We start from the raw sequence: 235,775 nt of genomic DNA on the forward strand, positions 1-235,775 counted from the left end.
GTTAAAATTATAGTTATGTCAAAGTTAAGTTGGTCTAGCTAGACAAAAAATCATATGTACTTTATATATTCCCAGTTGACAACATAGAAACATCTGGTTTGGGATCCAGATGTAGAACATGTGAACTAACAGAGTTTTTAAATCCACCCCTTAACCCCAGTTTAAACTGAAATGATGCATCCTTGAACCATAGCATGGAACTTGATGCCATTGAAAAATGATAATAACTTCATTTGTATTGGACCTTTCATTCAAAGATGCAGTCCAAGTCCAAGATGTAGTTCAAGTGCTTTACAAAACAAGATCAAAAACAAAGTTAGGCCAAAAACTAAAATGAATTAAAAAAAAACAACAAACCCAATAACAATAGGTAAAAAAGTTTGATCACAATACAATAAAGCATGAAAAGTGATGCCAACAAAGTCAAAAAGTTACCCCAAAATAAAAGCCAAATCAAAAAGCTAGGTCTTTAATCTCTTTTTAAAATTTCCAAAGGAGGTTGCTGTTCTAAGATTCAAGGGGAGTGCCATAAAAACAGAAAGCAGCCTCACTATATGTCTTGTGGGACACCTTAGGAACTTCTAAAAGAAAGGCAGTAAAAGATCTGAGAGTCCTTGTTAGAGCATAAAATGAAAGGCAGTAGCTGATATGTGAATGTGCCATGTTATGTGAGGCTTTATAGTCAAGTAAAAGGACTTTAAAATCAGTTCTAAAAGTAGAATGTACAATGGTGTGTGACAGAGGTGTAGCTTCACTGTATTCTACTTATCTTATGTCCCATATAGCAATTAACATGCTTATTAATCAGCAATGTGGCAGTGAAGGACCAACAGCCAAAGTTTTGTCCATCTCCCCAATTTCATGCTGAAAAGAAGATAAACAACCATGTAATGAGAGCCTGAGTAATGTGCAAAAAGTCATATTTTGTTGAATTTCTATGAGAGAAGAAGTGTGGGCCTGAGGCTCTTGACATAATTTGTATATTTCCACACGGCAACACTGCTGTTGAATACACAAACCAGTAAACAGGGCCTGCAGTTAGCATTAGTCATTTTGAATGGTCTTTTAAAAGTATTTGGGGGGCATTATGCCTTTATTAAAAAATAATCTTAGCAGAGATGTGACAAGAAATGTGTTGGAGGGAGTTGTGTGACATGCAACAAATGTCTGCAACTAAGAATCAAACCGGTTACAATACTGTATACATGTATACATATAATGTTAAAATCTGTATATGTAAAAAAGTCCTAATTGGACTAGTGTCTAGAGTTTTGTTTCTCCAAGCTGAGGATTGAGTTCTTAGTGAGGTGCCATGGGAATTAAAATAATTTGAATACATCAGAACAGGGTTTTTCAAGGCCCCAAAAGGTTTATTAGAAATTAGAGGAGTTCACCACTTAGAAACCTTAGAAATCTGACAATGGGATCATCAAACAGGAACACGAAAGCGCTAAACAGAAGCTAAAATGGCATCGTGAGGTTTAGGAACCAAGCAGGGAAGGTAAAAGTTCAGGAATTTAATTTAAAGTTAAGGCATGACTTGACGGAGGTTCTCATAAGGATAGAAGTACAAGGATGTGTGTGTGTGAGTGTGTGTGTGTGTGTGTGTGTGTGTTTGCCTGTCTTTTCGTGTTTGTAGTGACCTCTCTTCTAAGGACCGGCCCCTTCAGCATTCGCTTTTTTGCATGAGCAAAATTGTCATCAAACCTAAAAAGCTTTTGGGGAGAAGCCCTGTGAGAGCCACATACATTTTGCAGCTTCAACACAGCTCATGTCCTCCTTTCTGCAGTGCCAGTTTAACCCCTGCTTCCCTGGAGTGAAGTGTGTGAACACGGCCCCAGGCTTCCGCTGTGAGGCCTGTCCTCTGGGCTACACCGGCCTGCCAGTGGAGGGTGTGGGTGTTTTGTTTGCCCAGAACAACAAACAGGTAAAAGAGTGGATAAAATATGGAGGACACAAAGACAAAATGAGAATAGAATAGAAACTGGATGCATGGTATTTACAACAAAGACAATTTTAATTACAAAGACATAAAACACAATTATAAAGAGTGCTACAAGAGATTAAACATATCGCAAGCTTTAGCTCTTGGGGTATTATAGCCTCTTCATTGTGCATTTTATGCAGTAATTATTGTAAAAATGACATCTGAAGACAAGGCAAGAAGGGATGTTGTCATAAAAACAAACTCTGGAGAATTTCACATCTAACATTAGACTCATATCAAAAAATTCAGGTCTGTGATGACATTGACGAATGCGAAGGACCCGACAACGGAGGCTGCACCGCAAACTCAGTTTGTCACAACTCTGTGGTAAGACTGCTGTAAAATGTTATCTGACCACTACACACATGGCTCATGTGGGACTATTTTTTCATTTGTGTGGCTTTCCAATTGCCGACACAAAGAAACCAGATGTCTTCATTCCTCCACAGGGCTCTTATAACTGTGGCAGCTGTAAGTCAGGCTTCACAGGAGATCAGGTGAAGGGATGTAAGCCAGAGATCAGCTGTACAAACAGCTTGACCAACCCCTGTGATATCAATGCCCAGTGCATTGTAGAGAGAGACGGATCAGTCTTTTGTCAGGTAGGATTTCACACTACTAACACCATGTCATATACTTTGTGCACACATACTGTATATAACTCCACATACATGCTGTCTGAGCTCCTGTGGACTTTAATTTGTCTTCTCAGTGTGGAATTGGCTGGGCTGGTAACGGATACCTGTGCGGGAAGGATACCGACATTGACGGATACCCAGATGAGAAGCTCAAGTGCAAGGATCTGAACTGTAGAAAGGTAACAAAGGCACAAATTGTCAACAACTGCAACTTTGCTGGGATAGACAGGTCTTTTTTAATTCTTTTACTCTAATATCCCTTCACAGGATAATTGCATGTTCGTTCCTAACTCCGGTCAAGAGGATGCCGACAAGGATGGCTATGGAGACGCCTGTGATGACGATGCAGATGGTGATGGTATTCCAAATGAGCAGGTTGGTGGAAAATGAATGCATGCAAGCATTTTGGGGTGCAATTAACGATTATTTTCATTCATTCATATGTTGATTTCTTTCTTGAATCCATCTTGAATCTCTTAGTTACTTTTTTTGTCTAGTCAGAGAACAGTGAAAAATGCCACCACAATTCCCCTTAAGCCCAAGGTGATATCTTCAAATTGTTTGTTTTGTCCAACCAACAGTCTAAAACCCAAAGACATTCAATTACAAGCATATAAGACAAAGAAAAGCATCACATCATCACAATGAAGAAGCTGTAACCAGAAAATGTTGTAGACATTCTTGCTTGACTAAGAGGAATAATTTGACATTTTTGGAAACTTGCTTCCTCTCTAAGAGTTCGATTAGAAGATTGATTCCATGTTTGTATGCTAAACATGAAGCTGGTTAGCTTAGCTTAGCATAAAGACTGAGGGAAACAGCTGGCCTATCCAAAGGTTAAAAATCTGTCTACCAGCACCTCTGAGGCTCATTAATTAACATGTTTTATCTAATTTGTTTAATCAGCACAAAAATCCAAGTGTACCAATGACAATTTGTAAAAGTCACTGCACCTCGGATAAGAAATAGTCCGGCACACAACACCCGTGAAACCACAACATGTTGTTTATACACTGGGGTTTTTGCATGCATCAAAAAAGATATAACATGTTAATTATGGAACTTTAGAATTGCTAGTAGACAGCTCTTGTTACTTTTAGACATACAGGCCCAGGCTAGCTGTTCCCCCGTTTCCAGTCTTTACATTAAGCTAAGCTAAGCTAACCATCTGCTGGCTTTAGTTTCATATTTAACGTTGAGACATGACAGTGGTATCAATGTTATCATCTAACTCTTGGCAAGAGAGCAAATAAGCATATTTCCCAAAATGTTGAACTATTACTTTAAACAGTTTTCAAAATAGTTTCCTGTTAGTAGACTAATGGAGTTATCAACTTATCATTTCAGCTCTAAAGCACACAGAGGCACACACTCCTAGTGCACAATCACCTACTAACATCCCACATGAAAGTTTTTGGCAAGACACACATTTTCATGGATAACCAAACACACACACACAAAAGCCTGTACACTGATAAAAATGTACATGCTGTGAATGAGACCTTTTTGCTCTCTGTGTGTCTCAGGACAACTGCTGGTTAAAGCCCAACGTGGACCAGAAGAACAGTGATAAGGACAGCCACGGCGATGCCTGTGATAACTGCCGCATGGTGGAGAACCCTGACCAGAGGGACACTGACAGCGACGGCAAAGGAGACGCCTGTGATGACGACATGGATGGAGATGGTATGGACAGGAATTACATCACTAACACTGATGCTCATGTTATATAACCAGCATCACTGAAGGCACTCACTGTTATGACTTATTACTCTGCTCTCTCCTTCACATTTCCTCCAGGATATTATGCAAGAATCATGCTCATGTAGTCAGGTTTTACAGTCTCTCTCTAAATCATGTTGTAGACATTGTTATGAGCCAGCTGAGGCATGAGAAACAGCATTGCCAACAAAAAGAGAAAAGCCAATTCCAAAAGCAGTCTGACTCCAGAGTGAACACAAGCTTTGATCATTCACCAGTATGATTACACCTCAAAAAATCCCCACTGGACAGAAGATAGTTTTTCCTCTATCGCTGCTGCTTGACCTTTATGTATTTATGATGCCTCCCTGTGATGAATAAAAAATAGCATCTGAACTCAAACTGGTGTTAACCCTCATAGCCAGTGCAACAGTGCATCCAAGTGGTGAAATTACAAACAACATGCTATGAAATGATTCAGTTGATCTTAAAATGGATGTAATATTGTTATACGTTGTTATACATTATATTATGTAATATATTGGCTTAATATGAAATGTAAATTTCAATAGAAATCACCTCTGGATACAAAATACACGACAATTATGTATATCCACTGTTGAAAAGGAGGCAGAAGTGGGTCTGATAGCTAAATAAAACACTACCTGTCTCCTCTGGGTGACTGGCGAACAGGCCTGAAGAACTTCCTGGACAACTGCCAGCGTGTCAAGAACAAAGACCAGCTGGACCGGGATGGAGACGGAGTGGGAGACGCCTGCGACAGCTGCCCCGACATCCCCAACCCAAACCAGGTCAGCCAGAGATAGATAGATAGATAGATAGATAGATAGATAGATAGATAGATAGATAGATAGATGTGTTGGAAGATGTTTTTTAGTGAACTCTGTGCTCTTGTTTCAGTCTGATGTTGATAATGACCTGGTCGGAGACTCCTGTGACACAAACCAAGACAGGTAATAATACTGATACAGTCTCTGTGTTGTGTTCTTGTAGATATCAGACATGAGGTTTCTACTACTTCTAGTCGCTTTTGTTTACGTCATGTGCTTCATGTTACTTCCCCTGTAGCGATGGCGACGGTCACCAGGATACCAAGGATAATTGCCCATTCGTAATCAATAGCTCCCAGCTGGACACTGACAAAGACGGGCAGGGTGACGAGTGTGATGATGACGATGACAATGATGGAATCCCAGATACAATGCCACCAGGACCAGATAACTGCCGGCTGGTACCAAACCCTGACCAGACTGATGACAACAGTGAGTATCAGTCCTAAATACACAGCACTTTCATACTTTCACAATGAAATCAGTTCACTGTGATGTACTGTAACTGACATGTATAGTTTAAAAAATATTGCTGATATCTTTGACTGAAAACCAGCCTCATGCTCAGAGATAAATGTCTATAATTTCATTTCAACATCCATATACACCCTGAACTGTCTCACTGACCTTTACGAGCAATTTTGGGCCCCAATTTCACGCCCACACAGATCAAGCAAAGCAACCTTAAGCAGATTAAGTGGCAATTGTTTGGCAGGTAAAAGCATAATTTTTTGTGCCTGCACCCATTTAGCAATTTTGTGACTCATGGTGACATTACTTGAGCGAAAATTGGCTCTGCAGTCAATGAGAGCAGAGTGTCAATTCAAATCGAGTGGGCCAGGGCAGTTTTAGTTGGCTGTCTGGGTGTTCAGTGATGTAGAGCACAGTGAGACCTTCAGGGTGTCCCAGAGATGTTTCTTAGAGTTATATGATCAACTGTGTCCTAAGAATGTACATCTCTACTTGTGCTTCTGGTACCATGATGAAGAAATTGTCATTTTCCCTGTACATGGTCAACAGGTTGGTCAAAAGGTTTGTTTACCTGTTTTAAAGCTTGCAAAGGAAAATCATCACGATGCCCACGTTGGGTGAGACATTAACACATTTGCCAAATTAAGCGAGTAGCACCAAATTAATGTGCAGTCAGTGGTAGTTGCTGTGCATCTACAGTCTATAATCTATTATGACACCAATATGGAAAGAAAACTCAGTCATTTATGTCCCTCCATTAAATAAACCTCGTCATCAGACAGATTTGGAACTTCACATGGCGTATTTCAAGATACACACTCAGTAGAGCGGCGTAAAACCACCTAATGTCCTGGAAAGACTATGGAAAATGCCTCATAACAGTTTTTAATTCTGAAAAAAAAAACACAGCAGGGTGCAGACCAGAGTGAGCGTAAATATAAGTCTGTCAAAATAATACAAAAGTAATATACAGTCTTGTTCTTTTGCTAAAGTGTGAATGGCCCTTTAATAAAGGACATTATTTACCATTCAGCAGCATATTTAGGATGTTTTATAATCATGCCCTGCAGCTCTGCAGTTTCTGGACAAGGACATCAGTTTATTTTAGAGGCAGGCCGTTTTAACATTTTTGAAGATAAAATCGCCTCATTATGGCAAAGCAGGAAACGCGCTGAATTTAAAAGGAGTGAAACGAGATAAACACTTAATCAAGTGTCTGCACTTGTACCTTGATCATGAAATAATGATCTATTGCCTTTTGTGCTTTAATCTAAACTGGCTTTAATCCCCCTCTCTTGTCCCTCAGATGATGGAGTTGGAGATGTGTGTGAGTCTGACTTTGATCAGGACAAAGTGATCGACAGGATTGACAACTGCCCCGAGAACGCTGAGGTTACCTTGACTGACTTCAGGGCCTATCAAACAGTTGTGCTGGACCCTGAGGGCGATGCTCAGATTGACCCCAACTGGGTTGTTTTGAACCAGGTGAGATTATTAAGTGCTGAAACAGCAACTTAAAGTTAATATATAGTTGAAAACTAAATGTACAGTGTAAGCAAAAGTCGTTTTATTAGAACCAAAACTATTAACTATTCTCTCTTTTGCACACAGGGAATGGAAATTGTTCAGACCATGAATAGTGACCCAGGACTTGCTGTTGGTAAGATGTACTGTATTTCCTCTCTGAGTTGAATATCAGTCACTAAATACACAATGTTCTCCAAAAAAAATCTAAACACAAATAATATATGCTTTCTGTTGGTCAGGTTACACGGCTTTCAGTGGTGTGGACTTTGAGGGGACGTTTCACGTGAATACAGTGACTGACGACGACTACGCCGGCTTCATCTTTGGCTACCAGGATTCATCCTCCTTCTATGTGGTGATGTGGAAGCAGACTGAACAGACCTACTGGCAGGCAACACCGTTCAGAGCTGTGGCTGAGCCCGGCATCCAGCTTAAGGTGAAAACATCAACAAGTCATGTCACAAATCCCCAGGAGCAGATTCATCCTATTTTTATCCCTAAACATATTTTCCACATTTCAGCCTTTCTCTTTTGCGCCTGCTTCCATATCCCTCCTCACTCCGCTGTGTCTCTCTGTCTCTGTTCGTCAGGCTGTGAAGTCAAGATCGGGCCCCGGGGAGCATTTGAGAAACTCATTGTGGCACACCGGAGACACCACCGACCAGGTGCGTCTGTTGTGGAAGGATCCAAGAAATGTTGGCTGGAAGGACAAGGTGTCCTACCGTTGGTACCTGCAGCACCGCCCACAGGTTGGATACATCAGGTACGACAAAACATGTTTTAGATATTTGTTTAGATATTTAAATCCAACTGAAATTAAATTGTGTATAACGTGGCCTTCGATCATAGGCAAAGCAGACAGTCACACTAAGCCTGATAGCATCCTTCTACACAACACAAGAGCAAAAGACTCTGACTAACAACTCACATTAGCTTTCCTGCTAAAGTCTCCTTCTAATTTAACTTACAAACATGAACACACATCTTGTCCTGCACCTTAGCTTGTTCAACGTGCTGCCAAACATTCACCGGGGAAAAGTGCACCACTAACGTCAGTTAGCAGGCTAGACAGATAATAAGCTGCTCAGCTGCAGTACATTAAACAGCATGTGAACATACCTGCAAATGTCAATTCAGACCATTAGATGCTGGTTTGGTCTTTGCACTTTAAAATCCCTATTAGCAACACAATGTCTGACTTGTAGCTACAGTGGTTTGTTTACTTCGTCTCCGTTCTGTACTGTGTTAGCCTGCCAGCTAATGTAAATCACACAAGCCTCTGACAAACCCCTCCAGCCAGCCCTCCATTTCTGATATTTATTCTTCATTCTAATACAAAACTATTAACAATAAATTTAAAAAACATTAATTTTGACTGCAAAGAGGGATGATTAAATGTGATTTCAGTTGAACCTTAGCACCATGCAAGCCTTGCAGTCCAAATCATCCCTTCATGCTGAATCTCCTTACTTGTTTCTCTTTTGTATTAAAAGATGTGTAAAGAGGGTAGTAAGCCCCCCAACAGAGATGCCAAAATCCCTTCTTGTGTTTTGTTTAGGGCTCGCTTTTATGAGGGAACTGAGCTGGTGGCCGACTCTGGTGTGACCATTGACACAACCATGAGGGGAGGACGACTTGGCGTGTTCTGCTTCTCTCAAGAAAATATCATCTGGTCTAATCTGAAATACCGTTGCAATGGTGAGGAAAGACTTATGTTTCTATGTTTCTTAGCAAGCTTGTTTTTTTATTGTTCTTATTTTTAATACATATCTTCCTTCATGACCTTTCTGACTTCTGGAAAGTGGGACACTATCACATTTCATCTCGATGCATAAACAAGACTACAACTGTAAATAAGATTAGTTTAGCCTCACTACGTTTAAGACAACTTTGAGCTTGTCTCACGATACCAAACGTTTCTCTTCCACAGACACCATCCCTGAGGATTTCCAGGAGTTCAGCACTCAGCATGGTGTCGACTCACTCTAAAGTCAAGACCAAAATATGACACCAGATCTCCAAAGAATGTATGACGGGGTGTGTGTATGTAAGTGTGCGTGAGTGTGGGAGAGTGTGGGATATGTGTCTATCTGTGTATTGATGTGTACAGTCTCTGTGCATATATGACCACAATCTTTGTACTGTATGTGCATAATATCATGTCTGACTTTCCTTTTCCCAGACATGTCCTCCTATTTAGTCAACTCATAAAGACTCCAGCTGAGCTTGTTGTGCTGAATATTGTAAGTTATAATGAATTTTACCAAATGTGACACAACACAATGTGGCATGAGGTGGCATAGGAGGACAAACATGTGACATAACACAATATAACATAACATATGGCTCATAATGGACATTTTACAGTGACTTGAGTTCCACCATTTCATATACTTTAAGCAAAGAAGGACCCAGTGGCTCCCAGTTTCCAATAGGTATATTTACATATTCATTTCTTTAAATGTTTATAATAAATCATGATAGAAACAGTACTTTGCTCCGATTCTGCAGTTGATAAGAAAGTTGTAGCTGATGTATAGTATTATAATCATGTCCAAAAACCTATTTTGTGATCATTAAGGGGTTGTATTGTGTCAACCGTTAAGCTTTTTGTTTAACTATCAGCATGATATTTTTTACTCCTTTTGTGGAGACGATGAACAGACCTGAACAGACCTGAACAGACAGAGTTTGACCAAGACCAAGATTGTGCCTTGCCTCTAGATGATTAACTTAAATCTTGGTGTAACCTTGTTTTCATCATGTTTTCTATCATTCGGTTTTCAAGATCTTGATCATTTCATTTCTATGTAGTCGTGAACTTGGTCAAAATAAAGGGCTTTAAAATATACTGAAATCCCTGTTGATGTTGATTTAAATTTAATATTTAACATTTTCCTCTAAAATGTTTACATGTTTTGATGTTTCGATGTGTTTCTAATGTGACCCAATGTTTGCTTGAATGCCAGAGGACAACCATACAGTACAAACTATACCTGCATACCACTAATTAACCATCTGAATGCATGAAAATTACCACTCAAAACAATCCTCTACTTAGTTACTGGTGCATTCTCCTTTTGCTCAGAGAGTGATACTTATGAAACAAAGGCGACTGTTTTGCTTGAGCAGGAAATACTTTCCTAATAAGAACATTCTTATCCCGGATTAACTGCTGAGAGAGACTTTGGTCTTTGATCCAGGAAGGAGTGCTGCGGAAAAGAGACAGGGATGAAGGTTTTTTAGGCTTTAATATAGTCAAAAAGAGGACACATAACATCATGCAGATTATTTTATGTCTACCTATTTCATCAAGTGTATATACCTTCATTAACTTAGCTGGTATCTGGTAAATAGCTATATGATACAGGATCTGTGACTCACAGAGGTAAGAAAGAATGCTTCTGTAATTTTTATTATGTAGAAAGTTACATGACATCACCATGTATAATGATGCAGTGTGGCTTCATTTTGCTAAAGGTGCTCTTGTCTTGATAAAAAAACAATAAAATGTAACTGGTAAATTCAATAACAACACAATGTTTTGCCCACTCTGTATTACTTGAATGTGTTGAGAATATTTAGAAATTAATAAATCAGACAATAAATCAAGAGGCAATAAATCCATATCGAGTAATATTTTTGCAGCTATGGATGAAAACCTGAGCAGATCTTTCAGGTCTTTCCTGAGCAGTGTTTTGCTTTTGGTCCAGAGGTAGAACTCTGTTAAGAATTGTATTTATTTATCTAATGATTGATTGATTTGTTAGTTGGTTGTTGGTATGAAGATCGATGCTCTCACTGTTATACTATGGTGTGACTTAATTTTATTTCAACTTAAATTAGCATAAAATGATTGGATTAGCACCGGCTATGCACCTCGAATCCAGAAATAAGAGTGTGGTCACAGTTTCTAACTCACGGCAGCAATTTGCAGCATTATAGGAAAAAAACAACTCCCAAGGACTCAAAACACTCAAACAAAGGAAATAACTCAAATTAAACTAAAATCAAGGAAGGAGCAAAGCAAAATAAAAGCAGATGCACTGAAGATAATATCATGGTCTGAAATACCTCCGGACACATTCTTGCATAGATTATGACAGAGATTATTGGTTGTTTTATTTTTCATCAGTTACTTTTATCAGATATGTTAGAGAAGAGTTAAGCTCTGTTGATACCTTATTTGTTGATTCTTGGGAGGTGTTGCTGCACAGAAGAAAAGAGGTTTAATATTGACAGAGCTGAAAGATCAAGAGGCTCACTGCTCACTGAACAACATAAACACACCTAGTCTTTCATGCAGAGAACTGAGAGTAAGGATTTTTACGGTAACAGTGGGAAGCTCTTCGGGAAGTTTACTTTGATCACGCCTTCAAAAAATGATAAAAATAAAAAGAACTGAAAAACATGTAGCTAACTGGCAGTGAGTTTTAGATTTAGCTCACACTCCCATTGATTTAGTTTCTGTGCACGTAGGCACCAACTTGTCTGTAATTTGTGAGTAGCAGGGGAAGGTGGATAACAATATCTGAATTATGGGTATAGCAGAAACACTATTAATGGACATGTGTGGACACAGGCTTGTATAATTACATATAGTGATGAGGGGCTTTGTTACTTAACTTTGCTGAACACCAAACAGAAAGCTATAAAAGGCATATTATTGGAAAAAGTTAAAAGTTAGTTACGTTAGTTGAGGAGTTTAGTTAGTTAATATCTGCGTGCTACCATGCTGATATTAAAGGTGCAGTGTATGGGATTTAGTGGCATCTAGTGGTGAGGTTGCAGATTGAAACCAAATGAAAACAACTCTCCTCCCGTTCCCCTTCCAAGCATGTAGGAGAACCTACGGTGGCCGTAAAACTCACAAATAAACTCTCTAGAGCAAGTGTTTGGTTTGTCCATTCTGGGCTACTGTAGAAAATACAACAATTCTTATTTTCAGGTGATTATACACTAATGAAAACATACGTATGAGTATTATATTTCATTTCTGCCATGTCTGTTTCATTATATGCTGCTAAATTCTACGCACCTTTTAACAATGCTAACATGCTGATGTTTAGAAGGTGTGATGTTTATCATGTCCACTGTCTTAATTTAGCCTGTTAGGATACAAACATTAGCTAAATAGCAGAAAACACAAGTAAAGCTGAGGCTAATGGGAATGTCATTACAGTTAAGTATTGGATCATAAACCAAAATATTGGACGAACTGAAATTTTGAGATGATGATGGCACCGGATCAACAGTTAAGGGGTCACTAAAGTGATGACAATGAATCCAAAGGGTGACATGAATGTCTGTGCCAAATTTCATGACAATCCATCCAGTAGCTGTTGAGACGTTTCACCTAAAACCACAAAGTCAACATCACTTGCTAGGGGAAAAGTTACCCACAGCCTGGGAACCATGAAAGTTATTGAGATATTTCACAGAATAAGTGAAATTTTTGACCTGCTGGTGGCGCTAGATTAAAAGTCAGGGGATCAAAAAGAAAAAAGTCTTTAGGATTAATCCTCTAGACACCATGCAAGTCTGTACAAAATTTCAGGGCAATCCATCCAATAGCTGTTTAGATTTCAGTCTGGACCAAAGCGGTGGATCATCAGCCAACAGACAGACCAACATTGCCATAGATCTATGATATGCTAGTGTGACCAAAATGCATTGGGAAAGGAAAATATACAGTAGAGTAATGGTCAATGAGAGTATCTGTATGCAATTAGGAAGTTTATAGTCTGCTGTACATAGTTGCCAAATATTTACTGAAAAACTATTTTGCATGATTTGCTACATCATATACCAAAAAGTGATATTGTGATCAACTCTAATAACAGCAAATATGGACAACAGCAACCAGCCTTCACATGAAGAAGCTCCAGCTCGCTCCTTTGTCCTCAGAGCTGTTGGGCTTTTCTCTGGGGACATGCGTCTGTGCGGAGAGTGGGTGAAAAGTAGGTGATAATTTGTCTAGTCTTGTCTAAGTCACATCTGTCTGCTATACGTGAATTAATGAAAATCTGTGTTAAATTTGAATGAAACTAACTTGAATTTTAAAGAATTTCATATTCAGATTTTCATATGTTTGAAATTTAAGCAGCCTGTCCACAAGAAAAAAACGACAGTGGCCTATAGGTCAAAAATTTGGGCCGGCAAAAATGACTTATAGTTACATTTGCTCCATCTAGCGGCCGTAGTTGTTATGACCCGGACACAGTTCAGATGACGTCAATATAAAGTGACAAATTTTCATATAGGAGGAGGCTGGCCGGGTGGATGGCTAGATAGATTGTTGGCAAAAAGTGGATTTAGCTATAACCATGAGTTGGGACGATTTTTTTTTAAAAAAGTAACTTCGATTGTCGTGGTGTTTACTGTTACCATGACGACGAAGGTTGCATAAATTTAGGGAAGTAACTTTAACCCACAACACATTTCAAGCGATCATTTTAACCCAAAAATGATCTTTCCCTAGCCCTGGTTTTAATGCCTAAACCTAACCTTAACCACATGATTGATTGATCAATGTAGATGATGACACTTGGTCAAAATGATGTCACTATCCATCCGCGACAGGACAGGCTGTGGTAATCCAGCTGCTGGACTGGATTTTTCGAGGGGTGGCTCAGGTCATGTTTGTCAACAACCCTCTCAGTGGGCTCCTCATCATGGCCGGCCTCTTCCTGCAGAACCCTTGGTGGGCTCTGAATGGTCTGCTGGGTACCCTTGTCTCCACTGTGTCTGCCATCATACTGGGACAAAACAGGTCAGAAGGTATACTGCTTATCCTTATCTAATCTAGAAAAAAGAAAATTCCTCCTACCATGAAGCCATTATTGCTTTCTTTCACTCATACTCCCTGGGGCTACACTTCCTTTAGTTTTCACACAGTGCTATTCTCACTTTTGTTTCTCATTTAACTGTGTTTTACATTCATGTCGACTACATCTGTCACATTCACCTCAGGGAAGCCATATCAGCGGGTTTATATGGCTACAATGGGACCTTGGTTGGCATACTCATGGCTGTTTTCTCTGCCAAAGGAAACTGGTACTGGTGGCTTTTACTGCCAAATGTGTTCATGTCCATGTTGTGGTAAGTGTTCTCCTCTAAAAAGTCATCTGAGTAATTTGATTGCACATGCTTGGTAACTGCATGCTGTAATTCATGAAAAACTGTGGAAGAGGCCTCTCAAACAGGTAAGCAATAACATAAAGTAAAAGGAGGGGAGTCATTACATGCAGAAAAGTCTGAAAAGGCGAAAGAGTGCCAATTTAGAAATGTCCGGAGTGGTTGCCAAAACAAACCTTTTTCGGTGGTCTTTATGCCATTAAAGGGGACATATTATGCACAATTCCAGGTCTATATTTATATTTTGGAATATTATTGCATGATTTACAGTACAAAGAACTCCTCATTTGTCTTATACTGGCTCTTTATGCAGCCCCTCAGTTCAGTCCCTGTCTGAAACAGGCTGTTTTAGCTCCTGCCTCTTTAAGGACCCCCTCCTGATGAGCCTACTCTGTTCTGATTGGTCAGATCCCGGAAGCTGCCCCTCAGCAGACTATATAAACAAACAGTAGTAGGATTTCATTTATTTTTCTTGTTCTTTAAATGAAATGGAAACTTCTCAAATACATCCATACATGTTAGAGCCAAAATCCAATCCAAAATATGTGAGTGGACAATGTAAACAACCCGTGGAACAAACTTAGCAACAAAGGCTACAGAACAGACAGTCGTTTGTGCACATGCGCAAACAATCTGACGTCATCACAAGGAGAAAGTAGAGGTAATGTTACAAACAAAGTGTTCAGAGCAGGGTGAAGCCCTGGCTTTTGGCTCTCAGGGAGCATTTTTACATATGTTCAGCTCAAGTTTTGGACCTTTGACCATTTTTGACATAGACATCTGAATCATAAAGGTATAAAAATAACAGAAAATAACAAAAAGCCTGATATGTCCCCTTTGTGCACAAAATTAGCATATTCGTTTTTCTCACTTTTCTGCATTCAGCTGCTCCCGTCCTCTTTTCTTTGAACTGCATACTGTAAACAGGAAAGAAACAAAGGCAACAGCATGCAGTGAAGGTCCTGAACCATATTCAAACTCACCCAAGGTAATTCATTCGTTATTTCAAAAGAATTATGAGTATAAAGATACACACATACAAAGTCTTAAATCCACCCTTAAGGTAAACATAAACAAACAAGCTGGGATTATACTGTCAGTGTATTATGGTTTACTTTTCTGCACAATCAGTAATCCATTTCCTGCCTATGTTCACAGCCCAGTGCTCCACAGTGCTTTGTCTTCAGTTGCCAGCAAATGGGACCTCCCAGTATTCACCCTGCCCTTTAACATTTTGGTATGTCTGCACGTTGCAGCTACAGGAACCAATCACCCTTATTTTCCAGAGGTACAGTTCAGCCTTGCGACACACAGAAGGACAGACATATTTAGTATTTTGATACAAATGAACATTTTTTTCTGCAATTTCAGGTGGATATCCAGCCAAATAACTATCTGCATCCTCCTAATGACTCCATCGAAAGCCTCAAAATCTCTCAGGTATGACAGGAATGATACTGAACCACTAGCTTTCTGAAAAAAACATCATAAATGTGGCTATTCTCAGTGTTCCCTTTGCATATGTGCATATTCAATTCACAAAAAGTAAATGGAGGCTTCATGTTTGCAGCTCCTGCTGTCTGTGCCAGTTGGTGTGAGCCAGGTGTACGGCTGCGACAGTCCTTGGAAAGGAGGTCTTATCCTTCTGGCCCTGCTGCTCTCATCACCAACTATCTGTTTTCATGCCATGTTGGGCTCTGCTGCTGGCATGCTGTCTGGTAAAAAGGTTCTCCCATTTGCATAGAAATATGCATAATATCTGCTGAGGCCACAGTGGGAGCTTTGGCTCGTCAAAGGGCACCTTGGCATTGTGGTGAATGAACTGTGGCATGTTTTCTCAAATAACGCTTTATAGCCTTTGCATGTTGACTCAGTTTTCAAATTAGACATTTTTGCAGTTGTTTGCTGTTTTTATAATATATTTAATTGAGAATATTGTGCTCTCCTCTTATGTGTGGTGCAGGACTTGCTCTGGCAGCTCCTCACAGGGACATTTACTCAGGGCTGTGGGGATATAACAGTGCTCTATCCTGCATTGCCATTGGAGGTGTCTTCTATGTTTTAACATGGCAAACACACCTACTGGCTCTAATATGTGGTAAGATCGACAAACAGTATGATCACTGTCAGCTGAAATGTTAATGCTGCACAGAGCAGCCATGTGGGTTTTTCATAAAAAATGACAAAATGTGTTTCTTTCCAGCACTTTTCTGTGCATACATGACTTCAGCGATCTCAAAATTGATGTCTGTGGTAAGCAAGAAAGTTTCTCCCTGAGTCAAATTCTATAAACGTGATCTGAACACCCAGATGTCTCTCGTGTCATGTGTCATGCTTCTCCTCTCCTACGACATCCCCTTTCAGTTTGCATTACCAGCCTGCACGTGGCCTTTCTGCTTGTCGACTCTCATCTTCCTCCTCATTTCCTCTGAGATCCCAGCCATCTGCAGACTGCCTCTGTCTGTGGTCTCCTACCCGGAGGAAAATCGGCGCTACCATAGACAATTAGAAGCCTTGGAGAAAGCTCAGCACAGTCAGCAGAGCGGTGGCCAAGAAGAGGCCCCGCTGAAGGAGAATTGAGGGCCAAATGTCCAGTTGGTACTGAAGGAGGGTTGCAGTGATGCTCTTTTGTCCTCATATTTCCCTCTATGTGTGTCTAATTGTATGAAATGTTGAAATGGCATGGTTGTATACAAGTGTGGTGTGTCATCTCTTACATAATGTTTGTTATATAAAAATGCCTGGCATTGTATTGCGAATTATTTTCTAAAGAGCAACTATTTTCTTCTGCACTGTGTCTCTTCTACACAGCAGAGGGCAGTGCTTTCCAAGAAAAGATAGAGCCACTGTTTTTGCATGAAAATCTCACAATACTGGGGAATAATACTAAGCAGATATGAATACTGGAGTACTATTTTTACCAATTTATTTGAGCAATACTATATATCTTATTACATTTTTCGCTCAGCAAGCAAAGCCTGTCATGCAGTGGTATTCATATGCCGTAGTCACAAAACAAAGATTAACAGTTAACACTCTTTCCTCTCAACAGCACAGTTTAGTGGTTGCTGGGAGATGATTTAAAATGCAGCAGTGCATTTCATCAGAGCAGACAGTGAGCTGTAGGGGAGATTTCATAAAATGCTCCCCCAGCAAAAACACCCTCTTCTCTGCCAGGCTTAATCCATCACTGCCTTCTGCACGCCAATCTGTCCTATTGTTTTCTCTTATCATTTCTCTGTACCTCTTTCCACTTTTGGTTTCTCACTCTCCCTTCATTAAACCTCTTTTTGCTTATCTCCCTTCTTATTCTCCTTTCCTCCGATTCTCCCTTCTGGAATTAACTGTCTTCATCTCTTTTGTGGATAACCGTTCTTCCTTTTCCTCACGAAAGATTTTGATCTCTGTGAAAAGAAGCTACCAAGATGTTAGATGATAATATCACAGCTGATAAAATGTACAGAGCTCTGTCTGGGTCTGTGTCTGGATTCATATTTACTTTTATATCTTAAAGTCTGCCTTTATTTGTGCCATCTGCCTGTCTGGCTGGTGTACCACGGCACATGGCTTTAGTCTAGCCAGTACAATACATAAGAGACAGTCACACTCCCAGACATGTGTGGGAGCGGTGGTGCAACGGGGGAGAAGGTGCGAGACGAGGGAAGGGGAAGGAGTCGAAAATGAGAACATCTAATTTTTTTGCCTGGTGATAAAATATGACTTGCGATGTTTTCTTTCTTGAATGTATAATGGGCATTTTTTTTTCTCTCTGCCCTTCTTTTGAACTCAATACCTACTAAAATCAAACATTTGAGAGTTCTTCTGCTTAATATTCTAAAGGCATTTCAGAGGGAAACTTTTCCTCAGTTATATTTTCTCTTATCCACTGTGGCCTGTAGATAAAAGTGACCTTAGTCGGTGGATTTTTCTGTGGCCTTTTACACAATGTTGATTCATCTAGCGACCTTTGAAGGACAGGATAAGTGTTGGCAGTGGGATGATGTGAGATGAGGTTGGTGTCACTTCCCCTGTGTCAGTGCTGTGTGCTCACAGCAGTGTGATTCACCTACCCGAGTCCCCTGCAGGCAACACCTACTGATCCAACAAAACATAACGGGGGAGAATGAGACTGGGCTGAACTTGTGTAGGATAAAATCTCACCACACAGTCACACACACACGATGAGAGAAAAGCATGTGTTGGTATCTCAGTGCCGGCTGTTTGTCTCCTCCAGTGTCTGTCTGTTAAGAATAGCACGTCTCATATAACAATATAGGCCAAAGTATTTTATAACTGTAGTTAAATACTGTTCAAACAATAACTACAGCATAAAGACACAAAAATGAGAAACAAATGCTTATTTTCTATACACAAATGATATTCTACAAGTGATGGACCAAAGGTGATATTTATATAATTTATGGAAAATTCCCTTTCTTCCAAATGTGCTGTTACTAAAAAGATTTGAAACTATGCCTATCACAAAAGTGACTGTGGTTAGCTGGTCTAAAAAGATGATCAAATGTAGACAGAAACCACCGCACACGTTATCCAAGCAGCAATAGCTGCTTTCATTTTTGGATATCGCATCTGTCAAAGGCTTTACAGCAACAAAAAATCCCAGTATAGAATTCTTTGATGCTGTATTAATGGGGGATCAAATAGGGTATGTATAATCACCTTTGCCAGGGCTGTACCATTGAGGGCACTGAGGTAATGTACATGTATTTATATTTTGTATCTGAGAATTTGTCGAGGTGGGTGTATCCAATTGGATTATTCCGGTAGTTTTAGATTCAGTATATTTAAATTTTAGGCCAACAAAAATAAATAAATGAATTAAAGGATATCTCTTCACAAGAAGTTTATTCTTGGCAGTGTCAAGAGAGCTTTGAAACACATTGGAAAATAACATATAATATAATATATAACTATATAATATAAAATAACTAAACAGTTAACTTAATAAATAACATATGAGCAAGACTTACAAGAGTCTACAGTAAAGCTGGTGGCTCAGTGAGGCTGTAGTGATGCTTTGAGCTAAATGCTAATGCTAGCATGGCAACATGCTCACAATGTCAATGCTAAAATGCTGATATTCAGCAGGTTGTGTATATCATGTTCACCATCTTATGCTAGCATGCTAACTAGCAGCAAACACAGAGTACAGTTGAGGCTGATGGGAATAGTTTTGCAGGTATTTGGTCATAAACCGAAATGTTGGACAAATTGACATTTCAACCTGATGATGGTGCTAGATGAGAAGTTAAGGAACCACCAAAAGTCTTCAGTCTGGTGGGGATATGAGTGTATGTAATCTATCGAATAGTTGTTGAGATATTTCTGTTTTCTGAGGGTCTGCTTGGGGGATTCATGACCACACTATTCCTAAAATTGTGGTTACAACCCTGCACTGCATCCCTGGCACTCTATTTCCTCTTTTTGTTCTTTAAACTTGCTTATAACACTGTTGTTTGAGTTTGACTGTTATCAATAAAGTTGGAAGAAAAAAAACCCTGTACTGCAATTCTGCTTTTTATTTATTTACCTTTTTTTCTATTTATTTTACTTTGAGTTGCCATGTATGCATGCATATATTTATACTGTATAATCACAGTCCCCTGCACAAGGTTTGAGAAAGCTGTTACAGGCCTGTATAAGTATAGTCTGTGCTGGCTACACTATTGCTGTGATTGATACTGTCCTAAAACAGACCAGAGGCAGTATTATAATTACCTATGTTTGTTTTATTTTAAGCTATAAAACAATACATACTTGCTATCAAAAAGAAGAAACCCATTATTATACTTTCTTAAAAACAAGTGTACCCTTCACTAAAAAACTAGAGCACAAACAAAAGCTGAGTGGCTGTTCTTTGCATCTACTACTAAGCATGTGAGAACTGCAAACAACACCATAGGAACACTGAGCTGCATGTGAGCTGTCCGCCTTCTGGCGGACTAACAATAACAGTGTCAGTACAGCTTGGTACTTTAATTAGCACTATATTCTCTGAGACTGACAGGCAACTTTGTATGTGTTTCTATGAGCGTGATAGCGTGAATGTGTGAAAAACAGGCCAAACACAGTCAGACCGTTCCCGTGGGCAGGAAGAATGAATGCTGTGAAAGAGGCTCAATTGATTCACTCCATCCTGCTCAATCTGTGAATACTATGTAAGAGAAGCTATCTGGAGCATGACGCTCCTGGCTCAACATGTTCAAACCAAATTTGTCAGTCGGTTCCTGTAAGACGAAAGGAGAATCCTCAGGAAACTCCAACCCCTATTGGATGTAAGAAGCATCATAGCAGAGGAAGCGTTTCCATGTATGTACGCTCCCTGTGACACTGATTTCCATATCCATGGCTACACTGTCAGCTGCATAGTGTCGTAATATTGTAGTAGGCTATGTGTAGTATGATTTCAAAATAGAAATAGTGACTCTTCCTCAATGTGAGTAAAAGAGGCATTCAAGCAGGTGACTAACTCCATTTCATCAAACGAGTGACCAAAAAGAGTGTGGTGATAATTTTAAGTCAATCAATCAAGTTTATTTGTCACATGCAATCATCAAGGCACAATCACAGTGAAATGCAATCACGTCATTTCCTTCAAACTGTGCAATAAAAATAGATTAAATAAGTAGTCATTGTTAATAATTTAAAAAAATAGTAATAATATATGTGTATGATTGGGGGGTGATGGGGAGCAGTCTTAGGCAGTGACCTCATTTGGGATACCTGGAATTTTCTCTGCCTTGCCTTTCTCACCACTGAGTCAGTATGTAGCCCCCAGGTCAGGCCCTCAGTGATGTGGACACCAAGGTACTTGAAGCTTGATGTTCTTCCCTGTTTCTGCCCAAAGTCAACTATCAGCTCTTTAGTCTTGCTGATGTTCAGGAGTAGGTTGTTGTCCTGACACCAGCAGGTCAGGTCCTCTGCTTCCTAGGTAGGCCTTTTCATTCTTATCTGTGATCAGGCCCAACACAGCTGTGTTGTCAGTAAACTTGATGCTGGTGTTGGAGTCAAACACAGCAGGGGGCTAAAAATGCAGCCCTGGGGTGCTCCAGTGTTAAGGATGAGGGCAGAAGAGGTGTGTCCGCCTACCTTCACTGCCTGGGGTCCACCCATCAGGAAGTCAAGGATTCACATGCACAGATCCTTGAGCTTTGTGATGAGCCTAGAGAGAACTATGGTGTTTGAACACTGAACTGTAGTCAATGAACAGTAATCTCACATAGCGCCCTTTCTTGTCTATGTGGGATAGGGTGGTGTGAGGGATGTGTGCTATGGTGTCTTTCATTGATTGGGACAATAGGCAAACCGTAGTGGGTCCAGTGTGCTGGGTAGTGAGGTAGTAATCCTTGACCAGCCATTCAAAGCATTTCATCACTACAGAGGTGAGTGCCACTGGGCATTAGTTGTTCAGGCAGGCTGGTCTTGTTTTCTTGGGCACAGGAATGATGGTGGACTTCTTGAAGCACATGGGTATAACAGACTGAGCCATGGACAGGTTGAATATCATTGTGAACACTGGTGCTAGTTGGTCAGCACATAGTTTGAGGACCCACCCACTGATACTGCTGCTTCAACTGGCTGGCTGCCGATGGACTCAAAGCGAGCATAAAAGATGTTTAGCTCACTCGCTAGAGACACATCAGCACTTCACAAGGAATGGGGGGGGGGCGGTCTTGTAATCTGTCTATAGTTCTTAGACCTGCCATGCTTCTGGGGTTGCTTTCTTCCTGTAGTTTCTTTTTGCCTCCCTTATTGCAGGATTATTATGTGGGTCTCTAATATCTAGAATTTTCACAGGAGGAAGATATGCAAATACTTACCAAACACCAGGATTTTAACACATTCAGTTACATAACTTGAAACTGCCTGTTCCAGCCACAGCTGTTTGCTGATAGCTGTTAAGTGTCTCATTTACATTGGTTTGCATTTTCTTACACAACTGTTATGCTGAACTACGGGGGTGGACACCATAACATATTCACCAGCACAATCTAATGGGTAAAAGAACCATTGAGTAAATACCTCTGTAAAGCACTGACCTTTTTCAGTGAGGCTCCATTTAGGGAACAGTCAAATTTATTTCAGCTACAGAAGATAAACCTGGACACATTTAGAGTGTTGGCCAATAATCATTTTTTAGGATTTCAATTTGTGGTGCTGCTGTTTTGGACATTTTAGATAACATGATAAGGGCCTTAAGTTGGGTCCAACATATCACCTTGCATGTCTTGAGGAAGGCTTATGTACCAAAATCTAGTTTCAAAACCTTTCTTCAGGGGCAACCTGGTTGTTTAAGAGCTTAAAGCACCAAACATAAACCAAAGCATCCCCAGTTTGAGTCTGACTTTTGTTGTATGTCATTCCCCATTTCTCTCTCCCCTCATTTCTTCTCATCTCTATACTGTTGACTCTATAATAAATGCATAAAATGGCCTATTAACAAAAATATTGTCTTATTTCATTCAGGCCAGACTAATTAAAAGAGGGGCTTAAAGGATATGACAATTTCTATAGGCAATTTTCTATATTTTTTCTTATTGTCAACAAATCCCATGTGCAGAGCCAAAGCAACAATGAATTGATCCTACTTACAAGTATTATGTGTGTTTGTCCAAAGCCTCATGTATCTTATTTCTCTGTTGTTGTCCAAAAACTATTAAAAACACATCAGTGAGCCACACTGTTGCACTGGGGGACATGTGCCTTCACCACAAAGAGTTTTTGTTTAGAAATGGCTCTAAAGACTAATAACAGCGATCACGTTTTCCTTGTACAGCAGACGCTACTGTGCATGTGCGGGCATTGTTGTGCTACATATCACAACCTCTTGACTTTGTACTGAAGTTCTTTGAGAAATTTACAATAGTACAATTTAGTGCAATGTGGAAATAAATAGAATAAGCACATAGATGGTCTTCCCAATTGATCTTGTAATGATCTTTATATGTTGCATATCCCCATATTATGCTTTTTTGTTTGGTTGGTTTTTTTTTTTTATCAAATTAACACACAGCAAATCTGTGGATTCAAGAAAAGAAAACTACACAGAAAAATGATGCCCAAGCAGATTAATATGGCCATTATTATTTCACAAAGGTATGTTGGATTGTCGACCCCATATGAATACTAATGCGTCATATGGGTAACCTGCCTGCTCTTTCATATCTTTGACTGTTTTAATTTGGTACATCATAGCAGAATCAAAAATCTAAATAACCCACTAAAGTAAGAAACAAGAATCTCAATTCCCTGCATTCTCTCATCCACTGCAAAGTTACAGAGCCTTAAAACTCGTGAGCTCACGTTCAGGTGTCAAATAAAAAGTCATTTGAGGACAGCCAGCTGAGCAGGTGACTGTCTGGAGTTTGTCTGGGCAGTCAGCAGCATTTATCTGCATGTCTGTATTTTCGGTTCTGTCTGAGAAAAAGGACTCTCTGTACCGTGTCGTGACTGTCTGTTCGGCTCTGCCTTCAAGAACTCCGGAAACAAGTCTCGAGATGGAAAAGGAGGCTGCAACATCCGCGTGATCATCAGCGAAGCTCCAATGGCTTTTCGACGAGCAAGCTGAGGACACCGGCATCCCCTGCCGCGCGTGAGGAAATGGGCGGATCCGGGGAAAGCTCGGTCACGCTGCGTGGGTGGGTGAGCGTATAGTAGGGAGCTGCCGCGGCAGTATTTATTGGAGAGCCGAGGAGAGCTCAGACAGGACGAACCGTAGCCCGACCAAAGCGGAGCGATTTCAGCACCAGCGCGCCTGGACAGCGACACGTAGCCACACAAACTTTTCAAACAGCCATCATGGTTCTCATCTGGACCCAGTTCGGAGTGAAGCACAAAAATGTCAATGTCAAGTGCAAAGTGCGAGTTATGCACAGAGGTGACAGCTCAGGATCATCATCATCAGCGGTAAGTTGGACTCATTTTTGTGAATGTTTTTTTTTTCAAGCTTTTCACCTGTTTAAGTCGTTTAATCATTAATTAAATCATCAGTTACTCACATTAGTGATTTTAAGACACTGACAGAGTATTTAAATGTTATACTTAGATACATATATAGGTAAATTGTGACTTGCTGGGATAAAAAAAAAAAAAACCTTTAATGTACCGGCATCTCTCTGATTTTAATGCCTCATTTCTGTTGCTGTGCATTCATTCAAATGCAAAACTTGCTGTTTCGCGTTCAGCCAATCGCTGCAGAGAATCTCGGTTGTTGGGGGAAGGCTTTTGCCCCTCACGATTCCACCTCACACGACATCCCCCTTCTCTCACGTTGTATTGTGCATCAGCTTATAAAATTCATAGCAGAGATATGCAGACATAAGCGTGTTTTCCCAGAGATTTTCTTTGCTGGAGGCTGCACATTAATACACATTCTGCACATTAATAGATACTGTACAGCAGTTTGAATTTGCATTATCATTAGTTATTCATCAGCAGCATTGTGGCTTTTTTTCAACACATAACACTTGAAATGTCAATGCATCATTGTCAATATTGTACAAGTTTTTATGAATGGAGATATGACAAGTAAATGGTCTAATGCATGATTGCACTTCTTTTCTGCAGGAAAGCACCAGGTCTGAGCAAGACACACCCTGCCTGTCCATCAAACCCACAGGCAAGGACTTCTACAAAGTCCTGGGCGTGTCACCTGACTCCAACGAAGACGAGATCAAGAAGGCCTACAGGAAGATGGCTCTGAAGTTCCACCCAGACAAGAACAGTGATGCTGATGCAGAGGACAAGTTCAAAGAGATCGCAGAAGCCTACGAGATCTTGACTGACCCCAAAAAGAGAAGCATATATGACCAGTTCGGTGAAGAAGGTGAGAGTGAAGGAATTTTGCAATTCAAAGAACAGAAATGGGAATTCATTTACATGTGTAAAATAGCTTAAGAAATAACTGCCATCTGGCTAATTACCGTGGCAGTGACTGGTGCATTAACTATTCATTCCATGATCGAGGCTAAATACTGATGTGCAGTGGAGGGATCAGAACTAAAACACTCCCACCCCTCGTGAAACCAGCTAACATGTGCAGCACAGACAGCTGGGAGGCTGATAAATTATTCAAGGAGCAATGAAAGAGTTTTCCTGATAACTCTTCTGATGTAAATGTAAACCTTCCAGAAGGAGAGGCAGAATATGCATGAAAGAAGTATCATTATCAGACTAAAAAAGAAGCATCAGATCAAAAAAGATACTCTGCAGGAAGTTAACTTATCTTTTTGTTTTCTGTGTTTTCAGGCCTTAAAACTGGAATGTCTATGGCGAGCCCAGGCAACGTTTTTCGCAATAATTTCCACAGTGATGCCCACGCCACCTTCTCCTCCTTCTTCCATGGCTCTGACCACTTCGACATTTTCTTTGGCAATGACTTTGACTGTGACGACGACCTCTTCAACCCCTTCAGGCGGTTCCCCTTTAGCCACGTGGGCGGATTCGCCAGCAGCGAAGGCGGGCTGCGAAGAGGCCAGAGGCGCCTGCAGGGCAAGGCAGTGGTGCACGACCTGCTGGTGACCTTAGAGGAGGTGTTGCACGGCTGCACCAAGCACGTGAAGATCACCCGTAGCCGCCTCAACCCTGACAGCCGCAGCCTGCGATCTGAAGACAAGGTGCTGAACGTGGTGGTGAAGAAAGGCTGGAAAGCGGGGACCAAGATCACCTTCCCAAGGGAGGGAGACGAGACACCCAACAACACCCCTGCAGACATCACCTTCATTCTCAGGGACAAGGAGCATAACCAGTACAAGAGAGACGGCTCCAACATTGTCTACACGGCCAAGATCACCCTCAAAGAGGTGAGTTGGATAAATGCATTCATATGAGGCTGAAAGGTCTATCAGGGTTAAAGATCCTGGCCTGTTGTGGCTCTCAAATCACAAATGAATGGCACATTATGAAACACATAAGTGATATAAGTGATAAGTAGATATACTATATCATTTTGCTACTCACACCTACTCAGAGAAAGGGTCAAATGCATCCACCACTTCTTATCTTTTACATAACTGTTCAATGATACCTTCTCTTAAATGCCAGAAAATCGATTACTGAAAGACATCAGTAAGACATAAGGCTCCAATCTCTGCCAAATGCAGGGAAGGTAATATCTTTGATTGTAGTTCTGAGGATAGAACACAATGTTCTGTTTGGGGACAACTGAGAATAGGCTGACAGACCCCCTGCTAACAGAGCAGCAGCAGCAGCCTGCCGACGCCTCCGTTACCTCATCAGCCCCTGCAGAGTGAGAGAGTGCATGAGCTAAATTTAGCCTTGGCGCTGACTGCCCCCACGAATCGCACCTCACTCACCCTCTCAACTACTATGTATGCTGCAGACTCCTCCGCCTCTACAAGGCAGAGAGAGAGGCAGCTTTCTTGGCTCGCTCTGTCACTGGCTCTCACTTCTACCAACCCACACACAGATTAGCAGCGTAGCAGTCACAGAGACCAGCATTTCAAAAGATCTCCTCCATCTTTCTATGGCTCCCTTCAGTCGCTAAAGCACTTGACTCCCACACACGGGCAGGAAATAGAGCTGAGATTATAACATCTGTAACACCGGTTTGTTGCGTAACACAAAAAATCATTGTGCTTTTAGAAAGACAGACGCTCCATATTTAGCTGTTATGTAACTTGACACTTTCAAAGATCAAGCGTTTAATTGATTTTTATGTTCCAAGTGCACTTCATTCCAGTCATAACGAGGCCACTCAGTACGCATACCTACTTGTACCTAAATATAACAGGTCTACAGAACTAACTTTATCTCCCTTTTTTGTCTTCCAGGCTCTGTGTGGCTGCACAGTTAACGTCCCCACACTTGACAACCGGATGATGCCTCTACCATGCAGTGATGTTATTAAACCCGGTGCTGTTCGGCGGCTAAGGGGCGAGGGTCTGCCGTTTCCCAAGAGCCCATCCCAGCGTGGCGACTTGGTGGTGGAGTTCCAGGTGCTCTTCCCCGACAGGATCCCACCCCAGTCTCGCGAGATCATTAAGCACAGCCTGGCCCAGTGCTAGTCTGCTTCAATAACCTGATTGACACAGCTTCACCATGCGTGTATGTTGTTATCAGTTTACAAACACAGCCTTGCCCGAGGTGCTAATATCACAACCAATCACAACCTCTTATTGTGTTTGGAAGATGGCAAGCAGCAATGAAGTGAGTTGTAGTTCAGATGGGACTTTCTGCAGATGTACGCACTTTAGGCATAATGCACAACAACTATGATGCCACATGAGCAGTGAGTTCAGAACTGATGAATGGGGTCTTTGGTATCTGAGGGCATCCATTGACTCAAAAGCCTTTTGTCTTGAATGAAAAGGTTATCTGTACTGTTATACTTGCATACATATAGCAGGATATCAGTGTGCTATTCAAGTCTGTATAGACTTCCTTAAACCTGAATGGTAGAAACATTAAAAAAAAACAAAAAACTTTATTATAGTTATATGGTGTTCATATGACTGACTTTTGCATTGATTTATTACAATAGCAAAATGTACTTGTGTACAAAGATCTACTTTGTGTGCAAAAGGCAAAAACATTGTCTCTAAGAGAGATTCATCTGTCAAATGTTCTATTGAATTATTTGAAATGTTTGTATATATTCTGCAATGAGCCAGCTGTTGATGTATTATTACCATATATATTTAGAAGCATGAAACATAAAGAAAAACATAGAATTTGAACTTGTGTTCTCCGCTCTTCTTTGTGATAAACATGTTTTTTGCAAGAGTGTGTATACACTTATAAGTGGACTGCAAAACTCCTCAAAAAAAACAAAAACTTTCAGACATTGCAGTCCATAACATCATAATTCAGAGCATGAAGATCTCCCAGGTATTTTAAGCTTTATACATACAAAAACTCAGACATATCAGCTTGAAATAAATTAAAATAAATTTTTTTAAAAAGAATAATATGCTACTGCAGCGACTTTATGTGATGCTTGGCAGTGCTTTTCCCATGTGCTTGGAGGTAACTGGTTTCAGTGTATCTTTGTAATAAGACAATTCAAACAAAAAAGATTTGGGTTAAATTTGGAAAATTTCAATTTATGTATGTGAACTTTGCATAATAATAGAACATATATCTTTTGGAAGGGAGGAATTACAATCAAAATAAGCAACAATGTCTATATTTCTTAGCTGTATAATATAAACTATAGTATATCCTCTAAATATTTCTCCAAATGTTTATAAAACTTCAGGGAAAATTCACATTATAGAATTAATGTATTAATGACTCTTCTGTCTTGCAAAAAGTACATCTAGGCTATGTTTATACAGAATTCAAATGCTTTTTTCCATACAGTACTCTCAATTTGAGCATAAGCCCCTTTAGAGTTAACCTTGTTTTTTTTAATCAGAAATATGATGTCTTTTTTTATCATTTTATTCCTTCAGTAGTTACTATGGGAACAAAACCCATATTCCCCATTCGGAGGACGTGACCTGAACGCGGCATTTTGGATGCAGTGATGCAGGCGTCACAGGGGCCAACTGCTGCCATCTGGCGGTGATTGGTTGCTACGACAACGCGAATCATCTTACAAAATAATAGGACACACCTGTTGATCTGAAATTTACCTGCCAACTGAGTGCGCCGCTGCACAGACGTCTCAGATCTTTGCTTTGATAACTCTGACAGTTTCAGTCTGCAATGATGAAGATAAAAGTGATAAAAGACAACGTTCACACTTGCAGACTGTGTATATTTGAGGTGCAGGCTGACACGTTGCTATTAGAAGAAAAAACACACTATCAAACACAAAGTAGTCCACATTGATTGACACATCAAACCACCTGTGCGTAAAGAGACAACGTGAAATCTCAACTGAGATCAGCAATTCTCTAAAATTCCCCCTTTATATCTTCTGGGATGAAATGTCGCAAGTAGGTCAGACCACGCCATCACATCTGACTGAAGGTTACCCTGTGACGAACCTGACTTTAGTGGTGCTTTTGCTCATACCCTGCGTGGTTATTCTGCTTCTGCTGAACTGCCTGTTTCTGGGTTACAAGTTACTGATCCTGTCAAAGAAGAACAGCAGACAGAAGCGAGAGGACACAGAGGAGATGCTTCTGCAGTCCACCCTGCAGAGAGTCAGAAGAGTGTCCGATGTGGCCTTCCCCCCGCTGCAGGACGGGAGGAGAGCTTACATGTCTCTGTCGGACCCCGTCCTGCCCCATCCTGTCACCTCTTCCAGGGCTTCATCCAGGGAGAGAGCCGGGATGGATCACAGGATCCGGCTCTTGAGGCCAGATGGTGCCACTGGCTCAGGGTCTCTGAGGGCGCCGAGCACCATCCGGGCCACTTCCTCCGCGGCTGGTTTCACCCCAAGACTCGACCTGCCCTCCGGGTCACGGAGATGCAGCATCAGCAGAGCGGACTGGTGTAAGAGCGCACCAGTCTTACCGCAGTCCAGTGACTCAGAGGCTGAAACCAGAGTGAACCTTGTTCCGCCCAACTCTCCCACGGTGAGTGGTCCTCTGCAGGGCTCATTAACTTATTCAGTAACTAAAATATCCAGAAAGGGGACAAATGAGTAAAGGGACATTTAGAAGTTTGTAGTAAAGTAAAGTAGTAAAGGCTTTAATTGGTGGGCAATAATTCAAAAACTTGTAGGAAACGGTCTAAAAAGACATGTAATGCTGCCCTATGGTCCAAAATATATACATACTTTGACAATGCTTAGGGTAGTGATGCAAATACAGAAAATGTACTCAGACTTCAGTGAACCTGATGTTTTGTGTTTAAAGATGTTTAAAATGATATTTTTACATACTGAAACAAGAATATACACTTTGATTCTCACTCACTGCTTGACCTGTATTTATATGTACAAATTTGTAGCCCTGCAATGATTTGTCGATTAATCAATTAATCAGTGGACATAAAATTAATCATTAGCAATTTTCTAAAGCAAAGACGCAAAAAAAAAAAATTGCTGGTTGCAGAGGATCTGTGTCAAACAAGACTGTAAACTGAATATTCAGATATTTGGACTGTTGATCGGATAAAACAAGACATGAAGACTCTAAGAAAGAATTTCATTATTTTCTGACATTTTATACACAAAACAATTAATCAAAAGTTAGTTACTATAAGTTTGTCAACACAATATAGAAATATTTCATCATATTGTTGTTTTACACGTCCCTTAATTCTATACAAATTTCCTGAAAATTGTATTTGAGTAATTGAATTGAGCAATTTGCTGGTATTTAATGGTCAATTTTTAGGACATTTTCCGGAAAGTGTGGTGCAATTTGGTACAAAGGAAAAAACAGAAAAAAAAAGTGTTAAGTTGGTTTACTTGGTGAGTACCCTTTCAATATATTCCAGACTCTTGACAATTCTTTAACTGTAACTATATATTTGCATATTAGGTTTTTTCAGTAATATCCTAAAAGTAGCTGCTGTGTAACTGTTTATTCTTAGGACATATCTTTAAAAGGGGTTATGTAGTTTGGTAGTACATAATATTACTAATATTTAGTTTGACACACAAAACTACACAATGAAAACGAAGTATTTCCTGCCAGTTAAATAATTCATAAAGGTCTAATTTATGAAGAATTTATTAAGAATGAATCAGCACTTACTAACTAAACATATTTCACACTTTTTTCTGTTTTTTCTTATATTTTGTACCAAATTGCAGCAGCCTCTCTGTAAAATGTCTGTTAAATACCTGCAAATTACTCAGGAAATTACTATAGAATGAAAGGATGTGTAAAATAAAGCGTTTTCTGATTTTGATTCAAGTCAGTTACACCTTGCTTGATGTGTAAAGGTCCCAATTAAGCATCATTTTCATATATTTGACACCCTGGCACAATATATTCATGTGACATTAATCTCTATAACCCTCTGATCTTTGGTGTAGAGGCTCTTCTTACTGTTTTCAGAGATTACATGTCAGTCAGTTTGTTTAATGAGCTTCTCTAATGTTGTGTTTCTTTAGGTGGTATCTGTTCTGGTGTGGTAGCTGCCAATGCTTATACTAATCACCTTGTATTCTTGTGTGGATTATATCCAAACAAAAGGGAAAAATAAAACCCACGTCCTGTACACTGCAGGATGTTTGCAGGAAACGCTAGAAAACACAGAGCAGCAAATGTAAAAGCTTTTATGACATGCCTGCTCTTGTCCCACCATTCAATATGATGTTATATTAATCAGTAATAAAGATTAGTGAGCAACAAAACTGTCAGACTGAAATCAACTTGTTTTTCATGTGAGGTCTGTATTTTATCCTTCACCCACAGCAGGAGACAGAACATGTGGGTCATATTCGTCGGAGCAGTACCTACCAGATGCTGACAGATGTGAACCCGGGCGCTGCGGTGCATGTGTTTGACAAAATAGACATGGCATGCGAGTACACCAACCCGCCTTCAGAGGTGTCCTGCCTGAACACATCTGCAGTAGGTCCTGGACTGGACAGCGACTTCGGTGCAAGTGCAGGTACGTTTCAGACTCCTTCGGCTGCGCTGTGATTAATATGACTGTCTTTATGAACTGATGTTGACTGTAAACGTCTATCACCCCAAACATCATTGTCTTGCTTGAAGAAATGCTTTAATTTTGAGAAAAAGGGTGACAGGAGAGAGTGTTTGTTTCACCTTGAATGCTCACACAGAATCTCACCACTGAGAAATATAAATTATCTTGATTTCTGGATTAAATCTTGCAGAAACAAGTTATAAGTATGCAAAGAAGTTATAAGAAATGCATTAGTTTGTGGAGGACAGGGTGAGAACTGATTGCAAATTTGGCTCAGTTATTTACAGACCCTTAATGCAATACATATATATCTAAATTATAGTTGCAACAATTAGTTGATTAATTGATAGTCAGAAAATTAAACTAAACTATAAACTAAAAATGTCAAACATTCTTTGGTTCCAACTTCTTAGATGTGAGGATTTGCTGTTTGTTGTGAGGATATAAAAGTAAAATCTTTAAGTTGTTCACACTCGGTCGGACCATTCAGAATTTTGTGACATTTATAGACAAAACGATTAACTGATAATGAAAATAATTGTCGGTTGCAGCTCTAATCTGAATGATTTTGGTGGTATATTTTTATGTTGAATGAGATCACTGTGAATCATTTCAATCTGCTTGTTTATAGGCAAATAAATATGCAAAAGTCTGCATGTTAAGACAGTATTGTGTGCTTTCAGTGTTATTATAGCCGGGAATAATGAAGAGAACATATCCAGTGGAGTACAGCAATGTAATATCTTTTTAAGTTTTTTCTAAGGAATTCAAAGTGATTTGTAAAAATGTCTTGTTTTGCATTACTATTATAATTACGAACCTTTTAAAGACTGGAAGCATGAGGCAACTCAATCATAAGCAGACTGAAGGATAGTGAGGGAGGTTTCAAATTTGTACCGGTTATTGCTTTATTTAAACACATTTTTTTTAAAATATACACGATTTATTTTCAGGTGTCTCCCTGCGGATTTTGTCAGCAGACAGTGACGGTTTGTCCAACGGTGTGCTGGCTTCTGCTTTGGAGTGGGATTATTATGACCCCTGCTACGTCAAACAGAATAATGTACCCAAACATAAACACCACAGACCTGTGATGCACACCAAACAGTACTGGGTGTAAAATGTCCCAGCTGTCAGCATTATTAGTAGTTTTAATATTTATTATTTTTATTATTTATATATTTATTTATTTCTATTTAAATAAAATGTTTTTTGTTTTTGGAAAGACACATTTGTTTTCTCTCACTAGTCATCACTATGATTTGACACTAATTTAAATTTACATGTTTTGATGATGAATGCACTCCGCCACAGAATTTGTTCATATTGAAGAATATTTACGATGCACTTTTCACTTAAAGTATTGTTAAATATTTACTGTGCACTCTTCACGTATGTTCATGTTAAATATAGTCATTACTTCATAACACCAGAGCTGTTGAGCCACTTCTGGATTTCATAAACATTCACACTGAGTTATTCACTGCTATTGTTTGAAACGTTTCAATTCACTCTGACCAATAAAGACTAATTTAGAATTTAATAAAGTTCTTGATTACTTGTATCTTTCCAGTGAAATCAATTAAGTTATTGTCACACAAGGTTAATTAGATTTTAAGACAGTTTACACTAAAAACCAGGATTCAGTCAGTACAGAGCATAAAGGCCTCACAGGACGGTGAAGATTGCAGCAACACATTTTGCAGGTTCAGGAAATATTTCTCTTTATAAAAAATGCCATGAAGGCCTGAATCAAACAGGTTTTTAAGGTTAAATACATCTAAATGACATTTTTAGATGATTTTTGTGAGTTACTCCCTGTCACTTATGGTTTGCATTGTAGTTTTAATCTGTACAAACAGAGAAGATACTGAGCCTATACTGTAAACTTGTATCCAAGCCACAATACAATACTGAGAAAGGAAACACTCTAGGGCTCCAGCTGGGTGTGTGATCGGCTAACTCCCCAGAGTCAAAGGAGATATCCTTTCATATATATCTTTTGTTCTACCCACTGTCCAAGATCCAACTATTAATAATCTTAACTATCATTTATGACAAATAAAAACATTAAATCATCACATTTGAGAAGCTAAAGTTTGGAAATTTTAAAAAGGACTTAATGATTTGATTGTTTGATAATCTGTCCATCGACACATCATTGCATATGATCAGCTGAATATGACAGAGGTTTGTCATCTTAACCCGAATGTATTATAGCCTTTACGTACATGTGAGATTTAATTTGTAAAGCCCAGATAAGTTTCTCACAAGTCTGTTAATTTCAACCATTTCTGGACAAGCACAAAATAATTAACTGATTTGCAAGTTGTTGTGAGGGTTCAAGAATGACCTCAGACAGTGAACGGGTCATGATTTACAAGTTTCTTAAAATAAATATGGTCCATTGCTCACGGTCAATGACCATGTGTATACAACTGAAAATAGTTTTTGGTTTTGATGAATTTGCTTCCATAAAAAGGGCACTAATGATACAGCAACTAAAACAGAAGCAAACCATCATCTGCTTCTCAATTTTAAGGGGCAGGATTTTAAGAAATCAAATAGTTCAGAGGTGTTTCTGTGTATTAGATATCAGCACTGGTTTAAATATAGTTCCTGTGCTTGATGATCAGTAGGAATAACAACTCGTGATGGGAGACTGTTACAGCTTAGTGTTGATGTGTAAATTGCCTAATATGTTCTGTTGATATGTTCTGTTGAAACAGATAATGAGCAAATGAACAAAAAGGCGACTAAGTCAACTAGCTGGAATATTTTATTCTCTGTTGAGAGATATCTGTACATTAAAGATCAAGTGCCACTTGAATTTTTTAAGTTCATAGAAAGTATAACCGACGATGCAAACATGGAAACAGACCGAAAACCATCACATTACTCAAAGCTGGAGAGGAAAGTCAACACAATTTGCTTGAGCTTAGCATCAGATGCCTCAGAGATTTTGCCGTCAGCCCTGCAATGAAGAAGAGATTGGTTACAAAACTTATACATACATAAATTGGTTTGCAAAAAAATCAAACATGTTTCCTAGAGGCTCTTTGACTTACTTAATAGCTGCCAGCAGGTCTTGGTGCTGGCTCAGAATGTGCTGCAGGAAGGCCTTCTCAAACTTGGTGATCTTGCTTGGTTCCATTTTGTCCAGGTGTCCCCTCACACCGGCATAAATGACTGTTACCTGTTCTTCAATAGCCATGGGAGCTGAAAGATGAAGAGCATACAATCACTGTAGGTAAGTCAACTGTAGAATGGATGCATTTACTGAAAGAGTGGTCAGCACAAATGAATACTTACAGTACTGTCCCTGTTTGAGGAGCTCAGTCAGACGAACACCACGGTTCAGCAGCTGCTGAGTGGCGGCGTCCAAGTCGGAACCAAACTGAGCAAAGGCAGCAACCTCACGGTACTGGGCCAGCTCCAACTTCATGGTACCAGCCACCTGAAGATTAACAGTAATGAAAATGTCAGAACTGATGACTCTCATCATATTTACAGCTGTGAGATGGTCCCACTGAAGCCTGACAAGCAGGACTAACCTGCTTCATGGCTCTGGTCTGGGCAGCAGATCCGACACGGGACACAGACAGACCGACGTTGATGGCTGGACGAATACCCTTGTAGAACAGCTCAGTCTCCAAGAAGATCTGAGAGAGAAAAAAAAAGCATTCAGTGTTCTAGTTCGGGATTTCTCTTAGAATGAAACAAGACAACCAGTCACACAATCACCTGTCCGTCTGTGATGGAGATGACATTGGTTGGAATGTAGGCTGACACGTCGCCAGCCTGTGTCTCGATGACGGGGAGGGCGGTGAGGGAGCCGCCGCCAAAGTTGTCGTTCATCTTGGCAGCTCTCTCCAGCAGACGGGAATGCAGGTAGAAGACGTCTCCTGGGTAGGCCTCACGACCGGGGGGACGACGGAGCAGCAGGGACATCTGACGGTAGGCAACAGCCTGCAGAAAGAGGGAGGTAGAGTTTATCTCCAGACTAAGACTACTTTCTTAAAACGTTTTATTCCTGTGTTGAAATCTCCTCCAACATCAGATTACATTTAAAAAAAAAATATATAACTCACCTGCTTGGACAGATCGTCATAAATGATCAGGGCATGCTTGCCGTTGTCTCTGAAGTACTCTCCCATGGAGCAGCCAGAGTAGGGAGCCAGGTACTGCAGTGGAGCAGCATCAGAGGCGGTGGCAGACACCACGATGGTGTACTTCATGGCATCTGCATCAGTCAGCCTCTTCACCAGCTGAGCTACTGTGGATCTCTTCTGACCGATAGCGACGTAGATGCAATACAGCTTCTTCTTCTCATCGGTTCCCTCGTTGAAGCGCTTCTGGTTGATGATTGTGTCAATGGCGATGGCGGTTTTGCTGCAAAGCAAAATTTAATGACTGAGTACAGAAGATACAGCAACAAACTGTTTCCATGTTGTACATAAGTGGTTCTAAATTGTATGTTGGGACCCAATATTCTGCTGAATGAATTATAAGACAACTGGGATGAAACATTATGCATCAAACCGCATGAGATATGATTCTTATCATCTAACATGCACTAATGCTTGTTCATGTGTCAGTACTCAAAAGTAAAAAAACAGCCAAGTGACAAAAGGCTGACTGTTATAACATATTTTAACAGGCTTTATATTGATATATTGCAATATTGATTATTTGTCGCTTATCAGCACTAGCACTTCAACTGATGTAACAGAATTTTAGTGGAAATAGAAATAGCATCAAATGCTGCAGTGTGTTCAAGTATTCACTTTGAGCAGAATCCTCTTACCCGGTCTGCCTGTCTCCGATGATGAGCTCACGCTGTCCACGACCGATGGGTACTAAACTGTCCACGGCTTTGATGCCAGTCTGCATGGGCTCCCTCACAGAGATACGAGGGATGATACCAGGGGCCTTCAGACCCACACGCCTGCGGGTGCTGGCGCCAAGGGGGCCCTGTGGGGGGAAAAAAAGTGGAAGACCAAAGAGATCAGGTGTGCTATCAATTTATTTCTCATATTAGGCAAAAAAACAAAAAAAAACTTCTTTAAGAAGGCCTGGATGACTCAGAACTTCTTACAGCTGAATCACGATAAAACTGAGATAAGTTACTCGAGCAAAAGAGACAGAAACTAAAGTCATTTGCACTGATCACCATAGAACAGCTCAAAAACCTCGGTGTCATCATTGACCCTGACCTAAACTTGATGTGTCACATTGGACTGTGGAACGTGACTACAGTGTCCTTTTATCATTTAAGAATTAAGGCTAGAGGCAGACCATTTCTCTCCCAGGCAGACACAGAAAGGTCAATACATGCTTTTCTCTCTATCAAGTGGGATTACAGTAATCTGTCTGGTGTGTCTAAGAAAGCTGTCGATGAGTTACAGCTCATACTGAACTGTGACAAAGACCGGACACGTTATTTTAACATCTTTGCCTAATCTATTTACCTGTCTGCAACAGAATCAATTTTAAGATTATTTTATTGCTTTTTAAATAATTGAACGGCTTTGCCCCATCTTATCCCTGGGTAATATGTGTCTACTAGATCCCTTAGATCCTCTGGCTCAAGCCTGTTGATTGTTCCTGAGGCTGAAACTAAAATGCACAGCTTTTGTTTGTTGTGCCTCTAAACCACTATCTGACTGAGGGATTACCTAAACACTTCAAAACAAAATCTTAAGACTCATCTTTTTAACATTGCTTTCTCCTTAAGTGGTTTTACCTAGCAATTATATTATCTAATCTTTTAAATTTTAACCTCATACCTTTTTGTTTTATTGTAAATGTCATGACTATTTGCTTTTATGTAAGGCACTTTGTGTTGCATTTTAAGCGTGGGTTGTGTTATTTAAATAAATGTTATTCTTATTCCTATCCTCATTATTATTTACCTTTCCATCGATGGCATTTCCCAGAGCATCGACAACGCGGCCCAGGAGCTCTTCGCCAACAGGCACATCTACAATGGCACCTGTTCTCTTGACAATGTCGCCCTCCTTGATCAGCTTGTCGTTACCGAACACCACGACACCGACATTGTCAGGCTCCAAGTTCAGAGACATACCCTGGAGAAAAGTAGAAACAACAGTTAGCACATCTTTTCCATCTAGTTTACAGTGTAATGTTACTGTGCTGTAATTCTAGATACATGTACCAAAAATTTGTAGAGTCCTCTGTTCTAGCAACACTTCTTTATACAGTGTATTCACACACAGGCACTACACAATAACACTTAATAATCCTTCTCTTAATATCCAAGCTGCAGCATCAATACATTGAGGAAAAGATCAGGATCTAAGTGTTATATCATCAGCCTCACCTTGAGACCAGAGGAGAACTCCACCATCTCCTCAGCCTGCACGTTCCTGAGACCGTACACTCTGGCAATACCATCACCGATGGACAGCACGCGACCAGTCTCTTCCAAGTCAGCACTGGTGTCAGCTCCCATGATCTTCTCCTCCAGAATGGAAGACACCTCGGCGGTGCCTTTAATGTATATAAAAAGGGTTTATTAAGTAATCTCCATTAATTAAAAAAAAAAAAACAACTTTGTGAATTTATTTCCTAAGTGGCCAATAAAAGTTTTCCAAAACACTGACCAGTTTTTTGCAGCCATGGACGGGTGGTGTGTAGGTTCTTGGCTGCTACACATGCTGCAGCAACATTCTTGGATACCTTCAAGACAATAAGGAGTAAAAAAATCAGTTTTATCCAGTACAAGTAAGAGTAGCCTTTTTGATTCAAACACTTAAACTCACTTAAAAAAAAAATCAGCTGAATCCAAAATATACTCAGTAGCTACAATTGTTAGGTGTTAAAATTAGTTAAAACTAATGCAATCTCTTACACAATAAATCCTGCCTTCATGAAGATTATGATGTTCAGTTTTTGTGGAAACTGTTTGAGAAAGGTGTTAATTCAACTTCATGGTCATTTTGAGGCTGTAGTTTGTGGTGCTGTTGAATGTTTCTACGTGTCTAACATCATGTCAACACTGATGATAGTGAAAATACTCCAAATACAGCGATTAGATGAAAATGTAACAAAATAAATATTTGTTATTGGCTTAACAGGTGACTGTCAAAGTACTTAAAAGGCGACGCCAATTACAGCCCCAGTTTGTGCCTCTCATGTATTTCCATTACACAGAGGTATCATCCACTTCTCTTAAAAATAAATACCCAGTGATGTTTGAAAAATTCAGAAAATCATTTGCTTCAGTTGATCTTCAGATATTTTTTTTACTTTTTTATAATACAGATTAAAATATATTGTTTGCTGCACAAGAGAAATATTTTTAGCCTGTTTCCCAAGCCATTACCTATTCAAAACAAAAATCCAGTAAAAATTAAGTAATGATATATGTCTTTACTTAATTTGTACAGCATGATAATTATTTTTCCTTCTGCAGCAGACAAAATATTTCTTCTTCCAGATTGTTATATGAGTTTTGTGGATTTTGTAAATACCTTCAGCACAGCAGCTTATGTTGTTAAATGACCTTCAGGGGTTTTCAGATATTGCTGTATCTTTTTTTTTTTCCTCAGAGAACCTGTTAACTTCTGAGACTTAAAATGTAATGGTGATACATGAGAGAGATAAAAACTGCAGCTAACCCAATAATAGAGTAGATATGAGCTTCCACTAGAGCTGCAAAGATTAGCATTTTAGATAATTGATTCTCTGGTTCGAGTTTCTAAAATGGTTTTCTGGTTTCATCAGTCTTCTATGGCAGTTAACTGAATATCTTTTGGTTGCGGACTACTGGACAGGACTGAAGAGGATATTTAAGGATTTCTTCTTAGGCTTTGGGAAACAGATCTACATTTTTCACAATTTTCTCACATTTTAAGAACCAAATAACTATTTGATTAATTGAGAAAACAATCAACTGATCAATCAATAATGAAAATAATCATTAGATGCAGCCCTAGTTTCCAGCACATGACATTAATAATAACCATTAGCCCCTGAAATCTGTATTAGGACATCCATATTTCTGCAACATGACTTGAGACTTCTTCCCAAATATGACAACATTTGGGAAAGGCCTCAGGTCATGCAGTCTGCAGAGTCACAGGACAGTCTCACCAATGACATTTACTAGAAAGAACAGTAACCTTATTTGAAAAAAGAAAAAAAAACCTAATTCCTCCCCATATGCATGAACAACTACGCCAAGTTTAGCCACACAAATGCAATTTCAGTGACAAGTCAGCATGCGGAGTGACACAAACATGACCTTCAATGCCAAATTACATTGGTCATTTCTGCATTTTAGCGTGTTCATATCCAATGACAGTGTTTTAACAACATAACACATACAGCTAATCGCTTAAATAGTGTACTGCGCAATCCTGAAGGTGGTTTGTTGCTGTCTGTCTGCTACAACAGAGGGAGAACTAGCTTAGTGAAGGGCCCGGTGTCCTCCGCTGCTAAAAGACGTGCGCATGCACAACTCCGCCGCGGTTTTTCAGGTCAATAAAAGACACATTTTCTGAGCAAAGTTATCAAAAAATCGAAAGTCTAACAAGTCAGCTTTGCTTACATATCCAGCCCGTCGAGGCAGAGTGCGGGCTAGGGCCGCTGCAACGCGTACTGACAGCATGTCGGTGTCCTACGGGGTCTGTCCTGCTCCCGGAGCGGAGAGAGAAGGATGGCGGAGGCAGCGGCAGAGCTGAAGAAAGGTCACACTGACCCGGAAGTGCTTCAACGGAGACAACTACGCCTTTTTTTCTTTTCTTTTATTCTATTTTCTAAATATTATGTTATGTTATGTCATTAAAATCTATGTTTTACTATTCATACGTTTATGCTCGTTCTATTTTCGTATTATTAATCTGTTATTCATGTTTTGTTCTCTGGTTATGTTGTTTTGTTATATGCGATTTCGTTAATAAAGTTTAGATAGAAAAAAAACATGATAAAACTATAATGTCTTTTATTTCAATATACACTGCAATAAATAACTAAATAAGTGATTAAATACATCAACAGATATTCAATAATGAAACATAAAAAACACATATAGATATAACTAAAATAAATACATATATTTTTCTTATTTTAAGACTTAATTCTAACTATTTTATACGTTTTAAGTAAATCAGGTAATTGTGAAATAATTATAATCCACTTGTTAAAATTATTAAACAATTATTTCTTATGTGTTTATTTCATGGTCTCCTTATTCATTAAATTTAAGGAGAGATATTTATACACTTTTTTTAAATTAATATTTGTATCCAACATATTGTTGTAAGACATTTCTTCGGACATTTTAAGCCTATAAACACCCACTCATCCAACCCTACATCTCCATAGCTAAATAAGTGACGCAAACAACTTGAATTTCATTAATTGCACGTTTTAAATTCAATATCAACAGACATGATAGGGGCCTTAGGGAGGGTTCTGCTTTATCACCTGAGGCCTTATCTTGAACAGGGACCCTGTGTCAAAATTTCAGCTCATACTGTGCTTATATGTTGTCTTTTGCTACATTAATGTTGAATTTAATAATTGCCACACATGTCTGACACTTAGTGAGAAGAAGGGGTTAATAGGGGCCCTGCTACTCAATTTTACCCCAGGCACTCCAGCAGGTTAATCTGACCATAACAGGGCTAGTAGCATACTTACTGTTACTTAAGTAAAATTAAGTAAAGCTAGTTTTACATTTAAAAAGTTTGACTCTTACTTTTACTCAGAAATGTGTTTTTCCCTCTTGTTCCTTCAGTTGGATGTTTGAGCTTCACCGTGCAGAATGATGTATGTTCAAAGTCTGATACTGAAAGGATGTTTTCACATTCATCTGCTGAAAGTGGAAAGTTTCTCTGTGCTTATTGAAAATCAGAGTGTGCGATGTGGAAACTTGAAGCCTGCAGTGCACGTACACAGAGAATAGACTTTACAGTGACGTAAGGGAACATTTTGTGTCTTTCAGTCTGAGATGAAATATATTTACATATTTATAGATTCTGGAATTTTTAATGAGGGAGAAGGAGTAGATGCCATTTTAAGGATTTTAAAGAGGTAATTACACTTTTTTTGTGGAAAAAACCACATCAGACACACATTATGGTTCCAAATAGAGTATATTTATGTCTTAATACATGTCTGGAGGGAACTTTAAGTAACAATAATGTAAAAATACACAGTGACAAGTAAAGGTCCTGCATTTGAAACTTAAGAGAACAGAAGTATGCACAGAAAAATATACTTTAAGTATCAACAGTAAAAGTGGCTATTATGTCAGAAAAATGTCTCCTGTCAATGTTATTGTATATTAGTGGAGTATTATTACTGATGTAATATTAAACAGTATTTACATGTTGTAACTGGTTGAGATTGAGCTCATTTGAACTATTTACACACTGTTGGGTACTTAATTCAGTGCATAACAATCCATTGTATTTTATATGCTCATTTGTGTTCAAGTGTTGTATCAGCTTTCAGATGTACGTCACTTTGGATAAAAGCGTCTGCTAAATGAAATTGTACATTGTGAAGTCCTAATCAACAGAATAGTAACCATAGTTTTCAAATAAATGTAGTGTTAGTGGAGCAAAAAATGTGATATTTCCCTCTGAAATAGGGAATAGTGAAGTGCAAGTACAGTATTATAAAACTTCACATAGTACTGTACTTGTTATAATTCAGGTTGTAGTGGCTGGTGGTGTACTGGAGGGCATTATATTGAATGGTGTTCCTAATATTTTGTTCAATCTATTAACATACATGAGGGGGACAAAATATTAGTATCACTTTTCAATATAATGCCCTCCAGTACACCGCCACTATCCACTACGACCTCAATAATAAACATAAAGTAGAATTATCACCTTTCTGACAACATCAACAAAAACTTAAAAAGTATATAAGTATATGTATATATATGTATAAGCTTCGTAAATGTACAATTTATGGTAAAACTACTGTACTGGATTGCATTGGGTTGCACAGGTGTACCTGATGAAGTGGCCGTTGAATGTGTAAACATCCCTGGTTGCCCTGCAGTATTTTCTCGTCCTGTAGTATTCATGACCGACCAGCAGGGGCGCTCGGTCATCAAAAAAGGCCGGAAGTGACGCACGTAGCTTTGTGACCGACGGACGGCTGATGGAGACATTTTAAAATAAACACACAGCTAACTGCTAAAGGCTAACAGAGCTCGCGAAGGTGCGAGCGCACTGCGCCAAAAACAAATTCTTCCAAGTTGTAAAGAAGTAAAGTATATTTAGCATTGCATTATTTATGCTGCATAAATTAGAGAGGTAACAAATTACCGAAGATGTTGAAAAGTCTGACACTGGGAAAAGAAGAATAAAACTAACGCCGCGGTAAGTTGCAACTAGCGCAGCCGATTTAAAATGCTAAGTTAGCTCATAGCTGCTGACATGATCCTGCCTGTTTCGCCTCTGGGTGGCTACATACTGCTTCCATTTTTAGGATCTTGCAAGGCAGCTGTCCTGCAATCTGAATATTTTTTTCCACGACCTGTTCTCGCCAAGTTTGTGTTGTGTGTGTATGTGTGTGAGGTTATGATCGAGGTTAGCTTCACTACGCAGCTAAAAGTAGTGTCTGGATGCCAAGCCTGTGTTAGCATCAGCTAGCCACAGACATAACTAACTAAAGTCATTCAGCCAGGCACAAATAAATGTCTCGTAATAGACACACGGAGTTTAATGTGACTGAAGAGGTTTAACATGCATTCACCAGTTCGCTCTCTTGCTGTAAGAGACGGAAAAGTGGGGGAAAAAGGCAGCAAAAAGTAAAAGTAACAGTCATTGCTCCTAAGATCCAGCCAACATTACGTTAGTTACTTGCCCACCAACAACACCGCTCTTTGGATATTATGGCTAAAATGGTGCATAAATTGCAATTATTTGTTGTTTTCGGTATGTGAAGTCAGTGGTCATGCAACATTTTAACCTAGTATAAAATGCACGATATTATTTCTTATGTGCTTGAAATGGTAAGAAAGGAGGAAATTGCTCTAATTTATATATGTAGTTGAATCAAAGATCTACAGGTTTGAAATAAATATTTTGGGGCCCGTGTGACTCCAATAATAATAATTCTGAATGACCACTATATTTGATATTCCCTTTGAGTATTAGATCTATTATACACGTTGTACTTTAATCTACAAATACTTGTAGAAAGCAGAAAACTAGAGTGGCAGTGCATTTTATGCTCAATGCTTACTGTACTGAAAGTGTGCCTTGTGAAAACATATAGATACTATGTCCCTTGCTCTCTGAGCACTCAGTGTGACACCCAGCATCTTGCACAGATGCAGACTGTGAATTGACTTTAGTGACATTATGTTTTCCTTCCTGCAGGTGAGCTCCTGTCCAGGCACATTGGTCCATGTTTGCTGGACCACTGGGCTCTGGGCTCAACTAGCATGAAGATGGCTGATTCAGAGAAGGCAGAGGAATTTGTGGATGCTGAGTGCCCCTCAGAGTGCCTTGATGAAGCACAATCAGCCACAACTTCTGTTCAGGGAGAGCAGGATGAGCACTTCAAAACAGAGACCACCACAAGTACCAGCTCACCACCAAGGGAAAAGGAAGAAGAGAGCCCCTTGCATACAGAGGGTGAGCAGAGTCTCCTCTCCATGCCATGCCTGATGAAGGAGCTCCGCAGAGACTCCCCAGAGTCCCAGCATGCCTCAACAGGAAGTGACAAACCTGTCTCACGTCATATCTATGAGAGTGACTCCTCAAACCCCTGCATGCTTTCCCCTTCATCCAGTGGCCACCTTGCTGACTCAGACACGCTCTCCTCAGGGGAAGAAGGCGCTGCTCCTGCCGCAGGAGAAGAGGAAGATGGCAATATGGAAGCTACAAATGATCCTGGCCAGGCAGCAGGAAAGCAAACATCTGCCACGGCAGCCGGGGGGAGGAAGTCTCGGCGTTCACGTTCGGAGAGCGAGATGCCTCCCAATGCAATGGCTGCAAAGAAAAACCGCTGCCAGCCCACCATGGTAGCAGCAGGAGGGCAGGAAAAACAAACCAATGGAAAACTGGCAAAAGTGAAAGGTCACCGGAGCCAGAAACACAAGGAGCGCATGCGTTTGCTGAGGCAAAAACGAGAGGCAGCGGCACGGAAGAAATATAACCTGCTGCAGGACAGCAGTACAAGTGACAGCGAGCTCACATGTGACTCCAGCACCAGCTCCTCTGAGGATGACGATGATGACACTTCGGGAGGCAGCAAGACAATCAAGACAGATATTCCAGGTAAAATCCATTGTTCACAACACATGCTTATGGCACAGTACTACTACCACAGTCCAGGGTATCAGCCACTTAGAAATCCCATGTAAAACACTCTATCACATAGTAATAGATGGACTCATAGGCCAACAGTGTACGACAATCAAGAGTCGAACACTTAACAATAAGAAGCCGGCTGCGTAAACTTTAAATTTTCAACCCAAATTAAATTGTACACTTGCTACATATAGTGAGAACATGTCATTCGGCCGTACAAAGCCTTTGTAACATCAGATCAATACAAACACTGCTTTGTTCGTTCTTCTCAGTCACATCATTTTTTTTTTAGTTATTTCCTCACTCATCATTTGTCTTCATTCATCCTGTCTTTAGATATTTAGATTCTCTGTTTAGAAGGGTCTACGCCCAGTCACTTGTAGTAATATATGTTTTGTACTTGGTACTTTGTCTCACCGTTTGCATGCTGTGGAAGTCTAGTGAACATTCTTCAACTCATGGAATGATATAAACAGAGTTGTGTTAATCTAACCTACATTGTGAGTTCTGCAATTCAACAAGTGAGCCATTTATATCCTCAGCCTTTGCTGTGAATAGACAATGGTGTATGATCTCACTGTGTTAGACTGCTGCAGCTACTCTTCAGTCTTGGGATGCTGATAGAAATATAGTCTTGTATAGTCTTAATGTGCCATTTTATTAGAATGCTTAAAAGTCAGTTTAATAGATCATCTTTTCAATTTAGGGGGGTTTAGTTAAAATGTCTTTCCGCTGAAGACTACTAGGTATTTCGTATATCCTGCTTTTCTGTCCTGCGGACAGAATATTCTTTAACCCTTGGTCTATCATACACTTCACTCTGCCTACACAAGAGGTAACAAAGCTTTGTAGAACTGCAAACAGGTGGTTCTCTTCTCTATAATTGGCTCTGTAGCACATTGACAGAGTTGGATAGCTCTTGTGTCATCTGACTAGAAAATATGAATGCATATCATGTCTGTGCTGTAAACTAAACTCAGGCACAGAAGTGTCTAATAATAAAAATAAACACTGACAGTATTGTCTGCTCGCACATCGACCCTATGTTTGTGCTCGAAGTTAACCTGATGTTTTCTGATGTTTGTAGAAATCTCTTGGGTGAGTTGAGTTTTGTTTAAGTAGCTACTATCAGGGTGGTATTTACAGGCCCACTGCTATTGGAAGAGAAGTCTCTTTGTTTACTTTAGGCTGATCTTTTCACTGTGATTACATTTCTTAGAATATAACCTGTTTGGTTGGTTCTGGTAGGTGTTTTTCTTTTCCAATAAATTCAGAACTTAGCTTGTGGTGTGTCAAGGCTTTTGTTTAATCAATTATTTTGTATGTCACTTTTTATTGTATTTCCAGAGTGGAACTAGTTTATCTAGTCTTGTTCAGGAGCACTGTAGAGGTATTATATAAGATGCCTATTTTGGCTCATACTAACCCTACCACATACTTATAAAGATAATTCAAATATTATCAGTTAAACATATCTGTCGCTCTTGCATCATAGGTTTGTACTTCATTTGCCTTAAATGGGTGTGTTTACTCCAAAGTCTCACCAGTTAACACATTATCCAAACCACAGCCACTAAATCAGTCGCCCAAGACATCCAGTTATCTTCTGTAGTACATGAAATGCTTTCAACCATCTTTTACATCCCGCACACAGATTTGAGTGCTTCAACTGCATGATGTAGTCCATCAGCATGAAAGAGTCGATCTGCACGTAACCAAAAACAAACTGTCATTTTCTCTTTTTAATACAAAAGTCCACCTCCGAAGCATGAAAGTGCTACTGTATTTTCTTATGGCTTGGCCTCAATGTCTTTAAAGCTGGCTTCAGACGTGCATCGGAGAGATCCAGAGTGGGCGCCCAGATTCATGGGCTGCTGGACACCAGTTCGTGGGACAGGAACGGCATCGGCAGCGTTCTGGAGGAGGCCATGACGCGTTTCGCTGTGATGCAGCGCCAGACTGAGGAGCGCTTCCGCATCTGGATGGAAAAGCTCGCACACCTCGACTCGGACAACGACTCGTCCAAACGCTCAAGTGATGCCCTAGAGGGGCAGCAGCAGGGGGCACGCCCATCCCCGCCCAGTTCCTTTTTGCCATCGTCAGAGTCTGCAGAGACTATGGCTGCCTACATGTTGGCACGAGAGAACAACAGTCTCACCCCTACCCCTATAAACAACAACATCCTACCTGAAGTGGTCACTCAGAATGGAAATCTAGGTGTTCCAGACCCTGGTCTCTTGAATGTTTAGATTTCACTTCTACTTCACTCCTCGCAGTTTCATACTTTGATCTTACCAAGTGTAGAACTAGTTGATGCAGAAAGCATGGCAGTGGGTATTTAATAGGTAAAACGATGCAAGGTCACTTAAACGGATAAACCATCAACAGCAGCTGGGCCTGAGCTGGTCAATTGGAACTTGACTCTGTGCGGACCCGAGGCCTAGTGCATCTGCTGGCACTGAATCACTGTGAGATTTGACATTCTGAATAATTCAACTCACCTGTTTGATTTCTGCAGCATCTGTGACACGGACATGGAGCATATCTCAATAGACTGTTGAGTCAGGGCTCTTATTGTATTGCTTATTGTATGGCTTGTTTGTTTTTTTTTGTTTTGTTTCACAGCTGTACACACACACATACACACAAGCATAACCAATAGCTGATTTTGTCATTCATACAGAATGTGCATTACAGTGGCTGGGCAGCCATCATTACAGTGCTAGGCGGGGTGCTGCTGCATAATAGCATGTGCCTTGTCATCCTGAATTCGTGCTGGGAATGATAGATAGAGCATCATAGTACTATTTCTTTAGGAATCAGGTTCAACACTATACACCGCCCTCCTTTCTCCTGAACTATGTTTGCACTTTGCTTGTAAGTGGTTCAGGACTTTTAAAACTCTTGTGACAACTTGATTTTGGTGGCATAGCTTTACTAACATCAAGACATATTAAAAAAAAAAATAGATTTACCTACAAATATAAACCCACTATACTAACCCACACAATCCCTTGCTTTTTAAAATCATATTACGCAATTAGATTAGATGTTTACATTTTTTAACGTTTGCCTGTCTGTTACATTTGCTGCTATCGCTGCCTTCGTGCAGTAACAAGAAACTAGTGAGGGAGAGATGAATCCTAATTTTTATTTTTAGTAGCCTGTGTATAGATTATGGACATCAGACAAGGCATGGGTTCCTTTTTGTTGTGGCTATTAGCTGCAGATCAAGAGCCTCAAATCTGTACTCATATAATATTCGCCTAGTTAATTTTTTATTTGCACTGGTCTGCCAGCTTGGCCTGTGTCTCTCCACAAGGCACTGCGTGTTTTCGCAGCTTGACTTTAAACTGAAAACCCAGGCATCATATAATAATAATTACACAGCAGCAATGCAGCTGCAGTACGGTGCATGGCAATGTTTACTGACTTCCTAAAAAGTGACTGATCTGGGTGATCAAGTGGCCTTCTCTGGTTCAGATCCTGTGGTCTTTTGAGGTGGAAACATTCCTCCTCAACCCCCGTCTCCTCAAACTATTTTTATGATGTAGATGACTATAGTGTCACGGTCCTTAACACTACTGACACTATCTAACCATCAAAGACATCGATGAAGGAATCTTTGGCCTAATCATATTTATAGTTAGGATGTTAAAAAAAGTGTGACATTTCCTTTATGTGTATATGTAGCCCTATGACTGTCAGTTTTACAAAACCTAAAGCTGAAAGCTTCGTCTCCCCACCTGTTTGCATGTGATTATATTAGTATATAGAATGTGCAAGGCCAAATAAGTTCTCATCAGCAGCATGAGTGCAAGGTATAGCTTTGCTTATGCTGATTAACGGTGACTGACAGAACATTTTATCTATTTAGTTGTTTCCTCTTGGCCTAATGTTTTTTTTTGTTTTGTTTCAAATGGTGTGAATATTGGTGTTTTTTTTAATTTCATGTTGCATAATTACGTTGCCATTTTGGGTTTAAATGGATCCAACGACTGCTGTCCTGTATTTGTTTAAAACTGAAATTACCTTTAAATCAACGGTTTTGTCAACACAGTAAAGGGAGCCTTGTGCATACAATCACAAACCGTGTGCATTAAAAACACCTAAGGACAGTCCATTGTTTACCAAAGAGACTATCCTGGTTTACATGAGTCCTTGTTTCTTTCTTTACTACATGGCCTTTACATTAGCAAGTGCTCGGTTTCTGTGGTAACCCTGGTACCTGCCCATTTCTGACCAATCAGCTATTCATAGGCAGTGTTCTCTCATAGTACATGCTGTCCAGACGAACCCCCTCACACACACCCCCACAGACATGTCTGGATAGCAGAGTGTGCGCGTCTCTGCTAGGGACTCCTCTTTACAAGGTAGAACTAAGATACACGTTCCCGCTCTTCCACAGAGTTCTTGTTGTGTTGTTTTGGCTTTTTATTATCCCACTGCATTTCATTCACCGAGTAAGATTATTTTGAAGTGTTTTTGTAATGACTGTATTCTAGTGTAGTTTTTATGTGAATGGCTGTTATTTTAAAAGCAATAAATGGAGAGAAAAAATGGCTTTTGCACACGGTTTATTAATACATTGCAAACACAACCACGCTTCAGAATATAAAAGCCTTTAAAAAGTGATAACTTTATTCACAGAAGGAGGGAGGTTCCTGTAATTGTTCATGGTCTACAGCAGGACTAGTATCATCAAATCGAATTAGCCAAAATGTTTTAAGCCTTTGCAACTGGGGAAAACAGGGTGTGTTTCCTTGTTTTTCTTGTAGACGCTGCAGCTAGCAGGACTGTGGATGCAGTGTCCAGTCTCTGTTCCAAACAGAGTCCCACTATTCTCAGGCATGATTTGAATAATGAAGTGTTTTCTTTGTTTTCTGCAGACGGGCCTCCAGTAGTGGGTCACTATGATATTTCAGACACTGATTCTAACCAGGAGAGTATGAGTGTGGAGACAGTCCGGCCCACGGTGATAAAGCATGAGCTAAAAACACACAGAGGCCAGGATATGGCAGCTCACTCTGGGTGTATAAGAGCTCTGAGCTCTATCTCAGGTCAGTTACAAACCCGGTATATCCAAAACTGATACTTTCCACTCCTCTTAGTGAAGACAGGACATTTAGAGGCATGGGTGTCATCAATAAGCAGCGTGCTATGTGGGGGAAACGGTTTTATTAATCTCAGCAAGAAGCCTTTGAAGTACTTCTGCCTTCATCCCACACTCCACTGGCTTGCATTTGGTGCTATAAAAAAGTCTCGCTGCCTTGCTTCAAGACAAAAGAATTGACCTTTTTCTATGAGGGACTAGCTGGCATTGTCAAAACATGAATATAAAGTCTTCAATTTCTGTTTTGTCCCAACGTGTCACTCCATGCTATCCAGTCAGCTTTTCAAACACAAGTGTCAGATTCATCATTGTTTTGTTCCTGTCTGTGTCAAAGCAGCTGCAGTCTTTATATGTCAGCAAGGCCTGAAGCTCACTAATGCTCCGGCCCTCCATACAATGTGTGACTGTGTTCCTCTTTTATTTGTTTCAGGCCACGTGGAGGCAGAGCTGTCGCACAAGGAGAGTTCTCAACACAAGGGCCAGATTAACATTGCTTCCTCAGACAGTGAGGTGGAAATAGTCGGAGTGCAAGAGAAAGCACGGTAAAGACAGTCGGGAAACTTTATCTGTAGAAGTTTTGATTATTTCAGATATTATGAATTGATTGTGCAAGTGAATTCAACTTTTTTTTTTTTCTAAATCCAGATGTGCCCATCCATGTGGAGGTGTGATAAAGAGTTTGTCCACCTGGAAGGAGAACTCAGTGGAGCAGTTAAACAGCACAAATCAGCCACAGCTCTGGACTACTGTTTCCCCTCAGCCCAACTGGGTGTCCCCTCCTGAAGTGGTGGACCTCACGCTGGACGAGGACACCGGACACAAATACCTACTTTAAACAACTTGTACACTGAAGAACTCCTCATTTTCTCCCTCTCACTCCTCCTCACCCCCTCTCGCCTCGCCTCGCCTCGCCTCCATGTTACGGCTGAAATCCTTCCTAGAGTTGCAGCCTCGCCTGTAACCGCTCGTGGACTCTTCCTGCTCCAGAGCACTGTTTGTTTTAAAACTTACTGTTGAACAATCATATGTATCAAAGCCATTCTACTGATGTGATTCCCTGATCTCGACTTGTCAGCTATGAATTTAGTTGTAATAAAATGGGACGGCACTTCAAGTGCAGGTGGAAATGTACGTAAGAGTGATCTGTTAATGATAGCAATATCCTCCCTTCATTTAATACCTCAGTTCCCCCCTCGATAACGGATGTAGGTAGTCATTTTGTCTTGTGTGCTTGCAAGCTGTATAGTGAAAAACTTAAAAAAGTTGCTGCTTGAGAGCAGGTCAGTATCACGACGTGGCTGTTGACCTGCTTCAGTACAGACTGGTGTATTTTCAGACTGGATTCGGCATTTTTACCTGCAGTCACCTGCAGTCAAGACAAAACGGCAGCTGGTACACTTTCTGTTGTACAGTAGACCTTAGATGGCTAGGTTCTCTTTGTACCTCCCTACGGTCAATTTTGTTTTCAAAAGTCTCACCACTGGTTTCACATTTAGTTCAGGCTGCATTGCTTTACTATACAGTGCCCAGGACTATTGAGTTTTTTGTTTATTCCCAAATTTACAGCTTTTTTTTTTTTTCGCTACTACCATATTACAAGCTTATTCTTTTCATGAAAGTAAAGAAAACCACTGGTTAAAATCAAGACTCTGAGGGCAAAAACACAAGCGCACACATCACAACACTAAAAAATTATGACTCATTTCCACCACAGCCAAACTATCTCCGGCATATTGGCAATATAAATGATGTACATTTCAGTTTTTTTTACATATTTTTTCTTAGAGTCTGAGAGTGTCCCAGGTGATTATCTGTGAATGTATGACCCTGCAGTGCTGACCGGGTGCACTTATGGTTTGCATGCTTGTCCTGAGTGAATGCAAACTCCTTTAAACCTCTGGGGACCCCTTTATAACAACTGAGGAAATGTATCTTCCATTGAATACTGCAAAGCAAGATGGCCTGACTGCCTTGAAATGTGCACTATTTTCTTTTAGAATCGTATAAAGCTTATTCTTTTACCTTACAAAGCAGTGGATTTTGCTATCTCGACAATAAATATTTTAATAATAGATGTGAATTTAGCACATGTATAAAAAAAGAGTAAAAGTGGTGTTGAGTTTGTGCCCACGTGTAGGGCATTTCTAGAAGAGACATTTACTGTATGAACTGTTCTTACCCTGATCCTCAGGGCCTGCTTGTTCTCTCTTTTTCCCTGTGGTCTTATTTTTGTCCTCATGCAGTACTGCTGGTAAATTTTTATCATTGATTCACCTTCATATACTGTTTAGCATGTTTTGGATAACATCTAGTTTCCTAAGTGATGCTTGGAATAGTAGTATCATACTATTTTACTTCTGCTGGTCACAGAAAGGGAAAATCCTGAATATAAGGAACTAAACCAAAGTCTAAATGGAATTTTTATGTTTTTGTTTTCTTTCCCTGTTTGAATTTTTTTTGCTTCTGGCTTATTCTTTTTTTAAAATTTGCTCCATAAGTCTAAAATATTTTAATTTGGAAGTCGGTGTATTTGTTGTGAAATGAGGTGACACGAATTCATGCTTCAAACTCAAGATACAGTTTCGTATAATGTGACGTGTTTTGTTTTTTTTGTTTGTTTTTCATTGGCCAGTTCTTTCCACTATATGCAGCTACCACTGTAACGAGAGTTCTTTTACCAGACCACTTCTGCTTGCAAAATCCATTCTTGCTATTGTTCCTTATGAAATGTAAGTAAGACATTGCTCATGTCTTTATTTTTTAGAGATAGAGGTTTGGTAGAAAATAGGGCAGCGATGCTCTCAATTACGGTTGCACATAGCATGTTTTGGTCACATCTTTAACCTCAAGTCTTGATATTATCCTCATTACCGGTAATTTAGCCTTGCTCTTCTGTTATATTTTTTTTTGTTTTGTTTTGTTTTATTTCGCTGTCAGTATTTTAAATTAACAAAAAAAAGGTGTTTATTTTGTTGCTTCTGCAAGTCCTTGACTTCCTTGAAATTATGTCTGTAGAACAAAAAGAAACTATTTTAAAACTAAATAAATATAGCATTATTTAATGACAGTCTTGTACAGTCATTTGTTTACTCCATCATTCATATCACATTCTGATGAATGAATATCTTCTTGCAAATCTGGCTGCTAATTTTGGCTCTAAAAAAAGTAACCTAATTGGGACTGAAGTTTATGGATTGTAGACAGTGACACTTGTTACATGGTTTTTATCCTTTCAAACATCCAAAAATACAATTTTAGAAAACTGTGTAACTTTAATTCAACTTCAAAAACTTCCTCATATTTAAATACTATAATATTAATTGATAAATGCGTCTGACGTCCTCAGTCTCGTCTATTAAGAAATGACTGTGCTTTATAGCAGTATGTTCTCTCTATCAGTGAGAAGAATCGCCATCATAGGTACAATGCTTAATGAGACATTGTTTTCTTTCATCCAGTGGCCAAACAGTCTAGACAACTGCCTCGCTGTGAACAATACAACCTCACCCTCACCCACAAAAGTAGCATGCCGGGTCAGAGGTCACACCGTGACACCTGCCACTAGGGGGACATATGGAGTTCACATGAAGAGGACAATGAGGGAGTGGAGCAATGCAGTCGGCGGGGCCCTTTTCCCTAAAACCAAAAGGCCTTTAGCCATCTCTTTTCACCCTTGGGGCAGAACATCAGCTGTATGCTAATTTTCTTATATGGCAGTGGTGGCCTCACAGAGCAGTGAATGTGCTTGCTCACTCTCAAAGCCTGAAACAAGTTTCCTTCCTTTTGCCGATATCTCTTTAGCCTGGATGATGCAGATGAAGATAGTTTGCTGTTCCAGGTTATATCCAGACAGCTCCAACCACCACCACCACCAACCAAAATAATGCATTTAACTACTTTTAATTACCAGTGAACACAACATAAAAGTTTACCTTCAGCCTCTGTTAAAGATGATTCAGATTCAGAGCCATTTTCCAACCATCTCCCGCTGGTTCTTAATTGTTTCAAGTTAGGACTATTGCGAAATATTTAGATCTGAGGTGATTAGTTGTTGACTAAAAAAATCTAAAGCTATTTTGACAATCATTTCAGCCATTGTTTAAGCAAAAATAGTTTAAAAACTAAATATTCTCTGGCTTAAGCTTCTGAAATGAGCGGATTTGCTGCCTTTCTTTGTTTTAAATCATTGTAAACTGAATATCTTTAGGTTGAAATGAAAACAAGACATCTGAAGACAAGACATCATTCATTAATTTCAAAAATAATTGGCAAATTAATCCATCATGAAAATAATCCTATATATACTGTATATAAATCATTTAAATGTTTGTTGACATGCTGCATTGAAATAGAGGGCAATGTGTCTCATAATCATGAGTAAAGAAATGAAATACAATGGCTACTGTTCTTATACTGATATGTATGTATATGACATGTATGCTAAATGTTACGTAGTATAAAGTAATAGTTTGACAGTACTAGAAGTCAAAGGCCTGTTACTTGTGAGTGAAAGGAAGTGATTGCCGTAGTTTGACCTGTACTGATGGTAAACCATTGTGAAAGGCTCTTTGTGTTGCACTGCAGGCTTAAAGCATTAGATGGTGGGAACTGGAAGACGAGGACATATGGGACTAAGAGTTTTGTGACCCCCTGAGCCTCCCCATGCCCATCTGTTCCTTTACCCTTCAGGCTTAACACTGAAGGCAAGGAGGTTTTCAGTACACAGTTCTTCTGCTGTACAGGGAAATGGTGCAACATATGTTTATATGAAAGGGTTGTTTTTTTAAAAAAAAAAAGAATTATGATGGGAATTAAATATTACTTAATGATCTGTAACAGATAATTAAGCAGCATTTTCTAATGTCTGTGTCTACTGGAGTCTTCTCACTGAGGGGACAAATGATCTGCTGGGTCCCAAAGTGAGGATGGATAAGATTAAACTATAATTTAATATGGTTTATGTGAAATTACATCAAATAGAGAATAACTCAGGACTCAGGTGTTTTATTGACCTTAAGAAATCCTGTTACAAGCTATGTAGTCTTTGCTCATGTGTTTCGACTGATTAAATGTCTAGTGTCAAGCTTAGGGAAGGAAAATTGAACTGGAGAGGACTTTTCTTATAAGTCTGACGAACGAACGGCTACTTGAAATGTCTCAATTTGGCTGTGAAAAGGAGTCTAATTGCAACTGGGGTCTATGAACCGAAAACACTGTCATTTGTTACATAGTGGTGGAAGAAATACTCACATCCTTAAGTAAGGGTAGAAATACCATTATGTAAAAGTACTCTGTTACAAGTAAAAGTCCTCAATACAGAATTCACATGACTTGTACTACTTCTATTGGTTCTACTAGTAGAATTAACTCACTATATCTAAAGTAAAAGTATTCATGAAGCAGAATGGCTCCTTTCAGAGTGTTAAATCTGTTATATTAGTGGACTGTTAATATCGGTGGCATTTTATTGGCATTTCAATGAACTTCTAAATGTTTAAATGTCGGGTGAAGCTCATTTGAACTCTTATAAACTGTTGAGTAGTTCAAAAACTTTGCAAGCCTGCGGTCGATCCCCACAGGTGTTTTCACTTATTTTATCTGATTAAAACTTTTCTCAGGGCTTTGAGGATGTGTGCACAGACTGGACGTGATTGGAGTTTGATGTGGAGCAACTTTGAACTTCATCATTATTATTAGTACCCAGAGTCTGGTGACCTTGGAGCTTCGCAAGACTCCAGCAGGTGTAATCAGCCACAATATGTGAAAACACCTGTGCGGGTATGCAGGGCCATGCATCACATGTCACATGTTTTGTATATAAAATCAAATTAACTGGTAATTTTGGCTGGTGAACAGATATAGTCAATCAATCATTTACTTTATGTGTGCAGCATAAAGTAAAAACACAAACAATATAGATATGAAGCATCAAATAAATACAAAAGAAAACAAATGTTAAAACTAACTACTATACTATAACTAAAAAGGAGCATAAATTATAAACACTCACAAAGTTGTACTTTCCACCACAGCATATTAAATTGTAGCTTAATCTTATTCTTCTTCGTTTTTGGATCCAATGGATCCTCTGTCCAAGCTAGGACCCCTCATCAGATAGAAGACACCAACACAGTCAATATGTTACAGATTATTGCTTAACATTTTTATTGTACTTCCCCTGAAAAGCAGCCTATTTCTGAGGTATACAGTGCTAAAATAAAACAGTATATGTAGTGTGCTGGGATTGAAACAGGTTTTGCTCACTGTAATCATTCCTCCTGTTCATACTGACCATGAAAAGATCCCTTCATAATGCACTTACAAGTGATTGCGGACAAAATCCACAAGCCTCCTTCTGTGTCAACATGTATTTAAAACTTTATCTGAAGGTAATATGAAGCTTCAGCCATTCAAATTAGTCCAATCAAGTAGATATCTTTCAACATTACAGTCTTTTTATTGCCAAAGTCCCTCTTTTTGTTACTATACTTCCACTGCAGCTCAGCAGGGAAACACTGTCCAAGGAAACATAAAGAGGGAATTTAATGCTAAATGTGGCAGATATCCACTTAATATGACAAACTCAGACTGCTGAAGCATCGTATAAGCTTCAGATAAACTTTTAAATGCATTTTTGCTCAAAATGAGGACTGTGGATTTTGGCCCCCATCACTTACGTTGAAAGCACATTTGAAGGGGATCTTTTTATAGCCAGAATGAACAGGAGGAATGATTACAGCTAGGAAAACCTCTTTCAGTGTTCATATGGGCACCTGACATTTTAAGACATTAAAAATTGTTTCAAGGATGTTAAAAAGACGGCCAATTAACAGATGACATCACATCACTCCAATCCCAGCTTCTGTCCATTGGCTCCCTGTTTGTTTTACAATTGATTTTAAAATTTTACTGATCACTTTTAAAGCTTGTCTGGGTCTGGCTCCAAGCCATATAACAGATATGTTGACCCCATATGCACCAGTTCACAGCCTCAGATCCTCAGGTTGGGCCCTTCTGGCTGCTCCAAAGTCGAGGCTTAAATCTAAAGGTGCTTTTGCCATCGGGGTCCCTTGGCTTTGGAACAACTTGCCTGAGGAGATGAGGCTCATAGAATCAGTGACTTCTTTCAAATCACTTCTTAAAATCCATTTTTATAGACTTGCTTTGATGTGATGTCATCTTGTTATCGTCTTTTTATCTTTTTTACCGTCTAGTGTCAAGCTTAGGGAAGGAAAATTGAACTGAAGAGGGGTTATTTTTGAAGTCTGATGAATGAACGTCTACGTGAAATGTCTGTCAAATATGGCTGTGAAAAGTAGTCTAATTGGCACTGGGGTCTATGAACTGAAGACACTGATATTTGTTACATATAAACAGTTGAAGTACTCAGATCCTTTAATTAAATAGAAATAGAAATACCATCATGTAAAAATACTCCTCCTAGTCCTTTGCTCTTCTCTCTACTGTGTTTTTGCGTCTTTTGTCTTGTCTTAAAGGAACAATGTCTAATATTTAGTGGCAGTGAGGTTGCAGATTGCAACCAACTGAATACCCCTCCCCCTCTCCCTTTAAGCATATAGGAGAGGCTATAGTGGCTGCAAAACTCACACAAAACGCGAAAGGCCCTCTCTAGAGCCAGTGTTTGGTTTGTCCGTTCTGGGCTACTGTAGAAACATGCAACATGAAGGGCTTTGTGGGAGAGGACCTGCTCCCTATGTAGATATAAAGGGCTCATTCTAAGGTAACAAAAACACAACAATTCTTATTTTCAGGTGATTATACACTAATTAAAATATACTTATGAATATTATACTCCATCTCTGCCAAGTCTGTTCCACTAGATGCCACTAAATTCTACACACTGCGCCTTTAATTTTATCTTAATTTTGTTTTTGCCTTACAGATGCTTTCTGTTATTATATTGCTTTCTGAGTATCCTGCTTTTGCTTTGTCTGTCAAAACACTTTGTAAACTCTATTTTTAAAGGTGTTATATAAATAAAGTTATTGTCTTTATTATTTAAATGCTTCAAAAGCAGGAGGAGATTTCTTATTTTTTAAAAATAACATTTGTGTAACTAATATTTTGCCAGCAGAATTATGCTGTTTACAGGATATTCAACCTTTTAGTCCTGCACAAAAATTTCCCAAAGCAATGTTACTATAAGTGAAGCTGCTAAGTACCTTATCTGGGCTGGTGGGTTGACACATGGAGGGGCGGGCTGTCCGAAACACAGACACCCCGCCCCGGCGATGATCGCATTGGTGGAGCCGGGTGCCAAAGCCGGAGGGTCCTGATCGGAGGGGTCTAGTGATTGGTTGTTGGGGTATGTGTGTGCAGGCAGCGCAGCCTTTCCGTTTGAATGTGCTGGGGACTGGAGGGGATCATTTCCATGGACCATCTGTCTCTCTGGCTGCCCACACAACAAAGAAGGACCCAGGATGGTGTTAGTACATGTTGGATATCTGGTTCTCCCCGTCTTCGGCTCAGTTAGAAATAGAGGTATGACTAGCTTTATTTATTTTTCTTAACCCTAACAATTTCTCGGCGTCTCGTCTTTTCTTTTTTTTTTTTAAATGTCCACAAATGATGTAAACAGAGCTGACACCTGCTAGCAAAAAACAAGCCAGCGTAATAACAGCGAGTCTAGCCTGGATAACGTATTAGCTTGTCTTGCTAGCTGTAGCGTCGCGTCAATTTAGCCGAAATAAAAACCGTTAAAACGCCGTTAGTATAACTGAAGATACTTAATCTTATAAATGCTGTTTTCAACATTAATAGTAGGATATTTCAGGGCCTGTTAACCGCTACCAAAATGACTGCAGCTGTCAAACGGCAGCCCCTGCTTTGATCCTCGGTGCTGTCTAGTTTGTCTGTGGCTGCGCGGTGTTTACGTGCGTTTGCAGCAAAATGTGGACAGTCACCGCTTCCTCTTGTTAACGTTACCGAATTAGCAGTCGCTTAAAACAGCCAAATGTTTCAGCACAGCTTTTATTATTATTTTTAGCTAATAATATCCAGAGCTCGGTGTGTATTTAGCCATTGATTTATCCCAGCTGTAACCGAGGCGAAGCTGACAACATGACAAGCGTTTGTTTGCCCCCTTTGTGTGCAACTGGCATCGAGTCTGTTGAATTCAAGCGTTCATTTTTGAACGATTCAATCAGTTAGTTTTAACAATTTCTCCCTTTTTTAAAGACAGGTAGTGCAATGGCCGTTACCTCAAGATTAAAGGATATGGCTGGCTAGTGTAAATGGGCTTTAAAACGCTGCCCTAACCTTTAAAAATACATATATATATATTTGTCGGATGGGAAGCATCAAACAAAACCTGCATATCAGTGGAAAATCTGAACAGCATGAAGGCGAATAAACACACTCGTTCAATCAGGCATAACAACAATAACATCACCCTCCATTGCAGTAGGCTTTCTGTGTTGATTATGTAATAATAATAGTAAAAAAAAAAAAAAAAAAAAGATGACGTGCATTGTTAAACTACATGCAGTAGCACCAATGATTTCATTGTGCTTTTATTTGTGTTCTTTTTTCCTGTTCCATAGTATCGAGGCTGGCTCCACATTCCGCATTTCTCAGACCTTTGTCCCCCTCCATTGTGTAGCTAACGATCATCTGCTGCTGTCTGCCGTAGCCTCTGCCTGTTCTCTGCATCTAGCTGTATTGTGAACCCCTTCTTCCTCATTTCCTCTTTCCATCTGAAGACGACATTGGCATTAAAAACCGAGTTCCCACTCATACCGTATCCTTCTGTGTAACAGACTAAAGAATAACACCTTCTGTAGAAAACAGTTTGTCTTTATTTAAACTGTCATGTTGCTCTTTAGTGAATAACCCATTGTAGCGTTTAGACTTTACTACAGACTTGTCATTGTGATTCTCCCATTCAGTGTGGATAGACTACATTCTGCTGTAAATTTCTGTAAAGTGGATACATTTTGATCCCCCCCTCCTTCCCCTACCCCCCGATTCGATTACAGCCAGACTTGATCGAACTCTTTGATTATTGTCTCCATCCCCTATTTGCAAAGGTGCATTGTACCAGCTTTTATCATCTATAAAGCAAAATGTATGATCACCTTCTCTAAATCATTTTTTGACCAATAATCCTCTTATCCTCACCAATTGGCCAATACCTGCAGCACTAAAATCACAATAATTTGTGTGATGTTATGCTCACTTTTGATGGTCCACTGCACCTGTTATAGTGGCGTATATAAACAGCTGGTCATAATCCTATCCATGTGTGAACGCCTTTGTTCCTGCTAGCTGAATTGATTCTTCATTCGGTCACCGTAAATTTGGCGAGACTCAGGTCTAATTCATCTTGCCATTTGAAAAATCCCCCCCCCCCCCCACCCCCTGTAATTTATCCACTGTCATGCACAGCCCCCCTTTTCAAGTCTCTCCTCCAGAATGCTATCCATTTTACAGGGATGTGTATATCCTGCACTGCTGTAGAACTCCTTTTTTAGAATCAAAATGTCTTTTTATTCTTTGGTTGTGGTTTTTCTACCTTATGTTCTTGTATTAGATCCTAATGCATGGTCATTTTTATACTTTTGTTTTTCCACATTGAACAGCAGATTCCAATGTAATCTTTGTGTAGAGATGTCCCTGCTGTACTGAAATGTGCTGTAAGCATACACATCTACTCATTGGATGCTGCTTCTGTTCTGTTAACCCTACAGAGAGCATGGTCGGGCCTTGCCTTTGGTCTTTATTTGCATGGTATTATTATGGTTATATAGGAGATATTACTCTTATTATTACTACTATCACACAGTGCCACACATACTAATATTTTCCAATAAAGACTGTAGTTTTCTTCCTAACCTTCAGTGTGCTTTTTGCTGATTTCCATGTGTTTCCCCCCTTCCTCCCTCCACAATGTGCTGTCACTGAGACGGTCCCCCCTCACTCTATATGTGCTCTCATTTTCTCAGCTGTCTTTGACAGAGTTTCTTCAAGTTGCTGCTCTGTTTACATTGGAGTAGGGGCAACCAAATTTTCTATCCATTCAAAAAAAAAAAAAAAGCAAAAAAAAAAAAAGCATGTTTATACTGAAACACACCGGCATTGATATTTAATGTTACATGCTGTCATTCCCTCCTAATCCATACACAGTTGTTTATAGGGCAAAACGTAGCCTCCCTGACATCCACTCATTGGTGTTCATTGGTGTTGAGTTAACTTTGGGTCAATTTTGGGTGATATGGATAAAATTCTCTATCATGGTATATATAAATTTGTATTGCATCTATATACACTCACTAAGCACTTTATTAGGAACACCTGTGTAATCTAATGTAATCCAATACAACAACTCTGCTATAGATTTTATTATTAATACATTTTCAGTTTTTGTTGACATTGTGAGAAAGGTGATAATTCTACTTCATGTTTATTACTGAGGTCATAGTGGGCGGTGATGGTGGTATAGTAGGGTTCATTATATTGAAAAGGGTTCGCCCCCCTTGGGGTGGACAAAAAAAATATTAGGAACATTTCAAATGGTGATGTAATCCATTTTCTGTAAAACCCATTGAGAAAATGTATGGATAAAATAACCTCACAGTCATTTTGCTAATCCAGCAAATTGAATCCTACCTGACAAATCAAAGCACTTTCATCCAAACAGGGTAATAAGACACGGTATCAATGGTATGGCAAATGAATCGTCTCATGGTACATATATCACCATTATTGTCCAACTCTTCTTCAAGGTATTGACCAATATTGACGAGTGTCTAAACCCCTAAATCCCTCTTCATTACAAACATTAAACACTGGACTAAACTCCTCTCTTGGCTGCGCATCTCTCTCCTATGTTCTTTTCAAATGTGTAGCATAAAGGAAAAAAATCGATTTTCAATCACCAAATGGCAACTATTATATCTGTAAAGTGTTTAATCTGTGTCTCTAACGATTTGACTTTTCCATCTTGTCTTTTTCCTGTTAATAAGCAGAACAGACCTTGACACTTTATACAAATAAACTCTTAAATTACAAAAAAAGCAGCACATTGCTGTTTAGTTTCATAATGTAAGAACAGATTCCTATAGTCATCCAGTCGCCTCTTTTGTAGCTTGTGACAACAGCATAATTAAACCTTATTTGGCTCACATTACATCACAAGTGCAGATAACGCTTTTGATTATTTATTGCAGGGAGTCAAACATTAAATGAAAGGCTTAGAGTTGACATTTTTGTAAGTAAATAACTAATATTCTACTTTATATTGTCTATGAAGTCGACACAATTACTGTATGTTTATATAAGTCCTACAGAATTACAGTATCTTGTTCCTAGGTTCTCATTTTTCTTTTAAATGTCTTTAAATTTAAAGCTTTTTAAAAGGTTTGCTCTCACTTAATGCATAAAAAGTCTTAAGATGGGGCAGTCAGTCACAACCTGCAGCAGAGGCTCTACTGTCATTCATTTCAAACATTTCACACCACATTTTAAATAGAAACTCAACTGTTTAAAGGATTTTAAAGTATGTGGGACTCCAACTGCTGTCCCATTCCTGTCACTTGAGCCTTACATCTGTCCTTAACGTCTTAAATAGAGTTATTTATGTGCAGACACAAGGTTTGACTTGAGACTCAGCAATTTTCTCCACACTTTTAAATAACACAACAGCTGTAATGCACATGTCCACAGTTGCTGTACTGCTGAAGCGTCACAGTTTTTTGCTTTCCACTCAGCGCTATCCTTATTTGACCGATGTACAGCATCAAGGTCAGTGAGCGAAGTGCCGCCATCTAGAGCCATTGGTATGCAGATTTTCAGTCCAGCTGTACTACATACAGTAGAGGCTGATTTCATTCATTAGTCCCCGTCCCCCCCACCCACCCACTCTGCTTGTGAGTGATGACAGTGATGTGCGGTGATCTCAGCTGGCGTGGTGATGGGCTGCAAAGAAAATCCTGCATACACACAGCTCAGAGTGTCACATGATGGAAGAGCACTGGACGAGGCAGGAGACAGGATTATGGATAGAGAGATATGGAAGTGTGATTGTAAAGCTGCAGTGATGGGAGCAGGAGAGATGAGGAGGAGGAGGAGGGGGGGAGGGAGACAGGTTCGATGTCAGACTGCTGCAGTCGTGGGTGGGCGGGGCTTCCGGGCTGTCACTCACACTGGGACATCATGCCGCAGCCAGACCATGGGGGAGGGGCTGCCTGTGCAGCAGCTCAGGGGTGAGGAGAGGTGGATGGGAGTGTGTGTGTGTGTGTGTGTGTGTGTATGTGCTGTATGTGTGGATGGGTGGGGGTCCGCTCTGCACCAATCAGGCGTTTTATGGCAGTAAGTCAAAGCCGAAGCAGAGACAAAACAATACCAACATCAGGGCTGCTACTGCTGGCAGCACTGCAATATGTCAAATATTAATGTCAGCAGTTCATGCTGTGGAAGAGCCCAGAGACAAATAATTTGATATTTACTCAGAGCCTCATGCTGAGCCCAGTCTTACCGGGTCACAGGCCTCATACAAAAGGGATGTACAGTCTTTTACCAATCCAAACCACAAATCTGCCATTTCTGCTCTACTTCCTCAGCCAAATGTTGTTTTTCAGTTTGCTCATGGCTCTCAAGGTTCACTGGCTTCCCATGTCCCAAGGCTATATGCAACGAAGCACAGCAACAACCAAGCAAATGTGTCATATTAGCAATAATTAAATGCACAAAATGAAGATGTAGATACACATGTATTAAAGGGATGTTTTGGGATTTTTGTGTTTACATATAAAAACAAATTGCTGCTAGAAAAATGTTACTGATATGAAAATTTGTAACGTAGATATCAACTCAGTGAACCATTTACTGTTAATTAAATCTGGCAGCAAATGCTAAATATATCACAAACCATTAGTTAATAGCCAAATCCTCATCATATTAGACTTAAAGTGTCACTCCATATTATAACAAGTCCCGTGAAAATGTTGACACCACAGTAGATAAAGACAATCATTTCCTCCAATATGCATAACTTAAAAGGACTGCACTTATTCCTTGATCATGGAAAAAACACAATACACACAGTGTCAATATACACAGTGCACATCTCATCTTCCAGACCCTGCAGTCTGCCTCCTGGTCCGCAAAGCTAGAAAGCTGTAATGGGAAGTCGAAGTAGCAACTGTTTGTCCCCGCCTAACCCTCCTTTCTCTAAGCTTGAAGTAATTCCTGCTGATTGTTTTGTGCAACTCGATACCGAAGTGATTCAGTGTGACTACCACACAATCTCATGTCTTGTCCACCTCTGATAGAAAGGGTGGGGGAAGGTAGATAGCTAGGTGGATAATCCCCAGTTCCTGTGGTGTCTGACTATTATCAGACAAGCAACAGAACCTAATGAGAACTCTACAGTTGAATGTTTGTTCCTTCAAACTACAGACATAGTATAGAGAGGCCAAATTCAATCCGTTCACTGGCGATGGACCGCAGACCCTCCTGGAAACACCCCAGGCTCTTAGTGAAGATCCACCCTTCCTGCTGGCCGCACTATGGCAAGTGGAGAGGCAGGCCATTGGGCACAATCTGTCTGTGGATTTAGGTGGTGCTCCACAGGGGTCTCAATGTCTGTGTCCTCCATCTGCTGTTTTGTCTGTCTCCTCTCTTCCTGTGTCAAGTCTCTCCTATCTTTATGTTCTGTCAGTGTGATTGGCAGTTGAATGTATTTTTTGTTTGTCGTATTTGTGTGTCCCTGTGTTGTTTTTGCAAATATGTAAGTATGTGTTCTTCACTGGTTTGTCTCTCTATGGTGTCTGTTTGAGTGAAAATAATCACAGGCTTATATGGCTCATTTCTGATCGCTTGCTTTTCTTTCTCCCAGGAGCACATTTCACCAGGCATCAACATAGCCATGCTACCTCCTGCCGACACTTTCACCTGGGTGCTCCTCAGGCGCCCATCTCAGCCGAGTTCCCTCTAGGACATGCCAGCCAGCCCCCTCAGAACGGCTTGGCCACCCACCTGCCTCCGGCACACCATCCGCCCCTCACTGCCCTGCCTGCAGCCCCTCAGTTCCAGGATGTGCCAGGGCCTCCATTCCTACCTCAGGCCTTACACCAGCAATACCTCATCCAGCAGCAGCTTCTTGAAGCGCAGCACCGCAGGATTCTCCCGCACTCCAGGTAGAAATACAACTGCATGCATATACGTACAGATAGACACAGAAAACCAAGCCAAACATGTTTATCTCATATTTATCTCATCCCTGTACACAGAAGAACCCAGGAGCGCATCCCCCTGAACCCTCACCGGCTGCGCTCAGGCTATGAGTACTCCCCTCCCCTCCATGTTCCCCAGCCAATGACACAGCAGCCACGGTACCTGGCTGAAGGCACCGACTGGTGAGTTGCCGTCGGAGATTAACGAGAGTCCTGTGGAGACGAGAAATGACCCCTTGCTTTCATTTCTGCTCCCATCTGTCCGTCTGTCACATTGCCTAGCGTGGGTGATGATGTTGATTTAGTCGCCTGTCTGTCCGCCCACAGGGATCTCAGCGTAGATGCCGGCCTCCCTCACCACCAGTACCAGCTCCAGCAGCTCCCGCAACACTATCAGCATTACCTGGCCTCCCCTCGAATGCACCACTTCCCCAGGAACACTTCCTCTGCACAAGTGGTACGTTTGTCACAGACTAATTTGGACCATGTTGGAAATAAGTGTCAAATTAAGTAAAGGATGCTATTATTCTCACAAAATTGTCTCTTTATGCACTTCTGCCTACTGTGGTCCAAGACTACAAATACAGACTACTCCAAATACATATGACAGTAAATTGAGTATCTTCTGGTTTTGGACTGTTGATTGGACAAAACAAGCAAATTGAAGACATTGCAACACTGAGAAATTGTAGATTGCCTTTTTTTAAACATTTTATAGATTAAAAGATAAATCAATTCATTGCAATTGCAAAAGCAATTTTGGTGTTACCCTATGGTATTCTCAAAAATGTGTTTTTGTTTCTAACAATGAATCGAGACAATGGAGAAAAACTATTTTACTACAAGTTTAACATTGCTGTAATATGATGACGACGTCTCTTTTGCAAGGTTGTGCATGAAATCAGAAACTACCCATACCCCCAACTGCACCTGTTGGCGCTGCAAAGTCTGAATCCTTCAAGGCACGCCACCGCCGTGCGAGAAAGTTATGAGGTAAATTTTAACCTCTTAATACATTTCATATTTAAACTTTCTGTCAATGTACCCGTCAGACCCAGGATCCTCTTGTTGCTAGGAAACAGTGCTAGCCCATCTGTATCTGCAATTAGTGTATTAGACAACTTGACCTTGAACTATTCTACTCTTTCTCTGTCTGTAGTTCCGCTTAGTAACTATTCTGGAGCTTTCAATCATATCGCATCATCGCCTTTAGTAGATGGAGTTTCAAATTGCCAGTTTTTGAGCACTTTCTTGTCTTTATTAGTTTCAAATCTGAGGTTCATTCTTGAAAGTGGAAACAGCAGTTGACAGAACAATCTCACCTTTAAGTCCTTTAAGTTGCCTTTCTATTATCAATATTTTATTTTAATCTACTCTACACTTTTCTCAACTATTTGTCCACTTTGTCACCAGGAGTTGTTGCAGCTGGAGGACCGGCTGGGTAGTGTCAGCAGAGGCGCTGTTCAGACAACCATAGAGAGATTCACCTTCCCTCACAAATACAAAAAGGTAAAGAACAGTTATTAGTGAATGTTAAAACAGTCAGGTGCCCCCTACAAACACTGAAACAGGTTTTGATTGCTGTAATCATTCTACTTGCTCCTCCAAATACACTTGCAATGTAAGTGGTGGGGGACAAAGTCCTCGTTTTGAAGCAAAAATGTATTTAAAAGTTTTTCTGAAGATAATATGAAGCATCAGCAATCTGAGTTAGTCAAATAACATGAATATCTTCCACAGTTACAGTTAAATTCATTCCCTCTTCGTGTCTCGACGGACGGTGTTTCCTGTTCAGCTGCAGTGGAAGGAATGAGACAGAAAGAGGGAATTTGGCACTAAAAGGACTGTAACTTTGAAATATATTGGCTGGATATGACTAATTTGGACAACTAAAGCCTCATATTAGCCTCAAATGAATTTTAGATACATATTTGCACAGAAAGAAGACTGTGGATTCTGTCCCCTATCACTTACATTGAAAGTGCATTATGAAGGGATCTGTTAATGGCCAGTGTGAACAGGAGGAATGATTACTGCAAGAAAAACATGTGTCAATGTGCATTTGGGCAGCTGAATATTGTTTTGGGGCAGACTTGAAAAATAGTGAACCTATCCTTTAATAACACATCTGCTTATTCACTTTGGGCTCTTATGGCTTTTTGACCTCACCCTTCGTCTCCCTGTAATCTCACCCGCTAACAGAGAAAGCCCCTGCAGCTGAAGATTGGGGAAGAGGAGGAAACAGATGTGGATGAGAAATGCACCATCTGTTTATCCATGCTGGAGGACGGAGAGGACGTCAGGTCAGGAATACTCTTTTACACTGTAACCCCAGAATCTAACGTTTACACTAAACATGGATTTACTTTAAGGGAGATTTCAAAAGCTTAAGCACTGTTAGAAACACATGAACATATGCTTAAAACCAAGTCGGGGGTGGGGGATAAAGAGGAAAGAGGGTCAGTTTACAGCACATGGAGTCTCAGCTGTCTGAGAGGCATGTAGGATTGATGACTCAACAGAAGTCGTCTCTGCATGCCTGGATGAACAAAATTATCTCCCTGTTGGTTTCAGAAGCTCTTTGCAGGCACATGAACTGTATGCACAATTCCCAATGTGAATCAGCATTGACCTTATGTCTCTCTGTCTCTCTGTCCTCCAGGAGATTGCCCTGCATGCACCTCTTCCACCAGGGCTGCGTGGACCAATGGCTGGCCACCAGCAGGAAGTGTCCAATCTGTCGAGTTGACATCGAAACACAGCTGAACCCTGACAGCTGATGAGATTTCACCTCCCCCCTTCCTTCTTGTCAATCACCCTCGTGTGGTTCCTGCTTTCTTCCACCCCGGCTTGCCGGCCCTCTTTCCCCTCATGTTGGGTGCTTTTGCCAAAATGTCTCCAGACTTCATGTGACATCATCACCCTTCTGACTCACGCTTTACTGAGCCAAGCCAGGATAACTAACTGCACGAGAGGCCGCAAGGGACTCTCTTTATATAGAAGCACATCCCTCTGGAAGCAAAAGACACGCAAATACACACACACACCACACAAACAAACACACACACACACACACACACACACACACTCATGTACACAGGGTTTACTTGTAGCTTGCTGGTCATAAATGGGGTGTTGTTACTGTTGTGGTGTTGTACTGTAGGTAGCCCTGGGCTGTGTAGCATGTCCTTAAAGCCATGACTTAATGTCCTGAGAGTGGAAAACACAACCCCACACTGAGCTGGCTACTTTCTCTCTTTTCTCTCTCTTTCTATATACATATATATATATATATGAATATATATATATTTCTCTCTTTTCAAACTCCTTCAATCAAAATGAATATTCTGCCACACAAGAAAGCTTAACAGAAACTAAACGCTCTGATGCCATGTTTACCTAAAGATCATTTGTGGTCGTAGTAGAGTAGCAGTAACCAACAAGTGATATCTGGTGCACTGTTGCCTTCTTATCGGTGGGCAAGCAAGCACCAGCTGAGTGTTTTAATTCTATCATGCAGCTTTGACATTTTGCAATACAGTTGTACATTTACCTTGGGTCGGTGTCCTGTGAGATGGTGTTACGTGAGTAGGTGTCTTTCACTGCCGCAGAAACCTGAACCCGGTGATGGAGTCGTCGTGTGTTCAAATTTAATATAGGTAGAAAGTGTTTTACCAAAATGCGTTTCATCATGGTGTCGCTTTGACCTGATGCGCAGGTTCACATGTGTGCTCCACCCTGCTGTGTGGACTTGCAGAATGTGTCTAACAAATGTGTGGATGTTCAAAAAGTGCAAAGGCGAGTGTGTTTCAAGGATTCGAGGCAACTCTTAAAGGATAATTGACTGTCTATATTTTTCTTATTGTCAACTAATCTCATGCAGAGCCAAACCAACAATTAACTGATCTACTTACAAGTATTGTGTGTGCAAAACCTGATATATCTTATTCCTCTAGTAGCGTAGACCTCTGTTGTTGTCCAAGGCCTATTAAAAATACGTCAGTGAGCCACACTGCTGCACTGGGTGACATGTTCCTTCACCATGAGGTGTTAGGGCACATTAGTTTGTTTAGAAACGGCTTCACAGCAATCATAGTTTCAGTCTTGTTTTCAGAGTAGTTCCATGTACGGCAGACGCCACTGTGCAAGGGTGATTCCATTTATAGAGCTTCGCTAGCTTGTTGTGCTACATATCATAACCTCTTGACTTTGTACTTTCTTCTCTGAGAAGTGTACAGTTCAGAAATGTACAGTCCAGGACAAAGTCAGGAGTTTGTGATATGTAGGACAACAAGCTAGCGGAGTTCTGTAAACGGAACTGTGTTCCTGCACATACACAGTGGTATCTGCCTTACACAGAACTACTCTCTGGAGACTAAAAATGTGATTGCTGTTATTAGTTTTTGGAGGCATTTCTAAACAAACTAACATCCCCAAAATCTTTGTGGCGAAGAAATGTGTCATCCAGTGAAATGGTGTGACTTATTGATGTGTTTTTAATAGTTTCTGGACAACAACGGAGGTCTACGGCACAGAGGAATAAGATATATCAGGCTTTGGATTCTCAAACAATACTTGAAAGTAGATTGAGTCATTGTTGGTGTGGCTCTGCTCATGAGATTTGTTGACAATAAGAAGAATATAGAAAATTGCCAGCCTTATCTTTTAACATAAACTTACTGTAGTTAGGTTACTAGCATGGCCACTGGAGTGCTTATACACCACAAAGCCAAAAAAAAAAAAGGAATGAAAAAAGGAAACTAACATGCACTGCAGAGTGAGGTGGGAGGAAGATTTAGCTGCCCTTGTACCTGTATCTTCATCTGGCGCTGGGCCAGTGGCAGAACAGTGTGTACTAAAAATGCATGTTTCATCGTCGACTTGGGCTGTTAGCTTTGGTAGCGTTTCTTCAATTTAAAAAGGTACAGAGACGGCTGTGCTTGACTTAGTTAATCTGAGCTGTGACTATCTTCTCAACACTAACAAACGAACAAAAAAAAAGAGCACGGTGTCAGTGGCTTTTCCCCCTGACTTGTAGCGTGTGTTCATCCTGTCCCCTTTGGTGGCAACGATGGGATCCTCTTATTGATGTTTACCTTATTGCCTAAAGAACAAGCACATGTGACAATAGTTATAGCAACAAAAGTTTTTCCTTGCATTTGCGTTGGTTTATATTTAGGTATAGATTCATGCAGTGTTTCAGCAGAGAGGTGCTTGCGTATTGATCTTGTGTATTTGTGTGACAGACCTCCCCTCGTGGTTGCTATGCTGGTTGCTATGCTGTATTGCTAGAACATGTAGAATGTGGTGCGACGGAGGCAGCCTCTCTCTCACAGTGCACACAGACATGAGACGACACAACAGCAGGAAGACATTCAGGCTGTTAAGACAAGTCGACTCCCTCACTTGCTACTTGGTCTCGCTACTAGTTTCTTTTTTGTTTGTTTGTCTGTTTAACCCTTTGTGTCAGCTTGTCATTTCAGTTCCCCAGGGCCGTGTGTTAATGGATGCCTTTAGGACCCTCACTGTCCTATGCACTGTGATAGTAAAAAGGATAGGACTTTCAGCCTTGTGGGCCAAGGATCAGTTAATCACGATTACTTCTCCCTGTCTTGTGCACTGCCAGTGTTGACACTGCCTCCTCCTGTAGTGGAGTCATCTGTGATGAAGTTTTCATAGTTTACACAGGGTGTTGTCAGTTGAGATGCCTTAAGTATTTAACAATCATAATTTATTACTAACTGTAGATATTGTGGGTATGTATTTAATTTTATATAGTTTTTTTGGGGGCGACTGAATCATAATTTATTTATTTAGAAATAACACAAAAATGCTATGAAAAAAACTATTACCTCATTTTTGCATTGTTTTAAATGGGAATGCTTTGCATGCAGTTGTACTTTTATGGAACACTAAAGTTAAAGAAAAAAAAATTAGCCCTGCTGTTTGATCTCCACAAGCTGGCTGTGCGATGTTTACTGTCCAAGGCTGAGCTACTGAGCCCGCTCTCTCTCTCTTTCTCTCTCTCTCTCTTTCTCTCTCTCTCTATGTCTCTCTCTTTCTCTCATGTGGTGCTGTGGATCTTGGTTACATTCCATTCAATGCAATTTCTCTGATCCCCCATGCTGTGATGTAGTGGACAAACTGCAATTAAGTGAATTGGTTTTAGTTTGTGATTTTCCTTCTTTTTTTTTTGTTTTGCACTCGCTGTTTAAATATGGGAACCCTCTCACTGGCAAAAAAAAGGTAGTTAAGATAATTTAATATTATCACTAAGAACTCTGGCTTTTCTGTTTTTATGCTCTGCTTCTCACAATGCACTATGGGTCTTAATAATGATCATCTGTGAAGCATGTTCCTTCGCTTTGTATCTGTCTTTCTATTCATCTCTCTTGGTGTTTCTCTTCAGTTCTTTTTCCAGACTAGTTTGTAGACTTAAGCATAACAAGTGCCTCGCTTTAGTGTTAGGAGATATTTCCATATGACTGAAACCATTAATAACAATCAATCCATGAAGCCACCATGCCTTATTGGTTGCATAATTAATTAAAAGAATGAAGGAGCTAAGACAACATTTGACACAGGTGTCTACAAAAGCCATTATCCTCAACAATTCAAGTCAAACTGTCCAAAATAGCTGCTGGTTTGTAGTTCTGAAGCATTATGTGTTGTGGAAATAGTTCAACAAAGAGGCATGTCTCACTGTGGGCTTTATAAATACTAAAGTTGTCTTTCTTTAGTTCACTTCTCTATTCGGTTCATCCTCTATCTCTCCATCCCCCTGTTCCCTCCTCTGTCCATTTTCTGTTTGATTTAACCGTCCGCCCCTCCTCTCAGAATCTCTACCCTCTGTTTCCTCTCACAGTCTAAGGAAGGCAAGGATTTTAAAGCACAACCTTTTCTAAAAATGCATGTTTTCTCAGGTTTCAATATAGTCTCAATGGTTTAATAGTATATGGTGAAAATATATACAAAGAATATAACAGAAAAAAAAGTATTAATTTTGTTGCTGCTTGAATCTGAAAAAACAAAACTGAAGAGAAAATATCCCAAAAAGTGCCAGTGAAAGGGCTGCCGCCATCCTTGTATGAAAATCTGCTGTTTAGTTGTGACTGCGCAATGTTTTTCAATAGGATATTTTATCTGAAAATAGAACTATTTATCATTAATATTAAAGCAATAGCGCATTAATGGTGATGAGTGTGTTGATGAAGAAATGGATGAGCATATTATGGGTAAATGTTAGATTCACATGTGGTGGAATTTTGTACTTTATTTATTATTACTAATAATAATAATGATAATGATTTCAAAAGTTGCATTGCTAAACCCAAACTGTTCTGTTTTTGTTTTTTTTTTATTTTAATTTTATTTCATGGCTTGTATATTATCCTTTTGTATGTGCTCTTTTTGTAATAAATTGGATAAAATGGATACGTTGAGTCTTTTTGGTCTTAATTTTAAAATAATACAATGTGAATATAATCAAACCTGTGGCAAGAGGCAGCTATCAGGTTAATTGAGAAAACTATAAAAATGCAACCATTCGTATGCTGTAGAAACATTCCAGACGTCTTGTACATCAATTCATACACATTTTTCTTAAATTTTGCCAGACATACTGTATTTCAAACTTTTGGAACGTTTGGTATCTCCATTAGACTTTAAAGCAGCTACAATACATTTCTGGGCAACTTTGGGGCAGCAGAAAAAGCTGTAAACACTGGTATATTATTACCTTTCACTATAAAGTTGTTAGACCTAATGTGTTAGCAAAAAGGTGCCTATTTACACATCTGGAAGATGCAGAGCAACATTAGCATTCATTTGTAGTCGTGTTTCTGGCCACCAGACAAATCAAATATTTTCTCTCTTTTTAGCTCTGTTTTGGTATCCACCAACTCCTGAGAAAAATAACTGTCTCTTTAGCCTCTAAATGCTCTAATATGTGCACCAGCTAGTTGATAACTCTGTCTGTTCGGTGCTGAACAGGTAGCGTACAGTCAGTTGATCACTGAAAACAGCTGCCTGCTGATAAGAGCAAGACAAGAGCGACAAGAGTGAACCGTAAAAGTAACAGTAGTGAGCTGTAAAACCAAAACAACAAGCTGAAAGACAGAAAATGCTCCATGGAGCTGAGATGAACTGCGGGGTTGGTTGATAAGTCTCTGTGGGGTCACCACTGTACAAGCGATTCCTTTTACATAGTCATTTGATCCGTTCTTATAAAAACACTGATTTGTGCAGCTTTTTATAAAGTGAGACAAACAGGCTGAAAACTGTGATTCTGAGTATTACAAGAGTTTAATCTTTTATAAAACCGCCATTATAACAAAGTAACTGACTGCAAACCATCCCTGACATATGAAATATAAAAAGAATGGCACATTCAGCTTCCTGACCAAAGTAGATATTGTCACAGTATTTCATTGCGGGCTATGTTCTCAGGTAGTATTAAATATCTAACCATAACATAATGTTTAAAAAAGCTATGAATGTAAAAATCTGTCACAGTTCCTGAGATATAAAACTTGCCAGTGCAGAAACCTTTTGGTCATTACTTTTAAACATGAGGGAAGAGATCTCTGCAATGGGAAATAATACTTTTTTAGTATTTCGGGTAAAGGACTCGGACAATCTGCCCATCAGCCCTTTTAGTGTCCAGCCACTTCCCACACAGGAAGATGGTGGTGACACCATTGGCTGTGTTGGTGACTTCCACACGATCCAGCAGCCAGCCAGGACTGAGACCCGAGTTGTCGTGCTCTATCCGAACTTTCTGCAGCTCTCCCATGTCCAGCATTTCCACCAGGAAACGGTCCGTCTGCTCTCGTTCAAAAAGGTTGCGAAACTTCTGCCGCAGCTGCCGGCGGCCTGAATCTCCATTGGAGCCATAGATAGTGATGAAAACGTTGGCATCTGTACCCGCTCCCTTCTCGTCGCCCGTGATGACGATGATCTCGTACTTGACGGGCACCAGGCTTCTAGCTTTACTGGCGAAGCTCTCGATGGACTTTGTGCACTCAAAGGTCAAGAAATCATCCCTTTTTGGAGAGAGAGGGATGAGGGCGTTGCAGCTGAAGATGTACCTGGAGCATAGAAGGAAGAATACAGTCTGATACCAACAAATAGTACGAGTATGGTTAAAAAAAAACAATGAATGACTTCTGCGTGGACGTAGATCTGGCTCAGTGAGCATGTAACCAAAGTCTTACTTGTTTCCCAGCTCTCTTTCAGTGACGACGACCTCCTCTACATGCCAGTAAACCTCCCCCTTCACTTTCTTTCCATCCTTGGGCGTGTGGCCCAGGCAGATACCAGCGATGTCGCCCAGGTTCTTGGACGAAAACTCAAACCTGTCCACATTTCCCCTGAGAAGACAGGCATGTTAGAATAAGTAGCTGTTCTCTTAAATTGGCTACGTACTTTAAATTCATGTCATTTCCAATGTATCCTGTGTCACAATTAATTTTCAACAGGATGGTGTAATATCATGATAGTGGATGGCAGCGTTTCACTGGGCTCAAGTACTCGGCGCTGGTGGGATTATCATAATAAGTGTAAAGGGGGAATTAGAGGGATTGAAAGCACATTTCTTTGAGCTTTTTCATGCAAACAAGTTCCAGCTCATCGAGTTAATCTTGCAGCAAGTACCTACCGCAAGAACCTCTTCTTCTTCGAAGAGTTCTCCATTACAAATTCTTTTGATCGGCCCTTCTTCCCCTCAAGTACAATCCAGCCATTTTCTTTGGTTTCAGCTTCAGCCGTGTCTCCAGTTGTGACACAAACTTCATACTCTTTCAGGGACAAAACATCAACGCAGTTACGGTAAATAGTCCCAAACACACATGTCCTGCTCACATCAATTCCACATAGAATATACAGCATACATGCTTTTTTATTGGATTATTTGTTTTAAATGAATTCTATATAAATTGTGTTGTGAGGTGCTGGCCCTTACTGGTCTTTTCATTGAGGTCTAAGTAGTCATTGTTGGCGCAGGCCAGTTCTCTCATTATCTGTCCATCATCGTCATTTTTGGCAAGCCAGCGGTCACAGGGGAACCGAAATGTTTTGTCCATGAACTCATCCTTCACATCGATGTACTCCAAGTGCCATCCAGGAGCAGGACCTGGGTGTAACGAGATCAGGAAAAAAAGACAGCAAGTAATAATGTTGTCAAGAATGATGAATGAGTGAGTGATGTAGGAATCTTTAAGGCCAGACAGTAAGAAGCTGTGTCACCTCTTCAGGTTTCCACAAAGCCAGACTACAGATGTAGCTGGAAATAGTAGCCAGATTTATATCAGGTTCTGTGATTGTAAATTTAGTTGTAACATGAAACTTTTGTGAGTAAACTTTTCAAAATGACAGTCCTGAAGTGCAGATATAATGACTTCACCATGCAGAGTGACTTTTTGCCCGAGCGCCTGACCTGTGTTGTCGTGCCAGACACGCACTTTGGAGAGCTCTCCCATGCTGAGGATATCCGAGAAGCGGAATGTGTCGCTCTGCTTGCGCTCAAACTTGTTGGACTTGTTGCACTCTTTCAATGCCAGTGTCCCTGTGTCTCCGTTCTCTCCGAAAATGATGAGCCACACATTGGCATCAGTGCCTGCCCCTGAGGAGACAAGAGAGAGTCAATCATTTTGAAAAAAAAAAATAAATTCTGCTTTCCTAGACAACCTTTAGAGTTCAGTTCAGTTTTGATTTTTTAAACAGAAAGACATACTGGACTAAACAAAGAACTGTGAGCTTTAGTTTAGGTTTAGGTTTATATACTTCCACCTTTACATTAGTATGATGATTACCAAAGGAATCACTATGTCATTTTAGTAAACTTTTCAGTTGTATTATTTATATTATTTTGACCGAACAGCATGAAACTCATGAAAATGGAAACTAAAAGGGTATACATTTACAAATGCTTATACTTTGTTGCATCCTTTTAAAATGCAATACATCTCAACTATTGCACAGATATGTTGAATTGCCAATAAACACTGAAGCTGCAAAGCCCTAAGGTAATAAATCAGCTAACAACCAACCATACTATGAGAGGAGCAAAATGAGGAGCAGAGAGAGCCGAGTTCTCTGACAGCACAGCTATAAGCTGTACTTCATTATTTTATTTCAGTGGTTTAGATACTAAATTAATGTGTATGAGACCATGGGGAGCACAAACCTCGCTCAGTCTGCAGCATGTTCTCAGTGTTTTAAACTTGTGTCTAGAAATCCTAGTGCTTCAATAAACAATAATAGTGTTAGCAACATTAGAAATGTTTGAATTTACTTTAAGAATCAAACTTTATGTTCCTGTTACCTTTAAATGCTCATTTTCTTTTCATACCTCCCAATACACTCATGTACACGCTTGCCTCCTCACAGTATACATGCAGATCACTCTAAAAAGATCCCAAAGGAGTCCATTACGTTATGCACTGCATCGCCTATGTAATGGTGTCTGCTTATGTATGCCTCTACTGTACGCATGTGTGTATGTATCAGCCTAGCTCATTATTCTTCCCAGAGCCTCTGTGGCGGTGCAGGGCTACATCTTAGCTTCCAGTAACTGCCAAGGGCGAGAGAGCAATCCTTTGAAGTCGGCTCAGACTTGCCACGCTATCGTATTGATCAGCAGCACTACTGAGCTATAGAAAACACTGCATGAAGAAAAGAGGGAGCAAAGCCATGTGAAGAGGATTTCTTTCATTACTGTGTCGCAGTCAAACATGAATTATTCCATCTTCACGCTTCCAGGAAAACACAAACTTCGGCTCAAGGACAGGTCAAATTAGGATCTTTGTAACATTCATCCGACACAGCCTTGAGCTTTTGATAGTGATCGAAAGAATGCGATTACAGACATAATTAACCCTAACTCATTTGGCGTTCAGAGAAGTTCACTGACTTGAGTGGTCCTCAATATCACGCCACTGTCCTCTCTGACGTTACGCATTTTATCACCTGCAGGATACCCTCAGGTGCATCCCTTTGAAAGTCTACAACTGAGAGGTGATGATGAGGTGAATTAAATCTCTCATCCGACCTTGGAGAGGTTCAGGATTCCCCAGAAGTAGCTGGAGGGTGTTTGCTGAGGAAAAGGATGTCTGCTTACTGTGAACGCCCCTGAGCCTGACCTGACACTGACCCAGAGATGAAAGGATGGATTGAGAATATTGATATGCCTACTAAGAGGGCATGAAATGAATTTGAAGCTTTCGGTTCCTTTGACTCACAACTTGTGAGGCAAATAATGGGGGAAAATCATCCAAATATAAAAGGTGTTCCCCAGGGACCAATTCTAGGTCCCCTGCTACTCTGGTGTAAATGTAGGTGATTAACAGAGACCCTTATGATAATATTGTTAATAATGTGAGTATAGAAATATATTTAGGATATCCCATACATGTTTGGAATAATTATATATATACTGTATATAAAACTTTTTTCACAGGGAAAGTGCAAAAGCTCATTTACTGACTGTAATCACTGCAGTTTGTTAACTCACTTGTTAGGATCAGTTGTGAAAACAGGTTTCCATTGGAACTTCCCAGTAACCTCAATAAAAACATTGTTATGAGCCCACTAATGGCAGCCTGCACGTGTTCAACACTTACCAGCAATATCACTGGTCTTGACCTGGATGATGTAGGTGGTGAGCTCCACCATCGTCTCCTCGTCTACCACAGCAGCCATCTCGCAGATCATGGTTCTTTTAGGTCCACGCATCCTGGACAGCCACTCCTCGTAGGTGAACACAGACACCTCCTCTGTGGTCAGGTTACGCATGATCACCTGGATGCACAGATTTAGTTCTTCAAACATCAAATTACACTTACTGTAAATGCCATTCACCATCATCACACTCGTTATTTTATCTGTAATAAAAAAAAATCACTTGAGAATTGAAGTGTAATAAAAAATGCACACTTTTTCTAACTTTAAACACTTTCAGACACCTTTAAAATGTGCATGTGCTATACAAAAACAAGATCATTCCTGAGTATATGAATGTGCTGTGTCATAAATTGTCATACATTATGAGCACTAATGTGTCACCAGTATGAACACAAGGTGTCTAATCACTACTCCTGGGAAGCGTTTCATTATTGGACAGAGACTCGGCTCAGGCAGCCACACTTGTAAAAGCGCTCCACTCTGCATATTTATTCAGGTAGATGCCGGATGCACCGTTGTGTCCATTTCAATGCACAGACCAAGCGATCCATAAAGGCAGCACATCTGCTTGTGATGCTGAACACACAAGGCTCTGTGCAGGGTCAAGTCAAGGAGATGTTCACAGTCGCTGAGTCCCAGGCACGGACGGACAGGGCTTGGTATTGTTCCTGACTGCTCTGCTGCTCTGCAGGCATGGTGCCTTTACCAGAGAAGACATTTGCATAGGAAATGTGTTCTGTTTCGTCAAAGCAGCTGGCCTGAGACATCACACTGAATTTGGAAGTGAGCGGTGATGTTGTCCTCACAGGGTCAGCGGAAGAGAGAAAGCACTTAACCATTTATTTTGGGAAACAAACAATGTATTCTAATGAAGGTGATTATCTTGCAGGACTGTGCGTTAATAAGAAGTGATATTTGCACCAACACACACCAATTCACACTAAAAGCAAATATGAAATGAAATGTTTTTTTAAGCAGAGCATAAAATGTTCTGCTTATCCCTCTACTGAATACAGAAACACACAGAGCTCATTACTGAGGCTGTTTGTGCATGTGTGTAGTGTACTGTATGTGTGTGTGTGTGTGTGTGTGTGTGTGTGTGTGTGTGTGTCAGCAACAGCATGGTAAAATGGGTCAATATGCTCACTCCAGGAACTCTGGGCCCTGCTGTGTATATGTGTGTGCGTGTGTGTGTGTGTCTTTGTGGGTGGGTGAATCATTGACCGTTCTCCTGCAGGCAGGGATAGATGTATGTTTGTGTCTGTGTCATATAATAGATTGAATGTTCCTGTGACCTACAGAATACAGCACTGGGGTAAAAACACAAACCTGTGACTGCTTCGTACTATTGATTTGGCAAGAAGCTAACAATAACTGTTCTGCTGCTTTTCATGCACCTGGTTTCATGTTTTATGGATGAGCTCTGCTGTTTCTTCTTCTCAACTAATTAGCCCTTGACAAAAATAAAGGAAACCAGTGTAAATGCATTATCAGCTGAGAGTTAAAAGCTCTCCTTTTCCTTTATTCTTTGCCAATTTTTCAGCAGGTAAACAGCTCCTGAACACACACTGTATGTCTGTCTTGGTGCTAGGTTAATTAAGGTGAGCTGACCTGATTGAGAAACCAGTCAGGTCGACTGCCAGAGCCATCAATGCGAAGCCTCATCTTCCTCAGCGGGGCAATGTCATCAATCTCCATGCTGAAAGTGTCCTCCTGACCACGCTCAAACCTGTTATCCACCATGCAAACAACACAGAGCTTATAACATGTAGCATTCATATTTTAATTGTCCAAACAGATACATTATGTGTGTGTGCATAAGGTCAACACATGCCAAGAAAACATGTTTGGGCTACCTGTCCTCATTCTTCTGCAGCAGCATCTCCTCTGTGCTGCCGTTGATCCCAAACACAGACATGTAAATCTGAGTGTCTGTTCCTGCGTTCTGAACGTCTCCCGTTACCACCGTCACCTCATAAATAACCTGGCATGAAAAGATGAGACGTTTTACTTTTTTTTTCTTACATAGCCGTCTCCCACAAGCAGTATGATCTCTAAAACATGAGTAGACAAGGATGTGACTTTTATTTTACAGCTAATGAACAATTACATACATCTAATATTTATTTATATAATATTTTTAGGTATGAGTGATTGCCTAAACATCTATAAAGCCGTAGTAAATGTTGTTTGAAATTTGATATGTTTCCTGTTAAAACAGGGCAGGATCATTCAAAAATCTATGAGATTATAAGTAGTAAATATCATATTGTTTCTCAATTTTATAGCTAATATTTCTATTACTAACAGAAATAGATATGGAGAAAGGAGACAACCCCGTCTGACACCCCTGGATAAGATGTATTATGATAGATACTCATTGTTTATTTATAAATATTTATTGAAGAGCCACCAAAGTTAAATAACTTCAACCATTTATAATGCAATCCCATTTTAAGGTGTCAAAACCAGCCACAAAGATTAATCCTTGAAAGTTTTAATTTCCATATCAATCAATAAATACCAATAAATCTAACCTGGGTATAGTCATTTTAGTCTATACACTGTAAAAAATGTTGTGAATAATACTTTAAATTCTATTGGCAATACATTTGGATAGTACGATAATGTTTAGGGTCTCCAATTCTTTTTAGATAAATCAGATCTTTATGCTGACTGTTAACATCTTGTCTTAAAACAGGGGAAATTAGTGTCAGAGAGCCTACCCATCTTAAAATCTATCTGAATATTTGCAACAGGCTGGGAGGCGTCCTTTAATGTACTTATAATGGATTCATTATCACTAGTCTGTTGCAGTAATTTGATCTAACTGCTGTGTACGTTTTGTGCCATATGGCTGTGCTTGCGTCCTTTAGTTCACATCTACATACCTTCTGGGAGATGGAAATGGCCTCTGCATCCAGCACATTGAAGACTCTAGCAGTCAACCCATCTCCACGATCTTTGGCCAGCCAGAACTTGCAAGCAAAGATGTATTTGACCCCTTTGGTTGGCACAGCAACAGACAGCTCATCAACCAGCCAGCAGCTCTCAGGAGTGGCCCCATCATGGCCAAGCTGCAGGGAGGGAGTGAAACAATCACTTCAAGCAACATGGGTGTATTTTTAATGCGTGTTTGTGTGTGTGTGCGCGCGCGGATGCGTGAGAGTGCACGATTCTGGCTAACAGCCTCCCCCTCCCTCACCTCGACCTTTTTGATCTCCCCCACATCTGAACCGCAGGGCTCAAAGCTCTCCAGAGAGCCGGCCTCAAAGCCCTTCCTCCCGTCCGGCAGGTCCAGCCACAACCTCTCTGTCTGGGTGTGATTGGCCCCGATAATGATCACATAAGCCCTGCTGGTGGTGCTCGCGTCTCGCTCTAGTCCAGTACAGATGGTGATGTGGTATGGTATGACTGCACAGGAAGGGCACAGTAGTTATTCATTCACGAGAGCGTGAGATTATGTAAAGATGGCTGTGCTGGAATATCAATGACAACCAGTCGCAGAGTAGAGGATAAATCAGGCATGCGGGGCTGAAAATTCTTGATTTCTGTCTGAGTTTTCTTACTCGGGAGCTCTATTTCTTCCTCCTTCTTCTTCTTGTTCTTCTTGTTCATGTTGCTGTCAACACTCTTCACTGTCAGGGCTGAGTTCTTCTTTTTACTGTTTAGGCTCTCTCTCACTCCCTCAAAACCCTGAAATAACACAGCACACACAGTGATGCAAACAAACGCATGCTACATACATAACACAAAGTCATATGTATTTATGTAATAAAGTCTAGTACATATGGGCATAGACATTCAGTGCAAAGATATTTATCACCATTCATTTCTATGGCAGAAATGTACGCAATAAAATATTATGTTCTCTAACAGCACTTATAGGGTCAGTTCATTCAAATTACAAAAAAAACATGCAGATGGATAAAACAAATAGCTGCCATTTCATTTTTTTCAGATTTTCATACATTTGCCTCTGAAAATCCAACACAATGGAGGGGAATAAAACCTTAATTAGCACTCCTCAGAGCATTGAAAAATGACACCTGAAGAACTAAGAATTAACTAGTCACAGTTAGTCAGGATGATTCACTGATCTCGCTGTCAACAGTTGTCATGGGGACTATTTTTCAGAGGAAAGGTGCTCCAGTGAACACTGAAAAAAACTGTGTTTAAAATGAGGAATCAGGACAGTATGTCTGAGAGATACAATGAGGGGTCAGTGGAAAAAATAGTGTTTTTGTAGTTTAGTGTGAACCTACTCTTGTTTTTTTCCTTTTCATTTTGAAGGTGCAGTACTCTTTCTAATAGCAACTTAATAGTAGCTGAGAATCTTGTTTTTGCAGACTTCCACTGATTCAGCTTCTAACCTTGGTGTAGTGATGTACAACATGATATCACTGCTTTCACCCAGGGGTGAAACAGGTTTAAACTTGTAATCAAAGAAGGAAGTGAAATACTGCTGTTCTGCATGATATTGACTTACACTTTAAATCTCCTTCCTACTGCTGTGCTTTAATAGCTCTTCTTACATATAACTGAAAGTCATCCTCTTTAGACCTTTCATGCTACCTTGACATAGAAGACTCTCTCAATGCGTTGGTCCTCCCTTTTCCTGGAGAGCCATCGTTCACATAAGAAGAGGAAGACCTCCTCTGTATCCACGTCAACCACCTCCACCTGGTCCAAGTACCAGTCTGCGCTTATCATACTGTTATCATGGCGGATTTTAATTTTAAAAACCTCTCCGAGGTCAACTGCCTCTATAGTGAACTTATCCACCTGTGAAGAGAAAACATAAGCATACCACTTCAACATAATGATTCAATTTACTTATGTACTTATGTTTGTACTTTTTGAACGATGATATTTTGCTGTTATTCTGCGTATTTTTTTCTTTCTTACAGATCCACGTTCAAACTTGTTGCTGTTTGTCTCCGACTTGCTGAGTTTCCTCTCTCCAGTGTCCCCCAGGTCTCCATAGATTGTGAGGAAGACATTGGCGTCTGTGCCGGCTCCATACACGTCACCTGTCATTACTGACACCTGGTATGTGTGAGCTGTAGTGGGAATGGTGATCACAGACAAGCACACAGGGAATCGGTTTGAGGCAATTGGCAGAAAATCGACCGAAAAGAAAGCAATTTTCCCTCACTGTTTGATGCCACTGTCATAACAGAGAGAGAGAGAGAGAGAGTGGACCTGAAGGGAAAATTGTCTCTAGTTTCTAAACTACTGCTCAGAAAGGTGGAGAAAAGACAGGACACAACAGAAAGACAAATTCTGCAGATATTTCTGTATTTTTGTGTGTATGAATGCAGTTGAATGTATCGTTTGTCTGCATATGCAAACATACTCTCCAGGGCATCTTCCACCTCGATTTCAGTGACTTTCAGGTTTCCATCTCGTGAAAGTTTCTCAGTGATGATGTCAGAGGGCACCAGCTCTCTCACGGTTTCTCCATCATCCTCTGACTTGGCAAGCCAGCACTCACATGGGAAGATGACTGTCTCCGAACCCTACAGAGAGAAAGAGAGAGAGAGAGAGAGAGGGAGAGAGAGCGGGAGTAGGGGAACACATGGATATAACACACCTGCAATTTAATGTGTTGTTTTAGGAGAATCAGTGAACACAGGTTTCTGTTTCTGTCTTTTTCGGAACTTTGGCTCAGCATGTGAGGACAAAAATGAATTCACAGCATCTAACTGTGAGGAGAACATCTCCACCTACTGACCAAAAGTAGTGCTTGCCTGACACCAAGAATGTGAGTTGTGAGATGCAGGCTCAGAGTCAGATCAAAATTAAACATTTGACATATTTAAGCACTAATTTACAAGCACTAATTTACAAGTACTGATATCAATATCAGAGTGCATCTCGTTAATGGGTCAAGTTTAATTGTTGTAATGATAATATAATATAATATAATTTAATATTGTGGTACCTTTCCCTTCCTGAGCAGACGTCTGATTTCCACTCTGTCCAAATGCCAGCCTGGGTTGACCCCGCGGTTGTCATGGCCGATACGGATCTTCTCAATTACATCCCCCACGTCTTCTAGCTTGAGAGAGCAGAAACATCAGTGAATTAATAAAGCATTATGTTGTATTGTATTTTTTGGGACAATGTACAGTTTTAAACAGAAATGTTAACATTTGATGTACTGCACCAGAGTTAGCTTTAAAGCTCATTTTCATCTGCAGTCCCTTACAAATAAAACATATAACAGTACAATAACAAACAGTACAAAGCAAAAAACACATTATACGAAATACAAAGCTACACACAATAGCACATCACATACACCCACAATGTCAACTAGTAATATTTAAGTAATATTATGATGAATGTGTATAAATTACAATAAAAGTAATAGAAGCAACAACATTTTAACATCTGTAATACTATAAATTGTTACAATCACTTTCAGGTTGTATTGATGCAGTGAGAACACACAGCACTTGTATTGTATAAACACTGTATTTGATGACCACTATCCTGGTCTCCAGAGCTTGATATTCTGTTTATCTATGACTGTTATTGTACCTCAACAATAAACATGTCCTCAGCTCCTCTCTCAAAGTACATCCTCCTCTCCCTCTTGTTGACACACAGAGACTTCTGCTGGCTGCACACCGCATCTCGCCCATACAGGACAATGAAGACATCTGCGTCCGTGCCAGCACCAAACACATCACTTGTGAAGATTTTAATCTCATACGGAACAACTACAAAATGAAAAAAAATTAAATTAAATATATATATATATATATATATATATATATATATATTTAATTTAATATATATATATATATATATATAAACACAATTGTTTATATATATATATATATATATATATAAACAATTGTGTGTGCGTCAAGTGATAAATATCTTGGATATTTGTAAGAGTGATGTGGAACTTATTACAGTGACCCAGTAGGATTTACATGGTGTGTAAAGCTCTGTCTGAAGAGGATTAGGGAAAAGGTCCCTGACGATGGCCCCGTCATCCTCCCCTTTATCCAACCAGCGGCCGCAGGGGAAGCGCAGTTTCTGTCCCAGAGAAGGAGCATCAATCTCCACCCAGTCAAGGAACCAGCCTGCCGATCCTCCTCCTGAGACATTGGCACAAATTAAGTTATTCACATGTGTACATTATTGTAAATAATTTGCATTATTCACTGTACAGGCAGGAAGTTTGTCCTACTGTACCACAGTTGTTGTGTCCGATACGCAGCTTCTTCAGTGGTCCGATGTCAACTGCTTCCACAGTGAACTCGTCAGTCATTCCCCGCTCAAACTTGTTCTTATGAGTCTTAGAAGCCTTCAGGTTAATTATTCCTGCAGATATGCACATCACAGAGTAACTGAATCATTTAAAAACACTTAGACAAAGATATAGATGCAGTATGATGGTCTGAAATATTACCTGTGTCATCCTTGGTACCGTACAGGATCATAAACACGTTAGCATCAGTTCCTGCATACTTTTTGTCACAAGTTTTTATCTTTATTGTGTATGTTGTTGACATGGCTGTAAAAACAAATCAAAGTTAATTCACATCTCTTCAGATGTTAGTACAGTATCAACACAGTTTCTTGCTTTCTCAGGGCAGCCATAATGTTCCTCTCACCCTTCTGTTCCAGACCGAGTGCAGCGTCAGAGTCTTCCTCATCATCATCCCCCTTCTTCATAAAGGCCTCGTCCACAGGAACCAGCTCCCTGGCCAACTGTCCATCATCCTCATCAATAGCCAGCCAGCGTTTGCAAGGGAAAAAATACCTAAAACACATTATATAACATATTTTATGCAGTGTACAGTATCAATAGTGACAATACCATGATCAGACTGTTAAAATGTTCCCTGTGTCCGAAAATACTTGTTAGCTGTGGTTTAAACAGCATATTTCACAGTACCATTTCAAACCACACAGTGGAGCTCTACAGACATGTAAGGTGCAAAGCTTCTGTCTGCTATGTAGGATGATAGCGTTGTTTCATGAAACCTGAAGCATGGATTTTGTGTCTAGTATGACTCAGCAAGGTGTAAAGGATTTCTTATCTATGAAATGAATGAATGACTATCTTTTCTTTAAATTAACATAGTCATTCATTCCTAGAGTTTGTGTGATGATGCTGTGTCGCATCTAATTAAAGCTCTGACACTCTCTTTTCTAACATCATCATGACTTACGTAGTGTCATCTTTGTTGTCTACAATCTCCACCCTTTCCAAAAACCAGCCGGCGCTGGCCTGTTTGTTGTCATGTCGGATCCTCAGCTTTTTCAGGATCCCCAGGTCGACGGCTGTGATGTTGAAAATGTCCTCCTGGGTCATACATGAACAAACAGGTGACAAAGGGTCAAGGGATGTCACAGGTTTTAAGTAAGCATTCCATGAGAACCTCATTACTTATTTATGTGATCTTAATTTAATCTGCAAGGCTCTTTAGATTCAACATTTGTTTGACAAGAGAGACTTAGCCAGAAAAAGAGTATCAATGATAACAATTGTGATAGATAAGACAAATACATCTACAATGCATTATGAACAGTGGAAGAGGGAAACCTATCTAAATAATGTGTCTTGTAATGTAATTATACCCTGTAGATTGTTCCATGCATAGGGTGCAGACTTCGGAGAAACATTAGAGAATTTGAGCTCAATAAATAAACAATAACAATAAATATCTATAATATCTGGTATGTTATAGGGCCCCTGTTCAGCTTTTGGCTCCCTGGCATCAATCAGTGTCACCCAAAAGAGTAAAATAAGTTTATTGAAACTGATGACAAGCCTGGGCATGTTAAGAGGCAACCATTGTGTGGACATAGTCTTAAGTTTAGCGGTCAAGGATGACAAATTTTTTGGGGGCAAATGCACTTTTTTTTTTTTTTTTAACTTTCTTGTCGAAATTTAGATAAGAACATCAATCTTCTCATCTAACTCTTGGCAAGAAAGCAAATAAACATATTTCCCAAAATATCAAACTATTCCCAAAGTATCAAACTATTCCTTGAATAGTTTCAATCAGATTATCACATAAAACAGCACATTCAGCACTGACAGAGACAAAACTCACCTGGCCTTTCTCAAATTTATTCAGGTTGTTTGACTTCCTGAGCCGTCGCTCCCCCGTGTCGCCAATCTCTCCATAGATGTTGATGTAAACGTTGGCATCAGTCCCAGCTCCCCACATAGTCCCAGTGAACACATGAACCTCATATGAGTTCACTGGAAGGAAAACACAGTGCTCATCATCAATGACATTTTCATTTTGCATGTTATGACATTTGCATTTTGCCCAGTGCAACATTAATTAAAAATGTTACAATTAAAACATTAGCATGTATCCTTTGGGTGCAAATAACAGTGGGTCAACAAAATACATTCATGCTCTACTAACCCTCCAGGTCTTCATTGTCTTCAGTCAGAAGCTCAACCACAATCTCCCCATCCTCCTCATCCCTGGCCAGCCAGCGGTTACAGGGGAAAGTGAATGTCTCCACCACTTCCTGCAGCTCCTCAACTATCTCCACCTCCTCCTCTTCCTCTTTCTTCTTCTTTTTCTTGTCCTTCTTCTTGTCTTTCTTGGTGTCCTCCTTCTTCACCTCAATTTGTACCATAGCCATCGTCAGCCGCTTGATGTCCACTGTCTCCAGGAACCAGCCGTCTCCGACACCCTTACCGTCATGGCAGATGCGTATCTTGTAGATCTTACCAACATCCTGAGCCTCAATCTGGGTTGTAGATATGAAACTGCGGTAAAACCAAGAACTTAAATCTCCAACAGACATTGACATAACACAAGACAGCCTTTATACAGACCTTGAAGATCTCAGTGGTGCCACGTTCAAAATTGTTGGAGCGATTCGCTAGAGTGAGAACTTCAGTTTTTCCTTCCTCCCCATAGATCTGACAGAAGACATTGGCATTGGTGCCAGCTGCACGCACATTCCCTGTGACCACTGTTACTTCATAGTTGATCACTGTTATAGAAGTTGATAAGACAACAGGGAGTTTATGCGGAGCAGAGCAATATACTTCAACTCATAATCACTGTTCACAATCACTGTACTTTTATGTTGTTGTTATTTACATTGTTCAATATCCAGGACCTCGCTGGGATAGATCTCCACCTCCACTTTCCCATCAGCCTCGTCTTTGCAGAGCCAGCGGTGGCTCGGGAACATGTACTGCATCCCATGAACTGGCACAGAGATCTGCACGCTGTCCAGAAACCATCCGGCTCGCAGGCCCTCGTTGGTGTGACCAATCAGGAGACGGCTGACCTGTAAGCACAGTGGACATGGATGAAACAGAATTAGAAAAAATAAAATATCTGCTCTCTGTGAAGTGCATATATTTCTAAAGAACTTGCCTTTCCGATGTCAAAGGTCTCAATGGTAAAGATGTCGGTGCGTCCTGTCTCAAAGTAGTTCCTGAGGTCATTGTCAGAGACCGCTAGAATAATCTTGTTGGTATCACCCTTCTCCCCATACAGTTTGACAAACACCTTGGAGTCAGAGCTGGCCCCGTTCACACTGCCCGTCTTGATTGCTATGTGGTAGCTGACATCTGAAATTAGGCACATTAATTTATATAAGCATTTAAAAGATATGTTGGAAAATGCAGATATTTCAAAATTATTTGTTTTTGTGCAGGTAATATACATTTTTGCACATAAAGGGTGTTCCAAGACAAATTTGACCCATATCTATTCAAAGGGATTTTAAAGTCACTAGAGAAGGTCAAAACAAGGAAAAGAGTGCTTCTAGTGAATCTTGAAACAGTGGAACTACAGATCGGCATGTGTGTGTATTCCTGCCAGGGTTCCCACCAGGCAGGCTCATGTAGACCTTTGAGGTGTTATGGGGGAATATTGAAACAGTGAAAGAGTAAAACTGTGCATAGACATCTGTCACGGGTTCACCGTCTTCACGACTATTTTTCATGTTTTTCACCTGCCTGATCTCTAACTCTCCTCTCATTGCAGATCCTGCCACACCCATCTGCCCTGCAATCACCTCATTCCCCTCACCTGAGTTTCCCCACCCATCTTCTCACCTGGATCCCATTAGGCTCATCAGTCACTCCTTATATATACTGGTCCACATTCACATGCTCCTTGCCTTGTTTGTCTAGTGTGATTGCCTAGCTTTCCAGCATTTCTACCTATTTGCTTGCCTGTTACCTGGTCTTGAGATTTGCCTAGTCCCTTGGAGTTGTCTGCCTGGTTTGTGACCCCTGCTTGATTTTGTTGACTGATTAAAGAATATTGGACTCTGCTCCTGTCTCTGAGGTGGTGCTTTTGGGTTCTGAGGTTCTGAATCGTTACAACATCATCATATATGGTGTACATACAGTAGGGACAAAGGGTCACACGGTGCCTTGACACTGTTGCAGCATCCGCACCTGCAAACAAGCCTATACAAAGTCACAAATCAAACCCATCAATTCCCAGGCATCCAACATAGTGGTTGCCCAATATAGTTCCCCCTATAGTGGAGGGCAGCTTTCATAGGACTATGAAAGGTACCTGAGCCCCTATTTTATTGATTTGGTGAAGTGATTTGGTGGATCTGTTATTCCAAGATTAAAAATGAGGAAGTGAGTTGCAGAGAACATATTAGAGGAGGACAACATGGAGGAAAGGCCCTTGTGACTTCTCTCATGCAAAGGCGCCAGCCCCACCAACCACAGCACCACAGTAGTCTGAATCTTGTTGTGATCAATCTGCAGTCCCACAGTTTATTGTCATAAGGTTTAAATTTGCAAACCAGTTTGTTGTTTTGTTTTATTACTATTAGAAAAGGAGGGCATGTGGTTTGTGAGCAATGTTGATTGATGGTTTTAATGGTTATAATGAAACCTACCATTCAAAAATGTTGTTGCATCCTTCACTTTTAATATAATTCATAGAAATAATTATGGCTGTTGTGTCCTCCTGTTTTAGATAACATGAGGTCATAATATAGTATGATTATTAAAGTATTTTCTCTAAAAACAAATGGTGTCAGACTTAAAGAAGTCATGTCTCTGCTCTCTGAAGCATTACTGAAGGATTAATCACCTGTTTATTAATGACTGATAACATATATATATATAGATGTAAAATACATTTGTGGTGCAAAATTTGGTATAGGGACTAATTATAAAGGGCCGGGTCAAAGATGACCCACTCCATACTATCAAAGGTCAGAATATGAACAGTATGTAAGGGTTGAAATGTTCTTTATGCACTCACTAAAGAGACGCAGGCCATCTCCAGCTGGAACTAACTCGCGGACAATCTGCCCATCGTCCTCATTACGGTCCAACCACCTAAAAGAAAACACACAGAAACACACTAATTTAATCCTAAATCAGTAAAAATAGGATCAGAACAACTCTCCCATCCCTTAAACCTCTCTAAAAATTTAAAGATAAAGACATATATAGAAATATATAGATTATTTAAATTTAAAAATAAAACGTTACTGTGCTGCCAGAACGGTGTCATGACACTGACAGAATCTCTTAAATTCAAGAAACCATTCTGGTAAAAAAAAAGAAGGCGACACATTTAGTTTACACAAGCTAATACACACAAAAAGAGAGCAAGGAATAGAGAAGAACAGGTGGGATAAAAAGATTAAAATACTGTACATTCAAGCGAGGTATGCATTATAACTGTTACATTTGTAATTTTCATCTAAAGCTGTACACAACACAAAACACTAAAACAAGAATGTAGCTGTATGTATGTTCTGTGTTGTTTTTGCAAAGGAAGCTAACGAACCTTTCCCTTTTAACAGGAAAGACAGACAGGAAGAGGCTTTTTTCCAAACGTAACTCTGCACCTCTGCCTTGTGGTTTGGCTCCAGTTACTGCAGAGAAAAGCTGGCTAACCACTGTGCATTTAGTGCCTATTTGTAATGGCAAACTCATCCATCACCTGCCTAACTACTTGAACACACGCCACTAGACAACTAGTAAATGTAGGCATGGCCAATTCACAGCACTCATGAGGCTTTTAGGACTGTTTGGACAATTTTGTCCAGATGGTTGGTGTTTTGATGGGTTTTAGACTAAAAGAATAAATAAGGAAATTCACTAAAAACACAAAAAATGAAGGCTATATAATTTTTATACATAAAACATTTCCTCAGTTAAAGGAGCAGATATTTTGGGAATTTGCTTTCCTGCTGATTGAGTTAGATGAGCAGATCAATGCTACTTTCATGTCTTTATGATAATTATGAAGCCAAAGCAAGCAGGTGGTCACCATGACGATGACTACAGGCTCTGCCCAACCAATAATCCCATGCAAAACCACAACTTCTTGTTTTTATGCTTCAGTTGTTGTACGGATGATGAAACAAAGCAAGATATAACATGTTATTTAGTGAGCTTTATGAGTGCTGGCAGGTGAATTCGTTTTTGTTTGGACAGAGCCAGGCTAGCTTTCCTTTCCCCTTGTTTCCAGTTTTTATGCTAAGCTAAGCTAACTGCTTCCTGACTTTATATTTACTGTGGTGTTGATATTATCATCTAACTCTCAGCAAGAAAGTGACAATGCTTATTTCCCAAGATGTCTAACTATTCTTTTAAGTCATGTGTTATGTATTATTGCCTTACCTATAACAGGGGAACTCAGTGGCTGAACTCTCTGGCTGGCCCTCCTCTCTGACCATCACCTTATCAAGAAACCAACCACAACCTCCACCGCGGCCATCATGACCTACACGCACTCTACGCACCTGGCCCAAGGACACGGACTCGATGAGAAACTCGTCATGCTAAGAGAAAAGAAAGAAAGAAAACTGGTTAAAGATGCTTGCGTTGCCTTTCCTAAACAATATTTATTTATTGTCTGTGTATTAATAACGCTCTTACATTGCCCTTTTCAAATTTGTTGACATTGTTTTTGCTCATGATCATGAGTCGCTCCCCTGTGTCACCCAGGTCACCAATAATATTAAGGAAGACACTGGCATCAGTGCCACTGCCACTGACGTTACCGGTGCAGATGGTGACACGATACTTTATCACTGAGGAAAAAAACAGTGACAGACACTCACATCATATGACAAAAAGTAATCATATTCTCTCACTCATATACTCTCATGATCATTTTCAAGGTTGCTGACTATATTGACTCTTGAAGGAATAATTCTGTGTGTTAAGTATGAAATTGGAGCCAGAAGACAATTAGCTAGCATAAAGACAGGAAACAGGGGAAACAACTAACCTGGGTCTCTCCAAAGTTCAAAAATGCAACTTCCAATACCTCTAAAGCTCACTAATGAACTCTTTATAATTCATTTGTTAAATCCATACAAAAACATGTAAAAATGTAATGTAATGTAAAAAAAATTGGATAAAGCCAGGCTATAGTAGTTTCACCCTTCCTCCAGTTTTTAAAGGACCAGTGTGTAGGCTTTAGGCCCATCTAGTGGTGAGGTTCCAGATTGCAACCAACTGAATACCTCCACTTCCAATTGTGTAGGAGAACATACAGACGCTGCAAAAACGCTAAAGGCCCTCTCTAGAGCCAGTGTTTGGTTTGTCAGTTCTGGGCTACTGTAGAAACATGGCGGTGCAACATGGCAGACTCCGTGGAAGAGTACCTGCTCTCTATGTAGATATAAAGAGCTCATTAAAGATAACAAAAACACAACAATTCTTATTTTCAGGTGATTATACACTGATTAAAACATACTTATGAATATTATATTCTATTTCAGCCAAGTCCGTTCCACTAGATGCCACTAAATTCTACAGACTGCACCTTTAAATGGTAAATGGCTGCATTTATATAGCACTTTTGTCCAAAGCTTTACAGTTTTTTTTGGCACTAATCATATGTGCTGATTTACCCATTCACACTCACACGTTGATGGCAGCAAGCTACCATGCATGGGGCAATTTTGGGTTCAGTATCTTGCCCAAGGACACTCCGATATGTGGCCAGGAGGGGGAGATCGAATGACCAACTGTTAGTGGACACCCCACTCTACCTCATGAGCCACAGCCAAGTCCCCAGGAAGTGCACCAATTTGACATAGTGCCCAAACTGTGCAATTACAACTTCCAGGTCTCATTTATTTTACATCCATGACCACAGCATATAACCTAGTTTATACTAACCTAGGTAATGTGCAACAATTTCTTAGCCGGGTGCAGTGACTTCTAAGCTAAGCTAATTGTCTCCCGGCTAGCTCTTACTTTATGTACAACATGAGGACGGTATCAATCTTCTCATCTCACACAGCAAGAAAGGAAATAAGTGTGAAACTATTTCATTAACATAGAGTCTGGGTATCTGCATTGACTGTTGGTTCACTTTATATCCTCTGTGTGTGTGTCTTACAGGGCAGCGGCTCATCAATGAGCGCTCCAGTCGCTGGCAGCTCTCTGGTGATCTCATTGTCATCTTCATTGATGTCCAGCCAACGACCGCATTCAAAAGAATATTTCTCCATCGTCAGGGTCTTCAGCAAAGTGACCTGCAAAAAGTCACACCCTCAAGTGTCATCATATATTATGTGTATACAAATCTTCATCTTCATCTCTAGTTCATATACTTTTCAAACAAGCAGCAGGGATATTAAAATGCATTTTACAAGACAATTAAACAAGACTTGGCATTCTCACAAAGGCCAGCATGCTGATGTTTAGCAGATGTAATGTTTACCATGCTTATTTATCATGTTAGCATGCTTAATTAGCACTAAATGCAGCTGTGTACAGCTGAGGCTGATGGGAATGTCATTAGTTTTGCAAGTATTTGGTCATAAACCAGAGCAATGGACAAATTCAAATTCAGACCTGAAGATGGCGCTGGATAAAAAGTTAAGGGATCATCAGCGTAATCACAAGTGGGATCCTGTGGGGAACATAAAGTTCTGCAACAAATTTCACAACAATCTATCCAATAATTAACATAACTTTTGTGTGTGAAACGATTTCCATTGGGTTAAATTTACACATTGTCCTTTTTCTCTGTTTCTGAGATAAGGTGCAAGATTAAACTCTAATTCAGTGTCTGACTCAGGGCTCTGAGGGGACACAATACAACAGACTTAACAGCTTACACTTACAGATCAAACAGACAGAGCAATGGGTCTCACCCTCGCTAAATGCCAGCCAGCGAATGGATGTCTCTTCTCATGCCAGATACGTACTTTTAGCAGTCTTCCGATGTCTGGCATTTCAACCTACAGTGCATTCAAAAAGTAAAAAACAAGAGAAACTTTGAAAAGGATTTCTCTGAATATTTACATATGTTTCTTTACATATATCAACATACTAAATTGTGGAAGAAGGAAAAGGTCTTACCGAAAATTTATCAAGCTGGCCTTGTTCGAAACTGTCTGAGTTGTTTTCCAGTTTGATCTCATCGGACTTGCCATTCTCTCCATAGATCTGCAGAAACACCTGGGCATCTGTTCCTGCCCCCTTAACATCTGAGGTCCAAATCCACAAGGACCATGGGTACTCTGGAGTGAAAGAAGAGTAGTTTGTAAGAATTTAAATTACTCTTAATCAGCAATCAACTTGTTTTCAGCATGGGATATAATTCAGTAAAATGTGACTTAATTGAATTATTTTTCTGTAAATAGAATATGTGTGATTTCCTTTTCTTTCACTAGGTAGAGATCTGTGGGGAGAATGAAGCCACCCACTCTTCTGTTTCCTCTGCCTGAGAGAGACCATCTCATACAGCTCCCTCTCAATCAGTCCATCCCCCTCATCTTCATCCAGCCACTTCCCGCACGGAAATGTCTGCTCAATGCCCGTGAATGGACAGTATATCACCACCTAGAAGGGAAATGGGTGCACGTTGGGTGAATGACACTTTGAGAATCACTCTGTTACCAGAAACAGATGTGAAGTACCTTTTCACAGTACCATCCGGCACCAACAGCTCCATTATCATGTCCAATGGTGACCCTGCTGAGCGGGCTGATCACTTCACAAATCTCCACATTGAAAATGTCGATGAGACCTCGCTCGAAAGCACCGCCCTCCAGGAAGACTTTGCCGCTGTTTTTTAAGCCCTTGGAGCCATGCATGACCATGTGGATCTTTGAGTTGGTGCCTGCACCCCTCACATTTCCAGTCATCACTTGTACATTGTATATAATCCCTATGTAGATGCAGAAGCAACATTTAGATGCAAAACACATAAAACCACTAATTTATCACTGATTCAGATGGAATGATATATGTTTTTTTTCCTTATGCAATATAAATTATTTTATCCATAGGGGCAATATGCTCACCCATTGGTTTTACTGATCCAACCAACACATCTCTCTGTATTTTGCCATCATCTTCATCCATAGCAAACCAGCGATAAACTGAAAACTCATACACTTCTTTATTCCCCATGTCATCAATTACCACCTGGACAGACACATAGAACGTACCAACATAAGTGTATGTACAGACAAGCGTCAATTTAAAGGAAAAATCTGGAGAAATTAGTGGAGAAATATGATAAATACAGATGTTTTCAAGTTTTTTTTTAAAGCCAAATAGGACTGAAGCTGTGTTGGCAGCAACTAAGACATGTTTCCTTTTGTGCATGAGCATGAAACATGCATATGAATGTGTAGGAAGTACATGCCTTATCTAAAAACCATCCAGCTGATGAACCTCTGTTGTTGTGGCCAATGGTGATTTTCTTCAGCCTTCCCAAGTTTGGAGCCTCTATCGTAAACTTGTCCTCTGAGCCGCGTTCAAAGTTGTCTTTGTCACTGTCCAGTCGTCTCTCTCCTGTCAAAATACAAAAAACAGCATTTTGGTATGGGAATGAAACACACTGAAATCATAGTGAGGATATAATATTAGCTAAAAACAGCTACGTGGTCGCAGTGTCAGTATCAATGTCACCTGTGTCGCCATTCTCTCCAAAGATATTCAGGAAGACATCGGCATCAGTTCCACTTCCCTTCATGTCAGCAGTGAACACACTCACTATGTATTTATTCGCTGCAAAACAAATTATAATGCGAAGGGTGATTGATGTATGTAAACAACATACCAAAACCAATTTACTGCCTGGACAAGTTACATAATTATCACCACTCATAATTACCGGATGGACTTTTCTATTGTCCTTATGCAGGTTCCTTGCTAATCCACACTGAGACGGTTTCCAGGTTAAATATTCATAACCGTGTGTGTGTGTTGTGTTTGTTACAGCCATATTGTTGTGACCACTCCCTCACAGCACAGCCTGTCTTTCTCTTAGCCTTGGCTTCACGACGCTCTGCTTGACTGACTTCAGGTATCGAGATGTTAGATCACATTGCAAATGAGGGCACATGGGCTAGTTTACCTGAGGATTACACTCGGATGGAATTCAATTACAACCTGAAACATTAGGAAGATCTGTGGGCTATCATGCGCCAGACAGACGGCACTGATAGCAGCAAGTTTGTAAAAAAAAAAAGTGTTTTGTCTGGTATTGATGGTGCCCAGATTTTAAAATACCTCTCTACATGGTTCCATTAATTCGATGAATACTAAGATAATTCATGGTGCAAAATTAAATTTGTAAAAAACAGTAGTTTATTAAAATTATAGTGTCAAATATGAGGTGAGGTGATAGGTGGAAATGTCTGCCTACACTTAAAGCCCATACTTATCATCTGTAATCAACAAAATGAAGAATATTGTCACTTAAGCTTGAGTACCAAATCATTTGCCAGCTTTTTGGACAATTTAAAATTCAGCTGAAATCACTTTTTTGCAGTCAAAAATCATGTCAAAGTCATTTTTAAAGTAGTTGTTAATATTTCTATGATTGAAATGAAGAAAAAAAAAAGGCTTTGCACGCATCAGTAATAATCCTTTTCACTCTGAATGGGGGTGTGGGATTGACAGAGAGGTCAACAGAAATGGAGAGATAAGGGCACCGGTATTTAAACTTGATCTTCATATTTGCAACAGGCAAGTTTTTAAGCTGTTCAATGTGCTGCGGCTGACTGGCTACTTAGTTATTTAGCCTGCAAACTTACATTAACAGTGCACTTTTACCCTTTGAATGTTTGTTTGGTTGCTCATTCAGCAAGTTACAATGCAGGAAAAGACATGTCCATGTTTGTAGTTCAGATGGAGACATTATCTAAAATCTAATGTGGGTTGTTGTTCAAAAACCGTGGCTCTTGTTTGGCAGGCTAATCTGGCCGTATAAGGTGATGTTACTGATTGCAAATATGGCTTAAAATTAAACAATGTGATTGGCTGTATGGAAAGAAGTTTTCTTCATCTTTTGGGTACTGTTTTTTTTTTCTCAAAGTCAAGCAAAGGACATGATTTACAGAGCAGATCTGTGTTCTGTTACAGAAAGACAAATAAGCATTATAATTTCAGTTGGACTATATTTATGTGGTTAAATTCCCGTAAAAGTGAAGGCGTTTGGAATTGTATTCCATTGTTATTTTGTTTTAACCTTGGTGAACCTTTGTTTCTGTTTTGTGTTATGAATTTGTCCTAGAGTGACCTACATTTTGGGACGTCCATGGGGTTCAAGCTGCCCAGCAGGTCCCTGACAAACAAGTTGTCACCCTCCTCTCGACTCAGCCAGTTGTTGCAGGCGAAATAGAAGCGCAGATGGGGCCGGTTCATGTCAGTCACCACCACCCTGTCCAAGAACCAGCTGGCATTCATCCCTGTGTTGTCATGCTCGATCCTGGGGAAATCAAAATAGTTTCATAATGTGACATGAATTCACCTTGCAGGTAATCAAAACATATCACATGTGCACATCCTTTTTTTTTTGAGTTTGTTTTAATTCTTGCATTGATAAATAACAAAACGTTAAGAAGAGATGCAGGTGCTATTTGTCCTCAAGCGTTGTGGTTCAGACACATCAGAAATATGACGACTGACTAAGAATAACATACATGAATAATGCACCCAATTTATGAATAACTGCCATATCAAATGTAGACGGTCGGTCAGCACATCTGGTTAATTCTGCTGCAGGATGATATAGCTGCAGTTTAACATGAGCTGAAAAGTCTCCACTCTCCAACATTACTAGCCTTAGTATCCCTCTGCTTGATATTATATCTGTTATTGCTATATTGGGGAATATTATTTAAGTAAAATAGGAATCTAAAACTATTTCTTATGGATTAACTTCTCTGTCAATGTCTAGTACAACAAAATTTTAAAGGCATAAAAGTTCATTCTCGACCTTGTAAAGAGCAGTTTGATAAAACAACCCCAAATCCAGATCCACTTACTGGCTTATTATGGAGATAACACCCATATCTCACAGTCTTCATCCACAGATGGATTGTGCACAGTTGTTTGTTTGTTTGTACAACAGATCCATCTCCATGACAGCTGAGCAAATTGTTCACTGATCAACATGGTGTGACACGTTTAGAAAATTTGAAACAAGAGGCTCTTGCGGTGGGATTGTTTTGTCAAATATTGTAGAACATACTGAGGAAAAAGAGCAACATAGTTCTACATTTTCTGAGCCATAGTGCAGCATGTCTACTTTCTGCAATCTGAGACTTTAAAATGCATCCTGCTGCCTCATGACACTGTTCACGTCTGGTGGCTGTGATGTAACTCCTCTGGAGTAAGACACTAACTCCCAACAACAGATGGGGCTTAACCTTCTGTCACTGGATGAAATCCTTTGATGGCCAGCACAGCTGGGAAAAAAGTGAGAAATATTCCTGTGTGATCCCTGTTTTAAGCTGCTGTTATCCTGTGTGAGGTATAACTATAAAGTATAAACTGTGAGCTGTCAGTGACCTGTAGCTGTGCATTATCAGTATCTCCTGCAGCAAAGCAAACGTCAAAGGCAAACGTCAAAGGGGCATTATAGTATATATATATATATATATATATATATATATATATATATATATATATATATATATATATATATATATATATATATATATATATAGGTTTTTACAGATCACAGTCAGCACAGTTTACCTCAGCTTCTTCAGAGGCCCCACATAGTGTGTTTTGATACGGAAAACATCAGTCTTGTTCTTCTCAAATGCAGTTCGGCTTCTGTGAATTGAGGAAATGTGGAAAATGAATTTGGGAGATATGTAGCGTGTATGTGTGTGTGTGTGTGTGTGTGTGTGTGTGTGTGTGTGAGAGAGAGAGAGAGAGAGAGAGAGAGAGAGAGAGAGAGAGAGAGAGAGAGAGACCTACAGATGCTCTATTTGATTGAGAGAGATTACAGGGGGTTGAAGAGACACAGTCGAGACAGACATGAATTGAACTCTTGAACAGTAAATTACATCTCCTGACTGATCCGGCTTAGGGTACACTGGTGGTCTCATGGCAGTCGTATAATCTGAAACCTCCTAAACCTTGGCCACTTCAATGCTCCCTCCTCCCCCTCCTCTTCCATGTACTTCCACCCCTTACTGAGACGAACCGGGCCTGTGCGCACAGCAGACCCCCTCTGCCAAGCACAGTGAATCGGAGACCCTCTTTTCCATTAACAGAGAATACCTGGCTTTGTCTCTGACCCACATCTGCATCTGTTCTCCTCTCTCTTCAATGCTCAACCCACGGACAAGGCCAAGGCTCACATAATTGAGGTGCACAGTGCCATATACTGTAAAAAAACTGCCAAGAATTAAATACTGTCTGGCACACATGAATACATGCCCTCATTCTCTGTTTCTGTCTAAAATCACCTGTGGGAAATGAGGAAAAGCAAACCAATGCAAACTTTGGAATTCATGCAATTTGGATGTTTTGTAATTACACTGAATTTCCAAAGAGTTGCATCTTTAATCTGCCTCGATTGTTCAATCGGGCAAATATGCTAGAATCCATAGCAACCCTCCCTCACCTGTATCATGTTGTTCGAATCGATCATTACACAATACAGGCAGGACCTGATATATATCGGAGTAAGGCGAAACTCCTTACTATGCGCTGTGTTTATTATATGTCAAAACTCATCAACGTCCATGTATGGTACTTCCTCAGCTGAGCAACCCGACAGTCACACAGCATGGAGATACTGAATACATGGCATGTTGATGCTGTCTAAAGTGGATGAATGAGACCAACACAAGGTGTGGGTGACATGGTCCAGTGTGGCTCACAATAAGTTGGTATATCCTATACGCTGCACAGGTAACCCTATCTGTCAATCAAAGCGTGCAGAGATAAAGGGAGCCTGCTGCTGATAAGATCCCCTGAGAGTCATTTGATCATCCACAGAAATGACATCGTGGTCTTCTTTCATTTGCCTCTGAATGGAAAAGAAGACCGGCCATGCCACATAGTTCCTCCTTACTCCAGATATTCTGTGTCCGACACTTTATACGACTGTATAGAAGAGAGATTCCTGCACCATAACCCGACCTCTGCTATAAACAGGATTTTAAATTTCATATCAGGTCAATATGGTTTTGACAAACAGGTTAATGAGATTCTTGGTGTGCAGATTGAGTCTACAGGCATCAGGTTAATGCTGAATGCTCTCACATACAGTGTTATATGCACAATACAACCCAACACAAGGACAGAATCATAACCATTCTTTATCAGGTTGAATATATTATACCTCTTTTCTGTGCTGAAAGATCAAAGGAATAGAAAACATTAACAGTTAATAACTGACACAGAAAAAGAATATTGTTCTTGCGTTTAAGTATCTAAACTTCTGATTATACGAAATGAAACAGGATGAAATCCAATTGACTCAAAGCTACAACATTACATTTAAAGCTTGATATAAAAAGTATTGAAAGAATCAGAGCAGAGAGATTTATTGAGGGTCTTAAAGAGTCTTCCTTATTAAAACTCACTTGCTTGCCAGGTGAACCTTGGGTGTGACGCCAAAGTCTCCAAAAAGAGTAACAAACACATTAGCATCAGTCCCGGCTCCCTTTACATCACCAGTGACAGTGACCACCTCATACACTGGAAGAAAGAGGAAAATAGAGAGTACAAAGAGAAGGAGAGATGAAAATGTGTGCCAACATCACAACAGAAATGCACAATCTCTTAATGTCAGGTTGGGAATCTAAAACATCTAATACTCAATCATTTCAAGAGTAAAAAGCTGAACAAAAGGACAAACCCAAAGTCACATTCTCAGACAGTGTCAAATAATCTATAAACATTAGGGAGCATTATGTTTCCTTCCATGCTCAGTTGCCAGGGAATTCAATGCGGCGAATCTGCAGCGAATCCATGTCTGGTGTAATGCACCAGTCAAGCCTCTCTCACATTTCACATATGTGTCTCTTCGTCTGACCAAGTCACCACGTTAATGGGAAGGTAAACTGGATGGCAACTTAAGAGTCTGTAAATTCTGCTTGAGTTTGTGTCGTCTTGGGTGTTTGTATATTGGGAATTTGCACTTTTAGTTTACAGAGGTAGTTCTTGCTTTTGGTCTGTAGCTATAGGCTGATCTTCGTATTTAGTCAGTAACTTTTCATTTAATTTTTATTACCATGAATTCCAGCAGCTGACAATGACTCACCAAATAGTTTGAGATCTCCATCATCTACACACAGAGTTAGCGTTTTGTTGGAGAGGCTTTTAAAAGTCACACCTGTGAAACTTCCTTTGTTTGAGTTACAGTAAGAACATTAAATCTTCAGCAGGAGCTTAGTCAGCTATTGGCTGTTGCCTGTGACTCAATAGCCTCGGCTTATACAATGGTAATTCTATAGTCCTGCTGCATTACTCTTCTCTCCTGTGGGGTTATGTAAGAACTGGAAGGTATGGGACACCCACACAAGCTATGGGACTTTACTTTGAACTTTATCTTTCTCTCTTTGTCACAGAAACAATGGAGGATAAAATGGTTTCCAGTCTGAGCAGAGGAGGACTGTTTTAATGGCATAAAGAGTGTTAGACTTGGTTGCCTGTAGGGAAAGCAATGTTTTGGGTTAATGATAAGAGAAGTGGTGAACTAAATGAGTTAATACATTGGAATATGTGTAGATCAATAAAAAAAACCCATCAAGGAAAGCACAAATGTATTATGATTATGATGTTGATTAATATTATTATCATATAGATATTATTGGTAATATAATAGTATAATAGTACGATGATGTTGGTTTTCATACAGACGATGATGATGATGATTATTTTTTGCTATTACATGTGTTAAAATGAGAAGATGATGATGATGGTATCCCCCCCACATTTTAAACCATTACTATTATTATAATGTGCTGATTATTATTATTTTTTCCCTTTTTTTCTATTTACTTATTTTATTTACTGACTGGTTTGAATATTTATTTATCTATCTTCTGTTATGTTTAATTTCTCTGCATGATGGGCTTATCTCATACCAGGCGCAGGTGGCTGAGGGTGTCTTGACTGGTTTGGACAGCTTGGTGTCTGAGGGCTTATTCCTTGTTTATCCCCCCTTAAAATAGAAAGATGCTCCTCAGACCCCTCCTGTAGGGGTGGGGGCTGTTCTAAAGGGTATCTGAACTGCAACAGGCCAGCAACCTCCTACAGGTCTGGGAGCGAACTAAAGCAGGAGAGAGCAATGAGAGCAAGGAAGGGGGAGGAGGAGAGAAAGGGGAATATGGACTGACAAGCAAACAAACTATAAAAAGAAGTGTTTGGATAGGAGTGGAGAGGACGAGAGAGAAAAAAATTCTGTCCTGACTCATCCTGGTTTCACCCTGGCGCCTCTTCGTCCCTGGGACCCAACCAGAGATCCCCCCAACAGCAGCTTTCGTTTTTCTCTTTCTTCTCTTTTGTCCCCTCTGCTCTCTCCCCTCTATATCCTTACACACATAACACACATAACACCCACACATAACATAACATAACACCTAACACTAACACACACATACACACCACACATGCATCTAGCATTAAGCCAACATTTTATTTATTTATTTTAATTTTTTATTATCTTGTTCATGTTGTTGTTTTCTTTGGGTTATTGTCTCTTTGCTTCTCCCGTTTGTACTGTCCCGTGTCATATGTGTTCTCATGTTTATCACTTATCTTGCACTATATAAAGGAAAAAAAGGAACAGGAAGTAGAGGATAAGTAAGATAAGAATGCTACAGAGAGACTGATTGCTTAAAAAACATCCAGGAGAGGAGAAAAGGAGAAGCAGAGGCCTGATAAAGAGTAATTTGACCAAAGGAACATAGAGATCTAATTAACAGTGAGCAGAGCCATTAAAAGCTGATTAAAGAGAAGGAGAGACACTTGATAAAAACAGATAGACACTGGCCTGGTAAGACTGAGACTTGATAAAGTCCTCGGAGAGACAGAGTCAGACGTAACAAAGACGTGAACACAGACATGTATCACTGACACTGATGCTAAACAAGACTAAGTCTAACCCCAGTATATGGCTGGACCGTGTATGGTCAGTGTGTGAAACTGTGGCCAGTTTGTTACAGGGATCATCAGTGGTAGTGTCTATAATGTGAATTCCTGGATATTAAGTGTTCATCTGCAATTTTCTGTAGCAGTCTCAGTAATATTTGCAGGTAAAGTGTACTGAAGTAACATGTCACATGACATGGTTAAGCTACGTTTAAGTCAAAAAAAAGGTTATTAAGAAAAGAGAACTTATTTTAATTCTAATTATAGCTATTCTAATTACCTATTTGTTAACTGCCCCTGCTCTTTTCATTTGTTTCTCTCTGCGGATGTCTCTCGTTTTTCACACAGTATTGAGTGTTTTGTCAGAGCGATGGTTATTTGGGGTGCTTTAACTGTGCACTCTCCCTCATGCGCCTTTTTTCTGCCTCTTTCCCGGTTCATGATCATGGAGGCTGCAGTTGAAATTGTAAATGAAAGTTCTGACAGCATTTTGGGTGCAAATTCAAGAGGCTTATCTCCATTACAGTTAAATCAAGTGCACCAGAGCAGCTGCCCCATACTAAACCGATATAATAGCCTACATGAGTCTCATGTTTTACCTGCAAGACTCATGTTTTAAATCTCGTGTTTTTCATCATTTGTGATGTGAAAATGTCAGAAATAAAAAGTTTGCATCCTGGTGTTAGTTCAGTTATAAAATCCTGTCTCTCCTGCCAGCTACTGACAGCAGGAAACACAGTCACTTTACGTTGCGCTGCTATCCTCCACTTCCATCATCTCGCGCCAATTCATTTTGAAAGAGCAACAGCCTCCAACACTTAGCCAGCTGATCAATGGTGTAACTTCATCACTCACTCAGGCACTCGGTCACTCACGGACAACCGCAGTTTTAGGGTTGGTCTGTGGCTGGTCCAGCCAACAATGATACTTACTACTCCTTTCATCATCTGCACTGCAGATGAGGAGCTAAAAGTACATTAAACTAAAGCAGTTCTTGTGTGGTAGAAGTGAAGATGGCGGAAAGACTGAAATGTCACATTTTTGGCACTTTTTCTGTCAACGTGATGGGGAAAAAAGATACAGTGCTCTTTTATGTGTGTTGCACAATTTCCTCATTCAAAACTCCTTTGAATTCAGCTGAGTGCTGTACTTTATCAATGCTCCTTTATGGCAACTTTGTCTCCTCTAAATTACATTTATATGCTACTAATTTGTTTCGCCAAATAAGTTCAGGAAGGAAGAACTTTGATACTGGAGACTGGAGTTTTAGGTTTAGACAACAAAGACACTTTAGTTAAGGTTAAGGAAAAATTGTGGTTTCAGTTTAGCTTTAAAGTAAATACTTCCTGTCTTTTGCTGAAAGTCTCTGTCAAATTTTTAAATATTTACACGAGACCAGAATCTTTCCAGAACCTTAACAAAGTGCTGAGTGTCTAAACACAGTAATAAAATCATGTTTTATTATCACAACATCATGTTTTAGTTGTTACAAGCGGATATTGCCCAGGAGAGTTGTCAGGAAAACAAATGAAATATGTTCTCAATTAACATTTTGTGACTTGGCAGATGTTTATTAAAAACTTTTCCATGTTGTGTTGATTAAAAAAAAAAAAAATAGTTGTTTGTGGGCATCAGCAGTAACTCATGTAAATTACTGAGTCAGTGCTAAATCACACAGTACAACTTTTGCGCATGTTACCAACCTCATCTTTAACATTTTAAATGATTTGAGCTTGGAGATTCATTTTTGACTCTGAGAGGAGTAATGTAGCTTTTTCTAGAGATTTCAACTGCAAATGTGTTTGAAAGCTCACAAAAAGGTAGTAAGTAGACCTTTGAGATAAGATTTTCCAAATGATGATACAAACATTATTGATGACTTTCATTGGATGGTGGTCTAACTCAGCTCCAACACAGCTGAGCTACACAGAACTAATGTTGCATTAAAGTAATTTTACACCTGTAATCAGTAATTAGAAATTTATATCTTTTCTGTTCTGTATTGTCAGAATTTCCGGAATTGCCAAAGCAACAATGAACTGATTCTTCTCACAAGTATTGTGTGTGTATCCAAAGCCTGATATATCTTATTCCTCTGTGCCGTAGACCTCCCTTGTCCAAAAACCATTAAAAACACATCAGTGAGCCATTCTGTTGCACTGGGTGACGTGTTCCTTGGCCCTGAAGCATATGGACATGTTTATTTGTTTCGAAACGGCTCCGAATAACAGTCATCATGTTTTCAGTCTTAGGAGAGTAGTTCTGTGTAAGACAGATGTCACTGAGTATGTGCAGGAACGTGGTTCGATTTACAGAGCTTTGCTAGCTTGTTGTGCTACATATCACAACCTCTTCACTTTGTTACTGAAGTTCAATGTCAAGAAGTTGTGATACGTAGCACCACAAGCTAACGAAGCACTGTAACCCAGAACTGTATCTGCCTTCCACGGGACTACTCTTTGGAGACTGAAAACATTATCGTTGTTATTAGTCTTTGAGCCGTTTCTAAACAAACTAACATGCTCATACTGTTCAGGAATGACACAAGTGCAACGGTGTGGCTCATTGACATGTTTTTTAGTAGTTTTTGAACAACAAAAGAGGTCTATGGCACAGAGGAATACACTAATTTGCAGCCTCCTGTCAGTTCTGGTCCCCCCCTGTTTGGGAACCTCTGATCTGCTTAAAGAAAATTCCTCTGGCTCACGGCCGTGCTCCTAGCCACTGCGACTGGGACAGCACCCAGCACCTGTCTACCCCCGAGCCTCTGTTTGGCTCCATTCATGTGGAACATAACTGAGCTTTCACCCAAGAACAATCACAGAGGGATTCCCCAGGGTGCTCTTGTTGAGAACTAAAGGGTACCAGAGGAAACCTGTATCCAAGATTTAATCGGGTGGTACACTTCAACAGGTAGGTGCATACTGTATGTAAGATAGCTGAGACTTACCTTACGTGCATCATCTGAGGCTTCTCTGTCTGCTCAACAATGACAAATCCTTACCTTTCTTTTTGTAGTAGTCATCCTCGTATCCATCAGATGAGTCTGTGTGGTAGTTCAGCAGCTCGTTCTGGTAGATCACAGCATAGTCCACCTGTTTATTTTTGGATTTTTTCCCCTTTTTCTTTTTATCTTCATCACTGTCAGCAGATCCCTTCTTTGCCTTCTTCTTTTTCTTTTTCTTTGAGTCCTCCTCCTCTTCCTGCTCCTCCATCAAGGGCTCCTCATCATCATCATTGTGAGACTTCTTCTTCTTCTTGCCGTCTTTAGACTTCTTGTCCTTGGACCCCATCTCCTCGTCCCCCTCTAGATTCTCTGTGGAGGATTTCTTCTTCTTTTTCTTCTTTTCCTCCTTTGTTCCCTCAGTCACTTCCTCTTTGACTTTCCCTGATTTTTCCTTTTTGGAATTGGTGATCGGGTCATTATTGTTCTGCTCGCCATCTCCATCTTCATTTTCAATCACAGCACCATCTTCAGCATCCTCATCTGGTTTCTTTTTCTTCTTTTTCTCTTTTACCTTTTCTCCCTCTTTCTTCTTCTCTCTCTTTTCTGAGGCCTCCTGATTCTCGGAGCTCTCTGCGCTCTTGTGTTTCTTCTGACCCTTCTCTCCTTTTGTGGTGTCCTCACAGGTCACATCGTTGCTCCTCTCCTTTAACTTTGGCTCCGTTTCCTCCACTTCGTCATCAACCTCTTCGGTTTCTTCTGAAGCTGTGGATTTTTTCTGTTTCGACGGCATCTTTTATTCATCCACTTCCCTGGCCTTTAGTTTCGTAAGTGCTGCCTTGAGTTTCTAATAGTGTAAGACAATTCATTTGACCCTTGGCTGCAGGGAGGTTCTGGGATCGTGGGGTTCAGAGCCGCCTGGGTGTGTGCGGCTGCAGGCACAGACTCAGGACAGGCAGAGGGAGTGATGGCTGCCTGGATGTGTCCTACCTGGGTAGTATGGCCATACAACCAACACACACTACTCATGAAAAATTACTGTCACCTCAGCACTCATGTGACCCACGGGAGAAAGCCCTGTGAAAAAGGAGCCTTGCACAGAGAACTTATCCTCTCTGCCACGGCACTCTCCATTATTCATGGTGTCAGGATCGCTTTACGGGCCGGGGGTGTCTCGCTTTTACCTTCACTCACATGCACAAAGACAGATAGACAGACACACACAAATAAACACACAAACACATACACAAACTCTCTCTTACAACTACTCCTCTTTGTCTATTCTGATATAACAAAGCATTGATGTGCGTATAAATCACATTCAAATCACATTTATGAATCCTGTAACCTTGACAAGTCCTGTCAAGAAACCAACTTGCAACATATTGGCTGTATCTTAAGATTTACAATAAATGAGTAAATATCCATGTAGCATTGATTTATTTCTTATATGGCAGATTTCATCCAATTTAAAGGAATAGGTCACCATTTGGGAAATGGGCTTATTTACTGTCTTGCTGAGAATTAGATGAGAAAATTGACACCTCTCTTATATGTGTAGAAAACTAAATATGAAGCTAGCAGCAGCAGGCAGTTATCTTAGCATAAACACTGGAAGCGGGGGGAAACAGCTAGCTCTTCTAAATTTGACTAATTAACATGTTAATCTGTACAAAAATCAAAGTGTAAACACAACAAGTTGTGGTTTTATATTTTTTGACAAATTAAACCATAATATATAATATGTTAATTAGTGAACTTTAGAGGTGCTGTTAGGCAGATTATTTTAAACTTTGGTTTAAAGTCTTCATGCTAAGCTAAGATAACAATCTCCCGGCTGTGGCTTCACATTTAACAGACAGATGAGAGAGGTATCGATCTAATTCTCAACAAGACAGCAAAAAAAGTAAATTTCACAAAATGCCAAATTATTATTAAATTATACATTAGAGCTAATTAGAGTGCAATAATGTCTGGAGGATTAACTGAATTTAAATTAAGTTGAGTATTTAGTAGTTCAAACTGATCACCATGGGACACAAAAGCCCTTTCCACTATTCTTATTTCATACAGCTATTTGAGCATGTAGCTTCTAACACTTATAATTAATAAGTATTCATTTTATGTATTGTGGATATTAATAACATTAATTAAATGTAAATGTGTTTGACACATTTTCATCTGCAGTCCCTTGTCTGAATAATAAAGTCTCACATATCACATATTGGTAGTGAATTTATGGTACTCATTTAAAACTGACAGATAAACTGATGTTTGTATTAACAGATAAAAGCAAGAAAATGAATGCCGTGTTCTACTGGTTTTAGAACTGCATAATAATAATCATAGTAATCAGGGAAAAATGGGCAAAGTAATCATCATGACCTCTAAGTTTCCCTCAAGGTTTGTTCAAATTTGAGCCCATTCTTCAGTACCACATAAAATTGCTTAAAACTACTCACTGAAATAAGTAATCAGTACAAATCACAGCTTACATGTCTTATGTAATGTCACATTTTCATTTATAATGTTGATTTCAGACAGCTCCTCCATCTCATCATATGTTCAGCAAACAATGTCTTGAAATTATAATAATAATAATTTAATAACGAGGTAATAATTATTAAGTAATAATAATTTGATAATGATAATGAAGTTGTGGCACTGTTATGATGTATATGGGAAAGAACTGTTGAAAAAAACAATATAAAGCTAAATTAAAATCATGAGAACAATGTTGAGTTGTTTAGCCTCTTTTGCCGAGCATAATTTTATTTATTACACTAACTCATTTAAATTTAATATCAACATGAAAAAGAAAGAAAGACAACAGAATATTTTTTTTGCATAACATGTAGGTTTGTGCTTCATAATAGCAGAAATTCTTCTCTTCATTTATGTTGCAGTTCTATCACACTGGCATGCACATCTGCACCTGACTATGAGCCAAATCATCCCATTAGCCTTATTGCCGCCACCTGACACCTGATAATGTGGGCATCAAGGGCAGCGTTTGGTCATATTGATCTTTCAACATCAGATTACCCAACCCACAGATGATAGCAGAGTCAAACCTCATTTGACCCAGGGAACGGAGGAATCATTAAGACTACAACTAAAATAAGACATTAAATCCTCCATGAAAGACTTTATAAATGTAATACAATCAGATGTTATAAAGTGACTTTGTAAATTATCTTGTTTCTGTCCATGTGATCCTCTCTTAATGTCCTGCAGAACTACCTAGTAGGCCAGTAGCATGTTTTTATACCTTTCCATGTTTTAAGACAAACTATAACTGCATGTTAATAATGTAAGTCATGAGACAAAACTTACCTGAACTTGCTTGTGGTTGCTTTTGTCCAGTTCAGAGAGTCTCGTATGTTCAGCTGTCAGTTAACAACATCATGTTATAAATCTGGTCATTTGAATTGATTTTGATTATATAAAAGTGGATATTATCATAATTTCAACCATTTTATTATTTTTAGCTAACTTACCTATTAGCTACAACCCTTCATAGCTACAACTGTTCAGCCATTACTTTAGCTAACTATTAGAACTCTTTATCTATTACATTTTACTCATCTATTTTAACTGCTTATTTACCATTGGTTTTAGCTATTTATTCCAACCTTTTTTAAGCACTTTTAGGTATTTGTATTGTTTATTAGTAGCTGTATATTTCAACCATTTGTCCATTACTATTAGCTAACTATTTCAACAATTTATGTCCAACTTTTTGCTAATTCTACAATTTAACTTTTAGTTCGACCGTTAACCATTACTCCATCGCTAGTTAAGTATTTCAAATTACTTTTAGCTATTCAACCATTTACCCTTACTTTTAGTGAGCATTATCTTTACTTCTAGCTAACTCTTTCTCAACCATTTATCTATACATTTTATCTATCTATTTCAACTATTTATCCATCAGTGTTGGATAACTATTTAACCATCCATTGTTTGCTATTTCTACAATTACTATTTACTATTACTATTTTAGCTATTACAATCATTTATCCATTTTAGCTAGTTAACTGTCCACTTATTTGCTCACTTGCTAGCAACTAGCTTCCACATGCTCTCAATCAACATCAGGTGTTATAGCCATGGATATTTTATAAGAGCTGGATAGGGCTCTGCTGCTCAGCCTTGCAGCCCATTTTTCCCAGTGGTCACTCACGGTATTGCAGAAAAAAATCCTCCTGCAACCCAAAAAGCATTTTCCCCATAGACCACCACTGTAAAAGAGACATCTGTAAAATGTGTTGCTAGGACACCTCAAACTGCAAACAAGGTCAGTTATGATTCTTTCTATTATGAATTTTTGATCCATGGAGGTTTTATATTTTTAAAACTTTACTCGAGCCAAGAAAAAGCGATTTAAAAATCAGTGGGAATAATTGTCTTAATTATTAAATTATTATTATTATAAATCTTCAATTGCAGTCTTGATGGTAATATTAATTTTGAGTGGATTCATTCACTTGCTTGTCAAACAGGGTTGAAAATTGAAGATCTCAACAGTTCCAACTCAGATATGATGGAGAAGCCCGAGCCGTCCTTCGCTGAGTCAGTCAGTGCGATGACACTGACACCGGCTGCTGCTTAATAATTTAAGTGTTGACAGTAGCTTTGCTTAAGGAGCTAATTGGACCAGACAAACTAGAGGTTAACTGGCCTGAAATGAGGCAGTTAATTTAGCACCTTGTGTCCTCTGTGGCCCTCAACAGGCAGAAGATGTGATAGTCAGAACATTGTGCACCAAAAAATCTGGAAATTAAGTAAGTATCTTATAAATTTATATGTTATATATATATTTATCCACACTCACACAGATAGACACACACAATAATAACTAATCCACAAACATACAAGTGAGAAAATCCAAACAAATTTATTTACAAACACCGTACCAGTATAAAGAATGATCCAGAGTCAGTTAAGAAGCACTGTGTTATATATTACCTCCATTCAGTACACAGACCAGTTTCATTCCTTTTCCAGTCTAGATTCAGTTGTGTCTGCACAACAATTTTTTGGTGTTCATATTTGCTGAACTCATATCTCTTTATAAATGATAATTATGTTTAAATCTTATTAACAATCAAATGTAAATGAAAAAAAATGGACAAGTGCGCAGTAGAGCATGAACAGAGGAATGACAAAATATTAAATTACAGTTGCGGTATTTCTCTCTTGAAACATTCAAACAAAACAAAACAAAACAAAACAAAACAAAAAGCATTTCTTTCCGGTGCTTAAATGTACGATGCTTAAATGCATGAGTGCAAACTGAATGTTCACAGTTCAAAGGGGAAGGTGAAATAATACAGTCGTAGTAAAAGTGTTATAGCACTTCACAAAGGGGCAGCAACCTTCATTCTTGTATCTAGAATCAATGCAAACTGCATTCACTATAATACAATTCTACTGGACGAATCCATTCACCTTTTTTGTGAAAAGGTTTGTGTAAATATCTCCAAAAGCACTGTGAGCTTAAGTAGAGGCTTAAGTGTAAACATATTTCAGTGATCATTGAAGCAGGCACACACAAAGCTAAGTATAGAGCAAAGTCATGCAGAGCATTACATGATTATGGAGTTTACGGGGAGTAAGACTTCACTAATCCAATAGAATATAAGCTGAAGACTGCACATGGACTTCTTTATCTTTTTGAGTCTTAAATGACCTTTGATTTGAGAGAGAAACCGATATTTTGTTTGGCGTTAATATATTTGTAGATGAGCAAAACACATGGGTGCATTGCATATCATATACAGTAGAGGGGTTCGATATCATAAGGCAGCATGGCTTAAGACATGAATGACAACAAGAGGCTGGGTCACTCAACAGTGATCTGTTTCTTTCCCAATTAGACAGCCTTGAACGTTTTGCTGAGGTGGTGTCACTGTAAAATATTTATCTGGCTTTTGTCCAAAACCATGAAAAGCCAAAAGAGAAAACAAACAAACAAAATGAAAACATCCTCACCTCTTCTCACACACCCTTTTTCACCAGAAATGTCAGAGGAAAATTTCAAATGGGAGAGAAAGGCCACTGAAAACAGGCCATTTCAATAGAGTTTAAAATATTCACCCAGTGAATGTGGTGAATAAGAAATAGATTACAAAAGTAGACAACTGGATGTTACTTTTTCATGTTTTTTCTTTTTTTTTTTCATATTTGCTTAATATCAAGGTTCAGGCTTTGTTTCACACAAACATTAAAAGCTGCCACACCCACAGAGTGTCTGAGATAAAGAGAGAAGAAGAAGAAGAAGAAGAAGGAGAAGAAGAAGAGGTGGTATGAGGGGTCACAAGACACCCACTGCGGCCCTGTTTCAGCATAAATATCTGTGCAACATTGGGTAGAAAACAACATCTCTGTACAGCAGAGCCACTAGAAAACCTCACAGAAACAACATCACTATGAAGACCACTTTTCACATTAAAAACAAGCATCCTATGGTCAGAGAGTCGGAGATAACCATAGTGATTTGATTGGCTGAGAAAACAACCTAAAGTACACATTGAAAAGAGAACTATGTTGGCAATTAGAAGAAAGCAACCTTCAACGTGTGGTTGAAGTAGTGACAGCGAGGAAGTGTACGCTCCAAAGGCCAACTCTCTTTTTAAATAGGGAAGAAATAGTGAACCGTGTCATTCACTGAAATAAAACACAACAGGTAAACCTGCTCTTAAAAAAAAGTAAAAGGTAAAATGGAAATGAGGGTGGAATGAGGGATCACGTGCACTGCCCTGTGTGTACATGAATGATCCCACGAGTATGCATGTGAATGAAGTTGAAAATTTCATGAGGCATTGCGTGGAAGCCAGGCCGTGGCTTGACGTTGTCGTAGTAATGGTGAGTGATGAAGATGCCGGAGGGGTTCATGGGAAACGCCCAGAAACCGTAGAGGTGGACTTCCTCACACATCTCTAACGCGGCGGTGACGAGCATCAGGCCGCTGCTGAGGCGCTTGGCCCGGACGCCCTGCACCGCCCAGAAACGCTGCACGTTGAGCAGGTACTGCGGGTGGAAGAAGAACACGCCCCTCTGGGAATCGAAGTCATCCAGCATATACTTGACTCTGAAAGATACGTCAGTGTTGCGGGTGTTGTAGAAGGCAGGAAGAACCACTGAGGAGTTCTCATAATTCTGGAGTACTTCGTAAAATGGTCTTCGCCATTTCTCCAGCTTCTGAAATCTGCAGTGCAGAGGAAGTGAAACATGAGATGAAAGACGCCAGAAGAGAAGAAAACTAAAGTGACCGAGAGAGTGAGTGATCTGATTTCTCACTGTAACTAATGTATACAGTACCTCTCAGTAATAATGCTTGGATTTATGGTCACCAGATCTGTTTTGGTGCCAACATCGGCTGAGTACTTCTCATTAATGGGTGGTATGTTGCATCTGCAAAAAAATTAGATAAAAGTCCACTGTTACTATTACAGAAATTCAAATGCATTTTATTTGACTTTTTAAACTAGACATGCTTGTGAGACATAATGTAGAGCTGCACAATGAATCATATGATAGTTGCAGTCAAGAGTTGGACTTCTACAATTAATTAAACTTCATTGACCATTACTAAACCCCTCTCCTGAGTGGCAGTTGTCCAATCATAGCTTAGCAACCGTAACTAAGCAATGTCAAAGTATTAGAATTCTTCACATTTTGAAGTGGTGTGCATGTTGGTTGTAATTAAAGTGATCCTCTGTATATAAAGAGTTTAGGGGATGGTGTGTCCACAACCCAAAGCACAAAGAAAAGTAAGTGTAGAGAATGGATTAAACTGTGTGTTTGTCTGCTCTAATGTAAGCTGCAAACATTAGTATGTATCACTAATTACAGCCCACAGTAGTACCCAGCGGTACTTCTATGGACAAGGAGCATTTCATACTGCATTATTTTGTGGTGTTAGCGACCAAGGCATTCAGAAGGTTTTGGCCTATTAGTAGCTTGTGCAGCCACAAGGCTTAGTGGTAATTAATTGCCCTAGATGTAACAACAAATCATTTTGCCAGTACTACCTGTGTGACTACTGCAGTATAAGAACAATGCTGTTCTTTTATTTCCATGTCTTATACATGGATCCTCAGTCTGGAACATGCAGTTATAGCTGCAGTCTTTTAGCGCGATATCATGCATAGCCATTATATACCTATTTAATAATCAATCACAGGCAAGAGCATTTTAAAGGGGACCTATTATGTTCATTTCCAGCTCTATATTTTTATTCTGGGACTCCACTACAGAAGCTTTGCATGATTCACCATTCAAAAAACTCCCTATTTATCTTCTACTGGCCCTTTATACAGCCCCTCAATTCAGCCTCTGTCTCTAACAGGCTGGCTCCGGTCTCTTTAAGGCCCCCCTCCTGATGAGGAGAAATAGACAAATTTGGAGCTATTTGCGAGTGAGCTCACAGCGTGCCAGCTCGGTTCAAGTCATGGCTCAGCGTGACTACCCCCAAAACAATGGAAAAATGCCATAATGTTAGTGTAGTGGAGCAGTGAACTCCTGCGCTGTGTGTGGAGCATATGATCATATAAAGAAATCCATCATGAGCCGAAATCAGCTCAGGCTGAAAGTAGCAAAAAACAAGTGTTCAGAGCAAGAGCTAAATCTCTTTTATGTGATTGAATGCTGTGTTTGGCATTATTACTCAGTCCAAGTTTTGTTTATAGATTTATAATCATAATGTGAAGATTTAAACTTTTTTTGGGACATTTTTTGATAAGTTTAATAGAACCAATCTGTTCCCAAAATGATTGTATAACATAATAATAAATATTCACAATCTTAATAGTGAGTAAAATAATTGATGATCACTGTGCAGCCCTCACACAACAAACAATGAAGGATATGATCCTGTATACCTGAACACAAAATCTGCTGAATCAATTTCCTTTCCACATTTGCTGTTCTTGATGATGCCGCCGTTTCCAATAACAGCACATTTCTTGTACTGTGATTTGGAATACGGCATATCCTGGATGAGACAGACACAGTTTGTTAATGTCAGACAGAATAGGAGGGCTTTTGAAATCAAATAGATCTTCTCATAGGCTTAGTGCCATCAGGCCATTGGTAGAATACAAAAGTCAGCAGGCTAGAACATGGCAAGCACTCAAAAGTAAACATTAAAGTTTGCAATGCTTATATATGCATGAATCACTAGCAGATGATGAACTCACATCTGGGAACATCTTGAAGACTTCGGTGGTGATGGGAAGGATGCCACTGGTGTCCACCTCGTATCTCAACTTGGTCCCTGCAGGGGTGTTCCTCTTGGTGGTGAACAAAAAGGAAGGAGCATTACAGCAGCGAGACAGAGACATCCTTTAAAAGGACACCAAAAAAAAAAAGGCGAGTGTTAGTTTGATCGTAGAAGATTTCCCATCAGCCTCAAGACCAACCTGTTATGTTTTGTTGACATTGGCTTGGGATCCCACAGAGCCTACTGGTGTAAATGTAAATATAATATTAAAATCAAAGCAAAATCAAGCAATTTGTTTATTTCTCTTTAGCAACAAACTGGAATTTTCTGTGGTGGACTCTGAAACATGTTATCAGTTAAAAATCATGTTTATTAGCAATTCTTATAAAATTAGGAAATGTCAAGGTGATACAACAATGTTAAATATGTTTTTTGAACTGTTTAAGACTCCAGGTTCAGGACATTTGGGTTAAAGAATTAAATGCACTTCAAGGGGGAAAAAACTACACTTGCAGTTTGCAACCTGAAGTCATGTGTTAGAGTCATGCTTACTTGAAGTTGCTGGTCTCCTCCTTGCTCTGCTCCCATCTACACACCTGCAGGTTTCGCCATCTCTCAAACAGCTCTGAGGTTTTCACCCTGGCAGACAGGCAGAGAGACTTGTGGAATGAGGAAGGATACCCACGGCCATGTTTTTTCTGATTAACCATGTCTCTACAAGGGTAGTAGATTGAAGAAACATCATAAAAACCACTCGAAAAACACACACAAGGGAACAAAAATGGAGCAGAAAATTGCAGTAGTTACTCTGTGATGGCTGCACTGATGAAAATTCGATCTTGACTCGTTAATGCAAAGAAAGTGGCTTAATCTAGCAGGTCTGTAAATAGCTGTCCTTGAACTGACATTTCCTTGGAGATGATTGGGAGATGTGATTTGCTCTGGGAGGCCGGGCGGCACCAATACTCTTTGACTGTCTGGCAGAGTGACAGCATCTGTTCTCTGCCACAGTCAGAGTGGCTCATGGCCTTTCGCCAAGCGCCTTGAATGCATTTAACTATAAAGTCTGACAAAAAGACTGAGGAATGTGCACAAAAGGCCACTGGACAATGTTCACATTCATATACCAGGAAGCAATGCTGCTCAAATGGCCGTTAGCACAAGTGGCTTATTGTTATTTATAATGTACGGTTAATTGTCAATAAAAGATGAAATTTCAGCAACAAAATGGATGCCATGTGGCATTTGCAAGATTAAAGCATTCTTTCCTTCAGTTCTACTTCATGATTTTAGTAAATTATGTTGTTTGCTGTTTGTTTTCTACATAATCACAGTCTCTGCCACTTGATCACTTAGTGCATTATAAAAAAAGAACAAAAACTGTCAGAATCACACTCATCCATGTATGGTCACACAATCAGTTGAGATGAATCTCTCCACAATGTAGCTCAACGTCATGTTTAATAAAGTAGTCTTTATTTATAACACATTACTGGTCAAAGTCATGGAAAATCTGAGTGCCGCCACCAACAATGGACATAATGCTGGGTAAGACTTAAACCTGTAGCGCGGAACTTTTGTCACCCCCTTCTGGCAGTGAGATTGCAGAAACACTGTCGACATTATCACCGGAGACCCCTGACGCTTTTTATGTGAGCCGGTTCCCACCCTGGTGACGCAACACAGTTGGGGCACACTGTGGACGGTCCACCCCGGTCAACAGTCACAAACCAATCATCACTGGTTGACGCAAAACGCATCACTACCAGTGTGCCAGTGCGTGAAAGTCGCCACAGACGCCAGATTTAAAAACTCCGGTATAGAGTGAAATACAGAGAGATTTAGTCAAATCAATCGCCACAATAAAACGTTGGCATTGTACATTTCTGCAAACCATAGATACATTGAATCTCTATGTTTCAATCTGTACGTTTCAATGTTGATCATATTTTAAGGTGTCATTTAACGCCGAATTAAATAGCCGTTATCAGCTGAATAATTAGGTTTTATGGTGTGATAAGGCTGTGGTTAAGGTCTGGTTAGATTTAGGCACAAAAACCACTTGGTTAGTTAGGAAACGATCATGGTTTGGGTTAAAATACCCGGTTCTGTCACCAGAAAAATGGCTGCAAATGTCCTGACATCTCACTAAAAATACCCAGTTTTGTAGCCAGAAAAACGACTGCAAATGTCCCCATATCTTGCCAAAAATACCCAGTATTGATGGTTGTAACGGGGAGCAGGCAGTGGTCTCTGCTGCTTTGATGCTTTTGCAACATTGTCCCATGCATCTAACTTTCAAGCCAACCACCCAATCCGCTTCCTCCTAATATAAAAGTCAGCTCATACAGATGTCACCTGAACTACTTCACTTTCCCTATGATACGTATTGTAGAAATGTTGATATGCTATGTATTAAACGTATTTAAATGTAGAGATTCAATAGAAGAAACGTACCGCGCCAACGTTTTATTCTGATTTACCTGGTTGTGGTAGACTTAATCAGCACTATGTGAAATCGTTTGGCAAGGGTTTGAATGTAACAGACGTTCATTTATATGCAAAGGTCCCGCACTCCAGCTTTAACAAACAGGCTCTAGATATGATATACAGTAAATTATGATTATGATACAAATGTTTGTTTGCACTATCATCAACACAAATATCAAATTGCAATATAAGTCAGCAATTACCATACTTTAACTGGAATTTAACTGCCATGCTTACTATGAGATTCTTAACTGAACGACTGGGCTTTAAAATAATACAAATTATGTAACCTTCCATGTTATATACTATTCTTTTGTTTCTTCTGTGAAAAATGTAACTTTTTGTGATGAATTTTAGCTAAGCTGGTGGCGATGTCGGTGGGTTGGTCCACCACTTTGGTCCAGACTGAAATAATAACTATTGAATGAGTTACCATCAAATTTTGTATGAACATTCAAGGTCCCCAGAGGGTGAAATAACTAAGGGATTGTCATGAAATTCAGTACAGACATTAGACAGGTAGGTAGACATTCTACCTACCTGACAGGTACTTGAGGATCACCTTTAGGAAAAAAAAGATCTCATTCTAAATAAGGGTGTCAACCACAAGTGTCATAAATGAACACTCACATTGTCAGGACTTTGACGTCCATAATCTCCTGTCTGAGCTCCCTGCATGCAGTGGAGTTGAAGTCAAAGGAGCCATCATAGTTTTCCAAATACCTGGAGGGATACACACAGTCATCCTCTGGCTAATCCATACAGGAAAAAACAACAGAATTAGCAACAAACTGTGGAACAAAAATGCAATATAGTGTGTTGAAAAGACACAATAAAGCAAAATATCTTATATTTACTACTAAATGTCCATGGCTTGACTTTATGAAACACTAGAATATAAGTATAGCATTGTGATGACAGAAATGATACAGCTGATATCACAAACAAGATATACTGTTACTGTATACTGTTTATTTGACACTTGCACCAGATTCTAATACATCTTAGTCTAAACCAATCTTAGCCTAACTTAAGGACATTAAAAACCTCTCATATTTTCACTTATTTAAGTGGTTATGATGAAAAATCACATTATTTAATACTGGTATTCTATTAAATATACATATATATGTACATATAGATGAGTGCTGTATATTAATTTAAATCAGAAACACAAAATAGTCATCTGTCTGAAATAGTCTGAAAGGGAAACAGGGTTGATTCCAGTGCATAGCTTGTTAAAATAGGGGATTAGATGGCTATAGTGGTGTCAAGTCTTGTGGATATGAATATGAGAGTGTCTGTGCTTTTGTATGAGGCAGTATAATTATTTATATACTATATTCATACATTTATAACTACATGAAAGTATTAATGTTTGTCAGTTGTGATCACTGCAATAAAGTAATGCATACAAGTAATCATAGGACATCAACCATTAACTTTTTTTGAATTTAATCATTTCAATTAAAGCTAATGAATCAGATACATTTATTTAAGATATACCGTATAAAACAATCACTATGCTGAAATGGCAACACATTAATCAAAAGCACACAACAGTAATGTCTTCAGTGGGGTGGTGTGACTGTGTGAAAGTGGAAAGGAGTCATAATTGTTGTAAAATTCATATCAAGGTGTCAATAAGTTGCCATTTTTTTGTGCACTGATGCCTCATTTCTTGCAGCATAACATTGTATTTACATGCAATCAAGAGTGCAGTCTGGATAAAATGTGTGTGTGAGTGTTGGTGTTTCAGGATGGAGTGGGAGTGGTTAGGATGGAGGTTGAAAGGGGAGAAGAAGGAAACCACCAGTGTAACGTTTGTATATTTGTTTATAAGGTGCTTTAATAATGTTTGACAGAAGAAAGAGACTTTTCATTAGGCCTCAAAAAATTGACAAAAAGCAGTGTTTTATATAATTTTCATAGCTGCACTTTTCTGATAGTACTTATACTTCACAGGAATGTGAAGTATAAGTTACTTGACGCATGGAGTGGTTCTGTTTGATCGCTGGTTTAGATGTTTGAGACATTCTGCTTTCCAGAGTGTTGTATGTTTTAGAAGATATAACACAGTCTTCCTTTTACAAATGACAAATTCATAAGCTAAAAAACAAACTCTTGCTCATGTCTGTGTCTACAGCCTTTCATGGTCTGGTATGACCAGCTACTGTTAGTGAACTTTAGATAGATGCTGTTTTACTGACATTAATGAATATGTTCGCCGACTTCATGACTCTGTTTCTAATTATGGTCCTTTTACACTACATCGTTACATGACATGATGTTGTCTTTAAATCATCTGACTCAAGAGAATCATGGGAAATGAAGGCAAATGCAGTGTACCGTTATCTTGTAATTACTCTTAGTGACCACAGTGGCCGCTGTTTAGCAAAAGTTATCTTTTGCTTGATGGATCCTATAAACCAAAAGGTTCATTGATTTTGTCTAAATTGTGAAAATAGATCAAATTGTTGCATTTATTTGCACCAATTTCTATTAGAGGGTTTACTTGGGGGGACACACATTATTACACATTACAAACTTATATTTAGACACATTGGTTCAGTTTGTTGGATGTTGTTTTTGTAATTCCATTTGGCTGATGACCAAAATAACAGCTTTGATACATAACTAGAAATGTTTTCAACTTACATGCAAATACAACATTGTTTCAATATACTGTCTACCTTTGCTACATCTGCATGAGGCAATAAAAAGGCACTAAAAGGTGAGAAATATACATCAGTTTTTACTTATCAGCCAAATGATTTTTGTCCAATTATAAATCATCGCACACCCAGAGAGTTGCTCTATTTAGCCCTGATCTATAATTTTCCTTTTAGGTTTGGGCGTAGCGCCAAACCATAGAGTCATCTCTCGCTGGCTGCATTTAAATAAACATGTTCTATTGATCCATTCTGACGCTAACTGATGCTAACTCTTCATTTTTGGATTACAATCAGCGATTTCTTATCATCATTTTTATACATACCCTTTCTGAGTTGCATCTGAATCTTAGAAAGCTCTTAATATCTTCTTTTTTTTTACATTTACATGTAAAACACTGTTGAATTGAGGAAAGGCGAGATTTAACGTCAAAATGGCATCAATCATAATGTGTGTCTAGAATGAATGTTTTTTGTATTTGTCAGGATGAAGTGTGGTGTTTTGGAGGATGGATATATTGTAACATATTACATGTGGCTGTGGAAGTAAATGAGATGAGTTTTTTTTAAAAAAAACAAAAAACAATGACAATAAAAGAACACAGCGAGCAATACAATGAATGGATGCATTAAAGGAACAAGATGTCGGGATGAAATCGTACAAATAAGGAGCAATGAAACTGGTTGTCTACATCCACCTGATGATGCAGTGTATTTCTGAGATTTTACTAAGAGCAGCATCTGTCTTATATATAATACATTTAACACTTTGAATAGACCTATTAATGCTTGTTTTAGCTAAGATGATGAAACCTTTGCAAGTGTTTTCTATTTATTTCACTTAATGAGACGAATTTCATCTCTATGGCATCTTAGGTTAACCGTACAATGCTGGTTTAAAACCAGTCCAGGACTAGAAAGCATCCAGCGTTTTTTACCACAGACATCTACTGCTCAGTGCAATGAGGAGTTGAAGCTTTAGGGGGGGGGGGGGGGTCAAAATCTGGCACGTTCCTGTCTTCTTGTTACAAGGAAAGTAAAGTGGGAAATCCAGGTCGCAGAGAGAGACAATGCAGATGTGAGAAGGGGAGATAGGGCAAGCAGAGAGAAGTGTCCACACTATGTACATGGCATACACACACAGAGCTGTGCAGAACACATGAGACACAGGTTGAGGAGGACAAGGCATTTGGAGATGGGTGCTGGATGGGACACAGAGGCACAAGGGGAAGCCAGTACATCAACAGGAAATTCAGAGAGGAGGTTCAACCAGCTTCTGAAGGAGGAGGAGGAGGAGGGGGGGGAGAGATGGGGTTTAGGGAGCTGGGGTCGAGGTGGACTGGATCAGACAACATACAAGAGCAAATCTGAAGTGCAACCACCACTGAAAAAAATATGAGAGTTTATACCTTTCAGACTAATGAAAAAGAAAGAGGCATTCTTGGTTTTCTGTGAAAAATACTAATAATGCCATCAAACTGGCCTACCTTTGTGAGCGTTTGTTCTTCTTAATATCGGCTAGGCAGGGTGTGACTATTACGGAGCTCTGTGAATCAGGCTGAAAATGCTGACGGAAACATCTGTCAACATGCAGATAGGTTAAGTTAGAGTTAAATGTGTGATTTAGGCCTGTGACATCACCACCCCTGCTAATTCCCTAAACCTGCAGATTTCAAAACAAGTAGAGAGAAGGAAAAAAAAAAAGAAGAGTAAATGTCGGTGTTTTCTACAGCATCTGAAGAGAATGGTGGGCGTATCAGCGACCCAGTCCACGCATGCAGGGCTGGGTCGTCACTATGATGGATTTGAAACTTGTGTTCTCTTTCACTCTATCTCACTCTCTTTTCTCAGAGGTGTTGTGCAGTTAATCACGTTGGAAAGGTACCTTTTCCTTCCATTTCTGGCAGGCTTCAGAGATCCATCATCCGAGAAATTAACAGGACCGGTCCAATTTCCTGTCTCGTCCCCTTTGAGTCGGCTAAACTGTTGCGCACTAGTAAGAAAATGAGTCAGTTTATTTGGGATTTATTGTCCTTATTGTGCAAAATGTCAAACACATACAACCAAGCCCATGTGTTCACTCACAAAAGTCAAATATGCACACACACACACACACACACACACACACATACACATATACATTAAGAGGGACCAGCTTTTTGGCTCAAGAAAAACAGACAAAGTAAGACACCAAACATGGTTAGAATAAATTTTCGGTTAAGAACACCATGGTTTGAATATCTTATGTATGTATATCTAATTTATGTTCTGTTGGGCTGTTGCCACTAATCCGAGTGTGATACAAACATTCACACCGTGCAATATTGGCCTGTAGCAGTGTAAGACTTGTAATTCAGTCTATTAAAGTCGAAGTGATTTAAGGGAAGGATAATCTGTGCCAATGTTGCTGTAAATATCAAATTACTCCTAAAGACAAGATGCCAACAGATTTTGCCAAGTGTAGTTACTATAAAAGAACTGTGGCTTTGTCCAGTCTGAGAAAATAACCCATGTGATGTCATCAGGGGGTTATCCTGACTTGGAGTTGGAGACTATAAATTATGCATTATGGGAATTGCAGGATCCACTGTTTTTGTAGCTTGACCCTTATAGTTTGACTAAAAGCCAGGGCCTCTGCTGCTTTGATTTCAACCATTCTCTTTTCTTAATCTGTCTCTTGTAACTCCCTAAAACTAAATCATGGAACCGTCCCCTTTTGGAGACCACAGTGAATTTATCTGATGGGGCCATTTGGTGCAGGTGGTGAATAAACCCAACTAATTCTAGAGAGATGAGGGGCGTCTGTGCGTTCAGAGTCTGTTTACAGTAATCTACAAAGACTTCTGCTTTGAAAACATACACAATATCGAGACTTCAAACTTATTTTGAATCATATGACTGGCTATATTCTACATTTTTGTTACTGTAAAAAAATAAATCCCATGAATAAAGCAAAATCAACAGTGTGTTAGTCTGTCTTTCAGTACTTTCAACTTCCCTACACTGTGCGTGACTCGCAGCCCCAAGACCATTTGTTCCTTCTGAACGATATAAATCTTAAAAAAAAAAGGGTCACACTGTGGTTTTTTCTCAAATGTTACTCAACCAGGGGTCTCTTTGTTGGGGACTAGTTTCAGCTATGGATTTGGCGCATGAGCAGTGTTTACAACAGCAGTTGGTATATGTGGAATGGATTCAAAATAAACTACAGCGCCCACGTTCATGGTAATGAAGCAACATGTCATCCAGTGCAACGACGTGGCTCACTGATGTGTTTTTAATAGTTTTTGGACAACAATGGAGCTCTGTGTTACAGAGGAATATGATATACAAGAGTTTGGATACACAGACGATACTTGTTGCTAGACAAAATTAATTGTTGGTTTTGGTCTTTTCATGGGATTTGTTAGTCTGGCATCACTAGTCTGAAACCTCTCGGTTAATTTTCGATATCCAAGGGGCGTTATCAACGGGCGCAGACCAAAATGCCTCTGGATGCAATTGGATAGAGCAACAAAACATGTGACTAACGCTGAGCAACGTAGCCTTCTATACAGTCATCATATCAAACCCATCCCATATTAGGTAAATGGTTGTGATTGGCCTGACCCAGGCCAGGTCGGCTGGAAATCTGTCTGAACAGGAGGGGGGCCAAACACATCTGCCAGAGCAAATAAACATGAGCTCGCAGATTCATCTTGTTCCCTGGCTAGGGATTTGTTGACAATAAGAAAAATATAGAATATGACCAAACTTATCCTCTAAAGACCTGCAGTTGTTACATCTTCATATGTGAACAGATCTCTCATGTTCCATACATTCAAATATCCATGGACGTACAACCTCGTCTAATATCTGACTGATTATTATGCAAGAATTCATGTGTGACTCATTTCTGTGAGTGCTCTGTGGGTGTTGTGCTAAATTCAGCGGTGCGATTGAGCCCAAAGAGCCTTTCTGAGTGCATTATGTGATGGAGCATTCATCATCAGTGAGTACTCATGTCAATACTGATCTGCAAGCACATTTGGCTTCTCTGAGAGCCACTTCAACATCTCAGTAACGCTCTGCAGATGGCTGCGCTGTGGAACGAAACACACAGTCAAATCAGACACATTTTTATGCATGAGTTTAGGATGTGTGCCTGAAATAGGACATATTTCTGTTATACAAACAGAAAAACTAATCAAAGCAGCATAATTCAGTCACTTGTACTGTTATCTTACTCAGATTTTAATCATCACCGACACACTATGCCCATTGAAGACCGATCTAAAATGCAGTGGGTCGATCCATAGCTTATAAAAATCATACAAAACTTTTCCAATACAGTGGCTACTAGTGAAACCCTGCTCAATCTCTTGTGACTACTTGTGACTCACACATCAATCCAGTGTCTTGAATACAAACATTAAGAGTCTATTTATCTCTTATTGACTCAGTTATATTATGATCTGAACATTTGATCAACAACAAGCTCAAAGTTGCTTTGTATTGTGTTTCGTGTTGCATTGACTCAGATGTCCATTTAGTATATCCAGGGGTATTTCTGTATCAACTAAGAGCTCCTTAAGATAGAGAGGTACTTCACTGTGCTTATCAAAACAGAAAATTAATATGTCATTTATGGAAACAGATTCAATCTCCACTCAAATCTCTTTCTTCCATCTCTGCGTTAACTTTAAACGGGGAATCACTCTTGTAAATGGTGTAAGTGTTGTGACGTATAATTACAAGGAAAAATACTGTATAACCATCAATATGTACAGTACAGCTCTGTCAACTGCATGTAGAAACTGAAAAAACAAAACAAAGAAAGCCGCCTCGCTGTGGAGCTCTGGAGATACAACTCACTTACATAATGCATCGAGAAGGGCTCATTTCTTAAACAGAGTCACGTGCAAATCAGTGCTGAAGTGATTAGTTAATTGAAAAATTAATCAGGCAAGGGCAGACTAATTGGATAATCGTTTGAGTCATTTATCAAGCAAAAATGCCAAACATTTGCTGGAATTTTTTTTCTTTCTTCTTTGTTGTAAATTCAATCTCCTTTTGCTGTTGGACAGTTGAAAACAAGCAATTTAAAAATGTCACCTTGATTACTGTGATTGAAATTTACAACTTTTTTTGAGTGTTTTATATATTTAAATGATCGACAGATTAATGATGAAAATCATTAGTTTCAAAGCCACAAATTTTTGGATGGTTTCTAACTAACGCGCTACAATCTGGGGCCCTCGGTGCCACTCCCTCTCTGACTGTAAGTATTTTTAGATCACCCTCTTCAAGTCAAACAGAGTTGAAATATGTCTGCCTTTACAAAAGTGTGTCGCTCACTGTGATTATTTAATAGTACCCCCTCTTGTTCCTGCATTGCCCTTTTACAATCCTACATCCTCCACCACTTCGTCCTTCATGATGCCAGTAAGTTCAGGTAGGGAGCTGATTCATGTGACGCCACAATGTGACTCAACAAAATGGCAAGATTCATGGCCAGATTTATCACAACTGTACAATAATGTTCACCGCTTCGTTTGACTTCAGTGGGCGTCTTTGAGTCTGTCTTAAAACAACAGTCTGGAGCCCAAATGAATATTGAAACAGGTTTTTCTTTCTGTAATCATCCCTTCTGTTCATTCTGATCATTAGAAGATCCTCTCCAAATGCACTTACAGTGCAAGTGATGGGAGCCAAAATCCACAGTCCTTGTTTTGAGAAAACAGCAGTCTGAGTTAGTCAAATAGAGTGGATACCTTCCAAAGTTACAGTCCTTTTAGTAAAAATTTCCCTTTTTATGTCTTGACAGACAGTGTTTTTCCTTCCAGGTGCAGTGGAATAAAAATAAAAATAGAGAATTTGGCACAGACAGTAGCCTAACTTTGAAAGATATTGACTTGATTTGACTAATTTTGGATGGCTTAAGCCTCGTCTTACCTTCAAATAAACTTTTAAATACATTTTTGCACAGGAGGATGGCTGTGGATTTTTTCCCCTGTCACTTACATTCAAAGTACATTATGAAAGGATCTCTTAGTTGTCAGTATGAACAGGAGGAATGATTACAGCAAGGAAAACATGTGTCAATGTCCATTTGGGCAACCGACTATTGTTTTGAGACAGACTTGAAAAACAGTGAACCTATCCTTTACGATTTCACTCAATCTAAGCATCCAAATGCCTCCTCTGCGCCTCAACGCCAATTTGCAGAGATGTTTTTTTCTGTGATGCCCTGAAACACCAAGAGCGCATGGAAAACGACTTCAGATTGTTCACGCCTGGGCAGATATCATAAGATGACGTCTTCGCTCTCCTCTCCTCCGCATTCTCTTTCACGTGCACACAAACATGCAAACACATTCATTTCATCACCATCTCTCAGTCTCCACACTCTCAACGTCTCCTTCCACTCACTCTCTCTCCCCCACTTGCACTGAGGTGTGTGTGCAGACAGACTGTAGCAAAATGGCTGCCGCTGAGCCCACTGGTTTCTGTGGTGTGGCTTGTTCCCTCTCTCTCTCTCCTAGGCTGAGCGCTAGGAGAAAAGTAAGGGCGCAGGCGAGGAAGGTGTGCGTGTGTCGGGTCTGAATTCATGCATCCCGCCGCAGAGGTCAGGATGCCATGAATCCACATTGAGTATTGTTAGACCAGCCCGGCAGGGTGGCAGGGGAGGGGTTAGCTGTGGGGGAGCTTTGAGATTGCAGCACATATATGTTTGCTTTGGAGTAAACATATATGAGCTGTCTGTAAAATATCTAGAGGTGGGGGATAAGGTTTTCTGATTGTTCCTTTGTCAGGAGTGAGATTTGGTGTTCTTCAGGTCATTTTTAAACCACCTAAAGATAAAACATCCCGGTTTCTCAACATCTGCTCGTCTCACACTGAAATTTGTCTCAGAATGAAAAAGAAGGGTTCCTGCAATTTAGTGAAAGTTTTTTAAATGGGTCTAAATGCTTGAGATGTAAAACTGGACTTCCAACCAAGGATCTGTATGAGGGACACCGTTACTGTTGCAGAGGTATTATAAAACAGGTTCTGCAGTGGCTGCATGTGCACTGACTGCAGCCTGGTAAAAAAAAAAAAAAAAAAAAAGAAAAAAAAAGAAAAAGATATATTTAACAGGGACCAATAAGAAATACACATCATCTTTGACATGTTGCTGTTTGTAATCATCATCAGCTCCAATAGTTTTCAGTTGCATTATGATAACCAGATGCCTCTGTAAGATGTAGGCTAGGACCAGTCAAGAAGGCTGAAACGGAAAATCAAATAAAGATCTTTGGAAAAAGAAAGGGAAAACATTACCATACACAGCTGGAACACTGTGTATGGTATGAATGTGATGCTTCATTTTCAGAAGATATCAAAAAAATAAATCCAATGGAAATTGTTTCTATGCCACTGGGAAAAAAAGATGGATGGTTAATTGCTATTGTTCTCTCCAGCCATTAAAGCTTGTTTTCCTCCCCATGCATCCCGACATGTACTTCATCCTCCATGTATACTGAAACATTTATCAATTTATCATTCATAATTTATCTTTCACCATTCAGTCATTAATTGGAGGTCACAAATGAGCAATAAGCCTCACACAAAACGGCTATGAAGGCATGCTTATGACGGCTGAATATTATCATTACAGTGTGTACAACTCTGTCATAAACAGCCGGGCCTGCGCTCTAATTGCTTTTGTCTATTAACGACGACTAAAGAGAAATAATCAGCACTTACCTCTTGATGTAGTTTTTTCCATAGAGAATCTGTTGCAATAGTGTCACGAGTCCAAATGCGCAAATAAATATGAAACAAAGAGATCTATTGCCTAGTATATCTTTACCCGACGATGGGTCGGAGTATCCCATTCTTCGGCGCAGCATCCAGGGCTGACGGTGACACCCGGTTAGGTGTCTCTCTCCGATGCATTCAGGACCAGGAGCGCAGGTGTCTTGTACCCGCTAGACTGGACATTGTCCCCTCACCTTCCTATGCTATTCTACTGCTCTCATACCAAAGCATCATTGACTGAGAAGCATTGCAATTTGTCGCCGATGTGATCTCAATTGCAAACCATTAATGGGCCCGTATGCAAATCTACAGGAATAGATTTTATAGCTGTGTATATTTTGCAGTCAGAGGAGATGAAAATCATGAAATGTCCCGAGGAGAAATTTTTGATTTCTATCGGATATCGCGCGCGCTGCTGGTCGACGAGGTGCAGCCACTCGGTCGGAAGGAAAGCAATGCAGATTATCCACAAAAAAAAGCGCTCAAAAGGCAATTTGTCTAGAATATAAATCCCGGAATGTTTAAATCAGATAAAGCAAATGCATCGATGCCAAGCGCGCTTTTTTTAAAAAAAAAAAAAATTAAATTACCGATGTGAGCAGCGACCGAAAAAAAACCTCACATCGTTCATGCTTCATCTCAAATCAGAGCAAAGCTGCGTGACTGAATTATAAAAGGAGGAGGATGCGCCTTTTCTCAGCCTGGCAGCCAGGGGCGCGCCGCGTCTCATTCAGATGCTCCTTTACTCAGCCAAAGCCCAAGGTCACGGTCTCCTCTTCAAGGATGCGCTTAATTTTAGATGTAAAGATTACATCAAATTAGAATTCATTGTAATTTCTGCAGATCTGATATGGTTGCAACACTAACGCACAAGAGCTTGTTTTTGCCCAATCACAGCTTTCTGTTTATTTTATTCATTGGAGTTCAATTCACAAGAGTTTCTGCTCCGCATTAATGGTACTTATCTTCTGCTCAGCAATTTTCTGTCTAATATATTTGAAGTTAATTGGTATCTCCCACCACTCCCTCCACTCTTAATAAAGTGTTCAAACCTTAATTGACAGCAACATTGTGGAGAGCTAGACTCTAATGCCATGACAGCAGCACTCTCTCAGAGCCAGCAGACCCTTCTCAGGCTGTGGCTGATAACTGTATTAGTGACATTTGATTTCTGCCAGTGTCCACTTTGACAGTCATTTGATCATGTCATCAAAGTCTAGCCTGGGCTGCTTCAGCAGTGATGCATTAGCAGCCTTCAAGCAGCAGAGTCGTTGGTGTATGGAAGAGGATTAGGGCCACATGTGGCGTCAGAAATTTCTGAAATTAAACTTTATTCTCAGAATTCTGGCTTTGCAAATCTGTTCATTCTGACTTTAACATCAGATTCCTGACTTTAAACTCAAATAAATGTTTCACATATGGCCCTAATCCTCTTACGTAGAGGTGGGATGTGACAGATGAAATTAAAATAGTGAGGACACACTTGAAAAGTGGCAAATCTGTTAAGTGTACCACAGATTTTCCAGATTTACTGACACATATTGGACACAGACATACGTTTTATTTTAGTTACTTTAAGTAATCTGCAGTAATTCTAGTCAAGTCAGAATTTATGTTGAAAGTCAGATTGAACCACTGATATTTGAATATTTGTAAAGGTCTGTTTTACTTTTCACAACCATTTATTTTCTCATGTGTGCACAGGTCCACATGGCAGCAGTTTAATAAAAGAAGCCACAACCAAAACACTTGAATCTTTCCTCTTGACAAAAATGAGCAGCAATTCTTCTCTGAGCTACTTCCAGATATGTGAACTCCTCATCCTTTCCTTAAAAGGAAGCCAAGAAAGAGACTAAATTCAACTATCCACAAACTATTTTTACTGTCAGTGCAGAAGTTGGAATCATGGGGTTGGAACATACAGTATATGGCCAGATTTACCTGCTGGGAGGCACTGAAGCCCCCACTGACCCCGACTTACCATTAAGTACAGTTCACACAGCATCAGTATAACACGTTATCACATGGCTAAAGTTTGATACTCAGGTCACATGATAACAGAGTCATCTCCATGACAACTGAGCAAGCTTTATCCTCTGAGGAAGACATGAGATACAGTTGAAAGCCCCAAAAACCTGGACCACTGGGCCCACCTGGTTTGCTGTGTGTCAATCAGTTTGCTGTAATTAGACTGAACACATATTTCAAATATGCACTATATAAGCCATATCAAGTAATATAATAAACATATTAAAATAAATTTTGACACAGGGACCTTTACAAGACAAGGCTGTAATGCTTACCGATACCACGCCAATCCAACTTTCAATCTCATGCTCCATTTTACTCCCATGAACAAGACCAACATACTTCAACTCATTCAGATGGGGCAGCAACACATTTCCAAATGGGGACCATTTTCAGTGCAGCTTGACCCTCGTCCCAACTACTTCATTCTCATTGTAGTGCATACTGGATTACAAATCATCAGTTTAGAGCTGCAACAATTAGTCAACTAATTGATTAGTTGTCAACTATTAAATGAATCGCCAACTATTTTTCACCATTTACTGACATTTTACAGACCAAACAACTAATAGATTAATTGAGAACATAATCGATAGATTAATCAATTTAAATAATCGTTAGTTGCAGTCCTATTACCTTTTAAAAATATGTTTTCACTGTCTGTTGGCTACATCTTTGTAGTTAATTTAAATAAACATTATTTGTTTAGGATTTTTGATAGTAGGCCTATGTGGTGAGGGTCAGGTATTTTCTTCAGTTGACAATTTGGATTTTTTTTTCTACCCCACAAACAACAAAAAAAATGTGACACTGATTTATATTGTAACAGTATGCTGTGTTTGTATTTTGATCATAAGGTTTTGCTTGTTGCATTCTCAGATAGACAGTGTTTTTATTATGACACTACATACACTTCCTATATGACTTTAGAGCTGTTTCCTCTTTAAATAACACGTAGGGTAAATAAATACATGGACGTAAAGGAGGTAATTTAATCAACGTTTCTTCGAATTATGAGCAGAACGCTATATCGATGGGGTCACATTTGAGTGTTACACAGGAAGCATCACGGATGTAATTTGACGCAGCGCATGCTCCTCTTCCGGCCTCTTTTCCCTTAGCCACTGGACGAAAATGGTAAGCTGCAACGCTGGCGGAAAGAAATCTCTTAACATCTGTTGAACGAACGGTTTATCTGTCATCTTCTGTTGATATTTGGACGTCGGTTAAGCATCGTTACCGTTTGGATGAAGTATTTTTGTAGATGAAGTTTAATTTTAGTGTATTTACCGCTGTTTGTCTGACACCCATCCAGAATTCATTTCCTCTCCGTAGCATTGACAACAGAATGTGCTTCATTGAAACGGGGGAAATACGGTGTTTTACCGCTGGATAACGTTAACATTACTCTGGATATCGTCGGTTAAACCCGTTAACGGGCCACGGTTAAATTGGAGACTATATTCGTCTAGTTGAGGTGAAATGGCTAAGTAGCGTTAGCTTCTCTGTAGCCGGCTAGCTTCTCCGTGTAGCACTGACTGTGCCTCCTTTCAGTAAATGTTCACATTGCCAATACGTTACTGTGGTAAACTGACACAGAAACACGCCTTTCTTTACCGAGGACAGGATATTAGTCTGTAGCTTTGTATTTAGGTACATTTAAGTATGTTAGTGTTGTATCCCTGACAGCCAACATCTAAGTTAATGGTGCCACTGGAGGCTTCAAACAACTTTATTAATCCCACTAGGGGTAACTTGTTTGGAGCAGCATGTTGTACGCAAAAACACTGTAACACACAAACACAAATTAAAAAGAACACCAGCCAATGTGGAATAAAATCTACAAATATTGATAAATAAACTTGATGAACACAAAAAGATCAGATAAAACATTCACTAACAATAATAATGGTAAAAAAAGAAATCTACAGAGCAATTAGTCATATTGTTGAGGGAATGATTTAGAAGAGTGCTTAGTTTTACGAGTGAATAAAACATAATGAAGCCCTGATGGCAACAGAGAATGTTTACTTACGAGAACATGTCCAGAAGAAGCCAAAATACTTGCTGCTTTCTGGAGAATTTGTTGGTTGCAAAAGGAATTCAGATCTTAGAATAGATTTTAATGCTGTTCAAGCTGTTCATGTCTTTTATTGTTAGGCTGTGAGAGCAGCAGATGAGTCTTGTCCGTGATGTCTTTAAACACAAATGTCTGAACAAATGACTTTCTGTGATTCAATCTTCTGTGCTGAGACAAGACTGACAAGAAGTTAAAACTCTAATCAAGTCTTTGGCGAGTTGTTCCTGATCTCTGATCTTTCTTTAACTTCTCAAGACGAAGGGGACATCATCTTTCGGTAAACGCCGGAACAAGACGCACACCCTGTGCCGTCGTTGTGGGTCCAAGGCCTACCACCTGCAGAAGTCCACCTGCGGCAAGTGTGGCTACCCCGAGAAGCGCAAGAGAAAGTGTAAGTCACTGAAAGACATGTCTTGTCCATAACTATTCAAAACATTTCATGTGAGTGTGTTGTTGGCCCTAAAATTGGCAGGTAAACATGCGTTGGTACTGGTTTAGTATAGGTTGACTTCTCTGACACTTCAAACACAAGGATGTTGTCACAGAGTATGTTTCGTTACCACAGTGTAGTGATAGTATGAATTTTAAATGATGGCTGAGAAGAATCAAAGACCAGGACAAAGAAACATTTCAGCTATTTTACAAAAGCAGGGCAGCAACTAACGCTTACTTCCACTATTGATTGATTTGCAGATTTTCTTTATTAACTGTTAATATCAGAAAACTGAAAGATGCCCATCACAATATCCTGGACGCCAATGTGACACCACTCTGTTTTGTTTTTGTCCGACCAACAGTCCCAAAACCCAAAGACTAAATTTACTAAATGTAAGACTGAGAAACAACATCAAGTTTTCACAGCTGAGAAGCTGGGACCATCTAATGTTTCTTGCTCCAGTCTATTGGACACATTACCTGGTCTTAAATTAATATGAAAGAAACTGAATGGCCAGACTGCCCCGATACTTACAGATGTTTGATTTTGTTTTGTAGACAACTGGAGCGCTAAGGCCAAGAGGAGGAACACCACTGGCACCGGCCGTCTGAGACACCTGAAGGTCGTCTACCGCAGATTCAGGTAAGATTTTTAAATGTGAACACGGTAGATAACTACGACTGGTTGTTATTTCTGCAGAGCAAAACTCTTGAGTGGTCTGTATCAGATTAGTGTTAACAGGCTCTTAGTGGCAGAAAGGGTCAAATTAGATTATACGCCTTCACCGCTGGAAGAAAGACTGATAAATGTCATCTTGATGCTAAGACTTTGAACTAATTACATGTTTAACTCATTTTAAATGGCCTCCTAAAATTATAATCAACATGACCATCACTTTCTAAGTCAACCTGCTTATTGTGAATAATAATTTAACTTGAACTACAAACATTAGATGCGCTTCTGAGTTGTTGACTCATTCCTGGCAGGTCATTTAAGCAAGATTCCTGCATTGGTTATATTGTCAAATGATGTGAGATAATCATTGGAGTTTGTGTTGTTGACATTGCATCATGAAAATTGTGTTTGAGGGACATACATGGTGCATCCGAACAAACGTAAATATAAACAACTTCAAACAAGTGTTTACAAACGACAGAAGAGAAATGTCATCCCTGACATGTTGATAGTTGACCTGAATGTACCTAACGCCACAGATGGACTGTAAACATGAAGCTCTAAACTAAATTCTGTGGTAACGTAGCCTGTCAACAATGCAAGTGTGCGTCAACTAGACCTATTTTTTCTTGCCTGTTTTGCTGTGGGGAACTGATAAGGAGGTAACTTGGCCGTAAGAGAAGAAAAAGACAGTTTGTAACTTGTCTTAAAGCCAGTCAGTGGCAGGGATTCCCAACAAGCTGATAGATGCATCACGCTCCAGCATCACCCACACAACAACAACTGAAGGTATCTGCAGGCTGCGTGTCACCAAGTATAAGTGATCGGGAAGAGATTCTGTTAAATAACATTTGGGCTCTGTTAGCAACCAGTTTATTGTCCTGTTAGAAGCCTCGTCAGTGCTGCTTACCAGTGATGGTGAAAATAAATGTCTGAACAAATGAATTCAGTATGATATCAGCATTTTCTCTGAGGTAAGCATCGCACACAGGATCTGTTAGATTAAACGAGATGCTCTGCAGAGACTGTGTGGTTTAACAGGGATCCAGGTGAATGAAGAAAAATGAGTGCCTGTCCATAACGCTCATCAATCAATTAAACAGGTTAATGTAGTCAAAGTGTTTTACAGATGACTGATAAGCTGGTAATCAGAAATTAAAAAAGATAAAGGTAAAAACATGACAATGACAAATGAAATACAAAGGGAATAAAAATGTTTTAAAACATGAATCCAATAAAATAAATAATGGCCATAAAATATCCTAATATAAGCCAGACTAAAGAGGAAAGTTTTAAGTTTACATTTGAAGATATCAACACTTCCAGCTGCTCGCAAGTCCTCTGGCAGGCTGCTCGGAGCATAAAAACAGAAGCTGCCTCAACAAGAGTTTGTCCTACGCTTTGGAACAACTTAAAGACTTGTGCCACACCGCAAACACATCAGATAAGTAGTGTGATGTAAGACCATGAAGATCTTAAAAACAAATCTTAAAATCAATATGGAAACTGTCAGGCAACCACTGTAAGGACTTAAAAACGGGTGTAATGTGTTCCTCCTACTTCATCAAACTATAAATGTTTAAGTAATCATGACTATAGATGGCTAATTGTTCAACAAATGGTCGCACACACTAGAAGAAGAGCCATAGTGAAGTACAAGCCAAGTTAATCTCTGACAATATGCCTTTTCCACAGCAGATATGTTGACATGTATGTATAGCACAGGTGTAATTGGTCACATAAATAACATAATGCCCACATTTCCTTTTAAGCTGTGCAAGTTTGAGAGCCCTGGAGTTGTGCATGCTGTTTCAGTGATTAACTGGGACACTGAGTTGAACTGATGAATCATAAATGGTCTTAGTAAAACTTGGACTTTTCCTGAAATGACAAGTCAAAATGTTTGCTTTTGAAAGGCCCCTTTTAGTGAGATTGGATGTGTTTAAAACAACAAAACAAAGAGCCAGAATTCGTGCCTCTTTTTCAATGACTCATTTCTTTTTAGATGACTGCTCTTACTGAATGCAAAAGTTTTGTTTAACTAAAACAGTCATGCTTAACATCATACCGTCTGTCATTTGTGCCAACGTTTGTCATCCATAATGTTTATCCTTCTGTCTAAACAAATCAACGAGAAATATTTACAGTTATGAACAATTTGTTAGCTAACCGGCCTGTTGGTACTGGTAGTAGAATGTAAACATAAAAGTAAAACTTTTAGCACATTTGTTAATGTCCAGGAATGTTTATGAAATAACATAACAGATGACTTGTGACTCTATGAGCAGGATTTGCCTCTTGAGTCAGACTACTTTAATTACATGGCATCATCCTCACGTTTGTTTTTCTCTTATTTTCCCAGGAATGGTTTCAGGGAAGGCACCACCCCCAAACCCAGACGTGCTGCAGTGGCCGCCTCCAGCTCATCCTAAATGACACATTTTTGTTTAAATAAATGTGATGTTAAACGGGAGTTTCAGTCTTGTCTCGTGATCTTTAAGCCTTATTGTCTGGATCAGTGATGATCTTGTTAATAATAACTCTCTAGAAGGATGTGACTTTATTCCCACTCAGTTTGTTTTTGCAAATCTCTAGCAAGTAAAATGAGTCCCAGATGTTATGTCAAAAAGGTACACAAAACTAAAAATAAATGGTGTTTTCAGAAACATGAACTGCTGTTTTAATGTTGGAGGTTTTGTAGTGTAGTGATCAGGAGGATCTGATTTTTATTTAGTTACATCCCACACTCTGAATTTTATGTGAACATATCTGGCAAAGTATTGTCTTAAAATGTGGGAACAAACACTCTGCTACAACCAATCAATCATTCCACAATAAACAAGCCATAAATCTACATGACAGGCACGAAGACACCTCAGGGGTAAAATCAGATTTTATTATTACCGTTATTGCTTACTACTTTAATTAGTCAAAAAGAGGTGCGACCAGTCTATTTTTGCCGAATACATATTCAGAGCTGATTCCAAGGAAAAGTTCATACACAATTTGATGCAGCCCTCTTCCAAATACCACACCAATAGAAGTACTCCTAATGAAAAATGTAGCTTTATTAAATCTCAACATCTAATACACAAAATATTCACTAATATCATTCTTTGTCTTCATCATCTGCCACCGGGGAAGCCTTGAAAAATAACATCCTAAGAAATATGTTCTTGCTGTGCAGTTTGTGATGGAACCAAAGAGATTTGGAAACCCAAAATATTCACAGTTGAAAGTGCCAGACATCAGTTGGACTGAATGTCTTTTTCACACACTGAAGATTATTTTGGACCAGGCCGTTCATTGAAAGCAGGATGATCTATATACCAGTTTATCAAGCTAACTGTCCTGCTACTACAGCTGCAGAATGAGAGGGAAATAGTCTGGTTTAGGCAGCCTTAGAGCTTGAGAGGAGCAACATACGGATACATTTCTTGCTCTTTCAGGGTTGCAGGTGAGTTGTTTTTCCAGCACTGCCTCCTTCACTTAGCAAAAGTGCAGCTAGAAGATAAATAACAAATCTGCAGCTCTAATGGCAGAGCGGCAGTTTCCAACAAAAGTCTAAATATTTAGCAGCCTCCAAACAATGCTGAAATTTCTCAGATGATGTCTGTTTACGCAACAAGTCAAAAGTTTTGAGTATTATAGTTGCAGCTGGAGACCATCTCAGTAAAGAAAACCAGCAGCTAAAAAGTAGTGGAAAAGTTTGGTATGTCAAGAGTTTTTCTGCCCATACTGGAGGATCGACTACATACAGAATTGATGAAGGAGAAGAGTACGTTTAGTCTGGAGAGCCATGGCCAAGATTTCTAGTTGAGAAAGAGAATTCATTTCCCAAAAGGACAGTGATCCCTAAAACAGCATCCCTGACCTTTGTGAATAAGGAGTGACGAGACAGGCGGTTCAACCACAGCAAAATGTGTCATAAGACATGTAATAGCTGGTACAACAATAAAGCCTCCACCACAGAATTGCTCAATGCTGTCCTTTCTCTGATTTGTAGTGCTGGTCTACACCGTCAGCAAATGTTATCTCTTTATCTGTTGGTTCATCTGGTATGTATCATGTAACTTTGATTATCACTTTCTAAGTATTTTACCGGAAAAATATTTCTCAACATACCTCTAGGTGCTCCCATGGGGTTTCTCTTAATCTGTGCTGTTAACATACTCCCACGTTGTTTATGCTTCTGCCAGCTTCACTATAGTTTATCTGTTCATTTTCAGCATAGTTGATAGGGTTGCTATGGATTTTGCGCTAATAGAAACATTATCAATTTAAAAATTTGGACTGTGAGTATATTAATTTTGGCTTGACGTCCATGTTTGATGTCTCAAGTTCTCGGTTGAGTGCGTGCATGAACTCAGATACACACACTGTGAATTTTCTTTAAAGATAAAACGACAAAAAAGAATCTCATGATTCCCTGTTTGTAGTATAACAGTGTTCCCGGTCTTGTGTGTGCCCCAAAACACGTGTAGAAGAACAAACAAGTAACTAAATATTAAGTGTTTATGAAAAAAGCAGCTTCTATGCCATTAAATTACACATAATGTATATAAATGCGATGTGTTTTGCAGTAAATTAAATAATATAAAGTGTATTTATAATATTTTGGAAGTGTATTTTGATCTAGTCTGTCAAAAACACATCTAATATCATCATAACACTTTTTTTTTTGGGCTCCTAAATCTTGTAGACTTCTTCTTGGCTGCCTAAACTTAAGGGTCAGAGGTGATATAAACCATTACATGCACGCAGTCCTGACAGACATCCTCTACTTTGACCTTGTGACCTTTTGCTGGTGCTATTTTCTTACTCTGTAAATTCAGAGTCTCTTGTGGAGTAATACACCTCAAGCAAACAGTAGACTGTCCAGGGAGCAAACAGACAGACCTCTATAGTTCTCAAAGTTTGTATGTTATAATGTCTTAAAATAAAATGTTTATTATTGTGCCACACATACAATAAGTGGGTCAATCTTCATGAAAAATGAACTCAGTTTGTACAGTTCAAAGGAAGATGGAACTCACTTATTTATACCACATTTGTGCAGTAATAATATAGTGTAAGGCCCATTGTATTGTATCTTTTTGCATGAAATGTTATACAGTATTATATACAGAGTAGTATTATGACTTTTCAAAATACAGCAATAGAGATGAAGCCATAAGACAGGATTGCTACAGGCTTTTACATAAGAAGCTGAATAGTATTTTCTATGCGAAATGGACCAAAAGGCTTTAAAATTATCATTATTATTATTGTTGTTGTTATTATTAGGCTTTATTTATTCAGGAAATCTCATTGAGATCAAGATCTTTTTTTGCGAGAGAGACCTGAGAACAGATTAGATATACACAGGATCACAATAAGACGGTTCATTCACATCACAATCACAAAACATTCATCATACACCATACATCCTAAAAACAGACTGGCTTAGAATGGGGGAAGAAGACATTGTAAAATATAAAAGGATGCTGCTGCAGTCAGGCTCTGATTTGATATGAAATTATAAAGAAAAGGCAGGGTTGATTAAAAAAAAAAAAAAAAAGTAAGGGAGCATTCAAACATTGACAGCAGTGGGCGATAAAGAACTGGAAACCCGCTACCCTGATGAAGTCACCGTCCCACTTTTCCCTTTCCCGTCTGTCAGCAGGTGAAAGCGCAGTGCAGCGAGGCTGCAGCATTCACACAGACAGAAGTCAACCTGTTGGACAGCTGATCCTGCTGCTCTGCTACTCTCACTGACTGTCTGTCTGGGAACAGCCGACTCTCGTCCTCATAGCTCTGTGATTCAGCCCACACTCTGGATTACCGCACATTTCCTGCAGTTTCATGAGTTGGAATCCTGAACTGTGGCTGCAGTGATGAGATGTGAGTAGCCTGTGTCCTGGTCGTTGCTTGTGTAGCCGGTCCTGCCGTGTGTTTTACCTTCCTGTTCCCTAAACTAACATTGATTTACAACTTTTGTTGAAGCCTCTGTCCTAGGATCAGTTCTCAGTGCTCTTCTCTTGCTGCTGCGGGAGCCTGCATGCCGGGGAGATGAGGTTACCTCCAACACAGGTAGGTGAGAGGTCGTTTGGTTTGGACATGGTGTTGTGCATGTATTGTAAAATGCTGTATTAATAACCTAATGAGAGCACACCTTGCTTCATCGGTCAGTGGCAGGACATATATGTAGGCTACATTAGGATATGAGTACAGTGAGCATGCATGCGGGGTTTTCCTTATCCCATTAGTTTATCAGGTTTTCCTAATTTAGGCAGTCCGGTAATTCTTATAACAAAGACGGGGTCTGGCAGGCCTACCGCATGACTTCCTCAGCTGAACTCTTGGGGACTTTTCATTTATCCAAAGTCATGTTTGAAACTGTTATTTTTCTTTCAAAACTTGATCATAATAAGGAAAACCTACCATGGGGAGTTACAGATTTTTTCCTAGGACAATGTATTTAACTTAAGGTAAACATTGAAACACAGTCCCTAAAAGACTCAATTTCAAGACTCAGCACTGAGAGATTTGTGATACATGTATTTCTTACAGTGAGGCCCCCCAAAACAAACTTTTCCTGCCCGACCTGTGGCCAAGACATGTCTGACCTGCGCGGCGACATGCCCTCCTCTCTCCCCTTATATACACAATATAGCATCCTGTCCTCACGCCGATGTTATCAGCTCATACCAACAGCTTCACTGCCTCATTCTTTTCTTCTGGTGTCTGCTTCCAAGTCATATGATTTCTGAATGAGAGCTTGTGTCATCTCATGAATGAGATTTTATATAATTAATGTGTAGTACTTTTGTCCCTCTTGTGGTTTCTATTCTATTTTTATTACTATATTATTTTTACTCTTTTCCATTCATGCTTTAGAAATGCAGCTACTGCAGGGTTTTTGAGACAAACTGAGTCAGTGAATGAGTGATTCATTTCCAGATGAGGTTATCTCACGTGTGAGATTTGAACTTTTTCTGACCTATTAAATCAGATAGTACGTTCTACACATCAGATGAGGTTGCTGCTCTGTTGAATGTTCTGCTAGGAGACAGAAGGATGGGGTCTGCGTGGGCAGGGAGAGGCATGTTCTGGCGTGTGTAAGTTCCCTCCGGCAATTCTTTTTGTCCGAGGAGATTTTTCCCTTTCGCTTAGGAGTCCAGGTGTTTATCACAAGATTTACGTAGTCTGCATATCTATGATGCAACGCCCTGAGCTGTTCCATAATATGAACGTGAAGTTATCAGTGCATGAATCACCAAGGGATGGATCGCGGAATGTCAGATACAAACAGTCTTATCAGCCATTCAAGAGAATTTTATTTATCACCCTGGAACTTGCTTACATGAGCTTCACAATACCCGTGTTAGAAAACTCCCCTCCCCTCTCCCTCCCTCTGTTTCCGAGTGTATGAGAACAAAGATCTTTTCATGTTGCTAACTTGATTGGGTGTTTTTTTTTCCCACCCTAACCGTAACCCTTGTTGTATGGTTATAAATTTCACTTTTAAATACAGAATCTACTTTAAAGAGTTGCTGATTCCTAAAACAAGTTAAAAAAAAAAAACAGGTGGTAATGCTTTATTTTACAGGTCCAGTAATTCCTAATAATTTCTTAAGCATTTTCCTGGAATAAGCAATGTAATTTGGCCCTAATTATAGATCAAATACAGACTGTGTATCCAAGTAGTCCGTTCCAATTAAATGCTAAACTAGTCTAACCTCAGCTAAAGGTACAAAAATGTGAAAGTTGTGTACAGATGATGAATACATCTTTTCTTGTGTTTAAATGGAGCAGTTCTTTTGAGCTAATTCCTCTGGAAACTGCTTTTAAACTCAATAAAGCTAATTAAGTAAAACTTGTCTCCAAATTTTGTCTCTATCTTCCCTAAAATTAGTACCAATTAACATATTTATTTCTTCGGGGGAAAAAAATGAGAGGAAAAGATGAACCAATTATGGACCTGTAAAATTCCCGGAAAAGCAATGACTGCACTGATAGCGGGAATTAAATTAACTCGGAACTAACTCATCTAATTGGCCGATGTTTTTTTAATAAAAGTGTGTCCTGAAGGCTCACTCTGAGACACCATGTCTGGCTAAAAGACCGATATTTTTTGCAGTGTAGACATAAAGATTTGGTAAACCAATCTGCTAAGACAGATGTTTTCACATGGGAACTAAATCTCTGTGCAGGAAGCTGGGCGGCAGACACATTGTAATAGTGTCATGTCTCTTAGAATTTTGTATTGTGTCAGAGCTTCATACATGATCTGCCTGCCTGAGTTTATGTAAGCATTTCTCATGGTCTCATTCTTGTTTTCCACAGTGAACCCATGCTGTTATATCCCCTGTCAGCACTGGGGAGTATGTGTGAGGTATGCTGAGGACAAATATGAGTGTGATTGCACTCGCACCGGCTACTACGGAGAAAACTGCACTGTCCGTGAGTCCAGTTATCACCATGACATCAGTTCTCATATCCTCTTGTTTTATTATACATCGAAGGAATTTGAAATATTCTGTTCTGTTATTCATTCCTATATTACACGGAAAAGGTTAGATGGCAGGCTGATGAAAGACTGTTGACTGATCTTGTTGTTAATTCAAGCAATAGTGCAATATAGCTTGGCTCGCAGAGTGAGGACTTCTTGTCTAGACCCAAATATTTGTAAGAATTGGAAAAACAGGGGCTAACTGCCAGGAAGAGACCATCTGGATCAGAGCTGCTTCTGCTGATCTTGTCACCAAAGCATCTACTAACTCTGCCGGTTTGCTTCTCATTAACAAGGAACCCTCACACAGTGTGGTCCTTAATCAGACGTGAAGTAATTGGCTCTCAGCTATGCAGTTACATCATATTCGTCAGGCTTAATAACAATAAACTATTGCTGTGATTGTGCAGAGAAAGAAAGAACTATGGTGGGAGTGAGGGAAGGAAAAGGCCAGAAAACCCAAACAGGAAAGGGGAAAATGGGATTGAATAATAACATTTATATAAAATAATACTTTCTCCTCTTATGTAAGGTAGCATTTCCAAACATATTGTTGATTTTACACAGACTCAACTTTAACACATCTTTATGGGAGCTTAAGGCCAGGGCTATAGCAAGGATTTTAAAAATACTGGGGCGACAAGTACAATCCCCCCCCCCCAACATGCCCCAACCCCACAACCACTAACCCAGCTCACCACACCAAAAAGAAAGTCTTTTTTCTCAATTATTTTCTCATATTTTATTTATCCTGTTAACATTTTAATTATATTTTTTGTCAAATTTTTGCCACACTTCTTTCAGTTGGCCCACTGCTCTGGTCCAGACTGAAATGCCTTAACAGTTATTGGATAGATTGCCATGAAATTTGGTACAAATATTCATGGTATCAATACGATGAATCCTAATGACTTTGATTATCCCGACTTTTCCTGTAGTGCTACCATGAGGTTGATTTGGTTCATGCATTCATGTCCCTGTCATGATAAATTCCAACTTTGGTGGTGCCTTTATTTTTTTCTTTACTTTTTCGCCATTATATGGTTAAATTTTGTCCAATACTTTGGTTTATGACCAAATACCTGCAAAACTAATAACCATCATCAGCTGTAGACCTACTTTGTGTTTAGTGCTAATCAGCAAATGTTAGCATGCTAACATGCTAAACTAAGATAGTGAACATGGTAAACATTATATCTGCTTAACATCAACAAGTTAGCATCGTCACTGTGAGCATGTTAGCATGTTGACGTTAGCATTTAGCTCAAAGCACCACTGTGTGTACAGCCCAAGCCCTCAGGAACAGCACCGGGCTGTGAATCCAATTTGACATAGTGGCCAAACGGTGTAATTACAATGTCACGTGATGCTTTTGAGCCCAAAAAGACTTTCCCATAGACTTACATTTTCAAAGAGACGTCTGTAAATCAGCAGTGGTGTGGTGATTCAGAGGTCTGGAAACAGCTTATGAAACCTCCAAGTTTCCAGAAAACACAAAGGACATGATGTCAGTGTCCTTAATGGTAGCCACAATGCTGCTTCAGGCAGCTTTTGGCTACAGCAAGTACCAAGTAGAAGGTATCCTGGTGAACCAGTAACACGCATACTGGGGACATGTGTTGCATGTCACTCTGCTCTGTTTGTCCTCATGTCTCCTCTCACCTATCCACTTAAATTAAAATACAGATAAACACAGAACAACAAGCCAAGCTAGTTGAGAGTCCTGTAGGAATATAACAAAGATTTTCTTATACTGAGAAAATGTTCACTTTAAATTCCCAGCTGCCCTGACTTATAATAACAACAAGATTATTCTTTCATCTGTCCTCCCACCACAGCGGAGTTTTGGACCAGAGTCCGTCATTTCTTCAAGCCCAGCCCAGATGTGGTGCATTACATTCTCACACATTTCCGCTGGCTCTGGGACATCATCAACTATACTTTCCTACGAGACGTTCTGATGCGGCTGGTTCTAACAGGTCCAGATTCAGCAGTTCACTCTGAGATAATAATTCAAGGCTATCCCATATTCAATTACTCACATTACCCTTTTTTCCCCTTCTTTGTATGAACAGTTAGGTCCAACTTAATACCCAATCCTCCAACCTTCAACTCAAAATATGGCTATCTCAGCTGGGAATCCTACTACAATCTGAGCTACTACACTCGGATTCTGCCCCCAGTGCCACTGGACTGCCCTACACCTCTAGGAGTCAAAGGTTAGCAACTCATTTATATTACGTTAAAATACACAGCTCTATTTGTCAAGTTATATTTTCAAACCTCAATATGTTTTTTTGTTCAGACTAAAATGTGTCCAAGCATGATGTACAGAAACATGTCAAGGCCAGATTTGTAAACTGGTATTTATTCTTTGATCAGATTGTTCCTGATATGAATCAAAATGTTGCCACTTTTAGAGATTTTTATTCATTCAAAGGTTCTTGTACAGCTCTTTGTGCAACATTTAAGAACTTTGGCTTCTTTTATCAAACCAAAACTTAATTTTGAAGTAAAACTGGTTTATACAACTCAAAGTAAGGTATCGATAAAAGTATTGTTATGGTATCAGTGCCAAAACGTAGACTTAAAACTTACTTACTTAAACTTAAAAAATTCAAATAATACTGAGCACTATCTATAGTGATACTATGATCATTTCAGTGTTTTTTTTTACCACGCTGGATTATTTTTACTCATGCATTAACATGTAATCAGCATTTTAAAGTTGTACCTGAAGCAAATTTTAACTATTTTGTGTATTACTTGGTAGTTTAATCTATAACCATGTAGTATTTTATAAACTGATCATATGTTTTGTATGAAAATCTTAATCAGAAAAGATTTTAGCAGCTGTCAGATAAAAATAGGTAAAAATACAATGTATGTTCTTCTAAAATGTGGAGTAGAAGTATAAAGAAGCATAAAATTGAGTTACCTTAGAGGAATTAGTTAGCTCTCTTTCACTGATAGTTTTGATGTTATCTATGAGTTACATGTGTGACAGCATCAATAATATCAAATGCAGAACTCAGTTTTGTTTCAGTTGTAGCTTTCACCATTGTGACATGCATACAGATTGTTGTCCTTGGACAGTTCAGGAGTGCAGCATGGCGTGTTAACTATATCATGTTTGCACAGACTTACTATTTCAATATTATGACTAGAGGTGTGATGTATCTGTGTTTTGCCCTCTGCTGCATGTGACGCTGTGGTGTTTCTGTTCAGGCAAGGCTGGGCTTCCTGACCCTGAGCTCCTGGTTGAGAGGCTGCTGAAGAGAAGGACCTTCAGACCCGACCCCCAGGGCTCCAACCTCATGTTCGCCTTCTTTGCGCAGCACTTCACCCACCAGTTCTTTAAGACCTACAATCGCATGGGTCTGGGCTACACGAAGGCTCTAGCACATGGGGTACAGATTTTTTCTAGTTGATAATAATAATAATGATAATACTTGTGTTTCACTTTTATTAACACAGTTACAAAGTGTTTTCCAGAAAAAGAAAAAAGAAACAGGATAAAAGCAAATGCAAGTAAAAACAAGAGATGGGATCATAGAACAGGGGAAATAATAGCAAATAAAATAGCTAAAGTGGTGAGATTAAAACCATTTTATACATATTAAATAGTTAATAGTCAGTTAAGTTCTTCACTTGGTCCTCCAAACAAAGATCTGCATCAAAAATAACATAGAGATTTCTAGGAGTCTGCTTAATATATTTGACAGGCAGCCTAGCTTGTTGTTGAACCGGCTGGTAAAAATTGGTGGTCCAATCGGTATGACATCAGATTTATCATTGTCAAATTTTAAGAAATTTGGGGATTTGATGTCATTAAGAAGATTAATTAGACTGCTGGATTTGTTGGGTTTCAATTAGGACATATAACATAGCAGTGGAAGAGGACATCATCGTTTTTTTTATCACCTGACAGGGAAAGCATGTAAATTCAAAACAACAGAGGGCCCTAGAATGGACCCTTGAGGAACACCACAAGTAAACAGACTTACAGAGAAACACGAATCTGCTAATACAAAACAGAAAACGTTCTGTTTTAAAACCGTGAAAGGTGTAAAGCAGTCAGTCAGTCTCCTTAAGTTACTAAACTGTGTAGGAGAACAGAAGGGACCAGTTGTGTCAAAAACAACACTCAAATCTTACTAGAACTAAGACTGAGGAGTCATCTCTGTCAGCTCTCAAATGAATGTCGGCCTTAACAACAGTCATCTCAGTACTAAAACCTGATTGAAAACTATTTTAAAATTATTCTTTCAATAAATTACTTTTGTTAGGTCAGTTTCTCTATAACCTTCATTAAAAACAATAATTTTGAAACTGGTCAATAGTTGCTTAAAAAAAGATGATCCAAATTTGGTTTCTTTAGTCAATGAGTGGGGAGTTTTTCCTTTAAGGATTAAGTTTGGACAATATCTGATATATAGGTAGAGGATTTCACTTGAATTATCAATTTCTCTAAAGCTGAAATATTGACTATCTGAAACTGATTAGGGATGCAGGATTATCACTGAAAATGGATTAAACTGTGAGGCTTGGTTAGTAAAATAGACAGCAAATTTCTCAATCCAGTCACTAGGTTTAAGGTCCTACAGTATGTGCTCAATGACAGAGAGACAGTGATTATTGAATGAGATTAATAAATCTGGATATTGTTGGACCAAGTAGACTTTGTATTTATGCCCATCTGAGTGCTTAAAAAATAGAAAATTATTCAAAAAATAGAAGTAAATCATATTGCCACCAACCAATATTTAGCCAGGCTTTTATTTATTTTCTCTCATTCTTACACATAATTTTTTTGTCTCATCTTGTGACGCATACAGGTGGATGCAGGCCACGTTTATGGAGACAACCTGGAACGTCAGCTCCTGCTCAGACTTCACAAAGATGGAAAACTTAAGTATCAGGTGAAAAAAAAATCAAAACAGTAAATAGAGACATCATGTACACAAATACTTCTCTCAGTTCCTTGTTATTCTTTATCATCAGGCTGCCCCAACAAGCCTCGAAAGATTCTGCAGCTGGTCCAGAATGCAACTGAACATGTACTGACAAAAACTAGAAAAAGAGATCATATTTCTATCGTTTTAGCTTCTCTGCACTGGTTCCCTGTAAAATCCAGAGAAGAATTTAAAATCCTTTTCATCACCTACAAAGCCCTTAATGGTCAGGCATCATCATATCTTAAAGAGCTCATAGTACTCTATTACTCCGCGAGAACACTGCGCTCCCAGAATGCAGGCTTACTTATGGTTCCCAGAGTCTCCAAAAGAAGAATGGGAGGCAGAGCCTTCAACTATCTGGCCCCTCTCCTCTCGAACCATCTTTCCGTTTCAGTTCGGGAGGCAGATGGCTTCTCCAGGTTTAAGAGTAGGCTTAAAACTTTCCTTTTTAATACAGCTTATAGTTGGGACTGGCCCAGGCTTGCCTTGGACCAGCCCCTAGATATGCTGCCATAGGCCTAGACTGCCAAGGGGACTTTCCATGATGCACTGAGCTCCTCTCTCCTCCTCCCCCTCTCCATCTGTACGCATTCATGCCCCATTAATGCATGTTACTAACTTGGCATCTTCCCCAGAATTCTGTGTTTTCTTGTCCAGCTTGACACTACTGCCACTACTATTATTAATAGTCATATTTCTATTATTCTATTATTATTATTGTTGTTATTGTTTTTGCTGTGCTTCTTTGTCTCTCTCTCCCCTCTCCCCCTCTTTCTTTCTCTCTCAACCCAACCGGTCAGGCCAGATGGCCACCCACCTCGACCCCAGTTCTGCTTGAGGTTTCTTCTCGTTAAGGGGGAGTTTTTCCTTGCCACTGTCGCCAAGTGCTGTAATAGGGGAATGTTGATTCAGATGGGAACAAAAAGGAAACCTGCAGTGTTCTTGTAATTTGTTAGCTGTGGTTATAATTGGTAAAGTTGTATTGTATAATCATTAATTATTGTTTTTCCCTTCAGTTAATTGATGGAGAGATATACCCTCCCTCTGTAGCTGACGCACCTGTTAAGATGAGCTACCCCCCTGGGATCCCACCAGAGAGTCAGATTGCTATTGGTCAGGAAGTGTTCGGACTCCTCCCTGGTTTGGGAATGTACGCTACACTGTGGCTGAGGGAGCATAACCGAGTCTGTGACATCCTGAAAGCAGAGCATCCCACATGGGATGATGAACAGCTTTTCCAGACCTCCCGCCTCATCATCATTGGTGAGTAGGACACAGTTTTACAGGAATATAGTTTGACATTTTGGAAAAGTTGCTTATTCACTCTCTTGCTGAGAGTTAAAAGGTAAAAGGTTAGCTTAGCTTAGCATAAAGACTGGAAACAAGATAAAACAGCTAGCGTGACAGTAGTATGAGGTAACAAAATCTGCCTATCAACCCCTCTAAAGCTGACGCATTAACATGTCATCTCTTGTTTGTTTATTCTTTATAAAAGCTAACATGTAAAAACAAAAGCTCCTGGTTTTCTGGGGGCTATGTGACAGATTACTTCTTGGGCGGGCTCGGTAGCTTTCTGGAGTCTCCAATGGTTTCCTGGCATCCTTGTGTGGCAACTGTTTCTTCCTGCTCCCACTCTTTGTGCTGAGATAAGCTAGCAGGCTGCTGCCTGTAGCCTCATATTTAATGGACAGATATGAGAGTGGTACCAAACTTCTCATGTAACTCTCGCCAAGAAAGTGACAAACACATTTTCCAAATTGTCAAACTATTTCTTTAATGCTTTGATTTTTTTTTTTAAAGCTTTACTCTTTTTTAAATTTTGTAAATTGTGCAAGTATACTTCATGTTTTTTTAATAACAGAGTATGTCAGCATGCTTCAGTATTAGCTCATGGATTTTATCGGAGCCTGTTCAGTCATGACTCAGTTTCATATACATGTACAGTAGGTATTTTTAATTTGTGTCTCTGTGTGTTTCTTTCAGGTGAGACAATACGAATAGTGATCGAGGAGTACGTTCAGCACCTCAGTGGATACCTGTTACAGCTGAAGTTTGATCCTACCCTGCTGTTCAACACCCAGTTCCAGTATGGGAACCGTATCGCTCTGGAGTTCAGCCAGCTCTACCACTGGCACCCCTTAATGCCTGACAGCTTCCTCATTAACGGAGATGAAGTGTCTTACACACAGTTCCTCTTCAACACTTCTGTTCTCACACACTATGGCGTGGACACGCTGGTGGATGCCTTCTCTCGACAAGTTGCCGGCCAGGTAACAAAACGTCAGATAATATAACATGATGAATATGCAACTAACTCTTGGTTATAACTGCAGTATTGCTAGATTCAAACATCCATGTGAAATGTTTTTTGGCATTCACACTTGTTCTTCCTGTTTTCTAGATGTGCATCCTGTCATAGTCTAGCTACTCTCTTTGATGTTGTTGCATGATTAAGCTTGTTGATGTGGGTTGTCTTAGCTACAAAATGTCTTATATACCAATCAGAAACAGAATGTTATTATTATTTTTTGCCTGCTACATAAATATTTATGTACTGGCTGGAAACAGAATGAAGGTTTGTTAATTACAGTCTTCATGCAGATCGTTATATTTCCTATCCCACATACGTGAGCCTTAAACTGTAATCACAGCTAAACATGTACATATAACACATACTTAATTCTCAAACCTTTGTCTTACAGATAGGAGGGGGCCATAACATCAATCCTGTGGTGACCAAAGTAGCTGTGGGGGCCATCAAAGAGTCGCGGCAGCTCCGCATGCAATCCTTCAACGAGTACAGGAAACGCTTTAACCTTAAGCCGTACACATCGTTCAGACAATTCACTGGTAAGAAAAATAGTTGTGGCTGTGTTCAGAACACACAACATGAAATGAAGTCATGAAAGCACATGATTTACATGATTTTTACGAGTCAATTAGAGCAGCTGAACATACATTCCTGGAATAAATTATATTCTCTCTCTTCCAAGGCATTTTGTTAAAGACTATTCTCCATTGCTATCCTCTGAGTGGTATCAATGGAAGATATTTCTGTATCAAATCCTTCAGTTGATGATGTATTCTACATTGCTTGACTTGCACTGCACTGTACTTACAAACTGTGCAGTTAGAGGTATTTCATGTCGGCTTGTGTCATGTAGTTGTCTGGCACAGCCAAATGATTAGCAACACTATCATTTGGCTGTGCTAGAGAGCTGCTGTCAACCTCTAGGTGGCATTAGAGGTAATGTCAGAAGATCACTAAAGTTATTAGGATTCATCTTCAAAGAACCATAAAAGTTTGTGCTAATTCATCCAGTAGATGTTGAGATATTTTACTAGATATGCAAAAACTTTGACGTGCTCGTGGTCTCACAGTAAAAATCAGGTCATTAGGATTCATCCATATGGGGATCATGGCAATCTATCAAGTAGTTGTTGAGATATCTCAGTTTTGCAATCCTCAGGGCTGTGCTGCTTGCATGACTAAAACCTAATCCTGGAGGTGTTTGTTTTGGTGTTGCACTACTGCGAAACACTGAGGCAGTTGGTTCAGGTCCAGCTATTGCTACTGAGTAAAGAAATGTATTCTTGATGCACTTTATTGTAGACATTTTTATTAACTGAGCATTCATTGTTACCTTTTTGCAGATAACGAGGAGATAGCCCGCGAGCTTGAAGAGTTATATGGTGACATTGAGGCTCTTGAATTTTATCCCGGCATGATGTTGGAGAGAACACGAGCGGGGGCCATATTTGGGGAGAGCATGGTGGAGATGGGCGCCCCATTCTCCCTTAAAGGCCTTCTGGGAAACCCTATATGTTCTCCAGATTACTGGAAGCCCAGCACCTTTGGAGGCAAAGTTGGCTTTGACATAGTGAACTCCGCCACGCTGAAGAAGCTGGTGTGTCTGAACACCAGGACGTGTCCGTATGTGGCATTTAGAGTACCAGCAGAGGAGCAGTCACAAAGAGGGAAAGATGACAGTAAAGGAAGGACTGATGAGCTATGACGCTTTCCAGACACAAGAAGGTTTTGGTTTGAGATTCCTACATGAAGGTAAAAGAGGCTGCTGCTAAAAAAAACGAAAAAAAAAAACAACTGTTCAAGATGCTTGTGTGGAGAACATAGAGTAAATGCACTGGAGAATCACACAGGACCAAGAGCTCAGTGTGAAATCAAACTCGCCTCTTCCTTAATTTGCTCACTCTGTCTCACACTTGAACAAAGACATCAGTGAGGAAATAAACATGTGATGTTAAATGTTAAATGCTTTGTGTCTGAAGAATGAAATACCATCAAAATACATGTTCACACTGTCTGTAGCTTTCTTTCAAAAGAAATTATTGCAATGGAAATTTATTGACATCAAAGTATAGACATTAGTGGAGTATTTGTACATTGATTAAAACTGACAGTTATTAAAATCTTAGATTTGACTATCCATTATTCTGTTTGTCTACTGAGTTTCCGTTCCTCCCTGCTTCTTTTGGATCTTGTGTTTCTTTTGGCAAGAGACTGAATATTCATGGAAACAGAAGACTGAGCTGATTACAAGGAATAAAGCAGGAAGTGCAGTGTGGTTTAAAATCACATAAAGTGGAAGCACAGTTACCTCATAGCTTAGAACATTTTGATAAATTAGGATACATATGAGATTAGGATCCACAGACACTTTATATATAATATTTAGCCTTATATGTGTGCTATCTGTCTTGTCAGATTACTTAAAGAATAAGTTTGCAAAAAAAAAAAAAAAAATTAAAAGTTCATCTGAAGTTTATATGAGGCTTCAGCAGTCTGAGTGAGTCATATCAAGTGGATATCTGCCACATTTACAGTGTTTTAGTTTTAGTATAGTAACAAAAAGAAGGACTTTGGCACTAAAAAAAGACTTTTTTAAATACATTTCTGCACAGACGGAGGCTTGTGGATTTTGGCTCCCATCACTTACATTATAAGTGCATTATGAAGGGATCTTCTAAATGTCAGTATGAGCAGGAGGAATGATTACCTGACCTGTCCTTTAACTGCTGTAGCGATTTGTATTAACAAAAGGGAAAACTATACTCTGTTCTTGGTATCATGGCACCTTTAATATTTGCAATGATGAAGTTGAAATTTGACTTTGCAGTTTTGGTCAGTCTACTGACAGTGGGTGTAGTAGCAGCAGTAGTAGTTTTAGCAATACAAGTACTATAGTCCAGGTGATATGTGCCAAATTTGTGGTGATATTTTCATTTTTTTTTATAAAAGCATGAAACTTAGCATACTTGTACAGTTTGGGGTCCTGAACATTTTCAGAATTGGAGCCATCGCAAAAACGCCTTGTGGTGGCCAATTTACTTTCCACAATAACCTAATTATGTATTTTGCATTTTATCTCCTGAACCAAACATGATAACACAAAAAAAGGTTAAGTCTACCCCTATGTTTTGATGGCCAAGGATTACAATGATACCATATACAACATCATAAACTGGCTCCATTTCTGAATGTTCAGGGCCCCAAATTGTACAAGTGTACCAAATTTCACGCTTTTATGAAAAAGTGAACATAATTTTCACATATCACCTGAACTACTAGTAACGTGTATTATGTCATAGTTATATTGCCCTCTAGTGGTGAAAGAGGGAGCTGCGTTTAACAACACTTTCCTGTCACTAAACATATCACACGTCACGAGGATAAACCCGTGTTGTCTTTAGGTGCTCTCAGTAAAATCAGAATTTACACCAATGCAACTTTAGAGTACTACACTGTCACAAAGAATAAGGTGGAAAGTAATTTTCACGGCAAAATTAAACATGTGGCTCGGCAATTTTGAATGGCTGTGGGTTGATTGTGTCACTTAGTACAGCAATTTAAAAAAAATTAATAAACATGTTTTCTGTTTTGATGCTGTAAATTAATTTGCCATCAAACATCATAAATTGACCAACATCGATTACTGATGTGGTGTGTCCTAACTATAAAGAATAAATAAATAAATAAAACCTATGGCTGGAAGTAACTAACAATGATTTTTTATTATCAATTAATATGTCGATCACCATTTCCCAAAACCCAAGATCCAAACTTAAATGTCTTGTTTTGTCCCGACTAACAATCCATAACCCAAAGACATTCAGTTTGCCATCACAGAAGACTAAAGAAACCAGAACATTTAAGAAGCTGACCAAAGAATTTTGACATTTTTTTCTTTAAAAATACGACTCATAATGATCAAAACTTGCTGATTAATTTAGTATTTGGCAACTAATAGATTAATCAATGCAGCTCTAATAAAATCTGAATTCTAGCTGGATGTGGGCAGTCTTTGACCGTAGGCGTTGTAATTACGACATCTCCGTGAGCCATGAACGCACCACAGACTGAGACAGGCTTGAACAGCTAAAAGCTAACAGATTAGCCGGAGTTGTGGTGGGAGTTGGTGACATTTTACTAACGTTAGCTGGTCATAACAATAACGGTAAGTTGAAAGCCAATAATCTTTCATTAGTGGACATTTTATATACTTTTACAGCGGCGTGTAATGTCGGAGTCAAGCTAAACTTAACGTTCATAGCTGGTTATTGTTTACTGATTGTCTAACGATAGCATACGTTGTGCTAGCAGGTTCAGCCCTAATTATTAAGCAAGCTAACTGGATTGTCTAGATCCTCTTTTCAAGTAGCGTTTTGACACTTGAGGAAATAACACCATTGCTACAGTTAATTGAAAACTAGGTCATCATATCGGAACAGGCAGTGATTCTCAGATAAATTAGGTGCTGGCTGTAATAAGGCCTTCGCTCCTACTGTTTACATGTGTTGGAGACAGGATGTGCGAAGTTTGTGGAGAATTATTATTATGTATCGTCACTAAATGGCAGCTATGTCAAACTGAAAACCCCTGTACGCGTTGTAGTATTTACAATTTTCTGCCTGGCCCGCTCTCAAAGTGACAGGAGGGATTTGTATGAAGGGTGTCTCCCTCCATCTGTGCACATGGACGAGCTTATACACGGCTCAGTGCATCATTGAAGGCCTTTCTGCTCAAGTTTTGTAAAATGACACACTTATTATAAGCTATGTATAGTGTAGATGTCCTATTTTCGAATTAAACCCTTTCTGCCCGACCTATAACAGCTTGGATGGCTGCCAGCCTGGATTATTTATGCTTCACTGACTGATGTGCTCAACCGGACAATTCAGTGCTAAAAACTGTTGTTAATCTGCAGAGATTTTTATCTATGAAGCTGTGAATTTGTTAAGGACAAAGCAAATGGCAGTATTGTCTCACATGTCAGCTGCCATACTCATGCAAATTAGTAGTCAAATGACCCAAATGGAGACTGGTGTGTTTGTATAAATATATTCTGTGAATGTAAGGAACAAATGCATCAGATTAGCTCAGACTGGTGTTACATAATACACATCCTTTCCACCGCATGCAGTACAAAGAGGAAGGATGGGTCGTATTTTTAGTTCATGTAAAAGTACTGGGTGTAGTGTAAACGCGTGGATATAGCAGCAGGAATAGATCAATAAACAGAAACGTGAAAGTGCAGAGATGCATCAGTGTCCTTTCTACTCTCTACACATTAAAAACTGCCGCCCTCAGGTGAGCTGTCGTAATGACGACCTTGGACGACAAGATTCTGGGAGAGAAGCTGCAGTACTACTACAGCAGCAGTGAGGACGAAGGCAGCGACAACGAGGATGAAGAAGGGGAGAGCAAGACCATCCGGGACGCCAACGTCGGGGAGCCTGAGATTGATTACAGTGCAGATGGAAGTGCTGTCAACACAGGTAGCTACCATGAACGCATACAAAACACGATAAGAAATGAGAGGGTGGTGTGTCCCGACAGCCTGCAGGTTAAGACGAATACCACACGATCGCAATCTTGCTTTCGATTCTGGCCACAGACTTTTGTTGCATGATGTACCCTTCTCTTTACCCATTTCCTGTCTCATTCAGCATGTTCAACTATCAAACAGACTAAATATGATCACACATTTGTCATTTATATGAACATAGTACTTATTTAGAACATAATACGTAGTTACCATAACACCAGTGACATTGGCTGTTCTCTTACAGGACCGAAGGGTGTGATCAATGACTGGAGGAAGTACAAGCAGCTGGAAGTGGAGCAGAAGCAAGAGCAGAAGAAAGAGATGGAAAGACTGATCAAGAAGCTGTCGATGACCTGCCGCTCTGACCTCGACCTGCAAAAAGACAAGGAGAAACAGAAAGAGCTGCAGGAGAAAATCCAAGGCAAAGTAAGCAGAATGGGGGACAAAATGCCTGTGAAAAGCTCCCTTAGCTTCAACTTCTTGTTCCTCACATTATCCTGGCAGTGCGTTAGTGACACCCTCTTGAAACTGTGGCACACTTCCTGATGGAGCACTGGATGTGGGAAAAGGCTAAACACAGGCAATATATTAATTAAAAGCTATTTGATTGATATAATGGAATCCCTGCACCCTCTTCCTGTATTTTCTGACACACTTTTCACTAACTATTATATTATTATTATCAGGATTCGAACCAGCCAGACTAAAATGGCTACATTGGAGCATCTGTAAAAGACGCAGCACATTTATGAGTTTTCCTTTTTGTCTACCCCACAGATGACCATGCAGGAGTACAACATGCTCCAGGAAGAAGAAGACGACGAAGACTTCCTTCAGCATTACCGCATGCAGCGCATTGAAGAGATGCGGCGCCAGCTCTGCCGCGGCAAACGTTTCGAGCAGGTTTACGAGCTCAACAGCGGAGAGGACTTCCTGGAGGCTTTAGACAAAGAGGACAAAAGCACGCTGGTCATGATCCACATCTATGAGCCCGACGTCCCGGGCTGCGAGGCCATGAGCGGCAGCCTGATGTGTCTGGCTCAGGAATACCCGCTGGTCAAGTTCTGCAGCGTACGCAGCTCGGCCATCAGCACCAGCGCGCTGTTCAGAGGCAGCGCTCTGCCCGCCCTGCTGGTTTACAAAGGAGGGGACCTGATCGGCAACTTCGTGCGGCTCACGGACCAGCTCGGGGAGGATTTCTTTGCTGTGGACGTGGAGGCCCTGCTGCAGGAGTACGGCCTGCTGCCCGATAAGTCCCCCGTTGTCCCGAAGACCATCCGCAATGGAGCCATCATACAGAGCAATCAGAGTGATGAGGACTCTGACCTTGACATAGACTAGAGCCATATTATATAACTTCCATTATATGCTTGGGAAACATGCGCACACTGTCTGCATGGACTATAGATTATTTACATGTATGTGGACCCCATCGTAGTGATGACGGACCGAGCCAGGACCGCCATTCAATACTCACACAGCAACGTACAACCAGCAGTGAAGCAGAACCAAAAGTAAATGCACACACACACTACGAGCCGGTGGGCGTTCATCATGATATCATCATTCCATGGTAAATATGAGTTATATTTAATGAGAGTAAGTACTAGGCATTATCATCATCGAGGCATAATGAGAATGATGTAGGTTAAAATGTTTTGTTTGAGCTGTGACTGTTGACTATTTATTCATTGTGTAAAAACACATTTCCCTGTTCTGTTTCATGTGTATCTTCACTGTATTACATGTGTTTCACTCTGTAGAATAAGAAACCTTCAGCCCCAAACTGACTTTTAGTTAGTTTTATAACTTTTATATGTGCTGGACCATTTCAAATAGTGGGAAAAATAAACAAGTGTTTGGACTCCCTGCCTGTTGTGTTTTTTTTATTTATTAGTTAAAGCTGTACTAATCAATATTTGCATTATTATTATTATTATTATTATTAGCATTTAGCAGCTAAAGAAACAGATATCTCCCTCAGGAAGTGGGTGACACCAGGTGAAAGAAGAGTGGATATTGGTTTTACATAGAAACATGACTGCAAATTAATAATAATGTTGGATTTGTAAGTACTGGTAAGTAACTATTTACTAGCATATTAGTCATGACACTTTTATAATGTGATAATATGTAATTGCCGTGTTTACAGCTTGTTCTGCTGCCCCTACGCAGCCAAAATAATAATTGAATGCTGCTTTGTGACCTCTAGTGGTGCTGTGGAGCAGTTTTTTGTGAGTGGGTCCCCGTTTTATTTGTACCTTGCAAACACATATGATACACATTCCTGCTAATGGTTTCACACTGTTCCACTGATCTACAAGTGGCCGTAATGCATAAAAAAAAAAAGCAACAATGCGCCAACAATGGAAGGCAAGAAGAAAACTGCCAGCTGGTAAACATGGATGTAAATACAGCAGGATTTTAAATATTTTAAAAAGCAGCTTTGCAAATGTTTTCATGAGTAACTTTTGTTTACAAGAAGACTCCACTGGGCAGCTTTAATATTATTTTTTCATTCAGTCGGTCAAAGGTCATGTCAGCATGTCGGTAATCAGAGGTTAAAGCACATCAGGCTGCCTGAGTTCATCCCATTTGTTGCCATTTATTGGTTTCACAGATATACAGTATTTATATGCAAGTCAGAGTTGTTGATGTGATGAAAACAAGTATTTACAGACAGCATGGAGCCTTTTTCACAGCACGTATTCTTAGTTGTCAATCACAGGTGTAATTAATGTTATTAATTGCTGCACTTCATTGCAACTATTGCTGAAACTGTGCCATCATTAATGATATTAGTTCCAACTGTGCTTTTACCTGCTGTGACAAGTCAAAATGACTGCTGTAAAAAACGATCTCAGTATTTATAGCTGGAAAGTTGAGGTAAATAGCCTAAATTACTTGATAAATAATAGTAAAAGAAGCAGTCTTATTTGTTAACTTATTAGTTGTAGCCAACAAATACATTTAAGGGACTTTGACTATTTATTTTTCATAAGTAATTCCCATCATCATCACTATCATAAGACAAAAATGTGGTTCCTGAAACAACCCCTACACAAGTAAATGATACATTAAAAAATAATAATTTACACACACGATCAGAATGGAAGTAATTAAACGAGTCACTGGGTTTAACCTGCTGTGATTCTGTCATGATACCAGCATCAGCAGGCTCCTTTCCAGTTCAGTACATTTTTCCCAGAGGTGATTTGTCTAACACAGATTGTGGATGGGTCAATTCATTCAATCCTGTCCCGATCAATAATCACTCTAAACACGAGGTGCCACGGCTAGGGCTAATCTCTGTAACCATATCAAAAAACTCTCTAGTCAATCATGTTAAATTACACAGTACAGTTTGCACTTCACTTCATGTACTGTCCGCAAGATACTGACTTTACTTTGTATGGAAAAACTGAACGACATGTGCACCAGCTAAAGTTCTGTGTTGCTCCTCAGGCTAATGTAGCCTACAAACAGCTCATCAGCAGCAGGGTGAGACAGGGTAACGTCAGCAGAAGGAGGCTTGTTCCTTCATGGACGGGACTAGCTGAGCCATGCGGGTCATGTCCACAAAAGGCATGCTCCAACAGCAGATGAGTGTCTGCGCTGATGCCTGCCGGGAAGGGAGAAACACTATGAGTCCCATAATAGTTCATTCAGACCAGACCAATTTTCCAAAAGTACAGCTAATATGATCCCGCTAGAAGGCACACATGTGGCAGAGTTGATTAACAAAACATTTCATTATCCCTCTGGTTCATACATCACCCGAAGGCCTAACTGCAGCCTACATAGCCATGAGATCAATGCCAACTAATGGTAGGGATCCTGTCACATTGCACATTCAATGCGGGGAATCTCTCTGACTTCACTGACATGTTTTAGTTGTTGTTTTTAGAGACCAGCAGCGTGACATTATACACACCGTGTTGTGACCACTCGTCCCACAGATGCTGCACATCCTCGTCGTGGTGTTCGTGGTGTTCGTGATGATCCGGGTCTGTGTTAAACACACAGAATAGCTATATTAAGGTTTCAGAAAGCGTATTTGCAACGTCTGCCCTTGGACTAGTGCGTGAAAAATAAATCAGTCCTATGGTTGAGGTCACACTAACAACGACTGACAAGAGAAAGGGAAGTTAATACTGTGAATGGAAACAGCAGGGAAAGATTAAGAGAAAACACGCAGGATACAAACAGGAAATGAAAGGAAGGGAAATGTCAAAAATGAAAGGAAGAGAAGTTTTGACCTTGTGGACCCAACATTAAAAACACCGAATCAATCTCTAGAAGGCAAATATTAGACATCCTGTTCCTGATATGACATTCTGTGGAATCAATGTTTTTCCAATTCAGTTCAAACTTTTTTTTTATTTTTATGTCATATACACACACAGCAATACGCAGATTAGCATTACTCTTAAAGCTGTTCTAAAAGACTAGAATCAATACTAATAATTAGGAATTTCATGCAATTTCATGTGTGGATTGACAAAACAGATCCTTTTAAAGAATAATCGGTACAAATTGGTTCTTGCTGCAAAAATATAAACAATAATTGCTTGTTGAATTATTTTTGCTGAACTGTATTCTTAGTTATAATATTCTTAGTTTAAAATAAATGTTTCATTTAATAATCATTGGTTCACCCCTTGAGGTATCTTGTAAATGTTACTTTGAACACTGTTGAATATCACCGTGTTTCAAATTAGGCTCTATGTTGCACCCACCAGCTTTCCTCTACAATGATTCTCCTATTAAATAACAGGAACACATACTTCAAGCTTTTACATTTTTATGCATATCTGTACTTATATTTATAAATGTTACAGAGGATTCAGTACCATTTGAGTGATGCCACAGCATCCGCTTGAGTTCCCTGAGGGCTTGGGTGAGGTTCTCCAGCTGGTCATGGAGGTGGATATTCTCCTCTATCAGTGCGTGGATCGTATCCTGTAATTCAAAGCTCCCACTTTGCAGGATCAGCAGAGTCAGGGGGATGAAGAAAAGCACTGGTGTTAGTCCCCTCATAGCGACCACAGCACACAGCCTCTGGACAGGGAGAAAAGCTTGTACATCTTCACAGACACCGAGCCATCCTTCTTTAGGTACATCCGTATCTCGTGCGAAAGAGATGCAGCTGAACTGTAGAAATGATTGGTGCAGGATTCTTTATCAGCTTAAACTCAACGGGAGGTCACAATAGTTAGTTCTGTCTCTCGAAAGCCAGGGGGTGGAAAGCTGCCAGTGGGCTGCTTAAAAATCTATCCGATGTTTCCACATTAATGGGCACAGTGACGACAACAACAGAGGCCCTTTGCATCGATATGATTTACTTTAAATGTAAATGATAGGCTTTCTGTATGCGCTGTGTAAACAAACATAAGACCAAAGTCTCCAGTTCTTCAGGAATTTATGTAAAATAGAGTTTAAAAAGGGGGTTAGGGTTCATATTTGCATACTGGGGACACAGAAAACCGATATTGACAATGATGCACATCCTCCCGATATTTAATTAGCTCATTTGTGCCTCGTGCAGCACAACACGCACGTTATCATTAGGACAACAGCAGGGAAGTGATGTCAAGAGGACTGATTGAAACCAGGTGCGTCCAGGTCATAGGTATATATTTATGTGTGTAGATATGTGCAAAGTCTGAAGCAGTTTTTGCAAATACAAAGGGTACATTGCAGCACTTATAGTTTATGATTGTGTCTATTTCAACTAAACAGCATCTAGAGGATGGTCTGGTGCTGGGATCTTTTGGTAGAGGGCACAACAAACTTCACTGGAAATATATCAGTAAAACTGAAGTGCCCAGTCACTGACCTATATATGGCAACAGCAGCTGAACCATTTGGATCAGGCTGTTGGCTGTTCAGTACACAGGAAACAGCACATCTCCCAAGAGTATATAAAAAGTGTAATATTTGGCAGACTACATGAACATGTTTCCTGCTTTTCAGGCTTTTACATTATTTCAAAAGCTGTTTTTGTACTGCGTATTTGAGACCTGTATAATTTCATCAGGCAGGAGGACTTTAGCTCAGCTTTCAATACTATAATCCCCCATAAACTGGTAGACAAACTAAACCACCTGGGATTAACCACTTCACTCTGTTTATAGATTATGGATTTCCTCACTACCACCATCACAACCACACATCCACGACCCTCATCCTGGACACAGGCACACCACAGTCTTTGACTTATATCCGACGATGAGGAGACACACAGCAGAGAAGAGGTCCAACATCTGGTCAAGTGATGTTCAGACAATAATCTGGTCCTGAACACCATAAAAACCAAGGAGATCGTTGTGGACTTTAGGAGATCCAGGAAGACTACACATCCCCCTCGTCACTCAACAGAGGCTTTTCTACCAAAGAAAACTTACACAGGCCAAACTTTCCTCTCAACTTCTAGTAAACTTTTACAGAAGCACCGTAGAGAGTATCCTCCACTACTGGGCCGATGTGGTATGCCAGCTGTACCGCCGAGAACCAGGACTTGGTCCGGGTTGTAAAAACAGCACAGAGGACTTTGGGAACTGTGCTCCCAAACCTGGACACAGTGTATGCTAACCGTCTACACAAGAAGGCTAGTAACATCAGTAAAGACTCAATCCAACCAGGTCACAGTCTGTTTGTCCCCCTTGTCGTCAGGGAAGAGATGCAGAACCATCAAAGCCTGAACTAACAGACTGAAAAACAGCTTTTTCCCCAGAGCTGTAGCCCCCATCACCCCCCACCCTCCCACAGCTGTTGAAGAATGAAGACTATAAATATCACCATGTTAGCTTCTCCCAATCCCCCGACCCACCTCGCAACACTTTATTACATACAATACATATTACATCTGTAATATAAAATCTTCATACTACAGTGTATCAATGTTGTAATAACAGAAACCTCATTCATTATGCAAATCCATTATACTGGATTGTTAAGGTTTACCTGCCATCCCTGACTGCCTTTTATGCATTATATAGAGGACACTACTTCTATGCTCATGTCTCTGTATTGTTTTTAACTTTATCGTTTTCCATTGCTGCTGGTCTCAGTTACTAAACATAATTTTGTTGTATGCCTGTAATGACAAAGTGTCTTTATCTTATACTGAATTGTCTTCCATGATTTTCAAGCCTGACCTCATCCTTCATTGAGCAGACCTGTGGCTGATATCACAAAGACATTTTGCTGATTTACACTTACTCAAAAGTATTAACTGCATTAAAATTATGCAATAAGAAATACTTGGGAATAACTAACACCAAAAAAAAAAAAAAAAAAAAAAAAAAAAAAAAAAAAAAGTCATATCTGGGAAATCCTGCATAACAGAGCCCACAGATGTCATCAAATCCTGGAGCAAATTAAAAATCAGGACAAAACAGTGTTTTTTTCCAAAGAAAAAGCCTTTATTTTATTATCATGTGTATCAATTTATGCTGTCTTGGCAGCCCTGGTGCGCTTCTTCTTGACAACAACAGGCTTCTGGCTTTTCAGAATGGCACTGGCACGACGCAGGGCAGCCTGAGGAAAAACAAAATTACAATCAAATTATGTTTTTGAAAACTTTGAAATATAAACTTCAAATAAAAAGGACTATCACACGAACCAAGATGAAAACAAAATTTTAGATTTTTGTGTGTCTACAATAGTGCTGAAGCTCACCATGCGCAGGTCCTTCCTGTACTTGTTCTTGCTAATGATGTGCCTCAGGCTGTTGAGGGTGGCACGGGAGTTCTTGTTGATGGTGATCTTCTCATAAGAGCTGGCAGGTTTGTGCTGGCCTGTGTAACAAGAAGACAAAATATGCATTCAAAGGGAACCACATTAGTGGTAATGATGGAAAACAAGACGTCACTTCAGACCGCAAAAGGTCTATGTTTACGTCAGCCTGCTCTACATCTTGCTCTAGGTGCATTGCTCATTTGTACCAGGGGCTCACTTGCACCAAGTCTTTTGTCCTTACAGTTCAAAGTTCATGTTAGCTGATTCAGGAATCCACAATTAGTGTAGAGAAAAACATATTGTGGGCTTGTGACCGCATCCTCCTAAAAACAAGTCAATCTGATTTCTTGGCTTTCTACAATTAAGAATATAAGCAACTGTATAATGAAATTGTAAGTAAAGAAATGGTTTATTCCTTACATTCCTTAACAACAGCTTACCAAAGTCAGTTTATTCAGTTAGGTCTGCTATTATTCCCTGTATTGAAACACTTTTTTTGTAGACATACAGAGAGATCACAGACAGACACAGCCTCATATTTACCTGCACGCTTCTTCAGCACAACGACAACACCCTTGCCGTCAGCCGCTGGCTGCACACCTACAGTCTTCTTGTGCACCAAACCGTTGAAGCGGAAAGAGTTCCTGGACTTCAGGTTGTTGGGCTCCTGTCACATGAATAGATTAAATTCAGATGAGCCCATTGAACAGCTTGTTCTGTTGTCAGTTGACAATAACTTCAAAGACAATTTTGTATTTACGTCATCATCAAGCCCTGTCATGGCCATATCCACAGGGTCTGTACTGACTTCTTACTATGTCAATTCTACGATGTGTCCCGATTTGATAGTACATAACAACATATACTATTATTATACTAAAGGTCACAGTATGTGGGTTTTATTGTTGGTATGCAAGAAATGATTGTACAGTGTAGGACGTGATGCTATATATGAGCAAACACAATGAAATTACAACTACAGAATGCCATTGCCAATTAAAAAGGACAGGTTCACAACTTTTCAAGTCTGTTTTAAAAACAGTAATCAGGTGCCCAGATGAACATTAAAACAGCTTTTCTTGCCATCATCATTCCTCCTCTTCATACTGACCATTAGAAGATCCCTTCACAATGCACTTACAATGCAAGTGATGGTGGGGGGGGGGGGGAATCTGCAGTACTTCCTCTGTGCAAAAATGTATTTAAATGTTAATCTGAAGCTAATATAAAGCTTCAGCCATCTTTTCATCTTTCAGCTTTTTAGTGCCAAGGTTCATCTTTTTGTTACTATACTTCCACTGCAGCTCAACATGGAAACACAAAGAGGGAATTTGATGCTAAAAAGACTGTAAATGTGGCAGATATCCACTTGATATGAGTAACTCAGACTGCTGAAGCCTCACATAAGCTTCAGATAAACATTCATATGCATTTTTGCGCAACATAACTGTGTGGACACACTGGATATTGGCCCCCATCACTCACACTGAAAGCACATTTGAAGGGGATCTTTTAAAAGCCAGTATGAACAGGAGAAATGATTACACCAAGGAAAACCTCTTTCAGTGTTCAAATGAGCACCTGACTGTTCTAAGACAGACTTGAGAAATAGTGAACCTGTCCTTTAAATTCAAAGTGTTTATACACAGATGTAATGTTAAATTTAAGTTTTACAAATCTTCCTCAAGCTTCCTCATCACCATCACAATCTGCTTCAATGTTTGCAGCTGCAAGTACCTCCTCCATTACTTTTGTGCATTGCATTGTTGAACCATTTTATAAAATCAACAGCAAACCAAATATAACGATGCTGAAGTTGGCTTCTGATTTAGGGTGAAGGTAAAAAGTTAACGGTTAAAGCTAAGGGAAACGTAAATAATGATATTTAGCAGCTAATTCTCCATTTTTACACCACTTACACTTATGAAAGTGTTAAACATTGTAGCAAAAACCCACTTTCAGATTGATGAGACCTTCCAGATTTGACAAGTTTAAGTACAGTGGTTTATGATCTGGACCTGGTCTAATGTGGACTGGATGGGAAAATATCAGTGAAATCTATCAGTGATGTATAATATCATTTTTCATACTCAACATAAAAGTTTCACAAGTCTGAAAGTGGGTTTAAACAGCCTTAAGGCTTTTGCTGCGATGTCTAACTCGCTTTCATAAGTGTCAGTGGTGAAAAAACAGAATCAGCCCCTAAATATCAATATTCACGTTTCCCTCAACCCCAAATCAGAAGTTGACTTCAGTGTCATCCAAACATATGACTTAAGTCTTCAAAGTGACTTTTAGTGAACCCACAAATGTGTCACTTTTCCAGTGTGATTACACTTCATACTCAAGAGCTGCTTTACATTAGTCTGTAATATTTAGTAAAGTCAGAGCTTTCACACAGGTAGGTTACTCACAGTGCTGTAGGTCTGTCCGTTCCTCTTGATGAGGAAGCTGGAGCAGTTCCTGATGACCATCCACTGCAAATGGGACGACATGATGAACCTAGAGAAAAACAAGAGTCAAATGTTAATGAAACACAATAAAGTGACGGCTAATAAGTGATTCATTAGCAACTAGCATTGGCTGAACGTGTTCGCTTAGTTTCACACTTTATAGAGGGATATCAACGGGTTGAGTGGGGAACTTTTAAGCCAATGTAACAATATAGACAGCTTAGATATGTTTGTACTCATATGTATAAAACAAAGTGCGCTGTTGTCACACCGAAGCACTAAGTTTTCTAACGTTAGCTATAAACAGCTCAACACGGGAGACTGATGCGGCACGACGAGGCCTAACAAGGCGACGTGCTCACATGCTTTAATCTTTTAATTTCTCCACAATACCGACACATTTAATACCACGTGAGGTGTACAACAATCAACACAACAATTTTATCTTACTTTATAAGTTTAACTACGAGTAAGATGGGAAAAGAAATCGACTTTAGTGACCGGCTATTAGCAGCCGAAGCGACCACGTTACCTTTTAGCGGAGGAAGAGGACTGGAAAGGGCGGAAACCGCTTTACGGAGCCTCTGTCACAGATCACTACGCGCCAACGGCCACATTTTTATAAAATATTTGCAATCAAACCCACATTTTTACACATATAGCACACGTATATTGGATACTTATTGTGTCTGTACTAGTGATTTGCTAGTATTATGAGGCTATGCCATGTTTTGAATTTAATTTGCTGAAGTACTACTTTTTCATACATCCAGCGGATGAACACGCCCTCACTGCGCTCGGTGACAGCGTGACGTCTTTACTGTGCGCCTCGTGTTGTTTACAGACAGCCGTTAGGTATTCAGCTTCCCAAAAATCAGTTGTTTTGATCCCAAACATGGGAGAAATAGTTCAAGATTATAACATGAGTGCATATCGAGGACAAGCACAGAGTAAATTAGACGATCATTAATAGAGAAAACAGCGTTGTTTGGACGGCAAATTTGTGTAAAGTATTTTTATGGATGTTGTCTGAATGCATCTGAATTGGAGGCTGCAAACCAAAAAGTTGCCAAGAGGTTAAAGTCACCTGGACAGCTGCCACTTTTAAAGTTACTGTCTGGGCCAATATGACAATGTGAGAAGTCAAACATGGATGAAGAGGAAGATGTGGAGACAATTGGTGAGCAGCTGTACAGTCGGATTTACCCAAAACATGAAGAGTATGCAGGAAAACTCACAGGTGAGGAGATCTGCACTGCATTTTGTTTGTTTTGTGACATTATAAATCATGTTTTTGGGGGATTTTTTTAACGAAAGAGAAACACAGTGGTGGAAGAAGTAGTCAGATCCTTTACTTAAGTAAAAATACCAATACATCAATGTAAAAATGCTCCATTACAAGTAAAAGTCCTGCATGAAAAATCCTACTTAAGTAAAAGTACATTTGTATTAGCAGCAACATGTACTCAAAGTACTGTACTGCTGGAGGTAGAGCTAGTTTAAACTACTTTATATACAGTTGGCTAGTTTAGTCCAGTGGTTCCCAACTTAGGGGTCGGGCCCCTCCAAAGGGTCACCATATAAATCTGAGGGGTCGTGAGATGATTAATGGGAGAGGAAAGAAGAAAAAACAAAGTTCTGATACACAAATCTGTTTTCAGACTTTTTCTCTCATCTTTAATTTTTGATGAAATATTGGATCATTTGAACATTTATTGAAATAAAACCATGTGAGAAGTTTAGAGGGAAAAATCACTATTTGGTGGAGCTGTTGACAACTCATAGACATCTGAAATATGACCCTGACTACACTTTTTGTAAGATGTCAAAAGCCAAAAAGGTTGTAAACTACTGGTTTCATCTTTAAAAATGTGTTGTATTTTAAAAGCTTGTTATATTATCCATTGTGTCAAATCTTCATCTGAAAAGTAACTAAAGCTGTCAAATAAATGTAGCGGAGTAGAAAGTACAGTATTTCCATCTGAAATGTAGTGGAGTGGAAGTATAAATCATCAAATGAAAATACTCAAGTTAGTACAAGTACTTCAAGACTGTACTTAATTACAGCACTTGAGTAAATGTACTTAGTTAATTTCCACTCCTGGAGAAACAGTTATATTGTTACCATCAGCAAAATCTGTCGAATTGTACCTTTGAAAACACAGCACAAATCAAAGTTTCCTGTCTGTGTGTGTCAGGTATGTTGCTGGAGCTGCCAGGTGCTGTCCTGAGCCAGATGCTGCAGGATGAGGTGATGCTGACCGCAGCCGTGGAGAAAGCTCTCAGAGCCCTGCAGGTGGCACAGGAGCCCAGGTACAGGCCAGACCTGTCTCCCTCCATCATCCTAAGCCGACTGGTATTAACAGTATGTGGGTTCACATAATCGTCATTCTGAGCCATATGCATTCCCAGCAGATGACTGAAGTAGTCTTAAAGAATGGCATCACAGTTTTTCAAGTCTGTCCTAAAACAATAGTCAGAGGAAATACTCTTATCTAGGTATTTTTGCCCATGAAGGCAACATCAGCTATTTACAACCAAGTTTGGGTCAAAGTATTATTTTGGGATTGAGGAACAGTTAATACATGTTATTGCCAGATTCTGAACAAATGGCACATCATGGAATTTATTTGAGTGTTGAAAACCTTTCAAACGATGTATTCCCATGTAACTGCACGTCTTTGCAGCAAAGTAACATGTAAAGAGGAGGATGACGTGTCTGCGTCCTCGGACTCTTTGGGGGAGCAGCTGTTTGAGCTGGTGGATGTTTACAACACCGGTCACTCACAGAAAATCACAGGTAAGCAAACAGTCCTCTGACTCAAAAAATGCCAAATATTATGCGGTAAAATCCCACTTATTTTTCTTTTAGAACAGGTTCATTTAAATGGTAACAGCTGTGTGCTAATTTTAAGATGATTTTTTGATTATGTTTTTTTTGTTTTTCTAAAACTGTTTTCTCATTTCATTTGGTAAATGCAAAATAAAAATGTTTTTTGGTTTTTCAGTTTGATTATCCAACTAACTACTTAAAGTACTGCACTTGAACCAATGTTCATTTTTAGCCATGCTAGCAGCCCTAGAGGTGCCGATGTTAGTCGGTTGATCAATTGGTCCACCATTTTGGTCTGGACTGAAATACCTCAACAACTATCAGATGGATCACCATGAAATTTTGTTCCGATATTCATGGTCCCCAGAAGATCAATCCTACTGACTTTGGTGATCTAGTACCACCATGATTTTTGTTTTTTAGTAACACATCTTAACAACTTTTGAATGGATTGCTATGACATTGTATATAGACGTGCATAATTTGTAAAATATGAGTCCCTGTTCCTCCACAGGAATGCTTCTGGAGCAGCACAAAGAGGCCGTGTTAAACCTACTCTCAGATTCCAAACTGCTGGAAGAGCAGGTGAACCGAGCTCTGAAGACACTAAAAGAGTATGTAACGTACTACTGTTTGTAGAAAATACTTCTACTTGCATACAAGGGGATATTTACACATTTTTATCCATTTCCCTTTCTTTCTCAAAGTGAATCCTCTTACATTTCAACCAAGCCATTAAATCTGCCGTACAACCAAATTGCAATTCATATCTAATCAATCAGAACCAATATTAATTGATAAATTACAGTTACAATACTTGTTTGAACTTCAGCTGCAACTAACAGTTATTTTCATTAACCTTCAATCTGTCTATTTTATTTCTCGATTTATCAACTAGTTGTTGTCAGAAAATGGTGATAAATGTGGATCACTGTATCCCAAAGCCCAACATGCAACCTCAAGTGTCCCGACCAACAGTCCATAACCCGAAGATATTCACTTTGCTATCATTTAAGACTAAATAAACCAGAATATATTCACATTTAAGAAGCTGGAATGAGAGAATTTTAGTGTATTTTCCTAAAAAATTCCTCAAAACAATCAATTATCATAATAGCTGGCGATTTTCTATCAATTAGTTGACTAATCGGTGCCGCTCTAGTTGTAATAATGTTCCTGGTGCTTCCCTTCAGGCAGAATGTGGAAGAGACGGACGTCAGTGACTCGTCGGACGCTGATGACACAGAGAGGCTGGGAGAGAGGCTCTTTTCATTGGTGGAGGAGCTGGATCCACTTCATGCAAATTATATTACAGGTCAGCTGAGACTCATTCATCTTCCTAGATTGAATATCTTTTGGAAGTTTACCATGTTTCTTTTTGTGGAGGTCTTGTAAGGTGCGGAGAAAGACTAAATGTCTTTGTAGGTCACAAGTGTAACACTAAAGACATTTCTGTTGTAAAACTATGCATCTGTCTGCGTAGGTATGCTACTGGAGATGGAACCGGTTGCTCTCCGACAGCTGCTCAATGACCACAAGATGCTGGAAGTTGCTGTTCAGAAAGCAAAAGCAGCGCTGGACACTTAAGAGTTGAACTTTCTCAATGATAAATACTTACTTGAACAGAAGAGGACAACAAAGTTTTGCACACAGAATCAACACATCAATTAAAGAGCTCAGATACTATAATGGTGGGAAGAGATGACATGTCTCTCCAGGATATCATGTTAATACAAATGACCTCTTACATAACCAGCTACTCTTATGTTTATTTTATACTGATCAACTGTACTGGACCAACTGTAAATAACTGAAGAGTCTGGAAAGCTGAAATCAAGTTGATATGACCCTGTTTCCTAATTCCTGATTGTCCTTCTTAGATAAATGAACTGAACACAAATGTCAAATGAAAAATATTTGTCTGCTCCACCTGGGAGCCGGACTTCCACAATAGGACATCAGAATCATTGTGTGCTTGATAAAAAAAAATCTCTACAGTGGGCTGTAAGAGAGGATTCACTCAAAAGAAGTGCTTATCTAAGTGTTGCCAACAGTCGTGTTATAGATGTACAATGTATTTGTTGTTCATTTTCTATTTGTACTGTGTCATAATGATGTAATAGTGACTTGGTGAATTTTCTTTGCTAACAGAGAATACAGAGAATGTATTATATATAAATTAAGGAGACTCTACATTGGATCAAGTTGTCTGTTGATCCATCACCTTGATTCAAACTGAAATATCTCAACAACTATCGGATGGATTCCCGTTAAATTTTGTACAGACATTCATGGTCCTCAAAGGGTGAATCTTACCAACGTTGATGATCCCGAGTTTATTCCTGGCATCACCAGCAGGTCAAAGTTTTCACTTATCCTGTAAAATATCTCAACATCTGCATGATGGGATGGTATTTTGCACCAATATTGATGGTTCCCAGAGGATGAATCCTGACTTCGGTGATCTTCTGACTTTTCCTCTAGCACCACCATGAAGTTCACATTTGTGGTTTTGGGTGAATTTATATCTCAACAAATAACGTATCCCCTTCAGGATGATTTGTAACAACTTTGATGATGACCTAACTTGCACCATCATCAGAAAAAAATGTTTAAATTCAGTTTGTCCAATACTTTGGTTTATGATCTAAATACCTGCAAAACTAATGACATCAGCCTCAGCGATACTTTGGGTTTAGTGCTATTTAGTCAATTCAGTGTTAACATGCTAACATGAGAACTAGCAAGTCTGACATAAATATTTTGTCAGTTTGGATGAGGAAACCAATTTTTTTTATCGTGCAGCAGACTGATGTTTTTTATCCAGATATTTCTGGACTTTCATCTATTTCACATGGCAACACACTGTGGGAAAAATGTTTTGGCACGGCCTTATTTACTGAGATTTCCTCTCCAAAACACAACAGTGATTTAATCACAAGACAGCTCTCTGTCAGCTTTGATAACGCCCATAATATTTGAGAGTTTTATTGATCCTAAAGGAGCTGTTTTGTGTCACATCTGCATTAATGTGTGTAGGAAAACGTGGCAACTTTACAGGTTTTGTTGTGACTCCTTCAACTGACAAAAATACTTTCCTCCGGTAGATTCCTGCCAAAAAGTTATCTATTTGAGATTTAACACATTTCTAACATTTAACGATAGTGACTTTATTTTAAAAGACAAAATCCTGTAATGAATGAAACCAATAGACGTCTCTTTCAAAGTGCTACAGGGCTCAAAAATACCTTTATTTCCATTAGTATTTACCTGTTGTGTTCACTGCTTTATGTCAAGAATTTTACATGAGGAATTCTAAAACATCGGGCAAAACAATAGCTTTTTCTTGAACAAAAGATGATCTTTTAAATCATAAACTGATATCTACAAAATCACCGAATCTGAAACATTTTAGAAGCAAGGGATGTTGGGATGACAAGTGATGTGAAATAAAAATCGTATCAGTAAATTCAAATGACAAGGAAGTACAATTAGCTCTCATTTCACAATTTAGATAAAGATTTATTTGTCTGCAGAAGCGGCCAATATAAATGATCAGAATATGAATCCATGTCATCTTTAGTGAATCATAAATGCATTTCATCAAAGCTAATCAGAAAAAATTAGTTGCTCTCCACACACACACACACACACACACACACACACACTTGTATGCCTACAGCTCATAAATACAATCAATCTGATATACAAATATTTGGATAGATTTATTTTTTTTTTAGCAACATTTAAAATGCGGTTTTAATCCCGATTCCTGCTGTTCTGAAGTCACCCTTTGTTTCGGCGATATCGTCAAATCTCTCAGGAGAGAAACTTGAGCCTAACTTGGACGAAAGACCCCGACACATCTTTAAAGTGAAGAGTTGCTGACGGGCAGGAGGACATGTAAATAAATATCTGAAACAAGCAGCATCCTAACACTGCAGACTTTCTCCAACTCTCGGGTTGCGAAGTCGAGTATGAGTCTCTCCCCCCGTGTCATCAAAACATCCTGCCTTTACTGGAGGGCGACTGAGGGAAAAGCGAACAACACAGCAGACAATGCACTATTAACACAATTCATTCTCACACGAAATTGCCATCTCCAGTTGACAGAAGAACACTGAAGAACTGCAAATGCACATACAAGTCCACAATATGAAATTAAAAAGGTGCTACTTTCTTTCTATCCATCACCCATACACACACACACACACACACACACACACACACAAACAATCAATCAAACATGGACATTTGGACACAAAAGGGAAAACTAAATGCTGATTGTGTTAACAGTTAACAGTGTTGCGTTTGAGGGGAAGCTGAACAGCTTAGAGGAGCAACATATTTATTTTACACTAAATTATGCCGACATGAAAATACAGTTTGTGTATGAATGCATCAATGGATAAGCGTTACGTGTGTGTTAAAACCCTTTATACATCTGTCTGTTTTCTGTTTGAATGCAGGAAAAAGCCCTTCAAGGAAAACACCATGCCTGTTAAAAAAAAAAAATACACCAGTGAGAATTACTGAACTAAAGAAAAAGATGAAAGAGTGGTTAAGCTGTTTGACAAAGACCAACATGATGGAGACTGTGATTATGCTCTTCTTAGGTGCAGGCAAAAAAAAAAAAAAAAAAAAAGAAGGGTCCTTAAGACAGAGAGCAGTATGTCCATGTGCTTCATGTACTTCCAGGTAGGATATCACTCTATCCAACAAGTCTGTTTACAATCTCACTCTGGGATGATGTTTACTTCAACACTGGGTACTGGCGCTGACCGCCCAGACGGCCAGAGCGGAGTCCTCCTCCTGATGGTGCACTTGTCTGCAGAAAGCGGTAAAAAAAAAAAAACGAGGAAAGACGATTATGAAGTGCAAAGGGAAGAGTGATGAGGCCTTTTTACAACAGAAGCAGGATACTGAATCTGAATCTTTACCTGTGCAAACTGTGCAGGGTTATAAAAGGTGACGCCTCCAGTGGGTGCGGGTCCCTGGGCAGGATGACTCTGCAAAAGACAAGCAGAGTTTTGTTACAATCTAATTACTTCTATTGTGAGAGAGAGTGCTGGCATCGGGATAGACGATCACCATTTTTCTGGTTAATAAAGTACAAAAAGATGCACTCCCAATGCCACACTCTGGTTAAACAACATTATAAAAACAGAAGCCAAGGAAAAAGAGGAACAGTAATGGCAAAAGGGGATTTGGATCCACAGTGAGGCAGCATTACAAACCACTGTTTCACTTGTTTTAGTAACCATGCAAACATTATGGCGTGTTAATGAAGCTGTGTGCTCCCATGACATCAAACAAGGGAGTCAACAAGCAACAGTCTCCAGCATGCTTCACTCTCTGATCTGTGACTCAAAAGTTAACCAATAACTTTCATGACAAATAGATGGTTCACAAGTATAAACAAGACCAAGAGTCTACATCCGTGCTAGCGGATCTGTGAGGCTGTACTTTGGCACAGCAGTGCTTTGAGCTTATTCAAATATCAGCCTGTTAACATGCTCAGAATGGCAATGCTAACACGCTGATGTTTAGCATGTATAAAGTTTACAATGTTCACAATCTCAATTTAGCATGTTAGCATGCTAATATTTGGTAATTAGGACTAAACGAAGTACAGCTGAGGCTGATGGGAGTGTCATTAGTTTTACAGGTAAGCTAGAGTATTGGACAAATTAAAAAAATGTCACCTGATGATTGCGTTAGATAGAAAGTGAAGGGATCACTAGAGTTGGTAGAATTCATCTTGAGGGGGATCATGAATGTGTGTACGAAATTTCATGGCAATCCATCCATTAGTTGGCAACACATTACACTCAAAATCACAAATATCAACCTCATGGCGGCACAAGAGGAAAAGTCAGAGGAACAAAGTCGTCAGTCATCACTTGGAACAATGAATGTTTGTTTCTTATTTTGTACCAATCTATCCAGTGGATATTTCACTGGATACGTATAATTTTTGACCTGCTTGTGGCTCTAGATGAAGAGTCAGTGGATCACCAAAGTCAGCAGGAGACTGTGGATATCTGTACCAAATGTCATGGCAATCCATCCAATAGTTGCTAAGAGTCAGGATCAAAGCGGTTGACTGACTGACTGACTGACGGACCGACATTGCCATTAAAATAAGGAACTTCCACTGCAGCTTTGTTCAGTTTAAATTTGTTGATCATTTTCCAGGTTGTGAGATCAATAACAGATACAGAGTTAAGTTAGTAATGCTGGAGACGGCAGGCAGGTGAGCAGGCAGACATCCTGGGGTGGATGGGCGGCAAAGCTTCAAGTGCAAATGGTGAAGCGTGCTACTAGTGATGTGGTGAGCTACAGTAGGTGAGTGGCAGGCGGGGGGGTGGGGGTGTGAGAGTGGACCATTCAAGGCCCTGCTAGAGGTACCTGGTTTAAATGCTGACTCACTTCGCGTGATAAAGAACTCATTGAGCTAGAACGTGAGAGCTAAAGACAGCAGGAGGGAAATAAACAGTAGACAAAAAAAAAAAAAAAAAAAAAAAAAACACAAACCACAAACCCATATTAATATTATTTCATGCACTGAATTAGATCTCTTTCCACTAACCACCAGTTCAGAATGAAAAATAAATAAATCAGAGTTAGGAAATTATGGTTCTTAAAAAACAGACATGGAGAGAATTAGAATATAACAGCAAATGGAACAAAGATTTAACATTTTTTATCAAGGCTGCGCATTTTGCATGATTATGAGGAAAGATTTTAAGTTGACGTGCATGCATGTCCTTTCATGTTCTCTTACATTAACTCACAGTCATACAAATAAGCAAACTGCACGCACTGGCTGTTAGGTGTCGAGCATCATGTTTCAGTGGTGGCATGATGGCACTATGATAGCTACAGTAGCAGACTGTGATGCTGCCGGCTGGCAGGAGCAACTTGTCTTACCTCCCCGGACTGTAACCCATCAGGCATGGGAGGACCCTCTGGGGCAGGTGGTAACAACGTCGGGTTGAACATCTGGACAGATAAAAGTGCAAGTAGAGCTTCAGCTTTGCAATTTGTTGACTAAATTACCCCTGTTATCATGTCCCGTGACCTTTAAAAACTTATTATTTAAGAGTAAAAAGAAATTAGAACAAAAAGCTGATGCATATTTGATGCCACAAGGTGTTTTAAGCATTAGAGCGACAAGGTTTACCATTACAGTCATAGATACCTGTGGAGCAGCGCTGGTGTTTGGTGAATTCTGCTCCTGATTGCCTCCCTCACTGCCCTCCAGAGGTTGTTGATCGTCAGGAGCTACATCAGGTATAAACACAAATATTTCATTACTTTAGTCGCTGTACTGTAACACAAATACACAAAGACAACCTATTTTTAGTAATTGACATTATTTTACATATTCATTTCATATGTGACACGCACCTGAACTAGGCACAAATAGGTTAGCGGGCATGGGCATCGGTGCCAGAGGAGCAAAGATGTCTGCAGGAGGAGGGGCAGGAGCTAATCCACCTGGTTTAGCCGTTCTACTGGGGTTCAGAACATCCACATATCTACTCCTTGCGCCTGAGAAGAAAGAAACTGCAGTTGTGAATGCTGATTTAATTTGTTAGACAATTTTATTATGCAGTCTTTTGATCACTTTTTCTACAACTTGTAATTCGACTTTAAAATGATTCCACTTGTGCAAAGTCAATCGTGGTGTTCGTGAAGCCAAAAGCCACCATGGGTAACCCCGGACTCACCAGCCTTCCTGGAGAACATGTTGACAGGAGGACCACCACCCGGGGGTGCAGCGGGCCCTCCAGGCCCAGGCATTGGAGCCATTTTGGGGAACCCAGAGGGAGGTGGAGGAGGGGGTTTACTCTGACAGATTATTAAAGAAAACATAACATCAGAACTGGTTGATCTATAAAACTTTCAGGCTTTGTCAGTTTAAACAACAAACAAGAAATAATTCTGACTTGTAGACCAACATTACAGACCTCCTCCTCGGGCTCGTTCAAGTCGACCCATTTCTGCTTCTGCTCATCCCACACAATCTGAAAACAAAGAACATTGCACTCTTAATCATTGTTGGTCATATGTGGAAGTAAATAATAAAAACCAGTGCAAAAATGTTCATCTAAATACAAAGGAATGCTGAAATCAGTCATGTGCGATGCATACAAATGTACACTTACAGATTTGTTTTTGTCATCTGGCAGGTGAGCTTCATTCTTCCCCTTCCTATAAAGCCAGCTCAGCCAGCCAACACCACCGCCGCCGCTCTGCATGTGAAAGACAGTTTGCACAGAACACTTACTGGTGAACATTATAGAGCGCTGATTGAAGACCTGAATGCTTATATGTGTGTGAATATAAACCTTTTTCGGGGAGTCTTTCTTGGCCTTCTTGGCCTCTTCTTTGCTGGGCTGCTCGGGAATAGAAGGTGGAGGTGGAGAGGCCTGCTTGACAGCTGAATTGCTCCGCTCTCTTCCCCCAGAGTGAGTGGAGGACTCAGAGGTGGTGCGAGAGCGGCGTCCTGAAGCCTGTAAAACCAGTAAACCGACACTGGTAAAAATAACATACTGTATATTTTGTTCTTTTGAGTCTCATGTAGGAAGAGCTTATTTTTGTACAGTGAGGCTGCCTGATGGGATGCTTTGACATGGACATGCTTCCTCTATTCCCTTTTTTCTATTGTGTATGCATACAGTATGTCATTCTGTAATTGAACTCTTGATGCTGATATAGAACTCCTAAATTGCCTGCATATGCTGCTAGCTATCATGCTGCTCTTTTTGTGCCTATGCATGCATTGTACGTGTCATTAATTTAGAAAATGGTAGAGATTCAAAACTTAAGCTCTACTACAAGCAAGCGCTAAATAGATACAACAGAAAAAGCCTCAGACGTATTTCAGCCATTTATACATGAAACACAAACGCACCATATGCATTGAAGACTGTGAAGTCGACCTTGATCGCCTCCCAGGACCCTGCAGTGCCACAAAAGACAAACTACTAAGCATTCTCTATTGCATTTACACAGCAACATAAAAGCACATGCTCTATGGACAGAGCTGTTGCAAGAGAGACAAAGAATACTGACCATTTGAGCCATGTGGTCATAAAAGTCCTTCTGAGGTGTGAGGGAGCTTCTGTGTGGAGAAGGTGGCATTTGTTGTGTCATTTGCATCTCCGGTGGCGCGTAGGGCGGCTGCTCTAAATGCGGCATATGCCCAGGAGAAGGAGGCATGTGTTGAGGCATCTGGGGTGGCGGGTGGTTCATCTGTACAGGTGAATGCTGCACCTGTGGGGGCATATGTGGTGACATTTGGCCCACTTGAGGAGGTGGGGGACACGTCTGCTGATGAGCTCCTGGATACATGTCAGGCTGCTCGTGTTGAGGCTGGAAGGGAGGCGGGGCAAAGCCGGGATCCTGCGGAGGGTAGCCTGAGATTGGGATCTGGCCTGGTGGTCCACTGGGGGGTACTGGGTAGAACTGGGGCATATCTGGGGCCATCCCTTCTTGGAGGATGGAGGTGGGAGCTGAAAGAAATTAGAAGAGATGAGATCTTTTGTATTTTGAATCTGGCACAGAGAGGTTAAAGACGAGAACATAAGTTTGAACACATCTGCACGCACCTGGAGGCATCAGCTGTACTCCTTGTGGTGGAGGCCCTGGTAGTAATGAACTCATTAGTGGGTTGTCAGGGGTGGGGCCGTCTAACTCCAGCGGCATGCTGTAAGGTTCAGGTGGAGTGGGCTGGTCCAAGTCAGAGCTGGGGCTGCTGCAGCTGTACTGTGTAGGAGTTGTTCTGTCTGCATTGTAAGTAATCGCCCCCGTCTAAAAAAGACAAGATATATATTTGTGATAAAGGTACAAATTAATTATTCCAATATGTTAAATGTGAATTAAAATCCATAATCTCAAGTCAGAATTTTCAAATACAACTATTTTTGAAAAAATAAGTAGTGAAAACATTATCACATCAGGAATTTGAGTTAAAAAGTCTGCAACTATTGTTACAATCAAGAGTCCAAACATCACACTGGAAATGCCATACCAAACCATACTAAACAATATTAATAAAACAAAATGCTAAATTTGAAAATCTTTTGTTTGTACTTCCATTAAATTAGCACACACACACACACACACACACACACACACACACAACTACAAATACTTTGACTCCTGCTCACCCTGATCTGTCCTTCCAGCTGTCGGAGGTGGATCAGCCATTCAGGCTCATTGAACAACTCCTGCTCTGGCTTCTCCTTCAGTTGTGGGTCGAAGAACCGCAGCTTTTCAGACATCTGTCAACAAATGGCACAAATTCACATTTGTATCTGTATATATATCTGTAATGACTCTACAGAGGAGAAACAAAGCAAGAGACAAGAAGAGGAATGAGTGCATACCTGTATGATTTGGCTAATAAAAACAGGAGAGTAGTAGGACGGCTGCACGAGGACAGTCCTAGAGATAACTTCACAGTAGTGGAAGGCCTGAGCACTCAGGCCCGCTTCGGCCAAGCGGCATGCATAGATCAACTTGAACACCTAATAAGAGACAATAAAGAGCAGAGAACAGCGTCATCCCTCAGGAGTATAATCTCAAAATCATGTGCTATGTCATACATACTCAGGACTCCTATACAAGGGACAAATTGTGCATTTATTGGTAAATTTATTAAATAGTAAATACAAAAAACCCCTACCTGGAAATTAGGCAGTGTGAAGGGCTGGGAACCCAGAGACTGAGCATACTCATAGGCCTCAGTCCTCTGAATTGCTTCATTGGTTGCAAATTTGAAAAAGGGCAAACTGAAGCAAAGAGACAAAGATATGATTATATGTCTGGCATATTTTGTCCAAACTACAAGATGGTCTTAAAAGTCCCCTTACAAATGTGTGCGTGTGTGCCTGTCTTTGCCTCTTACCTGTGGTTGGAGCCAATCAGAACCATCTTGGTGCTCTTCTTTGTGAAAACTCCCAGATCAACTTGAGCCATCAAGTAGCAGAAGTGTGCAGCATCAATCAGCCCCTTGGAAGCTGCCACAACACAAAACGAGTGCAGAAGGAATGTGAGGTGTTTATAGCGGTCAAGAATGCAATCGCAGTTTAGTTCAGTCAAATGAGTTACAGCCTTTTTTGATGCAATCCTACCGAGAGTGTCACCCATGGTGGTGATTGTGCGCGTATCCAGATCCAGGGTGTGCGTGAGGTTCGACAGCACCATGGCCAGGTGAGGGCGCCAGTCACCCCATTTCTCCTCTCCGCAGCACTGTGTGAATACAAGACATATTTCATCTAAACACTTAAATGGCAATAAAGATATGCAATACTGCACACTAGAAAAATAACACCTAAGCAACTTCTTCAGGACAATTGTAAAAAATAATGAGAGTAATAATGTAAATGTGAGGTTAATGACAGAAGTTCAAAGCAATACTTACAGTGGCTGATGCAGGCATCCTCCCTGACATCAGCTGGTACACTGTCTGAAGAGGGTCATTGATAGGCAAACTGTTGGCAAACCTGAGAGACAAAGACAGACAAAATAAATTACATCTTTAAATCTGTACAAATGATCACAGAATATAGGTTCAAGCAAGTTTATAAGTCACTTTACCTTGTCATGACACGTGCATGTGTCCTGTTGTCCATCTTACTGGCCAACAGCAGGGCGTGACCCCAGAGACCTCCCTTCATGGCTGCTTCTAGTGCATCCTATTCCACAGACAAAAACATTTCAGATTTCACAACATAATAGTTAAATAAACTGAACGTAATACAGTTAAAAGAGGGTATTTCTCACCTTCTTGCGGCCAAACAGCAGCAGCTCCCTGAAGCGTTCCGTTTCCTTGCCGATGTTCTCCGGTACGGTCATGAAGGTGTCAGATAGGAGGGACAGTGGTCCGGCTCCCGGCTCCTCCTCAGCTCGTGCCAGCGGTTCATTGTTGAAATCAATCAAGTTGGCTTCATTAGGGCTCTTGCCCGGCAGCCAGACAGAGCGATGCTCCTTCAGCAGGAGGTCAGCGATGTCCGTGCCGACCACAGTCTTAAGAAAGAGAGGGTGACGGTGAGAACGTTGTTTTGAGCAAATATGCAAAGCATGCTTTCAGTTTTGAGAGAGACTGCCAGTTACATCTGCATAGTCTTACCCCGTTCTGTCTACAGAGCAGCATAATGAAGTCCCAAAGTAGGCGGGCAGAGTCTCTATCCAAGAGGTTGTTGTCACGGGAACATTCCAGTGCTTTGTTCTGGGAGAACTTTATCACGTCCACCTTATGGGTCTCCTCTCTGATGAACAGGGAGCAAGATGTGACACAGGCTAGCAGGGACTAGTCAAACCAATGCTACCTTTTATACACACTTATATCAAGACACTACAAGGCAACAACAAACAATTAACAATTAACTTTTTAGAAAATTACTTGACATATTTTAAAAATGAAACTATATATTCCTTTTAAAGCTTTATGTCTTCAGTAGGAAGCAATAGGCTTAGTTAGGGCAGAAAGCCAAAGACTGTTGTTTGCTGATTTTGGTCTGTTCATTGGATTTGTTGAACATAACAATGCTTTATCATTTAAAGGTAAGTGACTCAAAGCTATCTGTGATGGATAAAAAGGGCTGAATACACTTACTTAACAAGAGGTCCAGGGAAGCCTCGCAGTTCTGCCTGATCCGGGGTATCCTGCAGCATAGTCTGCAAATACAGACAGAGTTCAAAATGATACTTTATAGCGGCTTTACATCGTATTTATATATTCTCAGGAGTCTGAAGAAGCAGTCAGGGTGCTAAATTTGACTGACTGTCAGTGCTATGTTAACAGATAACAGGGTGTTTAGTATCTAATGCTCATCTTTAAGTGCAAGATTAGTTATAAATATATTGAGTTATAAATTCTACATTTGTCTGTATTTATCATGTCCTTGTAAAAAACAACTAGTCTAAAAGAAACATCAGCCATTTCCAAGTTTGGTATATCAAAATACAGCTTGCTCTGCTAGATGTATCCAAGCCAGGAGAATAATAATAATACTCTTTTTACATCCCTTAATCAAGAACATGTTAGGACAGGCCTGTAGTTTAGGGGTACACAATTCTGTTGTGCTTTGCATTTATGACATCAAAATACTATGAAAGCAACATTAACTCCCTTCTCACTGTTTCACTTAATTAAATCATCCTTCTACAATACAATGGACAAAAACTACACTAAGACACTGAAATGTAATCTGTTAAAAAAATGTACCTCCAAGTTGTGAATATCAACAAGAGCAGGCTGCCCAGCTGAGGGGAGATTGGGCAGAACTTGGACCAGATGACCACCAGGTCCAAAGCGGGCACAACGATGGGGTATGGTGAACTTCTCTGGGGTTGCAGGACGAGGGGGGGCTGGAGGGAAAATCAGTTTGGCTAAGAGCGGGATAGATAAAAGGAGGAACCAGTGCTATCCTCTAAATGCCGACTTTCTTGAAACTGAGGATTGTGTACTTACGTTGCTCAGGGGCGGTCCAGGTGTTGTCCGCAGGGTACTCAGAGGGATACATGTACTGACTGTAGTTCTGAGTAGCGTCAGTCTGATTCGGGAATTGTCCATAGGAGTAGTCCACAGCCAAAGTGGATGATGTGGTGTCGTAGACTGCTGACACTAAGTCGGGCTGGCTCCTGTACACCTGACTCTGAAGGATGGGAGGACAAACGAAGAGAATTATCAGATAGGAAGATATATTAATCATAAAAGCAAACACCCAGTTATTAAACTTAAAAACTCATTGCAAGTGAGCAGAATCAGCCATTTGTTAAGTCTGATACATCACGGCTCTGTTCTTCAAACGACTTGACTAATTCAGGCTAACATGCTGTTATCAGGCTACAATAATTATGTTAATACTCATCTTGCTAATTTGGTTCTTTGAAGGCAGTTTGGGGATTAATTTGTTAATCCTGGATGAAGTTATGTTGAATAACAAAGTGAGAATGAGTGTAGAGTTGCAGCCATGATCAGCATTCATATGATTGGCCGAGTGCTGATCATGTGACTGCTGTTAAATGAAGTAGGTGTGCTGGGATCCCTCCCAACATGTACTGGGGCAATAGATTAATTGACATAAATCTCATTTTATGTGCACTCCTACATTGCTACTGCTGTTATTTTGTTACATTGTGCTCCACAGTGTTTCCACACTTTCATCACTGTTAAACAATCAGATATCACCAGTGAATGTGGTCAGAGCGTGTGCGATGCTGGCTGCATGATTGGTACAGTTCTCCTCATTCAACATTTAAAAAAAAAAAAAAACTTTTAGGTTTTAATCATATATGAAAATGAAACATTACTAAAACATCCCAAAAAGCAGCTTAAATTGCTTTAACATGTTTCAGCAAAGTGAGTTATGCAGTTAATCACTTAATAGGTTTTAGTGTCAAATTAAAAGTCTCATGTTCTGGCTCCACTGGTCTTTTAAAAGTCAGAATCTTTTAGTTAAGTTTATGTCTTTTGCTCAGAATATCCCAAACTACATTTGGATTGATTCCTTTTTAGTTCCCAAACTTATATTTTATCATGTATAAGTAACACTTCATTATAAAAATGTAATTGTGATAATCACACCAATAAATCATAATAATTTGTCAATAACTTGAATGTTCTTACCTACAATCATAATTATATCACCATTCTTTCATTAAATATGAGAAAGGGAGACATTTGTATCTGACAGTTTGTTCATGTTTGGGGTTCACCCTAAAATGTTTTGGTCATTATCCAGGTAACTGTCAGTAAACCTGCACTTTAGCAGGTTTGGACTTTTATCCACATACAAAGAACGGGGCTCTGGTTGTTATTTATATATTAAAGCCAATGTTGCTAAGAGAGTTATTGGGATGATGCTGAAAACTTTGTGTAAAATCTTAATAATGTAAGTGCGGAGTAGATAAGTGCAGCTTTCATTAGCATTGAGAGTGAAATTGTTCCAAAAATATGAAAAGGTTGCACATCTCATATTTCCAAGTCAAGGAGGACAAAATACTAACATTTCACTTTGATCGATCATATATACAAGAGCTTATTTAAGTAAGTAACTAAGTTAATACAAAACTGGGAGTTAGACCCAGTTATTTAGGAACCAATCACTTTTCTTATTCTATGTTTCTAGATTCAGGGACCAATCACAAGTATACAGTTAAATCTGATTTAAATCCCATTACATACAATATGAAACTTCACAAAACACTGTTTCTGGTCATCATTGATTTACTATTAAGAACATACACAAGATGGCAATAAGAGGGACATTTAGATTACAAACAGTCTTAAAAGCATTTTAAGCTAAAGTCATCATTAAGTCCATTTGGTGTGATAGTGTTGAGCGTGTACATCTAAAACATTTCTCTCTGGGCCATTTTCTTCAAAACATCACCTCCTCTAGCTGGCATCATGACTTTCTCAATCCCACAAAATTTTAATGAGCATAATGGTTTGCAATTGCATCATCCACGTTGCCTGTACAGATTGCAGTTTTGTGCTCCGATATTTGTTGTTTGAGGGGACGTTTGGTTTGTCCAACGTAAGCTAGATCACATGGACATAGTTGTACCCGCTGCAACAATACAATAAATACTAAAGTGATCAACCTTTCCACACTGGAGGGAAAATTCCCATTTGTGAATTTATAAATTGTAATTCCACTCAGATGATTTACTTATTATGTCCCTGTGGTCTAGCTTACGTTGGACAAACCAAACATCCCCTTAAACAAACATCAGAGCACAAAACTGCTATCTGTACATGCAATGTTGATGATGCAATCGCAAAACATTATGCTGAAGCAAATCACAGTTTAACTTCTCTATTAAAATTCTGTGGGATTGAGAAAGTCATGATGCCAACTAGAGGAGGTGATGTTTTGAAGAAATTGGACCAGAGAGAAATGTTTTGGATATACACACACTCAACACTATCACACCAAATGGACTTAATGATGATTTTGTGATCTAAATGTCCCTTTATTGCCATTTATTGTATGTTCTTAATAGTAAATTAATGATGACCAGAAACAGTGTTTTGTGAAGTTTCATATTGTATGTAATGAGGTTTAAATCAGATTTAACTATATACTTGTGATTGGTCCCTGAATCTAGAAACATGAAATTAGAAAAAGTGATTGGTTCCTAAATAATTGGGTCCAACTCCCAGCTGTGTATTAACTCTGCCCGTGTATATATATATATGACTGAATTGAACCTGTATACTTCAAACTAGTGGTGTAACGGGACGTAGTTGATCCGTGATCCATACGGACTACCCCCCACGGTTCGGCACACATGTGAACCGCGGATTAACTGCAGATTTTAATGTCTCCTTGGAGACAAAGTAAACAAACTGCTGTAAGTACAAGTCTTGGACAGACAGCGTGTCACTAACAGGGATTTTGAAGAGCAACGACCAAACCAGCACCTAATGGGTCTGAAGTGACATCTGTAGGTATGTTTACATGCTGTTTAACATGCTGCTGCTGAGCAGCTAGTTAGCTGTGTAGCTGCTAACTGACATTAGCAGTTCAACAAGCTAAGCTGCAGGACAAGATGTGTTTATGTTTGTAAGTTATCAAGTTTTGATGATGTGGACACAGCCTATTGTTTCATTCACTACCGTGTTTAAAGGATGTATCATGCCTCATATTGCACTTAAATTTAACAATTGAGTATTGAATATTTTACATATTGTACGATTGTATTTAAACATTGTACATCTTGAATGTTGTTTTCATTTAAGACAATGGGCACAAGTTCCTTGCGTTAAGTGTTTTACAGAATAAATGGAAAGCAAAGTTATATATAAAACTGTGATATGATCCAAACAGTGACTTTTGTGATCTGTTGCACCCCTACTTCAAACGCTATGAGGAAGGTCCAAATGACGTAAGTGTTTTTCGATTGTGATGTGAGTCAAATAAACAAGTGAAATGTTAGTATGTCCTCCTTGACTAGGAAATTTGAGATGTGCTTTTCATATTTTTGGAACAATATCACTGGATCTTGGGTTTAGCTCTCCATTGAGAATCCCATTGTTGAAGCGCAACCTCCTTCTCCAATTCAATGAGTGAAATGTCAACACATACTTTTCACTCAAGATGCTATGAGCCTCACACTATAAAAACTTCTGTGATGTCGTCATTATCAGTTTTCTCATTTTCCTAAGAATAAACTATGTTTCTACATAGCTGACAATCCTATTATTGTAAAGGGGCCACTGTGAATGAAGCAGCTGAGAACCAGGAATGATCATGAGACTGCCTTAAGGTATAGCTAATAGTAAATAGATGCTACAGGGTTTGTCATGGGAAAACAGCCACAGGCTAATCTACCCAAGGCTGGTACAGTACTACATGTTTTCTGAATCCTCCAAAAGCAATGGTGAAACATAAAAGAACAACCCTTAAAGCAATAGATCCACAATTTGGAAAATAATGATGGTTTAACTTATTCCAACACCTTTCCTTCCAGCTCATTCCTGAAATTTTGATACATGGAGCCACAAACCCCAAAATTTGCTCCCTGTGGTAAACACACATTGCCCATAGAGTATTCATTGCATGAGTATCAAATATCCAAAATATCATGAAAGCCAATAATCTTCAGAACACTGAAATTGAAACATTTTAATGCATTAAAGGGATTGTATAAATATATACAATCACGTTTGTATCCTTTCTCGGAGAAATTCACAGCCCTCCCATTAAGGCATATAAAGGCACTGTGACAGTTTTAACAAGAACAGCACTGTACAAAAAAGATGCTGAGAAAGCAAGTTTAACAGTAATGACAATCATGCTATAATGAAAGTAAATCAAGTACACTTAAAAACCACCCTAAACCCAACAGGAAATGGAAAAAACATTCTTTTCAATATCGGAAAAGCTGGACAAACGTTTAGGAATGTGGTATAACTCCAAGATGAGACAAGATAACACCTGTCCTGATTGGCTGTCAAGGCCGTGAAGGGAGGTTTACCTTTGCCTTCCTTGCGCTTTAAGGACAACAAGTTTTATCTTTTGTTGTGCTTAAGAGAGCAAGGAGTGCTGGTGTCAAAGAGAGACGAAGCAAGTGGTGCCGCCTGCAAGAATCATAATCTCTTTCCTGATAGGCCTTGGCTCAGCCTTCTGTATGTATGTCGATGCGCCAGATAATACCAAAAGGTAAAAACACCTACACATACAAGAAAATTCTGCACATTTACCTGTTGTGACCTTGAGCTGAAGCTGCTTCGTCTGCTGTGGTGGCTACGGGAGCTGTGCACGCTGTGCGCCGACTGCTCGCTGTGGATGCTGCGTCGGTCAAACTCATCTCCGTACGGTTCTACATATGGACGGTTATCTTCATCAAAACTGGCATCATAACCAGGATAGTACGTCCACCGGTTGTCATAGCCATCTTTCCTGTGAGAGGAGTGTACAGTGTTTTTATGAAGCAATTTGGCAAAACTACCTGTTGCAATGTAGCATGTAGTCCGTAAAAAGTTATAAATGTAACAAACACAGCAGAAGTAAAACATTTTAACAAAGCTAAAAGTATCCATCTACTAGATAACCTTAAACTTCTGTTTTAAGTCCATTTTCAAATAGACACATTCAGTATAAATTAAGGGGAACTATACAAATTAACAGCACAGCTGCTGCTACAACACATTCTTACACAACTCTATTACCAAATGCAAAAACAACAATCTCATTTATATGCACCACTTAAGAGTGTAAAAATTGTTTTCTCTGCATACCTGGCAGGATACACTTGTTGATTATAGTAGTCTCTGCCTCTGTATCTGTCATCATAATTAGCCCAGTAGGCCTGATCATAGTATGCTCCGTATCGAGGGTCATACTGTCCATAGTTGTATCCTTCCCACAGAAGATACGGAGAGGAAGAGAGAGACATTCATATCAAAAAAACATTTATATACACAGAAAGATGAATGTGTTTTAGGTACAGGTTTTAGGTTTTATTTTACAACAAATTCGGTGAACAGGAAGAGGAAATGGCTCATACCTGGATAATTATAGTTCTTGGGGTATTCTGCATAATAATCACTATAGGCACTTCGGTTTGCTCTGTGGTAATTCTCAGGATAGCCTTGCCTATGAGAGAAAGCAAATAAGAGGTGAAATTTACAGGTCAACTCACTGCAGGGGATTCCCTACCTAGTTTGTAATATTTTCTTAAATAAGAAAGACTGTTAAAAACAGCATTAACAAATAAATGACTAAAATGATAAAAATGCAGGCATGACATACAGTAAATCCCATACTGAAGATGGTGTACAACTGAGAAACTGTTTCACTGACCTGGATGAAGGCCTGTCAGAGTACTGACTGGTCCTGGAGCTGGGTCGTTCTGGTTGAGGCTCTCTGTACTGGTAGTTTGGATCACGGTAGGCTGGGTTCCCCCCTTCATATCTGCCATACCAAGGATCTCCTCTGTTCCTGTACTGACCATCCTGAGAATATAAAAACATGAATGAGTGATTTTCTGTTCACTGTTTTAAATTTGACGTTTTATATTTCATGGATGCAGTTAATCATCAAGCTTTTTCAAATGTACATCTGTAGATAATAACAAAAAAGTGTCAAATACATATATTCACAAGCATAGAGAAAAAGAATTTCCACATACGTGATAATATTGCTGTGCTCTAGGATCCCCAGGTGGAGGTGGATACTGGCCAGGAGGATAAGGTGCTCTGCTATCTGGGTATTCTCCATAGTTACCATAATAGCCTCCATACATCTGCCCTGGCACTGCAGGGGGGGGCCCATAGCCCTGATGGCTGCCCGCAGAGGAGGGTGGTCGAGGTGGCTCTCCAGAAGCTGGCTGTGAGGCCCCTGGAGGAACTGGCCCCCGAGACCCTGCAGCGGCAGAAGGAGGAACGCTCCCTGCAGCAGGCGGACCCTGTGCTGGAGATGGATACTGGCCAGGGGGAGGTTGTGCTCCACTCACTGGAACAGGAGGAGCATCATTTTGTCCCTGCAGTGCAGCCTGAGAGTCTGATGTCTTAGGAGGTTCAGTTGGTGGCTGCTGTGTAACTGCAGCTGCTTGGGAGGGTGCTGGCTGTACCTGTGGGGTAGATAAAGAGGCTGGGGTCTGGACAGGGGCATTCCCTTCCACTCTTAACCCCTGCTGTGCATCTTTGGTGACCTGTAAGTAAAATCCATTACTAGATTGTGAAGACTCATGTAAAGAGGAAGGATGACCAGATGCTTGGTTTTGAGTTTGTGATTGGTGCATAGAAAAATCAAGCAGTTCATAATTCGATGGTTGATTATGATTAGAGACAGTAGCAGCCATGAGAGAAGCTTGCGGATTAACTTGAAGAGCAGAGTGGCTGTCTCCAGCCAATGATTGGCCCCTTGAAAGAGGAGGGCGGACTGGCTGAGATTGCGGCGGAGCTGTGATTTCTGACGATGCCACTTCTGTGTTGTCTCGAGTAAGATTGAGTGGCGCCTGGTTAGAGGCTGAAGGACTGAAGCTCATTGGTCCAGGAGCAAACAGTGGATTCTGATTAGGGGTTACTAAAGGTGGTTGAGAGGGACTGGCACCTTGCCCCTGTGCGAGTGATCTCACAGGTGGGGTAGTTTCCCTAAGGCTACTTTGACTGGCTGCTTGAGGAAGGGTACTGGGGGGAATCACATTGTAATTGGACACCGGCGGGGCAATCAAAACAGGTTGATGGAGCGAGTCGGACACAAGAAGAGACGCATAGCCCAGGTTGCCTTGGGAGTCAGCTGGCTCAGCCTCACTCACCTTTGGTGGGTTCTCTAGGTTCTCTGAATGTTGCTGTGAAGTTTGCTGGATTCTCTGTGAAGGCTGGAGGTCCAATGGACCATCCTCTGGAGGTTGGATGACATCAGCACTGGGCTCTCGTAAAGGGGCAAGAACTGTCGGAGCAGCTGGAGCTAGGAGGATGTTAGCACTCAAGCTAGCAGGATCATTCTGAGCCCACAGAGTCGTGGCAGGGCTCTCACAGGGCCGACTGGCCCCATAAGCACGGGATGAAGGTCGGGAGTGAGAATGAACCACTGGATGTGTCGGATGAGGTACACCACCTGCAGCCCCAGCAGGCAAGGGGTGCCCTGGCCCATAGATATTTTCCATATTATCTGGTGGCTGCTCCAGGTTGCCGGGTGCAGAATCTGCACCACCTTCCACTACCATTTTGGCCCTATCAACTTCAGCAGGACGCACCCCAACCCCATGTGAGCGCACAGGTTCAAAAGAGCTGTTAGCACTGGCCTGAAAGATACCAGTTGGTTTAGGGGGGCTAGGTGTATGAGGCCACATCTGCTCCAGAGAGCTCTGTTGTGCACCCATATCTCCAGCTGGAGAAGTGTCAATCTGCTCAAAATAGCCTCCGGTGGCAGCAGACAGGTTAGCATCATCAGTGAGACGAGGGCTTTCCTGCTGAATAAAGGTACCTACTACTCCCTGGGGTCGACGAGTGCCAGTTCCAGTTCCACTCCCATGGCTCATGTTGCTATAGTTGGATGACACACTGGCAGATCTCATTGGTCGTGGAATAGAATCTGGAGTCTCCAGGTTAGGGCCGGTTTCAAACACGTCTACTCCATGGGCTGCAGTAGAAGCAGGGCTGCCATGGGTTTCACTGGGTAATACTTCCAGGTTTGGGACACACTCCAAATTCTCCACATGGTCGTACTGGGCATCAGGGGGCTTCTGGCTATTTCCTTGTGGTGCATGATTACCATCATTCATGTATGGTAGGTGTGAATGATCTTGCAGAGGAGCTCCTTGGTAATCCAAAGGAACATCTGCATGGCCAGTGTAGGCTGGTGCAGCAGCTTGTGGGTTACTGTGATGCTGAAAGGATTCAGGGATACCATTCACTGCCTTATTTCTGTCTCCAGCCAGTGTTTCCTCGTTTTCAACATCATTGTCTTTGAAGAACATTGAGAGTGTACCAGACTCCTGAGAGTATGGTAGTGGGGCAGGGGCAGGACTAGGCCCAGACCCGGTGTTGGATGCATGTTGAGATCCAGGAGCGTCATGCTGGGGCTGGGGCTGGGGCTGAGGCTGGGGCTGGGGCTGGGGCTGAGGATGGCCCAGGCCAGTTCCCATTTGGTGGTAACCCGAGTCCTGTGGAGGTTGGTTGAACCATGAGTCCTGGGGTGCAGAGCTCTGACTGAAGTAGCTCTGAGTTTGGAAGTGAGAGTTATGCAGCTGAGGTGCATTTGGGTCAGGCCATTGAGAGCCAGGGGCATTTAAAGGGTTCTGGAGAGGAAGAGGAGCCTGGATCTGGGAATGTCCAAGTTGTGTCGGGGGGGTAGGGGTGTTGTGATGGGGTGATGGGGTGTGAGAGGGGTACACCGGGGTCTGCGGTGGTATATTAAAAGGCTGTGATGGAGGATCACTAGTGGGCTGGAAATAGTTTTGAACTGAAGGAGGCCGACTTCCGTGATCAGGGGCCCATTGAGAAGAGGAGGTGGTGGGAGGCACTGGCTGGAAGGGCACAGGCTGAGGAGGAGGCTGTCCTTGAAATTCCTGGTTAAAAGGTGTCTGACTAGGAGCTGGGGGTGAAGCCACGGGTTGCGGCTCGGTGACCATGGGTGGCATCTGTTCTCTTGAATTAAAATAGCCCTGCTCAGTATGTGAGGATGCGTATCCTGTGGGACTTGGTGCTGGGTAGACACCAGGTGATCCTGCACTGTGAGGGTTGAACAAGGTCACCCCTGGCAGAGAGGGTTGTGGGAGACCAAGTGGAGCAGCAGGGACATCCTCTAGTGTGTGTGGTTGTGGAGGCAGACCTGAGCCAGCCTGAGAGTACATGGTGTTCGGTGGGGCTTGCATTGGTGGAGGGTTGCTGTTGGGTATTGTTGGGGGTCCACCTGCAGCCATAGGGGGAGGAGCTCTGACAAAAGCAAAAGGGTCTGTCATGGGTTGGGTAGCAGGTGGCATTGAGGCTGTGGCTGCTGCTGTATGCTTGTGAGGCCTGGTCCTGCGGAACATATTAGGCCCAGAGGGAGGAGGGCCAGAGGCTCCAGGAGTTCCAGTCCGAGGAGGGGGCTGCATGGCTGCAGAGTTAACAGGTCCGAGGACCAGGTCACTCTAGAAGCTATCACTGAATAGGCTAAAGTCAGATGTAGCTGGATAGAGAAAAGAGAAAGAACAAGTGGTTAACAAAAAGCAACACATGCCTCATTGATAGACTTTACCACACCTTTATTTGTGTAGTAGTCCATGATCCTATTTAAACGAACTGTACAACGTGGCAATTTCAACGTAAGCTCTATTATATTACGCCAGACAAACACATAAAATACTATATTGAACAGGACACAACTGACTGACTGATTGTAATAAATGCTAACTTTGCCTACATCAAGCAATCAGAGTTAAATGGTTTTAACTTTTAATGCTAGTCTTACTCAGACAAAAAGAAACATATCATATAAAACACTTTCTGCAACTCTACAGGTAAAAAATTATGAAACATTTCAAATATGAGAAAAAATATCAGTTATTCGAAATTAGAATTGTTTTTATAAAAGTCACAAACTCACACGTAAATATCACTGAAAAATATACAGCTGCTTAGCAACAAGGTCATATTATAATAGAGGAAATCTGAAATGTCTGAGTAGCTTTACTATGTATTAAAACAACACCTGTTTTATGATCACCTACAGATTTTGCAAGAAGGTAATTTTGAATGTGGTGGCTTCTACAACATCTACAACATTTAATTAGAGAGCATGTTGCCATTGCAGTTATAGATATTTCTTAAGTTCAGGTAAGCATGACAACAGCTGATCCTTTAAGATAAAACGAATAATGATCTTATAATTGAACTTTGGCAGCACAGACCCTATACTCTTTTAAAAACAGGCTTAAAAACTTTTTTATTCAATAAGGGTTTTTACATAACTCTCATTATTTTCTTTAATTTAAGGCTGTAGCACTTTGAGATTCACTGCTAATGAAAAGTGCAGCACAAATTAAATGCATTATTATTCCTATTGAAACAGGAACTCGCTGTTAACGTCACAACTAAGTCCTGCTGGTAAAAGCTTTGTTGTTTGTTGTTAACGTTAATTGCTGACTGGACATTTTAGTAAAAATGCCATAAATCCAAACCTGTGATCGTAAAAAAAAAACACTGACTGTGCTCTGATTAGATTAATCAACCTTTCACATACAGACTCGTCTGTCAGAGGGAAGTTCAGGGGAGCTAACACGGACAGACATGGAGCATTTGAAAGGTTAAAAAGGCAGATAATTAGCAGAAACAGCTAGAAGGCAAGTCGCTCGAGGCGTAGTGCCATCGTGACCCCGGATCTTTCAAGCGCTAAAGGTTATAAATTCATTAAGAAACGTAAGCTAACGTTAGCCTCCGGGTTGCCAATTTACAGTCAACAACGACGGTGAAGTTAGCTTCCGATTGGGGGTTGAGGGAAAACTTAAGGGAAACATAAATATAGATATCTAGCGGCTGATTCTCCGTTTTTTCACCACTTGCACCTATGAAAGAGTGTTAGACATCGTAGCAAAAGCCTTAATGCTGTTTAACCTTTATTCTATTTGGTCTAACGAGGTCCGGATGGGGAAATATCAGTGAAATCGCCCTTTCTTTCACTTTCACAAATACAATGAAGATTTCACAAATCTGAAACTGTGTTTTAATGAGGCTCTGGAGTCTGCTTGGTAATCTAGTCTAGATTTGGTAAGTCTAAGTGCAGTGGTTTTTAGACCTGGACCTGGTCTAATGTGGGCTGCATAGGGGGAAAACCAGTGATATCAACCTTTTTTTCCTTTTCCATAAGCAAAAATAAAGGTTTAACAAATCTGAGAGTGGGTTTAAACAGTGTTAAAGTTTTTGCTACAATGTCTAACACTCTTTCATAAGTGTAAGTGGTGCTAAAATACAAAAAATCATCAGCTAAATATCATTGTTTGTTTCCCTTAACTTTTCCCTCAACCCCGAATAGGAAGCTAACTTCAGCGTCACCAGTCAACATTAAAACTAAACTCGCACAGCTTGCCTCTACAAATAAACGCTAACGGACCGACTTCTCATCATTATGCAACACTTGTTGAAATCTAACCAGCAGCTGACTCTCTTCGGTCAGGTACAACATTAAGTTAACGTTACATATTAAGCTTCCTACGAGGAGAGGTCCATGTTTGTGCCTGGCTCAACAGCTAACGGTAACGCTGCATTAATCTACATGTCCTAAACACTGATGTCCAAAGTCGCCGGATTTTGCCCGAATCCAGGACTTCTAAAGACAGTCCCGCAAACAAATGACTCTTCCTTATCGTACACATTCAACACCGACAGGGTCTTTCACCGAGCAGTTACAGGTCGCTTGTCCCTCGTCGAGCATATTTTAACAGGTTCAGTGCCTGGTCAGCTAGCGTTAGCATTGCTTGCTAACTAGCCTATGCTAACTACAGGGATAACAGTTTAATGTCTGCCATAGACACTAGATTGAAACGCTCAGACGAAAACATTGTTAATGATGGTATATATTTACTCTTACCCGATGTTGGAAATGTGTACAGATATAAATAAATTCTTACAAATGTGCCGGACAGTGAGTCTGACACACCGCCACCATCTTCAATGAACACATCCTACTAGGCTACGTGTACAAGCAGCGTCACGGGCCAAACAACGATTGCGTCATCATGGGGCGGGGCTTTTTTAAAGGTCCTTTATGTGTTTTTAATTTATCTTATCTGCATCAATTTATGTCCATCCAATAATTCATCGTTACATATCATATATCGTTTTAAGTTTGCGAAGCGTATACATTTTCAAGTTTTTTGTTGACATTGTCAGAAAGGTGATAATTATGGTGACCCCGAAGTGCAATTACAGTATATTTGTTAGCAATCTACAAAAAACAGATGTTTTTGTTCCATTTAGTCAGGCAAATTGGAATCCAGATGGAAACATGAATCTGACTCTCTGACTTGAGTAAAGTGGGGGTTGCAAATTATATTGATAGTTGGTGTTTGCAGTCAGGCATGGCCCCCAAGACACATAGGCAGTTAACACAGTATAAATTATCTTTTGTAAGTGGTGTGTAAGGTACTGAGAGCGACAGAGGGGTTTTTTAAAAAGGAAGTGCTGAAACCTCAAGCCATATCTTTGACCCAGTTCTTAAGGAGTGAACGTGTGCAGTATGTGTGGTGCATGCCCAAAGATGTGGTTTGAAGGGTTGTCCATGATGAAATGTTAAGTTCATCATGTCATGGGCACACTTCATTAAAAGACTTTACTGATTCCAAAGGGTCCAAATTTAATATACACCACATTACTCTATACCAGTGTGCATATATGAAATGTATGTACAAAACCAATCTTGCAGTTTCCTGATATTCCAGATCAAAGTGACATAGTAGATATAGTATATTTGAAATATATATTTATATAGGCCAATAAAGTTGTATTTATGCATAATATATGAGCAAGCATAATGTGCAAATATGAATATAATGTAAGCTGATATCAACACATATGATATAAATATCTGATATATACATTTATACAATATGAAATAACAGAGTACAATAGAAGAATTTTTAAAAAAGATTTACAAATCACATCAGTGTACATTAGACAGTCAAGATATGTTGTATGTGCAAAAAAAGATTACAGTAAGCTTCTTATGTAATCCTTCATAGTCCCACCGATAAGAGCCAAAACTCAAAAAGATAAGAGCCAACATTTAAAGAGATGAAGGCACGTGGGCACAGCGTTCGTCCACTGGGAGGCACTATGGTGTTATGTACATATTATCCACTGCCTCACTGGAATTAAGACGTGTTAACCCACTGAAAAAAAAATCCTGCTTCATGCTTGTTAGTGTGAAGCAAAGTGCAACATGCAACACAGACACTACCTGCCCTCCATCCATCAAATACCATTTTTGACAAGTTCAAGCTCATTGGCTTAGGTGCACTGATAAAGAATATACAACAATAGACTTTTAGCAATATTTCAGGAAGAAGTTAATTTCGATGATATGTGAAAGCAAAAGCATGGTTTGAGTCATACAAACATTAAGGGGACTCTTTCTTACAAAATGAATCATTATTGAAGTATATGAATCCATATGAAAGTATTTTAAAATATTCAGTGATAATAGATATAATATGTCCCACCTTTGTAATAGTTGAGTGTATTTCTTATCATGGGCAATCTATGAGGTTTTGGGCCATATGACATGCAGTAGTTCAGCTGTATAATCTACACGTGCAATTCAATGCATTCCTTGTTTTAAAGGAAATTGGAAAGTCCAAAATTTTGGTAGCATAACACAAACAAGAGAAACCACACGCTCTCCGTGCAGAGTTCAAACACCCACAACATGCGTAGTTTTATGTGTCGTTCACACACCTCCTTTTTCTTCCACTTTCGCTCAGACTTGTCAACCGAAACCTACTCTCCCACCAGACTGTATCTGGAGACTACGGGCCACAGGGCAGGTTGAAACAGACCTTCACGTTTACACATAAAACCCCCCTGGATTGGTGCAGGAGGAGCGTGTTGAGTAATATGTATGAAGCCTTGTATCTGCTGATACAGTAACAACTTGTCAAAATGTAGTATTGTTTTTCTCATAGTAGGATAAACATGAAATGAATCCTATTATTGTAGCCTAATACATTAATAAATTGATTGTTTCACTTTATTTCAGCTATTGCTGCCTCAAATTTGATCATTTTAACACAGAATTAATTGATAATAATAAGAAATGCAGTAATTACTTATAAAATTCTAAGTGTAATGATATAATTGATATAAGTAATGATATTAAGTGAAACAAATGTGATTATCCAGGTACTCAATATTATCAGTTAATATGTCATCTCTTATTAATAGATGTAATAATGTGATCTTATAACAAGGTCTGGTTTGCAATAAAAAAAGTGCTTCACATAGAAATGAAATGCACAAACAGAACTCAGCATGTAGTGCTGTCACTGACATTGCCCTTTGGGTTTTACAAGCACGTACAATCTGTGCAAACTCACATATTCGCCAGAGTAAAAAACATCTGCACATCCGCTTATATGTGCACGCCATAACCACACACCTCATTGTCCTCATTTCATTTTCTGTTTTATTTTAACTCTGTTTGTGCCAGGTAGTTTTACTCAAAAGCAGTGACAAAGAATCAAATAAGATGAGGAAATTAGAATAAGTTGTTTCTTTTAAATGTAATTTAAACTGGAAGAGTGCATTCCTAGAAATACAAGTTAAAAGTTTGTGTGAATGTCTAATAAAAAAAATTAAAAAAGCTTAAACTGTAGAAATATATGATTTTAAATTAGCTGATAATTCTTTACTATATTAATTCTCAGGTTTGATATTTACATAAAAAGCAGCAGTTGCACCTTGAGTTTAAGATGCATGCTGCATACAGCATCACTTCAGTACTGTCAGCTATGGCCAGGCAGTGATATCCGTGGCCTGCATTGCTTCCTGTGGGTACACAGTGTTTGTGACAGAGTGACAGAATGTTTGTTTGTCCCAAGAGACACTGTCTACCCTGTCATTAAGGCCGTGTTTACGGGAAAGCGGGGACAGTGGTTAATGTTTGGTTAACCACTGTCTTAACTCCTGATAAGTCCCTGAATATCAACCTGAGCCCTGCGGTTGGTTAATGGCACAGGGTCTGCAAACAACAGCTTCATCGTTGCTGAGGCACGTATGCTTGTGCTCAGCTGTCAAGTTTGGCAGGCGTGCGACAACTGAGATAGGACCTCAGCATAGAGATAACTTTCTGAATAGTCAGAGAGGAAAATAACAAATATTTAGGACTGCAGTCCCCTCCTCTTTGTCTTTCTAAATCTCTCTCTTTCTCTCTCTCATACACAGGCACTCAGCTGTGGTTAATAGAGTGATAGGAAAGATTGCACGGGCAGGTGTGGGCATGGGTATACAGGATGCAAAGATTAGGATGATGTTAGGACACCTCCTATCAGAGAATCTCTCACATCCCTTCATAATAAAGCAGTGTTCAACAGACCTTTGACTGCTTGAGAAACCCACCACCAACATGCAGTCTTTTAAAGAGCAGCAAAATGAAACAAAGTGTCACAGTTACTAACCTCAAATGTCCTTTGATATGACATAACACATATTGCTCATTAACTTTGAGTGTGGCTGTTTTAATCTCACTCCTCTAAAAGTATTCTTATGTTTGCCACCTTGACATGACATGATGATGGACATGATGAGGATCTGTGGTGCTATCTTGAACCATTGGGGCTCTTCTCTCAAGAGAACCTGAGTTGGGTTTTTTTTTAAAACACTAACTCATAGCCTCTATTTTAAAATTTCTTGAATAATAAGTGGCATTGATCCATTTCAAGCTGAAATGTTTCAGGAAAACAGTTTTTTTTTCAGGATAACAATTATTTTTTTTAGGAATGTAGGTATATATTTTGACCTGCAGCAAGAAAAACACAGGTGTCACTGATGACATTAACGAGGGCTACAATCCATTTAAGGAAGTCAATGAACACAGTCATTGATGAGGTATTGATCACACCTGTGTTTTCCAGCTCTGGCTTTACAAGATGTGTGCTGTAAAAAAGGACTGTTCCACATAAAATATACTAATATGTGTGTGAACCGAGAGTAATGGTCAGCAGCCAACAGGCTATGCCACCTTCAGGCTCAGGAAAACACCACCAGTTGGTGGCGTTGTTGCCCAGGTGATTAATCATAAGACAATGGTAAATTCAGACTTGATTTGCCAAGAAATACAGATGAAAAGCACTTACAATAAACTGAAACAGATTAAAAATGCTGTTCTGTTTCATTTGTTGATCCAGTGTTCCTTTTTTTTTTGGTGTGTGTTTGTGAGTGTGTGCATTATCAAGTGTCTATGTCAGTGAAAAACAGAAGTGAGAGTGAAATGAAATGACAGATTGAAGGGAACAGTGCATTTATTAGATTACTCTAACGGTCCTGTATCACATTTAACCATCAATTAGGCCTGGATGCAATTATCGTGTTACATAATCAGGGGTAATTTCATTTCTGTGTTGATTAAAGTGAGAGTTATGGGAAGAGGTGATAGAGGTAGAAAGTAATGTTTTTACAAGTGGAAGATGGATTGTTTTACAAGCTACAGAAGGAGAGACTGATGGTAGGTGGGACAGGCAGAGCGGGGGAGTGTAGACGTCACATCTGTTCCTGCCACTCCCTTGGGGGCCTGGGAGCATGGGAACCTTCAGCAGCTCCAATGGTTGAAACAGGCTTTCTCCAAAGTGCAGTCCATTTGTCAATTTAAAAAGTAAATGGAGCTATACATGGGTCTGAATGCATTGTATTTAGGGAGAAAGGGATGGATACTTGGAAGAGTTCAAGCCCCGTCCCACCCATAATCCAGTGGTGAGATAAAATAAACTCTTCATGATTAGTCCTGTAGGAAAATAAAAGCATCTGTCGTCAGTATTTCATGCATGTGGTGTGTTCTGTCTATGTAAATACATCCAATAAAAGCATCTCCTGAATCTGCGGCTTCCTGTCTGCGGCTTGTGGCTGGCACAGTGCTCGATTTGCCAAAGAGGGTTTTGAGTTTCTCTCACTGTCTTGTCCTGTGTTGGCCCCCCAGAATAGTGACCACCGCACTTTAATAAGCCATTTCACAGGGGTCAATTCTCCTTTCTCCACGGCGTCAGCTGGGTCGCCCCATTCACCCTCTTCACCCCTTCCTCAACCAGGCTCCCCCATTGGCATGTGTTCAGCCTAGTGTTGTTTACTGGACAGAGCATTTAGAGGGGTTAGCGTTTCACCATGGCAGCTGTTGGCACCATGTGCCTCCCCCTCAGGCGGCTGGCCGACTGCACGCAGGCCACTGCTTCACACACCCTCCAGCATCCCCCTGAGGACCCTCCCCTCCCTCCTCCCGGCCTCTTCGCTTGGCCTTGGTTGAGACTACCAGTAGCCTTGATCGGGTATCACATTCCAGTTTAATGTGTAGACACAGTTCTGGCTTTAATTGATGGCTCCTGGCCGGTACTCACAGTCTGCAGACGTGTATCTTGAGTTTTAAGGTGTAACTTAAATATCAACAAGAAACATCCACATTCTGTGTATACAGTAGAAATCTTATATGTACAGATTTGATCCGTTCTAGTGCAACAGCTAATGTCATGTCTGTCATGAGCAGGATTAAAGGCTCCTGTCACTGCATTTCTCATGTCACCTCTGTCATTGATTGGCCTGACAACTGCAATAACCAATGTGAAGTTTCAGCACAAGATTGCATATTGAGGCTTCTGTTTTTAGCCATGCCGCATGGCTGTAGGGATGGCAATCATATAATGGTCTGAAATATCTCAACAACTACAGGATGGATTGCCATGAAATTTGGTACAGATATCCATGGTGTCCAGACGATGTGACCTAATGACTTTCGTGATCGCTTGACTTTTCCTGTTGCCCCCCACAACCCACTCCGCCCCCAGAAGGTCAAAGTTTTCACTTACCCTGTGAAATATCTCAACATCTACTCAAAAGACTGTCATTCATGGTTCCTACGTGATGAATCTTAATGTCTTTTCTGAACCCCTGATTTTTTTCTCTAGTATCACCATGAGGTTGACATTTGTGATTTTGAGTTAAATGTCTCAACAAAAATTGAATGGACTGCCATGAAATTCGGTACAGACAATCATGCCCCCCTCAGGATGAACTCTATTAACTTTGGTGATTTCTTAAAGGATAAGGCTTGTGATTTCCTATATATTTCTTAATGTCAACAAATCTCATGTGTAGGACCAAACCAACAATGGACATTGTGTATCCAAAGCCTGATATATGATATTCTGCCGTAGACCTTCGTTGTTGTCCAAAAACCATTAAAAACATGTCAATGAGCCACATCGTTGCATTGGGTGACTTTGTACATCGTAAATTTCTTAAAGAACTTCAATGCAAAGTGAAGAGGTTGTGATATGTAGCAGAACAACCTAGCAAAGCACTGTAAACAGAACAGAAAAGCCCATAGACTGTATATAAAGAAGCCGCTAGAATGGCTGTAGTCTCTTAGTCTTGTTTAGGAATAAGAAAGAGATGATAGGAGGATCCAGAGAATGAAAGAGGAGGAAGAACTCTGCGGAGGTCAGCACAAAATGTGGCCAGATGATAAGATGAGAATTAAAGTATAGGGAGGATGCATGAGTGAGCAAAGTAATATGCTACTTTGTGAAAATGTAGTGTGGAAAGAGGAAAGTATGCACTTATCTCTGTGACATTTTAGTTCTGTGAATCAGACATGGCTCACTAATCAGCCAATAAACCAGTCAGCAATTTCTAGCTGAAGTCATCACCTTCTGCTGTGATTCAGGAGACAGGGAGCAAAGAAATATGCAAGATAGACACAAACACACTCCTACAATTCTCTAAAATATAAATTCACTTGCAGACGTACATACTCTGAGATGCTAACATCTCCTTCCATCGTGACTGGAAGATGGCTGTGTTTTTGGAGGAACAGAAGAGATTGTGAATGTCGGTAATCTTGTCCCACCCTGCCCCAGAGAGTCTAGTGAGTCTAGGGAGAGTGGTGTAGAGAAGCAAGGTCAGGGTGACAGTTGTCAGGCCCCCCATCCATACCATTTGGATGGAAAGTGATACCACAGACAGCTGAGGCTGCTTCTGTCACTCTCAGGGTTAATTTGGAGCGTCTTAACATTCACGCTCAGGACAGATTTGTAATGAACGTGGAACTGGGGGGTAAATGGAAATCTCAGCATCTGTGTCTCCTTACATCTCACTTTTGACTTTCACACACGCATGCACACTGAATTACATTCACCATGTCAAGGCCACAGAACAGATTCTCGAGGTTGTCTCACCGGTTGTTGTTGTTTAACCGCAGAGTCATGCAGTGCCCATAACTCTTCCAATCATATGCACTGCGGCGAGGCCTGACACCCTCCCATCCCGCCCCACCCGCGCACTCCTGGGGCCCCGATCATGATGAGAGCCCCTTGGTGAATGTTTCCCTCCTTAACCAGTCAGGCTGCATATCAGGTGGGCCCTAAAATAAACAGCTGGGAAACGGGATGAGGCTCTCTGGACACCAGATATACCGTCTCCAAATGGGACCCAACAAGTTCCACACACGCCAACAGCACTTGCGTGTGGATATAAAGAGGTATAAATGAGATGGCATGAGCAGCAGCGTGTTTATGGGTGATACTGCATGATATGTGTACAGTGAGTGTACAGTTTCCCTGTAGAGGATGTTTATGTTAAGATGTGTCCCACTTTTAGTTTGAATGACTGAAGGGAAATATATATGTGCATTGATGTGCAGTGATATAATTATCTGTTTATTACAACTTTGGTGTTGTTCTTAGCCATTATAGCAGCATGCATGGCTAAGGAAAGCAGTGTTGGTCTTTCCACATTGGTTGAGAGTGAAATATCTCAAAAACTCCTTGATGTATTGCCATGAAAGTTTTAAGCAGATATCCATTGCGCTCAGAGGATGAATCCTAATGACTTTAGTGATCCTCAGGCTTTTCTTTTATTGCTACCATGGGGTTGATATTTTTTGTGAAATGTCTCGACATTTGTAGGATGTATTGCACTGCAATTTTCACGTCATCTGTGAAATATCTCCACATCTACAGGATAGATTGGCACAAATTTTAATACAGACAGGTGTGGTTCCCAGATGATTTATCCTTATAACTTTCTTGACTTTGGCTTTTATGACTTTGGTTTTGAGTGCAATGTCTGGACAACTATAGGGTGTGTTGCCATGAAATTTGGTACAAATTCATGTCCCGCTCAAGATGAATTGTAATAACTGATGATGCCTTAACATCTCATCTAAGCACCATCATCAGGTCAAACTTTTGATTTGTCCAATACTTTGGTTTTTGACCAAATATCTGCAAAACTAATGACATTCCCATCAGCCTCAGCTGTACTTAGTGGTTATTAGCAAACATTACCATGCTAACATGCTAAACTAACATGGTGAACGTGATAAACATTATACCTGCTAAATATCAGCATGTTAGCATTGTCATGGTGAGCATGTTGGTATGCTGACTTTAGCAACTAGCTAAAATCAAATCAAATCAAATTAGTACAACATTTTGAGCACACTCACTTTCAGTTTTATGTCCAAATAAAGTACTTTACATAATAAAGGTCGATCTAATTTAAAATTGGAAATAAACAAACACACATTCACATGTTCCAGATATAGATGACATTTATTTGGCTGACTCTACTTGAACACTCTCTGTGTCCTCTCAGAGAGAGATGGGGAAAGCATACTGTGTCCATTAGTACCAACATCAGCAATGTATGTGAAAGAGAGAGATCATTATTCACTGTCACTGTTCTCTAAAGTGTGGGAAACACCCTGACGCTGAGTTAGTTATGACAAGGGGAAAGATAGACTGCACTCAAAACTCTTTCAAGAGTAATACACTGTCCAGCTGTGTCATTACTGAACCATACAGTGTGAATCCATAAAATTTGAGGATACTGTGGGAGTTTAGTATTCTCTGCTTGCTTGTTTGTATTCATAAATCACAATTTCTCAATCACAGATACTTGCAAAAAACACACTCTAATAAAGTTAAAACAAGCTACAAGAGCTTGTCCCTGAACCCCGTTTGTCTTCAGAGCCACAGAGGGAGGAAGATAATGGTGGTGGTGATGGTGGTTGTGGTGGTGGGGGTAGTTGAATCTTCTTCTATTAAAGTCTTTCTCTCCACTTGCCTCTTGTTTACATTCCACACCCCTAAACCCCCTAACCAGAGCTCCAGCGCCTAATCTCATCAGTAAATTCCCCGGCTGAACAAATATCTACTCTCATAGTGAATATTCTCACTCACACACACACACAGTGCATGTGCACACACACAGACACAAACACACACTGAGCTTCCAGACACACCACTTCAGTTCTGCTTGTGTCTTGTCTTTGATCCATTTGGTAGATTTTGATTTTGGTTTTCATTTTCCCTCCGCTGTGGACTAACAGCACGTCAGCGGAAAATGAGTGTGAAGGTCACATTCTCACTTCTTTCTTTCATTTTCTCTGGTGTATCAATGGTCCAATAACTGAAGGACACAAGTCAGACCCAGTTACAGATTGGCTGCACTGGAGGGGAGCAGGGTTTGGTGCAAGGGGGCTGTGAGTTCAGCAGGATAACGAGAATCTTTGTTTCCGTGTGCAGCATTTGGCTGGCAGGAGAGACACACACACTGACACGCTGCCCAGAGAGAGACCTTGGGGCAGGATGGGGAGGTGGATATGAAAGGCTGGGCGGACAGACAGACAGGAAGACAGACAGGGGATGGCTATGCCTTGCTAGTGAACCACAGAACAGAGCACAGACCTCCAACTGTGCAACCCTGACCCATTCGTGCGGCTATTATGGTTCGGATCAGTGGGCCTCTAAAGGCCAACTGCCTGGACTGCTGCACTGCTCCAGTCCTCAGATAAAACCAGGCAACGTTCCTCCCTGAAGGCCTCGAACGTCTGCTTAGTGGGGCAGCAAATCTAATTTATGCTCCTTTTTTTGATGATTTACTGATACAGGTGATTTCTGTATTTGGTCAGTATAGGTGTGTGTGTGCGTGTGTGTGTGTGTGTGTGTGTGTGTGTGGGAGTGTTTCTCCAGTTGTCTTTTCTGTCACAAGGTTGTGAATTAGGGCCCATTTCCTGCACTGTTCTCACTCTGGGCTATATATGTGGGGGAAGGACCCAAAAAATGGTGTTGTGTATGGGCGTGTGTGTTTGCATGTGCTAAAGAGAAGGGTGTGTGTGTGTGTGTGTGTGTGTTGGGCTGTTGTAGTGTATAGGTATGCCTTGTCTACATGGACAGCATGGAGCCGGGCCCTTCCGGCATTCCATTGTCCTTCAGCACACATGCATACAGACACACACACACACACACACACACATGCGAACACATACATGTTACCACCAAGATGATATTGAAGCTTGCAGCATACAACAACATAAAACAACAAGCTCTCATTACCATATTTTGGTTTATTGATTATCTCTAGTCAGATAAAACCCTCAACTCTGTCCAGACCAAAAATCTACAGTAAGTGGTAGTTAAGTAACTCTAGACATTTTCAAAAGCATATTTAAATCTGATCTAGTGAAGTTGTCAATGTTAATGTTTTAGCTTCAATATAAAGACATTTATGGTCCATCGTGTTTTCGCTAATTCTCAGTGCAATATCAGTGCAGTGTCCTATTTAAGTCTCATACTGTCACTTTGATGCAAAGCTCCGTTTTCATGTGCTGCCCTGCCACTGGGGTTTAGATGTGATGCCCATGTGGCAAAGTGCTTGATCTTTTCTCATTACTGAGAGTCTGGGCATGTTTGACATTAGCATGACTTGCACATGAGTGGCTCGTCTAAAAACTGAATGTGAAGGCCATCAGAGGAAGGCGATAATTGGGACACATGAGGACCTCTGTTCTCTGATCCAGGACCGTGTACTCCAGAGAGAAAACAAACAGAGGCTCCACATCACAGGGGGGTCGATGTTCTTCTTGGTAAAGTGATGTGCTTTTCCAATCACTTATCTTCAAATAACCAACACAGGGGCTGTTTACCTACAAACAGCAGCCATTTCAGTCCAAGCCCTTTAGTAAATACTGGGCCATCAGATTGGCGGAGACAAAGGTGTGAAGTACTTTCAGCTACAGCAGATTAAACACAACGCCTTTCTTTTTTCTCACAGCTGTAGTAGGGGCATTGTTTCTGGTTGTAAATTGATATGATGGATTTTTAAATGGTTGCTGCATTTCATTAAAAAAAACAGTAGCTTTTAGAAAACCTCTAACTTCAGCAACTAATGCATCATTTCAGCATTTTTTTTTCAATGGATGAATAAAGATAAATACATTTTATAAGAGTAGGGGCTCCTTCTATCACCAAATTAACAAATATGCACATTTACGTTATCACAAAATGATACCCACAAGTATAGGGAGATTAATCATAACAGTGAAAATACAAATCTCTCTCATCTCATAAGATTAACAGGGTGAACGGACATTATGTTTGAACCACTTGGTCATGTTTTCCTAGTTTTGTTCGATCTGTTTCTATTTTGTAAAACTACAGGCAAACTGTGCACAAAACTGAGTATATTACAGGCTATTATGACACAGCTCCATTAGTATTTCTCCTTAATTCATCTATTTGTTACTATTATTAAGGCAGATCAACCATTCAGTTCAAGTGAACTGAATGGTTGATCTGCCTGGGGGGAATAATGATATTTTTTACACACTAAGGTAAATAATACTTTTCAGTGACTGCTTGTAGCTACTCTCTATGTCGTAATGCTTGTCTGAGACTTTGTTGCAGTTGGTTGGGTGTGAACTGAGGTCTGGTCAAACACTGAGGTCTGATAGTAGGATGACATCATGTAGTCTTACTTTTTATGATAACCTCTTGCCTCGCTCCATTCCTGCTCCCAGGGAGGGAAGGAAGGGAGTCTGAGAGGTAAATGAATTCCAGTGAACTCTACAGGTCAGACTCCGCAGCTCTGAGCGGTCAGGGTTCATACAGCAGTCGTATTTATATTTAATCTCAAAGAAATTACAGTGTTGTCTTGCACTTTTTGTTGACCTCTCCGGGTTTTGTTTCTATATTAAGCTTTGATAGAGTTTGTTTTCCTAGCTTTGGGTCTTCCCCTCTCCAACCTTGTGAATCCATTACAGAGCATTTTCTCATGGCCTTAAATTTTCCCTACAAACAAATAAGTATCTCAAGTCAGAGAGAGCCTCACGAGCAGAAAGAGAAGCTCAGATTTCATGACAGATAAAGAAGAGCACGCTCTGCCAGCACTTCTAAAAAATCAGCACTGTCTGATTTAAAGACCAAACCACACCTTACTATGACAGTGAGGATGCAGCAGGGCATGTGTTGACAGTACGCCATGACTTGAGCTGAGCGTGTGCCTGAAAGATTCAGTATTTCTCACGGTGGGTCAGGTGCTTCCCTACAACCACAGCACATGCCCGTGCATATCCTTTTTATTTCATAAATCCAACACCTCCCTCTCACTCTCTTACGTTTGATTTTCTCTTATGCAATACATTTTGCAAATGATTGCTCACACTCCCTTTTTCATTCTCTGTTTTCCCGGTGTTTCCCACACTTCATGCACCTCAAGAGACCTAGCCCCTTTTGGCATCGGTCCATTTGGCAGTCACACCAATATAAGGACCAGCATGTGCGTGGGCTTTGTAATAAAATAATCTTTGCCCTGGGGTGCTGAAACTGTGCAGCTACTCCTTCACAGTTTCACCTACCCCGAGAGAAAAAGGAAAAAAAAAAAAAAAGAATAATAGGAATCTGGCACAGAGATGCACTCCCAGTGTCTGCGCAATACTGTACTGTATGTTGTAACTATAATATAATACCTTGCAATTATACTTTGGAAAGATTGTGTTTTGAAGACTCTGCAGAACAAGGATCCATGCAGTCTGTTATCATGTCAGAAAGAAACTATAACAGGAACTGAAATGTATATCCTTATTTCAATAAATCAAGATTGGGATTCCTGGAATCAAATGCACAAATGTGAAGTTTGGAGACCAAAACACCACAGACTGGCTTCTCCAGTTGTACCTTCAGTATCTGACTTCAAATAAAATATACTTTACCGCTTCTCTAATGTTCAGATCTTTTACTTGAGTAAAAGTAACAGTACAACAATGTAAAAATACCTGACAGTTAAAAAGTCCTGCATTCAAAATCTTACGCAAGTATAAGAACAGAAGTATTATCAGCAAAATGTACTTTAAGTATCAGCAACACATTAAGTCCCCTTATTCAGCATTTATAAGCAGTATATAACATGTAATGAATGGTTTATAATATACAGTTGTAAGCAGATAGGACATTTTAAGTGTTCATTAAAGTAGAGCATTTGTCAACAGTTATAACTTCTCCTATGTAGACACATTTTACATTATTACAACTGTATTATCATTTATTTGTTATCTGTTATTGAGTTGTTGACAAATACATTAATAAACTCTTATATCTGCTTACAACTACATTATAGTGTGTTATAAACTGTTTATACTGCTTCTAAATGCTAAATAAAGGCCTAAATTAAAGTGATACCAAAGTAGTGAAAGTAAAAGTACTCGTTTCGCAACGGAGCAGCTGCTGTCCTTTCTATAAGATTGTTATTACTAATGCCTGGAACGAACACAGTGTACACTGAATGTGTAATTTTAATGTAGCTTGTAATGTTTTAGCAAATTTGAACTATTTTATATACTATTGGGTAGTTTAATCTGTAAAAAAAAAAAAAAAAAGATCATATTTTATAAATTGATCATATGTTTTGGATGTAAGATATTAAATGTCAAGTAAATGTATTGGAGTAAAAAGTAAATCCTAAAAAATACACACTTATACTCTACAATATTTGAAATGTTGTGGAGTATAAGTGTATAGTAACAGAAAATGGAAGTAATGTAGTTAAGACTAAATTGAACTTGAGCGACTTTTCACCACCACTTTTCACCACAATGTTTGCAATGTTACCAAACTCTACATTAGACAGTGAAGGGCGGGGGGGGATGAGTGTTTTTTTTCCCCCCGCAGCATGTGCAGAGAGGAGGAGAAGAGGGGAGGGAGGGGGGAGGAGGAGGAGTGGGAGGAACTTGTAGAGTTGCCTCTAAATTTCATTGAGTACTCGGAAGGCACCAGGTTAACATCTATGAGCTGAGTCCTCTTGGCGACTTTTTCTCTCTCTGTTGGACTTACCTTTTTTTGCAAAGGATATTTATTTATTTCAGGCCAACAGCTGGAGTATACCAAACTGTGGATCTATGCGAACCCTACGTGGGAGTCAACGACATTTGTGAAGTTGAACAGGAGGAATGTATCGTTTCTTTGTGAAACTAACATTTCTGATTCCTGCAATCGTCATCTCACAAGGTAAAATATCTCCAAAATGATATTCTCATGCATGTTGCAGATAACCTGAGTAGATTAAACCGCAGCAAGGGAACAACTAAAAGTAATTTCTGAAGAAGTTAGTGGATGGATAATAGATGTATTCATTTGATCAGCACTAGACTATTTTAATTGCCATTTAAGTATGAGTTGAGGATTAGAAACAGTTCTATTAAATTCACTTCAATCTTTTATTGCCTTATTTTAAGAGCCTTTCCTGGCCGTGGGAATAAATTCACCGTGCAGATGCCAGAGCTGCGGTGCGCTTGGCTGCTGACTTCCTCAGCGTATGCTTGTGAAAGTTATTTCACACAAGTTAAAACTGTTTGTTTTGTCTCCACGGACAGACCAGTCGCACTAGTGCAATCTCCCTTATACTTTGCAACAATTAGGCTAGTTATCTAAAACCTACTATGTGGATTTACAAGCCTATTGTGTCTATTTCTAATTGTTTTTTGTTGTAAACACATTTTATTGGTTATTTTTTATTTTAGAAATTTCTGGTTGTAGGCCTTGGTTAAAGTCCTGCTTTAAATTGTTCCGCAAACCTGTTTTAAATAACATGGGAGATAATGGAAGTTGGTGCGTGTGTTGGGGCCGGGAGACGCGGGGGGGAGGTGGGGGGTTGGAGGTGAGGGGGGGGCACCTTTTGTCTCCATGTGTGGGAGAGTGTTGTGAGTGCCGGCTGGGGGGTGGAGGAGGTGCTCTTATTCCCGTCTGCCGGTAAACAATGCCCGAGGAGAGTGTTTTATGGCTCGTGCTGGACTCTGATTTCTTTTGTTCCGCATCTGAGCCCCGCAGCTGCTGCGCTTTCCCCGCAAAGCGTGCGCTCCTAAAGCCACGCACCACGCGCGCTGGCCTCACCGGTGTCCACCACAGGATCCCCCAAAATCCCCCACGGACACTCGTGTAACAAATCAATTAAAGATCGGGATGTGCAAGGGCGTGTGTGCTTAAAAAAATAAATCTATGTGAATAAAGATGGGTTTAGAAATTTCACTGATGAATAATTTACCACTACTTTGCTTAATCTTGCACATATTAATCCCAACAGCTAGATTAACAGTATATACTTCCTTGTGAGTTAATGAATGAGTAAAATATGTGTTTTTAATACTTTTCATGTGCTCAACAGGTCTAAAATGCTCTCTACCCACTGAATCATGCCTTAATGAAGGAAGATGTGAACCCACCTCAAATGGAAATGGAGAATGCAAGTAAGTAACAAGCAGAAGAAGCAGCAACATATGATGCACCAGATGTTGCAGGAGACTAAAACAAACAATGCATATGTCATTTGTTGTGATGTTTTGGAATTTTTGCAGTCTTAGTCGTGCAGTGTAGGGTCATTTTGGTACTTGAAAGTGCTTTTGGGTAGGAAAGAAAAGGGGCCACATATTCCCCTTTTCATTCCAGCCTTTGAGCGGGCCCTGTGCCCGGCAACCAGAGGCCCTCGAGTTTCCTCTGGGCTGGTGTGCTCCTGTACCTCTCCAGGAGCTACAATTGCTATATGAAGCTGCACACATTGCCCCCCAAAAGAGTTTTAAGAAGTGAAAAAATAAAAAGAGAGTGTAGTTCCTTAGTGCTGCAGAGGTGAGAGAGGGGTAGCTGGACAAAAGACCCCCCCCCAATCAGTTGGCCTGTTAATGAATGCAAGACCCCTTCACCAGAGAAGTGAGAGGACGCGTCCAGTCCTAAATCTTGTTTTTCTGCTCTTTCATGGGCGACAGCTGGGGCTCGCCCGCCGCCCGTCACCCATTGTCCTGTAGTCAGAATAATGCTGTGTGACTAATCTGAGTGGGCCTTCCCATCATGCCACAGCCACCCCAAACACCACAACACACACCAAACTCCTGCCACAACCCCCCACTGACCCCCCCTTCCAACCATAACCTCCCACCTCCCTCCAAAAGGCTTGTCTCCTGCTCTCTGAATGGACACCCCCCACCCCACACCCCACAACCCCCCTTCTCTTCCTCTCCACCCCCCACCTTACCCGCTTGTGATCTCCATTAGAAAGCCAGATGGCTGTGAAATGTAATTGGATTGGATGTCGAGAGAGTGAGATTAATTGGAATAAAGTGCAGAAATTTGAAGGCAAACAAGTGGGAACAGAAAAAGAGGCAGATTGTCAGCTATTTGTTTAGGCTATTTATGTTAATCGTTTGTGAGTGAGACACTTAATATGATAACATATTCCTTTTAGCTGACCTACAGTACATGTAAGTCTGTGAGCTGCAGAGTTTTCTTGTGCAAAAAGACAAAAAATGAGGTGAAATGAGGAAGGGAAGATTTTGTTTCACTTCTCATCGTGATTTGTAGTTGTGGAGTCATTTTTTATTTCATTCTATAGAAGCTCAGGGGTGGCCTGTTTCACCCTCAGGGCATGTGGTCAAGGCAGGCGCTTATCTGTTCTGTGGGGACACGGGGGACCTATTGAAGAGACCAAGCTACTAGCCCAGGGCCACAAATTCACAGTATCTAATCTGCACACACTCCACACACACACACGCACAGAGCTCCGCACGTGTGCATGCACTCGCACACAGAAATCGTCCCTCCTCCCCCTCCTCCTCCACAAAGCTGTTATTGTGGTCTCCATCTCTGCTCAGTCCAATTAAAAACAGACAGGATAAGAGCATCACTTCACCCACCCGCGCTCTCTCTTCCTTCTTGCTTTTCCTCTCATTAATCATTCATCCCTGCCAAGCCAAGCAGCCATCAGTCATGGGGTGCACTGGGAGATTCAGCGTCAGTGCTCAAGGGTCAGGAGTATAGCGTCTATACCAAGGGGGAGGGAGGGGACTTCCAATAATGGTTCAACTTGTGTTTTTATCATTGCTTCATCTTATCACCACAAAAATGATGATTTGCATATTTTGCCACATTAACCTCCAAGTTCAGTTTGGGAACGTGTGATGACATGGGTGGAAAGTCCACCAGGGGATGTTTTACGCGAGGTTGGCACTGTGACGATTGGGTGAAAAGCAGTGCCCCAGATTCAGACTAGGATTGAGTTGTGTGAGGTTAAGATGCGCAATTCCTGTCATACGGTGTCTAATGGAAGGTCGAAGGTTCAAATGCTTGTAACCCACATATGCAGGTCTTGCAGCTACCAGTGAGTCATATTGTGGTTTATGATGCAGAGTGTAAGCATACAGTGACAGACAGTGTTAGAACTTAAATCCTCTTTCAGTGCAATTCCCACGAGTGCAAGAACAGAGAAATCACATGTTGGCATAGAGAACAAGGTTAGTCTTGGTGTAAACTGTGGTAATCAAATGTCTCACGGATGGGTTTACTGAGATGACGTCCGTGTTGAGACAAAATTGGTATGTTTCCCTTGTCTGCAGAAAGGATGTTTTCTGTGCTTCCTGGTTGTAAAAATAGCATGCCTTAATTTAAATTCTTTCAATATGGATCATCCCTAACAGGAACAGGCTTGTATCCTGTTTATCTAATTGGTGTATATTTATCCGTCTGTGTTTGATTGAGTTCATCATTTGTTCTGGGATACTCTGCCCCTCAAAGGCAGAGAGTAGTAACTACAGAGGGTTTTGATATTTTAAGCTGTCTGTCAATCGTGTAATAGATAGACATATTGTAATGCCTTCATTTTATGGCTTTTAAGGCTGAATATTCTACAAAAAAAAAGAAAATCATTGGCATAGACCTAAAAACCCCAATTTACCTTTCAACAAAACATCAGGGCTTATGAGTATCAACAAACAAAATGTTCTTTTAGCTCTCCGACCATTTGTTGATACATTAAAATCAATATAAGATATTTATCTACAATTTAATGCATTTAGATGTGTGACTTAAGAGTAACTTAACCGCATTAAATCATGGATTCCAGCAGTCATAAGCTGAGATGGCAGTCAGTTTGTTAAGCTAGGCTAATTACCATTTAGCATGACAAGTTTAGCAGTTTTTATTCTCCCCTACTGAATTTCCTTATCTATGTTGGATAACAACCTAAATTGCCAAAACTTTTGTTCATTAAAATGTATGTATTTCAATTAAAGGACACAAGAAAGCTAGCCGTGGCTATCTCACCAGCTAGCTTAAACTTGATTTGGCTCTTGCTTTAACTGTCTTGTTTACTGTTTGGTTTGTTTTTTTATTTGAAATTATACATTTCTATATATTTCTACATAGTAAAACAAAGGTCTGGCCTCAACTCATCTTTGTCCGATATTACTACATTTTGTCTTTCTAGGACAGTGTTTATCTGTAGCGGCACAAACGTACTCAGAAATAACAAAGAGGGAACATGAGAGCATTTAAAGACTTGGATGGGGAATTGAAATAATCTTTGTTTGGTTGAAGACATCAAATATTTTGAAGAATTTCCCCGTAGATTTGCAACTCTATTATAATCAGGGTTTCTGTGCTCTTTTAAATCATATCTGGTACAGAAATTAGATTGTTTCTGGAAAAGTGTTGAGTTTGCGGAAATTATAATTTTGTCTAGACATAAAAGTACAGTTTGTGGTGATACTAGACACACGGAAACGGCAACAAGCCGCTACAATGGGGAAGCACACGATTGTGATTCTGTGAAGTAAAAGGTTATCTGAAGGTCTGGGGCTTCCTGTTTCTCATGGAGTTGTAGTTATGTAGGCAGCTTAAAAACATGCAAGGGCACAGCGTCGTGTCAGTCAAATTTAGATTCCATTTGTGAGACAGTAATGACGGCATACCGAAGTTGAAAGGTTGTTGCCCGCCGACCCCGCCGTTGCATGAGTGACTGACTGTTGATGCTACTTTGCTGAAATGGACACTGTTTTGGTTTGAAGTGACTGTTAATAATAAACACAGAAAAACATCTCAACTGTCTTACTACATGTCTGAAATACTGCAAGACGTCTGACGGAAATAGACTCAAGACAAAATTGAAAGTCTGCAGCGGTTGTCGTGATCAGACTTTTCTGACCTTGCACAGAGCTGTCTGGTGTTGCTGTATATTGATGATAAAATCTCTCACCCATAAAGACTGTCTAGGGCGAACACACTAAAAAGATGTTCCACTCTCCCTCAAGGAATGCTGCTCTTGATTTGTCCTCCTATAGGATTACTAGGCAGGTCTCTGTTAAGGCTCAGCTCCATGTGGGCTTAAGCGAATCAGGAGCATACAAGTGCATGGCTGGGTCAAGTGCGCCTGCTGGTGTTGTACTTTTATTGCGGTTTAAGCTCTAAGGCTGCCACTCCCCTGGTTGGGCCCATTCCCTAGATGCCAGGGCCCCTCTGATGCAGCAGTGAATGAGGCTGGTGGGGCGCTGTTGGAAAAGGTTCTTTACCCCAGATGGAAACAAATTCATTGTTGATTTTCAGTCTTAAGAACTTTCAACAACCTTAAAAAGCTACTGTGGAGAAAACCGTTGATACACAAACAAACAAAGATCTCCAGCACATTTATTGTCAACTTGGCATCACAGTAACACATTACGACTGGGCAGTGATCAGGATCCTGTGTGTCTGGAGATCCTCAGAGCGGGGCGATCAAAGCTGGCCTGACAGAGCACAGAGATAAGAAGCTATTTGGCTATAGTGGGTGCTGAAAGTTCACATTCACCAGCACAGGCTGTCAAATGTAGAAACACCAACACTTCTGGCAGGTCAGTGTTACACCACATAGCATGGGGGCAAGGGGGTAAATGGTTAGATGCATATGTGTGTGTGTGTGCACATGTTTCCATATTTGGGTTTCAGTTACATTCATGAGAGGAAATGTTACCAGCTAGGACAGTTAGTTACCCTTCATTATCACTGATGTCTCCATACAACAGTGTGGCAAGAAAGACCACTAAAAGCAACCTGAGTAATGGACTCCAGGTTACAGCTGTGTTGTCACTGATAACCATCAGGTGAAGTGGAGTGGCAGGCAGGTGTTTTTCCTTCCTTGTTTGACTGTGAGGTGGGATCTCTCCACAGGGTTGGGAGAGCACTAAAATGAATCTGCCACCAGTAGAACAAGTATTTTGTGTATGAAAAGTGATCTTGCAGTCATTAGTCAAGCAGGTGCTCAGTCCCGATCAGTGTGACTGACTCTCATAAATCTTCACACCTCACTCGTTTTAGAGCGCGAGACAGGAAATAGCCTAATTACTATCTAAAGAATCTTTTCACGAGCCTCTTTTTTCATATCACACTTGGTAATTGTAACTTGAAACTATTCATTTTTACTTTCTATCTGGTTTACCCTTTGTCCTAGATGGTAATCTGGTTTGGGGTTAGTGATGTAATAGGTTCCTTTCTTTTCTGTTTTTACTATTTAACTTTTTTATAAGCTTGAGAGAGATACATTTACAATAAATCGCTTACTAATGAATTCATACACTTGCTTCAGTGATTCACTTGTGTATTTAGCTGTTATTCATCCTCTTACATCCTTTCACTGAAGTATTAAACACACAGATTCTAGTATTGTGCAGATCAGTCATTGTGGTCGGAGTTCAGAGCCTTCCGGGCCCAGTAAATTTCTCATTTCTTCTAGCAGAGCTACACTGTTCTGTTCTTGGTCTTACTAACAGATGTGGACCCCAGGGGTCAGACCTTGGCCAATGATTAGACACATCCAAGGGAACATCAGCTAACGAGAAAAAAATGAATGAGGAGGAAAGGAGAGAAACAAAATAGTCATTTAAGGAGTGAAACAGGAGATATGAATGTTGAGGAGAGAACAGAGGACAATGGTAATATCGTAATACTTTCATAAGCATCGTGAAAAGAACCACCGTGAGTATAAAACTCACACTGACCCACAGAAATTACTGTGCACAGCCCTTAGTCATTGACATAACATTTTCCACAGCGGTGGCATTTCCACCGCTCAGTGGGGCTGGTTTTGTGTCAGAAGATAAAGTCACCCCCAGAGTGGCAGATGGTAGATCAGGCCCAGCGGGGAGAGAGGAGAGAGGGGAGAGAAGGCAAAAAGGCCGTCCCACAGTCACAAAAGTGTTTGGGGTCAGAGGTCGGGGAAGCATCTGCTCCAGCCTGAGGGGACATTGCATCGCTGGGAGAGACCTGTTGCCTTGGTGTGTGCTGCTGAGCTTTTCAGCATGTGGGTGGATCTTTATCTCTGGACTGACTTCAGGGACAAAGAGGATCTATTACAGTTAGTTAGTGTGGGGTGACACACACACAAGTGCACACGCACTCATTATGTTTCATTATTCCTTACTAAACCAAATGTGGATTTTATACCAAAACAGTGAATTCCCTTTATGATTATTCAGTATGTTTTCATGTTGAAGTGAAATGGGAAGCAGGGAATCTTCAAAGCCTCCCAAAATGCTTTTACAATCTTCTGCCAATTGCAACTGTCTGGGTTCCCTGTGGGGCACATGGGACTGTTAAAAACTCCCTGATTGGTCTCACCTAACTAAGTCAACAAGGGAATTTTCAGCAGTCCCGTGCGACATAAGGGAAGCGCTGTAAAAAGCAAACTGCTGAGAGTTGTAAAAAGTCTTCACAGGGGAAAAAGGGGAAAACACAGCTCTGAAAAGCTGATTGTGGGTTGAGGCCAAAACTGGGAGAATGCTAGAGGGAATGAAGAGGCAAGGGTACATAGAAAAAAGGAAATCAAATGAGGAACAGGTAAGGAAGAGAGGAATTAAGATAAAAGTGTGGTGGTTGAGGGTGGGGGGCGGGGGTGAAGAGACAGAAGTTGCAACAGCTGACTTCACATGGGTTCTTTATGTCCCTGGAGGAGAGGTTGGCTTGTCAGCACCCCCATCTGACAAGGGGACAGAGGGGAGGGAGGGAGGAGGGATAAGGGGAGAAGAGGAGAAAGGAGGAGGGGGAAGGAGGAGGAGGAGGAGTCCTGTCCAACAGCTGCCTTCATTAACATGCGCACCTGCTCCCTGTGGAGATACTAGGAGGCCAACAGATGCCCTCTCTTACACATAAACACCCACACGCTCATGGGCTCAACTACACACTCACACACAAGCTCCAATTCAAACATAAACACTTTTTTTTTGGTGACTTAAAATGCACCTACATGTGACAGACTTCACCGTTGCATGCATATCAGGCAATTTGAGCAGATTAAATGAGCACTTTGCAAGGTGGAAATAAATATCAGTGATTTGTCCTTTTTGGGTGAATAATTCCTTACTATTCAGACATTGCAAAAGAGCTGGTCTGTCCTCATCTTCAGTTTTTATGTCTTCACTCCTCATAATCAGCCAGTTTGAGCTATGTGACTGTAGCAGCATCTGTCCTTGGTTTGGATGGGAGGGAAGCAGCCAGGGGCTTAGGGCCTGAATGCAGTGCTTCATATGGGACATCCCGAGCCGGCACAGTCCCCTTGATCTCTGCGGTCATTGAGGATGAGTGTGGACAGCGTGGGGCTGAAAGGTAGATGGGAATGGGCTGTTACGGCTAGACTATTTTGTGGCGTCTGTTGTCCCAGCAGAATGTGTTTTCAAGGTTCTGAGGGAGTCTAATCCAGAGAGACACGCTAGAACAACATGCCATCCCTGTCCCACTGCAGTGGGACTTCGCTGGGCGGGAAACTATTAGTCCCCCTCCGTTACCCCCCCCAACCCCTCCCATTCCACTTTTGTTTAGATAATTGTTCCCATGATTTAAAAGAAAAAGATCCTAGTTTTCTAATCATTACTGTTTTCTATCTCCAGGTGTACCAGTGACTGGGTAGGCAACCGTTGCCAGTTTCCAAGTCCCTGCAGCCCCTCACCCTGCCGCAACGGTGGCGAATGCCGCGCTGTTTCCCATGGCAACACATTTGATTTCCGTTGTGTGTGCCGCCTGGGTTTCACCGATCGGCTATGCCTGACACCCACCAACCATGCCTGCATGAGTTCCCCCTGTCGCAATGGAGGAACATGTGATCTCATTACCCTCATTGCCTACCGCTGCCGCTGTCCACCTGGGTGGTCAGGTATGTCAATAAAATCCTCAAATTTTGTACCGTCCTTTGCCTCATTTCACCATGAGTTGTAATGATTAATTTTTCTGTCTTGCTGCCTGGTCTTCAAGGTAAAACCTGCCAGCTCGCCAACCCATGTGCCTCCAATCCCTGTGCAAACGGTGGCCAGTGTTCAGCCTTCGATTCCAACTACATCTGCACCTGCCCACCTGCCTTCCATGGTCAAACCTGCAAGCAAGATGTCAACGAGTGTGCCCAGATTCCCTCTCCCTGTTTGAATGGTGGCGTATGTGTGAACGAGGTGGGCTCATACCACTGCCGCTGCCCTCAAGAGTATACTGGCCAGCACTGTGAGACCCCCTACATGCCATGCAGCCCCTCACCATGCCAGAATGGAGGCACCTGCGTCCAGAAGGGAGACACCATCTACGACTGTAGCTGCCTGCCAGGTAACACAAACATATCAACACATAAACAAGCAGTAGTAGTAGTAGTAGTAGTAGTAGTAGTAGTATTAATAGTAATTAATTTTTTTTCTGGTGACATATGGAGTTGCATATGGCTAATGTAGTCACAAAACACACACCTTTGTTTTTCCATGACATCAGTTGACCTAAAAACCCGTCTGTTGTTGTAGTAAAATCTGATTGGGCGGGATGAGTAATCCGAGGTTACCCCCTTCCCATCTCTTTCTGCCAGCCTCCACTGGCAGGATGCAGTCGCACAGACGTTTCCTTCTGATAATCACCAGCGAGCCCCCACAACACCAGTGTTACACACATACAAATAAATGTATAGATATACACAATCCCACACCCTATTCATGAGGTCAAACACACACAAAAATATCTTGTTTTTCAGCTAAATATGGCTAGTCTTTATTGTGTTGGCACCAAAAGCCATTGCATTGTTGTGTAAGACTTTGGTTAATCTTGGGTAATTGTGGTTACTGCTGATATAGTTGGGAGCCAGTGCAGCTGTGGAGAAACCGTTTTCACTCCAAATCGCATTACGCAAAGCACATTTCTATTAATACTGCTCTGTAAATTGTTCCTGAAAAGATAAAAATTTGATAATTATTGAGGCTTTCATGCGCCTGTATTATTTATCTGATGCAGAAACAATATGATATGCAGATGAATGAGGGATATTGTGGTGCTGTGGGTTAAAGTTTAACCCATGCTGTGTCACTCTTGTGGGTGTCCGTGTCGGAATGTGGACAGATAGCGAAGCTGCACGCCACCTGCAGAGCTGCGGGTTGATAGTTAATCAGACAATAGTGGCTATAAAACACCCACTCAAGCCTTTGATGTTTGAGGAGGGGACATGCCGCACTGTCATCTGCGGAGCATTAAAACAATCTGCCACGAGGATAGAGAGAGCTTATCTTTTGCGTAAGTGCACAGTGATAAGATGAGGAAGGGACAGTGTGATTATTAACTAAAACAAATGTTTCCAGATGGTTTTCTTATGTCTTTGTCACTCCTCACTTTTTCATATATTGTTTTTTTTCACCCTCCCTATTCATCAGGCTTCACCGGTCAGCACTGTGAGCATAACATCGATGACTGTCCAGGCCACAACTGCCAGAATGGTGGCGTGTGCGTGGATGGTGTGAACACCTACAATTGCCAGTGCCCACCTCATTACACAGGTAACCTTTTTCCAAGAGGATAACCATAGAAATTTGAACATTTTATTAGAAAAATACATAGAAAACATTTGTAAACCTTCCTAAAATTGTGCTTATGCTTTGTTTTTCGCAGGCCAATACTGCACAGAAAATGTGGATGAGTGTGAGTTGATGCCCAATGCATGCCAGAACGGAGGGACTTGTCACGACACTCATGGCAGCTACCACTGTGTCTGCGTCAACGGGTGGACAGGTGACGACTGCAGTGAGAACATTGACGACTGTGCCAGCGCGGCTTGTTACCATGGTGCCACCTGCCACGACCGCGTCGCCTCCTTCTTCTGCGAGTGTCCTCATGGGCGCACAGGTACGACTATCTGCGGCTCCTCCAGACATAGTGTGCACATAGATCATAATCTTGATGAGGTAATTAAATATAATGACACGGTTTGACGAAAATGTTTTTCTTGTGTTGCTCACAGGTTTGCTGTGCCACCTTGATGATGCTTGCATCAGCAACCCATGTCAAAAGGGCTCCAACTGTGACACAAACCCAGTCAACGGCAAGGCAATCTGCACCTGTCCCCCAGGTTACACTGGGTCAGCCTGCAACCTGGACATTGATGAGTGTTCCCTTGGTAAGTCATAAAGTCAGTCGTTTCTTTCTTCTGGTGTAGTTTATGATTTCAGTTTTTTATAGATATCATGTATAAATGACCACAGATGTATGACATATGACATTGTACCTTAACTGTTTTAGGTGCCAATCCTTGTGAACACGGTGGTCGCTGCCTCAACACCAAAGGCTCTTTCCAGTGCAAGTGTCTTCAAGGATATGAAGGACCTCGTTGTGAGATGGACGTCAATGAATGCATGTCTAATCCTTGCCATAATGACGCCACCTGCCTGGACCAGATTGGAGGCTTCCACTGCATCTGTATGCCAGGTAAGAGCATTCATTTATATTGCATGGAATGGGGAAGGGTTGAGTTTAATGCTTGAGTTGGGACAAAGGCAAGAAAAGAAACATGATTTCTCTAATAACTGTTGTATCCTGCGGTGTCTATTTCAGGATATGAGGGTGTGTTCTGCCATATCAACACAGATGAGTGTGCCAGCCAACCTTGTCTCAACAATGGCAAATGCATTGACAAGATCAACTCCTTCCACTGCGAGTGCCCCAAAGGTGAGGAAATGAATGGGAAAGATAGGGTAAAGGAAATAGGTTCTTATCCTTTGAGTCTCTTATAAACTGTTTTTGTTCAAACAATAGAAGCAGAGAAGAGGCTATAAAAGCGTGGATCATTTACTTATCTGTTAATGAGTGCAGCACACCATATATGGTTCACTGGATGAATGTAAATGATCCACCTCGTCTAATAGTGTTACTTAAGTTTTCTTTTGAGTGAACAGGACAGAGTAGATCAAGTTGCAGAAACATTAGCATATTTGGCGGGCATGAGAGTTTGTGTAAGAGCTTAGCGCCAAAACCGGGGGCAGGGATTGGTTTATGGCCGGTAATCTGGAGGCTATTGTGTTGTGGTTTGAAAGAACAGTTTCTCTGCACAGTAAGAGCTAAAATGGGGGGTTGGGGGGTGAAAGGAGTGTTGTGGAATGGTTCATTAGGACCTTCAATGTCCTGCAGACCTATTTAAAATACGGATTCGTTTTACATTTCCACATTTTGTACACTGTACAATTCCACACATTTAACAATAATAATTAATAAACCAATCTGAAGAAAAGTTAAAATCTCTATTTTGTTCAATGCATCTGCAGGTTTTTCAGGGAGTCTGTGTCAGGTAGACATTGATGAGTGTGCCAGCACCCCTTGTAAGAACGGAGCAAAGTGTACTGATGGTCCCAACAAGTACACCTGCGAATGTGCTGAAGGTACAACAAACTATTGCTTTTACTGAATTTTCCAGTTTGAATCCTAGTTTCTCTCCAAATGAACATTGCCATTATTCTTTTAAATACTTACTTTATTCTCCTGTCCAGGTTACACAGGGCAGCACTGTGAGACCGACATTGACGAGTGCTACTCTGACCCCTGCCACTATGGCACCTGTAAGGATGGCCTAGCCTCCTTCACATGCTACTGCCGCCCTGGCTACACCGGCCGCCTGTGCGAGACCAACATCAACGAGTGTCTAAGCCAGCCCTGCAAGAACGGTGGCACTTGCCAGGACAGGGAGAACACATATATCTGTTCCTGCCCCAAAGGCACTGCAGGTGAAAATTTAGACGTCCACATTCAACTCTGTCAGATCCTTACAGTTAATATATCTAGACTGTCCTTATATCCTTTGCTTACTTGTGTTCCAATGTACAGGTTTCAATTGTGAGGTGAACCTGGACGACTGTAAGGGCAAACCCTGCGACTACGGGAGGTGCATCGACAAAATCAATGGCTACGAGTGTGCATGTGAGCCAGGCTACACAGGTGAGCACTAGGTGGAGTTTACAGGTGCAGGGGGATGGTCCCCTGAGCACAAGGAGGGGCAGATAGGACAGGTGGCTGGCGGGTCCACTCCTGCAGAACAATGGTGTCAGATTGCCTGTGTGGGATGGGAGGAATACAGAAAGGAACACAGTCCCCCAACCTGATACACACATAAACACCAACACAAAGCACTAACTTTGTTTGCCATTTGAAAAGACTGTGACGTTGAGCCTGGAAAGAGTCTGTAAGTTGATACTTTAAAAGGAAAAGAGGCTGGCCTTTAATCACATATCTGGTGTTCATTTGTGTGTAATTGCATGACAAATCCCACTGATAACTCACTTCACTTCACTTACTGTGTTGGCATACATCTACCTGTAATGTACCAGTATATCAAACTTTGGTGACAAAGTCTTATCCAGACAAGGGGAGCACTCTTGTCTCCCTCTCTTTCATGGCCCAACAGAGCCGGTTCTGACTGGTAGTGGCTGCGTGATTATGCTAAAGAGGGGGCAGGGAGGAACAAGTGTGTGTGTGCAGGCTGCTGTGCATCCCTCCTCCTCTTCCTCCCCTCCATCTTTTTGTGCTGACAGGGTGAGTGTGGAGGGCACGGCGGGACTGAGACACAGAGGGACAGAGGACTATTGTAACTGAAGATCAGGCAGTTGGGCCCTCCCCTCCTGATTGATGAAGAGCAGAGAAGGAGGGTGCTGGGTAGGGGATCAGAGGGGGGTTTAATTGTTACTCGGCCGTGTGTGAAATGGGTCTGGCCTTCTGTCCCTGTAAACAACCCTGGGTGAGGTTAGTTCTCTCTGGATGGGGGGGTGGTGTGTGTGTGTGAATAGGGAGAGTAGCAACCCCCCCCCTCCCCTCCTGGCAGCACCTCCCCCTCTCAGATCCAGCTGAAACCCTCCTTCTGCCTATTCAACAGGCCGCCATTCAATCAATGGAGGAGAGGCAAAAGGGCCTCCAGGGGCCGCCAGGCTAGGCACACATTGGAGCTGCTACAGCTTCTGTCTGTTGAATGTTCAGGGAGTCTTTAGTGTTAGCTCTCTCTATTGTCCAAAAGCCACACAGTGCACCACAGCCAGCAGCGCATAAAGGCTCAAAGAATACCACACCAGAGAGCAAAGTGTCCAGCTGTGGGCTGTTTAGAATGGGCGGTGTAGATATTTATCAAATCACATTAATCAGAATCTCATATTCTGACAGGAATATATGATGAATTGTGCTGGAATAATTTGTCTTTCAGGAGCAATGTGTAACATCAACATCGATGAGTGTGCCATTAACCCCTGTCACAACGGGGGTACATGCATTGACGGCATCAACAGCTTCACCTGCCTCTGCCCAGAGGGCTACAATGACGCCACCTGTTTGTCTCAAGTGGATGAGTGTGGCAGCAATCCCTGTATCCATGGCCGTTGCCAGGACCTCATCAATGGGTATGCACAGATTCATATTTAAGACGAGCAAGCAGCAAAAAAAAGAGCTCAAACAAACAAAAAAAGCACCACTAACCTGGTCCTTTTAATTTTTTTTACTGAAGCTACAAATGTACCTGTGACTCCGGCTGGAGCGGCCCAAATTGTGACATCAACAATAACGAGTGCGAGTCCAACCCATGCATGAATGGGGGAACCTGCAAGGACATGACCAGCGGATACCACTGTACATGCAGAGTCGGCTTCACAGGTCAGTTATAACCCTTGTGACCTCTTGTCACTCCCTTTCGTTTCCTTTGCGCATTGAGATTTGAGTGTGAGTTCCGCTCACTGGTATCTAACTCGTGTGTGTCCTTTTATTTCGCCACTTTAGGACCTAACTGCCAAACTAACATCAATGAGTGTGCCTCCAACCCCTGCCTCAACCAGGGCACCTGCATCGATGATGTAGCCGGATACAAGTGCAACTGTTTGCTGCCCTACACTGGTACGACATGTAGCTGCTTGTTTTTCACTTGAAGGATCAGACTAATACCTGGCTTGTCATTTTAGTTAGCTGCTGACTCAGCTGTTTGTGCAGGTCTGAAAATGTAAAGGCAACTTTCCACTTTTCACACAGAAGGCTTATCCTATCCTATCCTATCCTATCATATCCTGTGTTGTTTCAAAAAACATCACCCAGTGGCGAATAACAGGGATGTATGTTATTGGCATCTCTGTGTGGAAAGATCTGCTTGTCTGCTTTGCAGGGATAACAGAGTATGTGTGTTTTGGAATAACATGCCACAGTGGCTAATACGAGCCAGAGAGCTGGAGCCTGCTCCAAGCCCTATTCCCGCTTCCGCCACGTCCTGTTTCCTGTCTGTGATCACACAATAGCAGGAAATAGGAAGGCCCTTCCTGTTTGGCCAAGTTGTCATGGAAATGGATAAGGAAGAGGGATGGAAACTAGGATCTAGCAATCGATGTCACATATTTTTACTGAGGTCTAGAAATATAGGGATATTTATTATTCATTCTGTGTCTCGTGTTTGTTTTTGAAGTGTTACTGACGAATGCTGAAACAGTTGCAATTTCCAGTGCAATGCAGACATTAATGTGTTCTTTTCTCTGCCAGGTGAAAACTGTGAGACCCTGCTGGCCCCCTGCAGTGCTAGACCCTGTAAAAACGGTGGAGTATGCAAGGAGTCTGAAGACTACCAGAGCTTCTCCTGCATCTGCCCTGAAGGATGGCAAGGTATCAGATAACTATTTGTTTCACCTATTTCATGTTTACATGTTTATCAGTCTATCCATCCATCCGCTGGACAATGTGATTAACATTTTTTTTCACTATCTTTTTCTTTATTTCAAGGTCAAACGTGTGAGATTGATATCAATGAATGTGTGAAGAGCCCATGCCGCAATGGCGCCATTTGCCATAACACTATGGGAAGCTACCAGTGCAAGTGCCAGCCAGGCTACACTGGCCAGAAGTGTGAGACAGACACTGATGACTGCAAACCAAGTAAGGAACATATTTGCACCATCGCAAGTTCTCACATTGTTTACAGTTTAAAACATCACTCGTAAACAGTTATCTCATTTCCTTTTTCTGTGTTTCAGATCCCTGCAGTAACGGTGGTCTGTGCCGCGATGGTATCAACAGTTTCACGTGTACCTGTCTGCCCGGGTTTCGTGGTGGCAGGTGTGAGCAGGACATAAACGAGTGTGAGAGTAACCCCTGTAGGAATGGGGCCAACTGCACTGATTGTGTCAACAGCTACACGTGCACCTGTCCGCCTGGCTTCAGTGGCATCAACTGTGAGATCAACACCAACGACTGCACTGACAGGTGGCTCACTTTGTAAAAATACATTACTTAACTGTTAAACTTGCTGAATACTGAACCCAAAATGAGTATAATCATGTTTTAATACTTATTTTCGTGTGTTTCTTCAGCTCTTGCTTCAATGGTGGCACCTGTGTGGATGGAATCAATGCCTTCACCTGTCTGTGTCTGCCTGGATTTACCGGCAGCTACTGTCAATATGATATCAATGAGTGTGACTCCAAACCGTGCCTCAATGGAGGCAGTTGTGTGGACAGTTACGGGACATACAAGTGCACCTGCCCTCATGGCTACACAGGAGTCAATTGTCAGGTAGGGAGAAATATTCTTTTGTCAGGTTAATCATTTTATACATGCCTCCATTTATAGAATTTATTAAGTATTTTCTTTTTTTATCTCCTTGTTAGAATCTTGTGCGCTGGTGTGATTCATCTCCCTGTAAAAATGGAGGCACTTGCTGGCAGCAGGGAGCGTCTTACACCTGCCAGTGTCAGACTGGATGGACTGGCCTCTACTGTGACATTCCCAGTGTGTCCTGTGAGGTAGCAGCCAAACAGCAAGGTACGAAAGCCAGCCAAAAATTATTTTCCATCGTGTGATATCACTTATTTTTGTTAAATTTATTGAATCTACAAGTCCTGTGTGTGATTTGTACATTCTGTAAACCATTCATCTTCCATTATCTCAGGTGTGGAGGTGGCTCACCTATGTAGGAACTCAGGCCAGTGTTTGGATGCCGGAAACACACATTACTGCCGCTGCCAGGCCGGCTACACTGGGAGTTACTGCCAGGAACAAGTGGATGAGTGCTCACCCAATCCTTGCCAGAATGGAGCCATTTGTACTGATTATCTGGGAGGCTACAGTTGTGAGGTAGATATATATAAATTTAAAGTTGAATTAATGTAATGTTGAATTATTTGATGGGAGATGTGTATAAAACAGATACTTAAGTAAAATTTTTATATTTGTTGATATGTCTACTAATATTTACACAAATGTCTAGATGCTTAAGACTGAAATCTTACAACTTTAATGATTTTTTTCTTTTTCTCTTTCAGTGTGTCCCTGGCTACCACGGTGTAAACTGCTCAAAAGAGATCAATGAATGTCAGTCTCAGCCCTGTCAGAATGGAGGTACCTGCATCGACCTCATCAACACGTACAAGTGCTCCTGTCCCAGAGGAACACAAGGTACACACATGCATAGCATAATTATACACACATGGACTCACACTGGCAAAAAAAGAGAAATTTGTTATTTGAACAAATATAGATAACCACAAAAATGAGGATATGGATATTTCCCTCAACCAATGTTTCTATCCACTGTAGGTGTCCACTGTGAGATTAATTTGGATGACTGCAACCCGTCCACTGACCCACTTACCAACGAGCCCAAGTGCTTCAACAATGGCAAGTGTGTGGACCGCATTGGAGGCTACCAATGCGTGTGCCCAGCGGGCTACGTGGGTGAGCGCTGTGAAGGTGATGTCAACGAGTGTTTGTCAGACCCTTGTGATCCTAGGGGGTCATACAACTGCATTCAGCTCACCAACAGCTACCGCTGCGAATGCCGCACTGGATACACAGGTACTGACATGTTTCCAGCAGCACATAACAAGTGTGCAACTGTGCGTGGTATCTAAATGTTCACAAGAGTACATGACACATACATTTTGTCTCTGTTTACCAGGTCAGCGCTGTGACAAGGTGTTTGATGGCTGCAAAGGGAGACCCTGCAGAAATGGAGGCACGTGTGCTGTTGCCAGTAACACACCTCATGGTTTCATCTGCAAATGCCCACCTGTGAGTACATCTGTGTGATCTTTTATGATCATTTCCTTTTTAGAAATACTTTTACTATCCCTTTTTTCTGAAGGAGAACACAAAGATCTTAACTTTTGTTCATTTCTGTCCCTCTAGGGCTTCACCGGCTCCTCTTGCGAGTATGATTCTCGCTCCTGTGGGAGTCTGAATTGCAGGAATGGAGGTACATGTGTGTCAGGCCACCTAGGCCCACGCTGCCTGTGTCCAACAACCTTCACTGGACCTGAGTGCCAGACCCCCACTGACAGCCTCTGCATCTCCAACCCCTGTTACAATGGTGGCACTTGCCAAATCACCCCAGACGCGCCTTTCTTCCAGTGCAGCTGCCCCAGTAATTTCAACGGCCTACTGTGCCACATCCTGGACTATTCCTTCGTCGGAGGGTTTGGCCGGGACATCACCCCACCTCCGGAAGTGGAGGTGAGCTGTGAGATTCCTCAGTGTGACGAGTGGGCAGGCAACCACATCTGTGACTCGCTGTGCAACAACCATGCCTGTGGCTGGGATGGAGGAGACTGCTCACTTAATTTTGATGATCCGTGGCAAAACTGCTCTGCAGCTTTGCAGTGCTGGCGTTACTTCAATGATGGGAAATGTGATGGCCAGTGCAACAGCCCTGGATGTCTCTATGATGGCTTTGATTGTCAGGGACAGGAAGGACAATGCAAGTAAGTCTAGAAAACGGAGACAAATTGTGTATAGTAGCAATGTTTTTTGGATTTGTGTTCTTTTAGAAATGTCAAAGTATTAATCCAGTCTCCTTCCTCTCTTCCAGCCCGCTGTATGACCAGTACTGCAAAGACCACTATGCTGACGGTCACTGTGACCAGGGCTGCAACAATGCAGAATGTGAATGGGATGGCCTGGACTGTGCCAACAACATGCCAGAAAAGCTAGCAGATGGGCATTTAGTTCTAGTTGTTCATATTCCCCCAGAACAACTTAAAAATCATTCTTCAGCCTTCCTCAGAGATCTCAGCAGCGTTCTCCACACCAATGTAGTGTTCCGCCGTGATGCCAAAGGAGAACCAATGATCTTCCCCTACTATGGCAATGAACAGGACCTAGTTAAGCATAACGTGCTGAAACGCTCTGCAGATGGCTGGCCCGAGTGGGCTGCAATGCCAGCAAATGTTTTGGGTCAAGTGAAGGAGAGCGTGTCTTCCATGGTCACCCCACGTAAACGCAGAGAGCTGGATCCTGTGCAAGTCAAAGGGTAGGTACCACAAAAAAATCATTTCATCAGAAGAATCCATCTGTTCCATTTTAAACAATAAAATGATTTGGAATACAGAAAAGTGTTGAATGTTAACGTTTTTGTCACCCATTTCTGCTTGTAGGTCTGTGGTGTACCTGGAGATTGACAACCGTCAGTGTTACCAGCAGTCTGATGAATGCTTCCAGAGCGCAACAGATGTAGCTGCATTCCTTGGAGCACTGGCCTCCAGTGGGAATCTCAATGTTCCATATATTGAAGCTGTCACCAGTATGTAACTTACCATTTCGTATGCATATTCAAAGTTTTACACCAAAAATGATCACCAAGTTGAAATCCTAAGTAACACAGAGGGACTCTGACTATCTTTCCAGGTGTGAGACCTACTCCCTCCGGTTCAGATTTCTATCCCATGTATGTAGTCTTCTTGGGCTTGGCTGCTCTGGGTTTCATCTGCCTCGGTGTTCTGGTGTCGCGTAAGCGGCGGCGAGAGCACGGCCAGCTCTGGTTCCCTGAGGGATTCAAAGTGTCGGAGCCCAGCAAAAAGAAACGCAGAGAGCCAGTGGGAGAGGATTCCGTCGGACTGAAGTAAGTAGACTATGAAAGTGGAAATATGAAGGCAGCTATTTTTTAAAGTCCACCAGCTGTGTGTTGTCTCTGCCCTGACTGGCAGCAGTGTACTGTATCACATGTCTTTTGTATTTGATGTCATAACTAACCTGCCTCTGCTTTTCAACAGGCCTATGAAAAACTCTGACATAAATCTTATGGATGACAATCAAAATGAATGGGGTGATGATGATCCAGACTGCAGGCGCTTCAGGGTAAGAGGAATATTTAGATATTAGTCTCCTCTTGTCTGAATAAACTGTCGTACCAAACTAGCTATTCACAACCATTTTCATATGTGGCAATACTGACTTCGTAATGATTGTTATGTTTTTCAGTTTGAGGAGCAGGCCATGTTGGATTTGAGTGACCATACTGACCACAGGAAATGGACACAGCAGCATCTGGATGCAGCTGACCTACGTATTGCATCCATTGCCCCTACACCTCCTCAGGGAGAGATAGAGAATGACTGTATGGATGTCAATGTCAGAGGACCCGGTGTGTGCACTTTTACAAGCATTATTTGATTCAGACTTTTTTTTACACAATAATTTAGCACTGTGTAACATTTAAGAGCCCCTTAAAGATTTTGTCCTGTGAACAATGACAGGCACATGACTGGGAACTTACACTCCTCACCCTTCCTCTTTCAGATGGTTTCACTCCCCTGATGATCGCATCCTGCAGCGGTGGAGGACTTGAGACTGGTAACAGTGAAGAGGAGGAGGATCCCTCAGCAGAAATCATCTCTGACTTTATTTACCAGGGGGCCAACCTCCACAACCAGACTGACCGCACAGGCGAGACTGCACTCCACCTGGCCGCTCGGTATGCCCGCTCTGATGCAGCCAAACGCCTCCTGGAGTCCAGCGCTGATGCCAATGTACAGGACAACATGGGACGCACTCCTCTACATGCTGCTGTGGCTGCAGATGCACAGGGAGTGTTCCAGGTAACCACTTCCCCCTTCCAGAGTCTCACAGCTCTCCAGGCTTTGATTCTTGATAAAGTTTGTCCTGCTGTCTTTAAAGCACTTAACAAGTCTCTGTTCTTGCAGATTCTGATCCGAAACCGCGCCACTGATCTTGATGCTCGCATGCATGACGGAACAACACCGCTGATTTTGGCAGCCCGATTGGCCGTCGATGGGATGGTGGAGGAACTTATCAACTGCCACGCTGATGCTAATGCCACCGATGATTCTGGTAGCTAACATTTTATCAACCTATCATCTCCTCAGTTCTTAAAGTCCTTCACTGTGATGAGTTGTTATGATAATCCACCCACTCTTTTTTCTCTCTCTTTCTGCAGGTAAATCTGCTCTTCACTGGGCCGCGGCTGTAAACAATGTAGAGGCTGCCATGGTGCTGCTGAAAAATGGCGCCAACAAAGACATGCAAGACAACAAGGTATGGGAAATGATGTGACTGTGAGGGAGCTACATAACAAGTATTTACCACTTTACATTTACAGAAGTGAACCTAGTGTATTTACAGTTTTTTTTTTTCTTGTTTTTCTAGGAAGAGACACCGCTGTTCCTTGCAGCCCGTGAGGGCAGCTACGAGACAGCCAAGGTTCTGCTGGAACACTTTGCCAATCGTGAGATCACTGACCATCTTGACCAGCTGCCCAGAGATATCGCCCAGGAACGCATGCACCACGATATTGTACGCCTTCTGGATGAGTACAACATTGTCAGGAGTCCTGGCCTTCACAGCGGCCCTCTTAGCACCTCCAGCCTCTCTCCACCTCTCTGTTCCCCCAATGACTATCTTAGCAACCTCAAACCAAACCTCTCTGTTAAGAAAGTACGCAAACTTAGCTCCGGAAAAGGAGGGAAGGATGGGGGCAAAGATAATAGAATGAAGAAGAAAAAGTCGCTCGATGGGAAGAATAATTTGCTGGACACAACGGCTGTCCTCTCACCAGTTGAGTCCCTCGAGTCACCCCATGGCTACATGTCTGATGTAGCTTCTCCTCCTATGACGTCACCCTTCCAGCAGTCCCCACCTATGTCTCTCAATCACCTACAAGGGAATGGTGACTCTCATATGGGCCAGATGAGCATGGGCAAGGATATGGGGTGTATGTCTTTTGACCCCAACCCACCCCGTCTCTCCCACCTGCCTGTGTCCAGCCCCAGCAGTCAGGGCACAGCATCCATAGGTGGCAGCAGAGTAGGCCAGTGTGACTGGGTGTCCAGGATGCACCCAGGTGTAGGCCAGCAAGGAAGCTTCGCCCAGGCACCACCCATGTCCCACAACATGATGGGTCCTCTGCACGGCGTCAGCACTGCCACTCTATCGCAAATCATGGGCTACCAGAATCTGCAGACCAGCCACCTCAACTCATCTGCGCACATGATGCAGCAGGCTCACTCACGGCAGCTCCAGCACCAGAACTCCAACTCCACTACAGCCGGGCAGTCCATGACCCAGAGCTTCCCCAACATCGAGCTGAACAGCCCCGACATGCAGCCAAACAACAGTTCAGGCCGCTCTATGCCCATCCACACTGTAATGCCCCAGGAGACGCAGATCCTCGGAACCCAGTTTCTCACCCCTCCCTCCCAACACAGCTATTCTGGCCCCATGGACAACACACCTAACCACCAGCTACAGGTGCCTGACCACCCGTTCCTAACCCCTTCCCCCGGCTCCCCCGACCAGTGGTCCAGCTCGTCCCCACATTCCAACATGTCCGATTGGTCGGAAGGCATCTCCAGCCCGCCTACAAGTATCCATTCGCAGATGAATCTGATCCCAGACCAGTTTAAGTAGAGACTTGTAAAATGAACAAAAACTCTTTAGTGGGAAAAATATATATACAAACAAAGTTCATACAGAAAGAGGGTGACAAACCTGTCTCCAGACTGAAGATGCTCCTTTTTTATTATCAGTTTTTATACTAACGATAAAAACAGTTTTAGTAATTTTGTATTTATTTATGTGCTTTTTTTGACCTGAAATATAAAGAAGATGCTTTTATATTTATGCTTTTTTATTTTTTTGTTTCATTATGTATGGGAAGATTAGAAACCGTTTAAAAGGGGTGTATATCAGAAAAAGACTCCTAGATGTGTACACTGGCTATTTATTTGTGTCTTGTGTTGCTATATTCACTGAATTTATTTTTAATCTTTTTGCGCATCGCTTTCCACAAGGTTTATTTTTTGGATTTGCATTACCTTATGTTTGTACAGATTTCTTTTGACTTTTATAGATTATTTTAAAAATTTCAGTATTAATTAATTATATTTTAACCTCTTTTGTCTTTTTAAGGGACAGGTTTTGTTACTGAACAACATTTCACTAAGTCTTATCACTGAGTCTGTGTTAGATGATGATCAAATATATATATATGAGATGTCACCATTCGTAATATAGCTCACTACACTGTCCTCTCTTGGTTAAATGATAATGAGAGACATTCAACAGAGCTAACTGTAATTTACATAGGAGATTTGGGACCTCAAAGCACAGAAACAAATATCACTATCTCTACGATTCATGGCAAAATGAGTGGAAATGCATCTAAGTCAACCTGAGCCAATTTTTAATTAATAATGGTCTGGGCTAGTGCTGGGTAATTGATTTGTGATAATTTATGATGAAAGGTTTCTTTATTTCATATTGTATCCCAAATCAGTGATTATGGTTACCATGTTTAACCTTTTAAAGTGTTAAATTGCTGCCCCCCTGTAGAAAAGTTGAAATGTTACATTTGCCACAGTTAAAAATAGTGCCAGTGTGATTTTTGTTTTTCCTAAGAAAAGCAATGTATTTGAGAGATTTCTTGTACAAATGTCTTCAAGGTGGAGAACACTGTGAAAGAAATAGGGACCTTAATGACATCAACTGCACTTTGTAAAGGAGTGTAGTTTAAGGTGTCTAAATGTCATGTTTTATAAACTAATCCAGAGATAAAAATGTTTTTAAGAAAAGATGTAATTCAAAATCAATGTTCATGCAAAGTTGTAGTTTGCAAAGTATTTCCTGATTAAAAATGTTTTGTAAAAATGGTCTTGATTCAATAAAAGCTACTGTTAAGCTTTAAGATATGCCTTTCTCTCATGTTTATTTCTCTCTTGTGCTGTAAAAACTACGTGGCTGACAGCGTAGTTAACTCTTCTGCAGTTCCTCAAACTAGATGCAACATCCATTTCAATAATATGAAAAGTAAAAACAGCTCATCATTACAGGAGTTGGTGACTGATGGAAAGAGGAAAAATGTATGATGTTTTTGCAAAACAAAGATTTGTGGATGCCACGCTTTGTGCTGTGTGCTGTCCTCCATGTTTTATCTTACCTGTGGAAGGCAGGCTTCCACACAGCTGCACCTTCTTCCAGGAAAACCAACGCACCCTTTGTGACCTTGGTTCCACTACTGTTTTTCCACAAAGTTTTTGCTAACTATGTAACTGACCAAATAAAGGAAAGAAAGTCAGTATTTGAGATGTTATTGGTGAGCCCAGGGGCGTGGACATACTATAATGCCCATCCTGTGTTTTTTTTAAACTTTGTGATGTATCTCTGATGTTGATGCAATTTTCTCCAGGGTTGTATATTAATAAATGACCTTACTAACCTTCAAGGTTGCTTTACCGTCTGTGTCCTGCATGGTGTAGAAGGACAGAGATCAAACTCAGTTTTTTTTTTTTTTTAATCTATCAGTGACTGATGCCATCTAGTGGCCATAAACTAGTGAGCAATGACACTGGGAACCTGGAAGGAGGAAAACACCACTTCTACTGTGCAGCACAATTTTAGATATAGATAGATAGATAGAAGTCTTATTTTACTTGGATATTTAACCTTCACTGTGCATAATAGATGAATGTATGTATGTATGATGGATGCATAATAGATGCACAGAGTTTGATACTTTCAAGGCTGTTTTCACATTCAACTGCTGACGGGGGAAAGTTTCTCTAAGCTCACGTTGTCTGATTTTAAGACATATACATATAAGCATGATTTTGTGACATCATAACCAGTGTGGAAGCCAATCAGGGTCCAGTATGCAACTTATACTGATGTGATGTGGAAACTTGAAGCCTCCAGTGCACATATTCTGAGAACTGACTGGTGTCTAGCAGTTAATGAGAGAGAATATCATTTTAAAGTAGGTAACTGAACTTTTTTTGTGGAAAAAACACATCACACAGAAATGATTCATCAAATCAAAGTATTTTTTATATGTCTTGAAAACAATTCTGATAGGGATCTTTAAATAAAATGTGTGGATGCCACCACACAAACAGAGCAATTTAACAGTAACAAGCTGTTGATCCCCTCCTATTGCCGACATTATCTGGATGTTTAATTAGATTCTCAGCGGTTCTAAAGATGCACTCTGGATCTTTGGGAAAAAGATTTGATGTCCATTTATGTCAGGCTGATCTGGAAAAGAACAAATCCATGAATTAAAGAACTACTTGAAGTGCACGCTCATTTCTCCACACTAAATGACACTGTTTAGATCACCATCAGATAACTAATGTATATGCATTGCATATTTGACAGTGGTCATCTTGTCTGAAATATAAATATATATGTTTGGAGAATGCAAAATTGAAGATTAAATAATCTTAAAAGTCCTGAATCTATTTGGAACAATGCTGCTATTACACAGAGAAGAAGACTACTTGTTTAAGCCATTGGACCGGACAGGAGCAGTGATCAGTGACATCACCTTGAGTTATTGATTTTTGGTGAGCATTTTATCCAGTCAAAATTTATATTTATTGTGATGGCCTGCAATAGTGTGCTTTTTGTGGTGGTGTTTGTAATTAGTGGTGTAAATTTCCACAGTGGGCCTTCACCTTTTAGGGCTCACTCAGGGCCACAAATGTCCCATCAGCCTTCAAGGATTTGTGGTGGATTATTGCATTTCTACAACAACACAACACATGACCATTCAGTTCAGGTCAATTCAATTCAATAAGCTTTATTGGTATGACATTTGACATGTATTGCCAAAGCACATTTACAATTATGAAAGACAATGTCAAGGAATGAAATTAATGACATATAATGAAAAATAATATGAATAACAATATTAGTTAATAGAATAAAATAGAATAATAGATAAAATAAACAAATTAAATTATAATATATATGTATACATATGTTTGTATGTATATGTATATATATATAAAGAAGTCTGTGTGTTTATCTCCAATTTTGACAGCCAATTTGTTATTTTCATATACTGATTTAATTACATCCAAAGACTTCCCCCCTATAGCACTTTGTATTAGTTTAAAAAGTAATCCCTCATGCCAGACTAAATCAAAAGCTTTTTGTCAATCAACAAAACAATACATCAATATAATCAACAACTATATTTTGATTTACATATTTATCAATTTGTGTGTGTAGGGTATAATAATAATAATAATAATAATAATCAAGTTTATTTGTACAGCAATTATCAAAACCAGCGTTACAAAGTGTTTTACAACAAACACATAAAACATAATGACGAAATACACAGTCATGCATTAATAAACAGACAGGAATACAAGAGGAATAAAACTTAAAAACATGGATGTTTAAAAACCATAAATAAAACACCAAGGATAAAATGTGAAAACAATGGGCGAGTTAGAACTTAAACTAGAGCAATGCAAGACTTAAGAACAACGTCAAGAATAAAGTACAGTATAACTCAGTGGTTAAGAGTAAAAATAAACATAAAATAAAATTTATAAGAAAGCTTTTTGATAAAAATAAGTCTTTAAAAGTGATTTAAAAGCCCTAACAGCAAACGATCAGTCCCCTTTAGACTGTAAGCATGAGGTGAGAACAGTCAGCAGTTTCCTGCCTCAGGATCTCAGGCTGCACACTGATTGGTAATGTGGTCATAATTCAGTCATTCTCTCTAACCATAAAATACTCTGTCTATGCTTTATAACAGTCTCATTTTGCACTGTATGTCTGTGTCACATTAATTGACTAGTCCAGTTCATCTTTCCCTTCCTGCCTCAGTCCCTGCCATTCTCCACTTGTCCACCAGATGTCCCCGGACTTTCTAACCTGATTCCCACATCCACCTGCTCACCTGTTCCCCACTCTCTAATCATCCCTGCCTGCTCCCCTGCCCCTCATTCTGCCTAATCACTTTGTGTATGTGTACCTTCCCTTTCGCCAGAGTCCACTGTCAGTTTTTTTCATGTTGTACACTTGTGTTCCAGCCACCTGTACCTGTTATCTTGATCCTGATCCTGTTATCCTGTTCCTGTTCCTGATTTTCCTGCCTGATGATTCCACTTGAGGTTTTGACCTTCGGCCTTTTTCTGACCTGTCTGTCGTGCCCACATTTATACTGTGAGGGAAGGAACCAAGGAAGGAAGGAACCAAGGAAGTAACCAAGGAAAAAGGAAGGCAAAAAGAAAGGAAAGAAGGAACCAAGGAAGGAACCAAGGAAGGAACCAAGGACCTAAGGAAGGAAGGAAGGAAGGACCCAGGGAACTAAGGAAGGAAGGCAGGAAGGAATCAAGGAACTTCTTTCTTTCTGAGGAAGTAATCAAGTAACAAAGAAAGGAAGAAAGACATGAGCCAAGAAACTTTGAAAGGTTCCTTCCTTAGTTCCTTGGTTCCTTCCTTCCTTCCTTCCTTCCTTAGTTCCTTGGATCCGTCCTTCCTTGGATCCTTCCTTGGCTCCTCCCTTCCTTCGAAGGAACTAAGGAAGGAAGGAACCAAGGAA

The 235,775-nt window shown here is 40.4% G+C and overlaps 15 protein-coding genes and 2 non-coding genes across 34 annotated transcripts in view; 12 read left to right on the forward strand and 5 right to left on the reverse strand.

Moving 5' to 3' along the window:
• thbs4b (thrombospondin 4b) overlaps positions 1-10,026 on the forward strand; it is a 16,293-nt gene extending 6,267 nt beyond the window's left edge. The window contains exons 8-22 of the mRNA XM_042396172.1: positions 1,790-1,927; positions 2,237-2,314; positions 2,437-2,589; positions 2,700-2,804; positions 2,893-3,000; positions 4,152-4,311; positions 5,020-5,138; positions 5,248-5,300; positions 5,416-5,609; positions 6,955-7,133; positions 7,260-7,308; positions 7,415-7,611; positions 7,766-7,938; positions 8,734-8,873; positions 9,106-10,026. Coding sequence (XP_042252106.1) covers positions 1,790-1,927; positions 2,237-2,314; positions 2,437-2,589; positions 2,700-2,804; positions 2,893-3,000; positions 4,152-4,311; positions 5,020-5,138; positions 5,248-5,300; positions 5,416-5,609; positions 6,955-7,133; positions 7,260-7,308; positions 7,415-7,611; positions 7,766-7,938; positions 8,734-8,873; positions 9,106-9,164 — 1,905 coding nt within the window. The 3' untranslated portion in view covers positions 9,165-10,026. The remainder of the gene's footprint in view (positions 1-1,789; positions 1,928-2,236; positions 2,315-2,436; positions 2,590-2,699; positions 2,805-2,892; positions 3,001-4,151; positions 4,312-5,019; positions 5,139-5,247; positions 5,301-5,415; positions 5,610-6,954; positions 7,134-7,259; positions 7,309-7,414; positions 7,612-7,765; positions 7,939-8,733; positions 8,874-9,105) is intronic.
• Positions 10,027-12,936: 2,910 nt separating this feature from the next.
• Positions 12,937-17,720, forward strand: LOC121885742 (urea transporter 2-like). Of its 2 annotated transcripts, none has more exons than XM_042395465.1 (9): positions 12,937-13,135; positions 13,758-13,947; positions 14,148-14,276; positions 15,471-15,600; positions 15,684-15,752; positions 15,883-16,030; positions 16,276-16,410; positions 16,516-16,565; positions 16,677-17,720. In XM_042395465.1, the coding sequence occupies exons 1-9, from the start codon at positions 13,024-13,026 to the stop codon at positions 16,890-16,892; spliced, it is 1,179 nt and encodes a 392-aa protein (XP_042251399.1). In that variant the 5' UTR covers positions 12,937-13,023; the 3' UTR covers positions 16,893-17,720. The 2 variants fall into 2 exon arrangements, with proteins under 2 accessions (XP_042251399.1, XP_042251398.1); XM_042395464.1 differs by lacking the exon at positions 12,937-13,135 and adding an exon at positions 15,240-15,300 and having other exon boundaries at positions 13,812-13,947.
• Positions 17,721-23,351: 5,631 nt separating this feature from the next.
• On the forward strand, positions 23,352-28,030 carry zgc:122979 (uncharacterized protein LOC641576 homolog). The gene is made up of 4 exons (XM_042395550.1): positions 23,352-24,239; positions 24,900-25,158; positions 25,581-26,134; positions 27,125-28,030. The coding sequence occupies exons 1-4, from the start codon at positions 24,132-24,134 to the stop codon at positions 27,356-27,358; spliced, it is 1,155 nt and encodes a 384-aa protein (XP_042251484.1). The 5' UTR covers positions 23,352-24,131; the 3' UTR covers positions 27,359-28,030.
• Positions 28,031-28,874: 844 nt separating this feature from the next.
• Positions 28,875-33,414, forward strand: hwa (huluwa). Of its 2 annotated transcripts, none has more exons than XM_042395552.1 (3): positions 28,875-29,821; positions 31,619-31,814; positions 32,807-33,414. In XM_042395552.1, the coding sequence occupies exons 1-3, from the start codon at positions 29,228-29,230 to the stop codon at positions 32,971-32,973; spliced, it is 957 nt and encodes a 318-aa protein (XP_042251486.1). In that variant the 5' UTR covers positions 28,875-29,227; the 3' UTR covers positions 32,974-33,414. The 2 variants fall into 2 exon arrangements, with proteins under 2 accessions (XP_042251486.1, XP_042251485.1); XM_042395551.1 differs by having other exon boundaries at positions 28,891-29,821; positions 31,616-31,814.
• Positions 33,415-34,614: 1,200 nt separating this feature from the next.
• atp5fa1 (ATP synthase F1 subunit alpha) lies at positions 34,615-40,560 on the reverse strand. The gene is made up of 11 exons (XM_042395548.1): positions 40,429-40,560; positions 38,480-38,555; positions 38,197-38,366; positions 37,769-37,942; positions 36,661-36,827; positions 35,945-36,245; positions 35,598-35,822; positions 35,408-35,515; positions 35,166-35,310; positions 34,922-35,072; positions 34,615-34,827 (listed from the first exon to the last, which is right to left on the reverse strand). Exons 1-11 carry the CDS (start codon positions 40,486-40,488, stop codon positions 34,749-34,751), a joined length of 1,656 nt encoding a protein of 551 aa, XP_042251482.1. The 5' UTR covers positions 40,489-40,560; the 3' UTR covers positions 34,615-34,748.
• Positions 40,561-42,996: 2,436 nt separating this feature from the next.
• Positions 42,997-53,343, forward strand: c19h18orf25 (chromosome 19 C18orf25 homolog). Of its 3 annotated transcripts, XM_042395114.1 has the most exons (5): positions 43,000-43,222; positions 44,228-45,130; positions 50,053-50,223; positions 50,707-50,818; positions 50,922-53,343. In XM_042395114.1, the coding sequence occupies exons 2-5, from the start codon at positions 44,293-44,295 to the stop codon at positions 51,109-51,111; spliced, it is 1,311 nt and encodes a 436-aa protein (XP_042251048.1). In that variant the 5' UTR covers positions 43,000-43,222; positions 44,228-44,292; the 3' UTR covers positions 51,112-53,343. The 3 variants fall into 3 exon arrangements, with proteins under 3 accessions (XP_042251049.1, XP_042251048.1, XP_042251050.1); XM_042395116.1 differs by lacking the exon at positions 50,053-50,223 and having other exon boundaries at positions 43,002-43,222; XM_042395115.1 differs by lacking the exons at positions 50,053-50,223; positions 50,707-50,818; positions 50,922-53,343 and adding an exon at positions 46,982-49,725 and having other exon boundaries at positions 42,997-43,222.
• A 5,086-nt stretch (positions 53,344-58,429) lies between these two features.
• On the forward strand, positions 58,430-69,381 carry rnf165a (ring finger protein 165a). 2 transcript variants are annotated; one of them, XM_042394236.1, is made up of 8 exons: positions 58,430-58,778; positions 65,134-65,434; positions 65,528-65,653; positions 65,798-65,927; positions 66,359-66,463; positions 66,884-66,979; positions 67,673-67,773; positions 68,133-69,381. In XM_042394236.1, exons 1-8 carry the CDS (start codon positions 58,718-58,720, stop codon positions 68,248-68,250), a joined length of 1,038 nt encoding a protein of 345 aa, XP_042250170.1. In that variant the 5' UTR covers positions 58,430-58,717; the 3' UTR covers positions 68,251-69,381. The 2 variants fall into 2 exon arrangements, 1 of the variants encoding a protein (XP_042250170.1); XR_006092462.1 differs by lacking the exons at positions 65,134-65,434; positions 65,528-65,653; positions 65,798-65,927; ... (2 more) ...; positions 67,673-67,773; positions 68,133-69,381 and adding an exon at positions 59,840-61,129 and having other exon boundaries at positions 58,693-58,778.
• A 4,267-nt stretch (positions 69,382-73,648) lies between these two features.
• LOC121885917 (lipoxygenase homology domain-containing protein 1-like) lies at positions 73,649-110,528 on the reverse strand. Of its 6 annotated transcripts, none has more exons than XM_042395748.1 (43): positions 110,480-110,519; positions 109,756-109,808; positions 106,480-107,608; positions 100,964-101,078; positions 99,117-99,197; positions 97,658-97,842; positions 96,039-96,137; positions 95,773-95,921; positions 95,426-95,549; positions 95,039-95,289; positions 94,826-94,961; positions 94,479-94,639; positions 94,271-94,357; positions 93,511-93,646; positions 92,034-92,188; positions 91,776-91,936; positions 90,403-90,479; positions 88,537-88,733; positions 88,255-88,447; positions 87,984-88,144; positions 87,562-87,895; positions 87,238-87,389; positions 86,350-86,483; positions 85,789-85,937; positions 85,584-85,688; positions 85,367-85,495; positions 85,102-85,269; positions 84,701-84,882; positions 84,099-84,215; positions 83,511-83,673; positions 83,060-83,214; positions 82,727-82,936; positions 81,721-81,847; positions 81,357-81,565; positions 81,043-81,228; positions 80,008-80,135; positions 79,763-79,880; positions 78,091-78,268; positions 75,906-76,091; positions 75,432-75,602; positions 75,129-75,267; positions 74,686-74,841; positions 73,649-74,559 (listed from the first exon to the last, which is right to left on the reverse strand). In XM_042395748.1, exons 3-43 carry the CDS (start codon positions 107,210-107,212, stop codon positions 74,079-74,081), a joined length of 7,278 nt encoding a protein of 2,425 aa, XP_042251682.1. In that variant the 5' UTR covers positions 107,213-107,608; positions 109,756-109,808; positions 110,480-110,519; the 3' UTR covers positions 73,649-74,078. The 6 variants fall into 6 exon arrangements, with proteins under 6 accessions (XP_042251682.1, XP_042251681.1, XP_042251679.1 ...); XM_042395747.1 differs by having other exon boundaries at positions 106,480-107,603; positions 110,480-110,494; XM_042395745.1 differs by having other exon boundaries at positions 106,480-107,603; positions 109,756-110,528.
• A 766-nt stretch (positions 110,529-111,294) lies between these two features.
• st8sia5 (ST8 alpha-N-acetyl-neuraminide alpha-2,8-sialyltransferase 5) lies at positions 111,295-129,871 on the reverse strand. Of its 4 annotated transcripts, none has more exons than XM_042394498.1 (9): positions 128,539-129,871; positions 122,696-122,803; positions 122,298-122,390; positions 118,769-118,861; positions 116,201-116,287; positions 115,626-115,770; positions 115,308-115,420; positions 113,746-113,838; positions 111,295-113,632 (listed from the first exon to the last, which is right to left on the reverse strand). In XM_042394498.1, exons 1-9 carry the CDS (start codon positions 128,682-128,684, stop codon positions 113,170-113,172), a joined length of 1,341 nt encoding a protein of 446 aa, XP_042250432.1. In that variant the 5' UTR covers positions 128,685-129,871; the 3' UTR covers positions 111,295-113,169. The 4 variants fall into 4 exon arrangements, with proteins under 4 accessions (XP_042250432.1, XP_042250431.1, XP_042250434.1 ...); XM_042394497.1 differs by having other exon boundaries at positions 116,201-116,362; XM_042394500.1 differs by lacking the exon at positions 122,298-122,390.
• Positions 129,872-131,652: 1,781 nt separating this feature from the next.
• rpl37 (ribosomal protein L37) lies at positions 131,653-136,284 on the forward strand. Its single transcript, XM_042394501.1, has 4 exons — positions 131,653-131,757; positions 132,956-133,091; positions 133,694-133,778; positions 136,174-136,284. The coding sequence occupies exons 1-4, from the start codon at positions 131,755-131,757 to the stop codon at positions 136,241-136,243; spliced, it is 294 nt and encodes a 97-aa protein (XP_042250435.1). The 5' UTR covers positions 131,653-131,754; the 3' UTR covers positions 136,244-136,284.
• LOC121886285 lies at positions 132,801-132,880 on the forward strand. The gene has a single exon (XR_006092713.1). It is a non-coding gene; the product is annotated as a small nucleolar RNA SNORD72 (small nucleolar RNA).
• Positions 134,715-134,792, forward strand: LOC121886284. Its single transcript, XR_006092712.1, has one exon. It is a non-coding gene; the product is annotated as a small nucleolar RNA SNORD72 (small nucleolar RNA).
• A 3,204-nt stretch (positions 136,285-139,488) lies between the features above and the next one.
• Positions 139,489-156,981, forward strand: pdcl (phosducin-like). Its single transcript, XM_042396067.1, has 15 exons — positions 139,489-139,694; positions 139,797-139,883; positions 142,140-142,256; positions 144,144-144,284; positions 144,381-144,524; positions 145,534-145,715; positions 147,144-147,227; positions 148,280-148,526; positions 149,247-149,533; positions 149,966-150,113; positions 150,918-151,272; positions 152,986-153,050; positions 154,878-155,060; positions 155,355-155,536; positions 155,888-156,981. Exons 1-15 carry the CDS (start codon positions 139,688-139,690, stop codon positions 156,449-156,451), a joined length of 2,793 nt encoding a protein of 930 aa, XP_042252001.1. The 5' UTR covers positions 139,489-139,687; the 3' UTR covers positions 156,452-156,981.
• A 5,532-nt stretch (positions 156,982-162,513) lies between these two features.
• On the reverse strand, positions 162,514-165,896 carry rpl28 (ribosomal protein L28). Of its 2 annotated transcripts, none has more exons than XM_042394507.1 (5): positions 165,839-165,896; positions 165,268-165,355; positions 163,397-163,520; positions 162,794-162,912; positions 162,514-162,652 (listed from the first exon to the last, which is right to left on the reverse strand). In XM_042394507.1, exons 2-5 carry the CDS (start codon positions 165,346-165,348, stop codon positions 162,563-162,565), a joined length of 414 nt encoding a protein of 137 aa, XP_042250441.1. In that variant the 5' UTR covers positions 165,349-165,355; positions 165,839-165,896; the 3' UTR covers positions 162,514-162,562. The 2 variants fall into 2 exon arrangements, with proteins under 2 accessions (XP_042250441.1, XP_042250443.1); XM_042394509.1 differs by lacking the exon at positions 165,839-165,896 and adding an exon at positions 165,757-165,837.
• A 71-nt stretch (positions 165,897-165,967) lies between these two features.
• LOC121885240 lies at positions 165,968-171,096 on the forward strand. Its single transcript, XM_042394506.1, has 6 exons — positions 165,968-166,546; positions 167,505-167,619; positions 167,994-168,106; positions 168,654-168,753; positions 169,333-169,454; positions 169,623-171,096. Exons 1-6 carry the CDS (start codon positions 166,456-166,458, stop codon positions 169,724-169,726), a joined length of 645 nt encoding a protein of 214 aa, XP_042250440.1. The 5' UTR covers positions 165,968-166,455; the 3' UTR covers positions 169,727-171,096.
• A 48-nt stretch (positions 171,097-171,144) lies between these two features.
• Positions 171,145-193,809, reverse strand: sec16a (SEC16 homolog A, endoplasmic reticulum export factor). Of its 4 annotated transcripts, XM_042394505.1 has the most exons (32): positions 193,684-193,787; positions 188,930-191,286; positions 187,802-188,323; positions 187,474-187,625; positions 187,178-187,266; positions 186,909-187,029; positions 186,372-186,570; positions 181,629-181,812; positions 181,383-181,525; positions 180,771-180,832; positions 180,285-180,423; positions 179,939-180,181; positions 179,753-179,850; positions 179,577-179,658; positions 179,287-179,404; positions 179,061-179,172; positions 178,839-178,944; positions 178,540-178,680; positions 178,321-178,434; positions 177,760-177,961; positions 177,224-177,663; positions 177,063-177,110; positions 176,497-176,661; positions 176,314-176,400; positions 176,116-176,172; positions 175,876-175,996; positions 175,553-175,696; positions 175,344-175,426; positions 175,073-175,144; positions 174,551-174,610; positions 173,080-173,148; positions 171,145-172,967 (listed from the first exon to the last, which is right to left on the reverse strand). In XM_042394505.1, exons 2-32 carry the CDS (start codon positions 191,210-191,212, stop codon positions 172,893-172,895), a joined length of 6,531 nt encoding a protein of 2,176 aa, XP_042250439.1. In that variant the 5' UTR covers positions 191,213-191,286; positions 193,684-193,787; the 3' UTR covers positions 171,145-172,892. The 4 variants fall into 4 exon arrangements, with proteins under 4 accessions (XP_042250439.1, XP_042250437.1, XP_042250436.1 ...); XM_042394503.1 differs by having other exon boundaries at positions 187,802-191,286; positions 193,724-193,809; XM_042394502.1 differs by having other exon boundaries at positions 187,802-191,286.
• A 14,092-nt stretch (positions 193,810-207,901) lies between these two features.
• notch1a (notch receptor 1a) lies at positions 207,902-232,098 on the forward strand. Its single transcript, XM_042395338.1, has 34 exons — positions 207,902-208,135; positions 209,289-209,370; positions 216,802-217,064; positions 217,163-217,501; positions 218,584-218,706; positions 218,819-219,052; positions 219,168-219,323; positions 219,446-219,631; positions 219,758-219,871; positions 220,465-220,578; positions 220,687-220,920; positions 221,021-221,131; positions 222,384-222,576; positions 222,681-222,826; positions 222,950-223,063; positions 223,694-223,813; positions 223,931-224,083; positions 224,182-224,410; positions 224,518-224,719; positions 224,815-224,968; positions 225,096-225,280; positions 225,469-225,601; positions 225,743-226,000; positions 226,104-226,216; positions 226,334-226,905; positions 227,013-227,453; positions 227,578-227,723; positions 227,828-228,041; positions 228,193-228,277; positions 228,401-228,563; positions 228,719-229,017; positions 229,123-229,270; positions 229,377-229,474; positions 229,586-232,098. Exons 1-34 carry the CDS (start codon positions 208,078-208,080, stop codon positions 230,843-230,845), a joined length of 7,440 nt encoding a protein of 2,479 aa, XP_042251272.1. The 5' UTR covers positions 207,902-208,077; the 3' UTR covers positions 230,846-232,098.
• Positions 232,099-235,775: the final 3,677 nt, after the last annotated feature.

This window comes from Thunnus maccoyii, chromosome 19, assembly GCF_910596095.1.
Source record: "Thunnus maccoyii chromosome 19, fThuMac1.1, whole genome shotgun sequence".
Lineage (NCBI taxonomy): Eukaryota > Metazoa > Chordata > Actinopteri > Scombriformes > Scombridae > Thunnus > Thunnus maccoyii.

Excerpts from the sequence above, each read along its gene's own strand:
- pdcl (XM_042396067.1), top strand. Across the intron at positions 139,884-142,139 it reads TGAGGTTACCTCCAACACAG|TGAACCCATGCTGTTATATC; the intron begins GTAGGTGAGAGG and ends TGTTTTCCACAG. Across the intron at positions 144,525-145,533 it reads TACACCTCTAGGAGTCAAAG|GCAAGGCTGGGCTTCCTGAC; the intron begins GTTAGCAACTCA and ends GTTTCTGTTCAG.
- LOC121885240 (XM_042394506.1), top strand. The coding sequence starts at position 166,456 with ATGGATGAAGAGGAAGATGTGGAGACAATTGGTGAGCAGCTGTACAGT. Across the intron at positions 166,547-167,504 it reads GTATGCAGGAAAACTCACAG|GTATGTTGCTGGAGCTGCCA; the intron begins GTGAGGAGATCT and ends TGTGTGTGTCAG. Across the intron at positions 167,620-167,993 it reads CAGGTGGCACAGGAGCCCAG|CAAAGTAACATGTAAAGAGG; the intron begins GTACAGGCCAGA and ends ACGTCTTTGCAG.
- sec16a (XM_042394503.1), bottom strand. The coding sequence starts at position 191,212 with ATGCAGCCCCCTCCTCGGACTGGAACTCCTGGAGCCTCTGGCCCTCCT. Across the intron at positions 179,173-179,286 it reads CACCATGGGTGACACTCTCG|CTTCCAAGGGGCTGATTGAT; the intron begins GTAGGATTGCAT and ends GTGTTGTGGCAG. Across the intron at positions 176,662-177,062 it reads CACAGTCTTCAATGCATATG|GCTTCAGGACGCCGCTCTCG; the intron begins GTGCGTTTGTGT and ends CTGGTTTTACAG.
- LOC121885917 (XM_042395745.1), bottom strand. The coding sequence starts at position 107,212 with ATGCCGTCGAAACAGAAAAAATCCACAGCTTCAGAAGAAACCGAAGAG. Across the intron at positions 92,189-93,510 it reads CATTGATGAGCCGCTGCCCT|TGATAAAGTATCGTGTCACC; the intron begins GTAAGACACACA and ends TTTTTTCCTCAG. Across the intron at positions 84,216-84,700 it reads AGGACATGTTTATTGTTGAG|CTAGAAGACGTGGGGGATGT; the intron begins GTACAATAACAG and ends TGCTCTCTCAAG.
- hwa (XM_042395551.1), top strand. The coding sequence starts at position 29,228 with ATGTCGCAAGTAGGTCAGACCACGCCATCACATCTGACTGAAGGTTAC. Across the intron at positions 29,822-31,615 it reads TTCCGCCCAACTCTCCCACG|CAGGAGACAGAACATGTGGG; the intron begins GTGAGTGGTCCT and ends CTTCACCCACAG. Across the intron at positions 31,815-32,806 it reads CGACTTCGGTGCAAGTGCAG|GTGTCTCCCTGCGGATTTTG; the intron begins GTACGTTTCAGA and ends ATTTATTTTCAG.
- c19h18orf25 (XM_042395114.1), top strand. The coding sequence starts at position 44,293 with ATGAAGATGGCTGATTCAGAGAAGGCAGAGGAATTTGTGGATGCTGAG. Across the intron at positions 45,131-50,052 it reads AATCAAGACAGATATTCCAG|ACGGGCCTCCAGTAGTGGGT; the intron begins GTAAAATCCATT and ends TGTTTTCTGCAG. Across the intron at positions 50,224-50,706 it reads AGCTCTGAGCTCTATCTCAG|GCCACGTGGAGGCAGAGCTG; the intron begins GTCAGTTACAAA and ends TATTTGTTTCAG.
- rpl28 (XM_042394507.1), bottom strand. The coding sequence starts at position 165,348 with ATGTCGTCCCATTTGCAGTGGATGGTCATCAGGAACTGCTCCAGCTTC. Across the intron at positions 163,521-165,267 it reads ACGGACAGACCTACAGCACT|GAGCCCAACAACCTGAAGTC; the intron begins GTGAGTAACCTA and ends TTCATGTGACAG. Across the intron at positions 162,653-162,793 it reads ACAGGAAGGACCTGCGCATG|GCTGCCCTGCGTCGTGCCAG; the intron begins GTGAGCTTCAGC and ends GTTTTTCCTCAG.
- notch1a (XM_042395338.1), top strand. The coding sequence starts at position 208,078 with ATGTATCGTTTCTTTGTGAAACTAACATTTCTGATTCCTGCAATCGTC. Across the intron at positions 221,132-222,383 it reads ATGTGAGCCAGGCTACACAG|GAGCAATGTGTAACATCAAC; the intron begins GTGAGCACTAGG and ends TTTGTCTTTCAG. Across the intron at positions 223,814-223,930 it reads CTGCCCTGAAGGATGGCAAG|GTCAAACGTGTGAGATTGAT; the intron begins GTATCAGATAAC and ends CTTTATTTCAAG.
- atp5fa1 (XM_042395548.1), bottom strand. The coding sequence starts at position 40,488 with ATGCTGTCAGTACGCGTTGCAGCGGCCCTAGCCCGCACTCTGCCTCGA. Across the intron at positions 38,367-38,479 it reads TCCATGGCTGCAAAAAACTG|GCACCGCCGAGGTGTCTTCC; the intron begins GTCAGTGTTTTG and ends TATACATTAAAG. Across the intron at positions 34,828-34,921 it reads GACCTGCTGGCAGCTATTAA|GGCTGACGGCAAAATCTCTG; the intron begins GTAAGTCAAAGA and ends TCTTCATTGCAG.
- rnf165a (XM_042394236.1), top strand. The coding sequence starts at position 58,718 with ATGGTGTTAGTACATGTTGGATATCTGGTTCTCCCCGTCTTCGGCTCA. Across the intron at positions 58,779-65,133 it reads CGGCTCAGTTAGAAATAGAG|GAGCACATTTCACCAGGCAT; the intron begins GTATGACTAGCT and ends TCTTTCTCCCAG. Across the intron at positions 66,464-66,883 it reads CCGTGCGAGAAAGTTATGAG|GAGTTGTTGCAGCTGGAGGA; the intron begins GTAAATTTTAAC and ends CTTTGTCACCAG.
- zgc:122979 (XM_042395550.1), top strand. The coding sequence starts at position 24,132 with ATGGTTCTCATCTGGACCCAGTTCGGAGTGAAGCACAAAAATGTCAAT. Across the intron at positions 24,240-24,899 it reads CAGGATCATCATCATCAGCG|GAAAGCACCAGGTCTGAGCA; the intron begins GTAAGTTGGACT and ends TCTTTTCTGCAG. Across the intron at positions 25,159-25,580 it reads TGACCAGTTCGGTGAAGAAG|GCCTTAAAACTGGAATGTCT; the intron begins GTGAGAGTGAAG and ends CTGTGTTTTCAG.
- st8sia5 (XM_042394497.1), bottom strand. The coding sequence starts at position 128,684 with ATGCTGCGCCGAAGAATGGGATACTCCGACCCATCGTCGGGTAAAGAT. Across the intron at positions 116,363-118,768 it reads GACGTCAAAGTCCTGACAAT|AGACATGGTTAATCAGAAAA; the intron begins GTGAGTGTTCAT and ends CTACCCTTGTAG. Across the intron at positions 115,771-116,200 it reads GAGGAGACCAGCAACTTCAA|GATGTCTCTGTCTCGCTGCT; the intron begins GTAAGCATGACT and ends GTCCTTTTAAAG.
- LOC121885742 (XM_042395465.1), top strand. The coding sequence starts at position 13,024 with ATGGACAACAGCAACCAGCCTTCACATGAAGAAGCTCCAGCTCGCTCC. Across the intron at positions 15,601-15,683 it reads ATCACCCTTATTTTCCAGAG|GTGGATATCCAGCCAAATAA; the intron begins GTACAGTTCAGC and ends CTGCAATTTCAG. Across the intron at positions 16,566-16,676 it reads TCTCAAAATTGATGTCTGTG|TTTGCATTACCAGCCTGCAC; the intron begins GTAAGCAAGAAA and ends ATCCCCTTTCAG.
- rpl37 (XM_042394501.1), top strand. Across the intron at positions 133,092-133,693 it reads CGAGAAGCGCAAGAGAAAGT|ACAACTGGAGCGCTAAGGCC; the intron begins GTAAGTCACTGA and ends TTTGTTTTGTAG. Across the intron at positions 133,779-136,173 it reads GTCGTCTACCGCAGATTCAG|GAATGGTTTCAGGGAAGGCA; the intron begins GTAAGATTTTTA and ends TTATTTTCCCAG.